General features: G+C 45.9%; 1 protein-coding gene and 3 long non-coding RNA genes across 4 annotated transcripts; 2 read left to right on the top strand and 2 right to left on the bottom strand.

The window, feature by feature from the left end:
* Window positions 1-45,286: 45,286 nt before the first annotated feature.
* Window positions 45,287-74,386, bottom strand: CYGB (cytoglobin). The gene is made up of 3 exons (XM_063960417.1): window positions 73,964-74,386; window positions 53,929-54,160; window positions 45,287-46,480 (listed from the first exon to the last, which is right to left on the bottom strand). The coding sequence occupies exons 1-3, from the start codon at window positions 74,104-74,106 to the stop codon at window positions 46,316-46,318; spliced, it is 540 nt and encodes a 179-aa protein (XP_063816487.1). The 5' UTR covers window positions 74,107-74,386; the 3' UTR covers window positions 45,287-46,315.
* On the top strand, window positions 74,227-279,625 carry LOC135055866 (uncharacterized). Its single transcript, XR_010243830.1, has 3 exons — window positions 74,227-74,310; window positions 279,450-279,515; window positions 279,607-279,625. It is a non-coding gene; the product is annotated as an uncharacterized LOC135055866 (long non-coding RNA).
* On the bottom strand, window positions 163,836-279,292 carry LOC135055868 (uncharacterized). The gene is made up of 3 exons (XR_010243831.1): window positions 279,168-279,292; window positions 253,768-253,924; window positions 163,836-163,949 (listed from the first exon to the last, which is right to left on the bottom strand). It is a non-coding gene; the product is annotated as an uncharacterized LOC135055868 (long non-coding RNA).
* A 2-nt stretch (window positions 279,626-279,627) lies between the features above and the next one.
* On the top strand, window positions 279,628-284,599 carry LOC135055864 (uncharacterized). Its single transcript, XR_010243828.1, has 3 exons — window positions 279,628-279,674; window positions 283,680-283,729; window positions 284,350-284,599. It is a non-coding gene; the product is annotated as an uncharacterized LOC135055864 (long non-coding RNA).
* The last annotated feature ends 3,759 nt before the right edge of the window (window positions 284,600-288,358 follow it).

Below are 288,358 nucleotides of genomic sequence, written 5' to 3'. Positions count from 1 at the left end.
GGCTATGTGGCAAATGCGGCGTGGGGGGGGGGGGAGGGGGAGTGGTCCATGAAACGCAGGCATGTCATACTCATTTTCAGGGTGGTCCAATGACATTGCCTGCGTTTCCTGTGAAAGGCGGCGTATCCAGGGGGCTACCACTAATAGTCGATTTCGGCAATGTAATCACAACTGAATTGCGATCGCATCGCTGGGCAGCGAGTAACATGCTGGGCGGCCTTGCCCTGTGCTGTGTGGCCCTCAGCAAGCGATTGTAAGCAAAAGCAGTTTTGTTTTGCTTTTTGGGCAAAACTGCTACTGAAGCTGAATGAGAGATGAGCGGGTTCGGTTCCTCGGAATCCGAACCCGCCCGAACTTCAGCTTTTTTTACACGGATCCGAGCGACTCGGATCTTCCCGCCTTGCTCGGTTAACCCGAGCGCGCCCGAACGTCATCATGACGCTGTCGGATTCTCGCGAGGCTCGGATTCTATCGCGAGACTCGAATTCTATATAAGGAGCCGCGCGTCGCCGCCATTTTACACGTGCATTGAGATTGATAGTGAGAGGACGTGGCTGGCGTCCTCTCCGTTTAGAGAAGAAATAGATAGGAGAGTGAGAGTGAGACAGTGACACTTCATTTACTGGAGCTTAGGAGGAGTACTCAGACAGAGAGTGCAGAATTTTGCTGATAGTATTAGTTAGTTATACTAGTGACAGAGTGAGACAGTGACACTTCATTTACTGGAGCTTAGGAGGAGTACTCAGACAGAGAGTGCAGAATTTTGCTGATAGTATTAGTTAGTTATACTAGTGACTGACCAGTGACCACCAGTGCAGTTTTATATTATTTAATATAATCCGTTCTCTGCCTGAAAAAACGATACACAGTGACTCAGTCACATACCATATCTGTGCTCAGCCCAGTGTGCTGCTGCATCATCTATGTATAATATCTGACTGTGCTCACACAGCTTAATTGTGGGGGAGACTGGGGAGCAGTTAGGTTATAGCAGGAGCCAGGAGTACATATTAAAAAATTAAACAGTGCACACTTTTTTTCTGCAGGAGTGCCACTGCCAGTGTGACTGACCAGTGACCTGACCACCATAGTATACTATATTGTATTGTGAATGTCTGCCTGTAAAAGTTAAACACACGTCGTGTGACTTGTGTGGTGTTTTTTTATTCTATAAAATAAAAAACTCGTTCTGCTGACAGACAGTGTCCAGCAGGTCCGTCATTATATAATATATACCTGTCCGGCTGCAGTAGTGATATATATATATTTTTTATATCATTATTTATCATCCAGTCGCAGCAGACACAGTACGGTAGTTCACGGCTGTAGCTACCTCTGTGTCGGCACTCGGCAGTCCATCCATAATTGTATACCACCTACCCGTGGTTTTTTTTTTCTTTCTTCTTTATACATACTACATCTCATTATCATCCAGTCTATATTAGCAGCAGACACAGTACAGTACGGTAGTCCACGGCTGTAGCTACCTCTGTGTCGGCACTCGGCAGTCCGTCCATAATTGTATACCACCTACCCGTGGTTTTTTTTTTCTTTCTTCTTTATACATACTACATCTCATTATCAACCAGTCTATATTAGCAGCAGACACAGTACGGTAGTCCACGGCTGTAGCTACCTCTGTGTCGGCACTCGGCAGTCCGTCCATAATTGTATACCACCTACCCGTGGTTTTTTTTTTCTTTCTTCTTTATACATACTACATCTCATTATCATCCAGTCTATATTAGCAGCAGACACAGTACAGTACGGTAGTCCACGGCTGTAGCTACCTCTGTGTCGGCACTCGGCAGTCCGTCCATAATTGTATACCACCAACCCGTGGTTTTTTTTTTCTTTCTTCTTTATACATACTACATCTCATTATCAACCAGTCTATATTAGCAGCAGACACAGTACGGTAGTCCACGGCTGTAGCTACCTCTGTGTCGGCACTCGGCAGTCCATCCATAATTGTATACCACCTACCCGTGGTTTTTTTTTCTTTCTTCTTTATACATACTACATCTCATTATCATCCAGTCTATATTAGCAGCAGACACAGTACAGTACGGTAGTCCACGGCTGTAGCTACCTCTGTGTCGGCACTCGGCAGTCCGTCCATAATTGTATACCACCTACCCGTGGTTTTTTTTTTCTTTCTTCTTTATACATACTACATCTCATTATCATCCAGTCTATATTAGCAGCAGACACAGTACAGTACGGTAGTCCACGGCTGTAGCTACCTCTGTGTCGGCACTCGGCAGTCCATCCATAATTGTATACCACCTACCCGTGGTTTTTTTTTCTTTCTTCTTTATACATACTACATCTCATTATCATCCAGTCTATATTAGCAGCAGACACAGTACAGTACAATAGTCCACGGCTGTAGCTACCTCTGTGTCGGCACTCGGCAGTCCGTCCATAATTGTATACCACCTACCCGTGTTTTTTTTTTCTTTCTTCTTTATACATACTACATCTCATTATCATCCAGTCTATATTAGCAGCAGACACAGTACAGTACGGTAGTCCACGGCTGTAGCTACCTCTGTGTCGGCACTCGGCAGTCCGTCCATAATTGTATACCACCTACCCGTGGTTTTTTTTTTCTTTCTTCTTTATACATACTACATCTCATTATCAACCAGTCTATATTAGCAGCAGACACAGTACGGTAGTCCACGGCTGTAGCTACCTCTGTGTCGGCACTCGGCAGTCCATCCATAATTGTATACCACCTACCCGTGGTTTTTTTTTCTTTCTTCTTTATACATACATACTACATCTCATTATCATCCAGTCTATATTAGCAGCAGACACAGTACAGTACAATAGTCCACGGCTGTAGCTACCTCTGTGTCGGCACTCGGCAGTCCATCCATAATTGTATACTAGTATCCATCCATCTCCATTGTTTACCTGAGGTGCCTTTTAGTTGTGCCTATTAAAATATGGAGAACAAAAATGTTGAGGTTCCAAAATTAGGGAAAGATCAAGATCCACTTCCACCTCGTGCTGAAGCTGCTGCCACTAGTCATGGCCGAGACGATGAAATGCCAGCAACGTCGTCTGCCAAGGCCGATGCCCAATGTCATAGTACAGAGCATGTCAAATCCAAAACACCAAATATCAGTAAAAAAAGGACTCCAAAACCTAAAATAAAATTGTCGGAGGAGAAGCGTAAACTTGCCAATATGCCATTTACTGGTAAAAAGAAGAAGTCAAAAGAGAGTCTCCCAGCGCTATTGTTATTAGGTATAAAATGGTTAATTAATGGTAATATTAACACAAAGAATAAAAATATTCATAAAATCAATGTTAGTTAAAAAATAGTATTTTTATTTACACAAGAAAAAAACACTTTTCCAAAGATTTTCTTATTCCCTAAACGTGATCCTAATACCGGTATACACGGGACAATCACATACAACATTAAACATATAAACGTATAGATATACCAGTGATACGCTAAATAGCGATTTATTCATTAGGTAGGAGTTTTGTTTTCCTCAGGTAAATGCAGGTATATACATGTGGTAATTATATAACAGTCCCTTATTGTTTAGGAATTTGTCCAAGGAGTCTTGGTTAATACCAGCTGTTTGTTATAATTTCTTTTCCAGAATTGGAATTAGCGCATGCGGACAAGAATCCTCAAATCCTTACTAGGAAATGTCCAAAGTTTATCCAAAGACACTTACTTCAGGGTCGCAGGATGGTTACTGGAACAGGTGTCTGCCGGCAGACATGTCAGATAGCTCCGCAATCTACTAGTTTCGCCTGACACCGCAGGCTTCCTCAGGATGGCCGAGCTGTTCCAAAACCCCGTTCTTATATCCCATCCAGTGTGTCCGTTGTCAAGGGAACTGATTCCCCTCTCTTTGCGCATGTGTCCATTACCCGGAGCTCCGTCTGCGTCCTCCGTCTATTTGTTTCTTGTTACTATAGAAACCGGACGTGCTGGCGTGTGACGCTCCGTCTGCTTTCGCTTCCGCTCTGCATCCTCCGTCTGTTTTGTTACTATGGAGACCGCCGTGCTGACGTGTGACGCTCTGTCTTCCTCCACTTCATAGTGCACATTCGTTTCCAAGGCAGCTGCGTCGCCGTCCTTCTCTTTTGTTTATTTGTCGTCATGGAGACCGGACATATTGATATATAGTATTGGTTTAATTCTCCCTGTGTCCACTGTTCATACAGCAGCTCTAATATCATAGAAGTAGACACTAGACTGAGTGTTTGGTCTTCTTTATAAATATCTATGTTTGTATGTTTTACATAATAAAATTTGGTTTTCTTTTGATTATTTGATATATATATAGATTGTAAAGAACATTTTGTGTTCGTCTTTTTTGGTTCTTTGTGTTCATGTTTCATTTAGGGAGCACTTTCACATATTAGACTCCAATTGTATGATATATTTTTATGCATTAATTCAACATAAATTTTAAACACAAAAACAAGACATACATATATAGACATATATAGACAGTGATTTAAAATCCCAAGGTATTTTAAAAATTTTTTTTGTAAAATAATAAGAATTTATATAAATAAGGAATAGTAATCTATGTATAATTAATATCCCCCTACACCTCATGAAAGTCGTCCCTTTGGTCCTAGTTTATTCTTGTAGGAAGGGTATTAAGTCCCATTCTATATTCAGACCCTTGGGTATTAAGGTTTCCAATTCAAAAATGGTTCTTGCTTCTTCTCTTAAGAGTGCATTATCCCAGTTCCCTCCTCTCCATGATTTTTCTATTAGTTTGATTCCAATGAACTCTAATCCTGTAGGGTCACTGTTATGCATTTTCGTGAAATGTTCAGGAATACTATGATTTTCCTTATTTGTCCTGATATTATTCAGATGCTCATTAATCCTAATATACAGGCTACGGTAAGTTTTTCCTATATATTGTAGCCCGCATGGGCATGTCACTAAATAAATCACACCTTTTGAATTACATGTGATTTTGTCTCTTATGCTGTATTCTTTGCCTGTACTCTTCGAAGTGTATTTCTCTACACATTTTGTCGTAATCTTTTTGGTTTTCTTGCATACGATACAATTGTTGCATCTATAGAAACCAGACTTTCTTTCTTTTAGCCAGGTTTCTTCTCTTTTGTTGTCGTTTCTGTAGTAGCTTCTGACCAAACTTGTTTTTAGATTAGGTGCTCTTTTATAGATAATTCTTGGTTTTGTTGGCAGAATTTCTTTAAGATCCTCATCCGCAGTGAGGATGTGCCAGTGTTTGTAAATACTTTCTTCTAAAAGCCTTCGCTGGCCAGAGTAACCAGTTAGGAACATCACTTCCTGTTTCTTCTTCATATTCTTTTCTTTATATTGAAGGAGATTTATTCTGTCTATTTCCTCCACCTCATCCTTACTTTTTTCAAGATCACCTCTAATGTAATGTTTTTCCTCGAATTGCTCCATCAGATTTAGTACTTGTATATCATAATCGACCTTTTTGGAACAATTTCTTTTTAATCTTTTCATCTGGCCTTTTGGGACATTAGATAGCCATTTAGGATGATGATTGCTTCTAAAATTGAGAAAACTGTTACAGTCTACATCTTTTCTATATGTTTTTGTTTCAATCTTGTTTCCTTCGATAAAGATGGTAAGATCTAGAAAGTTGATATTAGTATCACTTGTTTCATATGTGAATTCTAAATTGTATGAATTCTCATTGATGGTCTTGATAAATTGTTCTAGGCTTTCTTTTGTTCCCTTCCAAATAATGAGCACATCATCTATATATCTTGCCCATAGGGCAAGATGTGGAAGATATTCATTGTTGGTCCATATGTGGTCGTTTCCCATTGGGCAGGAAGAGATTCGCATATGAGGGTGCAAAATTTGTGCCCATGGCGGTCCCTTGAATTTGTTTGTAATAATTGCCCCCATACCAGAAGAAGTTATGTTCGAGTGGCAAGGAACGGCTGAGGCCCTGGCCTATGTTCATGGCTAGTGGTTCAGCTTCACATGAGGATGGAAGCACTCAGCCTCTCGCTAGAAAACTGAAAAGACTCAAGCTGGCAAAAGCACCGCAAAGAACTGTGCGTTCTTCGAAATCCCAAATCCACAAGGAGAGTCCAATTGTGTCGGTTGCGATGCCTGACCTTCCCAACACTGGACGTGAAGAGCATGCGCCTTCCACCATTTGCACGCCCCCTGCAAGTGCTGGAATGAGCACCCGCAGTCCAGTTCCTGATAGTCAGATTGAAGATGTCAGTGTTGAAGTACACCAGGATGAGGAGGATATGGGTGTTGCTGGCGCTGGGGAGGAAATTGACCAGGAGGATTCTGATGGTGAGGTGGTTTGTTTAAGTCAGGCACCCGGGGAGACACCTGTTGTCCGTGGGAGGAATATGGCCACTGACATGCCTGGTGAACAGCTCTTCGGTGTGGAAGTATTTCAACAGAAATGCGGACAACAGGTGTCAAGCCGTGTGTTGCCTTTGTCAAGCTGTAATAAGTAGGGGTAAGGACGTTAACCACCTCGGAACATCCTCCCTTATACGTCACCTGCAGCGCATTCATAATAAGTCAGTGACAAGTTCAAAAACTTTGGGCGACAGCGGAAGCAGTCCACTGACCAGTAAATCCCTTCCTCTTGTAACCAAGCTCACGCAAACCACCCCACCAACTCCCTCAGTGTCAATTTCCTCCTTCCCCAGGAATGCCAATAGTCCTGCAGGCCATGTCACTGGCAATTCTGATGAGTCCTCTCCTGCCTGGGATTCCTCCGATGCATCCTTGCGTGTAACGCCTACTGCTGCTGGCGCTGCTGTTGTTGCTGCTGGGAGTCGATGGTCATCCCAGAGGGGAAGTCGTAAGCCCACTTGTACTACTTCCAGTAAGCAATTGACTGTTCAACAGTCCTTTGCGAGGAAGATGAAATATCACAGCAGTCATCCTGCTGCAAAGCGGATAACTGAGGCCTTGACAACTATGTTGGTGTTAGACGTGCGTCCGGTATCCGCCGTTAGTTCACAGGGAACTAGACAATTTATTGAGGCAGTGTGCCCCCGTTACCAAATACCATCTAGGTTCCACTTCTCTAGGCAGGCGATACCGAGAATGTACACGGACGTCAGAAAAAGACTCACCAGTGTCCTAAAAAATGCAGTTGTACCCAATGTCCACTTAACCACGGACATGTGGACAAGTGGAGCAGGGCAGGGTCAGGACTATATGACTGTGACAGCCCACTGGGTAGATGTATGGACTCCCGCCGCAAGAACAGCAGCGGCGGCACCAGTAGCAGCATCTCGCAAACGCCAACTCTTTCCTAGGCAGGCTACGCTTTGTATCACCGCTTTCCAGAATACGCACACAGCTGAAAACCTCTTACGGCAACTGAGGAAGATCATCGCGGAATGGCTTACCCCAATTGGACTCTCCTGTGGATTTGTGGCATCGGACAACGCCAGCAATATTGTGTGTGCATTAAATATGGGCAAATTCCAGCACGTCCCATGTTTTGCACATACCTTGAATTTGGTGGTGCAGAATTTTTTAAAAAACGACAGGGGCGTGCAAGAGATGCTGTCGGTGGCCAGAAGAATTGCGGGACACTTTCGGCGTACAGGCACCACGTACAGAAGACTGGAGCACCACCAAAAACTACTGAACCTGCCCTGCCATCATCTGAAGCAAGAAGTGGTAACGAGGTGGAATTCAACCCTCTATATGCTTCAGAGGTTGGAGGAGCAGCAAAAGGCCATTCAAGCCTATACAATTGAGCACGATATAGGAGGTGGAATGCACCTGTCTCAAGCGCAGTGGAGAATGATTTCAACGTTGTGCAAGGTTCTGATGCCCTTTGAACTTGCCACACGTGAAGTCAGTTCAGACACTGCCAGCCTGAGTCAGGTCATTCCCCTCATCAGGCTTTTGCAGAAGAAGCTGGAGACATTGAAGGAGGAGCTAACACGGAGCGATTCCGCTAGGCATGTGGGACTTGTGGATGGAGCCCTTAATTCGCTTAACAAGGATTCACGGGTGGTCAATCTGTTGAAATCAGAGCACTACATTTTGGCCACCGTGCTCGATCCTAGATTTAAAGCCTACCTTGGATCTCTCTTTCCGGCAGACACAAGTCTGCTGGGGTTGAAAGACCTGCTGGTGAGAAAATTGTCAAGTCAAGCGGAACGCGACCTGTCAACATCTCCTCCTTCACATTCTCCCGCAACTGGGGGTGCGAGGAAAAGGCTCAGAATTCCGAGCCCACCCGCTGGCGGTGATGCAGGGCAGTCTGGAGCGACTGCTGATGCTGACATCTGGTCCGGACTGAAGGACCTGACAACGATTACGGACATGTCGTCTACTGTCACTGCATATGATTCTCTCAACATTGAAAGAATGGTGGAGGATTATATGAGTGACCGCATCCAAGTAGGCACGTCACACAGTCCGTACTTATACTGGCAGGAAAAAGAGGCAATTTGGAGGCCCTTGCACAAACTGGCTTTATTCTACCTAAGTTGCCCTCCCACAAGTGTGTACTCCGAAAGAGTGTTTAGTGCCGCCGCTCACCTTGTCAGCAATCGGCGTACGAGGTTACATCCAGAAAATGTGGAGAAGATGATGTTCATCAAAATGAATTATAATCAATTCCTCCGCGGAGACATTGACCAGCAGCAATTGCCTCCACAAAGTACACAGGGAGCTGAGATGGTGGATTCCAGTGGGGACGAATTGATAATCTGTGAGGAGGGGGATGTACACGGTGATATATCGGAGGATGATGATGAGGTGGACATCTTGCCTCTGTAGAGCCAGTTTGTGCAAGGAGAGATTGATTGCTTCTTTTTTGGGGGGGGTCCAAACCAACCCGTCATATCAGTCACAGTCGTGTGGCAGACCCTGTCACTGAAATGATGGGTTGGTTAAAGTGTGCATGTCCTGTTTATACAACATAAGGGTGGGTGGGAGGGCCCAAGGACAATTCCATCTTGCACCTCTTTTTTCTTTTATTTTTCTTTGCGTCATGTGCTGTTTGGGGAGGGTTTTTTGGAAGGGCCATCCTGCGTGACACTGCAGTGCCACTCCTAGATGGGCCCGGTGTTTGTGTCGGCCACTAGGGTCGCTTATCTTACTCACACAGTCAGCTACCTCATTGCGCCTCTTTTTTTCTTTGCGTCATGTGCTGTTTGGGGAGGGTTTTTTGGAAGGGCCATCCTGCGTGACACTGCAGTGCCACTCCTAGATGGGCCCGGTGTTTGTGTCGGCCACTAGGGTCGCTTATCTTACTCACACAGTCAGCTACCTCATTGCGCCTCTTTTTTTCTTTGCGTCATGTGCTGTTTGGGGAGGGTTTTTTGGAAGGGCCATCCTGCGTGACACTGCAGTGCCACTCCTAGATGGGCCCGGTGTTTGTGTCGGCCACTAGGGTCGCTTATCTTACTCACACAGTCAGCTACCTCATTGCGCCTCTTTTTTTCTTTGCGTCATGTGCTGTTTGGGGAGGGTTTTTTGGAAGGGCCATCCTGCGTGACACTGCAGTGCCACTCCTAGATGGGCCCGGTGTTTGTGTCGGCCACTAGGGTCGCTTATCTTACTCACACAGTCAGCTACCTCATTGCGCCTCTTTTTTTCTTTGCGTCATGTGCTGTTTGGGGAGGGTTTTTTGGAAGGGCCATCCTGCGTGACACTGCAGTGCCACTCCTAGATGGGCCCGGTGTTTGTGTCGGCCACTAGGGTCGCTTATCTTACTCACACAGTCAGCTACCTCATTGCGCCTCTTTTTTTCTTTGCGTCATGTGCTGTTTGGGGAGGGTTTTTTGGAAGGGCCATCCTGCGTGACACTGCAGTGCCACTCCTAGATGGGCCCGGTGTTTGTGTCGGCCACTAGGGTCGCTTATCTTACTCACACAGCGACCTCGGTGCAAATTTTAGGACTAAAAATAATATTGTGAGGTGTGAGGTATTCAGAATAGACTGAAAATGAGTGGAAACTATGGTTTTTGAGGTTAATAATACTTTGGGATCAAAATGACCCCTAAATTCTATGATTTAAGCTGTTTTTTAGGGTTTTTTGAAAAAAACACCCGAATCCAAAACACACCCGAATCCGACAAAAAAAATTCGGTGAGGTTTTGCCAAAACGCGGTCGAACCCAAAACACGGCCGCGGAACCGAACACAAAACCAAAACACAAAACCCGAAAAATTTCCGGCGCTCATCTCTAGACCATAGTACACAAAAAGGTTCAGTCATCAAACCAAAACCATGCTATGCTTTATCTGTGTGGATGCTTTGCACAATCCTGTTGTATTCATTTTCCTTTGATTCAAAAGCATGTGCTTTTGCAGCAGTAATAAAGATAAGCTAAGACATTTGGACCTCCTGCTTCATTATGTTTTCTATATCTTTTTGTTTGTTTCCCACTGCACTGCTTGTATAAAAAATACACAGAAAGAAATCGGCGCTTCCGGCTAATTAGGGCTAATAATACAAGCCAATGTAAATTTTATTTATTACACATACACATCCAGCAGCTGTTAAAGGGATTACTCAACCCTTACCAGAACACAATACAGGTTGAGTATCCCTTATCCAAAATGCTTGGGACCAGAGGTATTTTGGATATCGGATTTTTCCGTATTTTGGAATAATTGCATACCATAATGAGATATCATGGTGATGGGACCTAAGTCTAAGCACAGAATGCATTTATGTTACATATACTCCTTATACACACAGCTGGAAGGTAATTTTAGCCAATATTTTTTGTAACTTTGTGCATTGAACAAAGTGTATCTATATTCACACAATTCATTTATGTTTCATATACACCTTATACACACAGCCTGAAGGTCATTTAATACAATATTTTTAATAACTGTGTGTATTAAACAAAGTTTGTGTACATTGAGCCATCAAAAAACAAAGGTTTCACTATCTCACTCTCACGCAAAAAAGTCTGTATTTCGGAATATTCCGTATTTCGGAATATTTGGATATGGGATACTCAACCTGTACAAACAATCACAACAGCGCTAGTATGTATGTGTAAAAATGTATTACCACAATTTAAAAAAATATATATATACCAGTTAAAAACATACCGGTTAGTAACAAACATGCAAATTAGCTGCACATATGAACTCATGCAAATAAACATAAAATCTAATTACACTTTAGTGCAATGATCCATGCAATTAGAGATAAGCCATTAGTTCATTAGTCCCAAAATATTTAAAGACTCCATATGATTCAGATGGGCTTATTTTATTAGCATTTGATGCCCAATTGATGAAAATTAAATTAGTCCAACTTGGTGTCAGTTTTGTTAGTAGATTGGTTAGCTCAAGTTTAGCAGTTAAATATTTCTACAGCAAGTGAACACAGTGGACGTTTGTATCACCTGTATATTTAACCCCGCTTGCAACAGTGCATAGGAAGCACCTCCCGGCTCCTGGTGCCTTCAGCACATTAGAGGTGCCATATCCGGAGTATCCAAATGGGGCTTGGTGAGGCTATTGCAGAGTCCAAAGTACCGGACGTTAGAAAGACATCTTACGCGTTTCTCCGCCTCTTAGCAACTCGGCGTCTTCCTCAGAGACGATGTCATTATGCTTACGTGCCCCTGTTTAAATAGCGGACTCGTCCCGCTTGCACCTGCTCACTGTGTTGCCATTCAGACCTCGTCTTAGGTTGTATGACCCTCAGGAACGTAATTCAGCATCAGAGGTACTTTATTTATTACCAGTTATTTATATAGCACACACATATTCTGCAGCGCTTTACAAATCATATTTGATCATTCACATCAGTCTCTGCCCCACTGGAGCTTACAATCTATATTCCATAGCACAGAGGTTCCCAAACGCAGTCCTCAAGCCACCCCAACAGTCCAGGTTTTAGGTATATCCATGGCTCAGCACAGATGGTTAAATCAAATTGAGGTGCTGATTAAGTCATCTGTGGCCAAGCATGGATACATTTAAAACCAGAACTGTTGGGGTGCTTTGAAGACCGTGTTTGGGAACCTCTGCCCTAGCACATTTATACACACACATTCACGCTAGGGTTATTTTGTCAGAAGTCAATTAACCTACCAGTATATTTTTGGATTGTGGGAGGAAACCGGAGTACCCGGAAGAAACCCATGCAAGTACAGGGAGAATATACAAACTCCACACAGTTAGGGCCATGGTGGGAATGAAACCCATGACCTCAGTGCTGTGAAGCAGTAATGCTAACCATTACACCATCTGTACTGCCCTTTGCTACTTCAGCACATATTTTTAGATTTCCACTATAATGATTTATGTATGCAAAATGATGTATATGTGTATAGGCCTAATAAAAACAAAGCAAGATGTTGGAATGAGCAGAATCTGATATTCACCATTCCTCTTGAAACCCAACGTAAACCTTATTCAATAAGAGTAGTCTCCAGCCTCCTAACTTTTTGGCAAAGTGTTAAAGTACATGCACATGCATGGCTGATGTCCACACATGCGCATAGTGAATTTACCCAGAGGAGAGCCAGGACACATATGTGACCTTGCCGGTCCCCCAATGCCGGTTATGAATAACGCCATTCTGAGATAATGTAAGTGTGGGTCAGCCCACTATTTAGAGAATAGCTAATAGTAATGGTAAATAAAAGTTATGCTGAATAGCTACCTGGACATTGGGGATGCAGTCAGCATACCGACGGATTGGATCCTGGTGCTCGAAATACCGACGCTGGAATCCCATCTGCAGCAGGAACACCGGCGTCGAAATCCAGATAGGACTCGGGATCCCTGTGTGTAAACACTGATGCTTGGAATCCTGATCCTTCTTTCAGCGGGGCCTGGGGTAGGTTTAGCAATGAGAAGGGGGGTTAGTGTTCCGTCCGCAGCAGGAACTCCGGCGTCAAAATCCAGACAGGACTCGGGATCCCAGCATCTAAATACCGACATACGGAATCCCGATCCTTCTTTCAGCAGGACTTAAACGTAGGGGGGGGGGGGGGTTAGCCATTAGAAGGGGGGTTAGAGTTTAGGGATGGGAAGGTCAGGGTTAGTTACCACCAGGAAGGGTTAGGGTTATGCACCCACAATCAAGGGCATAGCTACCATAGGTGCAGGGAGTGCAGCTGCTATGGGACCCCAGAGCTGAGAGGGGCCCACCTTCCCTGTGAAAGTTACGTGTTATATACATTTTTCACCATTAGTAGATACATAAAGACCCCTACAAAATTTTGCCTTGGGGCCTACAAAAGATCTAGTTATGCCCATGGTCCTGATCACTGTAATGTGGTATAAAATGGACTAGAGGGAATTATAATGTTATATAATATGAACTGGGGCACTGTTAAGTTGCACATTATCAAATGGAGTCACTATAGTGTGACATAATATGAACTGCGGGCACTGTATGTCATAATGTGAACTGGGAGTACTTTATAACAGTAATGTGTGCTGGCAGCCCTACAATGGGGCATAATGTGAACTAGGGCACTACTATGATTACTATGATTCATAAAATAAACTAAGGCACTACTATGGGGCATAACATTAACTGAGGCACTACTATGATTCAGAGAATATACTAGAGCACTATTATGGTGCATACAATTAACAACTTTGCAGAAAGGTTATCTCTAGAATTATTGGGACAGGGCCCCTTCAAAATGCTGCTATGGGGCCCACAACGTTCTGGCTACGCCTCTGCCCACAAGGGAGGGTTAGGGTAGGGAAAAGGTGAGGGTTAGAGGGCTTAATGGGGGCTGTCTGGATTCTGATGGACGGGATGCCGCTGTTGGTATACTGACGGCCGGCATCCCGTCCATTGGCAAATCATACTGAACCCATATGGTCAAGGGGGACTTTTTTTACTTTTTATTAAAGAGACATTAGGCATTAAGGGCTCCTGAAATGTAATGAGATAAGTTTAGAATATCTGGATCAAAGAAACACATACAAGCTGCATAATAAATGCATTGGTGTGAAGTTTGAATAAAGCTGGTGATCCTGCCTGCAGATAAGCACATAGTGGTGAGTATCTTGCTATCTATAAGGTATGTGCCATGGGGTGTGGTATAGAAGAGCTACAGTCATTAGGTCGACCCCATATGGTCGGTATGCATTAGGTCAATAGGGTCAGAAAGTACACAGCATAAAAAGCCGACAAGTACAAATGGTCAACACAAGTTTTTTAAGGTTTTTTTGTGTCATTTTCTGTTTCATGATATGTGACCCCAAGTTTAAGAAATGTAGACCCTCACGGGCTCGCTGCACTACGCTCGGCACAGGTTACTGTTCCCAAGTTTAAAAATATGTGAAAACCACAAAAAAGCTTGTTTTGACCAATGTCATGTCAACCTTCTGTACCTGCCGACCTTTTTTTTATCTGTCGACCTTAAGTACTGTCTACCTTCAACCTGTCAACCTTTTGAACCTGTTGACCTTTTGACCATGTTGACCTAATGCCTGTCGACCACATAGTCTCGACCTATTGATTGTCTATCTAGAAATGTAAATCTATCAACCGGATACTGTGTCAGGTCTGCATATATACCAGAACAGAGAGAGAGAAAAGAAGCCATATTGCTAGGCAAAGCATCTGTGCCAATGTGCTACCAGGAGCAAAGGCCCAAAAATAGTGTGACGCCAAAATCTACCTTTGCATCTCCATTGTATTGTAGTGGAAGAGGATGGAGAGAACCAGAAGGAAATAAGTTAAAAACTGCAGGACAAATGGAATAAATGGTGTTTATACTGTAGACAGCACTCAGTACACTGTGAAATACTGTAGAAACTAAAAGATAAAAGGAAGATGGTTGAGGCAGATGGATGAAAGGGGAAGTATTCTAGAAAGGAAAAGAAGACGGAATTTATGAAAGGAAGCATCTGATGTTTGATGTGAAGCTGTTACATGCAGCACTTGAACAAATAGTCTATTGCTGCAGCTGTTCACTTATCCTGGCTCATAATTGCTACTGTACTTTACATTCCCAGAAAAAAGCATAATGTAATGTTCTGCAGATTCTATCTCCATATGCAATACGCTGCAGGGGACTTAGTATTTCCTCCTGCTTTGCAGGGTTTTTTTTGTCTCCCACTACGATGATCTGCAATTCTCTAGCTTGCGGTATAATTCTCTCCAGATAGCACATATCTGCGTGTATATAATCTTTCATCAGTATTCAGGACAGGCATTTCTGTACATTATAATACAATCTGAAGCCACTCTGGACCCTAGGACAGAATGTAATAAAGGCTTTCTATAGTGAAAAGCACATCAGTGTTTCAAAGTGATATATCATCTGTCACAATGGACCTGGGAAGATGGGACCAGACCTTAGTGATATATTGTGCTGATAATTCTGTTCCATAAAGGGGAAATACACTGAACAAAACCAGGCTTTATACAATAAACCATATGTGTTTGCACAACTCTACTGTATAAAAACACCCCTCACACCCCAGAGACATTGTTCTTGATAATACAGCATTTGGGATGCTTTATGTCTGATATTTCTTTCTAGCTCAGCAGAATACTATATGTGCCAGATGTATGTCTATTTATAAATGCATGTGTGAAAATCTGCTTATGTATAGAGTATACTTTCCCATTAGTTATACTGCTTGTGTCTTTTTGACAATTTGTAAATTTTATGTACATTTTGTGTTACTGACAGATGTAGTTCTTCAGAAGCCAATGCATTGTTGTGTGATGTTCTGCAGACAGCCTCATGTTATGGATTATTCTATGTGCCACAGATTCAATGTAATTGGCTGTGCAATGTTTTACATGCTAGGTAATTGATTGTGCGATGGTCTGCAGGTCTCTATGAGTCCTAAGCTTCCTCTCAGCTGTTCCATATCTGACTCCATGCTCTTCCATGCGTGAGAGAGGGAGGGAGTCTGAGTCCTGTTTTGTGACCTCTTCTCTCTGGTGCTGAGGATGTGACAGCTCGTACAGATGCCGCTTGTCACCTCTGGTTCTGCATGGATCCACCAGCTGTCACCCACTCCGCACATCACACTGACTGATGCCTTAACCCTTGCTTATCTGATCCTTCCCCTCTGGCAGTGAGTGGGTTAACCGAGCAAGGCGAGCCACCCTATAATCATTAATCCCCAAACTTCACACGGGAATGTACAAATACCATGAATTTTGAAAAATAAAAAATTCCATAAAAAAAGTGAATAACCATTATTTTGAAGTGCAGTCATTAATTTCCTCTTGTAATCAACAGGCATCCTGTGTGTCCAACACAGACCAGCTGTCCTTCCCCCCCCCCAGGACTCCAGTGCTAGGTCTGCCTCTGACCTTCTAGATACAAATTACCAGCACTCTAATGAGGAATAACATCTTGTCCGCATATTGCCATGGAATCAATGTTGTGTATTTGTTTAATACATGGTAGCCAGACCACTTACCAACCCAACCCCAACATAGAGCTATGAAATGAAGCAATTTTGTATCTGACAACCATAAACCGTCTCCCACACACATATCAGACATTGCTAATGTTGACCTTGTATGTGGGCCACCACACATTATCAGGACAGAACTCAAGACTGGACATAGCTATCAATATGTTTTCATTGAATTGGAGCAGAAATGGTATCTTCCTGCCAGAGACAAATTTTCTGGGAAAACAAAAATGATCTTACTGCTGTCTTAGATTTATTATTACTCTCTGGGATGTTATTGTAGTATATTTGTACTGCACCCAATATCCTAGATAGGATTATATGATATGTAATACATACACATGATAGAGAGGCACACAAGTAATTACTGCGGACAAATCAGTTTACACCATCCAGTTGCAGACTGCATCTATTCAACATGCACAGCTATATGTATGACCATACACTAATCCATACTTGCCTACCTGACCCTCTCCATGAGGGAGAAAATGCTCTGTTCCTGGACTTTCCTGGTAATGTATGATTGCCATCACCTGTGGTGAGCTAGTTAGTTGATAAGAAAGGTGTTTCACCACAGGTGATGGCAATCATACATTACCAGGAAAGTCCAGGAACAGAGCATTTTCTCCCTCATGGAGAGGGTCAGGTAGGCAAGTATGCACTAATCCGAACCAGGTTATTGTGGTTAAGGCATAGATATTAATAGTGTCCTTTCTTACTGCCTAGAGAGAGCTGGAGAGAGAGGGTTAGTAATGCTCAGACTCAGAGCTGCTTGTTGGATCTGTGGTAGTGGTAGCATGCAAAGAAAGGGTGAGCCAGTGTAACTATCAATATTCTTGATGTTGGTGGGACTGTCCCAATTTGGGCAATGAAAAGAGCGGGATTTACAGGAAAAAAGCAGAATTCACAGGGAAGTGGGTAGGAATGGTTTACAGTGAATTTGGGATGTGTTTTCCATGGACTGGGGTGTTTTTGTGTGCTAGGGAATTTAGACTGTAAATCCTAGACTGGGACAGGGACTAATGTGAATGATTTCATTATTTTCTATAAAACACTGTAAAATATGTCAGCGCTGTATAAATAACTGTTAATAAAAAAATGAACATGGGAGTCAGTCATACAATAGGTCTTAAGGGTACCTGTCAAAGAGTTTCTTAAAACAAATAACCCATAAACATTAAATCTACAGCCTTAAGAAAGCCTGATTGTACATACACCATTTTTAAATAAATTAGCTATAACTTTACAAAAAGAAATAAATATTCTCTCCGTGGATAAAAAATGATGAGATCTACTCTTAAAAGACAGGGAATTGGCAATCCCAAATTATACAATTGAAACGGAAAAAAAAAAACAAGGTACACTTCATACTTGCCTACCTGACCCTCTCCATGAGGGAGAAAATGCTCTGTTCCTGGACTTTCCTGGTAATGTATGATTGCCATCACCTGTGGTGAGCTAGGTAATTGATAAGAAAGGTGTTTCACCACAGGTGATGGCAATCATACATTACCAGGACAGTCCAGGAACAGAGCATTTTCTCCCTCATGGAGAGGGTCAGGTAGGCAAGTATGGTACACTTAAAAACAGAGTAGCACAAAACTCTGTTTTGCAGTAGGTTCTTGTGATTTGTAGTACTGTGTAGCCAAGCATACGCAAGTATGAGCAACTTCCGGTGATTCGGAGACTTGCGCATCTACACTACTGGCTCGATAAGCAGAACTGGGTGGCAATCAGGCAATTGCATATATAATAAGTGTTCTGAGGGAGCATTTTGGATGTGTAGGTGGGCTATGCATAGTTGAGAATATGTAGAAATCCGTCTGATTTTGGATGGAACTCCTGCAGGCTTTTACTGATTACACCTACTTCCACAAGCAGATATGGATGCTGTGACTGTCTAGATGCATGCATCTCTGCATTTAGGCAGAGGCGGATATAGGGAACTGGCCACCCCTAGGCACAACATTATTGGCCACACCCCTACACACACACACGCACACATTTCAAAACTGTGTGTGTGCCGAAAAACTGGCGTGGCCACATGCCGGAAGGGGCATGGTCACTGAAAATGGACACTCATTTCTCGTCGCTCTGGGAACATTCCTTTACATTCCATATGCACCTTACCTATATGATGGTTTCTCATAATGGGGAACCTCTGAAGAAATGTATCCTCCCTGGGAAGACAGTGTCTTCAATCTGTATTAAGTATTCATGTAGGATATCCTCTGGAAGATGCCTGTTTGTGTGGGAACAAGGTCATCATCATACAACAGCGGTTCAAGTAGACTCATGCCCCCTTTGTCACTTCCTGACCCCTGCGTTGTCTCCCAGTACACCATCATCTCCCACCTGCATCGTCTCTCAGCACAACATCATTTCCTCCCTGCGTTGTCTCCCAGCACACCATCATCTCCCGCCTGCGTTGTCTCTCAACACACCATCATCTCCCACCTGCGTCTCTCAGCACACCATCATCTCACGCCTGTGTTGTCTCTCCGCACACCATCATCTCCCACCTGTGTCTTCCAGCACACCATCATCTCCCGCCTGCGTTGTCTCTCAACACACCATCAACTCCCACCTGCGTCTCTCAGCACACGATCATCTTCCACCTGCATCTCTCAGCACACCATCATCTCCCACCTGCATAAACTCTTAGCACACCATCTCCCCCACAGCCCAGGACATGTCACTGTCACATATGGTCCTTGCTTACCAATCCTAGGTAGCGCCCATCCATTCAGTCCACAGCAGTAAAAATCTCAGCCAGTCCAACACCAGATGCCAACCCAACCAGTCCCAGGCAACTCAGATCCAAACCAGTCCCAAATCCATGCCATGAAAACCATTCCCAAACCAGCTGCCATCCATCCCATCCAGCACACTGACACACGCACACACACCTCTTTACCACATATAGCAGAACACACACACACACACAAAACTCACACACACAAAACTCTCTCACACACACAGAAAACTCACACACACCAAACTCACATGCTGTCCCGCTTCAGCGGCAGTCATCTTTAGATTGTTCAATGCATCATGGGATTTGTAGTTATTTTTACTGCTCAGAATTTGAGGAGCAAAAATGAAACTACAAATTCCATATCACCCCTCTTCTTTCTGTGGCTGGCCAGGTGGGTGGGGCTATGTGGCGGGGGCGACCGTTGGTGGATGGGGAGGAAATCAATGGCGGACAGGAGGGCAGTCAACAGCAGCCGTGGGTATTTGGCAGCGGTGGTGTTGGGGGGGGGGGGGGGGGGGGACCTGCTGTGCCGCCCCTAGTTACGTGCCTAGTGGGAAATCTGACACTGCATATGGGCATAGATCCACATTTTTTCCAGCCGCAATAGTGTGCAACTCTGTATATGTTAATAATGACGTTTTAATAAAACAACGATAAAGAATGAGACGGCATCAATGAAGTATAAAATAGTACAAGCTGCTTCATCTATATTATAGACTTACTGTAAGACAGCTGGCCAGCTTTTATGGTCCAACTGGAAGAATGAATGAAAAACACATTGTATACGTGTAATCACAGCTGCTAGAAATGCAGATCATGCATCAAATCCTTATTGTTACGTCCAAAACGTATGTCCATATCCCAATGCAGACAGTCAATCTGGCAATTCAATAGAAAAATGTAGCAATAAACAGAAAAGGAACGTCCAACAGTTGGTGCCTTCATTATTACTGTACATGCAAATAAACACATTGGATGGTATTAGTCTAATTTTGATACATTGTTTACGAACATAATCCAATTCCTGTTCGTCAGCCTCAATAAAAAGAACTCCAGCTGTCTAGCTGACATGCCGGTCCCCTCAGTGAGGCAGATGTGACTGCTGCCTCGCATGGTCTTTTTCTCTGCCGTGTACTTGGCTGCAGCGCTGCCCCACCCCCAGTGGTGCAGTTCACATTAGGCACATGAGGGAATGCACTTGTTGGGGGGCGACACTTGGATAAATTTACCTGAAACCGCACAATATTTCCACTCTACTGTACCATACGGCATCTTGAGTGGAGTGTAGATGGGTAGGAATACCCCTCTAAGCTGGCCTACTTAGTAAATATGCATACATTATTACAAATTAAATGAAATGTTCATGGCCTTTTTATTGATATATTAAATTGGCAATCATCAAATGAGGGCTTATAACCAATGAAAATAATAAAATTAGGCAGAGGGGGGCAGCTATTACTCAGAGGCATCATGAGGCGGGTGCGGTCCGCACCCAGGTATCACCCTTCAATGGGGTGACACCAAATATAGCTGTGCACTCGCACCTGCTGCATCCCATTTCCTTCCTGACATGTCCGCAGTGGCATACACACAACTTCCTCCCCGCTGTCACTGTCAGACAGTACGGACCCAGCCCCAGCGGAGTCTTCCAGGTGGGGGGTTGTGAGTTTGAGTCAGCTAGGGAGTGCGATGTAATGGTGCCGCTGCATGGCAGAGTCTTGCAGGCGGGGGGGGGGGTGAATTTGAGTCTGCGGGGGTGCGATCATAACTGCAGTGCTCTATTTGCCATCTGGCACCAAGCACTACAGTTACGATCGCACCCCCGCCAACTCAAAATCACACACCCCTGCCTGGAAGACTCCGCCGCATCGCGGCACAGTTACGATAGCACCCCCCAGCTGACTCAAAATCACAACCCCCCGCCTGGAAGACTCTGCCGTGTCCGTACATAAGGGCATCGTCATCATACATGCCGATCGGTCCCGTGACGTCATCATACCACCACTCAACCGCTTGCACTGCTGGGAGGGAGAAGTGGGAGGAGACTAAAGAGCTGCTCTGCTCAGAGCTGCCGTTACTACAGGGTGCACTGCCTTGAAGTTCAGTGCGCACCTCAATATCAACCTTCTGCTGTCACTCCCTGGCTGGCTGCAAGTCGTTTCAGTTGCCAGTTGAGTGTGGAAAGTTGTTTTTTTTCCTGAAGTAAACATGGATTGTATTGAAATTAGTACTATTTGTTTGTACAAACAAAAGGTTAAATTCAATATAATCCAGTATTATTTTATTTTAAAAAAAGTGTGTGTGTATGTATATAAATATATATATATATATATATATGTAAATATTTATATATATATATATATATATATATGTATATTCCATAGACAAAGAAACTTACGGTTTTCACGTCTGATTAAGGCTTCTTAACCATGATGTGGCATTTTAGAAACCTATTATAACTCTTCCACTCAAACTCCAAAAAGCAATGAAATTCCGATCATTAAAGCTGACGCCTTAATGGACGTGTTCCTTGCACAATACAGATATGGTATGCCATCACAGCCTGTGGGTAAGTGCAGATTCAGCACTCTTACAGAGTGAGATTGTTGTCACTCACACAATGGGGGTCGTTCCGAGTTGTTCGCTCGCAAGCTGCTTTTAGCAGCTTTTCAGACGCTAAGCCGCCGCCTACTGGGAGTGAATCTTAGCTTATCAAAATTGCGAACGAAAGATTCGCAATATTGCGAAAAGACTTCTCTGTGCAGTTTCTGAGTAGCTCGAGACTTACTCTGCCAGTGCGATCAGTTCAGTGCTTGTCGTTCCTGGTTTGACGTCACAAACACACCCAGCGTTCGCCCAGACACTCCTCCGTTTCTCCAGCCACTCCCGCGTTTTCCCCAGAAACGGTAGCATTTTTTCACACACTCCCATAAAACGGCCAGTTTCCGCCCAGAAACACCCACTTCCTGTCAATCACACTACGATCACCAGAACGAAGAAAAAACCTTGTAATGCCGTGAGTAAAATTCCTAACTGCATAGCAAATTTACTTGGCGCAGTCGCACTGCGTACATTGCACATGCGCATTAGCGACTAATCGCTCCGTTGCGAGAAAAAAATAACGAGCGAACAACTCGGAATGACCCCCAATGGTGGAGCTGCTAATTCACAGATTTGTGTGCTCATTGGAATACACACATGCAGTCCATGCAACTGAAGGTCTGAGCAGTTATGTGGTGCACCCATCCCACTCAGTGCCGACAACCATACCATTCGGTCACCACAACAATCCCACCTTGTTCCAACATCCTTCTCACTCCATAGATCCATCTCATTTAGTATACACATTTAGCTCCCTCAAACATTTTGGTTAATTGCTAAAACTATAATACCCCATCTACGGTCTATACATCTACACTTCCCCTATACGCCTTCATGCTGCTTTGTCTTCCCCAATCCCTAGTGCTGTGTTCTCCCATATGTGCTAGTCTGTATTCACTTATCTGCACTATCTGTCTTTTCCCACCTGTACCATGTTCGCACCACCGTTTCCTTCTCTCTGTGCTGCTCAGTGTTTCCCTCTTCAACGTCACTCCGCCTCCTCCCATACATGCCACACTGTCTTCTCTCCCATCTGCACCAGTTTTCTACCCATCCGTGCCAGTGTTTTCAACCCATCTGCATCGTTGCCCCCCATCTGCACCACTCTGCCTCCCTTACCATACATGCTGCTTAATCTCCCCCCTATCCAGACCACTCTTACCCCATTCATGTAGCTGACATCGCCGACATCACGAAAGTAAGTTTTGGGGGTCACTGATAGGGGGTGTTAGCTCTAGCCACCCCACCCAAGGATTAGGCCTAGCTGCCACCGACAAGGGTAGGTAAAAATACTTACCACCTCCGATGTTGGGATTGTCTTCCCCTCATCCATTCTTGCTTTGCCCCCCTCATCCATGCCACTGTTTATTTCCATCTGTATTGCTCTCACCCCTCTCCATCTGTGCTGCTCTGTCCCCCTATCCACACCGCTTTGTCTCCCCACCATCTGTGCCACTGTCTTTCCCCCATCTGGTCCATTCTCTTTCCCCATCTTTTGCACTCTGTCTTACCTCCCCCATCTGTGTTTCTTTGTCCCCCCATCAGTGCTGCTTAGTCTTCTCTCTATCCACACATTTCTGTCCCCCCCATCCACACTGCTTTGTCTCCTCCCTCCAAACACCACTCTTACTTCATCCGAGCAGCTTTGTCTTCTGCTCCGACCTTCAGTTGCATAGACAGCATGTGTGTATTCCAATGAGCACACAAATCTGTGAATTAGCAGCTCCACCATTGCATACCTTTCAACTGTCCCACTTTCAGCGGGACAGTCCCGATATTCAGACCCTGTCCCGCTGTCCCACCCATGGACAGCAGTGTCCCGCGGGCATGGGGGCAGTTGGGAGAGCCTTTAATCACCCGCTGCTCTGCTCTGCAAAGCAGTCGGTGATCACTGAATACATGCTGTGCCACGCCCATCATGAGCAGGCCATGCCCTCTTTTCGGGTCGGCTCACGGCTTAGCTACGCGAGAGTCCCGATTTAGCCAGGGAGAAAGTTGGGAGGTATACCATTGTGTGAGTGACAACAATCTCACTCTGTGAGAGTGCTGAATCTGCAGATACCCACAGGGTGTGATGGCATACCATATCTGTATTGCACAAGGAACATGTCCATTAAGGCGTCAGCCTTAATGATCAGAATTTCATTGCTTTTTGGAGTTTGAGTGGAAGAGTTACAACAGGTTTCTAAAATGCTACATCATATGTAAGAAGCCTTAATGGGACATGTGAAACCTTAAGGTTTTTTGTCTATGGAATTTCATAGCTTTTTTTCAATGTATTTTTTTAAATTCAGAAATGTAATATTTCACTGTAAGAATAAACATTTGGGGCCAAATGTAATAGAGTGCGATTTTTTGGGTGTCTAAAAAAATCGCATCAAATCACACGTTTGTAACGTGCAATTTTTTGCTATAAATCGCAAATGTAACAGGGTGTAATTTTTTAGGGAAAAACAGTCGCACGCAATGTTTTGCAATTTTTTAGTAAAAGAAACATGTGGTTTTTAGTAATAAAAACATGCGGTTTTTAAGACATGTTTTCATTACTTTGTGCACTTAGCCAGAAGCATGCACAGATCAGTGTGATCCATGCATGCTTCTGTATGGAACAGTAAAAATAGGATTTTAATTACCTACCGGTAAATCCTTTTCTCGTAGTCCGTAGGGGATACTGGAAATCCATTTAGTACCATGGGGTATAGACGGGTCCACTATGGGCACTTTAAGAAATTGATAGTGTGTGTCTACTCCCTCTATGCCGCTCCTACCAGACTCAGTCTAGGAAACTGTGCCCGAGGAGACGGACATACTTTGAGAGAATGATAGATAAGGAAAGTGGTGAGATTATGAACCAGCACACACAGAACAAGAGGAAAGCCATGCTAACCAAATTCGAAAACCAGAACAACAACAGCTGAACCAAATAACAGTAGTTAAACAAGTAACTGTGCAGGAAGAACGAAGCTCCGCACGAGCACCCAGTATCCCCTACGGACTACGAGAAAAGGATTTACCGGTAGGTAATTAAAATACTATTTTCTCTTACGTCCTAGGGGATACCGGGAATCCATTTAGTACCATGGGGAATTACCAAAGCTCCCAAACTGGGTGGGAGAGTGCTGAGGTTCCTGCAGAACTGAGTGACCAAACTGAAGGTCCTCAGAGGCCAAAGTATCGAACTTGTAAAACTTAGCAAACGTGTTCGAACCTGACCAAGTAGCTGCTCGGCAGAGCTGTAAAGCCGAGACACCCCGGGCAGCCGGCCAAGAAGAACCCACCAACCTAGTAGAGTGGGCCTGTACAGATTTTGGAACTGGCAAGCCTGCCGTGGAATAAGCATGCTGGATAGTGAGCCTAATCCAGCGTGCAATTGACTGCTTTGAAGCAGGGCACCCAATTTTATTGGGATCATAGAGAACGAACAGCGAGTCCAAATTCCTGTGATGAGCTGTTCTCTTTACATACACCTTCAAAGCCCTCACAACGCCCAAAGACTATGAAGTAGCAGAGGTGTCCGTAACAACCGGAACCATAATAGGCTGGTTGATGTGAAATGCGGACACCACCTTAGGAAACAATTGTTGATGAGTCCTGAGTTCAGCTCTGTCCTCATGGAAAATTAAGTAGGGACTCTTGTAAGACAATGCCCCCAACTGCGACACACGTCTTGCTGAAGCCAGGGCCAACAGTGTGACGGTCTTCCACGTTAGGTACTTTACGTCTACCTCCTGTAATGGTTCAAACCAGTCCGATTGGAGGAACTGCAGCACCAAACTGAGATCCCAAGGTGCCGTGGGAGGTACAAAGGGAGGTTGGCTGTACAGAACACTTTTCAAGAACATCTGGACCTCAGGGAGAGAAGCCAATTGTTTCTGAAAGTAAATAGAGAAGTCTGAAATCTGGACTTTAATGGAGCCTAGACGTAGGCCCACATCCACACCGTATACACAACGAAGGGAAGAATTATTCAGGAAACTGGATTCCCCACAAGGTACAAAAAGGAGAATACGCGACGAAGATGAGGAAAGAGGGGTAGCGGGAGGAGGATCACCAAAAAAGATGAAAGGACAACAGAGCAATTTAGAATCCAACAGAGTGGAATATTCAATCTCACAGAGAAACAGCTATCCAATGCGCAGAGTGAATTATTAGAGCGTGGTTTAAAATTTGCCCCGGATGCCCATGTAAATAAATTTGATTTGTTTATTGACCTAAATAAATTCATCAGAACTTTGACATTACAATGACATTTTAAAAAAAAATCCTACTAATCTGAATCCAGGAGTCCAAAAAGAAATTACAGTAGTATCCCTTCCATCTAAATACTACCCCATAGAATCAAGAGGAAGTTATATCGAAATATTTTATGAATCAGTTAAAGAAGATTTTAGAGCGTTAAATATTAAATCAGATAAATACAATTCTAATTTGAACCCTGCGGAAAAGCAAGCTATCAAACAATTAAAAACAGATAGCAGCATGGTAATCAGACAAGCAGACAAGGGAGGGGGGGTAGTGATCAAGAAAAGAGAGAGCTACTTGGAAGAAGCCTATAAGATCCTAAATGATGTTCATACATATGAGAGATTAAAAGAAGATCCATCTGGAATATATCAAGAAGGTTTATTTGCCCTATTAAAAGAAGCCAAAAATAGGAAGATACTGGCAGATAAAGAATTTGAGTATCTGTTCACAAAACATCCAAGAATCGCATTATTTTATCACATTCCTAAGATCCACAAGGACAAAGCAAACCTCCCCCCCCCCCCGGCAGACCCATCATTTCAGGGATAGATTCTCTGACAGCGAACCTGTCTCATTATGTGGATTTAAAGTTACAAGTGTATGTAAAAGAACTTAGATCATATCTTAAGGATTCCACAGGATTTTGAATGGGACCCGAATTATGTCTGGCTTACAATAGACGTTCAAGCGTTGCATTCTTCGATCCCTCACAACAAAGGTTTAGAAGCAATTGAAACAGTGCTTAACAAAGACAAGCAGATTTCGGAAAACATTAAGGTTTTCCTTTTAGAAAGTATTACATTTATCCTGACTCCCATTTTTTTAAATTCGAAAACGAATATTTCGTACAAAAACAGGGAAGAGCAATGGGCACGAAATTTGCCCCGGCTTATGCAAATATTCTAATGGGCAACTGGGAAGAGAAATTTATGTACGGGTCGGAGTTTGAAATCCCACATATTATCTTTTACCGACGGTACATCGACGATTTGATTGTAATCTGGAAAGGAAACAATGAGAGCAGTGAAAGATTCATTAACCACATTAATGAAAATGATTATAACCTGAAGTTTACCTATAAAAGCCATAAGAATGCTATAGAATATCTTGATTTTAAATTAGGTGTCAATAATGAAAAATCTCAACATCAACCTACTTTAAAGAGACAGATGCGAACAGTTTTATCCCCGCAGACAGTTGCCATCTAAAAAGCTGGAAAACAAATGTTCCCTATGCACAATTTTTAAGGATTCGCAAGAACTGCAGTAATTTGGAGAATTACTGGGATCAGTCAAGAAAATTATATGAAAGGTTTTTGGAGAGGGGATATGACCAAATTGAGCTAAAGGAAGCCCAACTACGAGCATACAATGCAAACAGATCTGAATTACTATCAAATAAATCGAAAAAGGAGGTAGATAGTAAAAGGGGTCGTCCGTTTATAATGCAATTTAATAAAGAAAACATCAGAATCAAGAAAACCCTAGAGAAACATTGGGGAATCCTCCTAAAAGACCCCATATTAGGTCCAGAGCTTCCGGAAAAACCTGCAGTCATTTATAGAAAAGCGAAAAACCTGAAAAATATTGTAGCTCCAAGTGAACTCCGGCTTGAAGGTGATTCTAATACACTTGAGAAGAAAGGGAATCATTTTTTGTCCAGAAAACCAGGATGCTTTACATGCAAGAAATGTATTTGCTGTAAGCATTTTGACATATGTCCAAAAATAAGGAAGAATGACAGTTGGGAGAATATAAAATATAAAGATATTCTGAACTGCATTTCTAAATATGTGGTTTATCGTATACCATGTGGTTGTAACTTACATTATGTTGGTAAAACCAAAAGAAGTTTAAAAGTTCGTATACAAGAGCACCTCCGAAATATAAAAAATAAAATCCAAACCCATAGCGTACCAAGACACTTTATGAAATTTCATAATTCGGATATTAGTAGTTTAAAATTTTGCATTCTTGAACAAATCATTGAAAACCCTAGAGGGGGCAATATAGATTTACAGTTATCAAAACGTGAATCCTTTTGGATCTACGAGCTTGACACACTTACCCCAAAAGGGTTAAATGAAGGTATAGATATTGTTTCATTCATATAAGGGTTAAATGAAGGTATAGATACCGTTTCATTCATATAAATCTCATTTATGGAATATATATTTTTTCACTCTTGAAATAGCTTTAAAAAGAATGATTTAGAAAAGTGGGTCTTCTATATGTTCATGCTGTTATTATTATGTAAAACAATGGTCATTTGTGCATATGTCCAAATTGGATAGATTAATCTGAAATAATAAGCCATGAATATACTAATACCATTGAAACAAACTATTTTATATATAATCATGTACATAGTCGGATAATGGGATAAACCATTACTAGTTCACTATTAAAACTATATATATATTATAAGTGACACAAGTTCGGGTATTTTTATAGTTAAAAAGCAAGGAAGCTGTCAATACAGATGGAACGCAATTGCGTTCCATTCGTTTTGTTTAGGAAACCAGTCCGGTCATGGGACCGGAAGTTACGCGCTGTGTGTACGATTCAGGTTCCCATGGGAACCAAAAACAGTACGGGAATCGGCTGGGTTGAACGCGCGAGTAGGAGGTTCCTACGAGCAGCGCGTCACGTGATCGCGCGACGCATCCACAATGACACGTGTGCGCGTGCATCACGTGCAAAGTGTTAATGCGCTCCACGGCCGGGGACGCATGCTCAGTAATAGGATATGAAAGAGAGGCTTGGCATACATATAGGAAGTAAAGGTCGCTCCTGCAATCAATTATACTATCAATTAAGCTGAATTAAGGTTTATATTTACACTAGATATTTATGTTAACAGACAATAAGAGGACTTTATAAAAGAAGAAAGTAGTTAATATTAAAATTTCAGGTATTTGTCAAGTTAGGACCAATAGTCACCTAGTAAAAAGAGTGATTATAAAAGCAATCAATTAGCTAGTCCATAGGAAGTGATGTAACAATCATTGGGAATAAAAGGTCCAAGGGAATGCTCTTGGTGATCATTCAGAGCAAAGACAGCACTGAGGACACTAGCATATGCACAGTGGCGTAAATTCGTCCCAGTTGCCCGGAGGCAAGATAAATATTGGTGCCCCCCTATTTCCTATATTAAAATAAATATATGTGTGTGTTTGTGTAGTGTTCTGAAAAAAAATGTATATACAGTATTTATACATTTAATTGTCTTTTATTTTAAATCACACATTTCTTAGCAGTAATACCCAGGATTAGAACCCATGACCTGTTACACTGACAGCAGACACTTTACTGATGGAGCTATTTGCTCCTGTAGATGAAGTATGAGAATTCTAACTATATTAAGTTACGTGTAATTGTCAGAGAAGTAACTTCATATAGATAGAATTCTCATATTTCCCATACAGGAGCAGACAGCTTCATCAGTAAGGTGTCTGCTTCCAGTGTAATAGGTTGTGGTTTCTAATCCTGGGTGTGACACTTGTAAAATGTGTATAATAAAGAGGGTGTGATCTGTAAGGTGCAGGGACCAGTGAGGAAGTCGGCCACTGAAAAGACAGCGACAGCTATCAATTAACTTCATTCAATGGTGTCACAGAATGGGAGGAGAGGTGCCCCCCTTCAGAGCAGGAGCCCGGCGGCAGATGACTCCGTTGCCTCCCAGAGTTCTGCCTCTGCATATGCACACAGCTAAAAGTAAGTAGTCATTTATGCACTGGATCCGTTTAAAATGGGCACTTATCACTATAAGTATTGTATTTAAGAGGGACATTTATTATCTCTATTAGGCTAAAAATATTTTATGTTTATTTTTAGAACAAGGAAAGTTTTTTAAGAACTTTCTGGAGTTTTCTGCACATTATTTATAAGGAAATTGGGAGTCCTTTATATGGATCTTTCTTATCAATCATAGTAACTAATATTTAGAGTTTGTAAGTATACAAAAACAAAAGGGTGTTTTTTATTTATTTATATATGAGTTAGGAATGAATTAGGACTAATTACTAATCCTGTGTCCACAGAGGTGTGCTTTTAAGGACATAGTTCCAATTTTACAAATCCAAGGTTAGGACATCGCTCTTACATGTCAAAGTAAGTTTCAATATGGATGGCACAATTGACCAATGTTAGTATAAGAATGTACAAAAACCCGTAAACCTTATTTTTGCACAATTAGAAAATTTATTTTTGCATAATTAGAAAATTGATTTTGTGTGTCTATAAGTTTATGGAACTATAGAAAAGTAAAATTGCAAACAGCAGCTGAGATGATTAAATGTATATGTCAGTTAAACAAATATCTGATATTAAGTCTATGACTAATACATTTCCAATTACCCATAGAATAATGTTTTTTCATCAACGCCCTTATTAGGTCACTTGGTAAATTTGATAATTTGCTGTATATGAAATGATTTAAGTATTTTTTACTGTGATTGTTATTTATTTATTTTTAAGACACCCCTGAGAAAGTCTGTATAGATGAAACGCGTTGAATGATTGTCTTTAACATAGTGGGTGGACAGGCTGCCTAGGAGCTCCTCCCCGGCTGGGGTGGGCAGCAAGTCCCACTAAGATCATTCCCACGACTGTTAAGACTAATGTAAGAGACATACAACAACACTTTTAAAGATATTAAAAGTTTTTTAATAAATATCTGAGAATTATGGATCAACGAGTGACGCCATTGCTTTGGGTGATTCTTTGGTGAGAGGGTTTCTTTCAGACAATACATCTCTCCATGACTGATCCAAAAATTGAAGGAAGATCATAGAGACACTATAAAGAGAATCTCATTTGAGCGCTCTCCATACTACCACTACCACATCAACACCTGCCTGCAGAAAAAGCAGGAGACGTCCTAGACGAAAATCCATTGCAGAAATATTTCTGCTCTCACACCAAGAGCCGTATTTCTTCCAAATACGGTGGTAATGCTTAGACGTTACCCCCTTCCTGGTTTAGATCATAGCTGGGATAACTTTGTTAGGTATCCATCTTCTGGCTAGAATCAGCCATTCAACTTCCATGCCGTCAAACATAGCGGTGGTAAGTCCTGGTACACGAAAGGGCCCTGTTGCAGAAGATCCTCGCGAAGAGGTAGAGGCCACGGATCTTCGAGGAGCATCTCCAAGGTCCTCTTGGCCAGTCCGGAGCAATGAGTATTGCTTAAACCTTTTCCCTTTTTATTCTTTTTAGAAATCTTGGGATCAGAGGAAGTGGAGGAAACATGTACACCATCTGATAGACCCATGGAGTCGTCAGAGTGTCTACTGCCACTGCCTGTGGGTCTCTGGACCTGAAACAATACCGCTTGAGCTTCTTGTTGAGATGAGAGGCCATCATGTCAATTTGTGGATATCCCCATCGACGTGTCAAGTACCTGAACGCTTCTGGGTGAAGGCCCCACTCCCCCGGGTGCAGGTTGTGTCTGCTGGGGAAGTCTGCTTCCCAGTTGTCTACTCCTGGAATGAAGACCGCTGACAGCACCACAGCCTTTTTTTCTGCCCAGAGGAGAATTATTGTCACCTCTGACATAGCTGCTCTGCTTTTCGTTCCGCCCTGTCGGTTCATGTACGTCACTGCCGTCACATTGTCCGACTGGACCTGAATGGCCCGATCTTGAAGAAGATATGAGGCCTGCAGAAGGGCATTGTATATGGCCCTGAGTTCCAGTATGTTGATTGGAAGGATGACTTCCTGACTTGACCATCTTCCTTGAAACTGCACCTCCTGGGTGACTGCTCCCCAACCTCTGAGGCTTGCCTCCGTTGTTAACAGGATCCATTCCTGAATTCCGAACCTCCGACCCTCGACGAGGTGAGAAATCTGTAGCCACCACAGAAGGGAGATCCTGTCTTGCCTGAAACCTTCTGTATTGAAGCGCCTCGTAAGAGGCCACCATCTTCCCCAGAAGGCGAATGCATAGATGTACAGATATCCAGGTTGGCTTCAGGACATCCCGAACCATTGACTGGACTACCAGTGCCTTTTCTAATGGAAGGAACACTTTCTGCGACTCCATGTCCAGTATCATTCCCAGGAATGGGAGCCTCCGTGTGTGCTCTAGGTGAGATTTCGGAAAGTTGGGAATCCACCCGTGATCTGTGAAGGTACGCATCCTTGATATCCAGAGACACTAGGAATTCCCCTTCCTCCAAACCTTAGATCATCGCTCTCAGAGACTCCATCTTGAACTTGGATGGGTCGAAGGACTTGAGGTTCAGAATCGGTCGTATCGAACCGTCCAGTTTCGGTACTACAAACAAGTTGGAATAGTACCCCTTGTTGTGCAGATGAGGTGGAACTGGAACAATGACTTGAGTCTGTACCAGTTTTAGGATGGCATGCTGTAAAGGTATTCTTGCCTCTTGTGAAGCTGGTAAGCCTGATTTGAAGAATCTTTGAGGTGGGAGCTCTTGGAACTCCAGTCTGTAGCCTAGGAAATAAGATCTATGACCCAGGGATCCCGGCACGAACTTGACTAGATGTGACTGAAGAATATTAGTCGGGCTCCCACATGACAGTCCTCCTGGCATCGTGGTCCACCATCATGCTGAAGGCTTTGAGGAAGCAGAGCCTGAGATCTGCTCCTGAGCACTTGCAGTTGCTGGTTTGCGTGGTTTACCTCTTGCCCTCTGGAGGCCGTAGAAGCACCTCTGGATTTACTCTTAAACTTGGCCGTCCAAAAGTACTGTAAATTTGAAGCTGAATAAGCTTTCCTTGCTGGGGGAGTTGCGGAAGGAAGATACGTAGACTTACACGCAGTAGCTTTGGAGATCCATTTGTCTAGTTCGTCTCCAAACAATGCCTCTCCTGTAAAGGGTAGGCCTTCCACTCCTTTCCTGGAGTCTGCGTCGGCGTAGCAACAAGCCCCTGCATGCTTACACTGCCATAGCGGTGGTGCGTGCATTAAGCAAACCTATCTCTTTTATGGCTTCCACCATACAGTTCGCAAAGTCCTGTATATGCTGCAGGAGTGAAACAACATCCCCCCTAGACAAGGAATCTAACACCTCAGTTAGGTTACCTGACCATTTAGCAATGGCTTTTGTGATCCACGCACATGCAATGGTGGGTCTCTGGGCCACCCCAGCAGCTGTATGATTTGAGTGTAGTCTCAATTTTACGATCAGCCGTGTCTTTTAGGTAGGCTGCACCAGGGACAGGCAATACAATTTTTGTGACAGCCTAGAGACTGATGCGTCCACTATCGGTGGATTTTCCCATTTTTTCCTATCCTCTAGAGGAAAAGGAAAAGATGAGAGCAATCTTTTAGGGATCTGAAATTTCTTATCAGGATTAACCCACGGTTCTTCAAACAGGGTATTCAATTCCTTTGACGCAGGAAAAGTGACTGAGGACTTCTTTTTTGCATTAAAATAAGATTCCTCACACTCCTCTGCCACCTTATCAGGAATTTGTAGAACATCTCTGATAGTCTCTATAAGAGCCTCTATTCCCTGTGACAGAGTAGCATCCCCCCCCCTCCAAATCCACCTCATCCTCCTCCATGTCTGACCCGTCAGCGTCAGACTGCAGTATATGGGTCAGAGATCGTTTCTGCAGACAAATGGGAGGGGATTGAGACACTGGTTTGGGGACTGAGTCTCTATTCATAAACTCATCCACAGTCTGTCTTAAGTATTGCGTCTCTTTCTCATTGCAGGATAATTTCATAGAAATATTGGAGATCATTCCCTTAATGGAATTTACCCACTCTGGTTCAGCCCCGCTATTCTGGGAAGGTGCACTGCCCTGAGTACCAAGTAGTGAGCCCCCAGGTCAGGGCCGTTTCTTGGGGCGGGCGAGCAATGCAATTGCATGGGGCGCCTGCCGCGGCACTGACTGTGGCTCCCTGCTTCCCCTTCCTCCCTCTCCCCAAGTTCCCAGCTCGGGGGGCGGAGTTTTGCGGAATGACGCGGTTGCGTCGTGACATCACGACGTAACCGTGTCATTCTCCGAAACTCCGCCCCCCTGAGTGGAGTACTGAGGAGGAGGGGGAGCCAAGCTACGAAGAGGGAGAGGCGGCCGGCGCGAGGAGCGACTGGGGAGGCGGGCCGAAGAGCGGAAATCGCTTCTGTAAGTATTCTCTTCTCTCTAAAATGGGGACTCTTGCCTGCCATAATGTGTAAAATGGGGACTCTTGCCTGCAGTGATGTGTAAAATGGGGACTCTTGCCTGCCGTAATGTGTAAAATGGGGACTCTTGCCTGCCGTAATGTATAAAATGGGGACTCTTGCCTGCCGTAATGTGTAAAATGGGGACTCTTGTCTGCCATAATGTGTAAAATGGGGTCTCTTGCCTGCCGTGATGTGTAAAATGGGGATACTTGCCTGCCGTAATGTGTAAAATGTGTACTCTTGCCTGCCGTGATGTGTAAAATGGGGATACTTGTCTGCCATGATGTGTAAAATGAGACCTCTTGCTTGCCGTGATGTGGAAAATGGGGACTCTTGCCTGCCGTAATGTGGAAAATGGGGACTCTGCCTGCCATAATGTGGGGATTTAATGTATCAAGCCTTGATCAAGGGTGTGTGGCATAATATAATGCAGGGAGCATTACTGTGTGGGGCTTAATATGGTAGAATTTTTTTTTGCTATGGTGGGCGTGATCTGTTGGTGCAGGATCAAAAACTGGGGTGTGAGGTAGTCTTTTCAGACGATGCCACGCCCATTTAAATGAGGCCACGCTCATTAAAATAAGGCCACACCCTCTTGTCAAGGGTTTTTTTATTCTAGGGGGGAGGGGCATTTTTAAATCTCGCACTGGGAGCCAAATTGGGTAGAAAGAGCCCTACCACAGGTGAAGAGAAACACTCCGCTGTACAAGAAACACACTCTTTGCCTGACATAATGGAAATGTGAAAGCACACACACACACAGGAAAAGGTTAAGCACAATTAACCCACAAAGAGCCCTTCAGGGAGACACACAGTTATTTGGAGCCAGCCCCCACCGCGCCCATATCGCTAATGCCAAGCTTAGCCGGGTCGCAGACTAAGTACCCTGATAGGGGACTTAGTATACTAATAAGAGCTCCCCCCCCCCCGCTCTGATCCCCTGGTACCACTGAGGTAATCTGGAGTCTCTCCGGAGGAGCTGCACATCCCTGTCAGTCAGTGTCTGGGTCCACTGCAGAGGGAAGATGACACTGGTGAGCTGCTGGATCTGCTCATGGTGAAGGCTCCGCCACTTCAATGGCGCGCGGTCTTCCCGCTTTTTTTATACTGACTGAGGTAATCTGGTGCTTAAAATGGAGAGAAAACCGTTTTAAGGCTGTTTTTGCCAGTGGGAGTACTGTGTACAGTGTACTGAGATGCAGCTGTGTACTGTGTCTGGAGACGCATTCCGCCCCGGTTAGAAGCTGCGCGTCTCCGTACCCTCATGCCGCCATAATGACCGGCGCCCCGCTAACCGGGACCCCGGCTTAGTACTCACCACTCTTCATTCTTTTGGCTCTGTTAGGGGTAGCGGCGTGCTGTGGAAATGTACGCTCGCCGTGGTGGAGCTTGCAAATAGTTCCCTCAGGAGCTCAGTGTCCTGTCAGCGGGGAACGGGACCATTAACCCTTCAAGAGGTTGGGCCGTTCTCTCCCCTACTCCCCCCCCCCCCCCCCCTAAGTCCCACGAAGCAGGCAGGCTGGTGCCATCCAGCCCTGCCTGAAAATAAACATATAAAATAAATGGAGAAAACTCTTCAGGAACTTCCATAAGTGTGACCAGCTCCTCCGGTCACATATTCTAAAGTCTAGTAGGAGGGGAATAGAGGGAGGAGCCAGCCCACACTATCAAATTCTTAAAGTGCCCATGGCTCCTAGTAAACCCCTCTATTCCCCATGGTACTAAATGGAAACCCAGTATCCTCTAGGACGTAAGATATATATATATATATATATATATATATATATATATTATCCTAGGTGGATAATGAGACTGAACACATTTGCTCCAGCGGGGCTCAATGATAAGATCAATTGGAATGTAGTTTAGTTAGAATCCCTTTAGGTAAGCCGTATCTTATTCATAAAGCAGCCTGTATTAGGCACTGTAGGATACTAATGTGTCCATATATTAGATTTTGGGTGCTTATATGGTAATACAGGTGTAGATGCCCGTGGGTTCATGCTACGAGTGGCGATGAGGTTATCCTATACATAGACACTCCTTGTTTAGTCAGCATTCCCTGTGGTTTTATTGTTCTATATTTATGTTATGATACGTTAATGTATGTTCATTGTATGTGTATTTTGTTTTGTTCTTTTAGGATTGGCCTGCCCCGGTCAGCTGAGACAGAAGGTTCCCACCCCGGACAGTTTCACAACCAACCCCCTCTACTTCCGGGCTGTGGAACCGGTGACATGCATGCTGTGTGTCACCATGGCAGCCGCAGCAGGAGAGGAAAGTGGGAAGGGGGACGTGATTGCCGGAAGAGGGGACCCGGTGTACGGCGGCGGGGATGCCGCGATCCTATACAGGTATTTAAAATGTTTGTAGGTGTTGGTGCATTTCTTATTGTATTTGGTACTGAGGACGGGGCGTGTGCTCCGAAACGTCTACTAATACAGTTGTTTATCTGATACAAGCTGCCAGTGCCGTTCTTCATGGATATTTGTTTGCTTACTTGTCCAGGCACGGAGCGAAGTTGTTCTTTTGTACTTGAGTGCCAGCTGATATGGAATATATATATATATATTCTTTACACATTGCGCCAGGTAGAGTATGTTATACACATTGTGCCAGGTAGAGCACATTATAAACATTGTGCAGGTAGAGCACGTTATACACATTGCGCCAGGTAGATCATGTTATACACATTGCGCCAGTTAGAGCAGGTTATACACATTGCATTAGATAGAGCACGTTATAAACATTGCGCCAGGTAGAGCACGTTATACACATTGCATCAGGTAGAGCACGTTATACATATTGCACCAGGTAGAGCACATTATATTCGTTGCACCAGGTAGAGCATGTTATAAACATTGCGCCAGGTAGAGCACGTTATACACATTGCATCAGGTACAGCACGTTATATACATTGCACCAGGTAGAGCACCTTATATACATTGCACCAGGTAGAGCACGTTATACACATTGCGCCATGGGGGTGACACCATGAGTTACCATACCGGGTGACACCAACCCTAGTGACACCTCTGCCGTTACTATTGTGCCTAGAGGAACCATGACCCCTAAATCTGCCCACTGCTCACCCGCGCTCCAGCCAGACAGTGTCTGACCATTAGGGGAAGCTCAGCTCATTGCTTCCTCACCTCTTATTTCTCCCTGTATCTGCAGCAGAGCATCACAAATACAGCAAGTTTTGACTATAAAAATGATTAGAATAATGCAAAGAAGATATTTATAGGTTGTATTATTGTAGTAGGTTGTAATAGGTTGTATTTTTATAGTCAAAACTCTTGTAGTATGACAGATGAGACTCTGCCTACCCTGACTGCACTGGAGGGTACTTTCTCTTCCAGTAGTTTCTGGGACTCCCAAAAATGGTAGTCTCCTGGATGTTTTTCGGGAAAGTAGGTAAGTATGAGTTAACTACAAAAAGTAGTGACACGTGTGCAGGTTATACCCCTTTCACACCGCCTAAGGTGGGTCACACCCGGAGCCTGACACGGGAGCTCCCAGGGTGCGACCCGCCTCAGGCGCGCCACTGCCGCCGGGTCGGTGATGTCAGTGGTGACGTGGCGGGCAGCGCTTGGAGATTACGTGATCTCTAAGAGCCGTTCGTACACACAGTGAATGGGAAACGGGTCGCATCAACCCGGCTCCCATTCACACCGCATAGCGAGCCGGGTTGAAAACGAGTTCAACCCTGTTCGCTATCAGGGTTGAAATACCGGGTCACTTGTCATGGTGTTTTACCCCTGGCACCTTTCAGACTGCACATGAACACGGGTTTTGTGCACTCATGTGCCAATAACCCGTGTTCATAGCTAGCGGTCTGAAAGGGGCATTACTCTATGAATTGGGCTGTTATCACTTCCTGTATTTTGCAGTTTCAGATTGCCATTAAAATATAAAGTATAAAATACACATACAAATCTTAATAATTGCTATCATTTTGGAGGTACTACCTAGCGTCATGTTTAACATCTCAGTAATATCTAGTATAAAGAAGCATAGCAATAATCATATTAATATATAAGTGATTTGTTGCACAGGACTGACCAGATGTAGAAAACTTTGGCCTGAGGTCAGCTTAACATATGTTGCAATATGTGGAACTATCATATCCTGTTTTTACATAGAATACAGCTTGGACTGTTAATGGCGTATTTGGTGACTGACGAGTTTATATGTTTTTTACTCTAACATTGTGGACACATACCTCTTACATCCCTGTTAAGCATATCGTGAGTTCAGTGGATCAATTCCTTTTTGTTTAAACGTGCAGTCAGGGGAGGCAGGGGAGGCACTGCCTCCCCTGTCATAATGATTAAAATAATAAAAAGAAGATATTTATAACACAGAGTCTGTGATAAATATCTTATTTTATTATTTTAATCATTTCCTGCTGTGAAAATGTTGGGCTGGGAGGCAGCGGGAGAGGTGCCTCCCGCAGCTAACATTAAAGTCCGGGCAGCGGGGGGCGGGCAAGGGGCAGGGTGAAGCAATGGGCTGTAAAAGCCCATTGAAATTGTATGGGGAAGCGGCACCTATACTGGTGCCTCAATGACAGGGGCATGCATTCAGCCCACATGAATGCACGCCCCTGTCAGTCCCCCAGATGTAATTGGGCCAGCTGATCCACTGGATCCACTGGCCAGCGAGCACATGCGGCGGCGGGCATCGTGCCGGTGGGACCCTGTGGGGAAAGGGTGGCTGGAGGCAGACCTGCAGAGTTCGGCAGCGGAGAGCGGCTTCCAATTTCAAAAATGGCGCCTCAGCGTCATTTTTGAAATTCAAGATGGCTGCCATGAGCCAATCACGGCTCGCAGTGTCATCGCCCCGCCCAATGAACTGGCTTATATAAGTCAGCGGCGAGGTAGCGGCGGTCAGGGGGCAGTCAAGAGCTCCTGAAGACCGTGGCCGGAAGCCCTGGGGAGGCGGCGGCCATGCAAAAGAGCTTAAAGGCCGCCGTCCCCCAGGTAAAGACGCCGGAAGTCCTGAAGTGGGGTCGGCCATGCAAAAGAACTTAAAGGCCACCTTCCCCAGGTGAAGGTGCAGCACAATAAAATATTAAAACATCAGATGCTGTGTTTTTATTTTAATATTTTCTTTACATGCGGGTGCCAGCGGGCCCTTAACGTGTGGTTCTCCCAGTGTCGGCATGCTTGGGCAGGCTTGCTGGGACCTGTAGGCTGCCTGTAAAGAATAATATTGTAGCATGAACCCCGCACCCACCGCCACCAGGGGTGGATGCTGATTGTTGCTCAGGAGGGGACCCCATTTAAATTTTTGGGGTCCCCACTTCCTGAGGAATTCCAACACTGGGCTGACTGGTTTTTGGGGGTGTTTAATGTCATGGCAGGGGGATCCCACACTGAGTGTCTCCCCTGCTATGGCATTATCCCCCCTGGCTGGTTCAGCCTAGTGCTGGTTTTTATAAAAGAAGGGGAACCCTATGCTTTTTTTTTGGGGGGGGGGGGGGGGGGGGGGACGGTGGCGCTAGTGCCTCACCAGTCACTGCCCTCACTGCACATCACTGTAAACAAATATAGGGGGTTATTCAGACTGCATGCACACCCTGGGAGCCCAGTGAGATTCTATCAGCATCTCACTGGCTGCGATCGCCTCTGCCCGATTGACAGGCAGAGGTGGTGGTGGGGCAGGAGGGGGTGTGCCAACAGCATCCAGACCGTTGGGGGGGCGGGCCGTGGCGGCTGCGTGACTATTACACCGAACGATGTAGTTTCACACTGGGTCTAGCAATGCTTTTCAGTCGTACTGGCAGCCGCAGAGTGATTGACAGGAAGAGGGCGTTTCTGGGTGTCAACTGACCGTTTTCAGGGAGTGTTCGAAAAAACAGGCATACCAGGAAAAATGCAGGCGTGGCTGGGCCGAACAGAGGGCGTGTTTGTGACGTCAAATCAGGAACTGAATGGTCCGAAGTGATCGCAAGCGCTGAGTAGGTTTGAAGCTACTCTTAAACTGCACAAAATTATTTTGAAGCTGCTCTGACATCCATTTGTTCGTACTTCTGCTAAGCTAAAATACACTCCCAGTGGGAGGCGGCATAGCGTTTGCACGGCTGCTAAAAGCTGCTAGCGAACGATCAACTCGGAATGACCCCCATAGTGCTGCAGGGTAAGGATCGAGCCACTGCAGCAATACCACGCCCTTTAGGCCAAGACCCTTTTTGGATGTGCACTGGAGTCCCCTCCGCCAATTTAAAGTGTTGGGAGGTATGTTATTATTATTTATGTGTCCTAATGTGTGCCGCTGCACCCCCACTTTTGTATGTATATATTTGCATTTTATATTGCCTCTTTGTGTTCCGCATGTTTGCTCCCCCCCCCCAAAAAATCTCTCTTTTGTATTTATGTGTCTTTATATCTACATTGTGGGTGTTTGTTTCTGTGTAATGGTTTATTCAGTTTCCTTTTCTTCCCTCATCTCATCTGTATCCATGGAGCAAATTTGAAGAAACCTTAAATTGACTATTATTACTGGCATATAAATGCACCAGCTTGCTTGGAAATGAATCTGCCTGTAAGCATTGGTCACACTTAAAATAAAAGCAGAAGGCAAAATGAATGGACTACGGAATAAAAGTATTAAATGATCAAAACACTTTACATATGTAACAAAGAACATAATCCTTTTGTGGTAGTTTGCAAAATACTAGAATAGGCTCATACAGGACTTCTATCCAATATAAGATTGGACTTGTGTTCTGTAACAGTGTCTCATTAGTACTGCCTAACATTACCGTAAGAGGCAGGGCAGACGTTATGGGAATATATGCAGAGGAAGTAAATAACATGATTCAGGAGTCCATGATTTGATTGACTCTCCTCTGTGTATAATCCGGAAAGTTGCTGATGCTTCAGAGTAACAGGGATAGTCTTACAATCTATTTTTATTCCATGCCACATATGCCTACTGACAAATTACCGCACGCTATATAACCACACCACTTGTAATAACATGATACTGTAGATGTCTGATAGTGATAATAAATAATAATGAGATGTCAGTTAAAAACACGCATTGATGTGCTCAGATAATAGTGTAATATGTTAGTGTTAATTGTGCTTTTCCTTCTCTTACTAAAGGTGGGTACACACTAGACGATGTGCTCTATGAGCGATGTGGCCTAGTGTTTCCCCCTCCCGGGCCGGGCGGTCAGCGGCAGTGCATACACACTGCGCGATATGACCATATCACTCAAGTGACATCACGCCGTGACCAGGCCGTGCATGCAGCTCTTGGATGACAGCCCAAATTGAGCTGCATGCACGGCCGACAGAGAGGGCCATTAACGACCCGTGGAGCTGCGCGGTGGCATACATACTTGTCGAGAGAATTAACGATACTCAGGAAGGGTGAAAATGAGCGACATTGTTTACTTTCTCGGCAAGTGTGTATGCATCTTAAACCATCTTTACTCCATACTCCCTACAATGGCACCTAACCTTTGGTTTCTGGCACCCTGATGCTTTTAGTCTCCTAATGCAACAATGTTTCTACATTGTCTTTTACTGTAAGTCATTGTTTTACTGTTTTGCTCATTTATGTACTTGTGCTAGACGCTGCGGAACCCTTGTGGCACCATATAAATAAACAATAATAATAAGACATGTATATATTGGGAGTAACTGTCTAGTGCAGAAAGTGATGGAGACTGCAGGTTTATAAAGCTGACAAATGTCCACCGTCTAGTGTGAAAACACTTCTGAAACTGCAATGCACTTACATTTATGCAAGAGCATATACAGTTCTGCCGGAACATATTGGTGCACAGAGCAATACTGGGATTTTTCTGGTAAAGCAGAAGATTGCACAAGCTAAGGTGAGTAGCTGAGCAGAGGAAGGTGCACGCATGAGTCTAGTTTCCTGCAGCAGTGCCAAAACATGATTTTCTTTTACAGGGAGTATTGAAATTAGCTGGTACTTTATCACTCTTTATCTGTTTCCACTTTATCACTTTGTAAGGCTTAATACATGTTGGTATCGGGATCCCGACGGCTGCGATGCAGGCTGTCAAAATACCGACAGCGGCATCCCAAAGTTTAAAATACAGACACTGGTGAATTTAGGTACCCTGATCCCTAACTCTAACCCACCTTTCCAGCAATCTAAACCTACCCCCTCCCCCACCCCCCACACACAAACACCCCAGCATATCCCTAACCCACCCTCCCCGGTGGTGCCTAACCCTAACCCAGAGGCGGGCTGGCCCGGGGGGGCAGGGCATGTGCCCCCTGGGCCACGCCACTGCCAAGGGTCACAGGCCGGCCGCCACCTTCCACTACACCAGCGGTGGCCAACCCGCTGCTCTATCTCCGCATGCGGCTCGTAAGCTCCCGCGGCGCCTCCCGCTGCCCTAGTCTGCAGTGCCCGGCGCCGGCCCGTTAGCCAATCAGAGCTCGCAGACCGGCAGCCAATGAGGAGTCTTAGCTGCCGGTCCGCGAACTCTGATTGGCTCACGGACCGGCGCCTAATTAGAGAGAATCAACACCGCCGAAGAGTGGAGACTGAGGGGCAGGTGAGGCGCATGCTGCGCTCTCCTCCCCTCACAAGCAGCAGACTGAGCTGAGCAGCAGCGCGGCGGTGAGCAGCACTTGGGGGGCGCAGTGTGGGGACATGTGTATCTTACACTGGGGGCATATGTGGCACTAGGGGGATGTGTATCTGGGACTGGGGGCATAGCTAGCACTGGGGGCATATCGGGCACTGGGGGGACATGCGTTTCTGGCATTGGGGGCATATCTGGCACTGCGGGAACGTGTATCTGACACTGGGGGCATATCTGGCAGGAGGAGACGTGTAGCTGACAGTGCGGGCATATTTGGCCCTGGGGGCATATCTGGCACTGGGGGGACATGTGTATCTGGCACTGGGGGGACATGTGTATCTTACACTGGGGGCACATCTGGAACTGGGGAGATGTGTATCTGGCAGTGGGGGCATATCTGGCACTATGGGGACATATATGTATCTATCACTGTGGAGGAATATATGTATCTGGCACTGTGGGGGCATATATGTATTTGGCACTGTGGAGGCATCCATTTTTTGGTGTATTTATATGTATGTGGCACTGTTCAAGGGCTTTATTTGTATGTGGCACTGTACAACATGACTAAAAATGGGGTTATGACACAAGGTCATACTCATTCGGTGCGCATGATATGGCTCTTACCCTTGACTACAGATCTTTTCTGGCTCTTTGCCACTGACTGGTTGGCCACCCCTGCACTACACAGCTCTGCTGAAGCCGCAGCCGCACTGACAAATTTTCAAATCTTTGGGATAATTTACACCAGGCCTAATTTTTTTTTATTAATAAACAAAAAAAACTCCATTTAAGATGGTGCCATTACTTATGGGCCACTGCTATGGACTTGCCCCACAGGCTAAAAGTTGCCAGCCAGCCCCTGCCCTAACCCTCCCCGATGGTTTGGCATCCCGGCAGTTGGGATGCTGGCACCAGGATAGTGATGGATGTCGGGATTCCGGCACCGACTTACTGAGGAGTGTCGGGATTCCGGTGTCGGTCCACGCTCCCGTCGGCCCTGGCTTGGAAAAAATAGGGTGAGCTGGGAGGTGTCACGCTGCTGAGCACAGTAACTTGCTTGGCGATGCATGCGCAGAAAATGAAGGCAGAGAGATGACCCGTCGGTACCTATATCTTAAAGGTACGCCGTACCACCCCATTTCGCCACATTTGCACCACTGGAAATGAGACAAAGAGGAGATACAATTAAGTGTGGATAGCCCCGCACATCTTTTACTGCAGCTTAAGCACAGATACCAATTCTATCAGATAAGTACCATGCCTGGAATAAAGCATAACCTTTGGAGGGTGCAAGCAAAATTAAGGATGCTAATCCTTATTGTAGGAGTTATGCTCATCATGGTACTCTTTAACTGAATTGCTGACAGCACTATAGCCTCAGTAAAATGATATGCGAGGCAACTAACACATAACTCCATCTCAAACACAGAGGTAGAGAGGGTGCAATTGTGTAGTTAGTGTTTCTTGCTGTACGGAAAGCATGTCCATTCCCATTCCACATCCGGTCTGTGCCTCCATGTTGAGTGTCAATGGAGAAGTGCATTTCCAGGAGCATGCCAAATGTATTAAAAAAAGGTGTACACATACAAAATTTACAAAGTAAGGAAAACAAGTCCCAATGTCCCTTCAGTTTGTTGATTTATTAAAGTAATAAAATGTTATTCTATTGAAACAGGTGGTTATACTGAGCACATTTACACCGTGCGCCTCAGAAGATTTTTGTGGTCTCTCACCCCGGAGCAGAGAGTGGATCTGCATCTAGAAGTGTGCCTGACGGGCCAAAGTAACTGTAATCCATAAATTACCTGCTGGAAGTACTGTATCTAGTGGTGTCCCTGATTTGCCACAATTCCATGACGTAGCTGGCAGCACGTGGATTCAGCCACTCATTTCAATTTGAATGGTTTTTGAAGAGTGAGAGGGCATGTATTCGATAGAGGAGGTATAGTAGTAAGTACACTTGAAGCAATGCAAATAAAAAAGCTAAAAATGTAAAATTGTGAATCTTGAAATAAACACAGCCCTGAAAATCCATCACCAGATATATAAAACATACTGGGGGTGATGTATCAAACTTTGGAGAGATAGATTGGTGAGATATAGAGCACCAACATTTCAGCTTCTGTCATTTTTCAATAAGTCTGTAAAATGACAGTTAGACGCTGATTGGTTGGTACTTTATCTCTCTCCACTTTATCTCTCTCCACGGTTTGATACATCTTCCCCCAAGGAAATGTAATTAAGGAGATAATCCAATTTCTCAGATTACATTTGAAAACACACAAAACGGTAAAAAGTGAATTGGGACCTATACATAGCAGCACAAAATGGGGGGGGGGGGCATATTCACACAAAAGAAGAAAGACGTGTGACACCTCTGCATTTACCATTTGCTCTGTATAAACATACATTCGGATTTATGTAAATGTTTAGGACAACCATAGAACTTTTCCTGGTAGTTAAGGTTTCTCATGCTAATATTGGCATTATCCAAATAATGCTGACATTACGACCATATGCATGCATTCTGTACGCATACCCATTCAGACAGAGACATATTCCATTACAGATCCAATAGTATGTTTTTATTTCTATATCACAGTAAAACAGAACATTATATGGACAGACACATTTTGACACAATATTACACAGGCCTGGTGTGTATATATCTCTATTCCACAATGTAATTCCAACACCACCTTCCAGAACATTCTGCCTCCTATATGTTGTGGCTTTCCAGCTGTTCTAGTCTCTGACGCAGGGGGTACAGTTTTCTAATTGATATACTGTAATGTTAACTTTAAACTGTTTATTTATAACGCAAAAGCTTATCCCATACAATCCTCAAATTCATTTGACATTTGGTCCCATAGAAGTTCTTTGATGACCATAAAACAAAATGGCAGCCATATAATATTGAACCCTTTATATAGAGGTCTCGTGGAGCCAATTCGTAAGATGAGAACCAGCCAAGCTTGAAATGATGGAAAATGAAGAGTGATCGCCATATACAAGTGCATGCCAAGCAAAACTGTGGGATTTAGGGTGGGGTTATATCTGAGTCATGAAGTAATGTTAACCCCTTCACTTATAGGGGTCCGTCTGTGTATAAGAATCTATCAACAACCATCTGTTTCTCATGCCTAATAGAACATGGAACATGTGGAAACTATGGGACAGAGAAGAACAGGGCAAGGACAATCTCAAAATAGCCTGGCTTACAATGCTAGATATTTCCACTGGTAAATATTACCGTAATGATGTACAGGGCAGCAGGACTGTGAAACATTAGATCCTCTGTATGATATGTCTCTACTCCCTATCACAGAGCTCCAACCCGTTGCTTTGCATTTCTTCGTTATATAAACTGTATTTTAAAGAGTTTGCAGCTAGGTCAAATGCACCTTATGTTACTGCTGTATTAAAAACCCCATCCCACCCTGGTTGTAGTGACCCTGTTGTTATTACCCCATGCCACCCAGTTACCCACCCCTATGCTTCCCACCACCCATAAATCCCCAGCTGCCCCAGAGATCTGAGACAGCCAGGAGCTGAAGTCCTTGGCTGGGCCCTCTCTGGTAAATGGATGGGCTCACACTGAATTACTGGGGTACTGTGACCAGCCCACCTCCTTGTACGTTTCCTGTATGTGGCTGTATATGTGGATCCGTAATTTGCTCCAAGCTAGCTGTACGTCAGGGGTGAACTCTTTGGCAAACTCTTCTGCGATGACCTCCAGAATCACCCCAGTCAGGATCTAGTACAAAGAATCAAAGCAATGAACATTAGCAAATAGCATTATGTTGCCATATAAAGTATAGGTTGAAACATGAGCAAGTACATGTAGGTGGCAATTCAATTCCTTGTGATGTACAGTCACTGTGTCTGGTACCTCGCCCAGAATTACAGTGGTCAAGCATTGCAGATTTTCCTCCACACCTCTATGTGAAAGCTACAATGTTGGTGGCTGCAAGGTTCTGGAAAAATAGTAAGAAGACAGGCACCCTGTGGCCATAGCATTAAATTGAATTGCAAGAATGATCAGGATGATATTTTTCAATCAAAATGTAGCCAACTTTGCTTTTAGTATATTCTTCTTTTTTAGTCATTCTCATACTGACTATAAAAGGGGTATTATTATCGAATAGTTACCAGCCTGTCAAAATGACGCAACAATTAAACAGTAACGTCAGCGTCAGTGGCTGTGCACGCCCAAAGACCTGAATTGCTCCGTTGGTCGCCAGCTGGTGGGTGCCGGCATGCAAAACACTTAAATCCCCCCCATAGAGTTGAGGAGTAATTTGTATAGGATTATGCTACCTCTGAATGTAGCTGGATGATGCAGTCCAAAACATGTCCAAAGGGATTGTGACATAAAATCAAAGTTCAAACTTAAGTGGCAAATGTACTAAGCCTTGGAGAGTGATAAACTGAAGAGAGATAAACTACCAACCAATCTGCTCCTGAGTGTCATTTTTCAAACACAGCCTATAACATGCCAGATAGGAACTGATTGGCCCGTACTTTTTCTCTCTCTGCTTTATTTATCTCCAAGGATTAGTACATATACCCTTAAGACGAAAATTAATTTAGCAAATGTAGCCCTGCATTGTGAGACAGCCACAGGGAACCATGAAGGTTACCAGTACAGTATTTACCAAACTGCAGGAGATGAGCAAAATTTGTTATGTACTGCTTATGGGGAAAACTGTAAATAGTTTTAACGTTTCATTTTTGGGTGCATAATCACTTGAACGTTACCAAAGGATTCATGTATGGACAACATGAATATATTTGCAATATGAAAACAATTTAAAGATTACTCTATTATCCCTTATTAATCCCTCTATTTATATGGTGCTAGAAGGGGTCTACAGAGCCTTATAAAGTGCAGAAACAGAAACAGAATGAACAAAAGAAGAAAAAAGTGACTTACAGTACAGAACATTGCAGGACAAGGACATGGTTTACATACATTGCTGCATCAGTGGTTATAGGGGGTCATTCAGATCTGATCGCTGGGCTGCTGATTTTGCTGTCCTGCGTTCAGATAGTCGCCGCCACTTTGTGCAGTCTGTGCGCAGCCCAGGACTTACTCCTCCAGTGCGATAGAATCAGGCTGATCGGGGAGCCAGCGCTAACGTCACACATCCGCCCTGAAAACACTTGGGCACGCCTGCGTTTTTCCGGACACACCCTGTAAATGCTCAGTTGCCACCCACAAACGGGTTCTTCCTGTCAACCACCTTGTGAACGCTCGTGCAAACTGATTTTTCGCACCATCCCGTCGCTGACCGGCGATGCCCGTTGTTGTTGTCCGATGCGTGTGCGTATTTCGATGCATACGCATGTGCAGTTAGGACCTGATCGCCCGCTGTGCAAAGATGCAGAGCAGCGATCAGATCTGAATGATCCCCATACTACTCAAATAAGCAGCAGAGCAGCAGAACCGGAGAATAATGTACTGTTGTAGGCAGTAGGAAATATTTGATGGTATAAGTAAGGGATGGAAATGCACATGAGGGAAGATGGCTCTGCTCATGAGAGCTTACATTCTAAAGGGGAGGGACAGACAGACAGGGGTGACACAGATAGGGGAGACAGTGAGCAAGATGCATTGAGCCAGGGTCTAGGGTGGGAGCTGGAAGGCTTTGATAAAGAATCGGATCTTGAGAGCCCATTTGAAGTTTTATGGTGAGTCTGATAGGGAGAATGTTCCAGAGGAAGGGAGCAGCACTGGCAAAATCATGGAGGTGGGAGTGGGAGGAAGTAATCAGTTGGAAGGAGAGGCGACATTCATTTTTGGAAGGAAGTGGGCAGGTGAGAGTGTGAAGAGAGATAAGGTCAGAGATAAGGTAGGAGAGGAGTGGATGAGGGCTTTATAAGTGAGTGTGAGAAGTTTGAATTGGGTTCTGAAAGGGGAGGGGAGCCAGTGTAGGACTTGTAAGAGAGGTGGGGCAGATGTAATGCGTTTGGAGAGGAGATGAGCCGGGCAAGAAGCACTGAGGACAGATTGGAGTGGAGATAAGTGGGAGACAGAGAGGCCAGATAAGAGGCAGTTACAGTACTCCAGTATAGATATGTCAAGTCAGTGGATCAGGGTCAGAGTTATCTCCAGGGTGATCCTGATCCTTAAGATATTTCTGAGATGGCAGGAATGCGAAAGGAACTAAATGTATGGTTTGAAGAGAGGGAGGAATCGAGGATAAATCCAAGACAGTGCACTTGGGTGCTAGAGGAGACTGTGCTGTCAGTAGATAATGAAATTGTGAGAGGTGAGGTTATTCAGGAGGGTCAGAAGATGATCACCTCAGACATGATCTATCTTAGATATAAGTTTAAGAAAGAGCTGAGAGAGACTGGAAGAAATGGCAGATAGACAGCTGGAGATACGAGTGAGGAGAGATGGGTAAAGGTCTGGGGAGGAGAGGTAGATGTCAGCACAGAGATGACATTGAAAGCCAAAAGAGTGAATGAGCTCACCTAAAAAAACAGACTTACTGGCAGAGGAAATGGAGGGAAGTGGAGTTATGAGAGGAGAAGGAGACAGAACAGTCAGAGAGTAAGGACAGCCAGGAGAGGGCAGTATCACACAGAGTGAATGATTTGCAGAAGGAGAGGATGGTCCACCATGTCAAAAGCAGCAGAGAGGTCGATGAGCATAGTGTAGTGGCTCTTGTATTTGACAGCAAAGAGATCATTGCTGACTTTAGTGAGGGCAGTTTCCATGGAGTGGAGGGGACAAAGCTTCACTGAAATGAGTCATTCAGGAAGCAGGAGGAAAGAAAGGAGGTAAGGTAGTTGTAGACAATTTGCTCAAAGAGTTGGAGGCAAATAGGAGGAGAGAAATGGGGCGGTAGTTAGAGAGAGTGTCAGGATCAAGGATCAAGTTAGAGAGAGTGTCAGGATCAAGGATGGTTTTAATTTTTAATAATGGGAGAGTCAAGTGCAGAAGGAGTAGTGCCTGATGAGATGGACATGGATAAGATGGGAAAAAGTAAGAGGGTAAAGGTAGTAGATGAGGTAGGAGGGGATAGGGTCAAGGGGGGAAGATGAAATGGGGAAAGACCAAATGAGGGCCAAGACTTTATCTGCAGATAATAGGGAGAAAAAAAATCAGAATTAATAAAATGGATGGGAATGGGAAGGCTGGGAAAGGATGTAGATGTGTGGAGCTGCCACAGTGAGTATTGACCGCTATACATTGTATAAGGGAAACGGCTTGGTCAGGGCAGTGCTGTAACAAGACTCAGGAGTGCCCTGTGACGGCCCCAACCCTTAAGTGCATGATGTCACACAGAGGAGACGGGGGCCGCAAGCACTGGGAAGTGCTTGCAGCAGGGACTCATCTTCATAGATAGATAGATAGATAGATAGATAGATAGATAGATAGATAGATAGATAGATTTAGTGCAACATAATTTTTCCAGCTGAAACAGTGACCTGTGATGCCAGTTGAGGAAAACGACAGTAATCCCCATATACTGTACAGTATCTGTCTAAATTGCACGGAGTCTCACTGTGGCTGCAGGAGTAAGAGTAAAGGTGAGTTAGTCTGCCAGTGACCCAGAGTATGCTTATTCATACTGGCAGACTGCCACTACAATGCTTAAGGTGCATACACACTTGCCGAGAAAGTAAACAACATTGCTCATTCTCACCCTTCCTCGGCAAGTGTGTATGCTGGCGTCGAGGAGCGATGTGCGTCCCTGCAGGTCGTTAACGACCCTCGCTGTTAGCCATGCATGCAGCTCAATCTGGACTGTTGTCTAAGAGCTGCCTGCATGGCCCGGCCACAGCGTGACGTCACTGAGCGGTATGGTCGTCATCATCGCTCAGTGTGTATGCACTGCTGCCAAACGCCCACCCGGGGGGGTGGGGGGGGGGGGGGGTGGACACTAGGCAACTCCACTCATAGAGCACGTCACCTAGTGTGTACCCACCTTTTGTCTTGTGAGTGAGACATAGTCAAAGTCTCATGTTGTAATACTAGGCACACACCTATACAGTTGTCATGTCATTCTTTCTATTCCCGACTTGTTCATGAGATATCTTAAGAGTGTGTACACTCCTTTGATCATGTTTTATCAGAAGAAAACTGGTTGTACCTGATGATCAGGTTTTATGTGCTGTGTAATTTGCATCAGTTCGATGGTACAATGGCCCTCATTCCGAGTTGTTCGTTTGCTAGCTGCTTTTAGCAGCATTGCACACGCTAAGCCGCCGCCCTCTGGGAGTGTATCTCAGCATAGCAGATATGCGAACGAAAGATTAGCAGATTTGCGAATAGAAAATTCTTAGCAGTTTCTGAGTAGCTCCAGACTTACTCAGCCATTGCGATCAGTTCAGTCAGTTTCGTTCCTGGTTTGACGTCACAAACACACCCAGCGTTCGCCCAGACACTGCCCCGTTTCTTCAGACACTCCCGCGTTTTTCCCAGAAACGCCAGTTTTTTCGCACACGCCCATAAAACGGCAAGTTTCCGCCCAGAAACACCCACTTCCTGTCAATCACACTCCGATCACCAGAACGATGAAAAATCCTCGTTATGCCGTGAGTAAAATACCTAACTTTTGTGTAAAATAACTAAGCGCATGCGCTCTGCGAACCTTGCGCATGCGCAGTAAGCGACTAATCGCAATATAGCGAAACTCGGCAACGAGCGAACAACTCGGAATGAGGGCCAATGGGGGTAATTCTGAGTTGATCACAGCAGGAATTTTTTTAGCAGTTGGGCAAAACCACGTGCACTGCAGGGGAGGCAGATATAACATGTGCAGAGAGAGATAGATTTGGGTGTGTTGAGTTCAATCTGCAATATAAATTGCAGTGTCAAAATAAAGCAGCCAGTATTTACCCTGCACAGAAACAAAATAACCCACCCAAATCTAACTCTCTCTGCAAATGTTATATCTGCCCCCCCCTGCAGTGCACATGGTTTTGCCCAAGTGCTAAAAAATTTCCTGCTGCGATCAACTTGGAATTACCCCCAATATCAGATAATAAGTGTGTATGTACTTTCAACCATCCTGTCCGATGCTCCTCCAGCAGCATGATTGCACAAGTGTGTATCTAGCTTAAGTTTTGCTACCACTAACTTGGAAGTTATCTCACCCTCACCACAAGACAGGCAAGAAGATTAATGATATTACATCAGGCATCATGTAAGGATGAGGGCAGTCATATGTACTACAGATGAGGTGTGGAGGGACGAAATGTGGTACAGAGATGACAGGGGAGGGATACATTTGTTACATCTCAGGGCATAGTATCCTCCATGGCATTGTCATTCCCCCTAGTTGACATGTTCAAACCCAACCTACAGAGCGCAGTTGCTTGTAGCAACATGCACCCTTCTGTGCTCATTGGGACTTTCTCAATGTTGGTAGGCATGAAAGAGGATCCTCTTTACCTATTGTAAGCTTTGTGCATTTCATTGCGATTTCTTCATATAACAAAATCTCCCAGTCTGGCCCTCACATCAAACGTCGCACACCTCTGATTTTGAGCATTAACTTTATGAGCTTTTTAAAGTACATTATTATTAATTTTTTTTTCATTTAATAATGGGATTTTGGTCACCACTGGTGCATCAGGTCAACACTGTTGGCTGTAACATAGGGCCTAATTCAGAGTTGATCACAGCAGCAAATTTGTTAGCAGTTGGGCAAAACCATGGCCCTCATTCCGAGTTGTTCGCTCGTTATTTTTCTTCGCATCGGTGCGATTTTCCGCGAACTGTGCATGCGCAATGTTCGCACTGCGGCTGCGTCAAGTAAATTTGCTAAGAAGTTTGGTATTTTACTCACAGCATTACAAGGTTTTTTCTTCGTTCTGGTGATCGGAGTGTGATTGACAGGAAGTGGGTGTTTCTGGGCGGAAACTGGCCGTTTTATGGGTGTGTGTGAAAAAACGCTGCCGTTTCTGGGAAAAACGCGGGAGTGGCTGGAGAAACGGGGGAGTGTCTGGGCGAACGCTGGGTGTGTTTGTGACGTCAAACCAGGAACGACAAGCACTGAACTGATCGAACTGGAAGAGTAAGTCTGGAGCTACTCAGAAACTGCAAAGAAAAGTCTTTTCGCAATATTGCGAATACTTCGTTCGCAATTCAGCTAAGCTAAGATTCACTCCCAGAGGGCGGCGGCTTAGCGTGTGCACTGCTGCGAAAAGCGGCTAGCGAGCGAACAACTCAGAATGAGGGCCCATGTGCACTGCAGGTGGGGCAGATATAACATGTGCAGAGAGAGTTAGATTTGGGTGGGGTGTGTTCAAACTGAAATCTAAATTGCAGTGTAAAAATAAAGCAGCCAGTATTTACCCTGCACAGAAACAATAACCCACCCAAATCTAACTCTCTCTGCACATGTTATATCTGCCCCCCCTGCAGTGCACATGGTTTTGCACAACTGTTAACAAATTTGCTGCTGCGATCAACTCTGAATTAGGCCCATTGTGCTATTTAGGTTAATGTAAGAGGAAGATTAAAAAGAAAACAATAATAAGGGCTGTAAAAATTGCACAACTACAAACCTTTACACTAGCATGCAGGGAAACGCCCAGCACAGGGCAAGTCTGCCTCGCATGCCTGGTCCTCCTCCCCCACTCCCCGCTAACATGTGAGCGCTCACATGATAAGGGAAGCCCCCTAGCTGCGAAGGGAGACAGCTACCCGCCATGTTTTAGCTTGCATCGGCTGCATGTTACGTCACGCAGCCAATGCGGCCCACCCTGCAAACGGTCCGGACGACGCCCCGCGAACGCCCCTGCCTGTCAGTCAGGCAGAGGCATTCGCATATGTGAGATGTTGTCACATCTCACTGTGTGTGCACGTGCAGTGTGGCCTCTGTGCATGAGCACAGGCCAGAAGGGCTTCAGCATGCGAACGCCCATGCTGAATTAGCCCCGAAAGCTGTAGTTTTTCCTAATTAAATTATTTGCAAACGGAGTTAAGTGTAGACAGCATTTTTGTGCATACACAGGGGTGGCTGGAATCGATTCAAAAAGAACTGTAGTTACTGTACTGTATGTCACAGGTTTCTAGTGTACTGACTGCTGAGGCTGCATTAGAATTCATATAAATTTAGCTTATTAAATTGCTATCTCCACTGTTTGCAGGTGGAGGGTTTTTAAAACATGCTTAGAATTTACAATGATCAGATATGAGCTGGGTCTTTATACAGTAGTAGCTGTACAGGAGCCACTCACCTTAAAGAATACAGGGTCCACCTTGTGTCTTACTGCATGGCTTTTGCCCACAATTGCAAGGACAGTGGTCACCTTTTCTGGATCCCCAAGGTTTTCAATTACACTGTTGATAGCCCCCATCACCCTCAGACCATGCTTGCGCAGCTGAGAACTGCGCTCCATCTCCAGGGGGTCTTCCAGGTCTTTAAACTGGGTGAAGTATTGCTTGGCAGAGGGGTAGTTGACAAAGAACCTTATTTGGAGAGCAGCAGACGGAACATATGGAAAGGGGAAAATAAATATAGAGATTCAGACTTTAATGCAACAGACAACAATAATACCCAGGCTAATCATTACTTATTAAATCTGTTTTTATTGAAAACATGTTTTTAGCTTACAGTTGATCAATAAACAACTTTATCTTTGTGACAAAATAATTATTTATAAATATAGTCTTTTCATTTTGGTGAACTGATTTGCATATATAAGGTGCACTACTCTCTGCCATTGGGAGTTTCCTCCTTGTTGCATATCTTCCAGATCTCAGTATGTATCTCCATGTTTCCTTCACCATCCCTTCAGGCCATAACAGGCATCTGCCACATGCCACCCTACACTGACTTACACAGCCCCAAGACATATGACTTACACAGCCCCGAGACATATGACTTACACAGCCCTGAGACATATGACTTACACAGCCCCAAGACATATGACTTACACAGCCCCGAGACATATGACTTACACAGCCCCGAGACATATGACTTACACAGCCCTGAGACATATGACTTACACAGCCCCAAGACATATGACTTACACAGCCCCGAGAGATATGACTTACACAGCCCCGAGAGATATGACTTACACAGCCCCAAGACATATGACTTACACAGCCCCGAGAGATATGACTTACACAGCCCCAAGACATATGACTTACACAGCCCCGAGACATATGACTTACACAGCCCCGAGACATATGACTTGCACAGCCCCAAGACATATGACTTACACAGCCCCGAGAGATATGACTTACACAGCCCCGAGAGATATGACTTACACAGCCCCGAGAGATATGACTTACACAGCCCCAAGACATAACTTACACAGCCCCGAGACATATGACTTACACAGCCCCAAGACATATGACTTACACAGCCCCAAGACATATGACTTACACAGCCCCGAGACATATGACTTACACAGCCCTGAGACATATGACTTACACAGCCCCAAGACATATGACTTACACAGCCCCGAGAGATATGACGTACACAGCCCCGAGAGATATGACTTACACAGCCCCAAGACATATGACTTACACAGCCCCGAGAGATATGACTTACACAGCCCCAAGACATATGACTTACACAGCCCCAAGACATATGACTTACACAGCCCCGAGACATATGACTTACACAGCCCCAAGACATATGACTTACACAGCCCCGAGAGATATGACTTACACAGCCCCGAGAGATATGACTTACACAGCCCCGAGAGATATGACTTACACAGCCCCGAGACATATGACTTACACAGCCCTGAGACATATGACTTACACAGCCCCGAGACATATGACTTACACAGCCCCGAGACATATGACTTACACAGCCCCAAGACATATGACTTACACAGCCCCGAGAGATATGACTTACACAGCCCCGAGACATATGACTTACACAGCCCCGAGACATATGACTTACACAGCCCTGAGACATATGACTTACACAGCCCCGAGACATATGACTTACACAGCCCCGAGACATATGACTTACACAGCCCCGAGACATATGACTTACACAGCCCAGAGACATATGACTTACACAGCCCCGAGACATATGACTTACACAGCCCCGAGACATATGACTTACGCAGCCCCGAGACATATGACTTACACAGCCCCGAGACATATGACTTACACAGCCCCGAGACATATGACTTACACAGCCCCAAGACACGGTCAGCACACCTATCTTATGAAATACTCTGTGCTGCTATCAGCCACGATTGGATAGATGTTGTTGTTTCCCTGCCTGATCTGAAATGTTGCACAGATCCTAATGTAATGATGGGATACAACATGTTACATGCCTTCTGGTGACACATGCTAAATCTGAGTCACACATGACAGTTTCATTAGTTTTAAGCAGACTGTGGGGTATGCGGTCAGCATTGCGTTAGACGGGATCCTGTCTGTCACAATACCGACACCGGGATCCCGCCAGAGACACCATACCACTGCCAGAATACCGGCGAGGTAGGTATTCCCCCTCTGTAGACGGGGAATAGAGGGAGAATAGAACCTATGGCGAGCCAAGCTTGCCACCGAGCCCGCAAGGGGCTTCATTGCACTCGCCTCCCCTGTCGGCATTCTCATGACTGGGATCCCGACGTCGGTATAATGACCGCCAAGATCCCAGTCGCCAGGATCACATACTGATCCTGACTGTCGCAATTGTGATTTTGTTTTCCAGAATTACAGGTAAGATAATATGCAAATGCTAGTTTCAGCGTACCCTTGTTGGACTGTGCATGCCCTGAGATGCCCACTTTCAATGCCTATGGACAGTAGTCCTGAACACTCCACCATCAGTGCACCATTGACAGCTGGCAGGTGCAGTGCCTCCATCTGAAATTCCTCTAAACATGGCTTTTGTGGCTGTGGATCTGCATTTGGGAACGGAGCTGTATTCACTAACATGCCTGTGACTCTCCCATAACACTCACATAGGACGGCCTATTTTGCGTTCACTTCAGGCCACCTCCCAGTCACTTCCCAGAACCACCCATGAGTTTACACTGGCAGTTCCATTGTCAGTGACTCCATATACTACAGTGTACACTCACAGGAAAGCAGGGGTTTTAAGGACATTTCCTGCATGTGCAGAAGCAAATAATCGCTCAACTGGGCACATATCAGGGTTGTGTCCTCCACTAATTCAGGCCCTGTAAGTCAAACAAGTCATTTCTAAAAATATATTACAATTTGATCTAAAAGATCAGAAAAACAGTTTCAGTGCTATAGAAATGTAGGACACTGTGAGGCTGATGTACACACCCATCTGTATATATTCTTGCATGTTTTCGCATGGTGCATACTCCGATACCAAGCAACCACAAGAACGGGCAATGCACTTCAGTTGAATCTCCCCATTAAAGGGCATAACTGAGCTATAATGTCGCACTGACTTACATTAGCTTTACAGCCTCTGCTTTGCATACTGGGAGATGCCATAAAGATAACTGTGCACTTGTGTTGGACTGAAGCTGTTTGCAAGTGCCAATAATGATTTACTGTACCACTATCATCACATGTTGAACCATATAGCAACTGGAATGCCTGAGTCAATCACACTTGCTCACATATTTATCATGAATGTCTAAAATTCCAGTGAGCAGGTGACTACTATTGACCTGTGTATGGTTTAGTCATGAGTGTTTTCAGAGCTATTTATCCCACATTGAGAGCTTGGAAAATTATCATTGTTCATATGCATGAAAATGTGCAGATAAATTGTCTCTCAAAAAAGAAAAGAAAAAACGGGTATTAGTGCAGGTCAAATAACATAAATATTGGACATAGCCATAAAGGAATGATTTACTGTTGGTTTTCATTTAAATTTTAATTGTTAGAGAATATAATGCAGATAGTCTCAACCACACATTTCAAAACCAATCTGTGGTTATTTATATAAATATTCAGTAAGAGATATGAGTAAAGATCATATTGCAGATAGAATGGTAATGCATTTCTTAGCACAGAGGCTGCTTTTCTTGTCACTTTATCTGGTGAGGTGAAATGAGGCAGGCATACATAGTTAATGACAGATCAGTGCATCTCATTGACCATAATGTCACATTCTGAAAGCTATGGATTGCTGACTGACTGGCTGTACCAAACAACATTTCTACATCAAAGCATATGCAGATATGGGAATAGTTTGGAATCATTCAGAAAAAAAGAACCATACAAAAATGATAATACAAAAGCAGTGTTAAGTGTTCTGGAAGGAATTATGGGCCCTACACACTTGGCGACATACATGGGCGATATGAACGACATCGCTCATAAGTGAACGATATATCGTTCATGTCGTTTAGTGTGTAGGCACCAACGATGAACGATTCGCGTCTCCGCGGTCATTCATCATTAGTTTTTCCTCGTTTAGCATAGCAAGCCAATTTGGACGATGGTCATTAATCGTTGAAAACGATCATCGGCCAAATCGGAAACATCGCCAAGTGTGTAGGGCCCATTACACACCTCAATGATTGTATTGCCGAAACCTCTCACATCTGTACTTCTAAACTCTATTTGAAATTGTTTGGTGGTTCCACTGGGCCACTGGGATAAATCTGTTATGTGCGTCTAAGTATGATGTTTAGTATCACATCCCCGGAGAAAGCAGAATGGCAACTTCCACTTTCATAGTTATTATTAAAACTGACTTATATAGCACCAGCATACTTTACAATTAGGAACAAAGGCCCTCATTCCGAGTTGTTCGCTCGTTATTTTTCTTCACATCGGTGCGATTAGTCGCAAACTGTGCATGCGCAATGTTCGCAGTGCGCCTGCGCCAAGTAAATTTGCTAAAAAGTTTGGTATTTTACTCACGGCTTAACGAAGAAATCTCTTCGTTCTGGTGATCGGAGTGTGATTGACACGAAGTGGGTGTTTCTGGGCGGAAACTAGCCGTTTTATGGGTGTGTGCGAAAATACGCAGCCGTTTCTGGGAAAAACGCGGGAGTGTCTGGAGAAACGGGGGAGTGTCTGGGCGAACGCTGGGTATGTTTGTGACGTCAAACCAGGAACGAAACTGACTGAACTGATCGCAATGTAGGAGTAAGTCTCGAGCTACTCAGAAACTGCTAAGAAATTTCTATTCGCAATTCTGCTAATCTTTCGTTCGCAATTCTGCTAAGCTAAGATACACTCCCAGAGGGTGGCGGCTTAGCGTGTGCAATGCTGCTAAAAGCAGCTAGCAAGCGAACAACTCAGAATGAGGGCCAAAACACAGTAATAAAACAAGATTGGGTATTAACAGACAAAGCTGTAAAGGGCCCCATACACTAGAGCGATAATGCCCGATTTCATCCGATTTCGGGCATTCGGCCCACTATACCGGATGAAATCGGGCATTTTGGAGGTGTTTCCGATCCGATGCACGTTCCCGTGAGCATCGGATCGGATTCTCCAGATTGAATGTGCTGCACATTCAATCAGGTCCGACCTGGGGGCATGGCTGGGATCGCCCAAGACACATCGTATGCAAAAGGACAGCATACGCTGTATCTTGGCCAATCCTGTTCCCCCGGGAGGCTGCCGGGGTGATCACCTGCGACATGTAGTCGCATAAGTGTATGGGGCCCTTAAGAGGGCTCTGCTTGCTCACATACTACAATCTGTAGTTGTATAGTTATTATCAGTGCTTAAAGTGGTCCTAGAGAGGTGGTGGAACTCACCCCCCTCCCCACGGCGCCCATGAAATAAAGGTATTGCGCGCGCCTACGGCGCGCGCAGCAAAAAGGGGGTGTGGTCTCAAAAAGAAAGGGGCGTGGCCACACAATAGTAATAATGCCCACAATAGTAGTACCCAAGTGGAAATTTTGAAGTGGGGGTATGGAAAAGTGAAGAGTGCAATTATGTGCGCACCGAAGGCGCGCGCACTCCTGACAAGGGGGCGTGCCCTTCAGTGTAGTTTACCACACCATATACCCCTTATACACATTATGCACCACAATAGTAGGACCCCTTTCACATTATAGCTCACAGTATGAGCCGAAATTCACATTTATACCACACAGTATGAACCACATTCATATTACACCACACAGTATGGGCCAAATTCACATTACACCACACAGTATGAGCCAAATTCACATTACACCACACGGTATGAGCCGAAATTCACATTACACCACACAGTATGAGCCGAAATTCACATTACACCACACAGTATGAGCCGAAATTCACATTATAGCACACGGTATGAGCCGAAATTCACATTATAGCACACAGAATGAGCCAAAATTCACATTATAGCACAGAGAATGAGCCGAAATTCACATTATAGAGTGACAGAGTGACAGGGAGAGTGACAGCAGGGACATGGAAAGTGACAGCAGGGATATGGAAAGTGACAGCAGGGGAATACAGTAGGGACTAGGGAGAGAGAAAGGCAGCAGGTTAGATTACCTGTTTAGCAGCGGCGGTGGTCTGCGGTGCTGTGGATGAGTAGGCTGTGGTAGGCGTGACGTGGAGGCTGTGGGCCTCGGAGATAGTGCGGAGGAGGAGGCTGTGGGTGCGCAGAGGTCCCGGGGCGGCAGAAGAGGCTGAGGGCGGCTGCAGTGGATCTGGAACCAGGCTGGCTTTATTATCCCTGCCGCCGCATCGAGCTCCTGTGACCACGGCGCTAATATTTCAAAACTGCTGCGGACCGGCAGCCAATCAGCGACAGATTTGAACTAGTAGTGCCGCGGTCACAGAAGCTCGATGCAGCGGCAGGGATAATAAAGCCGGCCTGATCCCAGATCCGCTGCAGCTGGGAGTCTGGAACCTGGGCTTCCAGTGCGGCGGCGATGGTAGGGGCGGAGCGACGGAGGGCGGACCGGGAACGCAGCTTCTTTGTCGGCCCATACAGTAATGCCCCCAGCAGTAGCATCCCTTATACAATGCCCACAGTAGTAGTGCCCCTTATGCAATGCCCCCAACAGTAGTGCCCCTTATGAAGTGCCCCCTTTACAATGCCCTCATTAGCTGTGCACCCCATCAGTAATGCCCTTAATGGTAATGCCCCTGTGTAGTATTGCCCCTAGTCGTTTAGCCCCTGTAGTTTAGCCCCAGTAGTCATGCCCATACTGGGAATGCCCCTGCAGTTATGACCCCAGCAATTTACTCCCCCCCCCCTCTAGTTTAGCCTCTGAGTGGTAATGCCCCCAGTAGTTTTGCCCTCATGTAGTTTGCCCCATGTAGTTTAGCCCCCAGTGGTAATGCCCCCTGCAGTTGTGCCCCCAGTTGTTTAGCCCCTGTAGTTTAGCCCGCATGTAGTTTGCCAAAGTTAGTAATGTCCCCAGTAGTTTGCCCCCTTGTAGTTATACCCCCAGTAGTTTGGCTCCTGTAATTATGCCCCCTTGTAGTTTAGCCCCCAGTAGTAATGCTGCCAGTAGTTTGCCCCTTTGTAGCTTGCCCCCTTGTAGTAATGCCCCCAGTAGTTTGCCCCTTGTAGTTTGCCCCAGCAGTAAAGCCCCCCAGTAGTTTGCCCCCAGTACTAGAGCCCCCCAGTAGTTTGCCCCTCTGTAGTTTGCCCCAGTAGTAAAGGCCCCCAGTAGTTTGCCCCCAGTACTAGAGCCCCCCAGTAGTTTGCCCCTCTGTAGTTTGCCCCCAGTACTAGAGCCCCCCAGTAGTTTGCCCCTTGTAGTTTGCCCCAGCAGTAAAGCCCCCCAGTAGTTTGCCCCCAGTACTAGAGCCCCCCAGTAGTTTGCCCCTCTGTAGTTTGCCCCAGTAGTAAAGGCCCCCAGTAGTTTGCCCCCAGTACTAGAGCCCCCCAGTAGTTTGCCCCAGTAGTAAAGGCCCCCAGTAGAAACGCCTGTGGTACACATATAGGAGAGAGGGAGGGAGAGGGAGAGAGGGAAGAACTATACTTACCTAGCCCCGCTCCCGCCGCAGTCCTCTCTCGCCGCCCGCTCCTCTGCACTATGAGAGAGACGTCATGACGTCTCTCCCATAGCGCGCACTGACAGAGCCGGAAGCCGGAGCTCAGTACTGAGCTCCTGCCTACGGCTGCCGCTGCGGAGAGGGAGACGGGCGCCCGCTGGTAACGCGATCTCAGCGGGCGCCCGGCATCTCCCTGCAGCGCCGCCCGGGACATCGGGTTAGGTGAGCCGGGGGAGGCGGAACTGCGTTCCGTCTCCTGGTGGAACTGACGGAACGCAGTTCCGGCCCGTTCCGGCTCACTTTAACCCCTGGTTATTATATACTGAAAAAAGATACATCCACAGCTCTTGATAACTCCTCTTACAGTTATTGTAGCAGTCTTCACAAAAATATATGCTGATCTTTTTAAGCAAACAAAAGGAAATACTACTTGTAGTAGGCAATATTTTCCATTTAACATAATAGCAAAGTGCTAAAATGTAGTAAAAAGAGAGATTCCATGTGATGTGTATAAAAGTCACAGTGAGAATTGTTAACAGTGAAATTACTGATCATAGGACAATGGGGGTAATTCAAAGTTGATCGCAGCAGCAAATTTGTTAGCAGTTGGGCAAAACCGTGGGGGTCATTCCGACTTCTTCGCAGCAGTGCGATCGGGTCGGAACTGCACATGCGCAGCGGCCGCATTGCGCAGGCGCGTCGTTGCCTGGCGACAGCTGTTGCCGGGCAGCGACGTCGCGAACGAAGAAAGCGGTCGCAGCGGCGACTGCAAGAGGATTGACAGGAGGAAGGCGTTCTGGGGCGTCAACTGACCGTTTTCTGGGAGTGCGTCGGCAAACGCAGGCGTGTCCAGGCATTTTGATAGGATAAACCAACCTAGGTTGGGAAGGGGCGCTATGAGTGTGATTCCAATTGAATTTGTGCAGCAGCTGCCTGTATAGGGTAGTTACTCCTATATAAGAAAAAACAAACTAAATACAACAACAATAAGGCTGCGCTTAGAGAGATGAATTGTCTAATAATAAAATGAATTTATTAAATATAAAATATAAAATATGTCTTTTGGACAGTAAAATTGAGAATACACTGTAAAAATAGCCTCTAATCTCCTGTTATACAACATACATGCTTGTTCCCAATGTTCCTTAGGACCTTTTAATTTTAGAACCAATTTAATCCTGGGGCTATAGCATAGTCCCTGGGCTGGAATAATCAGAGTCCCAACGCTGGAGGATTAGCAGTTCCAATGGTATGGCATAAATCAAATGGAAAGTCCTCACCAGTGGTGCGTTTGGTTTGCAGAAATCCAGTCCTTAATTGTGGATTTGGTTCAAGACGAGCTGGTTTTTGGGGTCCAAGGTGGTTCAAGCTTGTGGTGATGTATGGTGATAAGGTGACAAGGAGGCCATACCATTGGAACTGCTAATCCTCCAGCGTTGGGACTCTGATTATTCCAGCCCAGGGAAAAAAAGGTCCTAAGGAACATTGGGAACAAGCATGTATGTTGGATAACAGGAGATTAGAGGCTATTTTTACAGTGTATTCTCAATTTTACTGTCCAAAAGACATATTTTATATTTAATAAATTCATTTTATTATTAGACAATTCATCTCTCTAAGCGCAGCCTTATTGGTGTCCAGGCATTTGGAGGGCGGATGTCTGACGTCAATTCCGGAACCTGCATCGCTGAATCGATCGCACAGGGTAAGTAACTATTACCCTGGTCTAGTTCTGCACAAAACTTTTTTTGCATAGCAGGGCTGCACAAGCGTTCGCAGCCTTGCTATGCAAAAAAGCCTTCCCCCATAGGCGGCGTCGAGTTGATCGCACAGGCAGCAAAAAGTTGCTACGTGCGACCAACTCAGAATGACCCCCCATGTGCACTGCAGATGGGGCAGATATAACATTTGCAGAGAGAGTTAGATTTGGGTGGGTTATATTGTTTCTGTGCAGGGTAAATACTGGCTGCTTTATTTTTACACTGCAATTTAGATTTCAGTTTGAACACACCCCACCCAAATCTAACTCTTTCTGCACATGTTATATCTGCCCCACCTGCAGTGCACATGGGGGGTAATTCCAAGTTGATCGCAGCAGGATTTTTGATAGCAATTGGGCAAAACCATGTGCACTGCAGGGGAGGCAGATATAACATGTGCAGAGAGAGTTAGATTTGGGTGGGGTGTGTTCAATCTGCAATCTAATTTGCAGTGTAAAAATAAAGCAGACAGTATTTACCCTGCACAGAAATAAAATAACCCACCCAAATCTAACTCTTTCTGCACATGTAATATCTGCCTCCCCTGCAGTGCACATTGGCCCTCATTCCGAGTCGTTCGCTCTGTATTTTTCATCGCATCGCAGTGAAATTCCGCTTAGTGCGCATGCGCAATATTCGCACTGCGACTGCGCCAAGTATCTTTGCTATGAAGATAGTATTTTTACTCACGGCTTTTTCATCGCTCCGGCGATCGTAATGTGATTGACAGGAAATGGGTGTTACTGGGCGGAAACAGGCCGTTTTATGGGCGTGTGGCTGAAAACGCTACCGTTTCCGGAAAAAACGCAGGAGTGGCCGGAGAAACGGGGGAGTGGTTGGGCGAACGCTGGGTGTGTTTGTGACGTCAAACCAGGAACGACAAGCACTGAACTGATCGCACAGGCAGAGTAAGTCTGGAGCTACTCTAAAACTGCTAAGTAGTTTGAGATCGCAATATTGCGAATACATCGGTCGCAATTTTAAGATGCTAAGATACACTCCCAGTAGGCGGCGGCTTAGCGTGTGTAACTCTGCTAAATTCGCCTTGCGACCGATCAACTCGGAATGAGGGCCATGGTTTTGCCCAATTGATATCAAAAATCCTGCTGCGATCAACTTGGAATTACCCCCATGGTTTTGCCCAACTGCTAACAAATTTGCTGCTGCGATCAACTCTGAATTAGGCCCTATGTGTCACCCATGCCCTGTCTACATATATTCCTCAACCAAGGATATAATACTATACTTTAGCATGTAAGCTCTCACGAGTAGGGCCCTCTTCCTTCATGTGCTTATCCTTTTCTTACTATAATAATCTTCAACTGCACCAAATACTGCGGTTTTCTGACACCTGATACTTATTCCAGTGTCATCTGCTGATGTAACTATGTTTATTTACCCTGTACTTGTCCTATATTGTCTTCAACTGTAAATTGCTGTTTTCCTGTTTTGATTATTTGTTTATGTACTCTGTAATTGGGTGCTGCTGATCCCTTGTTGCGCCACATAAATAAAGGATAATAATAATAATGATAATGGCCCTCATTCCGAGTTGTTCGCTCGGAGATTTTCATCGCATCGCAGTGAGAATTCTCTTAGTGCGCATGCGCAATGTTCGCACTGCGACTGCGCCAAGTAACTTTACTATGAAGAAAGTAAGTTTACTCACGGCATTTTTTTCGCTCCGACGTTCGCATTGTGATTGACAGGAAATGGGTGTTACTGGGCGGATGCACGGCGTTTCAGGGGCGTGTGGCTGAAAACGCTACCGTTTCCGGGAAAAACGCAGGAGTGGCCGGAGAAACGGTGGGAGTGCCTGGGCGAACGCTGGGTGTGTTTATGACGTCAGCCAGGAACGAAAAGCACTGAACTGATCGCACAGGCAGAGTAAGTCTGAAGCTACTCAGAAACTGCTAACTCGTTTGTAATCGCAATATTGCGCGTACGTCGGTCGCAATTTTAAGAAGCTAAGATTCACTCCCAGTAGGCGGCGGCTTAGCGTGTGTAACTCTGCTACATTCGCCTTGCGAGCGAACAACTCGGAATGAGGGCCAATAGTGCTAGGACTTGCTATAGTGCCTGCCCAGTGATGCATATCCACAGTGGTGTCGAGAGAGGGGGGGGGAGGGTACAAATTACTTTGGCCCAGGTCTGATAGAGGGGCCTAGTGGGGGCCCAGGTATCCCCCCCCATCGCCTTACCTAGAATCAGCAGCTGCAGCTTTTCTTCTCAGACCAGCAAACGCTGCAGTGTGGCCAGGGAAGTGCTTAAAATACAATTTTTTCTGTATTTTTTTCAAAGGGCGCATGGTCACACCTCCTATGCTTAGGCCATGCCCCCTGAAAAGTACCTAGGCCCGGCCAGGATCTCTACTGCTCCGGCTGGAAGGCATGCCATGCTCCTGTGAGTGGGTGCTTCTCATGTGCTAGACACGCCCCCAAAGAGGTGTGATGATGTTCCCAGCATGCTGTGGTCACACCCCCTCCAGGGGGGGCCCAGGAAGTTGTTGTACCAGGGCCCAGGATTTCTCTTGGCAGCCCTGCATATCCATCCATTCCTGGGGCCCCTGCTCTGCTCTTTTGAGAATGTGAGGGAGCTGGATGTTGCTCAGCAGAGCCCTATGTGGGCATTCCGTTCCAATGTGTTATAACTTAACTCTGAATACGCTCTAGTACCATATTATTACACACATATAGCGTGGAGGCCTCTGGAGAGGTGTGTAGATGCCAATCAATGGCTGACCCCTCACCCCACAAAAAAATTATACTATAAGTTGTTAAAAATGTAGTTTGTTGTCTTTTAACAAGAACAGTGAAAATATACAGCTTGGAAGGAATTTATAAAGTTCAACCTTTCAAAGATCCCAAAGTCTGTTGTCAATGAGCCAGAAGACAAAACAACTTTAAAGATATGTTCACGTTGGTCTCAAAATGGGGAGAATTGATTTACCAGAATGTGAGAATCCACACTTAATAACAGCTTAAAGGGGAAAAATACTACAGTCTCTTGGAATTAAAGTGGCAGCAACACAGTCAAATATCAACAATGACCTATACAGATATAGGCTATAGCCAGTGTCAGATTTGATAAGACACTAGTGACCTATTGCACATTTAGTGGCGTTTCCTTTTATCCGCTAAGATTTCCCGATTTGGGGGTTATCCAATTAAGTCCCTCACAAAAACTCACAAAATCCACAAAAAGTCATGGACCTATGTATTTTCGCAGCCGCAATTGACGAAAAAGGGCATCTTATCACGGATTTAGTTACACCTGTCTGTTCTAGACAGTCCACCATCGGCGTACTATTGCGACCACTATTTACTACTGCACCTGCCTATGGCAGGTATAAATGTCTCCGTATGTACAGGGTCTCTGTGGAAGCGGCTATGCATCTGAGAATGCAGCCAGCTTGCTCTCAGATGGTCGCAACACTCCGGCATTGCTGATATTTTTTGCGTTCTTTCTAGGTCACCTCCTAAGAACGGCCATCGCTTCATTACTCCATTTCAGATACCAGCGATCCAGTACTCTATAGCACCTTTGTGCGTGCACTCAGGTTATGCATGTGCCATAGGGGTTCCCAGAAAATTTGTGCAGTAGCAAATAATTGCTCAAATGCACCACAATTGGCATTGCTTTCAGTTAATGTCCACCTCTGAATCAGGCCCTTAACTTTTTGTTTGCCACCACTTCTATGTTGAAGCAAAAGTGTTACCGAATGACATGTGGTTCTACAGCGCACCCAGGATGTTCGGCCAATGCTAACATGTTTCCACGCCTGTAAGGGAACGGTGAATAAGCTTCACCCTTAACCTACTTCTCATTCTATGGTTCCACTATCTCATCAACTGCATAGTTTTCATAATCAGTCATTGTAAGATTGTGACAGGGTGAAATTGGTCATGCTTTTTCTGACATATAGACACATATTAGATAGAATAAGGTTTCTTCATATTGACTCATTGCTAGTTTTAATTTTGGGAAGCAGTCAGGATCCCGGCTGTCGGGAACCCAGCAGTCAGAATACCGACGCTGGGATCCCCGACACTAATCTGAATGCCGACACCGGCATTCAGAAAGGGAGCTGCATCCTGGCGCCAGAATGCCGACAACCGGGATCCCGAACGAGGAGACACTGCGCCACTGCAGAGGTTAGCTGCGGGGGAGGGGGGGGGGGAGTTAGATTTAGGCTGCATCCTGGGGGGGTTAGGGTTAGGCACCCCCCTTGGAAGGTTAGGGTTAGGCTACGGGGCGGGAGGGTTAGGTTTAGGCAGCGGGGATGGGGGTTAGGTTTAGGCTCAAATGGGGGGTTAGGGTTAGGCACAAAGGGGGAGGTTAGGGTTAGGCTAACATAGTATTCGAGGTTGAAAAGAGGCAAAATGCCCATCGCGTTCAACCTGTATTTTGCATTAAGTTGAGTTGATTTTTACTGTACCTGCTGAAGAATGTTTTATGCCTACTTAACAACTACAAATCACATTACACCCGGATTAACAACGTCAATATTTGAAGTGTTGTAACCTTGGATATCCTTTTCAATCAGAAATTCATCCAATCCCCTTTTAAATGCATTTACAGTGTCCACCATTACCACCTTCCCTGGCAGGGAATTCCAAATCCTTATTGCCCTAACAGTAAAGAACCCTTTCCTCCGTTGCCTACGGAATTTTCTCTTCTCCAGCCTCAATAATTCCTCTGATAACTCTTTGTAGTGCCCCTTTACATATTTGAAGACATTTGAAGGCTGCGGGTAGGGATGGTTAGGGTTAGAGGTGTGGGGAGAGGGTAGAACACCCTTTACTCAACCCTGTCGATATTTTAAACTCCGGGACCCCAGCGTCGTTATTTCAAATGCCGGGATACCATACGCCGGGATCTCATACTGATCCCTTAATTCTAATTTGGAAGACCTGGGTCAGGCAGTGTTCTGTATTTGTGTATGATGCCTCCAGGGCTGCATCTACCATACTGGCAAACTGGGCACATGAGATAGGCAACACTTATCTGGTGGCAGCAAAAAAATAGCTTTATATTACTTTTATTTATTTTTTCATATCATTCAATAATATGCTACTTGGTTATTACCAAACATACATATGTACCAAATACACATAATACAGATGGGGTGTTTGGTAGAAGGGTTTGAGAACACAGAGATGTTCAAATGACTAAGGGTTTTATTTAATAAGCCTTGGATGGAGTACCAGGCAATAAGCTACTAACTGCCATGTCACAGGCTGTGTTTGAAAAATGACAGTTAAGAGCTGATTGGTTGGGACTTTCCATCCAAGGCTTAGTAAATGGACTGAACTCCACATAGAGACCTGGATGTCACCCTTTATGAGGGGATGCGGTAAAGATGCCGGCTGTTGGAATACCACTGCTGAAATCCTGACACCCATCAGAGTGTCAATGCCAGAATCCCGTCAGGGTCAAGAGGCCCACAACGGAATCCCGACAGACGGAATCCTGACCGCAAGTATAGTGACGGGATAGTGTTAGGGCCGGGGGTGGGGGAGGTTAGGTTCAGGCATCACATGGGGGGAAGGGGGGGGGGTTAGGTTGCGGGGAGGGGAGGCTGCAGGGAAGGGGGGGGGGGTAGGTCTATGCACCATGGGGGATGTTTAGGGTTAGGCACTAAGGGGGAAGGTTAGGTTCATGTGATGTCTTGTAGTAATTAAAGCAGGATATAACACACGCACACACACACACACAACCACACACACACACACACACACACACACACACACACACACACACACACTTTGCTTTAGATGCTGGACCTAGCCTTGGTGTATAACTTTACTATGCACAGGAATGCTCTAGTCTAATGACTTACTGTATGTACAACACCATAATCCAGTGTAACAATGCTCATCATAATAATGGGGCCGATTCAGACCTGATCGCTAGGCTGCATTTTCTCACAGCCTGCGATCAGATCAGAACTGCGCATGCGTATGCACTGCAATGCACCGGCGCGTCGGACGACTGCATCGGGCATCGGTGTATAGCGACGAGATGGTGCAAAAAAAGCGATTTACGGGCGATCGCATGGTGATTGACAGGAAGTGGCCTTTTGTGGGTGGCAACTGACCGTTTTGTAGGAGTGTCCAGGAAAACGCAGGAGGGACCCGGCGTTTTGAGGGAGGGTGTCTGACGTCAGCTCTGGCCCTGATCACCACAGCGGCTAAGTACGTCCTGGCCAGTGCAGAGACTGCACAAACTGATGTTTGTGCAGGTCTCCAACAAAAGCGAACGCACACTTGCACAAAGGTAATACCCTCCCCCTGTAGGCGGCGACTACCAGATCGCAGGGATGCAAAAAATGCACCCTAGCGATCAGGTCTGAATTACCCCCAATAACTTTAACTGTCAAATCAGGTAAGCAGACTGACCAGTCCAAATTATGTTGCCAATGGTGTGTTCCTTTAAGGTGGTTACCAGTGTGATGACATGTACAGTATATAACATATATGGATGAATATTTATGTTGGCATAAATGTGTATTGGACGCATTGATATATGTGCGTAACAGTGTATTGCTGTAGGTGTAAGCTTAGTGTTGTGTATTACTTTGTACTGAGTGCATGTCTGTACCATGCTGTAGACCTCTACTGTGTATCACTGTATAAATGTCCCAGTGTCTCCTGTCGGTGGTCTGGTAAACACCCTAGTGTGCTGTAAGTTGGGTATCACAAAGTGTAACATAAGGTGCAGAGCAGTATGCAAAGCATCAGGAGAAGAACAGAGTTAATCGTAAAAAAAAGGGTTAATGCTTTCCAAAGCCAGAGGGGTCTGGAATTCATTAATTGCATGAATACCCTCAAGTATATACGTTATATAAACACATTATATATTAATACGCGTGCACAGTTGCAGGGCCTGGCCCCTCACAGCCAGCATGTAATTCCAATTTAATGAGCAGATGCTAATTAACTATGTAATTATAACAGCCGCCCTCGGCTAATTCACAAATGGTCCAGGATGCCAGGAAAGCAGCAGGAGGCAGCTAAAGAAGAGGAGGGGATAAGAGGCTCGGGGAAAACAGAGTAGGAGGGGAGGACAGGTATAGTAAGAAGAGAAGAGAATGTGGAGGATGGAACAGGTGACCAAGATGACAACAGACAGCCTGCCGCCCCCATTCTGCAAGGGTTTCCCTAACAAAATGCCTCTCCTCTCTATTGTATGTATCAAATAAGTGTCTAACTGAGCCATTATGTGTTTGTGTATATATGTGACGCCCTAAGGCCCCTTCTTGTACGTGACACTAGAGATCTGCGTTCCAAGTGCATAAAAATGATGGAGTGAACCAGTCTTTTCTCTGTGACATGTTAACTAATAAACACAGACCTTCTGGTGTAAGTATGTGATGCAGGCAGAAAATCCTTTTACTTTTCATGTGACACAGGGCCGTTATGCTGAAAATACAAAAAGACAGGCAGGCAATTTTTACAGAGCTTTATGTATGGTAGTAATGGAATCAGATCTGACAACATGACCTATTTCCGCAATTCAATAATGTTGTGCTTCACTCTTTTTCTCACCTAATTTCCAATTACAATACCCTAGGCTGACAGGAGTAGCTGATACTAGAAAAGGTTACCTTTAGCACCCAATATTATCAATAGGAAAATAGCTGGAAAAACAACAGTAGAATTTCATCCCGTTGACAGTCATCTAAAATGAAGACTATTCATCCTGTGTACTGTATAATAAGAATATATACAAAATCCCTAAAAGGATGTCCTACATATTTGATGCTGATAATCATCATCATCATCATCATCATCATCATCATCATCATCAATATGGAGCAGTCATCTTCTGTGGAAGGGGAAATAATAGAATTTTCATCTCTGAATTATGATTTGAGAATCCCACATGAGCTCCTCTTATAATGACATTAAATTATGGAATACATAAATATATATAGTGACAAGACATATAACTAATCTGTAATAATAAATCAATGTAGAAACCATTTTCTTACATTGTTTGTATTTTACTAAGATAAGAGACAAGCCAATGCCACTGCACATTCTAGAGGGTGCTTATTTTGGATATTTAAAGTGATACCTGATGTAAAGTCTTAACCCATGGTTCCTGGCCCGCAGTGACATAATCATTTACATCAATCTACCATTTCATCCTTTGCAGATAAGGATAGGTTATGATAATATCCTTCAGTGGAAAGTTCCAATTGTAAAGTGCAACAGAATATGCTGCTCTACAGAAGAAACTGCCAAAACATTACCATATGGTTGGCTGAACTAAGACAGAGGACAAAGTATGCTAACTAAGCCATGCTGGCTGTATTTTGTGAGGAGTTTCAGAGAATGGGGGAGATGTACTAAGGCTTGGAGAGAGATAATGTAAAGTTAAATAAAGTACCAGGCAATTAGCTCCTAACTGCCATGTTACAGGCTGTGTTTAAAACGTGACAGTTAGGAGCTGATTGATTGGCACTTTTTTTCTCCCTCTCTTATCAGTCTACGAGGCTTAGTACAACTGCCCCTATATCTGAAAAGATGTTTTCTTTCCCTTGTAAAGAATATTGATGTAATCTAGATGGCAACACTTATTGTTATGGATAAGGAAGATTAGTGTGTGTGTGTGTGTGTGTGTGTGTGTGTGTGTGTGTGTGTGTGTGTGTGTGTGTGTGTTTGTTTTTAGGAGACCAAGACAGAGAATGACCTACTTGTGAAAGTAGAGAGAGTCCAGTCATTATCCCTCAGTTTGTGGCACTGTATTACAGTCAGAGTGTTATTGTGGGTGTATGTATGGCACTAATCAACCCTTTTTCAACAATTATGTAGTGTATAATTTAGGCATACAGAAAACAAATGTAGGAATTACCTTGTTTCCTTTATTTACTCAAGTCATTTGCGCTTTCTTTCTCTCTCTCTCCCTCCCTCTCTGTACATAGCACTATGCTACTTACTTGTGTAAAAAGACTCAATTGGGCTAGCAGCCCCCTACTGATGCCTATAAACGTTTGTGTGGCAATGACACAAAATATCTCATTGGGGTTTTTTTTTTCCTTGACACAGTTATATGATCACAATTAATTACTTAATAAAATGTATGACTAATGTGACTCTGCCTGCCAATTTCAGTGTAATCCATTTAGTGCTTGATTTATGTTATGTTTGCAGTATGTACATTTTCAAAGTTAATATGAATGATATGGCTGATGCCAGACAGCATATATGTTCCATGTACAGACAAGAAAACACCTCCAGGATACTCTTTCCTGAAAGTACTATTGGCAGACCTATGTTTGACAGAGATAAACTGATACATCATCAGTGGGTGACTGATGGTAAAAGGCTGGGCGACCTCTTACCTGTGCAAGTGTCACACGTGGGCCTTCTTACTTTTCTGTACCTATATTTTTATTTTTTTGTCTCTCAATTCTTTACTAGGAACCCTTATGTTAATGTATGAGTCAGCAGTGAATACAAAGTACCAGGCTATAGCACCATCATGTCCTTTTAAACATGTCATGATGGAACTTTAAGATTTATCAAATTTTATAACCAAAGCAAATGGAACATTTTTCTGTTGTACTATGATGTGTGACCAAGGAGGCACAGCTGCTGCATTGTCATAACTAGTACCGTGCATATGTTCCTCATTGACCCCTACATTTTTTAGCAGAATTATGAGTGCAAGGCAACTCCCAGAATCCTCCATTCCTGTGTTGTAGCATGACAATCTTAGCACAGAGAATACTATAAAAAATAGATCAGAAATACATATATATGTCATAGGGCTAACTCCTACTCCCACAGGATCTTATTAAATCAGAATCCCAGAACTGATCCTATGTCATTCACCTACTCCACTCACCAATTTAACCCTAATCAGCCTAATTCCATTCTCACTGATGTGGAAGCAGCAAGGGGAGAGCACAGAAGTAGGTCTGACAAGGAAGAGAGGGACACTATACAGTGTAGCATGAGAAAAGCATAATGGGACAGATGTATTAACCTGGAGAAGGCAAAAGGAAGTGATAAACCAGTGATAAGTGCAGGGCGATAAACGCACCAGCCATTCAGATCCAATATGTAAATTAACAGTTAGCTGGTACGTTTATCACATTGGATTTATCACTGGTTTATCACTTCCTTATGCCTTCTCCAGGCTTAATACATCTGCCCCATAGTTAGCTATTTGCAGGACTGGCAACCTGAGTGTTCTCCTGGGGTGGGGGTCACTAAAAAACATATGGAACCCAGCTGACAGTCCATGAATGTGACATTGACATACCAAAGAATGACCTGTAACTGGGGAAGCTCAATGTGTGTAATAATGTAAGGCTGGAGGAAACCCTCTCACTGAGCAGTACAGCGGGTGCACCTCCCCAGCACTACCTGCAGACTAAGCAAAGTGTGTGTGTGTGTGTGTGTGTGTGTGTGTGTGTGTACAGTCACACTAACATATCTGACATGTGTGTGTATGACAGGCAGAGGGTCACACTGACACGTGACGTGTGTCATTACAGGCAGCGGGTCACACTGACAGCTGGTGTTCTGCATGCCCTATGCTTGTGCAAAGGACTAGCACATCTCATGGTCCCAATCGCCTGTGCATATGTGCTATGACAGCCAGACATGCGCCATGGCATTACCTTATCAGCACAGAGACCCCAACATCCTCACAGTTTGCATACACGCGTGCCCAGGTCTCCTTGATGATAGTCCTTTCGCCCTCCGTTATCTCCTCCGGTCTCTCCCACCGCTCCGTCTCATTTTCCTCTTGGACTTTCTCCATGGACCCGTCAGGATGGAATCACACACAGCCCCAGGCAGGAATCAGAGCCCCTGCAGAGATCGGGATGTAGGAGGGTGTGCGGGTGATGAGGGCTGTCTATGCTGAGAGCTGTCTAATTGTCAGACCTCAGAGCTTTGCCCATTGCTGCTGCTGCTGAGTGTGTCTGTGTGTGTGATTCTCAGCCCAGAAATAAACTGATGAAAAGTAAGATATTTCAAGGCATTGTCAGAATGCTGAGGCAGGGAGCAAATCTCTCCCCCCGTCCCTCCTCTTCCCCCTCCTCTCCTCTCCTCTCTCCTCTGTCCCTGCCTCCTTCCCTCCCCTCTTCACCTTCTTCTCTTTCTTAACTCTTTCTTCCTGCCCTCTCTGTGCTTCCTCCTACCTGCCCCCTCCACCAGCACCGACTCATTTCCTTACCTTTGATCCCTGTCTTATTCCTTACAGTGTTCCGCCAACCCTCTCTCACTTCACCCTCCTGATCCTCTTTCATCTATTCGCTCACCTGCTATATTTCGCCTTACCTGCTTTATCTCCCCCTTACTGTACTAACATTTCAACTTTTGCTTCATCAAAGTCTATCGTTTTCTTTTGACACCTGCTTTACCTATTAGTGCACCTTTATATTTATTTTATCTCAATACATCTTCCAGCAGCCATTCCCACTGCTTTCTCCCTCTAGCTATCTGGCAATCTGCAGCTCTTGACCCAGTCTCAGTTTTTTCCCCTTTCTTCCTTTACCCTATTAAACAGTGTTTCCTTACTCCTAATCTGTTTATCTTTATCTTGCACCATTCACTGTATTTCTCTCCATCTGTCTCAAATTATTTTATCTCCTAGATTTGCTTCCCGTTTTCTATTATTTCATTTGGCTTTCCACCCTCCCTGCTTGGCTTCTATCTATTCTCCTTAGGCATGACCTTGCTCTGTGTTCTCAGGCCACACACAACTCTCCTTGTTCATTCAGTCAGTCCTATCTGTCTTGTAAAGAACTCTGCACTGGGAGTATCTTGTAACAGTAACACACTGGTCCAAATGGAACAACACATATATATAAAGTTACTAATGTCTGTGACCACACTGACTTTACTCAGTGATTAATTCCTTCCATGTTCTCACAGTGCTTGGAGACTATAACTGAACCTGCAAACTTATCTCCCACAAATCCTAATGCTCATAAATCTGAGATTTCCATTTTTCTTCTGGTCTCTTGAGTAAAACTGACTTTGTACTTGTTGAATATTTTTCTCAACATTCCTCTACTTTTTTTTTCTTCATTAGGAGCCATAATTACCCTTTCCCCCTCCCACTCACCCTTCCAATTTCCGTTGGAGTCCTCTGACTGATTGGCTAATGTTGATTGTTGTTATTCTAGTACTCCCTTTTATACTGTAAATCTTCATTATTTCCCCTTCTCAGGCCTCTACTTCTTGTTTATTGTCTGTTATGTTTCTCCTGTAGCTTTTACGGTCAATCACTCTCCTACACTGTTTGTCTACCTTTGCCCTACTTCCTAGCATTATGTTGTGTTTGATCATTTATCCTGTTATTTCATTTTTGTAACCTAACAAAAATTGGAGCTAACAACTCAAGTTAATGCAATTCAAAGAACTGTAATACAATATGCATAAAACTATATGCAACGGTTTACATAATTATTATATAGAATAATTGTCTGTTATGTATCTCTTAAAGTCAGGGCCATAACTAGGGGTGTTCATGTTGCACAGGGTGGACGGCCCCTGGGAGGCATCACCGTCACTGCCCCACAGCATCTGCATGTGGATTGGAAAGTCACCCTGAAGTCAGTAGTGCTACTGCAGAGCAGCCTGGAGCATCCAAGCACCCTGCACCCTGTGGAGCTGTCCGGACCATCCTTAGGACACTCCGGACAGAGCTCTACAACGAAGAACCTAAGGTGCCACCCCCTAATTGTGACATCATGTAACTACAGGTTTAGGGGACGGGCCAGCACAGGGCGCACTGCCGTCCTGTGACGGCACTGCTTAAAGCTGGCTGATAGATTTCCAGTTATTATGTAGTTTGTAAAGCCTTGAAACTTTGGCAGTCAACTAGCTCAGGACATGCTGCCATAGAGAAAGTCACTACTTGTGTGGCAAGATTGAGGTTAGTGCAGCTCATCAAACGACCAGTATTGGGATTACAGTGTTAATTTAATACGGCCTTGGGTTTTGCCTAGGCTGGAGTGGACATCAACACCTGCCATCTACTACAGAGTTGGATGCATCCAGTGGTACGTCCTTCCCTCCAATACATATGTTTGGTTTGCTACTAGTCATAGCAAGCTGGAAATAAGTGTATTTACGCTTCCACCCAGCGAGGTCTCCAGTTCAATCAACATGCTGTCACTGAACTTTATGTAAAATGAGAATGCCAGATTACAGCCCAGCTACACCTCTTCAATTCATACTTTCCTATGTTTGAAAAAGCAGTTCAGGGAGGTTGTGAAAGTAATACCTATCAGCGTGAACATGTTCTGCTACATCTGAGAGGCGTGTCATGAAAATGACTTACATCCAAACATAAATGAGCCCCAAAGTTAGTATACTGCAAACACATATACTGTAGGTGGCCATGAGAAACCTTATTTAAAATGTATGTAGCCATAGCGATCATTGGGGCAGATGTATTAACCTGGAGAAGGCATAATGAAGTGATAAACCAGTGATAAATCCAAGGTGATAAAGTTGCAGCTCTTCTCCTCATTCCAGCACACGCTGCAGTGTGACGGGCAGCAGTGTGGCGAGCAGCAGTGTGGCCATGGAGGTGCTTAACCACTTAACTGATGATTTTTCCCACAAAAAAAATGCTCAGAAATTGTTGTGGTTTTTTTTATGAGTGAATTAGGTGAAGAACATAAATGTATCCCTATCCAAAATGATTTTAGTAAAAAAAGAAGAAATAATTTTTTTACATTTTTGTTTCAAACATCGAAACATCGATTAAAAAAACACACAAAACATAGCGACCATCGGAACATCGGTAACATCGCGACTTTAGCTTTTAGAGCCCGGACAGCTGCCAGGTACACGGGGGGGATGGCTGGGGGGGACTTGAGGGCGATGATTTACACTTACCAGCAGCTGCTATTGTCTGCAGCCGCTGGGGGGTGGGGGATCCTGCCGTGCTGAATGATCAGCAATGATCGGCAGCACAGCAACACTGGGGGCTGGGTGCAAGGAGGCAGAGGGACCCTCTGACAGCAGTCCCTCTGACAACAGCAGTGGAGGGAAGTTTCCCTTCTTTGCCGCTGCTAACACTCTTTATCTGACTGGTCACATCCTTTGTGACCCGGTCAGATAAAGCATTTGCAGGGATGGTCGCATCTGATACGTCCATGCCAGGCAAGTGGTTAAAGTACTATTTTTTTCTGTATTTTTTTCTAAGGGTGCATGGCCATGCCGCCTGTGATTAGGCCATGCCCCCTGGAAAGTACCTGGGCCCAGCCAGGCTCTCTACTGCCCAGGGAACAGGACACAGTGGCCAGAATTGCTGCTGCATTAAACAGACCCCCTCAGGATGCTCCAGGCTGTTTTGTGCGCACCAGTGCTGGTGGCCTCGCCACTTCCACATGACATCATGCGCTCGGAGTGGGGGGGTCACAGTGTACTAGTAAGCCCTGTTATGGCCCTGGGTGTTATAGAATTCTATAAAGTCAAATAGAGTAATACACTGGCTTACTGGGCCTGTGTGGATATGTTGAGGCTTTATAAACATACGTACAGTGCTTGTTCTTCTATGTAGAGCATGTTAAGCTAAAAGGTAAACCTAAATCTACAAGTTGATACATGATCTATAGTACCTTCAGTTGAGTCACATTATTATGACCACCTTCTACAATTGACGTCGGCAGCGCGTAGCCCATGAAGTACGTCACGTGTCGTGTGCTGGCTTGGTGGATATATAAGGTGTGCAACACATATCAGTCATTGCTGACTGATATGGAGGTGGTTGCACACGGGCCTCCTGTCGACCCTGTTGACCTTTTCAACATGTCAATCAAATGCAGGAGTATATAGTATGGAAATTGGATTGATAGGGACCAGTTCCAGAGGCAATGTACTGTGAGCAAGTAATTCTGTGAAGAAAGAGCAGTAGATACATGGCTTAGCCTCCCAGTGGATGCAGTAGCTGTGTAATGAGAGGACTTAAAACTTGCTACTCTGAGTAGACCCTCATTTACCATAAACAGTAGATGAGCTAAGAACATGGCTATTGCAGCACTAATTCCGAGTGGCATATAATGTTTTATGTTGTTTTTACATACCTTTTTATTTTTTGCACACGGGCCTCCTAGGTTGCACACAGGCCTCCTATTTTGTTAAATACCACACTTCGTTATGGATCAATGGGTTGACAGTTACAAGGTTGGCAATGGTTAGGTCGGCGCAAATTGGTCGAGATGCACAATGTTGACATGTTAAAAAGGTCAACAGGTTGACATGGAAATGGTCAACACAGGAAAATTTTAGAAATGGTCGCACATGAAAAGTTCAACATGAGTTTTTAATGTTTTTTTGGTGTCAAAATGTTCCTTTCAGCACAAGTACCCCCAATGACTGCACCGATTCGCTTGCCTATTCCCAATTGTAGGCCACGTGGATAGTAAAGTATGAAAAAGTCCTGAAAATGAAAAAACAAATAAAAAAACCTCATGTCGACTTTTTGTTCATGTCGACCTTTTGTCCATGTCGACCATATGCATGTTGACCATTGGGGGTCGACTTATTAACTGTCGATGTTCTCACTGTCGACCTATCATCCAGATACCTCCACACTCTGGATAAGTGTTTAAATACTGAAATTATTTCACATATATGTTCCCTTTTCTGGAGCTATTTATAAGGATTAAGAATTTGACCTATAAAAAAGGTGTGGGCCGGGTACTGAATACCACCACAAAAAAAGCACTGCATACATATATCAATACATATATTCAAGCAGCATGATTCCAGTCAGGGCCGTTTCTATGCGACCCCTGCTGGCTGCTGGTGCACTATTTTAGGAGTCCGCAATGGACTGTGCTCTGCTCGCTGGGTGGAGTTCAGCGGGATGACATGGTTGCGTCATGACGTCATGCACAGGGAGACGCTGTGGAAGTGCGGTCGGGTGCCATTTTGTAGACTGCAGAGCATTGAGGGAGGAGGGGGGGATGTTCGTGCAGTGCAGCTAGCATTCTGAGCCGGAGGACGAGGACTGACTCAGAGTCTGACTGAGACTTAGACCCCAGCTGTGCAGACTGAGAGACCCTCCACTGGGCTGCTGCAGTCAGTGAATCATTTAGTTCACTCAGAGACTGGGAATTACAGTCTGTGTGGGGCGTAATATGGGGCAGGGGGCATTACTGTGTGGGGCGTAATATGTATGGTGTAGAGGGCAACAATGTGTTAGACAATATGATGTCAGCATCATTATTGTGTGAGGCATAGGGGTGTATTCAATAGCTGTCGGAAGCTGCCGTTTTGTCAGAAAGACAGTAGCTTCTGACAGATTTCGGTCTGAAGGGGTTCTGACCTATTCAAAATGTGCAGGTTTTTTTCGACGGGAATTCCGGACTTGTCGGAAAACACATGGATCGGCAGAATAGCCACCGATCCACGTGCTTCTGTTGGAAATGGGGCCAAATCCGCCAGGTTTTGGCCCCCTTTCCGACAAACTTAATCCGACTCGAAAACAAGTTGGATTGAGGTGAGGAGATGGAGAGCGGTGCGGCGGGCTACGGGGAGCAGGGATGAGAGGTACCTTGACGGCCGTCCCCCGGCCAGGCACCTCTCTCCCTGCAGCGCCTCCCCCCGCCACCGCAGATATGTCCCCCCGCCGGCCGCCAATCTCATCTCCCCCCTCCAGCCGCCACTCTCTGCTCCCCCCGCCAGCCGCTGCTCTCCCTGCCAGCCACCTCTCCCATCTCCCCCGCCGCCGCTGTCAGCGCACCCGGCAACCACTGACAGCAGCGACAGGACAGGACACCGGGAATGGCAAATCTAAGAGTCGTATTTGGCTCAAATCCGACAGTTGGATTTGGCCATTCATTGAATAGCAACCACCAGTGCCCGGCGCTAAATTCTAGAATATATATATATATATATATCAATACAAATAAAGCTGCGCATTACAGTCCACCTTAGACTTATATGTTAGTCCATAATTAGCAGTCTGTGTCCGGTTTTTTTAATATTTTAAGATGTATGCTGCCGCCTCCTCCGCTTTAGGACCAGAGCCACTGAATCCAATGTGCATGGAAATGAGAGAAGAATGGAGGGCGCAGGTGTGAGTAAAATACTACAATTCCATTTATTAAAAAACAAAGCTCACATACATCTTAGCTTCAGAAGATCAGCGTAATCAACCATATGGCAGCAAAGCCCCAGGATCACTCCGTCCCGTACTGATTCAAACAGCAAACCGCGAGAGCCGCCAGGCACAGCCCGTCAATCGCACCGGGACCAGACTTGGTGACGTTCACACGTCTATCGCTCCACAAGCCACGCCCAACGCGTTTCGTCGATGGACTTCGTCAGGAGCGATAGACGTGTGAACGTCACCAAGTATGGTCCCGGTGCGATTGACGGCTGTGCCTGGCGGCTCTCGCGGTTTGCTGTTTGAATCAGTACGGGACGGAGTGATCCTGAGGCTTTGCTGCCATATGGTTGATTACGCTGATCTTCTGAAGCTAAGATGTATGTAAGCTTTGTTTTTTAATAAATGGAATTGTAATATTTTACTCACACCTGCGCACTCCATTCTTCTCTCATATATATATATATATATATATATATATAGTGGCAGGAGAGGTGCTTTGCCACCTCTAAGCTACACACAGGGTCCTGGGGGTGGATGGGAAGTGTGGATGGACCGGGTTCCCATCCATTGGGCCCAGACCAGGTCTTATAGGCTTCTTAGCCCAAGAAGCTGCTTCATCAGCCAGCACCTGGGTGCTGGGTTTAAAGCAGAGTCTCTCCCATGAGTCAGGGCTCCTGAAGGCAGTTAGTGTCCAGGTGATAGGCCTGCTAGGGACAGTGGGATGCGGAATACTGGGGCACTAGTGTCAGGATGCCGGGACCTGAAGGGTTCCTTATTTAGTAAGATGGTGTGAGGCAGGGCCTAACCTCCCTGGTTGTTTATACTAGAGACAGTGAGCTTTTGTGTGTAACTTTGGATTTGAGCAACCTGAATAAAAGGTATCTGTTGTTTTTGCACAAGCCTGGAGTCGGTCATTGGTGGATTTTTGTAGCAGAGCACATTCTAGCGAGTCTCCTGTAACAAATGGCACCTGAAGAGGGACCCTTCTGCTAGTCGTGTCACACGTGGCAGAGGACCCAACAGCCGCAAGATAGTGGCACACATACCAGCGAACTCCAGACCAAGCTGAACTCGTGGGCATCAGTACCAGACCAAGGGTGTTGTAAGTAGTTGTTAAACCCAACCCCACGTGGTAAAAATAATGATATGTTTTGTTTAAACTGAATGTGTTTGATTTTGGTGCAAAGGTTTGCATTGGCAGCAAAGAGGTTAAACAGGGTGCATGGCCTGTTCTGTCTTATATGCTTTGCACCATTCATTGAAAGTAGCTGTGCTGATTTGCTCTAAGGGGTTGCAAGCAGCTGATAATTTATGACTGAATTTCTTTTCCAAGCTTATTTGTACCTGTGCCTGCAAAATCTGGTGATGGGAGTCTGGTGTCCCTGTTAATTAGCTCATTAAGACCAATCAAGCAAAGTTGAAACCTTTTATAAATGTGGTTCTATTTAAATAGAGACATTTTGTGGCATTATGTGTCCCAGCAATCCCTGAGTTCTAGTTTTAAGAGCCTGAAGGGAGAAGTTGTTTATTTGCACTACCAGTGTAAGGTATTTGGAATCACTATGTACATGCTACATTTCAGTGCTTTGTTAAAATCTTAATCTGTGCAAAAAGAGAAAAAAATTATTTTTATTTTCCCTTTCACTTACAGTTTTCAAAGGTAACACGGTGAATAAACATTTTCAGATATACAGCATATTCTAAAGTGTCTCATCAAATGGGTAACAAAAAGAGAATTCATGCTAAAAAAACAAAAGGGGTGACAGCTCTAATACCTCAGGTCAGGAACTTATGTGACCATATTAAAGCCCCACAGTTGGAGAGTGAAGTGGAGATCTTATTGGGGAGTAATCCAGATCTTGGGGAAGATTTTAGCATGAAACCTTTTTTTTGGCGTCGCACGAAAAGTGACCTTGAAAATAATGTCCAATTAAAGGACCAGGAGCTAGAAGAGCTTAAGGAAAAATGTTATTTTCTTCAAGAGCAGGTGAACACCTTAACGCAAAAGCTGGAGAAGAAGGAATCTCTTTTGTCTAATACCTCAGGTCAGGAACTTATGTGACCATATTAAAGCCCCACAGTTGGAGAGTGAAGTGGAGATCTTATTGGGGAGTAATCCAGATCTTGGGGAAGATTTTAGCATGAAACCTTTTTTTTGGCGTCGCACGAAAAGTGACCTTGAAAATAATGTCCAATTAAAGGACCAGGAGCTAGAAGAGCTTAAGGAAAAATGTTATTTTCTTCAAGAGCAGGTGAACACCTTAACGCAAAAGCTGGAGAAGAAGGAATCTCTTTTGTCTGACTCTCTGACCAAATTGGGAAAGAGTAGAAAAGAAATTGCCAAGCTCTCAGGCCAGGTGTCAGAGTTGCAGAAAACCTTGGCAAAGGCTAAACCCAGATCTGAAAACTTTGTAGTACATAGCCATGGACTATTAGAGAAAATCTCCTGTGACCAGACATGAGATGGAAGTCTGGTGCTGGCCAATAAGGCTCTGTCGCAAGACTGGGCCGAGCTTCAGGAGGAGGTTTCTCAGCTAAAACCATTGGCTATGCCTAGTTTCGGTTCAGAGACAGGCGTAGCTATACCAGTTGCTGAAGGCGTTATGCCAAGAGTTAGGTCAGAGACATTATCAGCCAAAGTGGATATGCCAACGGTGGTACAGGCTGCGGAAGAATGGTACCATACTGTATTGGAACCCGGCTATACTGGATTCCCTGTTCCTGTCAGAAGGAACAGGAAATTTGAGCCAGAGCTGCAAGTGCCTAAGGCCCGGAAGGCTCCCTGCTATGCCACGAGTAAGGTCATCTGCCTGGAAAGTGGAAATGAGGGCCCTTCCTCAGAGGTAGAGCATTTACAGGCACTAATGTTCATTCAGTTGGTATTGCCGTTCCAGAGCATGGTGGAAGCTGCAGCCATTATTGCGCAGCGCACAGAAAATCCATGGGAATTTTGCAAGTAGCAAGAGAGAGCCACATCAGATGGCAGTGTTTTGTTGTTAACCCCTAGGACGGCAATGAGAAGTTCCTCCGAAGCAGGACCACCTCATTCTCCGGAAAAAGAATGTCGTAGTAGCTTGGGTGAAGAGTGGAACAAAGCCCTGAGTTCAGTGGAACCTGTTCAAGATGGAGCATAGCAGCCACAGGGGCTCACAGAAGATGTGTTTATGGAGACACGAGATGAGGATGTGGGATTCCCGGCTGCTCCTCAGTTGACAGGCAGTGAGGAGGAAGCGGTAATGGAGCTGGGAGAGGTTCACTTGATGTCAAGTGATCATCCACCTCAAAAACAAGAATCCTCTAATCTGCTGGATCTGTGGCAGAATGATGAACCCCAGGAATCTACCTGGACAGATGGCAATTTGATGACTACTCAAGAGCCCCTCCTAGAACAGGAAGTCTTATCTGAGCTGGAGATAGCTTCTGTTCAGGTCTTGGAAACCCAGGTTCCATCCCCTGTTGACGAGATGTACGTTCAGAAATTAATCCCTGATGCACGTGAGACTTCCTCTGACGAATCACAGACAAAGACCGTACCTTTGGAGGTGTCTCGGCTACGTGAACTAGTCATGGTTAAGCTAGTTGCAATACAGGAGTACACTTCTGGAGTCATCCAGGAACCTGCTTCTGAAGGGGTTCGCCACGTGTATGAGGAGGATAAGGTGCAAGATTTCGATCTTGAGGTTGTTGCACCCCAGCATGATCCACCACGGGAGGCTCAAGATCTAATTGCTGAACTGGGACAGTTCATAAAGGACACACTAAGTAAGGAGCAAGAACCTGTCTCAGAGGAATCGGTGCAGAGTCCCATTTCTGAAGTTGCTCTACCCAGGGAGAGTTCTCTATATGAGACATGAGAGCTGGAAAACTTGAGGGAAGAGTTCCAAAAGCTGTCCCTAAGTAACAGCCAGCTAAAAGAAACAGTGAAGGAGATTCCTAAACTACGGAGTCGAATAAGAGACCTGGACAGGAGACTCAAAATGGGTTATGTGCCGGTCATAGAACAGCAGAAGACAGTGACTAGGGTCAAAGAGGGGAGATCGGGGGACGAAGCAGTCACGTTAATAAAGAAAATGTTGCCAAAGCTGGAAAGACTGAAGGAAGCACGTTCAACAAATGAAAGGACTTTCTGAGACTCGGGACCAATGCCTCACTCTGAGGGAAAGGGTGGGGGCAAAGCTGGACCATGACCTCAGAACAATTAAATTCAGGGCAGAGACTAGGTGTTACCAGTGCCAAGAGCTTGGCCATAAAAGGTGGAACTGTCCATATAGGCCAAGACCAGTGAGGGCTGGGGTGACTACTAGGCCCAGAGTGAACTTAAAAACCTTCCCTAGTCCAGAGTTGGTTAAGGTCAGGTGTCCCAAACACCCAGAAAAGAAGGAACCGACTTCCTCAATAGCCAGTAAATCCGAGCCCGATAAGGGAAACATCCCTAAGGGTGGAGAGGTGAAGAGAAGGGGAAGTTTAGTGGGCAACAGGAAGTTGTCCATTAAAACAACCATGTTGACCACTATGCCAAAGTGGAGGGAAAGGCAAGGTGGCACAGTGGAGTCGGTGCCACCAACCTTTAATGGAAATAGATTCCAAGGCCAGTTAAAAGGGCCTCGGACGTGTACTTGGGAGAGGAACTTGGTGCCCAGGTGTATGGGCCCAAGTTATGTCCTAAAGATTTGTCAGCCCAAAATAATTGGCGAAGGTGAAACCTTGCCAAAGTCACATGCCGCTTTTCTGAGCCACGAAAAGCTGAGGGAATGGGTATGTGGCAGGAGAGGTACTTTGCCACCTGTAAGCTACACACAGGGTACTGGGGGTGGATGGGAAGTGTGGATGGACTGGGTTCCCATCCATTGGGCCCAGACCAGGTCTTATAGGCTTCTTAGCCCAAGAAGCTGCTTCATCAGCCAGCACCTGGGTGCTGGGTTTAAAGCAGAGTCTCTCCCATGAGTCAGGGCTCCTGAAGGCAGTTAGTGTCCAGGTGATAGGCCTGCTAGGGACAGTGGGATCCGGAAGACTGGGGCACTAGTGTCAGGATGCCGGGACCTGAAGGGTTCCTTATTTAATAAGAGGGAGTGAGGCATGGCCTAACCTCCCTGGTTGTTTATACTAGAGACAGTGATCTTTGTTTTGTGTGTATCTTTGGATTTGAGCAACCTGAATAAAAGGTATTTGTTGTTTTTGCACAAGCCTGGATTCGATCGTTGGTGGATTTTTGTAGCAGAGGACATTCTAGCGAGTCTCCTGTTACAATATATATACATATATATATATATATAGCCGTAATAATAATATCTGTAATACCTCAGACACCAATTAGTCAAATATTTTTATATAGCAGCAGAGAAGTAATTGGCTTGTGGATATAGCCAAAATTCACCTGAAGCAATCAAGTGTGAAACAAAATAAAACAACTATTTTCTCCCTGCGCTATTTAATTAGAATGAAGCAATAGGACATGAATAAACTTGATGCACAAATCTATAATATTCATAATTAATTTTAATCTCTGATGACTAGTCTCATATAAAAAAATAAAATGTATTTAAAAATGCAAACACAATATACAAGAAATGCAAAGAGGTGGATCATATAATTAAAAACTATAAAACGTTCTCCACAGTGGACTTCACTGTCAGCTGAATTACAGAAACAATGTCCGAGTTCTTATATAAAGCGATCCCATATACTTTTGTAGATATTGTCCCGTAACTAAAACAAGCAATATTTTGTAATGGGGAAAAAATTGATCTTTACCAATATAGGTATTTACTTGTGCTCCCAGCAAGGTAGTTAATTCTGAGGGTATAGGAGCGGTGTCCTTCGACCTCCGAGGATTTGATCTGGCACCGGGGCTCGGCACACCGCAGGTGCCTCTAGCCAAGCAAGCTCCCGTCTTACAACCGCCGCATGTAGCGTCCCCAAAAGGGCAGCTTCCTGATGCGTTTCGCTCCTAACTGGAGCTTCCTCATAGAGCTCCTCTGGGAGTGTTTGGAAAAACGCAGGCGTGTCCAAGCATTTGCAGGGCGGGTGTCTGACATCAATTCCGGGACCAGACAGGCTGAAGTAATCGCAGCGGCTGAGTAAGTCCTGGGCTGCGCAGAGACTGCACAAACTGTTTTTGTACTGTTCAGCTGCACAAGCGTTCGCACACTTGCACAGCTAAAATACACTCCCCTGTGGGCGGCAACTATGCGTTCGCATGGCTGCTAAAAACAGCTAGCGAGCAATCAACTCGGAATGACCCCCTTTGTCCTTATTGCATCTCATGCACGAGCACTTAGCCATATGAATCTCCATGTACAGTATGTGATTTGTCCTGGGATATTTTGTAGTCATTTTTACTGAATGTGCTATGACTGAAAAGTCACATAGTGGTAAATTTTGTAAACGCCAGGTTTATTTTCTGGGGGAATTGTAGTGTTTAGCCTACGTTACTGCACCACACACACACACAAATTAACTAATGCCAAAACCATTGCAAAACTGCAGAGAAGCAACACTGTAGAATCAAAGTCACCAGAGATTGTTACATTTTTTATTAAAGTATAGAAACCTCTGATTTACAGTTTGACAGTCCCCAATAAATTACCTGCATCGGGCAAGCATGTTTGCACTGTAGATTTGTGCAGGCTTCTATATGATGAAAAAATTGGCAGTAGGGCTGGGTTCCCTGGGTGGGTTCGGGCCTGCAAAGTAAATGCTGTCTTATGCTCCTAGCCCTAATGGGTGCAGTATGTGTCACGCACATAGGCCCCTGGGTCCAGGGGGGCCCACACTGCACACCCTGCACCCATTTTTGTTCTTAAAAAATAACCTTTCCCTGGGGTACCACATCAACTGCAACAGTGCTGTACAAATCACCAGGAAAATGGCACTGAGGCCATCTTTCTGGCGACCTGCGCATGCACAATACACTCTGTGATACTGACTGCCGCTGCCTGCTAGAGAGGAGGGGGCCCGGATTGAGACTGCTTATGGGCTCCCCTCCTCTCTTAATACAGCCCTGGCCAATAGCACTATAGCTCATCCCATACCTGTGTAGAAGTGGGTGTGAGGCAGTGCCGTAACTAGGCATTTTAGCGCTGTGTGCAAATTAGGGCGTGGCTTCATGGGGAAGGGGCGTGGCCATAAAATAATAGCAATTCATACTACGGTGCATAGTAGTCTCCATTATTCAAATTACGCTGCACAGTAGGGCCACTACACCAGGTAGAGCCCCTTTTATACATTACAGCAGACAGCGTCCCCCTTTTTACACATTGCGGCAGCCAGTCCCCCTTTTTACACATTGCGGCAGCCAGTCCCCCTTTTTACACATTGCGGCAGCCAGGCCCCCTTTTTACACATTGCGGAAGCCAGTCCACCTTTTTACACATTGCGGCAGCCAGTCCCCCTTTTTACACATTGCGGCAGCCAGTCCCCCTTATTACACATTGCGGCAGCCAGTCCCCCTTTTTACACATTGCGGCAGCCAGGACCCCTTTTTACACATTGCGGCAGCCAGTCCCCCTTTTTACACATTGCGGCAGCCAGGACCCCTTTTTACACATTGCGGCAGCCAGTCCCCCTTTTTACACATTGCGGCAGCCAGGCCCCTTTTTACACATTGCAGCAGCCAGGCCCCCTTTTTACACATTGCGGCAGCCAGTTCCCCTTTTTACACATTGCGGCAGCCAGGCCCCTTTTTACACATTGCAGCAGCCAGGCCCCCTTTTTACACATTGCAGCAGCCAGGACCCCTTTTTACACATTATGGCAGACGGTGTCCCCCAGAGAGAGAGAGAGAGAGAGAGAAAGAGAGAGAGAGGGATATACTTACCTTCTCCCCGCTGACAGGCTCCTCGTGCTGGCATCTCCCTCTGTGCAGGCATCGGACAAGGAGGAGGAGGGAGGGGGACTGGAGCCGCAGCAGCGCTATGTCATTGGTAGTAAGCGCCGCTGCAGCATCCCCCTCTCCTTCCGTATAGGCTGCCTGGCGCTGCTGTGGATGCTGGGATGGAGGAACCGCATCCCAGCATCCACAGCAGCGCCGGGCAGCCTATACGGAAGGAGAGGGGGATGCTGCAGCGGCGCTTACTACCAATGAAATAGCGCTGCTGCGGCACCAGTCCCCCTCCCTCCACCTCCTTCTCAGCTGCCTCCGGCGCTTCTCTCTCCTCCAGCGCGGCTGCGGCGCACGGCGCAGACTTCAGAGACGGCATGTAATGAGTCAATTTGACTCATTACATGCCGCTGGCCGTGCGCCCTCAGGGCAACTGCGCTGTGTGCCAAGCCCACTTAGCACACACGTAGTTATGGCCCTGGTGTGAGGTAATAGTGGTAAAAATAAATTGAATACATTTTGTCCATTATGTACTACAGCAGAGGTGGCCACACTTTTTGAGTCAGTGATCTACTTTGAAAGCTGAAAAGCCTTTGTGATCTACCTACGGGGGATAATAGTGCATGCCCCCAAAAAAGGGGCATGGCATAACAAAAAAAGGGGCGTATCCTTGCTGCACAGGATGTAATGTCTCGCACAAAATCACGCATTGACCCCCACAGGTAAAAACCTCAAACACATATGCTCCCACAGTGCCAGATACACATATGCCCCCACAGTGCCAGATATGCCCCCACAGTGCCAGATACACATATGCCCCCACAGTGCCACATATGCCCCCACAGTGCCACATATGCCACCAAAGTGCCAGATACACATATGCCCCGACAGTGCCAGATATGCCCCCACAGTGCCAGATATGCCCCCACAGTGCCAGATATGCCCACAGTGCCAGATATGCCCCCATAGTGCTGCTCACCGTTTTGCTGCATTGGTGAGGAGAGCACAACGCGCTCCTACCCTGCCTGCAGCCCTGCCCCGGGCCCTCAGCGAAGGTGACGGCAGCGTGTATATCTCAAATCAGGCGCCGGTCCGCGAGCTCTAATTGGCTAACGAACTGGCGCCTGATTTGAGATATACACCCCGCCGTCACCGCCAGAGACCAGACTGAGGGGCAGTGCGGCAGGGAGGAGAGGCGCATGCTGTGCTCTCCTCACCTCTGTGGATGAATGGCGGATCGCGATCGACTGGTTGCATGTCCGCTATCGACTGTTTGGCCACCCCTGTACTACAGGTATAAACAAGGCTTGTTTCCAAAATGGCTGTCGTCGTAGACAGAGAGCTGCACAAGTGCAGTTATCATCCTATGCATGCACAGATCTGAAAACATCAGGAGATGCACGTTAACCATTGGTATATCTCTGAATATCACCCAATGCTTTATTCTATACTTACCTCCTTAGAATTCCAGGATCCTCTTCTGATTATTAAAGGGTTAATTAAATAAAACAACAAAAGTACTCTCCTATTCTTTGCATTGGCCTTTGTTATGGTTACTTTAGGCCAAAACCACGAGATATCTCTTCAGGAGGTCATTATAGTACATCCGGAAAGTATTTACAGCGCTTCACTTTTTCCACATTTTGTTATGTTACAGCCTTATTCCAAAATGGATAAATACATTTTTTCCCTCACAATTCTACACACAATACCCCATAATGACAACGTGAAAAAAGTTTATTTTTTATTTCTGCAGAAGGGTACACTGGTATTCCACAGGGAATAACATTGGGGTGTAGAGTTGGATCTTGATCCGAGGCACCAACAGGCTAAAGCTTTGACTGTTCCCAGGATGCACTGCACCGCCTCCTCTATAGCCCCGCTTCCAGGCACTGGAACTCAGTTTGTAAGTTGGTGCCTGCAGTGCAGGCAGCTAACAGGTGGGGCTGCGCTAGGCAGCCCTAATAAGAGCTTTTTAAGAAGAAAGAAGACCTCAAGGGACGCAGCACAAGCACTAGATGCTGTGTATGTCATGCTGACATTCTGTGCTGCGGCTTAATCATCTCCCCCAGCAGCGCTGCATACTCCAGCGCCCTGGTTGCCGGGAACTTGCAGCAGAGGCGCTTCGGTCATCAGGCACACATCACCGCTGCTGCTCTCCTGGATCGCGTGGCCGCACTTCATGGAGGAGGAAGAGGGTCCCCCAGGTGGGACCCGCCGAAATCGCGATCCGGTCGCGGTCCTAGGAGACGGACTGCGCAGCTGGCGTGGACACTGTGGCAGTGCAGGGACCCCACTATATACACCAGGGCAGGGAGCACAGGTCGGATTTACTAAAAGCCGTTTATTATAGGCTCCATAGTACCCGGTGGTGAAGTCCAGCAGAGGACCTGTAGCCCCTCCCCCCGGGGTGTTCCCGCTCTGGAGCTGCATCTCTCTCTCAGCAGGTGTTCCCGCTCTGGAGCTGCAACTCTCTCTCTCCATCACTCCCTGTCAGCGTTTGTGCACCATTTCACAGAGCTGCGCTGATCCTGGGACTGCTGGGCACTGTCTCCTCTGTAAAGCCGCCTGTCTCATCAGCGCTGTGCATTTACTGGACACTTAAGAATTCTACATGTCGTTTAGACAGTGTTAGTTAAGAACAAGTGCATTACTACAGGGATAGTTAGTACTAGTACCCCATACCTCCCAACTTTCCTCTTTATGAAAGAGGGACACACGCGCGGCTTCACCATGCGCGCTCCCGAAAAGGGGCGTGTCCAATGAAAAGTGGTGTGGCTTCACGGAAGATCCGTGATCGTGAGCCACGCCCCGTTTTCGTCAGTGAGGGGGCATACGCAGCGCTCCGTGAGCTGCTGGCATGTCCCCTCTCCTCCTGTCTCAACTGAATAGACGCTGTGCATCAGGGTTATCATATAATATAGTGTTTCACAGGATATACTACCTTGGTATTTTTCTCTGTGTTTTACAGTCACCACATACCTCTTAAATCCTCTGCTTTGCAGTCACAGTATACAGGAGTTTTTTTGTCAGGTCATTTTTCTGCTTATTTTGTACTATTTCACCCTCAAGTTACACTTACATATAATGTCTGCTAAACAGAGTGGTTAAGTATTCTACATGTCATTTAGACAGCGTTAGTTAAGAACAAGTGTACTGCTATATGAATATTTAGTACAAGTATTCTGTGAAATACATCCAGTGTTTACTGTGCATTGTTATATCTGTATACATACATTTCTATATGTAGTATTACTAGTCCAGTGCAGTTTTATTTTTTATATGTAATAATTTCTGCATTGTACCTGTGATTGTGTGTGCCTATAGCTGCTGTGTGGATTCTATTCTGTGTATCACACATATTGCTATCACTATATTCTGTGCCCTGGGAGTCAAAGGGGGTCATTCGTCCGTCGTTCAGTAGCGATCGCCTCTGCCTGATTGACAGGCAGAGGCGGTCGCAGGGCGGGAGGGGGCTGGACAGCGGCGTGGGGGTGGGCCGCTGCGGCCAGTGGCAGCGACGATCAACTCCCGGCCAGCCACAGGAGCTGCGCTGGCCGGGAGTTACCCCACAAATACAAAAGTAGGGGGGGCCGGACTGACATGCGGGGCGGACTAGCCCTGTGCTGGGCGTCCCCCCGCATGTCAGGGAAGATGATCGTAGCTGTGCTAAATTTAGCACAGCTACGATCAACTTGGAATGACCCTCTAAGTGCATCAGGGTCTCATATACCATATAGTGTTCCACAGGATATACTGTTTTGTATTTTTCACTGTGTGTTTCAGTCACCTCATACCACTTAAATCCTCTGTTTGTGCTCTGCAGTTGCGGTCACATATCGGGTATGGGTCGTTGGCTCAACTTAGGTCGACAGTCATTAGGTCAACCACTGAAGGTCGACATGAGCAGTTGGTCGACATGGGCATTAGATCGGCATGTACTAGTCGACAGGTAAAAAGGTCGACATGAGTTTTTGGATATTTTTGGTGTCGTTTTCTCTGTAAAGTGACGGGGAACCCCAATTAGTGCACCGTTTCCCCTCGCATGGCTCGCTTCGCTCGCCATGCTTCGGGCAAGGTGCCTCGCTCTGCTACAGCAGCGATCGGCATAGGTTACCTTTCCCAATTATAGTCCACGTGGATTGTAAAGTATGAAAAAGTCCAAAAAGTGAAAAAATTTTGAAAAACGCATGTTGATCATTTGACCTGTCGAACTAGTACATGTCAACCTGGTACATGTCGTCCTTCAGTGGTCGACCTAATGGCTGTCGACCTAAGCTGAGTCGACCTAACAACCGTATCCCCACATATCTTAGGGGGGTTTTGTCAGGTATCGTGTTTGTCTGGCTATATTGTACTGATACGCCCTAAGGCTACATTCCCAATGTTGTCTGCTACACAGGGCAGGAAATCCGCAGAAACTCCTGCATCATGCAGTGCTGACGCCGCGGATTTACCTGAGTAAATTATTTCTGCTGAGGGTTCAGGTACTGGGTGTTCTGCACCCCCTAGTCAGCCCGCAGCACCTGTGGCAGATCCACCTTGGGCTGCATTATCAAATATGCTGACTACGCTTGTAACAAAACTTACGCCTCCTGTGGGACCTCCTGTGCCATTACAGCCACATTTGTCCCTGTAGTTAATCCACCATGGGCGGATACTCTGTCAACCTAGTTAAAGCAATTAAATCGGTCCTTGGTTAAACAAAAACCTAACCCTCGCCCTACTGGGACCAAAGGGTCATCTAAGCGGGCCATTTCTTCCTCACAATCCACTAATATTTCTATACCGCTGCTTCTGATGAAGATTCTGCAACACAGGTTGATGTTCTTCCTGTTCTAGTGGAGGCTATCAAGCAGGAATCCTGGTCTTCTCCAGGAAAGAAATTCTCCATGTCTAAAAATATGCTAGCACGTTATCCTATCTCTGCGAAGTTGAGTAATAAGTGGTAAACCCCGCCACCAGTGGACTCACATGTAGCCCATCTTGTGGTGTCATCTACTCTGCCTGTCACCATCGTCACCTCTTTGAAGGAACCGATGGATAAGCGTGTGGAGGGTTGTCTAGTTACACTCTTACAGGTGCTGTACATAGACCCACTATGGCAGCGTCTTGGGCTGCAAAAGGCATTGAAACATGGGTTCAAGCAATTAAGGAAGAGCTACCTCTGAATTTTTCTGACACTGCCAGACAATATCTGTCCTATATTACCACATCCTCCCACTATATTCAGGAGGCGGCCTCTGATGAAGGCGTTATGACGGCCAAGGCATCTACTACGCCTATCCTGGCTTGCCGGATTCTGTGGTTACGGTCCTGGTCGGTGGACCTGGACTCTAAGAAGACCTTGGAGGTACTCCCTTTTAAGGGAGATATACTATTTGGAGATGATCTGAACAAGATTATGACCGACTTGGCATCGGCCAAGACTGCGTTTCTCCCAAGTACTAATCCTTCTGTTCCGAAGGCTAAGAGTACTACTTTTCGTTCCTTTCGACCTCCAGGTAAAGCAAAGGGTCAGACGTACCCGAGACAGGCTCGCACTTCCAAGTCCTCTAAGCCCAAACCTAAACGTCCTTGGGCCACCCGTCAGCCTGCTTCCAAACCGGACAAGCCTGCTGCATGACGGAGCGGGCCTCACACTGGGGTCCCCAGGGTGGGAGGCCCACTTCTGCAGTTCTCCAAGGAATGGTTAAAGACCACTTCGGACGTCTGGGTGCAGGAAGTGGTCTCTCACGGGTACGCGATCTCTTTCAAGAGACGTCCCGCTTGCCAGTTTTGCTCAGCGGTTATCCCTTCGGATCCGTTAGAAGCACAAACTCTACATTTGGTTGTCCAGTCCCTCCTGGATACAGGAGTGATAGTGCTGGTGCCTCTATCTCAGAGAGGCAGGGGATACTATTCAACGCTGTTCCAAAGCCGAATGGATCCTCCCGGCCTATACTCAACCTCAAATCTTTTAACAAATTTGTGAGGGTGTCCAAATTCCGTATGAAAACTCTGCGCTCTATTGTACTGGCTATGGAACCCAAGGACTATATGGTATCCCTGGATATACAGGATGCTTACCTACACATACCTATTGCCATGTTGCAATATCTACGGTTTGCTATTGGCAACCTTCATTATCAGTTCCAAGCCTTGCCTTTCGGACTGACAATGGCTCCACGGATCTTCACCAAGGTCATGGCGGTCATAGCGGCCCATCTCCGCCGCCAGGGTATCAGGATCCTGCAGTATCTGGACGACTTGTTGATCCTGGCGAACTCCCCAGAGGTTCTTCTCCGTCGTCTGGAACTGACGATCCAATTCCTGCAAGCCCATGGGTGGCTCATCAACTGGAAGAAATCCTCACTGGTCCCTGCTCAGAGCATGGTGCACCTAGGAGCATTACTGGACACACACAACCAACATTTGTTCTTGTCTCCAGGAAAGGTCCTGAAACTTCAGTACAGAATCATATGCTTCCTCTCTCGCTTAAGGTGTCGGCTTTCAACATGGTAGAGTATGCTCAATTTCATTCCTACTCTCTGCAGAGGTTAATCCTTTCCAAGTGGGACGGCCTGCCTCACCGTATCAGTTCTTAAATGACCTCCTTAACTCTGGAGGTTCGTCTGTCACTGAGTTGGTGGCTACAGGACCAAAAATTGAGCAGGGTCGTCCCTTCTGGATCTCCAACTGGGTCCTCCTAATGACAACGGATGTCAGTCTACGGGGTTGGGATGAGGTGTTGGAGCAACACTCTTTCCAGGGTCGGTGGACCAGGGAGGGACCTCTCCTCCCGATAAACATTCTGGAATTGAGGGCAGTGTTCAATGCTTTGACACTGGCCCTGCCTTTTGTACAGAACAGGCCTGTTCAAGTACAATCAGACAACGCCACCATGGTGGCGTACATAAATCATCAAGGCGGCACTCGAAGCCGCATGGCAGTGATGGAAGTGTCAAAAATTCTTCAATGGGCGGAACGCCATCTGCCAGCAATATCGGCAGTGTTCATTCCGGGGGTCCTCAAATGGGAAGTGGACTTCCTCAGTCATCAGGATGTACACACCGGGGAGGGGAGTCTTCATCCAGAGGTCTTCCAACTCCTTGTGGACAAGTGGGGTCTACCAGATGTAGACCTGATGGCGTCTCGACACAATCACAAGGTTCTGGTCTTCGGAGCAAGGACAAGGGATCCTCAAGCAGCGTTCGTGGATGCACTGGCAATTCCATGGAACTTTTGGCTGCCATACGTGTTCCCTCCAGTGTCACTTCTGCCCAGGGTACTACGGAAGTTCAAGCAAGAAGGAGGAATACTGCTTCTAGTCGCTCCAGCGTGGCCCAGACGGTATTGGTTCTCAGACCTGCAGGGTCTCTCGATCGAGCATCCTCTTCTACTTCCTCAACGCCCAGACCTCCTCGTTCAGGGCCCTTGTGTTTACCAGGACCTGGCAAGACTTGCTTTGACGGTGTGGCTCCTGAAGCTTCACTCCTGAGGGCCAAAGGATTTTCTGAGGCGGTTATTCAAACTACGTTGAAGGCCCGCAAACCGGCTTCTGCATGAATTTATTATAAAGTCTGGAATACTTACTTCACCTGATGTGCTGCTAAGAATTACGATGCATACAAGTTTAGTACTTCCAGACTTCTGGCTTTTTTGCAACAAGGCCTGGATTTAGGACTTCGCCTGGCATCCCTCAAGGTTCACATTTCTGCCTTGTCGGTGTGGTTTCAGTGTAAAATTGTATCTATTCCTGACGTTCATACATTCACTCAGGGCGTACTACGGATTCAGCCTCCCTATGTCCCTCCTGTGGCTCCATGGGATCTGTCTGTTGTTCTTAATGCCCTTCAAGAGTCTCCGTTTGAACCTCTTGAGTCTGTGGACCTTAAATGCCTTACGCTTAAGGTCATTTTTCTGTTGGCTATTGCCTCTGCTAGGAGGGTGTCAGACTTAGGCGCTTTGTCCTGTTGTCCACCCTTTCTGATTTTTCACCATGACCGGGCAGTTCTTAGAACTCGCCATGGTTTCTACCTAAGGTGGTGTCATCTTTCCAGCTTAACCAAGAGATTGTGGTTCCGGCCTTTATCTCTCCTGGTTTGTCCTCCAAAGAGCGGTCTTTGTATGTTGTACGGGCTCTGCGTATATATGTAAAAGGACTGCCTCTATCAGGAGATTAGATTCTCTTATTGTACTTTTTGGTTTACACAAACGTGGCTGGCCTGTGAATAAGCAGTCCTTGGCCAGATGGATTAGAATGGTGATTGCACAAGCTTATGCACAGGCTGAACTCCCAGCTCCTGCTGCTATCAAGGCCTATTTTACTCGGTCTGTTGGACCTTCTTGGGGGACCTGCTGTGGTGCGTCCGCTAAACAATTGTGCAAGGTGGCTATGTGGTCCTCAGTGAACACGTTCATCAGGTTTTATGCCTTTGATACTTCCGCCTCCCAGGATGCTTCCTTTGGACGCCGAGTACTTGTGCACGCTACAGTGCGTCCCCTCCCATGAGGAACTGCTTTAGGACATCCCTGATGTTATTCCCTGTGGAATACCAGTGTACCCGCAGCAGAAAAGGAGACTTATGGTAAGACTTTTCATTGTTAAATCTCTTTCTGCGAGGTACACTGGTTTCCACAGTGTACACAGACGCACTTAGCTTCTTTGGGTTTGTATGGCATTAGCTGCTAGTTCCTTCTCCTGTCGTCAGAATGTGGGTCTTTGTGACTAACATCTACCGTCTCTCTTACCTGCTACTGCATTGGACTGGTTAACGAAACTGAGCTCCAGTGCCTGGAGGCGGGGCTATAGAGGAGGCGGTGCAGTGCATCCTGGGAACAGTCAAAGCTTTAGCCTGTTGGTGCCTCGGATCAAGATCCAACTCTACACCCCGATGTTATTCCCTGCGGAAACCAGTGTACCTCGCAGATGGAGATTTAACAATGGTAATTCTTACCATAAATCTCCTTTTTTTCAAATTTATTAAAAATAAAAAACTAAGAAATCACATGTACAAAAGTATTCACAGCCTTTGCTCAATACTTTGTTGATGCACCTTTGGCAACAATTACAGCCTCAAGTTTTTGAATATGATGCCACAAGCTTGGTACACCTATCTTTGGGCAGTTTCGCCCATTCCTCTTTGCAGCACCTCTTAAGCTCCATCAGGTTGGATGGGAAGCATCGGTGCACAGCCATTTTCAGATCTCCCCAGAGATGTTCAATCGGGTTCAAGTCTGGGCTCTGGCTGGGCTACTCAAGGACATTCACAGAGTTGTCCTGAAGCCACTCATTTGATATCTTGGCTGTGTGCTTAGGGTTGTTGTCCTGCTGAAATATGAACCGTCGCCCCAGTCTGAGCTCAAGAGCGCTCTGGAGCAGGTATTCATACAGGATGTCTCTGTACATTGCTGCATTCATCTTTCCCTCTAGCCTGACTAGTCTCCCAGTTCCTGTCGCTGAAAAACATCCCCACAGCATGATGCTGCCACCACCATGCTTCACTGTAGGGATAGTATTGGCCTGGTGATGAGCAGTGCCTGGTTTCCTCCAAACATGACGCCTGGCATTCTCGCCAAAGACCTCAAACTTTGTTTCCTCAGACCAGAGAATTTGGTTTCTCATGATCTGAGAGTCCTTCAGGTGCATTTTGGCAAACTGCAGGCGGGCTGCCATGTGCTTTTTACTAAGGAGTGGCTTCCGTCTACAGACAATTCCTTTGATTTCATGCTTGGTTTGTACTCAGAGATGCATTATCAAGTGTGGGACCTTATATTGCTTACGCCTCCAAAATACTCTCTCTAACTTCCTCTCTTGGCCTCTCCCAATGGACTGACTCCTCTACTCATCAGGAGGGCCACTGCCTTGATCTAGTATTCACCAGACTATGCTTCATCTCTGAACTCACTAACACTCCTTTCCCCCTCTCAGATCACAACCTTATCACCTGCATGCTCTCCTCTGTTAATTCAAACCCTGTGTTGCTGAAGTCCTCCAATCTTCCTCAAACCCACAGAAATATTAACACAATTAATCTTCAAGAATTTACACTTCACTCCAACAACTGCTTTCACCTATTTCTGCATTCACCTCTCCTGAGATGTCTGTATCATACCTGAATGAGACTCTAGAACTAGCCCTTGATGAAGTGGCTCCAGCTACCCATCACACTCCACGTAGGCCTAGATGTCAACCATGGCACTCCAAATTAACAAGACAACTACAAAAACTCACAAGAAAACTTGAATGTCAGTGGCGTAAATCTCGTATTTCAAGTGACTTCCTCACATATAAGACTATCTACCAATCTTATAGAAATGCCCAGGACACTGCCAAACAAACATATTTCCAAACTCTTATCTCTGCTCAAGCCTCTAACCCCAAACGACTCTTTAATACATTTAAATCACTTCTGAATCCTCCCTCACCTACCCCACCAGCCACTATCAAGGCACAGGATCTTGCTTCCTACTTCAAGGAGAAGATTGAAAAGATCCGAGATGAAATAGTATGCTCTTCGGCAGCCAGTGACCTGCTCCGTTCCTTACCTGAACCCTCTGGCACTCTCTCTTCATTTGATACCACAAATGAAGATGAAGCATCATCACTCTTCTCATCCTGCTTCTCTACTACCTCTCCTTTTGATCCTTTACCCTCACAAATAAGTAAAGCTCTGTCTCTGGTGCTCATCCTTACCTTAACTAACATCTGTAATCTCTCTCTCTCTCTCTCTCTCTCTCTCTCTACTGGTATTTTTCTTTCACTCTTCAAGCATGCAGTGATTACTCCCATTTAAAAAAAACAAAATTCTGACCCTAATGCTCTCTCAAACTACTGCCCTATCTCTCAGCTCCCTTGTCTCTCTAAGCTACTTGAGAGACTTGCCTACACACGACTCACACACTTTCGTAACTCATACACTTTGTTGGACCCACTTCAGTCAGGCTTCCGTTCCCAACATTCCACAGAGACAGCACTGCCTAAAGTGGTTAATGATTTGGTCACTACGAAGTCTAAAGGCCATTACTCACTACTTATTCTTCTAGATCGATCTGCTGCATTTGACACTGTAGACCACTCTCTTCTCATACAGACACTACAATCCCTAGGTCTTAAAGACACAGCCCTTTCTTGGTTCCTATCCTGCCTATCTAATCGCTCCTTCAGTGTTCGCTTCTCTGAATCTACCTCCTCTTCGCTACCTCTTTCAGTTGGAGTACCGCAAGGCTCAGTCTTGGGTCCTCTGCTTTTCTCTATCTATACATCATCTCTTGGTAAACTAATCAGCTCTTTTGTATTTCAGTATCATCTGTATGCAGATGATACTCAAATCTACTTATCCTCCCCTGACTTGTCCCTACCTGTACTGGACCGTGTCACTGAATGCCTTTCTGCCATTTCATCCTGGATGACATCTCGCCATCTCAAAGTGAATATTTCAAAGACAGACTTAATTATATTTCCACCGGTCAATAGTAGGTACCAACCTGATATCTCTATCACTGTTGAAAACTCGACTATCTACCCTACCCCACAAGCTCGCTGCCTAGGTGTCATCCTTGACTCTGATCTGTCCTTTGTTCCCCACATTCAATCTGTCTCAAGATCATGTTACATGCATCTAAAAAAACATATCCAAAATACGACCATACCTTACAAAAGACACTGCTAAAACTCTAATCCACGCTCTCATTATCTCCCGCATTGATTATTGCAATAGTCTCCTAACTGGTCTTCCCAAAATGAGACTCTCACCACTACAATCCATTCTGAATGCAGCGACGATGCTTATCTTCCTCGCTAGACATTCATCGTCTGCAGATCCACTCTGTCAGTCCCTCCATTGGTTACCTGTACTCTACTGTATTCAATATAAAATACTTTTACTCACACACAAGGCCATTAACCAAACTACACCAGCGTACATCACTTCGCTTATCTCAAAATATCTCCCAACCCGACCTCTTCGCTCTTCACAAGACCTGCGTCTCTTATCCACACTCAATACTTGCTCCCACTCACGATTGCAGGACTTTCATCTGGCTGCACCCACTCTGTGGAATGCCGTACCATGTACAATAAGACTCTCCTCTAGTCTCCAAACATTCAAGCGTTCCCTGAAAACTCACCTCTTCAGACAAACATATCAAATTCCAGAACCGCCCACATAACTTTTATAAACCTTCCTATCAAATTGCATCCACTCTGCACAGTCCACACATATCCTCACATGTCTTCTCATTCTTCACTTTCTCTTCCTCTCGAACCCGGTTCATCATTGCTGTATGACCATATCATACAGCCCTCCAAGAACCTTTGCAATCTGGCGAACAACTATGCAATAGATAGCACCTTTCCTTGTGTATACATGCCTATTTCCCTATAGATTGTAAGCTTTCGAGCAGGGCCCTCCTAACGCTATGGCTGTTTGTTATCACCCAGTTTGTTATTGTTATTTCCAATTGTAAAGCGCAACGGAATTTGCTGCGCTATATAAGAAACTGTTAATAAATAAAATAATAATAAAATATTGCCTTTTCAAATCATGTCCAATCAACTGAATTTACCACAGGTGGATTCCAATTAGGAACATCTCAAGGATGATCAGAGGAAACAGGATGCATCTGAGCTCTATTTTGAGCTTCATGGCAAAGGCTGTGAATACTTATGTACATGTGATTTGTTAGTTTTTTTATTTTTAATACATTTGCAAAAATCTAAAAAACAAGCTTTTTTCACATTGTCATTATGGGGTATTGTGTGTAGAATTTTGAGGGGGAAAAATGTATTTATCCATTTTGGAATAAGGCTGTAACATAACAAAATGTGGAAAAAGTGAAGCGTTGTAAATACTTTCCGGATGTACTATAATGACCTCCTGAAGAGATATCTCGTGGTTTTGGCCTAAAGTAACCATAACAAAGGCCAATGCAAAGAATAGGAGAGTACTTTTGTTGTTTTATTTAATTAACCCTTTAATAATCAGAAGAGGATCCTGGAATTCTAAGGAGATAAGTATAGAATAAAGCATTGGGTGAGATTCAGAGATATACCAATGGTTAACGTGCATCTCCTGATGTTTTCAGATCTGTGCATGCATAGGATGATAACTGCACTTGTGCAGCTCTCTGTCTACGACGACAGCCATTTTTGAAACAAGCCTTGTTTATACCTGTAGTACAGGGGTGGCCAAACAGTCGATCGCGATCGACTGGTCGACCGCTGACATGCAACCAGTCGATCGCGATCCGCCATTCATCCACAGAGGTGAGGAGAGCACAGCACGCGCCTCTCCTCCCTGCCGCACTGCCCCTCAGTCTGGTCTCTGGCGGTGACGGCGGAGTGTATATCTCAAATCAGGCGCCAGTTCGTTAGCCAATCAGAGCTCGCAGACCGGCGCCTGATTTGAGATATACACGCTGCCGTCACCTTCGCTGAGGGCCCGGGGCAGGGCTGCAGGCAGGAGAGGAGCGCGTGGTGCTCTCCTCACCAATGCAGCAAAACGGTGAGCAGCACTATGGGGGCATATCTGGCACTGTGGGGGCATATCTGGCACTGTGGGGGCATATGTGGCACTGTGGGGGCATATGTGGCACTGTGGGGGCATATGTGTATCTGGCACTGTGGGGGCATATGTGGCACTGTGGGGGCATATGTGGCACTGGGGGGGCATATGTGTATCTGGCACTGTGGGGGCATATCTGGCACTGTGGGGGCATATGTGTATCTGGCACTGTGGGGGCATATGTGTTTGAGGTTTTTACCTGTGGGGGTCAATGCGTGATTTGTGCGAGACAGTCATTAAATCCTGTGCAGCAAGGATACGCCCCTTTTTTTGTTATGCCATGCCCCTTTTTTGGGGGCACGCACTATTATCCCACCTAGGTAGATCACAAAAGCTTTTCAGCTTTCAAAGTAGATCACCGACTCAAAAATAAGGCTGTAACATAACAAAATGTGGAAAAAGTGAAGCGCTGTGAATGCTTTCCGGATGCACTGTATATTATAGGTCATATGTTGATTGCCACCCAAGCAGCAATTACCCAGCTGACATGCCTAGCCTCTTCTCTACTGTTGCAGAAGTTCACAGACACTGTGAAATGGAAATGGTGGGATGTGCATATTCCACCTCAGCCTCTTCCCCCTTAATGAAGTGGTTCAGTTGGACTACTTGGGCAGATAAATGTGTCCATTTTCATGATCCCCCACCCTTCTAGACAACAAACATTTTAGTTCAGGTTGTTGCTTAGACTGTTTAGATATAATTGTGACCCTCTGTGATAAAGAATGGATGGTTTAGGTAGCCTACTACCTGTCTGTTTGATTTGGAGATGTTTATGGCAAAAATTATATAATTGTTTTGTTGTTATGTATATGGTACACTTCAGATGCTTATTTTAGGTTACAAGTACCTAAAAGTCTTGTGTATTCCCTACTCATATATGTTTTCCACCCTTTTTTTCTGTACCCCAAATTCACAAATGCAACTTTAATAAATACGAATGACTAAAAGAAAAAGCAAAAAACTTGGTGGCTTCGTAATAGGGGTTTACAAACCGATGGGGATCGATGGCAGATTATTTTTAGGTTAAACTGAGCTTTAGTAAATACTGTATTGTGAATTTAGAATGTGCAGTCAAACCCATGCAAAATCGATACTTAGTAATATTAACCTCTTAGTGTGTTAGAGACCTACATTATAGGCTGAGTGCCCAGTTATTTTTACAAGGCTAATTTATGCAAAGTAGTTATTCTGCAGAAAATACTGACGAAGAATGTTTGAATCTGTATAAGACAAAGGTATACTGAGACTAATAAAGTCCATCACTTATGAAATAATGTGTAAACAAAGCGTTCTGAAGGACTTTGAACGTGGAATGATTGTTGGCGCTCGCAATAACTGCACTGGTGAATTGTTAAAGGGCAGCAGTTATTAACGTGTACACAGGTGGTCATAAATGGCTGCTGGATGCTGAAGTGAAGCAGAACAGAGAGTGGGCAGACTTGTTCAGCCCCACAGACAGGCAATAGTGCACTTGTTCAGCCCCACAGACAGGCAATAGTGGGCAGACTTGTTCAGCCCCACAGACAGGCAATAGTTCTAGACCTTGTGGCGCCCAGGGTGAAAGTTTCCTGTGGTCCCCCCCCCCCCCCCCCCGGTAAAATACAGTTGGTGCGCGTGCCCCAAAACAGGGGCATGGCATCTTCATAGGGAAGGGGCGTGGCTTCTTCATAGGGAAGGGGCATGCCCAGTTATCCCCCTGCAGCTGTGCCCCCTGTAGCTGTGCCCCCAGTAGCTGTACCCCCAGTAGCTGTTCCCCCTGTAGCAGTGCCCCCTTTAGTAGTGCCCTCTGTAGTTGTGCCACTTGTAGCTGTGCCCCCAGTTGATTTGCACCCTGTAGCAGTGCCCCTATAGTAGTGCCCCCAGTAGTTGTACCTCCTGTAGATTTGACCCCAGTAGCTGTGCCCCCAGTTAGATTTCCCCAAGTAGCTGTCCCCCCTGTAGCAGTGCCCCCTGTAGTAGTGCCCCCTGTAGTTGTGCCCCCTGTAGCTGTGCCCCTTGCAGCAGTGTCCTCTGTAGCAGTGCCCCTTGCAGCTGTGCCCCCAGTTGATTTTCCCCCAGTTGCAGTGCCTCCTGTATTAGTGCCCCCAGTATGTACAGCCTGTAATTGTGCCCCCTGTAGATTTGCCCCCGGTAGCTGTGCCCCCTATAGTAGTGCCCCCAGTTGCAGTGCCCCCTGTAGCTGTGCCCCCAGTATGTGCCCCCTGTAGCTGTGCCCCCAGTATGTGCCCCCTGTATTAGCGCCGTTTTGAAACCCTAAAAAAAAAAAAAAACAATACTTACCAGTCTCGCTCCTGCTTCTGGACCGCTGCCGCTGCTGCTGTCTCCGGGCGCCGGCTCCTCTCTATGGGAGAGACATGATAACGTCTCTTCCATGGCAGCGCTACACTGACACTAGGGGTCAATTTTGACCTCTAGCATCAGTCAGCGACGCCGGCTGCAGCGGGCGCACATGACGCTCGCTGCAGCCGGGGAGCGGAGTGGGAGGGTGGATTAGAAGCGGCTCTTGCCACGGCGGCGGCGGCACCACCCTCGGGATAGCAGCGCCCCGGGCAAAAAGCCTGCTTGCCCGTGGCAAGAGCCGCTACTGATAGTGCATCAAATTACAGATAATCTGAATCAGGGGCAAATTTAGATGGCTTCTCAATGAACACATTGTATGGACTACTAAAGCAGAAGGCCTGTATCTACGCCATTGCTCTCACCTGCAAACAGGGTGAAACACCTCCAGTTTCTCAAGAATACAGGGATTGGACAGCAAATGATTGGAAATTGGTCATGTGGTCTGATTAATCCAAATTTTAGTTACACCATGCAGATGGTAGGGTGAGGATATGGGGACGTAGAACTCAATGAGTGGAATTGCAATGCGGCTTAGCGGGTATGGGTCGTTGGATAGACACAACTTAGGTCGACAGTAATTAGGAAGGTCGACATGCATTAGGTCGACATGGTCACTAGGTCGACATGTACTATGTCGACAGGTCAAAAGGTCGACATGAGGTTCTTGACTGTTGTTGGCGTTGTTTTCTTCGTAAAGTGACGGGGAACCCCAATTAGTGCACCGTGTCCCCTCGCATGCCTCGCTTCGCTAGCCATGCTTTGGGCAAGGTGCCTCGTTACCGTTCCAATCGTAGTCCACGTGGATCATTAAGTATGAAAAAAAAATATATATATTTTAAAAACTCATGTCGACCTTTTGACCTGTCGACCTAGTACATGTCGACCTAATGACCATGTTGACCTATTGACCATGTCGACCTAATGCATGTCGACCTTCAGTGGTCAACCTAATGACTGTCGACCTAAACTGTGTCTACCTAACGACCGTATCCCGTAGCTTATATCTGGTATCTTTTTGCTAAAAGTCAACAACAGCACCCCGCAGACAGATGTTAGCAAAATTACCCTTAATATGTACATTCACATTATTACTGTCAGGGGAATTTTGATACACCATTGACTTGAAGAAGCAGGTTTGAGGTTGAGTTGTGGGGCGTATGGCATGTAAAACTGACAGATTTCATGTGCTTCCTGTCAGACAGGGGAATTAAAGGCCTATCACTAATAACAATTTCCAGGGTTCAAAAGAAATGTACAGTATGTTATGCAGGGTACGTTTTTATGTAGGGTATGTTTTATACCAGGAATAAACTGTAAGCTATAAGGGGGCTGATGCAGGTTTGGAAGTGTGCATGGAAAAAATCTGTATATGTTTACTAGTGATGTGCACCGGCAATTTTTCGGGTTTTGTGTTTTGGTTTTGGGTTCGGTTCCGCGGCCGTGTTTTGGGTTCGAACGCGTTTTGGCAAAACCTCACCGAATTTTTTTGTCGGATTCGGGTGTGTTTTGGATTCGGGTGTTTTTTTCAAAAACCCTAAAAAACAGCTTAAATCATTGAATTTGGGGGTCATTTTGATCCCATAGTATTATTAACCTCAATAACCATAATTTCCACTCATTTTCAGTCTATTCTGAACACCTCACACCTCACAATATTATTTTTAGTCCTAAAATTTGCACCGAGGTCGCTGGATGGCTAAGCTAAGCGACCCAAGTGGCCGACACAAACACCTGGCCCATCTAGGAGTGGCACTGCAGTGTCAGGCAGGATGGCCCTTCCAAAAAATACTCCCCAAACAGCACATGACGCAAAGAAGAAAAAAAAGAGGCGCAATGAGGTAGCTGTGTGAGTAAGCTAAGCGACCCTAGTGGCCGACACAAACACCTGGCCCATCTAGAAGTGGCACTGCAGTGTCACGCAGGATGGCCCTTCCAAAAAATACTCCCCAAACAGCACATGACGCAAAGAAGAAAAAAAAGAGGCGCAATGAGGTAGCTGTGTGAGTAAGCTAAGCGACCCTAGTGGCCGACACAAACACCTGGCCCATCTAGGAGTGGCACTGCAGTGTCACGCAGGATGGCCCTTCCAAAAAATACTCCCCAAACAGCACATGACGCAAAGAAGAAAAAAAAGAGTCGCAATGAGGTAGCTGTGTGAGTAAGCTAAGCGACCCTAGTGGCCGACACAAACACCTGGCCCATCTAGGAGTGGCACTTCAGTGTCACGCAGGATGGCCCTTCCAAAAAATACTCCCCAAACAGCACATGACGCAAAGAAAAATGAAAGAAAAAAGAGGTGCAAGATGGTCTTGGGCCCTCCCACCCACCCTTATGTTGTATAAACAGGACATGCACACTTTAACGAACCCATCATTTCAGCGACAGGGTCTGCCACACGACTGTGACTGAAATGACTGGTTGGTTTGGGCCCCCACCAAAAAAGAAGCAATCAATCTCTCCTTGCACAAACTGGCTCTACAGAGGCAAGATGTCCACCTCATCATCATCGTCCGATTCATCACCCCTTTCACTGTGTACATCCCCCTCCTCACAGATTATTAATTCGTCCCCACTGGAATCCACCATCTCAGGTCCCTGTGTACTTTCTGGAGGCAATTGCTGCTGGTGAATGTCTCCATGGAGGAATTGATTATAATTCATTTTAATGAACATCATCTTCTCCACATTTTCTGGAAGTAACCTCGTACGCCGATTGCTGACAAGGTGAGCGGCGGCACTAAACACTCTTTCGGAGTACACACTGGAGGGAGGGCAACTTAGGTAGAATAAAGCCAGTTTGTGCAAGGGCCTCCAAATTGCCTCTTTTCCCTGCCAGTATACGTACGGACTGTCTGACGTGCCTACTTGGATGCGGTCACTCATATAATCCTCCACCATTCTTTCAATGGTGAGAGAATCATATGCAGTGACAGTAGACATGTCAGTAATCGTTGGCAGGTCCTTCAGTCCGGACCAGATGTCAGCATCAGCAGTCGCTCCAGACTGCCCTGCATCACCGCCAGCGGGTGGGCTCGGAATTCGTAGCCTTTTCCTCGCACCCCCAGTTGCGGGAGAATGTGAAGGAGGAGATGTTGACAGGTCGCGTTCCGCTTGACTTGACAATTTTCTCACAAGCAGTTCTTTGAACCCCTGCAGACTTGTGTCTGCCGGAAAGAGAGATCCAACGTAGGTTTTAAATCTAGGATCGAGCACGGTGGCCAAAATGTAGTACTCTGATTTCAACAGATTGACCACACGTGAATCCTGGTTAAGCGAATGAAGGGCTCCATCCACAAGTCCCACATGCCTAACGGAATCGCTCTGTTTTAGCTCCTCCTTCAATGCCTCCAGCTTCTTCTGCAAAAGCCTGATGAGGGGAATGACCTGACTCAGGCTGGCAGTGTCTGAACTGACTTCACGTGTGGCAAGTTCAAAGGGCAGCAGAACCTTGCACAACGTTGAAATCATTCTCCACTGCGCTTGAGACAGGTGCATTCCACCTCCTTTGCCTATATCGTGGCCAGATGTATAGGCTTGAATGGCCTTTTGCTGCTCCTCCATCCTCTGAAGCATATAGAGGGTTGAATTCCACCTTGTTACCACCTCTTGCTTCAGATGATGGCAGGGCAGGTTCAGGTTTTTTTGGTGGTGCTCCAGTCTTCTGTACGCGGTGCCTGTACGCCGAAAGTGGCCCGCAATTCGTCTGGCCACCGACAGCATCTCTTGCACGCCCCTGTCGTTTTTTAAATAATTCTGCACCACCAAATTCAAGGTATGTGCAAAACATGGGACATGCTGGAATTTGCCCAGATGTAATGCACGCACAATATTGCTGGCGTTGTCCAATGCCACAAATCCCCAGGAGAGTCCAATTGGGGTAAGCCATTCTGCGATGATCTTCCTCAGTTGCCGTAAGAGGTTTTCAGCTGTGTGCGTATTCTGGAAAGCGGTGATACAAAGCGTAGCCTGCCTAGGAACGAGTTGGCGTTTGCGAGATGCTGCTACTGGTGCCGCCGCTGCTGTTCTTGCAGCGGGAGGCAATACATCTACCCAGTGGGCTGTCACAGTCATGTAGTCCTGAGTCTGCCCTGCTCCACTTGTCCACATGTCCGTGGTTAAGTGGACATTGGGTACAACTGCATTTTTTTGGACACTGGTGAGTCTTTTTCTGACGTCCGTGTACATTCTCGGTATCGCCTGCCTAGAGAAGTGGAACCTAGATGGTATTTGGTAACGGGGGCACACTACCTCAAGAAATTGTCTAGTTCCCTGTGAACTAACGGCGGATACCGGACGCACGTCTAACACCAACATAGTTGTCAAGGCCTCAGTTATCCGCTTTGCAACAGGATGACTGCTGTGATATTTCATCTTCCTCGCAAAGGACTGTTGGACAGTCAATTGCTTACTGGAAGTAGTACAAGTGGTCTTCCGACTTCCCCTCTGGGATGACGATCGACTCCCAGCAGCAACAACAGCAGCGCCAGCAGCAGTAGGCGTTACACTCAAGGATGCATCGGAGGAATCCCAGGCAGGAGAGGACTCGTCAGACTTGCCAGTGACATGGCCTGCAGGACTATTGGCTTTCCTGGGTAAGGAGGAAATTGACACTGAGGGAGTTGGTGGTGTGGTTTGCGGGAGCTTGGTTTCAAGAGGAAGGTATTTACTGGTTAGTGGACTGCTTCCACTGTCGCCCAAAGTTTTTGAACTTGTCACTGACTTATTATGAATGCGCTGCAGGTGACGTATAAGGGAGGATGTTCCGAGGTGGTTAACGTCCTTACCCCTACTTATTACAGCTTGACAAAGGCAACACACGGCTTGACACCTGTTGTCCGCATTTCTGTTGAAATACTTCCACACTGAAGAGCTGATTTTTTTTGTATTTTCACCAGGCATGTCAATGGCCATATTCCTCCCACGGACAACAGGTGTCTCCCCGGGTGCCTGACTTAAACAAACCACCTCACCATCAGAATCCTCCTTGTCAATTTCCTCCCCAGCGCCAGCAACACCCATATCCTCATCCTGGTGTACTTCAACACTGACATCTTCAATTTCACTATCAGGAACTGGACTGCGGGTGCTCCTTTCAACACTTGCAGGGGGCATGCAAATGGTGGAAGGCGCAAGCTCTTCCCGTCCAGTGTTGGGAAGGTCAGGCATCGCAACCGACACAATTGGACTCTCCTTTGGGATTTGTGATTTCGAAGAACGCACAGTTCTTTGCTGTGCTTTTGCCGCAAGTCTTTTCTTTTTTCTAGCGAGAGGATGAGTACTTCCATCCTCATGTGAAGCTGAACCACTAGCCATGAACATAGGCCAGGGCCTCTGCCGTTCCTTGCCACTCCGTGTCGTAAATGGCATATTGGCAAGTTTACGCTTCTCCTCAGACGCTTTTGATTTTGATTTTTGGGTCATTTTTTTACTGATCTTTTGTGTTTTGGATTTTACATGCTCTGTACTATGACATTGGGCATCGGCCTTGGCACACGACGTTGATGGCATTTCATCGTCTCGGCCATGACTAGTGGCAGCAGCTTCAGCACGAGGTGGAAGTGGATCTTGATCTTTCCCTATTTTTTTAACCTCCACATTTTTGTTCTCCATATTTTGCGCACAACTAAAAGCAACCACAGGTATACAATGTAGATGGATGGATAGTATACTATTATTACTTATACTTATGGACGACGAGTGACGACACAGAGATAGGTACAGCCGTGGCCTACCGTACTGCTGCTTAGTGCTTATATATATAATATACTGTATAACGGACCTGGTGGACACTGTCAGCAGACTGCTAAACAAACTAGTATGAAGAAAGAAAAAAAAACACCACAGGTATACAATGTAGATGGATGGATAGTATAGTATTACTTATACTTATGGACGACGAGTGCACTGACGACACAGAGGTAGGTACAGCCGTGGCCTACCGTACTGCTGCTTAGTGCTTATATATATAATATACTGTATAACGGACCTGGTGGACACTGTCAGCAGACTGCTAAACAAACTAGTATGAAGAAAGAAAAAAAAAACACCACAGGTATACAATGTAGATGGATGGATAGTATAGTATTACTTATACTTATGGACGACGAGTGCACTGACGACACAGAGGTAGGTACAGCCGTGGCCTACCGTACTGCTGCTTAGTGCTTATATATATAATATACTGTATAACGGACCTGGTGGACACTGTCAGCAGACTGCTAAACAAACTAGTATGAAGAAAGAAAAAAAAAACACCACAGGTATACAATGTAGATGGATGGATAGTATAGTATTACTTATACTTATGGACGACGAGTGCACTGACGACACAGAGGTAGGGTACAGCCGTGGCCTACCGTACTGCTGCTTAGTGCTTATATATATAATATACTGTATAACGGACCTGGTGGACACTGTCAGCAGACTGCTAAACAAACTAGTATGAAGAAAGAAAAAAAAAACACCACAGGTATACAATGTAGATGGATGGATAGTATAGTATTACTTATACTTATGGACGACGAGTGCACTGACGACACAGAGGTAGGTACAGCCATGGCCTACCGTACTGCTGCTTAGTGCTTATATATATATTATACTGTATAACGGACCTGGTGGACACTGTCAGCAGACTGCTAAACAAACTAGTATGAAGAAAGAAAAAAAAAACACCACAGGTATACAATGTAGATGGATGGATAGTATAGTATTACTTATACTTATGGACGATGAGTGCACCGACGACACAGAGGTAGGTACAGCCGTGACCTACCGTACTGCTGCTTAGTGCTTATATATATAATATACTGTATAACGGACCTGGTGGACACTGTCAGCAGACTGCTAAACAAACTAGTATGAAGAAAGAAAAAAACAACAACACAGGTATACAATGTAGATGGATGGATAGTATTAGTATTACTTATACTTATGGATGACGAGTGCACTGACAACACAGAGGTAGGTACAGCCGTGGCCTACCGTACTGCTGCTTAGTGCTTATATATATAATATACTGTATAACGAACCTGGTGGACACTGTCAGCAGACTGCTAAACAAACTAGTATGAAGAAAGAAAAAAAAAACACCACAGGTATACAATGTAGATGGATGGATAGTATACTATTATTACTTATACTTATGGACGACGAGTGACGACACAGAGGTAGGTACAGCCGTGGCCTACCGTACTGCTGCTTAGTGCTTATATATATAATATACTGTATAACGGACCTGGTGGACACTGTCAGCAGACTGCTAAACAAACTAGCATGAAGAAAGAAAAAAAAAACACCACAGGTATACAATGTAGATGGATGGATAGTATAGTATTACTTATACTTATGGACGACGAGTGCACTGACGACACAGAGGTAGGTACAGCCGTGGCCTACCGTACTGCTGCTTAGTGCTTATATATATAATATACTGTATAACGGACCTGGTGGACACTGTCAGCAGACTGCTAAACAAACTAGTATGAAGAAAGAAAAAAAAACACCACAGGTATACAATGTAGATGGATGGATAGTATAGTATTACTTATACTTATGGACGACGAGTGCACTGACGACACAGAGGTAGGTACAGCCGTGGCCTACCGTACTGCTGCTTAGTGCTTATATATATAATATACTGTATAACGGACCTGGTGGACACTGTCAGCAGACTGCTAAACAAACTAGTATGAAGAAAGAAAAAAAAAAACACCACAGGTATACAATGTAGATGGATGGATAGTATTAGTATTACTTATACTTATGGACGACGAGTGCACTGACGACACAGAGGTAGGTACAGCCGTGGCCTACCGTACTGCTGCTTAGTGCTTATATATATAATATACTGTATAACGGACCTGGTGGACACTGTCAGCAGACTGCTAAACAAACTAGTATGAAGAAAGAAAAAAAAAACACCACAGGTATACAATGTAGATGGATGGATAGTATAGTATTACTTATACTTATGGACGACGAGTGCACTGACGACACAGAGGTAGGTACAGCCGTGGCCTACCGTACTGCTGCTTAGTGCTTATATATATAATATACTGTATAACGGACCTGGTGGACACTGTCAGCAGACTGCTAAACAAACTAGTATGAAGAAAGAAAAAAAAAACACCACAGGTATACAATGTAGATGGATGGATAGTATTAGTATTACTTTTACTTATGGACGACGAGTGCACTGACGACACAGAGGTAGGTACAGCTGTGGCCTACCATACTGCTGCTTAGTGCTTATATATATAATATACTGTATAACGGACCTGGTGGACACTGTCAGCAGACTGCTAAACAAACTAGTATGAAGAAAGAAAAAAAAAAAACACCACAGGTATACAATGTAGATGGATGGATAGTATAGTATAACTTATACTTATGGACGACGAGTGCACTGACGACACAGAGGTAGGTACAGCCGTGGCCTACCGTACTGCTGCTTAGTGCTTATATATATAATATACTGTATAACGGACCTGGTGGACACTGTCAGCAGACTGCTAAACAAAGTAGCATGAAGAAAGAAAAAAAAAACACCACAGTGTTTTTCAGGCAGACAAACGTATACTGGACTGATGGTCACTGTTAGCAAAACTGTGCACTGTACTCCTGCTATAACTGCTCCCCAGACCCCACAATTAGGCAGTGTGAGCAGTGCACTCAGCACAGATATATCATGCAGCAGTGCAGCACACTGAGTGAGCACAGATATGGTGGAGACTTTTTTTCAGGCAGAGAAACAAAGGATTAAACTAATCAAAACCCTGCACTGTACTCCCTAACAGCTGCTCCCCGTCCCCCCAATTATAACTAACTAAGTCACTTTGTGTTCTACTATAACGGAGAGGACGCCAGCCACGTCCTCTCCCTATCAATCTCAATGCACGTGTGAAAATGGCGGCGACGCGCGGCTCCCTTATATAGAATCCGAGTCTCGCGAGAATCCGACAGCGGGATGATGACGTTCGGGCGCGCTCAGGTTAACCGAGCAAGGCGGGAGGATCCGAGTCGCTCGGACCCGTGTAAAAAAAAAAGGTAAAGTTCGGGCGGGTTCGGATTCCGAGGAACCGAACCCGCTCATCACTAATGTTTACACTGTCAAGTTCTGTCCTAGCAGTGTTACTGCGCAAGTGCAATCTTAGGTCACGTGTACTCAGAAAGCCAGAGAAGGGAGAGGGATCTAAATTAGAGATTATATATATATAACTTCGTGACCGCCCTCAAGTGTTTTGGTTTTGGATCTGTATTTTTTTTTTTTAATTGATAAAAACCGTTAAAATCATATCATTTTGGGCATTTGTTGTACCTACAGTATTATTACCCTCAATAACATTCATTTCCAGCCAATTTTGACCATCTCACAGTTCATAATACTATTTTAACCAATATTGGCCAAAGGCTGCAGCTAACTGGCTAGTTAAACTAAGTGACAGGGCAGCGGCACAAACACACGCCACATTACATTGCACAGTAGTGTCCATTAGTCATATTGCACCACATAATAGTGCCCCTTATACAAGTTACGCCACACAGTAGTACCCCTTATACATGTTACACCACAGTAGAGACGCTTATACACTTTATGGCATGGTAGAGCCCCTTCTCCTCTTTCCTTCTCCTCCTCCTCAACATCATTCCTTATTTCCTTCTCCCTGGGAGCACCTATGCTGCTTACAATTTTTTTGTTATGCCCAGCAGCAACTACAGAGCAGCTCCTGTGCCAGACAGAAATCCCTCTGTAGAGACATCATGAGGGGACGGGGGCAGAGTGCTATAATATATTTTAGCAGTGGTGCATCCGATAAAGAAAGAGCCGGGTGCACCACTACTATTATACATTGCAGCGGCCAACGGGAGGTAGACAGTGTCAATAATATACAAAAGAATGACAAAGATTGGCCAATGGGGCATGTAGCTTCTTAATAGGCAGAAGAGTGCCGCCGATCCCGTGAATTGTAGCAACATACTGAGAGGCTTCTTATAAACAAAATATTCTGTCAGTATGAAATCAATTAGGAAAAGATCTGCAAAGTGGGTGATAATAAAACTGACGCTTATAATATATTCATAATCCTGAAGTGTAATCAAACCACATGCAAAAAAATAGGATTTTAATTACCTACCGGTAAATCCTTTTCTCGTAGTCCGTAGAGGATACTGGGGTTCCATTTAGTACCATGGGGTATAGACAGGTCCACTAGGAGCCATGGGCACTTTAAGAATTTGATAGTGTGGGCTGGCTCCTCCCTCTATGCCGCTCCTACCAGACTCAATCTAGGAAACTTTTCCAGAGGAGACGGGCATACTTTGAGAGAAGGATATAAAGGATAGTGGTGAGATTCCGAACCAGCACACACAAACCAGAGGAAAGCTAAGCTAACCCAACTTTAAACAGGAACAGCAACAGCTGAACCAACAATACTTAACCAAGTAACAGTGCAGTTAAAACGAAGCACCGGGTGGGCGCCCAGTATCCTCTATGGACTATGCGGGTCATTCCGACCTGATCGCTCGCTGCAGTTTAGCGATCGACTCTGAGGAAGAGGCGGTCGCTGGGCGGGAGTTGGCTGGACGGCGGCATTAAGCCGCCGTTTAGGGGGCGCGGTCCGGCCAACACAGGCGTAACCAGACCGTTGGGGGGGGGGCGATCCGCGGTGACTGCGTGACGTCACACGCTGCCGCTGCGGGCTGGGGAGCGACGAGTAGCTCCCGGCCAGCACACTAAAGCTGCGCTGGCCGGGAGCTACTCCTAAAGTGCAAAAGCATCACCTCTGTGCGATGCATTTGCACTTCTGCAGGGGGGGAACCTGTGCTGGGCATCCCCCCGCATGTCTATTATCCTGATCATAGCCCTGCAAAATTTTGCAGGGCTACGATCAACTCGGAATGACCCCCTATGAGAAAAGGATTTACCGGTAGGTAATTAAAATCCTATTTTCTCTTACGTCCTAGAGGATACTGGGGTTCCATTTAGCACCATGGTGATGTACCAAAGCTCCCAAACCGGGTGGGAGAGTGCTAAGGTTCCTGCAGAACTGACTGACCAAACTGAAGGTCCTCAGAGGCCAAAGTATCGAACTTGTAAAACTTAGCAAACGTGTTCGAACCTGATCAAGTAGCCGCTCGGCAGAGCTGTAAAGCTGATACACCCCGGGCAGCCGCCCAGGAAGAACCCACCGACCTAGTAGAGTGGGCCTGTACAGATTTTGGAACGGGCAAACCTGCCGTAGAATAAGCATGCTGGATAGTGAGACTGATCCAGCGTGCAATTGTCTGCTTTGAAGCAGAACACCCAATTTTATTTGGATCATAGAGAACAAACAGCGAGTCGGATATCCTGTGACGAGCTGTCCTCTTTACGTATACCTTCAAAACACTCACAACATCCAAAGACTTTGAAGTAGCAGAGGTGTCGGTGATAACCGGAACCACAATAGGTTGGTTGATGTGAAACGCAGACACCACTTTAGGAAGAAATTGCTGACGAGTTCTGAGTTCAGCTCTGTCCTCATGGAAAATTAAATAGGGGCTCTAGTGAGACAAAGTCCCCAGCTCCAACACACGTCTTGCTGAAGCCAAGGCCAACATTGTGACAGTCTTCCATGTAAGATATTTTACGTCCACCTTCTGTAACGGTTCAAACCATTCCGATTGAAGGAACTGCAGCACCAAATTGAGATCCCAAGGTGCCGTGGGAGGCACAAAGGGAGGTTGGATGTGCAGAACACCTTTCAAGAACGTCTGGACCTCAGGATGAGAAGCCAATTGTTTTTGAAAGAAAATGGACAAGGCCGAAATCTGGACTTTTATGGAGCCCAGACGTAGGCCCACATCCACACCTGCCTGCAGAAAAAGCAGGAAACGTCCTAGATGGAATTCCACCGCAGAAACATTTTTGCTCTCACACCAAGAGACGTATTTCTTCCAAATATGGTTGTAGTGTTTAGACCTTACCCCCTTCCTGGCTTGGATCATAGTCGGGATAACTTTGTTAGGGATCCCTCTTCTGGCTAGAATCAGTCGTTCAACTTCCATGCCGTCAAACGTAGCCGCGGTAAGTCCTGATAGACGAATGGGCCCTGTTGCAGAAGATCCTCACGAAGAGGTAGAGGAGCATCTCCAGAAGGTCCGCGCACCAGGCCCTTCTTGGCCAGTCTGGAGCAATGAGTATTGCTTGAACCTTTTCCCTTTTTATTCTTTTTAGAATTCTTGGGATCAGAGGAAGTGGAGGAAACACGTACACCATCTGATAGACCCATGGAGCCGTCAGAGTGTCTACTGCCACTGCCTGTGGGTCTCTCGATCTGGAACAATACTGTTTGAGCTTCTTGTTGAGACGAGAGGCCATCATGTCGATTTGTGGATATCCCCACTGACGTGACAAGCACCTGAACACTTCCAGGTGAAGACCTCACTCCCCCGGGTGCAGGTTATGTCTGCTGAGGAAGTCTGCTTCCCAGTTGTCTACTCCCAAAATGAAGACCGCTGACAACGCCACAGCGTTTTTTTTTCTGCCCAGAGGAGAATTCATGACACCTCTAACATTGCTGCTCTGCTTTTCGTTCAGCCCTGTCACTGCCATCACATTGTCCAACTGGACCTGAATGTCCCGATCTTGAAGAAGATATGAGGCCTGCAGAAGGGCGTTGTATATGGCCCTGAGTTCCAGAATGTTGATTGGAAGGATGATTTCCTGACTTGACCATCTTCCTTGAAACTGCACCCCCTGGGTGATTACTCCCCAACCTCTGAGGCTTGCACCCGTGGTTAACAAGATCCAGTCTTGAATTCCGAACCTCCGACCCTCGACGAGATGAGAAACCTGTAGCCACCACAGAAGGGAGATCCTGGCTTTTGGCGACAGACGGATCCTCTGGTGCTGTGATGTGAAGATGCGATACGGACCATTTGTCCAACAGATCGAGCTGGAAGGGTCTTGCATAAAACCTTCCATATTGAAGCGCCTCGTAAGAGGCCACCATTTTCCCCAGAAGGCGAATGCATAGATGCACCAATATCCGGGTTGGCTCCAGGACATCCCGAACCATCGACTGGATTACCAATGCCTTTTCCAAAGGAAGGAACACTTTCTGCGACTCCGTGTCCAGTATCATTCCCGGGAATGGGAGCCTAGGTAAGATTTCGGAAGGTTCAGAATCCACCCGTGATCCTGGAGTAGTTTGGATGAGAGACCAATGCTGTCCAGCAACCTCTCCCTGGACGGCGCCTTTATCAGAAGATCGTCCAGGTACGGCATTATATTCACTCCCTGTTTGCGGAGTATAAACATCATCTCTGCCATCACTTTACCCTCGGTGCTGTGGAGAGACCAAATGGCAGGGCCTGGAACTGGTAGTGACAGTCCTGCAGTGCAAACCGTAGATAAGCCTGATGAGGCGGCCAGATCGGAATGTGAAGGTACGCATCCTTAATATCCAGAGACACTAGGAATTCCCCTTCCTCCATCAGAGACTCCATCTTGAACTTGAACACTCTTAAGAATGGGTTCAAGGACTTGAGGTTCAGAATCGTCTGTACCGAACCGTCCGGTTTCGGTACTACAAACAAGCTGGAATAGTACCACTTGTTTTGCAGATGAGGTGGAACTGGAACAATGAATTGTGTCTGTACCAGTTTTTGGATGGCATACTGTAAAGTTATACTTGCCTCTTGTGAAGCTGGTAAGCCTGATTTGAAGAATCTTTGAGGTGGGAGCACTTGGAAATCCAGTCTGTAGCCCTGGGAAATAAGATCTATGACCCACAGATCCTGGCACGAACTTGACCAGATGTGACTGAAGAATTTTAGTCGGGCTCCCGTCTGACAGCCCTCCAGGCATCACAGTCCACCGTCATGCTGAAGGCTTTGAGGAAGTAGAGCCTGAGCTCTGTTCCTGAGCACCTGCAGTTGCTGGTTTGCGTGGTTTACCTCTTGCGCCTCTGGAGGCCGTAGCAGCACCTCTGGATTTGCCCTTAAACTTGGCCGCCGGAAAGGACTGTAAATTTGAAGCTGAATAAGCTTTCTTGCCTGGGGGAGCTGCAGAAGGAAGATATTTAGACTTACCTGCAGTAGCTTTGGAAATCCATTTGTCTAGTTCATCTCCAAACAATGCCTCTCCTGTGAATGGTAGGCCTTCCACGCCTTTCCTGGAGTCCGTATCAGCAGTCCACTAGCATAGCCACAAGCCCCTGCATGGCTATGTGGCTATGCTTCCACCTTAAAGTTCGCAGAGTCCTGTATATGCTGCAGGAGTAAAACAACATCCCCCTTGACAAAGAATCTAACTCCTCAATTAGGTTACCTGACCATTTAGCAATGGCTTTTGTGATCCATGCACATGCGATAGTGGGTCTCTGGGCCACCCCAGCAGCTGTGTACAATGATTTGAGTGTAGTCTCAATGTTACAATCAGCCGTGTCTTTTAGGGAGGCTGCACCAGGGATAGGCAATACAACTTTTCGTGACAGCCTAGAGACTGATGCGTCCACTATCGGTGGATTTTCCCAGTTTTTCCTATCCTTCAGAAAAGGAAAAGATGAGGGCAACATTTTAGGGATTTGAAATTTCTTATCAGGATTAACCCACAGTTCTTCAAACAGGATAGTTAATTCCTTTGATGCAGGAAAAGTGACCGAGGACTTCTTTTTTACTTTAAAATAAGATTCCTCACACTCCTCTGTCACCTTATCAGGAATTTGCAGAACATCTCTGATAGCCTCTATAAGAGCCTCTATTCTCTGTGACATAGTGGTACCTCCCCCCCCCCCCCCCCCCTCCAAATCCACCTCACCCTCCTCCATCTCTGACCTGTCAGCACAGCATTAGAGTCAGACTGCAGGATATGTGGTAGAGATCGTTGTTGCGGACAAATGGGAGGGGATTGAGACGCTGGTTTGGGGACTGAGTCTCTATTCATAAACTCATCCACAGTCTGTCTTAAGTATTGCATCTCTTACTCATTGCGGGATAATTTCGTAGAAATATTGGAGATTGTTATGTCCTGATGTACATATCTTTACTTCAATAAATCATGCAATATGAAGATTATGTATTTTATTTCTTATTGGTAAGTAGTACTTGCATGGTTACAGATAAACATCAACTCCACATGCTGCTCTCCTTCCCCTTACTCTCCTTCCCCTTACTCTCCTTCTACTTCCTACTTCCTTCTACTTCCTGATCACATGTTCATCTGTGCAGCCAGATTCTTAAAGGTACACTACCTCATCTAGCTAATGCACATAAACTATCTTCATGGATACTACAGAGATCATTCCCTCAATTAACCCACAAAGAGCCATTAAGGGAGACATAGAGTTATTTGGAGCCAGCCCCCACAACACCCTTATCGCTAATGCCAAGCTTACCCGGGTCGCAGACTGAGTACCCTAATACAGGTTGAGTCTCCCTTATCCAAAATGCTTGGGACCAGAGGTATTTTGGATATGGGATTTTTCCGTATTTTGGAATAATTGCCTACCATAATGAGATATCATGGTGATGGGACCTAAATCTAAGCACAGAATGCATTTATGTTTCATATACACCATGGCCCTCATTCCGAGTTGATCGGTCGCAAGGCGAATTTAGCAGAGTTACACACGCTAAGCCGCCGCCTACTGGGAGTGTATCTTAGCATCTTAAAATTGCGACCGATGTATTCGCAATATTGCGATCACAAACTACTTAGCAGTTTTAGAGTAGCTCCACACTTACTCTGCCTGTGCGATCAGTTCAGTGCTTGTCGTTCCTGGATTGACGTCACAAACACACCCAGCGTTCACCCAACCACTCCCCCGTTTCTCCGGCCACTCCTGCGTTTTTTCCGGAAACGGTAGCGTTTTTAGCCACACGCCCATAAAACGCCGTGTTTCCGCCCAGTAACACCCATTTCCTGTCAATCACATTACGATCGCCGGAGCGATGAAAAAGCCGTGAGTAAAAATACTATCTTCATAGCAAAGATACTTGGCGCAGTCGCAGTGCGAATATTGCGCATGCGCACTAAGCGGATTTTCACTGCGATGCGATGAAAAATACCGAGCGAACGACTCGGAATGAGGGCCCATATACACACAGCCTGAAGGTAATTTTAGCCAATATTTTTTATAACTTTGTGCATTAAACAAAGTGTGTGTACATTCACACAATTCATTTATGTTTCATATACACCTTCTACACACAGCCTGAAGGACATTTAATACAATATTTTTAATAACTTTGTGTATTAAACAAAGTTTGTGTACATTGAGCCATCAAAAAACAAAGATTTCACTATCTCACTCTCACTCAAAAAAGTCCGTATTTCGGAATATTCCGTATTTCGGAATATTTGGATATGGGATACTCAACCTGTAGTGGAATTAGTACACTATTAATCGCTTACCCCCTGCTATGACCCCCTGGTACTGCTGAGGTAATCTGGAGTCTCTCCAGAGGAGCTGAGCGTCCCTGTCAGTCAGCGTCTTTGTCCACTGCAGAGGGATTCGCTCATAGTGACGTCCCCGCCCCTTCAGTGGCTCGCGGTCTTCCCGCTCTTTTTATACTGGCTGAGGAAATCCGGTGCTTAGAATGGAGAGAAAACCATTTTAAGGCTGTTTTTGCCAGTCTGGGTACTGTGTACAGTATACTGAGACGCAGTTGTGTACTGTCTCTGGAGACGAATTCCGCCCCGGTTAGAAGCCGTGCATCTCCGTACCCTCATGCCGCCATGATGGCCGGCACCCCGCTACCCAGGACGCCGGCTTAGTACTCACCACTCTTCATTCTTCTGGCTCTTTCAGAGGTGGGCTTGCGAATAGGTCCTCAGGAGCTCAGTGTCCTGTAAGCGGGGAACGGGACCATTAACCTTTCAAGAGGGTGGGCCCACCGCCCCCTCCCCCCCCCCCCCCCCCCCTTCCTAAGTCCCATGAAACAGGCAGGCTGGTGCCAACCAGCCCTGCCTGAAAATAACAAACATAGAAAATAAATGCAGAAAACTCTTCAGGAGCTTCGATAAGCATGACTGGCTCCTCCGGGCACATTTTCTAAACTGAGTCTGGTAGGAGGGGCATAGAGGGAGGAGCCAGCCCACACTATCAAATTCTTAAAGTGCGCATGGCTCCTAGTGAACCAGTCTATACTCCATGGTACTAAATGGAACCCCAGTATTCTCTAGGACGTAAGAGAAACATTAATGATTATTGAATACCTCATGGATTCTCAAATCGTCCATATTTACTAGAAGATCCCTAATCCTTCATTCAGTATCATACTTGAAGAAAGAGCATACAGGAGTCCTATTTACATAGGGGGTAATTCCGAGTTGATCGCAGCAGGAACTTTGTTAGCAGTTGGGCAAAACCATGGGGGTCATTCCGAGTTGTTTGCTCGCAAGCTGCTTTTAGCAGCTTTGCACACGCTAAGCCGCCGCCTACTGGGAGTGAATCTTAGCTTATTGCGAATGAAAGATTCGCAATATTACGAAAAGACTTCTCTGTGCAGTTTCTGAGTAGCTCGAGACTTACTCTGCCAGTGCGATCAGTTCAGTGCTTGTCGTTCCTGGTTTGACGTCACAAACACACCCAGCGTTCGCCCAGACACTCCTCCGTTTCTCCAGCCACTCCCGCGTTTTTCCCAGAAACGGTAGCGTTTTTTCACACACTCCCATAAAACGGCCTGTTTCCGCCCAGAAACACCCACTTCCTGTCAATCACATTACGATCACCAGAACAAAGAAAAAACCTCGTAATGCCGTGAGTAAAATACCTACCTGCATAGCAAATTTACTTGGCGCAGTCGCACTGCGGACATTGCGCATGCGCATTAGCGACTAATCGCTCCGTTGCGAGAAAAAAATAACGAGCGAACAACTCGGAATGACCCCCCATGTGCACTGCAGGGGAGGCAGATATAACGTGCAGAGAGAGTTAGATTTGGGTGTGGTGTGTTCAATCTGCAATCTAAATTGCAGTGTAAAAATAAAGCAGCCAGTATTTACCCTGCACACAGAGCCGGCCATAGGCATAGGCAAACTAGGCATTTGCCTAGGGCATTTGATATGCCTATGGGCATCAGCAGCTTCTGCTGATTAAAATGATATGCGGCATGCCTATATTCTGTGTGTAGCATGTCATATGCAGATACAACCACAGTGTCACACAGTATATAGGCATGCTGCATATCATTTTAATCAACAGAAGCTGATTGTGCATCCTAGCGACATAGCAATGCAAATAAGATGCATTTTCATTAAAACAAATGTGCCCGACTTTAGCATTGAGGCAAGATTTATGAGGACACATCTGTATTCAAGCAGAGGCAGAGGTCACAGTGTTAGTGTGAGTGTTGTGTGCATGTGAGTAGGTTGGTTGTGCAGTAGTGTTCGGAATATGTGTAAGCAGCATTATGTGTGTCATGTAAAATGCATTAATAATGTGCAACATATGTGTAAGGGGCACTATGTGTGTCATTATGTGTATAAGGGCATTAATAATGTGCGGCATATGTGTAACAGGGTACTACTGTATGTGTGTCATTATGTGTATAGGGGCACTAATAATGTGCAAATAATGTGGGCACTAATAATGTGTAGGGGCACTATGTGTTATTATGTGTATAAGGGCATTAATAATGTGCGGCATATGTGTAAGGGACATTACGTGTAAAAGGATATTAATAAAGGTTGTCATAATGTGTAAGGCGCATTATGTTTATAAGGACATTAAAAATGTGTCTCATATGTGTAAGGGGCATTACTGTGTGGCATTATGTGTATAAGGTGCTCTACTATGTGGCGTTGCGTATAGAAAGGGCACTACTGTGTCATCGAATGTGAATAAAGAGCAATAGGGTGTGGTGTAATGTGAATAAGGAGCAATTCAGTGTGATGTAATGTGAATAAGGGGCTCTACTGTGAGGAGTAACATTTATAAGGTAAAGTGATACTACTGTGGGATGTAATATGAATTATGGACACTGTCGCATGATCAAATGTGAATAAAGTGCAGTACTGAGTGGCGTAATTGGAATTGGGGTTACTATTGTGTGGCCATGCCCCTTGCCAGCAAAAACACACCCCTTTTTGGGCTGTGCGCCAAATGTGCGAACTGTTCCTATTTAAAATATAGGGGGTACAAACCCCAAAATAAGGACTGCTATGGATGAGAGGTGATGGTGCTGGGAAAGAGGTGCAAGGTCAGAGGCGGAACCAGTGGTGGTGCTAGGGGGCACCAGCCAAAATCTTGCCTAGGGCATCATATTGGCTAGGGCCGGCTCTGCCTGCACAGAAACAAAATAACCCACTAAAATCTAACTCTCTCTGTACATGTTATATCTGCCTCCTCTGCAGTGCACATGGCTTTGCCCAATTGCTAACAAAATCCTGCTGCAATCAACTTGGAATTACCCTCATAGTCAGAATCTCCCATCTATCAAGTTAGCCCTGTTTGATATGCATTATCTTGTCAAATGTTCCTGAAGATGGTTAAAGTTCTGTATGTAGGAATGTTATCAAATGGGTTAATATGCATTATCCAATTAGGTTAAAAGTGTACTGATATGCCATTTGTCTTGAGATATTGATATAAGAACCGGTTTATAGGAGTGCTATGTGATAGCATGTACCAGGTATCTGGTTATCCCTTTTTGAAGTAAAATGACCTGTCACTCAGCCAGGGGTATAGTTGTGAGCCAGCATATGAGAGCACTACTGACACATACTGACCATCTGGTTGTCCCTAAATAGACAAGTGTAACACTATCAGACCGTCCGGGGATGTAAATCAATGGCAGATATGTAAATAATTATACAGTGTTGTATTTAAATAGGATTAACATCGTCATATTACAACGCTATTAACAGTGTGCATTCAGCACCAATAGTCAGATAAATCCTGTCCCATGTGCACGCAACATGTCACTCATTTAAGTATATATCCAGGTATACATATCATTCGTCCTGAAGATATCATTGGATAACTGCATAGAACTATTCACTATTTTTGACAAGCGCCAACTGTCAGCTTGTCCCTATTTAGTATGTATTACAGGTTGAGTATCCCATATCCAAATATTCCGAAATACGGAATATTCCGAAATACGGACTTTTTTGAGTGAGAGTGAGATAGTGAAACCTTTTGTTTTCTGATGGCTCATTGTACACAAACTTTGTTTAATACACAAAGTTATTAAAAATATTGTATTTAATGACCTTCAGGCTGTGTGTAAAAGGTGTATATCAAACATATATGATTTGTGTGAATGTACACACACTTTGTTTAATGCACAAAGTTGTTAAGAATATTGTCTAAAATTACCTTCAGGCTGTGTGTATAAGGTATATATGTAACATAAATGCATTCTGTGCTTAGAATTGGGTCCTATCACCATGATATCTCATTATGGTATGCAATTATTCCAAAATACGGAATAATCCGATATCCAAAATACGTCTGGTCCCAAGCATTTTGGATATGGGATACTCAACCTGTATCAAGTCAATTAACCCAGGGTAGTGGGTAAGTATCCTACATGAGGGAGCTATGCAGAGAATACCAACCAACCCATAGGCCAAGGTATTTTGGTATAATAATTATAATACTAACAGTTTTCTAATTAATAAGATACTGTTGGCATGTGGGAACGTTATTGACAGTGCTATCTTCAAGTTAGCCGTGTACAAAGAGTGCTATCTTTAACTCTTAAAAAATAATATATGCTGTTGAAAGAAGCATAAGGGAATAATATTAATGGTAGTAATACATATCTCTTATCAGGTGTTTCTGTTTAATATTCTAATTGTAGAGATATGGTCAAAGCGTGACGTGCCAGGTAATTATTACTATCCCGGCCAGTGAGCATCCCATATCTGGATATCATTAGTTAATGGACACTCATCCTGGAAACTATATGAATAGGTGCTATATTGTAGATCATGGGAGGTCATTCCGAGTTGATCCCACGTAGCAACTTTTTGCTGGCCATGCGATCAACTAGACGCCACCTATGGGGGAGGGCTTTTTTGCATAGCCAGGCTGCGAACGCTTGTGCAGCCCTGCTATGTAAAAACATTTTGTGCAGTTTCTGAGTAGCTTTCAAGTTACTCACCTGCTGCGATGTCTTCAGCCTGTACGGTCCCGGAATTGACGTCAGACACCCTCCCTGCAAACGCCTGCACACGCCTGCGTTGGACTCACCACTCCCTGAAAACGGTGAGTTGCCGCCTCGGAACGCCTTCCTGCTGTCAATCTTCTTTCGACCGCGGCAGCGATCGCTTTCTTCGTTCTTCTTGTCGTTGCCCAGCGACAGCCGCCGCTGGGCAACGACACGCCTGCGCATTGCAGCCACCACGCATGCGCAGAACCGACCCGTTCGCACTGCTTTGAAAAACAGCAGCGTGCGAACAGGTCAGAATGACCCCCCATGTTAGAGCAAGCATTTGTCTAATAAGTCTAGTTATAAATGTGCTACTTAATGAGGGTTAATTCAATTCAAGCTGTAATACTGGTGGTAAGCTGAATACCCACTGCCTTCTCATCAGCTCCTGGAATCCACTGTCATCTGTGCCAGGAGTCCCCTGTCATCTGCGCCGAGAGTAAACTGTCATCTGCGGCGGGAGCCCCTTGTCAAGTGCGCCATGAAGTCCATTGTCATCAGCGGCAGGGAGTCCCCTGTCAACTGTGTCGGGGGTCCCTGTCACCAGGACTGCCAAGAGAAATCCAGGGCCCTGGTACAACTTCTTCCTGGGCGCACCCCTTCCCCCCGCCCTCCCTGATGGGAGCATGGTCACACCTCTTTGGGGGCATGTCTAGCACATGAGAAGCACCCACTCACAGGAGCATGGCATGCCTTCCAGCCAGGGCAGTAGAGAGCCTGGCTGGGGATGCAGTCAGTTTACCTACAATCAAAATCCCGACGTTCAAAATCCCGACACCAATTGACCGATGGTCAAAATCCCGACAAGGTCAAAATCCCGACATGGACAAATTACCGACATTTAAAATACCGACAAGGTCAAAATACCGACATGTAAAATGCCGACAGGTCAAAATACCGACATGAGTTTTTCATGATTTTTTTCATTGATACCGACTTGTTCATACTTTACCATCCCAGTGGACCTGGAGGGGGAATATAATAGTGTGCCGAGCGCAGCGAGGCACCGAGCCTTTATATGGTGTCCATGTTGACTTATGTCGACATACACACAAAAAACAAAAACAAAAACTGCATGTCGGTATTTTGACCTGTCGGCATTTTACATGTCGGTATTTTGACCTTGTCGGTATTTTAAATGTCGGTATTTTGTCCATGTCGGGATTTTGACCTTGTCGGGATTTTGACCATCGGTCAATTGGTGTCGGGATTTTGAACGTCGGGATTTTGATTGGAGGTATTTCATACCGATCCCCCTGGCTGGGCCCAGGTACATTTCATGGGGCATAGCCTAATCATAGGAGGCATTGCCACGCACCCTTAGAAGAAAATACAGAAAAAATAGTATTTTAAGCACTTACCTGGCCACACTGCAGCCCAGCACACAGCAGAATGTGTTGGGCTGAGAAGAAAAGCCTCCACCAGACCGGGGCCCAGGTAATTTATACCCTCTCCCCCCTCTCTCGGCGTCACTGCCTGTCACCACAGGTAGGAGTCCCCTGTCACCAACGCCGGAAGTCTCCTGTCATCCGTGCCAGGAGTACACTGTTATCTGTGCTGATAGTCCCCTGCAATCCACGCTTCAGGTGACCTGACTCCAGCAGCCAATCCGCAAACAGCAGCCTCTATAAGAAGACTTCCTAGAGGTCTGGCTGGTTGCCAGTGCAACATCTCTCACAGTCTGCTCTGTGAGCTGACCCTCTGCCGCTGTGCTCCTCAACATTCATTCTTTGAGACTTCCTTTGCGAAAGCAAGCTCCTATCTTGTATCCAATAACAATTCAGATTCCTTCCTGGTTCTCAGCAATGCAGGTTCCAGCCTGGTTCTTAGCAATTCCAGTTCCAGCCCGGTTCTCAGCAATTCCAGTTCCAGCCCAGTTCTCAGCAATTCCGGTTCCAGCCCGAATCATAGCAATTCCGGGTCCAGCCCAGTCTCCAGCAATTCCAGTTCTCACCCAATTCCAAGTGATACCAGTCCCAGCTCGGTATCTGGTTCCATTAGCCCTAGTCCAAGACCTGGTACCATGTCCAGATGCAAAGACCATTTTTCATACGTCCTAGAGGATGCTGGGGACACTTCAAGAACCATGGGGTATAGACGGGATCCGCAGGAGACATGGGCACTCTAAGACTTTCAAATGGTGTGACCTGGCTCCTCTATGCCCCTCCTCCAGACTTCAGTTTTAGATCTGTGCCCAGTGAGACTGGATGCACTCTGAGGAGCTCTACTGAGTTTCTCTGAAAAGACTTATGTTAGATTTTTTATTTTCAGGGAGAACTGCTGGCAACAGTCTCCCTGCATCGTGGGACTTAGGGGAGAGAAGTCAGACCTACTTCTGTCAGTTTCAAGGCTCTGCTTCTTTGGCTACAGGACACCATTAGCTCCTGAGGGTCTGAACGCTAGGTACGCCTAGATGCTCGTTCCCAGAGCCCGCCGTCACCCCCCTTGCAGAGCCAGAAGTCAGAAGACAGATGAGTAGAAGAAGAAAAGAAGACTTCAGTGACGGCTTTGAGGTACCGCACGGCGGCCGCGCTGCGCGCCATGCCCCCACACACAGCGGCACTACAGGGTGGAGGGTGCGGGGCGCCCTGAGCAGCATATATACCTCATATATTCTAACTGGCAACAACGGACTGAGTGCCTGGGCACTGTCCGGACCCCCGCCAGTGTAAATATCAGTGACAAAAAGCGGGATGAAGTGCGCCATTGGGGCGGACCTTCCTCCTCACAACCCACAGCAGGGGGTGGGGGTGGGGGGTGCCCTGGGCTGTAAAAACACTTGGTTTGGCAAAAGGGGCATACAAACACACTGTCCTACCCCCGCCAGTGAAATAAATTATTTAATTATTTACTTCAGAGCGGGAGAAGCGCGCCATTGTGGGGACGGGGTTTCTTCCTCACTAAGCCAGCACACTACTCAGCGCCATATTTCTCCTCAGGAGAAATGCTGGTCTTCCCTTCACTACTGACTAGTATCAGGGTGCAAAAAAAAGGGGGGGGATGTATATGATGCTTATATATTGTGTCATGTTATGTTATTAAAGCGCTGCAGTTCTGTTTTATGTTATTTCACAGATTGTGTGTTGCATTGGGGTGTGAGCTGGCTGATCAATTTTGTGTCCCTCTGACAGAGGTCTGTCCCCTATTAGTCCCGGTATGTCTGAGGTGTGGATGATACACGTGGGTGACATATCTGAGGAAGGGAGTTCCTTCAAGGAGGAAACTGTTTGGGGACGCAGAGTCGTAAGGTGGTGGCGCTACCGGCACACCAAGAGCCTGCATGGTGAATGATATACGTAGTAGTATGCGTTCTATCAATGAGAGATTAGATAAGGCTGTATCTAATGCTGCATGCTGAATATGTAGAAGATATGTTGTCGGCATTCTGTTCTCCCTTCTGCAGGCGACCCTCCCTGGGTCCCGTAAAGTCCATTTACAAATGTTATGACTATTACTGCCGACACGGCCTCTGAGTCCTGTGTCGACGATAGGGGCTCCAGGAAAATAACTCAAATAAGACTCCCTCCACGAGCTTAATGTATTCTTTCCTGGCACTCACCCCCTAGGTTAGACAGTACACTGTCCAGGTTGACAAAGAAGGTAATTCTCCCTGCACCTGGCACGACTTCACTAAAAGAGCCGACAGACCGAAAGGTGAAATCTACGTTAAAATTTTATGTTGCAAATGCTACGCTGCTCAGGCCACTACTGCTTGCGCGTGGGTGAGTCGCGCTATGGGAAAGTGGTCAGAAAGCGTGTCATCAGATATTGACACGATTGATTAAGATAAGATACTCCTTAAGGTAGGGAATATCTAAGAAGCTGCCGCATACATGCTGGGGGCAACGTAAGATATTGGACTCTTGAGTTCACAAGGCGCTACCATGGCGGTATCGGCTAGGCGGGCACTGTGATTTCGCCAGTGGAACGCGGATGCAGATTCCGAGAGATATATGGAGGCTCTCCCATATAACGGGTACGCCTTTCTTGGTGATGGACTGGAGGCGTTAGTCTAGGCGGCTACCGCAAGTAAGTCGACATTTTTTTGCCCTCTGCACCTGCACTGGCAAAAAAGATCACCCTCATATACAGTCCTTTCGGCCCAGTAAGTACAGCGAGAGGTCTCCCCGTCTTGGCAGGTAGGGGAAGAGACGGAAAGATATCCACAACGGCTTCAGGTTCCCAAGAACAGAAGTCTACCCCTACTTCTGCTATGTCTACAGCATGACGCTGGGGTCTCTCGCGGGAGGTCGCTCGGGTGGAGGCACGTTTTTTAAAACTGTTCAGCCAAGGTTGGAGTCAATCTGGCCTGGATTCCTGGGTTTTACAAATAGTGCCCCAGGGGTTCAAACCGAAGTTCAAGCGTTCCCCCATGCCGACTTTTTTAAATAGATTTTGCCAGCTTTTCTTCCAGAAAGAAAAGTAGTGATAACAGTAATTCAAAAATTATGTCAGGACCAGGGCATAGTCCTGGTGCCTGTGTCACAACAAAGGGAGGGGTTTTATTCAAGCCTCTTGTAGTTACAAAAACCAGACGCCTCGGTCGGACCGATCCTAAACCCCCCCCCCCCAAAAAAAAAAAAAGTTGGAATCACTGGGAGCAGTGATTTCCAGTCTGGAGGAGGGAGATCACAGGGGGTCAGTAGACATAAAGGATACTTACCTGCAGGTTCCCATTTATCCTCCTCACCAGGCTTATCTGAGATTCGCGGGTCAGGATTGCCATTACCGATTCCAGAAGTGACCTTTTCGGTCTCTCCACAGCGCCGAGGGTTTTCACCAAAGTGACGGCGGAGATGAGGATCCTGCTGATTCAGTAGGAGTCAATATAATTCCTTATCTAGACGGTCACCTGATACAGCCGACATCCAGGGAGCGGTTGGTACAAAACATCACGCTCTACCTGTTCATACTCCATTAACATGGTTGCATACAGGAAAGATAATTTTTTTCTTTCGGGATGGTTCTGGACAGGGAGGTTCAGAGAGTTTCTTCCGATGGAAAAGGCTCTGGAAATACAGAGAATGGTAAAACTAGTTTTGCAACCATCAAGAGTGTCGATCCATCAGGGCAAATTTGGTGGCGGCCTACGAGGCTATACAGTTGGCAGGTTCCAGGCCAGGGTGTTCTGGGGGGACCTGTTGGGATTCCCACCTACACATGCACCAATTGATAGAATGCCAGGGTTTCACTCATGTGGTGGCTACACAGCTCGCACCTACTAGAGGGACGCAGGCTCTGGGTTCAGGACTGTGTCCTGGTGACCACGGATGCGAGTCTCCGAGGCTGGGAAGCTGTCACTCTAGGGAAAGGCTTCCAAGAAAAAGTATAAAGTCAGGAAGCCTACTTTCTCATGAATAAGATGGAATTGAGAGCCATCTACAACGGCCTTCAACGAGCGGTACATCTTCTTCAAGATCATCCCGTGTGATTCCAGTTGGACAGAACAAAAAGCAGAGCGAAAATGGCAGAGGTGACAAAGATCTTCCTCTGGGCAGAAAAACATATAAGGTCTCTGTCGGCTATTTTCATTCCGGGAGTGGACAACTGGGAAGCAGACTGCTTTAGCAGACACGATCTCCATCCGGGAGAGGGGACCCTCCACCAAGAAGTCTTCGCAGAGGTGACAAGTCTTTGGGGAGTTCCTCAAGTAGACATGATGACATCTCGTCTCGACGAGAAGCTCCAAACATATTGTTCCAGGTCAAGAGACGCGCGGACAATAGCAGTTGATGCACTGGTGTCCCAGTGGCTATTCCGGTCGGTGTATGTGTTCTCTCCACTTCCACTGATCCCAAAAGTTCTCGAGATCGTAAGAAGAACAATGATTCGGACAAATTTCTTTGGCCCACACTGACCAAGGAGAGTTGGTGCCCAGATCTTCAGGAGTTGCTCATGAAAAGATCCTGGGTTTCTTCTTCTTCGCGAGGAGCTACTACGGTAGGTACCGTGAGTATACCTAGGCTTACCGCGGCTATTTTTGACGGCATGGCGATTGAGCGCCAGATCCTAGCCCGAAAGGGTATTCCCTAGGATGTCATCCCCACTCTTGTTCAGGCCAGGAATGGAGTAACGTCTGAACATTACCACAGTTTTTTTGGGGGAGAAAATATGTGTCTTGGTGTGAATCCAAGAAGGCTCCAACAGAAGGAATTCGATTAGGGCGTTTCTCCATTTCCTACAGGCAGGAGTAAGGCAGCCTGAAATTGGATCCCATCAGGTTCCAGATTTCAGCATTGGCAATTTTCTTTCTGAAAAAATTGGCTTCTCTTCCGGAAGTTCAGGCTTTCGTGAAAGGCTTGTTGCGCATCCAACCTCCATTTTACCTCCAGTGGCACCATGGGTTTTTAATGTGGTGTGGCAGTTCCTAATCAAGTTGGTTTAGACCTTTGGTTGGCCTTGGCATCTGCAAGGGGGTATCTGAGTTAGGGACCTTGTCCCATGCGAGCCTTTATTTGATCTTCTATGAAGATAGAGCTGACTTGAGGACGTCAGCGTTTTCACCCACAGGTGGTTTCTTCTTTCTACAGTAACCGACCTATTGTGGTGACTGCGGCTACTGACGCCTGCGCTGAGTCACAGTCTCTGAATGTGGTTAGAGCTTTGAAGGTTATGTCGCCTGAAAGGCTCAGATTGGGAAAACAGAGGCTCTGTTATGTCCTGTGTGCTCCCGACAAGATTGGGTGTCCTGCTTCCAAGCAGACCATTGCGCGCTGGATCTATGGTGCAATTCAGCGTGCTCCTTCCTCGGCTGGATTGCCGTTACCAAAATTGGTGAATGCCCATTCTACTAGAAAGGTGGGCTCGTCCGGGGCGGTAGACCGGGGAGTCTCGGCATTGCAACTTTGCAGAGCAGCTAGTTAACAAACAATTTGGCTAAGTTTTACAGTTTTAATACCTTGGCTGAGGTTGACCTCACGTTTGGTCATTCGGTGCTGCAGAGTCATCCGCACTCTCCCGCCCGTTCTAGAGCTTTGGTATAAACCCCATGGTTCTTGAAGTGTCCCCAGCATCCTCTAGGACGTATGAGAAAATAGGATTTTAATACCTACCGGTAAATCCTTTTCTCTTAGTCCGTAGAGGTTGCTGGGCGCCCGTCCCAGTGCGGACTCTGTCTGCAGTTATTGGTTGTGGTTACACACAGGTTGTGTTATGGTTTTTTGTCAGCGTATTGCTGCAAATTCGTCATGCCGTTGGCTTGTGTTCTATTGAATGCCACGTTCTGCGGCATGCTTGCGTTGTGAGCTGGTAAGGTTGCTCACTGTGGTTTAACGATAAATCCTTTCCTCGAAATGTCCGTCTCCCTGGGCACAGTTCCTTAAACTGGAGTCTGGAGGAGGAGCATAGCGGGAGGAGCCAGGTCACAACATTTGAAAGTCTTAGAGTGCCCATGTCTCCTGCGGATCCCGTCTATACCCCATGGTTCTTGAAGTGTCCCCAGCATCCTCTACGGACTAAGAGAAATGGATTTACCGGTAGGTATTAAAATCCTATTTTTGCTGAACTCTCCTCTGTAGACCCTTGACACACAAGAGTACTAACCTTTGCATTTCAAGTGTTCTATCGGTCACAGACATCTTGTTGGACCAAGACTAGCTCCTAGTCAGGTCTTCTTGGTTGCTCCTCAACTAGCTCTTGTTCAATCCCAGAGTTATAGGTCTCCTCCAGGAGTACCATCAAATATTCTACTATCTCCATTCAGGTTTCAGTCCATGCATCATTGGAGTTTCTATAATGGGTGCAATGTGTGTGGTGCACATGGGCCCCTGGATCCAGGGGGCCCCACACCACACACACACTGCACCCATGTTTTAATACTTACCTTGTGGAGTCCGTGTCAGGTGCTGCAGTCACGGCAAAAATCGCAGCCAAAATGGCCGCAGCGCATGTGCGTTAGTCAAAGTAGTCTCCGGAACACGGCCCCCCCACTGTTAAAAACGCCCCTGCCATGCGTAGGAACTTTATCACGCCACCAAGCTTACTTCGTACAGCCTCGCATCTTACGCCAACCACAGATTCTCTCCTGGAAACACAACATCATACGGACGTGACAGTCGGCAGCCAAGGATAAGAGAACTAAAGAAGCAAGAACTTAAAAATTATGTGGTAACAAGGGCCGTCAAAAACTCGGATTATGCAGTGTGGCTAAATCCGGGACGGTGTGGCCACGCCCCCCTTGAAAAAAAAATTAAAGCACTATGGGGCATATTTATAAAAAAAGTATTACCAAAATAATGTTAAAAAGGGTGTTTTCACACCCTTTCACATTATTTTAGTTTCACCTAAATGTATTGAAGGGTTTTTGGAGCAGCTTCTGTGAACAACTTCTCCAAACCCTTTAATTGTCATTTTTTTTTTTTATCACCACATCGCATTTCCCATACTTAAAATGGAAAATGCAAAAAATGTCAGGGCTCCCTGCTGCTGAGGTATAAACCCATCTCTGGAGCCAAGTAAAGGTAACAGTAACTAGGAAGAACATCTCTTGCGACATTGCGTTTGAGTTGTCAAACAATTTTACGTATAAATACAATCGGGGAAAAGAGGGGGGTAGGCTCCCAGTGGGGTAGCCTTAGGCTACTAAACAAGGAAATATGGTGAATGTGGAAAAGGGAGAGACCAGGAAGGTAACATTGGCAGCAACGTCAGGAAACGCACACTAACAAAAGACTGTAAAAAAACTGAAATGTTTACATATGAAGTATAAGTAGAGGAGCTGAGAGTGTGTATATAAGGTCAGCTGTTAATTGGTGGAGAGTAGGGTGGCCAATCCTGGGATTGGGATCGACGAGATTCTGGGATTTAGGATAAAAAGCATCCCAGATTCAATCCCGGGATTGGAAGCTCCAATCCTGGAGATTTCAGGATAAGACGGGCTATTGATTTTTTAATGCCCGTCTCCCTACTCTCAGCTCCCCCTCTGCAGCATCACGCTGCGCAGCCAGCCGCCCGTCACCTGCCGCATGGACCTCAAACCGATGGAAGTGACCCACCCGCCCTCCTATGTGTGTGTGGGGCAGTGCGGTGCGGGACGGGGCAGGGCCTGGGGCTACACAGTAAACAAACCAATCACGGGAATCCTGAGATTGACCATTTTTCAATCCCGTAACCCAGGATTGAAAAAATGGCCCGGGATTAGCCACCCTAGTGGAGAGCAACCATTTTGTAGATACTAAGGACAACAGAACCCATGGAAGGTCTCAACTGTATTGTGCAGCAGGCTGCTAATATACGCCATGGTAGCCACATACCAAATTTTATTGATAACTGCACTCATGGAGGATGGATTGGGCTTCTTCTAAACTGTGGTTATTTGCATTTTTTTGTATTGCAGACATGTCGGAGAAGCTTGTCTACTGGTTTATTAAGTGATGGGACAGGTTTGGATAACAGTACGGTCAGGGGATCCTTCGACATCTGCATACCCAGGATTTGATTAACAAGGGCCATGACATTATCCCAGTTTTTCTTTTAAGTAACTGGACATTCCCAACAGATATCAATGTAAGTACCCCTCAAGACACAGCCTCGCGAGTACAGGTCAGGCATGTATGGATATATAGATTGTATCTTGACAGAGACTAAGTGCCACCTGGTATACACTTTATAAGCATTTTCTCTGGTAGCTGTATTAACAGGAGTATATGCTCTATTTTGAGTAGGGAGATTGATATTCTACCCCCCCCGAATTATATATGCATTTCCTTTCAAATTTGGTACAATGTCTCAATTTGGGCATATTACTCTGAGCTTGAATAAAGTTTTTCAACTGGATATATTGACATTGCAATGCGGGAGATTATTATTTCAGTCACACACGTCTACAAAGGACTTTGGAGCAAAATCACTAGCCATATTCGTAGGAACTGACCTATGCCAGATGAAATCCATGGACAAGCATAAGCATTGTTTCACCCCAAAGGAAAATGGGAATGGTGCCAAAGAGGAATTGGGCAGGAAGGAATCAGATGAGCGGATTCGGTTTTACTCGGTTCTCAAAACCGAATCTTATTGGCTATCCAAAACACGTGACATCAGTGAGCCAATAAGATTCGGTTTTGAGAACCGAGTAAAACCGAGTAAAACCGAATCCGCTCATCACTATAATGCAAATATCTGTGCTCAGTGTGCTGAAGTGAAAATGTCTACGTTCTCTGCCTGAAAAACGCTCCATATCTGTGCTGCATTGTAGTATATAGTAGGAGGACAGTGCAGAATTTTGCTGACCAGTGACCACCAGTATTATATCAGTACGGTACAGTAGTCCACTGCTCTACCTACCTCTGTGTCGTCAAGTATACTATCCATCCATACCTGTGGTGCATTTAAGTTTTGCGCAGTATATATATAGTAGGAGGACAGTGCATAATTTTGCTGACCACCAGTATATAATATATAGCAGTACGGTACAGTAGGCCACTGCTCTACCTACCTCTGTGTCGTCAAGTATACTATCCATCCATACCTGTGGTGCATTTAAGTTTTGCGCAGTATATATATAGTAGGAGGACAGTGCATAATTTTGCTGACCACCAGTATATAATATATAGCAGTACGGTACAGTAGGCCACTGCTCTACCTACCTCTGTGTCGTCAAGGATACTATCCATCCATACCTGTGGTGCATTTAAGTTTTGCGCAGTATATATATAGTAGGAGGACAGTGCATAATTTTGCTGACCACCAGTATATAATATATAGCAGTACGGTACAGTAGGCCACTGCTCTACCTACCTCTGTGTCGTCAAGTATACTATCCATCCATACCTGTGGTGCATTTAAGTTTTGCGCAGTATATATATAGTAGGAGGACAGTGCATAATTTTGCTGACCACCAGTATATAATATATAGAGGTACAGTACAGTAGGCCATTGCTATTGATATATTACTAGCATATAATTCCACACATTAAAAAATGGAGAACAAAAATGTGGAGGGTAAAATAGGGAAAGATCAAGATCCACTTCCACCTCGTGCTGAAGCTGCTGCCACTAGTCATGGCCGAGATGATGAAATGCCATCAACGTCGTCTGCCAAGGCCGATGCCCAATGTCATAGTAGAGAGCATGTAAAATCCAAAAAACAAAAGTTCAGTAAAATTACCCAAAAATCAAAATTAAAATCGTCTGAGGAGAAGCGTAAACTTGCCAATATGCCATTTACGACACGGAGTGGCAAGGAACGGCTGAGGACTAGTGATGAGCGGATTCGGTTTTACTCGGTTTTACTCGGTTCTCAGAACCGAGTAAAACCGAATCCGCTCATCACTACTGAGGACCTCTCCTATGGTCCTCATGACTAGTGGGTCAGCTTCACATGAGGATGGAAGCACTCATCCTCTAACTAGAAAAATGAAAAGACTTAAGCTGGCAAAAGCAAAGCAAAGAACTGTGCGTTCTTCTAAATCATAAATCCCCAAGGAGAGTCCAATTGTGTCGGTTGCGAGGCCTGACCTTCCCAACGCTGGACGGGAAGAGGTGGCGCCTTCCACCATTTGCACGCCCCCTGCAAGTGCTGGAAGGAGCACCCGCAGTCCAGTTCCTGATAGTCAAATTGAAGATGTCACTGTTGAAGTACACCAGGATGAGGATATGGGTGTTGCTGGCGCTGAGGAGGAAATTGACAAGGAGGATTCTGATGGTGAGGTGGTTTGTTTAAGTCAGGCACCCAGGGAGACACCTGTTGTCCGTGGGACGAATATGGCCATTGACATGCCTGGTCAAATTACAAAAAAAAATCACCTCTTCGGTATGGAATTATTTTAACAGAAATTCGGACAACAGGTGTCAAGCCGTGTGTCGCCTTTGTCAAGCTGTAATAAGTAGGGTTAAGGAAGTTAACCACCTCGGAACATCCTCACTTATACGTCACCTGGAGCGCATTCATCAGAAGTAATTGACAAGTTCAAAAACTTTGGGTGACAGCGGAAGCAGTCCACTGCCAACTAAATCCCTTCCTCTTGTAACCAAGCTCCTGCAAACCACACCACCAACTCCCTCAGTGTCAATTTCCTCCTTAGACAGGAAAGCCAATAGTCCTGCAGGCCATGTCACTGTCAAGTCTGACGAGTCCTCTCCTGCCTGGGATTCCTCCGAAGCATCCTTGAGTGTAACGCCTACTGCTGCTGGCGCTGCTGTTGTTGCTGCTGGGAGTCGATCGTCATCCCAGAGGGGAAGTCGGAAGACCACTTGTACTACTTCCAGTAAGCAATTGACTGTCCAACAGTCCTTTGCAAGGAAGATGAAATATCACAGCAGTCATCCTGCTGCAAAGCGGATAACTCAGGCCTTGGCAGCCTGGGCGGTGTTAAACGTGTTTCCGGTATCCACCGTTAATTCACAGGAAACTAGAGAATTGCTTGAGGTACTGTGTCCCCGTTACCAAATACCATCTAGGTTCCATTTCTCTAGGCAAGCGATACCGAGAATGTACACAGATCTCAGAAAAAGAGTCACCAGTGTCCTAAAAAATGCAGTTGTACCCAATGTCCACTTAACCACGGACATGTGGACAAGTGGAGCAGGGCAGACTAAGGACTATATGACTGTGACAGCCCACTGGTTAGATGTATTGCCTCCCGCAGCAAGAACAGCAGCGGCGGCACCAGTAGCAGTATCTCGCAAACGCCAGCTTTGTATCACCGCTTTCCATAAGAGGCACACAGCTGACAACCTCTTACGGAAACTGAGGAACATGATCGCAGAATGGCTTACCCCAATTGGACTCTCCTGGGGATTTGTGACATCGAACAACGCCACCAATATTGTGCGTGCATTACATGTGGGCAAATTCCAGCACGTCCCATGTTTTGCACATACATTGAATTTGGTGGTGCAGAATTTTTTTAAAAACGTCAGGGGCATGCAAGAGATGCTGTCGGTGGCCCGAAGAATTGCGGGCCACTTTCGGCATTCAGCCACCGCGTGCCGAAGACTGGAGCACCACCAAACACTCCTGAACCTGCCCTGCTATCATCTGAAGCAAGAGGTGGTAACGAGGTGGAATTCAACCCTCTATATGCTTCAGAGGATGGAGGAGCAGCAAAAGGCCATTCAAGCCTATACAGCTACCTACGATATAGGCAAAGGAGGGGGAATGCACCTGACTCAAGCGCAGTGGAGAATGATTTCAACGTTGTGCAAGGTTCTGCAACCATTTGAATTTGCCACACATGAAGTCAGTTCAGACACTGCCAGCCTGAGTCAGGTCATTCCCCTCATCAGGCTTTTGCAGAAGAAGCTGGAGAGATTGAAGGAGGAGCTAAAATGAAGCGATTCCGCTAGGCATGTGGGACTTGTGGATGGAGCCCTTAATTTGCTTAACCAGGATTCACGGGTAGTCAATCTGTTGAAATCAGAGCACTACATTTTGGCCACCGTGCTCGATCCTAGGTTTAAAACCTACGTTGTATCTCTCTTTCCGGCAGACACAAGTCTGCAGAGGTTCAAAGACCTGCTGGTGAGAAAATTGTCAAGTCAAGCGGAACGTGACCCGTCAACAGCTCCTCCTTCACATTCTCCCGCAACTGGGGCTGCGAGGAAAAGGCTAAGAATTCCGAGCCCACCCTCTGGCGGTGATGCAGGGCAGTCTGGAGTGAGTGCTGACATCTGGTCCGGACTGAAGGACCTGCCAACGATTACTGATATGTCGTCTACTGTCACTGCATATGATTCTGTCACCATTGAAAGAATGGTGGAGGATTATATGAGTGACCGCATCCAAGTAGGCACGTCAGACTGGCAGGAAAAAGAGGCAATTTGGAGGCCCTTGCAGAAACTGGCTTTATTTTACCTAAGTTGCCCCCCCTCCAGTGTGTACTCCGAAAGAATGTTTAGTGCAGCCGCTCACCTTGTCAGCAATCGGCGTACGAGGTAACTTCCAGAAAATGTGGAGAAGATGATGTTCATCAAAATGAATTATAATCAATTCCTCCGTGGAGACATTCACCAGCAATTGCCTCCAGAAAGTACACAGAGACCTGAGATGGTGGATTCCAGTGGGGACGAATTAATAATCTGTGAGGAGGGGAATGTACACAGTGAACGGGGTAAGGAATCGGAGGATGAGGAGGAGGTGGACATCTTGCCTCTGTAGAGCCAGTTTGTGCAAGGAGAGATTGATTGCTTCTTTTTTGGTGGGGGCCCAAACCAACCAGTCATTTCAGTCACAGTCGTGTGGCAGACCCTGTCGCTGAAATGATGGGTTTGTTAAAGTGTGCATGTCCTGTTTATACAACATAAGGGTGGGTGGGAGGGCCCAAGGACAATTCCATCTTGCACCTCTTTTTTCTTTAATTTATCTTTGCATCATGTGCTGTTTGGGGACTATTTTTTGAAGTGCCATCCTATCTGACACTGCAGTGCCACTCCTAGATGGGCCAGGTGTTTGTGTTGGCCACTTGGGTCGCTTAGCTTAACCATCCAGCGACCTTGGTGCACCTCTTTTTTTCTTTGTATCATGTTCTGTTTGGGGACTATTTTTTGAAGTGCCATCCTGTCTGACACTGCAGTGCCACTCCTAGATGGGCCAGTTGTTTGTGTCGGCCACTTGGGTCGCTTAGCTTAACCATCCAGCGACCTTGGTGCACCTCTTTTTTCTTTGCATCATGTGCTGTTTGGGGACAATTTTTTGAAGTGCCATCCTGTCTGACACTGCAGTGCCACTTCTAGATGGGCCAAGTGTTTGTGTCGGCCACTTGGGTCGCTTAGCTTAGTCATCCAGTGACCTCGGTGCAAATGTAAGTTCTAAAAATAATATTGTGAGGTGTGAGGTGTTCAGAATAGACTGGAAATTAGTGGAAATTATGGTTATTGAGGTTAATAATACTATGGGATCAAAATGACCCCCAAATTCTATGATTTAAGCTGTTTTTGAGGGGTTTTTGTAAAAAACACCCGAATCCAAAACATACCCGAATCCGACAAAAAAATTTCAGGGAGGTTTTGCCAAAACGCGTCTGAATCCAAAACACGGCCGCGGAACCGAATCCAAAACCAAAACACAAAACCCGAAAAATGTCCGGTGCACATCACTAGTTTACATCATGTAATGTCACAGGCTGGATTTGGCTTGCTGGCCTCTTCCTGATAAGGTATTACACTGACACAAAGCAGTGGTGACCATGCAACACCAGAGGGATGGTGGCCATCAAATATGGTGAGTTATGTCCCTTCCCTGCAACACATTTGTATTTTCTTGCCTCTAGTAACACATTTCTTCTCAACCATCCCTCACTTGTAATGCTCCTCACCAGGGGCTTAACTAATGCAGGTGTAGTGGGTGCAATTTCTATGAGGCCAGCCAGCTCACACAGCCAAATGCTGCTAGGATAGACTAAACTGTGATGTTCCTCCCAGTCCCAGCATTCCATGAGGTCACATCTGTACACTGGGGGATTCAAAGGTGGAGGCACATGGGTATGTTGGCGAGGGTGACTCAAGTGCTCTAGACACCACTATTTGCTCTCAAAACAGAGTGCAGAATTGAGATCTGACTGCATATCTGAACACTGTTTACCTGGTGGTCCCAGTACAGTATTCGGCGGGCCAGTACTTCTTTGCGTGCAACATGTTCCTTGTATGAGTAGAACAGACAAGACTTTGAGGCCTTAATTAATACATTTGACTTCAACTCAGTGACAATAACTTTTTTTTATAGTTTAGTTCTGCATAGGACAAAACAGCTCAGTTACCCCACCTGGACATCATTTCCTTCTTACCACAATACATCCCTACCTACTTCATACATGTACAGGGTGGGTGCGCACCAGGGGTTAAATAATATACAGGAAGTTAAATAAACACTTTGGGGTAGATATAAACAAGGGAGTATGTATGTGTGATATACTGTGCTTGGCTGTACTGGGACTATGGGGTGTATTCAATTCAAGTCGGATTTCCCAACAGGTTTTAGCCCCATTTCCGACAATGTCAATCCGACAAGCATTGAATACACCCCTATGTTTATGACATGTGCTTATTAAAATATTCTCAGGGCTGTATTATATATGAGGGGTGATGCGAAAGCCCTCACTTACTCACTCACTCACTCACTCACTCACTCACTCACTCACTCACTCAATCATTCACTCATTGACTCATCACTAAGAGGCCTATTTATTAACATTATCTTTACTAATGTAATCTGAAAAAGGGTGATTTCACACCCATTTCACATTTTAGTATCACTTAAATGTATTTATGCTTTAATTCACATTTTTTAATTACCCACTTCGCATTTCCCATACTTATAATGGCTGGCAAAATCACAGGGCAGCGATAAGCTGCATTCTGCCCAGCTTTCTCTGGCCCTTGGCAGAGAAAGCTGTGCAGGGACCCACCAGTGTGATCAGCTATGTATGTCCAATGGATACACAAGCTGACCACTTGTAAAAAGAAAAACAAAAAACAAAAACAAAAAAACATCCATACTTACCAGTCCAGGAGCTGGTGATCGTTGCTCCGGTGCGGCCTGCTGGGCGGCGGGTCCTCCATCTGCTATGCTGTGACACCCGGTGCAGTAAAGTGACACTGCAAAACGGCAGCTCATTATATAGCACCGGAGGTCACAGCAGTGCAAAGGATCTGACACCCAGCAGCCCTGCAGGAGCAGCGATGACCAGCACCCTGCACTGGTGAATATATTTACTGTGCGGAGGGGGCCGCGGTGCGAGTGGTGTAGACGCAACAGGGGGTGGTCGACCTGGTGGCAGCAGTAGCGGCGATGTCGGCAGTGGTGGTGCATGCGCAGCAGGACATCTGGGTATTTTTCCAGAAAAATACCCCGATGATGCTGCAGACAGGCATCGCAGGGACAGATCTTGCTCGCAAGCTCTGTCCCCGCATGCAATAATTGATGTATCCGTGTGATGTAATCAATTATCACAGTGCGAATATGGGCGATTTTATCACCCGTCATCTGCATCCTTGGATGCGGATAGTGATACATGGGCCCCTAATTCTCTTACTCCCTGATATGGTAGGAAGAAATTTAACATAGGTATTCTTCAGGTGGGAAAAAGAAAGACTACATAATTAGAATTTTAATTAACCTCCTCTAAGGGGATGAAAAGGGGGTTGACATAATGACATCATTACCAATGCGTAGCTTGCGTTGCGGAAACTATAACGCCCAAACGAATGAGTGGATCAAAATTTGGATTGCACCTCCAGCGTGTAGAATTTCATTAACTACAAAAATGGTCCTAGCACTTTTTACCGTATCTGCTATGGGTGCTCCTTGGGTAATGTCAAGAACCACGCATTAATATTTACTTACATTAACAAGTCTCATATTTACAACTCTATATATTTACCAAATTTTTAACACTCATATTTTCAACCGTGAAAATCAGAAACTCCTGTGCGAAACGGTTAGAACAGCTAGTACATTATACAAGGGATAGAGAGGAGTAATAATATTGGTGCACAGCTGTGATAGAGAGATGAGAGTTGCTACAGTATAAAGAGATGCAGAACTGTAATAAGACAGGATGCATCAAAGTTAATAATGTGGAAAAACCGTGTGCCAGTATGCTACAAACTCTGTTGGGCTTCTTTTCATGTGATTCCCTCAGAAAGGGATCCAAAGGAACCATCTCTATACCCATCCCCGTTCTTCAAAAGAGGGAGGGAGTAATTGTAATTTTCATACAAAAACTGATACAATACACCTGCCCAAACACAGCTCTTCTTATCTGTATCACAGATCTGCATTTCTTTAAGGGCATGATGTATCAATCTTCGCATGAAAAAACACAAGGAGAGTCCTCCTGAGTCCTGTCCCAGTGTAGTACAGAGGCTGCTGCTATTCTTACATGTTACAAGATAGATGATATATTTTATTTTACTATGTGTATTTTGAGGTTATTTAAGTTGTCTTTGTTCCACTGCAAGAGAAAACTTATAATATAGTTTTCTGCCATTTATGTGGAGCAGGACCAGGCATTATTAAACTAATATTAGTTTAAATCTAATATAAACCATTTATTTAAATGTAATAAACACAATCTAAAATAATACTCCCCCCCCCCCCCCCCACCCCACTTCCCCGACCTTCCAGAGCACGCTGCTATACTTGCACTGTGCAGTCCCATAGTAGGAACGGGCACGATGGCCCCTGTTTAGAGTTCCCTGGGTCTCCCCCCCATCCCCCACCCCAAGTCTTAGTCCGGCCCTGCATGCACGGCCATCAGCCAGTGAGGGAACGGGAATGTATCCTTCATTACGTGTTGCCTATCATGCAGAAGCTCTGGAACATTTTGCTTTACGGAGTTTGCTGTATAACGGCACATCGCAGCCGCATAGAACTCTATGGGTACTGGTGCACAGCGAATCCCCAGCTATCCCTGATATCTGCTGTGGGCCCGTTTTAATACATATGGTGAGACTGTAAAATGTAAATGTTAAGATTAGTAGGAACCTGATAAAGAAAAAAAGTTTTAGATGGCATAACCAAAGTACTGTGCAGAAGTGGAGAATTACATGTAGATATTTTTTCCTTTATTGTTTTGCAACCAAGTTATGTGCTTGAGGAACTGTTTAACCACTTAACTGACAAAATTTGTTTCCAAAAACCGCTCAGAAATTGTTGTGTTTTTACTAGAGATGAGCGGGTTCGGTTTCTCGGAATCCGAACCCCCCCGAACTTCAGCCTTTTTACACGGGTCCGAGGCAGACTCGGATCTTCCCGCCTTGCTCGGCTAACCCGAGCGCGCCCGAACGTCATCATCCCGCTGTCGGATTCTCGCGAGGCTCGTATTCTATCGCGAGACTCGGATTCTATATAAGGAGCCGCGCGTCGCCGCCATTTTCACACGTGCATTGAGATTGATAGGGAGAGGACGTGGCTGGCGTCCTCTCCGTTAGAATAGATAGAGACACTTGAGTTGATTACTTAGTAATTTTGGGGAGCATTAGGAGTACTCAGAGTGCAGAGTTTTGCTGATAGTTAGTTAATAGTGACTGACCACCACCAGTTTTATTTATTATTTAATATAATCCGTTCTCTGCCTGAAAAAAAACGATACACAGTCACATACCATATCTGTGCTCAGCCTCAGTGTGCTGCATGATAATATCATCTATGTATATCTGACTGTGCTGAGTGCTCACTGCTCACACAGCTGAATTGTGGGGGAGACTGGGGTGCAGTTATAGCAGGAGTACAGTGCACACTTTTGCTGCCAGTGTGACTGACCAGTGACCACCAGTATATTGTCTGCCTGAAAAAGTTAAACACTCCTGTGGTGTTTTTTTTATTTTATTCTATAAACGTATTCTGCTGACAGTGTCCAGCAGGTCCGTCATTCATTATATTATATAAATATTTACCTGCAGTAGTGTTATATTTTTTTTGTTCATCTCTATCATCTTTATCATCTCTATATTAGCAGACGCAGTACGGTAGTCCACGGCTGTGGCTACCTCTGTGTCGTCAGTGCTCATCCATAATTGTATACCTACCTGTGGTGGGTTTTTTTTTTCTATCTTCTTCATACTAGTAGTTTAGGAGTCTGCTGACAGTGTCCAGCAGGTCCGTCATTATATTATATATACCTGCAGTAGTGATATATATATATATTTTATATCATTATCATCTCTATACTAGCAGACGCAGTACGGTAGTCCACGGCTGTGGCTACCTCTGTGTCGTCAGTGCTCGTCCATAATTGTATACCTACCTGTGGTGGGGGTTTTTTTTCTATCTTCTTCATACTAGTAGTTTAGGAGTCTGCTGACAGTGTCCAGCAGGTCCGTCATTATATTATATATACCTGCAGTAGTGATATATATATATTTTTTATATCATTATCATCTCTATACTAGCAGACACAGTACGGTAGTCCACGGCTGTAGCTACCTCTGTGTCGTCAGTGCTCGTCCATAATTGTATACCTACCTGTGGTGGGTTTTTTTTTTCTATCTTCTTCATACTAGTAGTTTAGGAGTCTGCTGACAGTGTCCAGCAGGTCCGTCATTATATTATATATACCTGCAGTAGTGATATATATATATATATTTTTTATATCATTATCATCTCTATACTAGCAGACGCAGTACGGTAGTCCACGGCTGTAGCTACCTCTGTGTCGTCAGTGCTCGTCCATAATTGTATACCTACCTGTGGTGGGTTTTTTTTTTCTATCTTCTTCATACTAGTAGTTTAGGAGTCTGCTGACAGTGTCCAGCAGGTCCGTCATTATATTATATATACCTGCAGTAGTGATATATATATATATTTTATATCATTATCATCTCTATACTAGCAGACGCAGTACGGTAGTCCACGGCTGTAGCTACCTCTGTGTCGTCAGTGCTCGTCCATAATTGTATACCTACCTGTGGTGGGGGTTTTTATTCTATCTTCTTCATACTAGTAGTTTAGGAGTCTGCTGACAGTGTCCAGCAGGTCTGTCATTATATTATATATACATGCAGTAGTGATATATATATATATATTTTATATCATTATCATCTCTATACTAGCAGACGCAGTACGGTAGTCCACGGCTGTGGCTACCTCTGTGTCGTCAGTGCTCGTCCATTATTGTATACCTACCTGTGGTGGGGTTTTTTTTTCTATCTTCTTCATACTAGTAGTTTAGGAGTCTGCTGACAGTGTCCAGTAGGTCCGTCATTATATTATATATACCTGCAGTAGTGATATATATATATTTTTTATATCATTATCATCTCTATACTAGCAGACGCAGTACGGTAGTCCACGGCTGTAGCTACCTCTGTGTCGTCAGTCACTCGTCATCCATAAGTATACTAGTATCCATCCATCTCCATTGTTTACCTGAGGTGCCTTTTAGTTGTGCCTTTTAAAATATGGAGAACAAAAATGTTGAGGTTCCAAAAATAGGGAAAGATCAAGATCCACTTCCACCTCGTGCTGAAGCTGCTGCCACTAGTCATGGCCGAGACGATGAAATTCCATCAACGTCGTCTGCCAAGGCCAATGCCCAATGTCATAGTACAGAGCATGTAAAATCCAAAACACAAAATATCTGTAAATATCTGACTCAAAAATCTAAAATAAAATCGTCGGAGGAGAAGCGTAAACTTGCCAATATGCCATTTACCACACAGAGTGGCAAGGAACGGCTGAGGCCCTGGCCTATGTTCATGGCTAGTGGTTCAGGTTCACATGAGGATGGAAGCACTCAGCCTCTCGCTAGAAAAATGAAAATGACTTAAGCTGGCAAAAGCACAGCAAAGAACTGTGCGTTCTTCAAAATCACAAATCCACAAGGAGAGTCCAATTGTGTCGGTTGCGATGCCTGACCTTCCCAACACTGGACGTGAAGAGCATGCGCCTTCCACCATTTGCAGGCCCCATGCAAGTGCTGGAAGGAGCACCCGCAGTCCAGTTCCTGATAGTCAGATTGAAGATGTCAGTGTTGAAGTACACCAGGATGAGGAGGATATGGGTGTTGCTGGCGCTGGGGAGGAAATTGACAAGGAGGATTCTGATGGTGAGGTGGTTTGTTTAAGTCAGGCACCCGGGGAGACACCTGTTGTCCGTGGGAGGAATATGGCCATTGACATGCCTGGTGAAAATACCAAAAAAATCAGCTCTTCGGTGTGGAAGTATTTCAACAGAAATGCGGCCAACAGGTGTCAAGCCGTGTGTTGCCTTTGTCAAGCTGTAATAAGTAGGGGTAAGGACGTTAACCACCTCGGAACATCCTCCCTTATACGTCACCTGCAGCGCATTCATCATAAGTCAGTGACAAGTTCAAAAACTTTGGGCGACAGCGGAAGCAGTCCACTGACCAGTAAATCCCTTGCTCTTGTAACCAAGCTCACGCAAACCACCCCACCAACTCCCTCAGTGTCAATTTCCTCCTTCCCCAGGAATGCCAATAGTCCTGCAGGCCATGTCACTGGCAATTCTGACGAGTCCTCTCCTGCCTGGGATTCCTCCGATGCATCCTTGAGTGTAACGCCTACTGCTGCTGGCGCTGCTGTTGTTGCTGCTGGGAGTCTATGGTCATCCCAGAGGGGAAGTCGTAAGACCACTTTTACTACTTCCACCAAGCAATTGACTGTCCAACAGTCCTTTGCGAGGAAGATGAAATATCACAGCAGTCATCCTGCTGCAAAGCGGATAACTGAGGCCTTGGCATCCTGGGCGGTGAGAAACGTGGTTCCGGTATCCATCATTACTGCAGAGCCAACTATAGACTTGATTGAGGTACTGTGTCCCCAGTACCAAATACCATCTAGGTTCCATTTCTCTAGGCAGGCGATACCGAAAATGTACACAGACCTCAGAAAAAGACTCACCAGTGTCCTAAAAAATGCAGTTGTACCCAATGTCCACTTAACCACGGACATGTGGACAAGTGGAGCAGGGCAGACTCAGGACTATATGACTGTGACAGCCCACTGGGTAGATGTATTGACTCCCGCCGCAAGAACAGCAGCGGCGGCACCAGTAGCAGCATCTCGCAAACGCCAACTCTTTCCTAGGCAGGCTACGCTTTGTATCACCGCTTTCCAGAATACGCACACAGCTAAAAACCTCTTACGGCAACTGAGGAAGATCATCGCAGAATGGCTTACCCCAATTGGACTCTCCTGTGGATTTGTGGCATCGGACAACGCCAGCAATATTGTGTGTGCATTAAATATGGGCAAATTCCAGCACGTCCCATGCTTTGCACATACCTTGAATTTGGTGGTGCAGAATTATTTAAAAAACGAGAGGGGCGTGCAAGAGATGCTGTCGGTGGCCAGAAGAATTGCGGGACACTTTCGGCGTACAGGCAACACGTACAGAAGACTGGAGCAACACCAAAAACGCCTGAACCTGCCCTGCCATCATCTGAAGCAAGAAGTGGTAACGAGGTGGAATTCAACCCTCTATATGCTTCAGAGGTTGGAGGAGCAGCAAAAGGCCATTCAAGCCTATACAACTGACCACGATATAGGAGGTGGAATGCACCTGTCTCAAGCGCAGTGGAGAATGATTTCAACGTTGTGCAAGGTTCTGCAACCTTTTGAACTTGCCACACGTGAAGTCAGTTCAGACACTGCCAGCCTGAGTCAGGTCATTCCCCTCATCAGGCTTTTGCAGAAGAAGCTGGAGACATTGAAGGAGGAGCTAACACTGAGCGATTCCGCTAGGCATGTGGGACTTGTGGATGGAGCCCTTAATTCGCTTAACAAGGATTCACGGGTGGTCAATCTGTTGAAATCAGAGCACTACATTTTGGCCACCGTGCTCGATCCTAGATTTAAAACCTACGTTGTATCTCTCTTTCCGGCAGACACAAGTCTGCAGGGGTTCAAAGAACTGCTGGTGAGAAAATTGTCAAGTCAAGCGGAACGCGACCTGTCAACATCTCCTCCTTCACATTCTCCCGCAACTGGGGGTGCGAGGAAAAGGCTCAGAATTCCGAGCCCACCCGCTGGCGGTGATGCAGGGCAGTCTGGAGCGACTGCTGATGCTGACATCTGGTCCGGACTGAAGGACCTGACAACGATTACGGACATGTCGTCTACTGTCACTGCATATGATTCTCTCACCATTGAAAGAATGGTGGAGGATTATATGAGTGACCGCATCCAAGTAGGCATGTCAGACAGTCCGTACGTATACTGGCAGGAAAAAGAGGCAATTTGGAGGCCCTTGCACAAACTGGCTTTATTCTACCTAAGTTGCCCTCCCACAAGTGTGTACTCCGAAAGAGTGTTTAGTGCCGCCGCTCACCTTGTCAGCAATCGGCGTACGAGGTTACTTCCAGAAAATGTGGAGAAGATGATGTTCAATAAAATTAATTATAATCAATTCCTCCATGGAGACATTCACCAGCAGCAATTGCCTCCACAAAGTACACAGGGAGCTGTGATGGTGGATTCCAGTGGGGACGAATTGATAATCTGTGAGGAGGGGGATGTACACGGTGATGAATCGGAGGATGATGATGAGGTGGACATCTTGCCTCTGTAGAGCCAGTTTGTGCAAGGAGAGATTAATTGCTTCTTTTTTGGTGGGGGTCCAAACCAACCCGTCATTTCAGTCACAGTCGTGTGGCAGACCCTGTCACTGAAATGATGGGTTGGTTAAAGTGTGCATGTCCTGTTTATACAACATAAGGGTGGGTGGGAGGGCCCAAGGACAATTCCATCTTGCACCTCTTTTTTCTTTCATTTTTCTTTGCGTCATGTGCTGTTTGGGGAGTGTTTTTTGGAAGGGCCATCCTGCGTGACACTGCAGTGCCACTCCTAGATGGGCCAGGTGTTTGTGTCGGCCGCTAGGGTCGCTTATCTTAGTCACACAGCTACCTCATTGCGCCTCTTTTTTTCCTTCTTTGCGTCATGTGCTGTTTGGGGAGTATTTTTTGGAAGGGCCATCCTGCGTGACACTGCAGTGCCACTCCTAGATGGGCCAGGTGTTTGTGTCGGCCACTAGGGTCACTTATCTTAGTCACACAGCTACCTCATTGCGCCTCTTTTTTTTCTTCTTTGCGTCATGTGCTGTTTGGGGAGTATTTTTTGGAAGGGCCATCCGGCCTGACACTGCAGTGCCACTCCTAGATGGGCCAGGTGTTTGTGTCGGCCACTTGGGTCGCTGAGCTTAGTCATCCAGCGACCTCGGCGCAAATTTTAGGACTAAAAATAATATTGTGAGGTGTTCAGAATAGACTGAAAATGAGTGGAAATTATGGTTATTGAGGTTAATAATACTTTGGGATCAAAATGACCCCCAAATTCTATGATTTAAGCTGTTTTTTAGGGTTTTTTGAAAAAAACACCCGAATCCAAAACACACCCGAATCCGACAAAAAAAATTCGGTGAGGTTTTGCCAAAACGTGTTCGAACCCAAAACACGGCCACGGAACCGAACCCAAAACCAAAACACAAAACCCGAAAAATTTCCGGTGCACATCTCTAGTTTTTACTAATGAGTGAATTAGGTGAAGAACGTATATTTAATAGAGATGAGCGCCTGAAATTTTTCGGGTTTTGTGTTTTGGATTTGGGTTCGGTTCCGCGGCCGTGTTTTGGGTTCGAACGCGTTTTGGCAAAACCTCACCGAATTATTTTTGTCGGATTCGGGTGTGTTTTGGATTCGGGTGTTTTTTTCCAAAAACACTAAAAAACAGCTTAAATCATAGAATTTGGGGGTCATTTTGATCCCAAAGTATTATTAACCTCAAAAACCATAATTTACACTCATTTTCAGTCTATTCTGAATACCTCACACCTCACAATATTATTTTTAGTCCTAAAATTTGCACCGAGGTCGCTGTGTGAGTAAGATAAGCGACCCTAGTGGCCGACACAAACACCGGGCCCATCTAGGAGTGGCACTGCAGTGTCACGCAGGATGTCCCTTCCAAAAAACCCTCCCCAAACAGCACATGACGCAAAGAAAAAAAGAGGCGCAATGAGGTAGCTGTGTGAGTAAGATTAGCGACCCTAGTGGCCGACACAAACACCGGGCCCATCTAGGAGTGGCACTGCAGTGTCACGCAGGATGGCCCTTCCAAAAAACCCTCCCCAAACAGCACATGACGCAAAGAAAAAAAGAGGCGCAATGAGGTAGCTGTGTGAGTAAGATTAGCGACCCTAGTGGCCGACACAAACACCGGGCCCATCTAGGAGTGGCACTGCAGTGTCACGCAGGATGGCCCTTCCAAAAAACCCTCCCCAAACAGCACAAGACGCAAAGAAAAAAAGAGGCGCAATGAGGTAGCTGACTGTGTGAGTAAGATTAGCGACCCTAGTGGCCGACACAAACACCGGGCCCATCTAGGAGTGGCACTGCAGTGTCACGCAGGATGTCCCTTCCAAAAAACCCTCCCCAAACAGCACATGACGCAAAGAAAAAAAGAGGCGCAATGAGGTAGCTGTGTGAGTAAGATTAGCGACCCTAGTGGCCGACACAAACACCGGGCACATCTAGGAGTGGCACTGCAGTGTCACGCAGGATGTCCCTTCCAAAAAACCCTCCCCAAACAGCACATGACGCAAAGAAAAAAAGAGGCGCAATGAGGTAGCTGTGTGAGTAAGATTAGCGACCCTAGTGGCCGACACAAACACCGGGCCCATCTAGGAGTGGCACTGCAGTGTCACGCAGGATGTCCCTTCCAAAAAACCCTCCCCAATCAGCACATGATGCAAAGAAAAAGAAAAGAAAAAAGAGGTGCAAGATGGAATTATCCTTGGGCCCTCCGACCCACCCTTATGTTGTATAAACAAAACAGGACATGCACACTTTAACCAACCCATCATTTCAGTGACAGGGTCTGCCACACGACTGTGACTGATATGACGGGTTGGTTTGGACCCCCCCCAAAAAAGAAGCAATTAATCTCTCCTTGCACAAACTGGCTCTACAGAGGCAAGATGTCCACCTCATCTTCACCCTCCGATATATCACCGTGTACATCCCCCTCCTCACAGATTATCAATTCGTCCCCACTGGAATCCACCATCTCAGCTCCCTGTGTACTTTGTGGAGGCAATTGCTGCTGGTCAATGTCTCCGCGGAGGAATTGATTATAATTCATTTTAATGAACATCATCTTCTCCACATTTTCTGGATGTAACCTCGTACGCCGATTGCTGACAAGGTGAGCGGCGGCACTAAACACTCTTTCGGAGTACACACTTGTGGGAGGGCAACTTAGGTAGAATAAAGCCAGTTTGTGCAAGGGCCTCCAAATTGCCTCTTTTTCCTGCCAGTATAAGTACGGACTGTGTGACGTGCCTACTTGGATGCGGTCACTCATATAATCCTCCACCATTCTATCAATGTTGAGAGAATCATATGCAGTGACAGTAGACGACATGTCCGTAATCGTTGTCAGGTCCTTCAGTCCGGACCAGATGTCAGCATCAGCAGTCGCTCCAGACTGCCCTGCATCACCGCCAGCGGGTGGGCTCGGAATTCTGAGCCTTTTCCTCGCACCCCCAGTTGCGGGAGAATGTGAAGGAGGAGATGTTGACAGGTCGCGTTCCGCTTGACTTGACAATTTTGTCACCAGCAGGTCTTTCAACCCCAGCAGACCTGTGTCTGCCGGAAAGAGAGATCCAAGGTAGGCTTTAAATCTAGGATCGAGCACGGTGGCCAAAATGTAGTGCTCTGATTTCAACAGATTGACCACCCGTGAATCCTTGTTAAGCGAATTAAGGGCTGCATCCACAAGTCCCACATGCCTAGCGGAATCGCTCCCTTTTAGCTCCTTCTTCAATGCCTCCAGCTTCTTCTGCAAAAGCCTGATGAGGGGAATGACCTGACTCAGGCTGGCAGTGTCTGAACTGACTTCACGTGTGGCAAGTTCAAAGGGCATCAGAACCTTGCACAACGTTGAAATCATTCTCCACTGCACTTGAGACAGGTGCATTCCATCTCCTATATCGTGCTCAATTGTATAGGCTTGAATGGCCTTTTGCTGCTCCTCCAACCTCTGAAGCATATAGAGGGTTGAATTCCACCTCGTTACCACTTCTTGCTTCAGATGATGGCAGGGCAGGTTCAGTAGTTTTTGGTGGTGCTCCAGTCTTCTGTACGTGGTGCCTGTACGCCGAAAGTGTCCCGCAATTTTTCTGGCCACCGACAGCATCTCTTGCACGCCCCTGTCGTTTTTTAAAAAATTCTGCACCACCAAATTCAAGGTATGTGCAAAACATGGGACGTGCTGGAATTTGCCCATATTTAATGCACACACAATATTGCTGGCGTTGTCCGATGCCACAAATCCACAGGAGAGTCCAATTGGGGTAAGCCATTCCGCGATGATCTTCCTCAGTTGCCGTAAGAGGTTTTCAGCTGTGTGCGTATTCTGGAAAGCGGTGATACAAAGCGTAGCCTGCCTAGGAAAGAGTTGGCGTTTGCGAGATGCTGCTACTGGTGCCGCCGCTGCTGTTCTTGCGGCGGGAGTCCATACATCTACCCAGTGGGCTGTCACAGTCATATAGTCCTGACCCTGCCCTGCTCCACTTGTCCACATGTCCGTGGTTAAGTGGACATTGGGTACAACTGCATTTTTTAGGAGACTGGTGAGTCTTTTTCTGACGTCCGTGTACATTCTCGGTATCGCCTGCCTAGAGAAGTGGAACCTAGATGGTATTTGGTAACGGGGGCACACTGCCTCAATAAATTGTCTAGTTCCCTGTGAACTAACGGCGGATACCGGACGCACGTCTAACACCAACATAGTTGTCAAGGACTCAGTTATCCGCTTTGCAGTAGGATGACTGCTGTGATATTTCATCTTCCTCGCAAAGGACTGTTGAACAGTCAATTGCTTACTGGAAGTAGTACAAGTGGGCTTACGACTTCCCCTCTGGGATGACCATCGACTCCCAGCGGCAACAACAGCAGCGCCAGCAGCAGTAGGCGTTACACGCAAGGATGCATCGGAGGAATCCCAGGCAGGAGAGGACTCGTCAGACTTGCCAGTGACATGGCCTGCAGGACTATTGGCATTCCTGGGGAAGGAGGAAATTGACACTGAGGGAGTTGGTGGGGTGGTTTGCGTGAGCTTGGTTACAAGAGGAAGGGATTTACTGGTCAGTGGACTGCTTCCGCTGTCACCCAAAGTTTTTGAACTTGTCACTGACTTATTATGAATGCGCTGCAGGTGACGTATAAGGGAGGATGTTCCGAGGTGGTTAACGTCCTTACCCCTACTTATTACAGCTTGACAAAGGGAACACACGGCTTGACACCTGTTGTCCGCATTTCTGGTGAAATACCTCCACACCGAAGAGCTGATTTTTTTGGTATTTTCACCTGGCATGTCAACGGCCATATTCCTCCCACGGACAACAGGTGTCTCCCCGGGTGCCTGACTTAAACAAACCACCTCACCATCAGAATCCTCCTGGTCAATTTCCTCCCCAGCGCCAGCAACACCCATATCCTCCTCATCCTGGTGTACTTCAACACTGACATCTTCAATCTGACTATCAGGAACTGGACTGCGGGTGCTCCTTCCAGCACTTGCAGGGGGCGTGCAAATGGTGGAAGGCGCATGCTCTTCACGTCCAGTGTTGGGAAGGTCAGGCATCGCAACCGACACAATTGGACTCTCCTTGTGGATTTGGGATTTCAAAGAACGCACAGTTCTTTGCGGTGCTTTTGCCAGCTTGAGTCTTTTCAGTTTTCTAGCGAGAGGCTGAGTGCTTCCATCCTCATGTGAAGCTGAACCACTAGCCATGAACATAGGCCAGGGCCTCAGCCGTTCCTTGCCACTCCGTGTGGTAAATGGCATATTGGCAAGTTTACGCTTCTCCTCCGACAATTTTATTTTAGGTTTTGGAGTCCTTTTTTTACTGATATTTGGTGTTTTGGTTTTGACATGCTCTGTACTATGCCATTGGGCATCGGCCTTGGCAGTCGACGTTGCTGGCATTTCATCGTCTCGGCCATGACTAGTGGCAGCAGCTTCAGCACGAGGTGGAAGTGGATCTTGATCTTTCCCTAATTTTGGAACCTCAACATTTTTGTTCTCCATATTTTAATAGGCACAACTAAAAGGCACCTCAAGTAAACAATGGAGATGGATGGATTGGATACTAGTATACAATTATGGACGGGCTGCCGAGTGCCGACACAGAGGTAGCCACAGCCGTGAACTACCGCACTGTACTGTGTCTGCTGCTAATATATAGACTGGTTGATAAAGAGATAGTATACTCGTAACTAGTATGTATGTATAAAGAAAGAAAAAAAAACCACGGTTAGGTGGTATATACAATTATGGACGGGCTGCCGAGTGCCGACACAGAGGTAGCCACAGCCGTGAACTACCGCACTGTACTGTGTCTGCTGCTAATATATAGACTGGTTGATAAAGAGATAGTATACTCGTAACTAGTATGTATGTATAAAGAAAGAAAAAAAAACCACGGTTAGGTCACTGGTATATACAATTATGGACGGGCTGCCGAGTGCCGACACAGAGGTAGCCACAGCCGTGAACTACCGCACTGTACTGTGTCTGCTGCTAATATATAGACTGGTTGATAAAGAGATAGTATACTCGTAACTAGTATGTATGTATAAAGAAAGAAAAAAAAACCACGGTTAGGTGGTATATACAATTATGGACGGGCTGCCGAGTGCCGACACAGAGGTAGCCACAGCCGTGAACTACCGCACTGTACTGTGTCTGCTGCTAATATATAGACTGGTTGATAAAGAGATAGTATACTCGTAACTAGTATGTATGTATAAAGAAAGAAAAAAAAACCACGGTTAGGTCACTGGTATATACAATTATGGACGGGCTGCCGAGTGCCGACACAGAGGTAGCCACAGCCGTGAACTACCGCACTGTACTGTGTCTGCTGCTAATATATAGACTGGTTGATAAAGAGATAGTATACTCGTAACTAGTATGTATGTATAAAGAAAGAAAAAAAAACCACGGTTAGGTCACTGGTATATACAATTATGGACGGGCTGCCGAGTGCCGACACAGAGGTAGCCACAGCCGTGAACTACCGCACTGTACTGTGTCTGCTGCTAATATAGACTGGTTGATAAAGAGATAGTATACTACTAATATTATATACTGGTGGTCAGGTCACTGGTCACTAGTCACACTGGCAGTGGCACTCCTGCAGCAAAAGTGTGCACTGTTTAATTTTAATATAATATTATGACTCCTGGCTCCTGCTATAACCTATAACTGGCACTGCAGTAGTGCTCCCCAGTCTCCCCCACAATTATAAGCTGTGTGAGCTGAGCAGTCAGACAGATATATAATATATATAGATGATGCAGCACACTGGCCTGAGCCTGAGCAGTGCACACAGATATGGTATGTATGTGACTGAGTCACTGTGTGCTGTGTATCGCTTTTTTCAGGCAGAGAACGGATTATAAATAAAAGTGGTGGTCACTGGTCACTATCAGCAAAACTCTGCACTGTACACTACTGAGTACTCCTAATGCTCCCCAAAATTAGTAAATCAAGTGTCTAAACGGAGAGGACGCCAGCCACGTCCTCTCCCTATCAATCTCAATGCACGTGTGAAAATGGCGGCGACGCGCGGCTCCTTATATAGAATCCGAGTCTCGCGATAGAATCCGAGCCTCGCGAGAATCCGACAGCGTCATGATGACGTTCGGGCGCGCTCGGGTTAACCGAGCAAGGCGGGAAGATCCGAGTCGCTCGGACTCGTGAAAAAAAACATGAAGTTCTGGCGGGTTCGGATTCAGAGAAACCGAACCCGCTCATCTCTAATATTTAAATCTATACAAAGTGAGTTTATAAAAAAAAAAAAAAAGGTCATCACCATCAGAACATCGCGACCATCATGGCTTTCATTTTAAAAGCCGGGACAGCCACCAGGTACACATGAGGGGCCTTTGGGGGTGTTCATTTACACTTCCCCAGTGGCTGCTATTGTCTGCTGCTGCTGGGTGGGGAGTCCTACCGTGCTAACCGATCAGCAATGATCGGCAGCATGGCAAACGATGGGGGAGGGTGCAGGAAGGCATAGGGACATTCGGGTCCCTCTGAGAGCAGCAGCAGAGGGAAGTTTATCTTCCCTGCAACTGCAAACACTGTCTATCTGACTGGTCGCATCCTGTGCAACCAGGTCAGATAAAGCACTTGCCAGGCAAGTGGTTAATAAAGAGAACATACTTTGAAATAGAGATAGTCAGGGGACCAACTTATTATGCTTTCACTGCACAACTACCATGTAACATCACCTGTATCCATACAAAGAAAAACTTTGCTCATTCGCCAACACCCATAAGCTAGCCAGGGTAGAGGACTGCATCTGTGAGGAAATAAGCAGTTTACTTATGCACCTTATACCAGCTACACAGTGACAAATGGTATACTAGCCTCACCAGTAACACTTCCCACCCCATCTCCTCTGTAGTATCACATTCTTCTCACCAGTAACACTTCCCACCCCATCTCCTCTGTAGTATGTATCACATTCTTCTCACCTGTAACACTCCACACCCCATCTCTCTGTAGTATCACAATTATTCTCACCTGTAACACTCCACACCCCGTATCCCCTGTAGTATGACATTTCTTCTCGCCTGTATCACTCCTCACCCCATCTACTCTGTAGTATCACATTTATTCTCACCTGTATCACTCCTCACCCCATTTCTCTGTAGTATCACATTTCTTCTCGCCTGTATCACTCCACACCCCATCTCCTCTGTAGTATCACATTTCTTCTCGCCTGTATCACTCCTCACCCCATCTCCTCTGTAGTATCACATTTCTTCTCGCCTGTATCACTCCTCACCCCATCTCCTCTGTAGTATCACATTTCTTCTCACCTGTATCACTCCTCACCCCATCTCCTCTGTAGTATCACATTTATTCTCACCTGTAACACTCCACACCCCATCTCCTCTGTAGTATCACATTTCTTCTCACCTGTAACACTCCACACCCCATCTCCTCTGTAGTATCACATTTCTTCTCACCTGTATCACTCCTCACCCCATCTCCTCTGTAGTATCACATTTATTCTCACCTGTATCACTCCTCACCCCATCTCCTCTGTAGTATCACATTTATTCTCACCTGTATCACTCCTCACCCCATCTCCTCTGTAGTATCACATTTCTTCTCACCTGTAACACTCCACACCCCATCTCCTCTGTAGTATCACATTTCTTCTCACCTGTATCACTCCTCACCCCATCTCCTCTGTAGTATCACATATCTTCTCGCCTGTATCACTCCTCACCCCATCTCCTCTGTAGTATCACATTTATTCTCACCTGTAACACTCCACACCCCATCTCTCTGTAGTATCACATATCTTCTCGCCTGTATCACTCCTCACCCCATCTCCTCTGTAGTATCACATTTATTCTCACCTGTAACACTCCACACCCCATCTCTCTGTAGTATCACATTTATTCTCACCTGTAACACTCCACACCCCATCTCCTCTGTAGTATCATGTTTTTTCTCACCTGTAGCACTCCTCACCCCATCTCCTCTGTAGTATCACATTTCTTCTCACCTGTAACACTCCACACCCCATCTCCTCTGTAGTATCATGTTTTTTCTCACCTGTAGCATACTCTTCCTCATCACTTCTATTATAACATATTTCTTACAATCCCAGCCTCACCTGTAACACTCCTCACCCCATCTCCTCTGTAGAATCACATTTCTTCTCACCTGTAACACTTCCCACCCCATCTCCTCTGTAGAATCACATTTCTTCTCACCTGTAACACTTCCCACCCCATCTCCTCTGTAGAATCACATTTCTTCTCACCTGTAACACTTCCCACCCCATCTCCTCCGTAGTATCACATTTCTTCTCGCCTGTATCACTCCTCACCCCATCTGCTCTGTAGTATCACATTTATTCTCACCTGTAACACTCCACACCCCATTTCCTCTGTAGAATCACATTTCTTCTCACCTGTAACACTTCCCACCCCATCTCCCCTGTAGTATGACATTTCTTCTCGCCTGTATCACTCCTCACCCCATCTCCTCTGTAGTATCACATTTCTTCTCGCCTGTAACACTCCACACCCCATCTCCTCTGTAGAATCACATTTCTTCTCGCCTGTATCACTCCTCACCCCATCTCCTCTGTAGTATCACATTTATTCTCACCTGTAACACTCCACACCCCATCTCCTCTGTAGTATGACATTTCTTCTTGCTTGTATCACTCCTCACCCCATCTCCTCTGTAGTATCACATTTCTTCTCGCCTGTATCACTCCTCACCGCATCTCCTCTGTAGTATCACATTTATTCTCACCTGTAACACTCCACACCCCATCTCCTCTGTAGTATCACATTTCTTCTCGTCTGTATCACTCCTCACCCCATCTCCTCTGTAGTATCACATTTATTCTCACCTGTAACACTCCACACCCCATCTCCTCTGTAGTATCACATTTCTTCTCGCCTGTATCACTCCTCACCCCATCTCCTCTGTAGTATCACATTTATTCTCACCTGTATCACTCCTCACCCCATCTCCTCTGTAGTATCACTTTTCTTCTCGCTTGTATCACTCCTCACCCCATCTCCTCTGTAGTATCACATTTATTCTCACCTGTAACACTCCACACCCCATCTGCTCTGTAGTATGACATTTCTTCTCGCTTGTATCACTCCTCACACCATCTCCTCTGTAGTATCACATTTATTCTCACCTGTAACACTCCACACCCCATCTCCTCTGTAGTATCACATTTATTCTCACCTGTATCACTCCTCACCCCATCTCTCTGTAGTATCACATTTATTCTCACCTGTAACACTCCACACCCCATCTCCTCTGTAGTATCATGTTTTTTCTCACCTGTAGCATACTCTTCCTCATCACTTCTATAGTAACATATTTCTTATAATCCCAGCCTCACCTGTAACACTCCACACCCCATCTCCTCTGTAGTATCATGTTTCTTCTCACCTGTAACACTCCCCACCCCATCTCCTCTGTAGTATCATGTTTTTTCTCACCTGTAGCATACTCTTCCTCATCACTTCTATAGTAACATATTTCTTATAATCCCAGCCTCACCTGTAACACTCCACACCCCATCTCCTCTGTAGAATCACATTTCTTCTCACCTGTAACACTTCCCACCCCATCTCCTCTGTAGAATCACATTTCTTCTCACCTGTAACACTTCCCACCCCATCTCCTCTGTAGAATCACATTTCTTCTCACCTGTAACACTTCCCACCCCATCTCCTCTGTAGAATCACATTTCTTCTCACCTGTAACACTTCCCACCCCATCTCCTCTGTAGTATCACATTTATTCTCACCTGTAACACTTCCCACCCCATCTCATCTGTAGTATCACATTTCTTCTCGCCTGTATCACTCCTCACCCCATCTCCTCTGTAGTATCACATTTATTCTCACCTGTAACACTCCACACCCCATCTCCTCTGTAGTATCACATTTCTTCTCGCTTCTATCACTCCTCACCCCATCTCCTCTGTAGTATCACATTTATTCTCACCTGTATCACTCCTCACCCCATCTCCTCTGTAGTATCACATTTCTTCTCACCTGTAACACTCCACACCCCATCTCCTCTGTAGAATCACATTTCTTCTCACCTGTAACACTTCCCACCCCATCTCCTCTGTAGAATCACATTTCTTCTCACCTGTAACACTTCCCACCCCATCTCCTCTGTAGTATCACATTTCTTCTCGCCTGTAACACTTCCCACCCCATCTCCTCTGTAGTATCACATTTCTTCTCGCCTGTATCACTCCTCACCCCATCTCCTCTGTAGTATCACATTTATTCTCACCTGTAACACTCCACACCTCATCTCCTCTGTAGTATCATGTTTCTTCTCACCTGTAGCATACTCTTCCTCATCACTTCTATAGTAACATATTTCTTACAATCCCAGCCTCACCTGTAACACTCTACACCCCATCTCCTCTGTAGAATCACATTTCTTCTCACCTGTAACACTTCCCACCCCATCTACTCTGTAGTATCACATTTATTCTCACCTGTAACACTCCTCACCCCATCTCCTCTGTAGTATCATGTTTCTTCTCACCTGTAACACTTCCCACCTCATCTCCTCTGTAGTATCACATTTCTTCTCACCTGTATCACTCCTAACCCCATCTCCTCTGTAGTATCACATTTATTCTCACCTGTATCACTCCACACCCCATCTCCTCTGTAGTATCACATTTATTCTCACCTGTAACACTCCACACCCCATCTCCTCTGTAGTATCATGTTTCTTCTCACCTGTAACACTTCCCACCCCATCTCCACTGTAGTATCACATTTCTTCTCGCCTGTATCACTCCACACCCCATCTGCTCTGTAGTATCACATTTATTCTCACCTGTAACACTCCACATCCCATTTCCTCTGTAGTATCACATTTCTTCTCGCCTGTATCACTCCTCACCCCATCTCCTCTGTAGTATCACATTTATTCTCACCTGTAACACTCCTCACCCCATCTCCTCTGTAGTATCACATTTCGTCTCGCTTGTATCACTCCTCACCCCATCTCCTCTGTAGTATCACATTTATTCTCACCTGTATCACTCCTCACCCCATCTCCTCTGTAGTATCACATTTATTCTCACCTGTAACACTCCACACCCCATCTCCTCTGTAGTATCATGTTTCTTCTCACCTGTAGCATACTCTTCCTCATCACTTCTATAGTAACATATTTCTTACAATCCCAGCCTCACCTGTAACACTCTACACCCCATCTCCTCTGTAGAATCACATTTCTTCTCACCTGTAACACTTCCCACCCCATCTCCTCTGTAGTATCACATTTATTCTCACCTGTAACACTCCACACCCCATCTCCTCTGTAGTATCATGTTTCTTCTCACCTGTAACACTTCCCACCTCATCTCCTCTGTAGTATCACATTTCTTCTCACCTGTATCACTCCACACCCCATCTCCTCTGTAGTATCACATTTATTCTCACCTGTAACACTCCACACCCCATCTCCTCTGTAGTATCATGTTTCTTCTCACCCGTAACACTTCCCACCCCATCTCCACTGTAGTATCACATTTCTTCTCGCCTGTATCACTCCTCACCCCATCTGCTCTGTAGTATCACATTTATTCTCACCTGTAACACTCCTCACCCCATCTCCTCTGTAGTATCATGTTTCTTCTCACCTGTAACACTTCCCACCCCATCTCCTCTGTAGTATCACATTTCTTCTCACCTGTATCACTCCTCACCCCATCTCCTTTGTAGTATCACATTTATTCTCACCTGTAACACTCCACACCCCATCTCCTCTGTAGTATCATGTTTCTTCTCACCTGTAGCATACTCTTCCTCATCACTTCTATAGTAACATATTTCTTACAATCCCAGCCTCACCTGTAACACTCCTCACCCCATCTCCTCTGTAGAATCACATTTCTTCTCACCTGTAACACTTCCCACCCCATCTCCTCTGTAGTATCACATTTCTTCTCGCCTGTATCACTCCTCACCCCATCTCCTCTGTAGTATCACATTTATTCTCACCTGTAACACTCCACACCCCATCTCCTCTGTAGTATGACATTTCTTCTCGCTTGTATCACTCCTCACCCCATCTCCTCTGTAGTATCACATTTATTCTCACCTGTATCACTCCACACCCCATCTCCTCTGTAGTATCACATTTATTCTCACCTGTAACACTCCACACCCCATCTCCTCTGTAGTATCATGTTTCTTCTCACCTGTAACACTTCCCACCCCATCTCCTCTGTAGTATCACATTTCTTCTCGCCTGTATCACTCCTCACCCCATCTGCTCTGTAGTATCACATTTATTCTCACCTGTAACACTCCTCACCCCATCTCCTCTGTAGTATCATGTTTCTTCTCACCTGTAACACTTCCCACCCCATCTCCTCTGTAGTATCACATTTCTTCTCACCTGTATCACTCCTCACCCCATCTCCTCTGTAGTATCACATTTATTCTCACCTGTAACACTCCACACCCCATCTCCTCTGTAGTATCATGTTTCTTCTCACCTGTAGCATACTCTTCCTCATCACTTCTATAGTAACATATTTCTTACAATCCCAGCCTCACCTGTAACACTCCACACCCCATCTCCTCTGTAGAATCACATTTCTTCTCACCTGTAACACTTCCCACCCCATCTCCTCTGTAGTATCACATTTCTTCTCGCCTGTATCACTCCACACCCCATCTCCTCTGTAGTATCACATTTATTCTCACCTGTAACACTCCACACCCCATCTCCTCTGTAGTATCACATTTATTCTCACCTGTAACACTCCACACCCCATCTCCTCTGTAGTATCATGTTTCTTCTCACCTGTAGCATACTCTTCCTCATCACTTCTACAGTAACATATTTCTTACAATCCCAGCCTCACCTGTAACACTCCACACCCCATCTCTCTGTAGTATCACATTTATTCTTACCTGTAACACTCCCCACCCCATCTCCTCTGGAGTATCACATTTATTCTCACCTGTAACACTCCCCACCCCATCTCCTCTGTAGAATCACATTTCTTCTCACCTGTAACACTCCCCACCCCATCTCCTCTGTAGTATCACATTTATACCGCATTCACACCGCAAATGCCGGATCCTACCCGGTAAGACAAACGTGTACTTACCGGGTGGGATCCGACATTTGCGCTCCGCTGCTGGCTTTCCGACCCGGCAATATACCGGGTCAGTTGCCATAGCAGCGGAGGGAGCAGCAGCAGCAGGGGCGGGGGTGGAGGCGGCGCTGGGAGATGAGCTCATCTCCTGCGCCGCCTCTCCCTATGCTGTGAATGGGAACCGTGTCGCATCGACACGGCTCCCATTCACACCGCACCTGACCCGGTAATCAACCCGGGTAAAACCCTTCTTTTTTACCGGGTTGAATTACCGGGTCAGGCGACCCGCTAAATCGTCAAAGGACCTTTCACATCGCACACTGACCCGGTTCGACACGGCAATATGCCGTGTCGATACCGGGTTATTTGTGCGTTGTGAAAGGGGTATTATTTTCACCTGTAACACTCCCCACCCCATCTCCTCTGTAGTATCACATTTCTTCTCACCTGTAACCAACGGCAGCTCCTACCTGGGCAGGTGGAGGGGACTGCTCCTGGCCGTGCTGCTTCATCCCCTCCGTCTCACGCGCTGCCTTGGTCCCCGTCGCCAGCCGGGTCCCAGCACCTGTACAATATAACAAACGGCGGCTTGACTGCAAATGCACAACCCCCCGCGCAATTTGCATATGATCACTGCAGTTATAAGTTCTTTTGAGGATTACCACTGTACACTGTGTTATTAACTTTTCTACATCTTAAAGACTCATGTTTGCTTTATGACAAACAGCTTGTATCATATTGTTCACTAACTTTAACATTACAAGGTTATTAAAAGACAGTAGAAATATATAGAGGAAGTAGACTCTTTTTTGGGGGGCACATTTGATTAATATAATCAGAAATGTGTGTGCGCTGGTGAAGAGAATTAAGACATAACTTTTTATCAAATGAACACATCCAGTGTGAACATCATTTAAAATAATTGAATCCACATATTGTGATATAACTGAAAATAGGTATTATGTGAAGAAAAAAGAAGAAAAAAGGGGGGGGGAGGGTAGGTATACAGGTTGTGTGGAAGTCATGTGAAAAATAAGTCCAAGGCGTCACTGGTAATTAGCAAGGGGAAAAAAGGGGAGAGAGGGAAGTCATTATATATATATATATATATATATATATATACAAACTTTGCAATCAGACCCAAAATGTATATTCTCATTCAGTCCATTAGGTCAGTGGTTCTCAAACTCGGTCCTCAGGACCCCACACAGTGCTTGTTTTGCAGGTAACCCAGCAAGTGCACAGGTGTATTAATTACTCACTGACACATTTTAAAAGGTCCACAGGTGGAGCTAATTATTTCACTTGTGATTCTGTGAGGAGACCTGCAAAACATGCACTGTGTGGGGTCCTGAGGACCGAGTTTGAGAACCTGTGCATTAGGTGATAGTGTTCCCAGTTTGAAAGTCCAATAGCTCTCTCGTTTAAGGAGCAGGTTCGTGAGATCACCACCCCTAATTCCTAGGCGAATATTTTCCAGGCCAAAGGTATTAAAACATCTTAAATCGCCCTGGTGTTAATATATGCAGCATTATCAATACATCTTGAACTGTTAGCTTCTTGAATCCGGAATTTTTGTCTATGAGAGACTTTGAACAGTGATTTCACTCTAGCAAAGCAGTTTTAGTACCGGAATTATCCTCATGTGCCTATGGTATTAGAATATACCATCTCTTATGGTGTGTACACACGGTGAGATTTTTTCTTACGATTTTGACTATACAGTTAAAATCGTAAGAAAAGTTAGTGCAGATGCAAGGTGAAAGTCACCTTGCAATCCTGATGCGATGCTGATGCGCAGTCCCGCGTGGTCGGCATCGCAAGCCTAGATAGACTGTGCAGGCAAGTCAATTTTGACTATCTCATAGAAAAGATAGTCAAAATTGACACTTAGCCAAAATCGCACATTGGGGGTCATTCCAAGTTGTTCGCTCGTTGCCGATTTTCGCTATACTGCGATTAGTCGCTTACTGCGCATGCGCAAGGTTCGCAGAGCGCATGCGCTTAGTTATTTTACACAAAAGTTAGGTATTTTACTCACGGCATAACGAAGCTTTTTCATCGCTGTGCTGATCGTAGTGTGATTGACAGGAAGTGGGTGTTTCTTTGCAGAAACTGGCCGTTTTATGGGAGTGTGCGGAAAAACGCAAGCGTTCGAGTTGCAAAACGTAGGAGTGGCTGGAGAAACGGGGGAGTGGTTGGGCAAACGCTGGGTGTGTTTGTGACGTCAAACCAGGAACGAAAAGGACTGAGCTGGTCGCAATGGCTGAGTAAGTCTGAAGCTACTCAGAAATCGTTACGAGAAAATTAGCGAAGCTTTCGTTAGCAAATCTGCTAAGCTAAGATACACTCCCAGTAGGCGTAGGCCTAGCGTGTGCAATGCTGCTAAAAGCAGCTTATGAGCGAACAACTCGGAATGACCCCCATAGTCAGTATCACAAGCACAGTGTCACGATCCGGGTATCTGGACGCCATTACTTGCCTTTCAGATGCCTTCTGAGGCTGGCTCAGCGTTCCAGGGCCGGATCTCATCTGTGTTCCTGATGTCCACACTATGCATATCCCTCCTGTCACTCTGAGACGCTGTCACAGCGGCGCCATGTTTGAATCTAGCATGGCGTCTCCTGTCCTCCGCGGCCTCCGCCGCCGCTCCTGTGTTACAGTATGCAGGTTGTCAGAGTGGTGCCCCATGCCTGCCGCGGCCTCCGATGTCATCCATGTGTCTCAGGGTGCAGTTGTCAGTTTGGCGTCTCCTGTCCTCCGCGGCCGGCGCCGCCATTACTGTTATGATTCCACATGGTTTTCCAAACCAGCTTTCCCTCCAAGTACTAACATGGGCGCAGCCATGTTTGCCTTAGTCACATGTCCAGTCTCCACCAATCTGCTACACAGTGAACCTGCATGATTGGCCAGCCAATGCCTGCCCTGCAGCAGGTATAAGTATCCTGTGCCTGAACCAGGAAATGGTCAGTGCTTTGAATGTCAAACCTTGTTCCAGTGTCTCTTCCCTGTGGTTGTTTTTCCAGGTTCCAGCTCCTGTCTCCAGCAGCTACTACGAGACCCGCACCTGCCTTCCATCTTGCGGTGCAGCCTGACTCTGCAGCCCTCCGTGGCTATTCCAGCTTCCAGCTATTATCATCTGCTTCCAGCGGTCAGCTTTCAGCAGTATTTACTTTCTTCAAAGTACTGGTGTTACTCCAGCGGATCCCTACTTACCAGCAGTATCCACTACCACCGGTAACCTCTACACTACTCTCCTGTTTCCACGCTCCCTAGCATCTTACAGTATCCACTCCGTGTCTTCATCACCTGTCTGGTTCCATCCAGCATTCACTCCGTGTCTTCATCACCTGTCTGGTTCCATCCAGCATCCACTCCGTGTCTTCATCACCTGGCTGATTCCATTCAGCATCCACTCCGTGTCTCTACCATCTGGCTGGTTCCATCCAGTATCTACAACAGTCTGTTCAAGTTACCAACTACATCCACTGGCGTGTTCCTCGGCTATCTTCACTACTACAGCCAGGCCTGGTAAGGTTAATCCATCAAGGGACTTTAACATCTATTCCTTAACCTACCAGAGCTCTGTGATACCTTCTACGGTTACAAGTGATCCAGGAACTGTATTATATGCCACTTGCTTTTATTAACTGTGAATACTGTTGTTATACACGGAGTCTGTTAATAAAACCTTTTATTGACTTTTAACCTGGTTGTCATGGTCACACCTTCGGGTAATCTCTTACACTTACATGTCCAAGGGTCTGATTAAACCCTCCAGGTTTAATTTCATTCCAGCCCCTACAACTGAGGCTTCCTCCTGTCAGCCAAAACCCTCAGTTGTGACAGTAAGCACTGACCATATGAATCCAGTCGGAGACCAGGATCAAGCGGCCAGGCCGATGCAAGAACTGGCAGCCAGACTCGAACATCAGGAGGCTGCACAAGGCCAAATCATCCGCTGTCTCCAGGATCTCTCTACCCGACTGGATGGGATTCAAACGACCCTCCGTGGACCTGGCATGTCCGGTGCGTCCACAACAGTGACACCAGCTGTAACCCCACCCACCTTGCCCATTTCTACTCCACGTCTTCATCTTCCAACGCCAGCAAAATTTGACGGATCTCCAAAATTCTGCAGGGGATTTCTCAACCAGTGTGAAATCCATTTTGAGCTACAACCTGGCAATTTCCCCAGTGACCGTACTAAAATTGCCTATATCATTTCTCTTCTCAGTGGCTCAGCCCTTGACTGGGCATCACCTTTATGGGAGAAGTCTGATACCCTGTTGTCTTCCTATACTGATTTTATAGCTACATTCAGGTGCATCTTCGACGAGCCAGGCCGGGTAACCTCTGCTTCATCTGAGATTCTCCGTTTACGCTGTCAAAACAGAATTCCCTTGTCGTATAAACAACCCTTTATGAAGCTAAGAACACTGTACGCTGTTTACTTAAGAAGTACCGTAATGGTACGCTAGTTGCGTAACGATCGCTCAGCCGTAGGCGAGACGCTCAAGCGTCACGTTCGCTCACGGCCCAGCAATCACAGGACACGTTATTGGCTATGACTAGAGTAATGATTCGCTATGGCGTAGCGGACGCTCGAGACCACGAGGAGATCACCAGCGGCGCAGACGCTCACAATGCTATACCTTTATGTCTAAACCTTATACCAAAGAAATACACAGAATACCTTAATGTGAATACAGGGTGTAAGTGCAACCTTGTGTAACCTGACTAACTACAAAGCTGCTTGAGCGTCACCGACGCTCAAGTGAACACTTAACACTATAGAAAATACTCAGATACTGGTTTAGGTTCCAAAGCCTATTAACTGTATTATATCTAGTATACTTGTAAAAAGGGGATAACAGTACAAATGATACACTACAATATAACAGAGACTTCCTAACCACAGAACTAAACAATACTATCTAATACAATACAATACTAGTCTAGGGGAGATACGAGAGAGAGAGAGAAGGGAAAGAGAGAGAGAGAGAGACGGAGAGAGATGAGAGAAATTGGCTCACAGAAAGACAATGATAACGGAGAGAAACTTACGCACAAGGGTAAACGATCGCATGCGCCTGGACATCCAGCACCCGATTTTCAGCAATGAGAACCGTTGAAGAGTGAGCGCTGGATGTGGTCGGCCTGCCTATTTATGCCCCACACACAATGCAATCCTACAGTCCCTACAATCCCATTGTCCATTGGACGTCGGAATTCGGCCCTGCATCATAACAAAAGGTCATAGGTTGATTCATACAGGTGGGCTGTGACGATTTCAAACAGCTCAGGTGGGTGGGGAACTAGGTTTCCCGCCGCATACCTGAGTATGAGTAAATAGTAGAAATGGACATAAACTTCTTATGTCCATAACTATTCGCACGAGCGATTAATACGCTCCAAACCAACACCGGAATATTGCTAATTAAATACTCTTCCGATGGGTACCAAACACTGCTGTATGATTCCTGTTAGACCCTTCGTACGATACAAAGAGGGATTCCTTAGCTCAGGGACCTTCTATATTAACCAAACTTTCAGAAACTATCAAAGGGACCATGATCTATAAACTACATTAATTGTGAAAATATGTAACGAATGAGTCGCACGCTACGACTACATAAACTCTACCGTAAATACGCATACCGCGCCTGCGAGTGCACGCTATTGCGGGTATGCGCCTTCACGGGAGAGCGTACGCATGCGCAGCACGGACCAGTGTGCGGTGCAAATATGGCAACGTGCATAGAGACATTTTTCTGACTTTGACAGTCCACCCTTTGGCAGTCAATAATAACTGCCACAAAACATTTAAGGAGAAAAATGCAAGTCAGGGGTTAATTGATTTCCATGGTTGGGTAAGGGAGGAGAGAGGAGAAGGTGTGAAGAGGGTATGACCTAGTGAGATAGCAGAAGCATGTGTGTATGAATCCATGTTTGGAGGGTCATGTATCATCGTGCCGTACGTGTGGTAAATCAAGCTTCGAGGTATTGCGAAGTATACATTTGAATTCCTTCTTATCCTGTGGTACAGGTCTGTGGATGGGCTGTCAAACTTTACCGAGCTCTTTTCGGATTTTGAACAAAATGGGGAGCACATTTTAGTTGATGATACATGAATGGGGGAGGTATGTGGTTGCTGATATCTGTGCCTGTATTCCCTATCGTCTATGTGTGTCATTACCTGAGGGTTGTAGAGATGAAGATAAAGAACACTTATGGAAAATGCAATGATATTCTATGTCAGGGAAATGTACATCTGTCGTCGAAGTTGTGTTCGGTATCTGTTGAGAGTCGTCTTCTTTGCGCTGTATTGCTCCTTGGGCATGAGCAAATAGCTTTGTCTGAGCCATCAGATTTACAAAAAAAATGTTGGGCTAGCGTGAGTTTAAAAGTACTAGGGAAACTGGGGATCCATGGCAAAGTTCATCAAGTGTCCATATTTAAAGTTGTCAAATCTTCTTCTTTGGTCAATCCGTTGTCTGTATACATCTCGTCTCGTCAGCTTCCTCGTCCAAGGGGGTCTTTGTATCTTGGAGAAAAGCAGAAAAACAGGTGAAAGAAACGGACCGTATAATCGCATTTTCATCACATCCTGGTTTCTATCATTGGGTCATAAATCAAATCCAGGTTAATTACGGTTTCCTCACTCCTCAAGCTCATCACTTTTGTACTTTGTTTGCACCTCATTAAAGCCTGCCCGCATCTAAATATCAATCCAATCGATATAACGACACCCAAGATACATAGTAGAAACTTTCCAACATCCATTATGACTCCTTGAGCCCAGTCCCCCAAACCGGAGAACCAATTTCGCGGGTTCAACCATGACACCCAACCAGTCAGCTCATTACCTACAGCAGCAAGGGTGAGATTGTGTTTTCGACGAAATTCCCACTTCAATTGGAGAATATCATCCATCTTTTGGTCTATGACCTCTACCGGATCCTCTGTGCTATTTGTGATATACGTGCAACACTTTATGCCGTACTGTGTTGCTAATGTAACACAATATCCGCCTGTTACTGCTGTAAGATAATTAAGAACCATCCTATGCTGAACTAGTTCTGTTTTATAAGCTTGAAGTTCTCTTCCAGTGTATCTAAACGTGTCATCATACATTTCAGTGATATTATCTAACAAATTGGCGAGTGCGGAAATGTATCTATAATTCATCACTCCCCGAGCGGTACGAGTGAAATCTAACGCTACCAGAACCTGAATCCCGGTGGATTCATGGATAATATCGGAGGCCGGGTGCTCTAACCTTTCTGACAGTTGTCTTTTAACTCGGTGCTCGTAATGAGTGTGAGTATAAGGAGCTTGGGCACCACGGTGTATGTCCTTCATTTTGTCATGTGTAACAGTCATCACTTCAGGCAATACTTTTCCAATATAACACAATCCTTCAGAGTTTGGGGCAAGCCACTTGTACGCCTTTCTCCCGCATATGAAATATGCGTCATCGGGGAGAACATATGGGACGGAGAAGGACATGACCATGTTACAAACCTTCCAGGTGAAATCTCCTGACCCTAATTCTTCCATCTGTCTAATGCACGTTTCAGTTTGTACGATATGTGCACAGTATCCTGGTGATACCTCTCCAACTCTAGTAATCCTATTTCCTAAGGTGTATCGATACCGGAAAGATTTTCCTCTACTGGCTATGTGGCGTACCAGCTCTGTATCTGTAGGCATTCTATCTGCTCTGTGTGAGAAGGTCATGGTAAGGTTGCTCCATGACACTTCCCAATTTCCCGGTTTTCTGGGATTGGAGATATTGAAACATAAGAGGGACCTATCCACATGGTATTGGTGGAGCTTCAAACTAGGAGGGCTGGAGATGTTAAACCTCCGGTCCACCGGTCTCCCACCACTTAGCTCAAGTACCTCCCCTAACGTTAAAGGAAATGGTACTAGCCCTGATTTGCTATGACCCTGAGGTACTTGAGAGCATACCCAACAATCTGTTTGGTTTAACACGTTACCCACTAAGGAGTGATAGTCACTCAATGGATGCCGGTCTATATGGATATTAAAACTAGATTGGCATTTCTTTATGCATCCATCTTCAACCAGATTATCACAGAGCCTACAGATACAATTTTCTTCAGCTAACAATCCATCACAATTTCTTCTATCGGATCGTTTTCTGATACTCGCCTTTGCTTGTTGGTTTGGTTGATCTTGGAAAACTACGCCTCCATCATCATAATCGGAACCCATTCCAGAACCTTTCTCGACCTCTATGGTACTCTCGCCGGAACAGACTGCTCTGGTCAACATCATGGTTAACATCAAAATCCGGATCACAGTCTCTTGGGGCAAGTCCATCTTTGAGGAGGAAATAGAGAAGAATGAGAAGGGGGAAAAAGAAATTTCAAGGAAGAGGGGATGGGAAGTGGAGAAAAACAATAAAAGGGAGAAGGGAGTCGACAACTGCTTTCGGTCTTCAAGGCTCAGGTGCCGCCTCAGTCCTCCTGGAACAGACACTCCAGTGATACAACCTCTACCGTCTGTTCCTTATCACGGGACTTCTCTGGATCAGCAACCTTTTTGCAGTGGGATGAATGGACCCAAGTCTCTCTCTCAGCCACCTTCAATGCTGTGGTGCTAGTCAATAAGACCTGGTATGGTCCTTCCCATCTATCAATAAGACAACCTGAGCGTAGAAAATTTCGTATCATTACATAATCCCCAGGTTCAATGTCATGACAATTACTATCTGGTAAATCAGGAATCATCAACTTCAGATTATCATTTTGATTCCTCAACTGCTTACTCATGTTAATCAAGTACTTTACAGTTACTTCATTGTTACATTTCAAATCATCCTGAGGGTTAATCATGACATGCGGTTGTCGACCAAACAAGATTTCAAAAGGAGACAGATTAAGAGGGGACCTGGGAGTGGTTCTGATGCTATACAAAACAATGGGTAAAGCTTCTGGCCACGTCAATCCTGTCTCTGCCATTACTTTACTCAATTTATTTTTAATAGTGCTGTTCACTCTTTCGACCTTCGCGCTCGCCTGTGGACGGTACGGAGTGTGCAGCTTGCTATCAATTCCCATCAACTTACACATTCCTTGAAAGACATCACCTGTAAAATGGGTACCCCTATCACTTTCAATGAGTCTAGGGATACCATATCTACATACAAATTCCTGCACAATTTTCTTAGCTGTAAACATAGCGGTATTTGTAGCTGCTGGGAAAGCTTCGACCCAATTCGAGAAAACATCTATACAAACAAGTACATATTTCAAATTTCGACATGGGGGTAATTGAATGAAGTCGATTTGTATTACCTGGAAAGGGCCGCCGGCAGGTGGGATATGGGATGGTTCTGTAGGTGTCACAACTGAGGGCCTGAGCTGACGGGAGGCAGCCTCAGTTGTAGGGGCTGAGATGTACCGGAACCTGGGAGGTTGTATCAGACCCCTGGACATGTAAGTAACATGAATAATAACTGCCCGAAGGCGTGACCACGACAACTTAGATAAAAGTCAATGATGTTTATTATGACAACTCCGCATCACAGCAGCAATAAAAGAAAACGTAAAAGTCAGCAAAGAATAAATACAGTTCCTGAGTACTACAGCATGGCAGGAGCCACAGGGCACTGGTAGTGTGAGATAGTTCTTATGATCTTCTAGATGGAAAGTCCTTACCAGGCCCGGCTGTAGCAATGGAGATAACCCAGGATTGTACCAGCTGGTGTTCCAGGTAGAGCTGGGTTGCTGAAGGTAAAACAGCTGCTGTGGATACTGGCTGGAACCAGACTGTTGTTAGCACGGAGTGGATACTGGCTGGAACCAGTTAAATAATAAATGAACTTTGGGAGCGATGAAATGTGAACTGAAATGTAGAACTTGAGAGCGGAGAAATAATAATTCCGGTGGAGAGTGGTAAAGTGTAGAAAGGACACCGGCCCTTTAAGGGAAGCTGTACTCTGCCGGAAGCTGAGGCTGGAAGCAGGTAGTGTTGTAGCTGGAAACAGATGAATCCACAATGGATTGGAGAGTCAGGCTACACCGCAGGTGGAATGCTGGTGCGGGTCTCTATGGTGGAAGTCTTGAGACAGGAGCTGGAACCTGGAAGACAATCATAGAAGAGAGACAAACAGGAACTAGGTTTGACAACCAAAGCACTGACGTCTTCCTTGCTCAGGTACAGCTTACTTATACCTGCAGCAAGGAAGGGGTTGGCTAGGCAATTATGCAAATCAACAACACAGACAGCAGATTGGTGGAAATGATCAGATGACAGAATCCAAGATGGCTGCGCCCATGCAGACACTTGGAGGGAAGTTTGGTTTGTAATCCATGTGGTCTGGGAAACAGTAATGGCGGCGCCGGCCACCGGAGACAGGAGACGCCAGGCTGATAGATGCACATTTAACCACGCGGGCACAGCGGAGGCCGCGGCTGATGAAAAGACCACTCTGCATGTGGAAACTCAGGAACAGCGGAATCCGGTCCTGGAACGCTGAGCCCGCCTTAGGAGGCATCTGAAGGGTAAGTAATGGCGTCCAGATACCCGGATCGTGACAGCACCCCCCCCTTTAGGAGTGGCCCCAGGACACTTCTTAGGCTTTAAAGGAAACTTTGCGTGGAAATTTCGGACCAAGGCAGGAGCATGGACGTCAGAGGCATTGGTCCAAGAGCGTTCTTCAGGACCATAGCCCTTCCAGTCAATGAGATACTGAAGTTGACCGTAACGGTGACGTGAGTCCAGGATCTTGGCCACTTCATACTCAACGCCTCGTTGAGTTTGGACTTTCGGAGTTGGTGGAAGTGAGGAATGAAACCGATTCAAGATTAGCGGTTTCAACAGGGAAACATGGAATGTCCTGGGTATTTTTAAGAAGGGAGGTAACTGGAGTCTGTAAGCAACAGGATTGATGACTTGATCAATTTTAAAAGGACCGATGTAGCGAGGTGCAAACTTCATACTGGGAACTCTTAACCTCAAATTCTTCGTGGATAACCATACCCGATCACCCACCTTGAGAGCAGGAACTGCTCGACGCTTCTTATCCGCAAACTTCTTGTACCTGAACGATGCCTTGAGCAGAGCTGATCGTACGCTCTTCCAGATATTGGCAAACTGATGCAAGGTGATATCCACTGCGGGAACAGAAGTTGCTGGAAGCGGTTGGAACTCAGGGACTTTAGGGTGGAATCCAAAGTTGGTGAAGAATGGTGTTGAGGAAGATGAAGAATGATACTGGTTGTTATGACAGAACTCGGCCCAGGGAAGTAATTGAACCCAGTCATCTTGAGAGGAGGACACATAGATGCGGAGGAAGGCCTCCAAGTCCTGATTCACCCTCTCAGTTTGACCATTGGTCTGAGGATGGTAAGCCGTGGAAAACTTTAACTTGACTTGGAGGACTTGACATAAACTTCGCCAGAATTTGGCTGTGAATTGAACTCCTCGATCTGAGATAATTTCTTCTGGAAGACCGTGGAGTCGGAAGATCTCTTGTATGAATACTTGAGCCAACTTGGAAGCTGACGGAAGACCGGTGAGAGGAATGAAGTGTGCCATCTTGGTGAACCGGTCAACTACCACCCAGATGGTATTGAACTTGTTGCACATGGGCAAATCTGTAATAAAATCCATCGACAAATGGGTCCATGGTCGACGGGGAACAGATAGTGGAACCAGTTGCCCCGCAGGCGACTGGCGGGATACTTTATGTTGAGCACACTTTGGGCAAGATGCAATAAACTCCAAAACGTCCTTTTTCAGAGTTGGCCACCAATAGGACCTAGAGATAAACTCCAGGGTTTTTTGGATACCTGTATGTCCGGCAAAACGGGAAGCATGGGCCCAATGCATGAGCTTCTTCCTTAGTGTCGGCTTCACAAAACTTTTCCCTGATGGGGGCGTAGAGTCCATCCCTACCGTGGAGAATGCCAACGGATTTATAATAGGATGCTTGTCTGAAGACTCTGACTCATTTTCTTGCTCCCATGAGCGGGAAAGGGCATCGGCCTTGCGATTCTGAGAGCCCGGACAGAACTGGAGTTTAAAGTCGAACCTGGAAAAGAAAAGTGCCCATCTGGCCTGACGAGGGTTGAGACATTGTGCGCCTTTTAGATATAGAAGGTTCTTGTGGTCTGTAAGGATGGTGATTGAATGAGAAGCTCCCTCCAACAGATATCTCCACTCCTCTAGAGCGAGCTTGATGGCTAGCAACTCCTGGTCGCCAATGGCATAGTTGCGCTCCGCTGGGGAGAACTTCCGTGAGAAGAAACTGCAAGGATGTAAATGACCATCTTTAGCCCTCTGAGATAACACCGCTCCTACTCCAACGGAGGAGGCATCCACCTCTAAGATGAAAGGAGAGTCGATGTCAGGCTGTTTCAGGACAGGTGCAGAGATGAACCTCTGTTTTAAAAGATGAAAAGCTTGCATGGCTTCTTCAGACCACTTGGACGGGTTAGCACCCTTCTTGGTGAAAGCAGTAATAGGCGCCACAATGGTGGAAAAGTCTCGTATAAACTTTCGGTAATAATTGGCGAACCCTAAGAACCTCTGGACCCCTTTGAGGGTTAAGGGTACCGGCCAATTCTGGATTGCTTGTAGTTTCTCAGGATCCATCTCTAGTCCGGAACCGGACACAATGTACCCTAGAAACGGAATGGACTTGACTTCAAAGACACATTTCTCTAATTTGCAGTAGAGATGATTGACACGGAGACGGGACAGAACCTCCTTTACCCAGAAACGATGTTCCTCTAAATCGTTGGCAAAAATGAGGATATCATCTAGATAGACCACGACATGACGGTATAGAATGTCTCTGAAGATCTCATTGACGAAATGCTGGAAGACAGCTGGAGCATTGCTCAATCCGAAGGGCATGACGAGGTACTCATAATGTCCGTCACGGGTGTTAAATGCGGTCTTCCACTCGTCACCCTCACGGATCCGGATGAGATTGTATGCACCTCTCAGGTCCAGCTTTGTAAAGATGGTAGCTCCGCTAACTCTGTCAAAGAGCTCAGTAATCAGGGGTAAAGGATAGCGGTTCTTGATGGTAATGTCGTTCAAACCTCTGTAGTCGATGCACGGCCGCAGACCACCATCTTTCTTCTTTACAAAAAAGAAGCCTGCGCCGGCTGGAGAAGAAGAAGGTCGAATGAACCCCTTTGCTAGGTTCTCTTTAATGTATTCCTCCATAGAATGTGTCTCGGGGAGAGACAACGGATAAGTTCGGCCTCGAGGTGGAACCTTCCCTGGAACGAGATCAATCGGGCAGTCCCATTCTCTATGAGGAGGAAGGATATCAGCAGAAGCTTTACTGAACACATCCGTGAAATCTTGATATGGAGGAGGTGGAACATCAGTCGACCTGGGGGAGGAAGAACAGACAGGCAACACTTTAAACAAACATGTCTTAGTACAGGAGGAACCCCATGCCAGGATTTGCGTAGTCGTCCAATCAATTGTAGGATTGTGAAGACGGAGCCATGGAAGGCCCAGGACCACAGGATGTGTGGCTCTTGGAATCACTAAAAATGAAATAAGTTCGGAATGAAGAACTCCCACTCTCAGACGAACTGGTAGAGTCCTTAGAGAAATAACTGTATCAAAAATTTTACTGCCATCCACAGCAGTTAAGGAAAAGGACGAAGGAAGTCTCTCGGTGGGTAGGGACCACCGTTTAACATAGGCTTCAGTAATAAAGTTCCCAGCTGCTCCGGAATCCAGGAGGGCAATGACGTTCTGATAACGTTGAGCAACTTGAAGCGAGACTGGGAGGTTACAATCTTGAGGAGATGGAGAGGAGATCATTACTCCTAGCCGGCCCTCTCCTTGGCGAGCTAGGATTTGGAGTTTCCCGGACGTTTGGGACAGGCATTAATGGTGTGAGACGGAGCTGCACAATACAGACAGAGAAACTCGGAGAGACGTCTTCGGCGCTCAGCAGGAGTTAAACGGGAACGGCCAATTTGCATGGGTTCATCTGTAGTTGGTGACAGTTGGCGAGGAGGAGGAGTAGAAGATTTTGGAGCAGATGATCTTCCACGCTCAGTTGCTCTCTCTCTGAAACGTAAGTCAACTTTCGTACAAAGTGAGATTAGCTCATCTAACTTGGAGGGTAAGTCTCTGGTAGCTAACTCATCTTTAATACGCTCGGATAAACCATGCCAGAATGCAGCATACAGGGCCTCGTCGTTCCATGCCAGTTCGGATGCCAGGATCTGGAACTGTATAAGATATTGTCCTACAGTACGTGATTCCTGGCGTAAACGGAGAATCTCAGACGAAGCTGAAGTTGCCCTGCCTGGCTCGTCGAAGATGCGCCTGAATGTTGACACAAATGCAGTGTAAGAAGATAGCAGGGTGTCGGACCTCTCCCATAACGGTGATGCCCAATCAAGGGCTGAGCCACTGAGAAGAGAAATAATGTAGGCAATTTTTGTACGGTCACTGGGAAAATTGCCAGGTTGTAGCTCAAACTGAATCTCACACTGGTTGAGAAATCCCCTGCAGAATCTTGGAGATCCGTCAAATTTTGCTGGCGTTGGAAGATGAAGACGTGGAGCAGAAATGGGTAAGGTGGGTGGGGTTATAGCTGGAGTCACTGTGGTTGACGCACCAGACGCGCCTGATCCACGGAGAGTTGTCTGAATCCCATCCAGCCGAGTAGAGAGATCCTGGAGACAGCGGATGATGTGGCCCTGTGCAGCCTCCTGATGTTCTAGTCGGGCTGCCAGTTCTTGCATCGGCCTGGCCGCTTGATCCTGGTCTCCGGCTGGATTCATTAGGTCAGTGCTTACTGTCACAACTGAGGGCCTGAGCTGACGGGAGGCAGCCTCAGTTGTAGGGGCTGAGATGTACCGGAACCTGGGAGGTTGTATCAGACCCCTGGACATGTAAGTAACATGAATAATAACTGCCCGAAGGCGTGACCACGACAACTTAGATAAAAGTCAATGATGTTTATTATGACAACTCCGCATCACAGCAGCAATAAAAGAAAACGTAAAAGTCAGCAAAGAATAAATACAGTTCCTGAGTACTACAGCATGGCAGGAGCCACAGGGCACTGGTAGTGTGAGATAGTTCTTATGATCTTCTAGATGGAAAGTCCTTACCAGGCCCGGCTGTAGCAATGGAGATAACCCAGGATTGTACCAGCTGGTGTTCCAGGTAGAGCTGGGTTGCTGAAGGTAAAACAGCTGCTGTGGATACTGGCTGGAACCAGACTGTTGTTAGCACGGAGTGGATACTGGCTGGAACCAGTTAAATAATAAATGAACTTTGGGAGCGATGAAATGTGAACTGAAATGTAGAACTTGAGAGCGGAGAAATAATAATTCCGGTGGAGAGTGGTAAAGTGTAGAAAGGACACCGGCCCTTTAAGGGAAGCTGTACTCTGCTGGAAGCTGAGGCTGGAAGCAGGTAGTGTTGTAGCTGGAAACAGATGAATCCACAATGGATTGGAGAGTCAGGCTACACCGCAGGTGGAATGCTGGTGCGGGTCTCTATGGTGGAAGTCTTGAGACAGGAGCTGGAACCTGGAAGACAATCATAGAAGAGAGACAAACAGGAACTAGGTTTGACAACCAAAGCACTGACGTCTTCCTTGCTCAGGTACAGCTTACTTATACCTGCAGCAAGGAAGGGGTTGGCTAGGCAATTATGCAAATCAACAACACAGACAGCAGATTGGTGGAAATGATCAGATGACAGAATCCAAGATGGCTGCGCCCATGCAGACACTTGGAGGGAAGTTTGGTTTGTAATCCATGTGGTCTGGGAAACAGTAATGGCGGCGCCGGCCACCGGAGACAGGAGACGCCAGGCTGATAGATGCACATTTAACCACGCGGGCACAGCGGAGGCCGCGGCTGATGAAAAGACCACTCTGCATGTGGAAACTCAGGAACAGCGGAATCCGGTCCTGGAACGCTGAGCCCGCCTTAGGAGGCATCTGAAGGGTAAGTAATGGCGTCCAGATACCCGGATCGTGACAGTAGGTATTGCTTTTCCAATATTCTTTCTCAGACAGGTAAGGCATGACATTGCTCTTTTACTCGCATGAGAGGAGAATCCTGGGGCGCACCAGTATGCTCTTACCAATTTGCACATCCCCTCCTTGCCTAGATGAGTCAGCCCGTGAGCTGCTTCAGCCAGACATGGAAGGTATGCCCTGGGGGCCACTGGTTTACCATGTCCATCCGTCCAGAGCCCTGAGGACTCCTGGCCATATCCCTTTGCCTTCCAGACTGCTCTTTCCTGTGTGGAACACAAATTCTGCATCTCACACAACTTTTGTGTGTTGATGGTATTAAATACCATCAGTTGTGTGGTGTCTGTCTGTATGGGGGTAGCAGCTGCAAGCTTTGCGGCTTCGTCTGCTCGGCTGTTACCAAGGGATATTGGGTCTTGGCTATATGTATGTGCTTTACATTTGATAACAGCCACTCTGTCGGGTTCCTGTATCGCTGTTAGAAGCCTTTTTATGTGAGCTGCATGCGCTATTGGTGTACCAGCCGCCGTCATGAAATTTCTGAGCCGCCATAGGGCTCCGAAATCATGGACTACCCCGAAGGCGTATCTAGAATCGGTGTAGATATTGGCTGACTTACCCTTAGCCAATTCACATGCTCTGGTTAGGGCGACCAGTTCAGCAACCTGGGCTGAGTGAGGTGGGCCTAGCGGTTCCGCTTCTATGGTGTCTTGGTCATCTACGACTGCGTATCCAGTACACAAGTCTCCCGAGTCTGACTGTCTATGACAACTACCGTCCGTGTAGAACGTGAGTTCTGCATCTTCCAGTGGGTTGTCACTGATGTCAGGCCTTGCGGTAAAATTTTGGGTCAAATATTCCATACAATCATGTGTATCCCCCTTTGCATTAAATCCTCCTTCCCCATCACTCTCACCTTCCACCCTTTGTGTCTGACCAGGCACACCTGGGAGAAATGTTGCAGGATTTAATGCACTGCATCTCCTTATGGTGATGTTTACTGGGGCCATTAATGCCAATTCCCATCTTGTAAACCTTGCAGATGAGACGTGTCTGGTTTGGGCAGAATTCAATAAGGCAGATACCGCATGTGGTGTATGGATTGTGAGGTTGTGGCCTAGCACGACATCTTCGCTTTTTGTCACTAGCAATGCTATCGCCGCAACGCTACGCAAGCATGTGGGGAGGGATCGCGCTACCGTGTCTAGCTGGGCGCTGTAGTATGCAATTGGCCTGCTGGCGTCACCGTGTTTTTGGGTTAGTACACCTGCTGCGCACCCAGCACTTTCTGTTCCGTATAGTTCAAAGGGTTTCCCATAGTCTGGCATACCTAGTGCTGGTGCCTGCGTTAGGCACTGTTTGAGTCTCTCAAATGCTGTTTCGGATTCGTCTGTATGCGAAATCCGGTCAGGTTTGTTTGAAGAGACCATTTCCTGCAAAGGTAACGCCAATATGGAAAACCCTGGGATCCAGTTACGGCAATACCCACACATTCCTAAAAACGTCCTGATCTGTTGCTGGGTTTGTGGCAGTGTCATGTCTCTAATGGCTTGGATTCTATCAGCGGTCAGGTGTCTCAGTCCTTGTGTTAGACAGTGTCCCAAATATTTTACCTTAGTTTGGCATAATTGTAACTTGTCTTTGGAAACCTTGTGACCTGTGTCTGAAAGATGAAACAGGAGCTGTTTCGTATCCTTCAGAGATGCTTCCAGTGAATCTGAACACAGTAATAAATCGTCCACATACTGTATCAATACTGATCCACTGTCTGGTTGGAAAGACTGTAAACAATCATGCAAAGCCTGAGAAAATATACTTGGACTATCTATGAAACCTTGGGGTAACCGAGTCCACGTGTATTGGACTCCTCTGTATGTGAATGCAAACAAATATTGGCTGTCAGGGTGCAGAGGTACCGAAAAGAAAGCGGAGCAGAGGTCAATAACAGTGAAAAATTTGGCAGTGGGAGGAATTTGCATTAGGATGACAGCTGGATTAGGCACTACGGGGAACTGACTCTCAACTATTTTGTTAATCCCCCTTAGATCCTGCACTAGCCTGTAACCCCTCCCCCCACTCTTTTTAACAGGGAAGATGGGACTATTGGCTGTGCTGGACGTTCTTACCAGAATGCCCTGTTGCAGCAAGCGTTCTATTACTGGGAAAACTCCTAACTCCACCTCTGGCTTCAGAGGATACTGTGGGATTTTTGAAGCTATCCTACCATCTTTTACTTGTACAACTACTGGAGCTACGTTTGCCATTAATCCAGTGTCCTGTCCATCTTTTGTCCAAAGTGACTCTGGTATCTGAGAGGTCATCTCTTCTACTTGGGATGGGTTCCTATTTGTCATAATGGAATGTGACATTAATTTTGATGGGGAGTCTAACATGTCTCGTACCTCCTGAGCGTGATTCTCAGGAATGTCCAAGAATACACCTTCAGGAGTACAATAAATGACGCAACCCATTTTACATAGTAAGTCTCTCCCCAGGAGATTAGTTGGTGCCGATGCAGCCAGCAAAAAGGAATGCTTGGTATGCAAAGGCCCTATTGTAATCTCGGCTGGTTTGCTAACAGGGTAGTGCTGGACTACTCCTGTTACTCCCATGGCTGGAATTGTCCTACCAGTGGTTCTCATGCCCACTGTCGAATTTATCACTGACTTGGCCGCCCCTGTGTCTACAAGAAAGTTTAAAGTTTTACCAGCTACATTGATTGCAATCTCTGGTTCGCTTCCAAGACTGGCAATCAATTTAACTGGCTGCAGATTACAGGTGTGGCCACACCCCTATTGGGTATGCTGACCTCCCTGAATCCCATTGGCAGCAACTACTTGTGGGGGAGTTAGCTGGGAACTACCAGAGGCCTGCCAGTCTCTGTTCGGGGGATATCTTTTTGTTTCCCCTGTATGTGGCTCAAAACTCCGCCTCTGTGGACCCTGCTCCCAATGTCGTGTGTTGTGTTGTTGTCTAGGGGGTTGAAAAGATCTTTGTACATTCTTTGTTCTACATTCTCGTGCAAAGTGTCCCGGTCTGTTACAAGAAAAACATGTTATTACACTTGCCTTACCCACAGGATTCGGTGGTACATACGCAGGCTGCCTTGTGGTCAGCGCCTGTATACTTACGGACATCAACTTATCACTTTGCGACTCCCTGTGTCTAGTGATGTTTTTGTCGTGATCAACAGCAGCCTCTCTCAAGGTGGACACTGACAGACCTCGCCAACATGGTTGTGTGGTCTGTACCCTAGCTTTTAATGTTTCTTTCAAACCATCCATCAGTACAGATACTGCTACTTCTCGATGGTTTGGGTTGGTCTTAATGTCTTCTATACCAGTGTATTTTGCCATTTCTGATAGTGCCCGGTGGAAATATTCTGCTGCCGTTTCGGACTCCTTTTGCTTAATGGAAAATATTTTATTCCATTTAACAACGGCTGGGAAATACTCCTTTAGCTGTAAATTTATCCTTTTTACATTATCCTGGTCGTACACATCTGTAAGCGGTACATCTTTATCTAGTCCACAATCAGCCAAGAATTTAACTGAGTCGACATTGGAAGGTAAGCAAGCTCTTAGCACTATCTGCCAATCCTTATTATTGGGCTCTAAAGTGTTTCCTAGATCCCTGATGTATTTTTGGCTTGCCACTAAATCTTTTCTGGGGTCTGGGAATTCAGACACTATGGTCCTCAATTCCATTCTAGTGAACGGGCAATACATGGCAATGTTCCTGACGGGTGTGGCTCCTGATGCATCTGTTTTCCCATTGGGAACTACTATCACCTTTACAGGAGCAATTCTAACAGCCTCATTCTGCGTAGATTCTACAACTTGTTGTGGTACAATTGTTTCAGTGTAATGCATGGTGCCGTACTTACCCGTTGACACGACCTCACCTATCCCTCCGCTAGGGGCCTTAACTAATCTCGTGGGTGGTGCAGTTCCTACTGTGGTTTCTGATATGGTGGCCGCTAGAGAGAGCGCTGAAATTGTTGCCGAATCTTCTTCTTGATCACACTCCTGAGGAAGGTTCAAAACAGGGTACATCTTGCACGGGTTAATACTTGCATGAGTTATTTGGTTAACATCATTAACATTTACAGGGTTACTAAGAGTTTGTGTTTTACAACCCAGTGCGTTTCTCTCCGTAATCAGCTTCTCTCCTGCAATGTATGGTGGAGGTGGAGCTGTGGCTATCAGCTTCCTGACTGCCCCAGATCCCGCCGCCAGAGCCAAACCTCTCTGTATCTCACCTTCCTGGTGCCATAACTGTAAGTAATCATGATGCTGAATTCGTCTCTTTGTTGATTTTACGAGACATATCCTCCTCCTTAAATTTTGTAACACGTCTGGACTGAAGCTACCTATTCTTGGGAATTTGTCCCTGTCTTGTACAGTCATTCTCTCCCATTCATCACATAAAGATTCGGTGTGACTTCCATATTTTTCACACATTACATATCGTGCCGACCCAACTGGTCGGTTCACAGAATCAACCTGAACCAGGGTTGATCGCCCCCTACCTGAGCAACTGGCCCCCATAGTCTGCAGGTGTTGCTTAGTCCTCCTTGGATTTCTGTATCAAGGTTTTCAGCAAGCCTTTACAGACAACCAAATTACTCCACAGTAGGCCGGCGGTGGCGGTTTACCGAGTACCCCACTCACTCGCCCACCTCGACCAATACGACCTGATCACACCGATATGGTGCTGGCGTACTCGATACAGGGCCCCTATGGAACCTTCAGTTTACTGGAACATATGAGGGTTACCCGCAGGACACTTACTCTTTCCAGTAAAGGTGGGGTTGTTAGATAGTTCCTGAGTGACCAGCGAACTTCCCTTCCAAAAATAAAAAATTACACAAATCACGTCAGAATGTACAGATAGCGTTTGTGACCACTTTACTCTAATGGTATTAGGTCAGATTACTAACTACTGCACACAATTACGTGTGGTCCAATCGTTCAGTACATAAGCACTACTTGTTATGTACTGAGAGATCAATGGAATCGATGTTTCCGGCCGCGATTCCTTCAGCAAGAGCTTATGGCCTATATGGGTTCTGCACCAACACCCCAGGCGTTGTGCCACTGGACTTTTATAGCGGACCTCTTAGTACCTTACGACCTCCTGGTCTTGTTACCTTATGACCTCCTGGTCTTGTTACCTTATGGTCCGCTATACTCTAATGCTCAAATATTATTTAACCAGGGATGCCTCCCTAGCCACCGTATATGTCACTTACACGTGTGTCCCTTGACGAGTACCCGACTTTCCTTTTGGTTCCACCTTAAAGTTATATAAACTTTTGTATACAAAACCACACTCACTCAACACATGTACACTTTTGTTTCTATATTTCTATTTCTGCGCAGAAATTGTCTTCAGTCCAACAGTGTTACTAATTAGGAGCAGGATCTGTTAAGCTAAATTTCAGATTTTCCAAAAATAGATTTGCGTTATTTACCGCGTCGCGTTATTTACCGCTGTGCGTTACTTATCGCCTTTGCGCTAATTCAACTTTTCGTGACTTGAGCTACGTGGGCGTAACCAGACGCTACGTTGCGTAATGTACGCTGCGTGCGTCTGCCGTTTGGATTGCGTACGCAAGTCTTTTGTTAGGGACACGTGTACGCAAAACAAAGATCCACCGTAACACAATTTCTACCTTTATCAATGTAGATGATCTCTGATCATCTACCGCACACCACACTGACTGTCTTATCTCCCAGACAAGCCGTGTGTTGGTCTATACTTTAACTATTACCTCTACTATGAAATAACAGCAAATCTCTTTTTGCACTTTCTATCAACTATAAAACTTGGCAAACAGGAATAGTGATATACGAAATTTGAAAAAGAAATACAGATAAATGTATGCGTGCGTGTATACGCAAGACAGAAGAGAAATAAAACAGTTTTAAAAGACACAAGCGTTTTGTTCTTACTTCCGGTTCCCGGATTCCTTCAGCACTCTTTATCTAAGCGAAGCAGACGCTTATCCAATCAGCACTGCAAGGAATATGATCCCGCCCTTTGCTGATGGATAATGGCCCTCATTCCGAGTTGTTCGCTCGCAAGGCGATTATAGCAGAGTTACACACGCTAAGCCGCCGCCTACTGGGAGTGAATCTAAACATCTTAAATGTGCGACCGATGTATTCGCAATATTGCGATCAAAACCGAGTTAGCAGTTTCTGAGTAACTCCAGACTTACTCTGCCTGTGCGATCAATTCAGTGCTTTTCGGTCCCGGCTGACGTCATAAACACACCCAGCGTTCGCCCAAGCACTCCCACCGTTTCTCCAGACACGCCTGCGTTTTTTCCGGAAACGGTAGCGTTTCCTGCCACACGCCCCTAAAACGCCGTACATCCGCCCAGTAACACCCATTTCCTGTCAATCACAATGCGTTCTCCGGAGCGACGAAAAAGCCGTGAGTAAAATTACTTTCTTCTTAGTAAAGTTACTTGACGCATGCGCAGTGCGAACATTACGCATGCGCACTAAGAGAATTCTCACTGCGATGCGATGAAAAATACCGAGCGAACAACTCGGAATGAGGGCCAATGTCTGCTGATCTACCTAGTGCAGATATGAGAAGGATAGGACGAGTCCCCAATTGTCAAAACAGAATTCCCTTGTCGTATAAACAACCCTTTATGAAGCTAAGAACACTGTACGCTGTTTACTTAAGAAGTACCGTAATGGTACGCTAGTTGCGTAACGATCGCTCAGCCGTAGGCGAGACGCTCAAGCGTCACGTTCGCTCACGGCCCAGCAATCACAGGACACGTTATTGGCTATGACTAGAGTAATGATTCGCTATGGCGTAGCGGACGCTCGAGACCACGAGGAGATCACCAGCGGCGCAGACGCTCACAATGCTATACCTTTATGTCTAAACCTTATACCAAAGAAATACACAGAATACCTTAATGTGAATACAGGGTGTAAGTGCAACCTTGTGTAACCTGACTAACTACAAAGCTGCTTGAGCGTCACCGACGCTCAAGTGAACACTTAACACTATAGAAAATACTCAGATACTGGTTTAGGTTCCAAAGCCTATTAACTGTATTATATCTAGTATACTTGTAAAAAGGGGATAACAGTACAAATGATACACTACAATATAACAGAGACTTCCTAACCACAGAACTAAACAATACTATCTAATACAATACAATACTAGTCTAGGGGAGATACGAGAGAGAGAGAGAAGGGAAAGAGAGAGAGAGAGAGACGGAGAGAGATGAGAGAAATTGGCTCACAGAAAGACAATGATAACGGAGAGAAACTTACGCACAAGGGTAAACGATCGCATGCGCCTGGACATCCAGCACCCGATTTTCAGCAATGAGAACCGTTGAAGAGTGAGCGCTGGATGTGGTCGGCCTGCCTATTTATGCCCCACACACAATGCAATCCTACAGTCCCTACAATCCCATTGTCCATTGGACGTCGGAATTCGGCCCTGCATCATAACAAAAGGTCATAGGTTGATTCATACAGGTGGGCTGTGACGATTTCAAACAGCTCAGGTGGGTGGGGAACTAGGTTTCCCGCCGCATACCTGAGTATGAGTAAATAGTAGAAATGGACATAAACTTCTTATGTCCATAACTATTCGCACGAGCGATTAATACGCTCCAAACCAACACCGGAATATTGCTAATTAAATACTCTTCCGATGGGTACCAAACACTGCTGTATGATTCCTGTTAGACCCTTCGTACGATACAAAGAGGGATTCCTTAGCTCAGGGACCTTCTATATTAACCAAACTTTCAGAAACTATCAAAGGGACCATGATCTATAAACTACATTAATTGTGAAAATATGTAACGAATGAGTCGCACGCTACGACTACATAAACTCTACCGTAAATACGCATACCGCGCCTGCGAGTGCACGCTATTGCGGGTATGCGCCTTCACGGGAGAGCGTACGCATGCGCAGCACGGACCAGTGTGCGGTGCAAATATGGCAACGTGCATAGAGACATTTTTCTGACTTTGACAACGCCAGGGAACACGTGCTGTGGGACAGTATCTCATACAGTTCAAAATCCTGGCATCCGAACTGGCATGGAACGACGAGGCCCTGTATGCTGCATTCTGGCATGGCTTATCAGAACGCATCAAGGATGAATTAGCTACCAGAGACTTGCCTTCTAAGTTGGATGAGCTAATTTCACTATGCACAAAGGTTGATCTTCGTTTTAGAGAAAGAGCAACTGAGCGAGGAAGATCATCTTTTCCAAAGTCTTCTCCTCCTCCTCGTCAACCGTCTCCATCCAAAGATGAGCCCATGCAAACTGGCCGTTCCCGTCTATCTCCCGCTGAGCGCCGAAGACGTCTTTCTGAGTCTCTCTGTCTCTACTGTGCAGCTCCGTCTCACACTATCAATGCCTGTCCCAAACGTCTGGGAAACTCCAAATCCTAGCTCGCCAGGGAGAGGGCCGGCTAGGAGTAATGATCTCCTCTCCATCTCCTCATGATTGTAATCTCCCAGTCTCGCTTCAAATTGCTCAACGTTATAAGAACGTCATTGCCCTCCATGATTCCGGAGCAGCTGGGAATTTTATAACCGAAGCTTATGTTAAACGGTGGTCCCTACCCACCGAGAGACTTCCTATGTCTGTTTCCTTGACTGCCGTGGATGGCAGTAAGATTTTTGACGCAGTTATTTCTTTAAGGACTCTACCAGTTCGTCTGAGAGTAGGAGTTCTTCATTCAGAATTTATTTCTTTTTTAGTGATTCCAAGAGCCACACATACAGTGGTTTTGGGCCTTCCATGGCTCCGTCTTCACAATCCATCCATTGACTGGACGACTACGCAGATACTAGCATGGGGTCCCTCCTGTGCTGAGACCTGTTTGTCCAAAGTGATTCCTGTTTGTTCTTCCTCCCCCAGGTCGTCTGATGTTCCACCTCCTCCATATCAAGACTACACAGATGTGTTCAGTAAAGCCTCCGCTGATATCCTTCCTCCTCATAGAGAATGGGACTGCCCAATTGATCTCATCCCAGGGAAGGTTCCACCTCGAGGCCGAACTTATCCGTTGTCCCTTCCAGAGACGCATTCCATGGAGGAGTACATCAAAGAGAACCTGGCGAAGGCTTTCATTCGACCTTCCTCTTCTCCAGCTGGCGCAGGCTTCTTTTTCGTTAAAAAGAAGGATGGTGGCCTGCGGCCGTGCATCGACTACAGAGGTTTGAACGACATTACCGTTAAGAACCGTTATCCTTTACCCTTGATTACAGAGCTCTTCGATAGAGTTAGCGGAGCAACCATCTTTACAAAGTTGGATTTGAGGGGTGCCTACAATCTCATCCGGATCCGTGAGGGTGAGGAGTGGAAGACCGCCTTTAACACCCGGGATGGACACTATGAGTACCTCGTCATGCCCTTCGGATTGAGCAACGCTCCAGCCGTTTTCCAACATTTCATAAATTAAATCTTCAGAGACATCCTGTACCGCCATGTCGTAGTTTACCTAGATGATATCCTTATCTTTGCCAATAATCTAGAGGAACATCGCTTCTGGGTAAAGGAGGTTCTGTCCCGTCTCCGTGTCAATCATCTCTATTGCAAATTAGAGAAATGTGTTTTTGAAGTCAAATCCATTCCGTTTCTAGGTTACATTGTGTCCGGTTCCGGACTAGAGATGGATCCTGAGAAACTACAAGCAATCCAGAATTGGCCGATTCCCCTAACCCAGTGGTTCCCAAACTGTGTGCCGTGGCACCCTGGGGTGCCTCGGGGCACTTGAAGGGGTGCCTTTGGTTGGTGGTCCAGGGCCAAGTCAAATTATTTATGGTCAATATTTTAGGCAAAACCAGTGATGGTGGCTGCTAATCATAAAATATGTAGCAAAGCAGCGAAAGCGGTCTCTCACCACATAACTAACCCTAAAGATGGAATATTAACACAATAAGAAACTTTTGGCCTAGGGGTGCCGTGAAAAAAATTCTGATACTCTAGGGTGCCGTGATTCACAAAAGTTTGGGAACCACTGCCCTAACCCTCAAAGGGGTCCAGAGGTTCTTAGGGTTCGCCAATTACTACAGAAAGTTTATACAAGACTTTTCCACCATTGTGGCGCCTATCACTGCTTTTACCAAGAAGGGTGCTAACCCGTCCAAGTGGTCTGAAGAAGCTACGCAAGCTTTTTATCTATTAAAGCAACGCTTCATCTCTGCACCAGTTCTGAAACAGCCCGACATCGACTCTCCTTTCATCCTTGAGGTAGATGCCTCCTCCGTTGGAGTAGGAGCGGTGTTATCCCAGAGGGCTAAAGATGGTCATCTACATCCTTGCAGTTTCTTCTCCCGGAAGTTCTCCCCAGCTGAGCGCAACTATGCCATTGGCGACCAGGAGTTGCTAGCCATCAAGCTCGCTCTGGAAGAATGGAGATATCTGTTAGAGGGAGCTTCTCATTCAGTCACTATACTTACCGACCACAAAAATCTTTTATATTTGAAAGGCGCACAATGTCTTAACCCTCGTCAAGCCAGATGGGCACTTTTCTTTTCCAGGTTCGACTTTAAACTCCAGTTCTGTCCGGGTTCTCAGAATCGCAAGGCCGATGCTCTTTCCCGCTCATGGGAGCAAGAAAATGAGTCAGAGTCTTCGGACAAGCATCCTATTATTAATCCGTTGGCTTTCTCCATGGTAGGGATGGACTCTACGCCTCCACCAGGGAAAAGTTTTGTGAAGCCGGTGTTAAGGAAGAAGCTCATGCATTGGGCTCATGCTTCCCGTTTTGCCGGACATGCAGGCATCCAGAAGACCTTTGAGTTTATTTCTAGGTCCTATTGGTGGCCAACTCTGAAGAAGGACGTCATGGAATTTATTGCCTCCTGCCCAAAGTGTGCCCAACACAAAGTCTTCCGCCAGTCGCCTGCTGGGCAACTGGTTCCATTATCTGTTCCCCGTCGACCGTGGACCCATTTGACGATGGACTTTGTTACAGATCTGCCCATGTGCAACAAGTTTAATACCATCTGGGTGGTAGTTGACCGGTTCACCAAGATGGCACATTTCATACCTCTCACCGGTCTTCCGTCAGCTTCCAAGCTGGCTCAAGTGTTTTTTCAAGAGATCTTCCGACTCCACGGTCTTCCTGAAGAGATCATCTCCGATCGTGGTTTGCAATTTGTAGCCAAGTTTTGGCGAAGTTTATGTCAAGCCCTCCAAGTCAAGTTAAAGTTTTCCACAGCTTATCATCCTCAGACCAATGGTCAAACCGAGAGGGTGAATCAGGACCTGGAGGCCTTCCTCCGCATTTATGTGAAGAAAAGATATACAGCGCTGCTTGACACAATAGAGTCTATAAATAAATGTTTTAATATATATAATATGAGAGATTTTTGTGAATAAAAATACAATTGCTTTAGTACAATAAAAAAAACTATACGTCTCTTAAATGACTACAGGTGGACTTAAGAATCTATTTATGCTGACAATCAAATGATTTAGGCACACACCAATAAAAGCACAGTCATAATGATGGACCAGATAGTGACAAGTTCATCCAATTGGATGTATTTACCAAGTCTGTGTTCCGTTTAGAATGGATCCCGTTAGGTGTAAGTCCGTATGGCAACGGTGATATAGTTGGGGTCCTGGTTCACAGTTGACTTGGAACTCCGTGTTCCGTTAAATGGGTCCTCTTGATGTTGTAGGCAATGGCAATGCCAATAGGGATCCTGGTTCACGGAGATGAGAGTATGAGCAGAGGTCCTGACTGTAAATGATGGCGTGATGGAGGTGCTGGTCAGCGTGTGTCCACTCAAGTCCTTGCCTAACGCGTTTCGCTGCTCCAGGCAGCTTTGTCAAAGGTAATGTGGCATTGAGACTGATCACCCTTTTATAGGGGAAGTGATGTCATCATTGGAGACAGCTGATGTTTAATTGTTAATCTCAACATATTACTAAAAATATTGCAAAAATCAATCTGATGTTTGATATTATCATAAGACATCATTTCAATTGTGTGTTTATTAAAAACGAGGTTGGAAACGAGAAATAAATGGTTAGTTTATTTTATTAAATACAATAGTTCCGATCATGTGATTTCAGAACGGGAAATGGCCAATAGAAAACTGTTTGTGGGTCATGTGATGATGTCACATGATCTGTTAACTAGAGAGCAATCGTGTTAGATGTTCTTTTACCAGGTTGTATGTTAATTGCTGGAACGCATGGAGTTTCCGGTCACGTGATCGGACATTTGCCGGTCACGTGACATGCTCACGTTAGAATGATGCTGCACATAACTGCACATAAGATTAGATTTAAGGAATCGTGTCACGTGGTCAGACTCAACCTTGTTCCTCGATACTCCCGTGCCGCATTTGTGTCCTTTAAAGACGCTTAATGAAATACAACCAGCTCATTATCAATTACAATCAAATGCACTTTTTGGCTATCATCTATACCTACGGTTGCTTAGCAACCGATTCAGTTTATGTTTTAACAGGTTCAAAAGAACGGATGCTTATTGGTCAGCACTATGTAGCGGTTGCTTAGCAACCGATTCAGTGTAACAGGTTCCAAAGTACAGATATTTAATGTCCAGTCAGAAATGATGGAGCGGGTCACGTGATCGGCGCTAGTCCGATCACATGATACTGACTTCTTCAATATATAACTTTATTAAACTAAACTGTTCACAAGTCACGTGACCGGTTGAGTCTGACCACGTGACACGATTTCTTAAATCTAATCTTATGTGCAGCATCATTCTAACGTGAGCATGTCACGTGACCGGCAAATGTCCGATCACGTGACCGGAAACTCCATGCGTTCCAGCAATTAACATACAACCTGGTAAAAGAACATCTAACACGATTGCTCTCTAGTTAACAGATCATGTGACATCATCACATGACCCACAAACAGTTTTCTATTGGCCATTTCCCGTTCTGAAATCACATGATCGGAACTATTGTATTTAATAAAATAAACTAACCATTTATTTCTCGTTTCCAACCTCGTTTTTAATAAACACACAATTGAAATGATGTCTTATGATAATATCAAACATCAGATTGATTTTTGCAATATTTTTAGTAATATGTTGAGATTAACAATTAAACATCAGCTGTCTCCAATGATGACATCACTTCCCCTATAAAAGGGTGATCAGTCTCAATGCCACATTACCTTTGACAAAGCTGCCTGGAGCAGCGAAACGCGTTAGGCAAGGACTTGAGTGGACACACGCTGACCAGCACCTCCATCACGCCATCATTTACAGTCAGGACCTCTGCTCATACTCTCATCTCCGTGAACCAGGATCCCTATTGGCATTGCCATTGCCTACAACATCAAGAGGACCCATTTAACGGAACACGGAGTTCCAAGTCAACTGTGAACCAGGACCCCAACTATATCACCGTTGCCATACGGACTTACACCTAACGGGATCCATTCTAAACGGAACACAGACTTGGTAAATACATCCAATTGGATGAACTTGTCACTATCTGGTCCATCATTATGACTGTGCTTTTATTGGTGTGTGCCTAAATCATTTGATTGTCAGCATAAATAGATTCTTAAGTCCACCTGTAGTCATTTAAGAGACGTATAGTTTTTTTTATTGTACTAAAGCAATTGTATTTTTATTCACAAAAATCTCTCATATTATATATATTAAAACATTTATTTATAGACTCTATTGTGTCAAGCAGCGCTGTATATCTTTTCTTCTCTTCTTGTAAATTCAAGGGGCTGACTACCCCTTATATATACAGCTGCTAGGGTAAACATACTCATCACAGCGCCCACATATATACTTGATATATATACTTTTCCTACTCCGCATTTATGTGTCTTCCTCTCAAGATGACTGGGTTCAACTTCTTCCTTGGGCCGAGTTCAGACACAACAATCAATACCATTCCTCATCTTCTTCAACACCATTCTTCATCAACTATGGATTCAACCCTAAAGTTCCAGAATTCCAACCGCTTCCAGCAACTTCAGTTCCAGCAGTGGATGTCACTTTGCGTCAGTTTTCTAATAACTGGAAGAATGTGCGTGCGACCCTGCTCAAAGCCTCATTCAGGTACAAGAAGTTTGCTGATAGGAAGCGTAGAGCAGTTCCTGCTCTCAAGGTGGGTGATCGTGTGTGGTTGTCCACGAAGAATTTGAGGCTGAGAGTTCCCAGCATGAAATTTGCACCTCGTTACATCGGTCCTTTCAAAATCGAACAAGTCATCAATCCTGTTGCCTACAAACTCCAGTTACCTCCCTTCCTAAAGATACCCAGGACATTCCATGTGTCTCTGTTGAAACCGCTGATCCTGAATCGGTTTCATTCTGCACTTCCTTCTGCTCCAAACTCAACGGGGAGTTGAGTATGAAGTGGCCAAGATTCTGGACTCACGTTTCCGTTACGGTCAATTGCAGTATCTTATTGACTGGAAGGCCTATGGTCCTGAAGAACGCTCTTGGACCAATGCTTCAGATGTCCATGCTCCTGCCTTGGTCCGGAATTTCCACTCTAAGTTCCCTCAAAAGCCGAAGAAGTGTCCTGGGGCCACTCCTAAAGGGTGGGGTGCTGTCACGATCCGGGTATCTGGACGCCATTACTTGCCTTTCAGATGCCTTCTGAGGCTGGCTCAGCGTTCCAGGGCCGGATCTCATCTGTGTTCCTGATGTCCACACTATGCATATCCCTCCTGTCACTCTGAGACGCTGTCACAGCAGCGCCATGTTTGAATCTAGCATGGCGTCTCCTGTCCTCCGCGGCCTCCGCCGCCGCTCCTGTGTTACAGTATGCAGGTTGTCAGAGTGGTGCCCCATGCCTGCCGCGGCCTCCGATGTCATCCATGTGTCTCAGGGTGCAGTTGTCAGTTTGGCGTCTCCTGTCCTCCGCGGCCGGCGCCGCCATTACTGTTATGATTCCACATGGTTTTCCAAACCAGCTTTCCCTCCAAGTACTAACATGGGCGCAGCCATGTTTGCCTTAGTCACATGTCCAGTCTCCACCAATCTGCTACACAGTGAACCTGCATGATTGGCCAGCCAATGCCTGCCCTGCAGCAGGTATAAGTATCCTGTGCCTGAACCAGGAAATGGTCAGTGCTTTGAATGTCAAACCTTGTTCCAGTGTCTCTTCCCTGTGGTTGTTTTTCCAGGTTCCAGCTCCTGTCTCCAGCAGCTACTACGAGACCCGCACCTGCCTTCCATCTTGCGGTGCAGCCTGACTCTGCAGCCCTCCGTGGCTATTCCAGCTTCCAGCTATTATCATCTGCTTCCAGCGATCAGCTTTCAGCAGTATTTACTTTCTTCAAAGTACCGGTGTTACTCCAGCGGATCCCTACTTACCAGCAGTATCCACTACCACCAGTAACCTCTACACTACTCTCCTGTTTCCACGCTCCCTAGCATCTTACAGTATCCACTCCGTGTCTTCATCACCTGTCTGGTTCCATCCAGCATTCACTCCGTGTCTTCATCACCTGTCTAGTTCCATCCAGCATCCACTCCGTGTCTTCATCACCTGGCTGATTCCATTCAGCATCCACTCCGTGTCTCTACCATCAGGCTGGTTCCATCCAGTATCTACAACAGTCTGTTCAAGTTACCAACTACATCCACTGGCGTGTTCCTCGGCTATCTTCACTACTACAGCCAGGCCTGGTAAGGTTAATCCATCAAGGGACTTTAACATCTATTCCTTAACCTACCAGAGCTCTGTGATACCTTCTACGGTTACAAGTGATCCAGGAACTGTATTATATGCCACTTGCTTTTATCAACTGTGAATACTGTTGTTATACACGGAGTCTGTTAATAAAACCTTTTATTGACTTTTAACCTGGTTGTCATGGTCACACCTTCGGGTAATCTCTTACACTTACATGTCCAGGGGTCTGATTAAACCCTCCAGGTTTAATTTCATTCCAGCCCCTACAACTGAGGCTTCCTCCTGTCAGCCAAAACCCTCAGTTGTGACACACAGTCATTATGTACTTGCGATGCCGACCTAGCCCCTTTCGCATAGTGAGTATCAGGGTTAGCCAGAAACTCACCGTGTGTATGCACCTTAAGGTCCTATATTATGTAGTCACATCAATTAGCGGAAAAGAGTTTAATTGTTAGAAGGTCATCTTAATACCTGTGTTCAATTATGTAACAATATGTGGATTAAAGGATTTAAATGATGTTCAAACTGGATGTGTTCATTCTGATTGGGGCACCCATTTTAAGTCGTGTGATCTATTAAAAGTTATGTTTTAATTCTCTTCATCAGCACACACACATTTCTGATTATATTCTCATATTTTCAAGTGTGCCCCCCCCCCCCCCCCCCCCCAAAAAAAAAAGAGTCTTCTTTCTCTACATATTTCTGTTGTCCTTTACTGACTCAGGGAAGCACCACGATCCCCAAAAAATATTTGAATCCTTTTAAAGACAAGCAGCTGTGGTAGTTGGTCTTTATTACGTGTTGTGCCTAAACCTGCCCTGCATAAATCCACCTGGAATATTGCCTGGGGTAGATAGGGTGGGGATCCTGTGCGGACGCTCACTTTGTGTCTTTTTGTCAAGGTTATTAAAAGTTAAGTTTTATATCATTCATAAATTAACTTTTTTTTTGTGCGCCAAATATACAGCACTTTTTCCTTTGCTTGTTCAATATATGTTCACTATTTTACACCTGTTAATTACTTACAGTCACTTAAGGTTACACATATTGGCATGCACCAAACTATACTCTACATCTTTGGCAATTAATCTGTAATAACTAGAGCTTGAGGAAGATCATTATCAGAGCGTTTTAAGAGAGGAGGGGGCCCACATGCAGCCTCCATTGCGGGCCCCCTCCTTTCCGGCAGCTAGTAGACTCTGGCATAATGCATAATGCCAGAGTCTACTGTGCATGCTCAGGTCTCTGGGAACATGGCTTCCGCACCTTGTTCCCAGGGACATCTCCAGTGCGCATGTGCAAATCACTCGGTGGTGATTTGTGCCCACACTGCAGGGCCGCTACTCCGGAGAGGTAAGCATACTAAATAGGTGTGGTGTGGGCCCCCCCTCTGCCCCCGGACCTGGGGGCCCATGTGCACCGCACACACTTACTGAAATCATTATAAAGAAGCCTATGGTCCACATCAAGGAAATTGAATAGTTCTGGTCCTTTACATGAATGATGGTCCATGAATCCATGATCCATGGTACCTATCAACAGTAAATTATCCATGTCGATTATCAAGGTCAGATACCTATAGTTTGCATAGTTCTAGCTTGAGAGGTGCAGAGCATGGAATTGATCCCTGGGATCACTAGTTCTAGTCTCCAATGTTGAGAAGTGGGAAGCATTTGAAATCTATACAGTATGTATCGTCCACCCGCATGTCATTGTGGCATAAGAATTTCAGATATGGGGCAGGATGTACTAAAGCAGAAATGCTGTAAAAACAGTTTTCTGTTTATTTTACTGTATTTCCTAATGTACTAAAGCCCCCACGCTGGGGCTCCGATGTGGAGGTCAATGCCAGCTATAGCTGGTATTACCCTAGAGAAGCCTATGAGTTTTTTATCATATTGCGCTGTGTGAGGGATCCAACTGAATACCTCCCAACATGCCCCACTGGAGTCCAGGGACCATAGTGGGGCATGTTGGGAACCCCTGCAGCTTGCCCCAAGTAGACGCGCTGCTAATACAGTCACATCGCAAAGGACAGCTTTTATCGGGAAATCTGTCCTTTGCGATACTAATGGCATATGTTAGTGCATATGTGATTAGTGTCGATGCGATATGTGGTGGGATGTACACCGCAAGGTTAGTCCTTCCCGCCCATGATCTCCACCATCGCTTTAATATATTGGAATACACTGTGACTATGCTATCCTTACACTATTACTAATCTATCCTTAGACTACATTTTCTACCAACAAATAATAGTTACCAACCTGATATCTCTATCACTGTTGAGAACTCAACAATCAGTCCTACCCCACAAGCTCGCTGCCTAGGTGTCATTCTTGATTCTGAACTGTCATTTGTTCCCTACATTCAATCTGTCTCTAAATCTTGCTACATGCAGGGGTTAAAGTGAGCCGGAACGGGGCGTAACTGCGTTCCGTCAGTTCCACTTGGAGATGGAACCGGCACACCTCACCCGAAGTGTGACCGCAGGGAGATGACGGGCGCCCGCTGAGATTGTGTTACCAGCGGGCGCCCGGCTCTCTCTTCAGAGCGGAAGCCGGCGGCAGGAGCTCACTACTGAGCTTCGGCTTCCGGCTCTGTCAGTGTGCACTATGGGAGAGACGTCATGATGTCTCTCTCACAGTGCCGAGGAGTGGACGCCAGGAGGATCACAGCAGTCGGACGCGGGAGCGTGGCTTGGTAAGTATGGTGTTTGTTTTTGTTTTTAAACATATGTGTGACTGTATTAGCAGCGCGTCTACTTGGGGCAAGCTGCAGGGGGGGCAAACTACTGGGGGTAAGCTACAGGGGGTCTAACCACTGGGGACAATCTACTGGGGGCAAGCTACAGGGGGCTTACCATTGGGGTCAATCTACTGGGAGCAAGCTACAGGGGGGCAAACTATTGGGGTCAAGCTACAGGGGGCTAACCACGGGGGGCAATCTACCGGGGGCAGACTAATGGGGGCAAGCTACAGGGGGCTAACCACTGGGGGCAATCTACTGGGGGCAAACTACAAGGGGGCAATCTAATGGGGGCAAACTACAAGGGGGCAAGATAATGGGGCAAACTACAAGGGGGCAAGCTACTGGGGCAAACTACAAGGGGGCAAGCTACTGGGGGCAAACAACAAGGGGGCAAGCTACTGGGGGCAAACTACAAGGGGGCAAACTACAAGGGGCAAACTACAGGGGCGCATTACTACTGGGGGCATAACTACAGTGGTGCATTACTACTGGGGGCATAACTACAGGGTCACATTACTAATGAGGACATTACTACTGGGGGCATTACTACTTGGGGACAAACTACTGGGGTCATAACTACAGGGGCATAACTACAGGGTCTAAACTACTTGGGGCATTACTACAGGGGGGCTAAACTACAAGGGGTCTAAACTACAGGGGGGTAAACTACAATGGGGAAAACCACAGGTGGCATTACAACTGGAGACATAACTACAGGGGCTAAACTACTGGGGGCATTACTACTTGGGGCAAATGGGGCTAAACTACTGCAGCTAAACTACTGGGGGGCTAAACTACATGGGGCAAACTACTTGAGGACTAAACTACAAGGGCTAAACTACTGGGGGCATTACCACTGGGAGGCTAAACTAAAGTGGGGGTAAACTACTGGAGTCATAACTGCAGGGGCATTACTACTGGGGGCATAACTACTGGGGCTAAACTACATGGGGCTAAATGACTGGGGGCATTACTACAGGCAAAATTACTACTAGGGGCAATATTACACAGGGGCATTACTAATGGCAGCACTACTGAGGGCATTGTAAAGGGGGCACATCATAAGGGGCATCACTCCTAGAAACATAAGGGGCACTGCTACTGGGGGCATTGCATAAGGGGCACCATTATTATGGGCTCTATATAAGGGGCACTACCACTGTGGGCACTACCAGTACAGTGGACATTGCATAAGGACCACTACTACTGTGGGCATTGTATAAGGGGCGCTACTGCTGTGGGCATTGTGTATTACAGGGTGCTACTACTGTGGGCACTATGTGTATTAGGGGTGCTACTACTGTGGGCATTATTACTATTGTGTGACTATGCTCCTTTCTTTTTGAGACTACACTCCTTTTTGGGTGCGCGCGCCGTATTGTATGGGCGCCGGGGGGAGGGGGGGGGAGTTCCACCACCTCTCTAGGACCACTTTAAGCACTGGCTACATGCATCTAAATAACATATCCAAAATATAACCATACCTTAGACAAGACACTGCAAAAACTCTAATCCATGCTCTCATTATTTCCCGCATTGATTATTGCAATAGTCTTCTTACTTGTCTTACAAAAAAAGAGACTCTCACCATTACCATCCATTCTGAATGCAGATGCGAGGTTAATCTTCCTTGGTAGACGTTCATCATCTGCAAATCCACTCTGTCAGTCCCTCACCTGTATTCTACCGTATTCAATATAAAATACTATTACTAACACACAAGGCCATTAACCATACTACACCAATGTACACGTCTTCGCTTATCTCAAAATACCTCCCAACCTGACCTCTTCACAAGATTTTCGTCTCTCATCCACACTCATTATTCGCTCCCATTGATCATTGCAGGGCTTTCTTTGGGCACTGTGGAATGCCCTTCCATGCACAATAAGACTCTCCTCTTGTCTCCAAACCTTCAAGCATTCCCTGAAAACTCACCTCTTCAGGCAAGCTTATCACATTTCCAGAACTGCTCACATAACCTTGATAAGCTTATCCAATGACATCCCCACTGTACAGTCCACACAAATTCTCACATGTCGTCTCTTCCTTCACTTACCCTTCCTCCTGACTGTGGTTCATCATTGCTGTGTGACCATATAATACAGTGCACAAAGAACCCTTGCAATCGGGGGGACAATTATGCAACAGACAGCACCTTTCCTTGTGTATCAATGCCTACTTCCCTATAGATTGTAAACTTGTGAGCCGGGCCTTCCTACCTGTATGTCTGCCTGTATTACCCAGTTTTGTTTTATCATTGTTGTGTCCAATTTTAAAGTGCCACAGAATTTGCTGTACTACATAAGAAATTGTTACTAAATAAATAAATAAATAACTGCACTATCCCTACACTGTTACTATGCTATCCCTATACCAGTGGTTCCTAAACTTTTTTGAATCACGGAGCCCTAGAGTATAAAGGTGTGTACACACGGTGAGATAAATCTGTAAGATTTTGACTCACATCTCAAGGTGTTATGCCACTTGCGATACCGATTCGATCCCAATGCGCACTCCCGTGGGGTCGGTATCGCAAGGCTAGATAGACTGTGCAGGCAAGTCAATCTTTACTATCTAGTGTACTATCTAGTACAAAGTATAGTCAATATTGGCACTTAGTCAAAATCGTATATTGGGGGTCATTCAGACCTGATCGCACGCTAGGTTTCTTCGCTGCGCTGTGCTCAGGTCAGAACTGCACATGCGTATGCACCGCAATGCGCAGGCGCGTCATACAAGTACAAAGCGGATCGTTGCACAGCCGTTCGCAAGGAGATTGACAGGAAGAGGGAGTTTGTGGGTGTCAACTGACCGTTTTCTGGGAGTGGTTGGAAAAATGCAGGCGTGTCCAAGCGTTTGCAGGGCGGGTGTCTGACGTCAATACCGGCCCCGGACAGACTGACGTGATCGCAGTGGCTGAGTAAGTTCTGGGCTACTCAGAAACTGCACAAAACTTTTTTGTACCGGCCGGCTGCACATGCGATCGCACACTTGCAAAGTGAAAATACACTCCCCTATGGGCGGGTGACTGTCTGCTCGCAGCAGTGCAAATAACCCCTAGCAAGTGATCAGGTCTGAATGACCCCATAGTCAAAATCTGTGCTATCTGGTTTCTGGGGGAGTTCAAGGGAAATCACATAGTCAAAATCGAGCTTTGAAGGATCTCACCGTGTGTACACACGTTATGAATTATTTTCACTGCACCCCTAGGCATACTTACCGACATCTCAAATCTCCTCTCCGGGAGATGCCCGGAGAGGAGAAGCAGGTGGGCGGTGATGAGGGCGGGGCTGAGATATTTACATCATTAAGCCCTGCCTACTCACCAGGAAAAGCCCACAGTAGGTTAATATTTGCATATGGGGTGGAGCCAAATGACGCGATTAGCATATAATCGCATCATTAGGCTCCGCCCCCTCCACCAGTCCGCGATTTTGCTGTATCTTTCTCCACACTCTGCCCACTTCACTAGGAAGTGGGCAGAATGTGGGAGGTGTGCCCACTCTTCCGGGGCTGCGGGGGACTACTCGAAAAACCGTGTGTCTCCCGCAGAATCCGGGAGAGTAGATAAGTAAGTATGCCCCTAGGCCAAATGTTTCTTACTGAGAACTTTAGAAAGCAATATTAAATTGTGTTTATATTAGAGATGAGCGGGTTCGGTTTCTCTGAATCCGAACCCGCCAGAACTTCATGTTTTTTTTCACGGGTCCGAGCGACTCGGATCTTCCCGCCTTGCTCGGTTAACCCGAGCGCGCCCGAACGTCATCATGACGCTGTCGGATTCTCGCGAGGCTCGGATTCTATCGCGAGACTCGGATTCTATATAAGGAGCCGCGCGTCGCCGCCATTTTCACACGTGCATTGAGATTGATAGGGAGAGGACGTGGCTGGCGTCCTCTCCGTTTAGAATAGATTAGAGAGACACTTGATTTACTAATTTTGGGGAGCATTAGGAGTACTCAGTACAGTGCAGAGTTTTGCTGATAGTGACCAGTGACCACCAGTTTTATTTATAATCCGTTCTCTGCCTGAAAAAAGCGATACACAGCACACAGTGACTCAGTCACATACCATATCTGTGTGCACTGCTCAGGCTCAGGCCAGTGTGCTGCATCATCTATTATCTATATATAATATTATATATATCTGTCTGACTGCTCAGCTCACACAGCTTATAATTGTGGGGGAGACTGGGGAGCACTACTGCAGTGCCAGTTATAGGTTATAGCAGGAGCCAGGAGTACATAATATATTATATAGTGAGTGACCACCAGACACACAGTGCAGTTTATTTAATATATCCGTTCTCTGCCTGAAAAAAGCGATACACACAGTGACTCAGTCAGTCACATACCATATCTGTGTGCACTGCTCAGGCTCAGGCCAGTGTGCTGCATCATCTATATATATTATATATCTGTCTGACTGCTCAGCTCACACAGCTTATAATTGTGGGGGAGACTGGGGAGCACTACTGCAGTGCCAGTTATAGGTTATAGCAGGAGCCAGGAGTACATAATATTATATTAAAATTAAACAGTGCACACTTTTGCTGCAGGAGTGCCACTGCCAGTGTGACTAGTGACCAGTGACCTGACCACCAGTATATATAATATTAGTAGTATACTATCTCTTTATCAACCAGTCTATATTAGCAGCAGACACAGTACAGTGCGGTAGTTCACGGCTGTGGCTACCTCTGTGTCGGCACTCGGCAGCCCGTCCATAATTGTATATACCACCTAACCGTGGTTTTTTTTTCTTTCTTTATACATACATACTAGTTACGAGTATACTATCTCTTTATCAACCAGTCTATATATTAGCAGCAGACACAGTACAGTGCGGTAGTTCACGGCTGTGGCTACCTCTGTGTCGGCACTCGGCAGCCCGTCCATAATTGTATATACCACCTAACCGTGGTTTTTTTTTCTTTCTTTATACATACATACTAGTTACGAGTATACTATCTCTTTATCAACCAGTCTATATATTAGCAGCAGACACAGTACAGTGCGGTAGTTCACGGCTGTGGCTACCTCTGTGTCGGCACTCGGCAGCCCGTCCATAATTGTATATACCACCTAACCGTGGTTTTTTTTTCTTTCTTTATACATACATACTAGTTACGAGTATACTATCTCTTTATCAACCAGTCTATATATTAGCAGCAGACACAGTACAGTGCGGTAGTTCACGGCTGTGGCTACCTCTGTGTCGGCACTCGGCAGCCCGTCCATAATTGTATATACCACCTAACCGTGGTTTTTTTTTCTTTCTTTATACATACATACTAGTTACGAGTATACTATCTCTTTATCAACCAGTCTATATATTAGCAGCAGACACAGTACAGTGCGGTAGTTCACGGCTGTGGCTACCTCTGTGTCGGCACTCGGCAGCCCGTCCATAATTGTATATACCACCTAACCGTGGTTTTTTTTTCTTTCTTTATACATACATACTAGTTACGAGTATACTATCTCTTTATCAACCAGTCTATATATTAGCAGCAGACACAGTACAGTGCGGTAGTTCACGGCTGTGGCTACCTCTGTGTCGGCACTCGGCAGCCCGTCCATAATTGTATACTAGTATCCAATCCATCCATCTCCATTGTTTACCTGAGGTGCCTTTTAGTTGTGCCTATTAAAATATGGAGAACAAAAATGTTGAGGTTCCAAAATTAGGGAAAGATCAAGATCCACTTCCACCTCGTGCTGAAGCTGCTGCCACTAGTCATGGCCGAGACGATGAAATGCCAGCAACGTCGTCTGCCAAGGCCGATGCCCAATGTCATAGTACAGAGCATGTCAAATCCAAAACACCAAATATCAGTAAAAAAAGGACTCCAAAACCTAAAATAAAATTGTCGGAGGAGAAGCGTAAACTTGCCAATATGCCATTTACCACACGGAGTGGCAAGGAACGGCTGAGGCCCTGGCCTATGTTCATGGCTAGTGGTTCAGCTTCACATGAGGATGGAAGCACTCAGCCTCTCGCTAGAAAAATTAAAAGACTCAAGCTGGCAAAAGCAGCACAGCAAAGAACTGTGCATTCTTCGAAATCCCAAATCCACAAGGAGAGTCCAATTGTGTCGGTTGCGATGCCTGACCTTCCCAACACTGGACGTGAAGAGCATGCGCCTTCCACCATTTGCACGCCCCCTGCAAGTGCTGGAAGGAGCACCCGCAGTCCAGTTCCTGATAGTCAGATTGAAGATGTCAGTGTTGAAGTACACCAGGATGAGGAGGATATGGGTGTTGCTGGCGCTGGGGAGGAAATTGACCAGGAGGATTCTGATGGTGAGGTGGTTTGTTTAAGTCAGGCACCCGGGGAGACACCTGTTGTCCGTGGGAGGAATATGGCCGTTGACATGCCAGGTGAAAATACCAAAAAAATCAGCTCTTCGGTGTGGAGGTATTTCACCAGAAATGCGGACAACAGGTGTCAAGCCGTGTGTTCCCTTTGTCAAGCTGTAATAAGTAGGGGTAAGGACGTTAACCACCTCGGAACATCCTCCCTTATACGTCACCTGCAGCGCATTCATAATAAGTCAGTGACAAGTTCAAAAACTTTGGGTGACAGCAGAAGCAGTCCACTGACCAGTAAATCCCTTCCTCTTGTAACCAAGCTCACGCAAACCACCCCACCAACTCCCTCAGTGTCAATTTCCTCCTTCCCCAGGAATGCCAATAGTCCTGCAGGCCATGTCACTGGCAATTCTGACGAGTCCTCTCCTGCCTGGGATTCCTCCGATGCATCCTTGCGTGTAACGCCTACTGCTGCTGGCGCTGCTGTTGTTGCCGCTGGGAGTCGATGGTCATCCCAGAGGGGAAGTCGTAAGCCCACTTGTACTACTTCCAGTAAGCAATTGACTGTTCAACAGTCCTTTGCGAGGAAGATGAAATATCACAGCAGTCATCCTACTGCAAAGCGGATAACTGAGGCCTTGGCATCCTGGGTGGTGAGAAACGTGGTTCCGGTATCCATCATTACTGCAGAGCCAACTAGAGACTTGTTGGAGGTACTGTGTCCCCGGTACCAAATACCATCTAGGTTCCATTTCTCTAGGCAGGCGATACCGAAAATGTACACAGACCTCAGAAAAAGAGTCACCAGTGTCCTAAAAAATGCAGCTGTACCCAATGTCCACTTAACCACGGACATGTGGACAAGTGGAGCAGGGCAGGGTCAGGACTATATGACTGTGACAGCCCACTGGGTAGATGTATGGACTCCCGCCGCAAGAACAGCAGCGGCGGCACCAGTAGCAGCATCTCACAAACGCCAACTCTTTCCTAGGCAGGCTACGCTTTGTATCACCGCTTTCCAGAATACGCACACAGCTGAAAACCTCTTACGGCAACTGAGGAAGATCATCGCGGAATGGCTTACCCCAATTGGACTCTCCTGTGGATTTGTGGCATCGGACAACGCCAGCAATATTGTGTGTGCATTAAATATGGGCAAATTCCAGCACGTCCCATGTTTTGCACATACCTTGAATTTGGTGGTGCAGAATTTTTTAAAAAACGACAGGGGCGTGCAAGAGATGCTGTCGGTGGCCAGAAAAATTGCGGGACACTTTCGGCTTACAGGCACCACGTACAGAAGACTGGAGCACCACCAAAAACTTCTGAACCTGCCCTGCCATCATCTGAAGCAAGAAGTGGTAACGAGGTGGAATTCAACCCTCTATATGCTTCAGAGGTTGGAGGAGCAGCAAAAGGCCATTCAAGCCTATACAATTGAGCACGATATAGTAGGTGGAATGCACCTGTCTCAAGTGCAGTGGAGAATGATTTCAACGTTGTGCAAGGTTCTGATGCCCTTTGAACTTGCCACACGTGAAGTCAGTTCAGACACTGCCAGCCTGAGTCAGGTCATTCCCCTCATCAGGCTTTTGCAGAAGAAGCTGGAGGCATTGAAAAAGGAGTTAAAAGGGAGCGATTCCGCTAGGCATGTGGGACTTGTGGATGCAGCCCTTAATTCGCTTAACAAGGATTCACGGGTGGTCAATCTGTTGAAATCAGAGCACTACATTTTGGCCACCGTGCTCGATCCTAGATTTAAAGCCTACCTTGGATCTCTCTTTCCGGCAGACACAGGTCTGCTGGGGTTGAAAGACCTGCTGGTGACAAAATTGTCAAGTCAAGCGGAACGCGACCTGTCAACATCTCCTCCTTCACATTCTCCCGCAACTGGGGGTGCGAGGAAAAGGCTCAGAATTCCGAGCCCACCCGCTGGCGGTGATGCAGGGCAGTCTGGAGCGACTGCTGATGCTGACATCTGGTCCGGACTGAAGGACCTGACAACGATTACGGACATGTCGTCTACTGTCACTGCATATGATTCTCTCAACATTGATAGAATGGTGGAGGATTATATGAGTGACCGCATCCAAGTAGGCACGTCACACAGTCCGTACTTATACTGGCAGGAAAAAGAGGCAATTTGGAGGCCCTTGCACAAACTGGCTTTATTCTACCTAAGTTGCCCTCCCACAAGTGTGTACTCCGAAAGAGTGTTTAGTGCCGCCGCTCACCTTGTCAGCAATCGGCGTACGAGGTTACATCCAGAAAATGTGGAGAAGATGATGTTCATTAAAATGAATTATAATCAATTCCTCCGCGGAGACATTGACCAGCAGCAATTGCCTCCACAAAGTACACAGGGAGCTGAGATGGTGGATTCCAGTGGGGACGAATTGATAATCTGTGAGGAGGGGGATGTACACGGTGATATATCGGAGGGTGAAGATGAGGTGGACATCTTGCCTCTGTAGAGCCAGTTTGTGCAAGGAGAGATTAATTGCTTCTTTTTTGGGGGGGGTCCAAACCAACCCGTCATATCAGTCACAGTCGTGTGGCAGACCCTGTCACTGAAATGATGGGTTGGTTAAAGTGTGCATGTCCTGTTTTGTTTATACAACATAAGGGTGGGTGGGAGGGCCCAAGGACAATTCCATCTTGCACCTCTTTTTTCTTTTCTTATTCTTTGCATCATGTGCTGATTGGGGAGGGTTTTTTGGAAGGGACATCCTGCGTGACACTGCAGTGCCACTCCTAGATGGGCCCGGTGTTTGTGTCGGCCACTAGGGTCGCTAATCTTACTCACACAGTCAGCTACCTCATTGCGCCTCTTTTTTTCTTTGCGTCATGTGCTGTTTGGGGAGGGTTTTTTGGAAGGGACATCCTGCGTGACACTGCAGTGCCACTCCTAGATGGGCCCGGTGTTTGTGTCGGCCACTAGGGTCGCTAATCTTACTCACACAGCTACCTCATTGCGCCTCTTTTTTTCTTTGCGTCATGTGCTGTTTGGGGAGGGTTTTTTGGAAGGGACATCCTGCGTGACACTGCAGTGCCACTCCTAGATGGGCCCGGTGTTTGTGTCGGCCACTAGGGTCGCTAATCTTACTCACACAGCTACCTCATTGCGCCTCTTTTTTTCTTTGCGTCATGTGCTGTTTGGGGAGGGTTTTTTGGAAGGGCCATCCTGCGTGACACTGCAGTGCCACTCCTAGATGGGCCCGGTGTTTGTGTCGGCCACTAGGGTCGCTAATCTTACTCACACAGTCAGCTACCTCATTGCGCCTCTTTTTTTCTTTGCGTCATGTGCTGTTTGGGGAGGGTTTTTTGGAAGGGACATCCTGCGTGACACTGCAGTGCCACTCCTAGATGGGCCCGGTGTTTGTGTCGGCCACTAGGGTCGCTTATCTTACTCACACAGCGACCTCGGTGCAAATTTTAGGACTAAAAATAATATTGTGAGGTGTGAGGTATTCAGAATAGACTGAAAATGAGTGTAAATTATGGTTTTTGAGGTTAATAATACTTTGGGATCAAAATGACCCCCAAATTCTATGATTTAAGCTGTTTTTTAGTGTTTTTTGAAAAAAACACCCGAATCCAAAACACACCCGAATCCGACAAAAAAAATTCGGTGAGGTTTTGCCAAAACGCGTTCGAACCCAAAACACGGCCGCGGAACCGAACCCAAAACCAAAACACAAAACCCGAAAAATTTCAGGCGCTCATCTCTAGTTTATATGCCATCCTTAGCTTTCGTTATGTGGTGAGGGACAAGATTTGATTCTGTTTGTCCACATATTTTATGACTGACAGCCACCAGCACTAAATACATTTACCATAACTAATTTCAACAGGTCCTGGACCACTAACCCAGGGCACCCCTGCAAGTGTCCCAAGGCACCCCTGGGTGCCACGGCACACAGTTTGATTACCACTTGCCTATATTCATACTATACTATCCATAAACTATTGCTACACTATCCCTACACTGTCACAATGCTAGCCTTACACTATTACAATGCTAGCATGGGGGATAACACATTTGTCTATAGCCCAAATATAAAATTCTATGTGTTTGCAAATTTTGTACCACCTGCCCCTTCCCCCCTTCTCTGGTCTCTACTAGTCTATACAGAGATGTCTCTCCATCACGTTTGTGAAGCCGTTATTATTTTTCTTCTATTACCAGCCTTATATAGAAGGGCTTGTGTGTCTAATGTCTCTTGTGCAGATTCTCAGGTCCTGTCTGTAATGAACCGTTTGCATGTCATAGGGAAGTATTGGAGGTAGATCACATAGGCAAATCCATGACTAGTTTAGTTGCTGATACAACAGTAAACTGTCTGTTTTGTATAGATGAAACATGTTAGTGGCATAAGGGCCTAATTCAGGGGGTAATTCAGACTTGATCACTGCTGTGCGTTTTTCGCATAGCGGGTGATCAGGTCCATACTGCGCATGCGTATGCACCGCAATGCGCAGGCGTGTCGCACGGGTACAAAGCGTATCGCTGCTCAGCAATGTGTTTGTGCGACAGATCGGTTCACACGGGCGATCGCAAGGAGATTGACAGGAAGAAGGCATTTGTGGGTGTCAACTGACCGTTTTCAGGGAGTGTCTGGAAAAATGTAGGCGTGTCTATGTGTTTGCTGGGAGGGTTCCTGACGTCAATGCCGGTCCTGGACAGACTGATGTGATCGCAGCGGCTGAGTAAGTCCTGGGATGCGCAGAGACTGCACAAACTCTGTTTGTACAGCTCTGCTACACATGCGTTCACACACTTGCACAGCTAAAATACACTCTCCCTGCAGGCGGTGACTATCTGATCGCAGCAGGGCAAAAATCGCTTGCTAGCGATCAGGTTTGAATTAGGCCATCAGATAGGATTGCAGCAGCAAATTTGTTAGCTAACTGGCAAAACCATGTGCACTGCGGGGGGGGGGGGGGGGGGGGGGGGGGCAGATATAACATGTGAGAGAGTTAGATTTGGGTGGGGTGTGTCCAAATTGAAATCTAAATTGCAGTGTAAAAATAAAGCAGCCTGTATTTACCCTGCACAGAAACAGTATAACCCACCCAAATCCAACTCTTTGCACGTTATATCTGCCCCCTCTCCCCTGCAGTGCACATGGTTTTGCCCATTAGCTAACAAATTTGCTGCTACGATCAGATCTGAATTACCCCTTAAATCAGGAACAAAAAAATAGTGCAATGGATTGTTTGATTAAGGGGGTCCCCAAATCGATGTCTTGCTTATGGCCCCATGAGGTCTAAATCCAAATCTGTACTGCACTATAGACCTCATTCAGGTCCAGTTGGATGTGCATCCTGTTGCGCAAAGTACCAATTTTCGGTACTATTCGCATGCACAGGACCCATTCTGCGTGTACGCAAACAGGTCCTGCGACACAGGATGCAGGGATGGCATCAGGCCGTCATAGATTGACGATCTGATGCCATTTGGGGGCATAGAGGGGGCAACGACGGCCTTCCGTGTGTGAAAACGTAGGCGTGTTGTCGCTGTTTAGGGAAGAGGACAGAAATCTTTGTGGTTGCACAGACATTTCCCGGCCTCTGCGATGGGCGGCTTGCATGTCCCTATGGGTGCCACAAGCTGCCCAATGTGTTACTGAACCGATGCCTGCATCCTAGGACAGAGGTTCCCAAACGTGGTCCTCAAGGCACCCCAACAGTCCAGGTTTAAGGTATATCTCCATGGCTTATCACAGATGGTTAAATTAAATTGACTAATGTGCTAATTAAGCCACCTGTGGCCAAACATGAATACATTTAAAACCAGGACCGTTGGGGTGCCTTGAAGACCGCGTTTGGGAACCTCTGTCCTAGGACACAGGTGGGATCACTACTGTAGTTGGAGGTGTCTACTTGTAATAGACTCCTCTGCTGAATTACCATACAGAGCTATCACTGGCTACTCCGACCATGGGCAGTATTTACTAAAAATCTGAGTTTTGCCGATTTGTGTTTTTTTTTTCTAAGTCCCAATCCGGGAATTCACTAAACAGAAAACTCGGCAGTGTCTGGTCTATTCGTAATGGTTTGATTGGCAAAGCTCTGAAATACGAATAAATAGACCATCGGTCAAACGCGGCTGTTATTTCATACAATACGGGTATTCACTATTCATTCGTATTTGGGTGTTAGTCTCTGAGTGCTCAAGTGCGGGTCTATTTTTTTTGCGAATCGTTAAAAAAAGCAGCAAAAAAATAGACCTGCTTTTTCCAGTCGAGTTTGGATAACCATGCACGGATCAGTGAGATCTGTGCATGGTTATCTATGGGAAAGGGTCTGTTTAGTGTAAAAACAGAAAAAAAAATTGCGTGGGGTCCCCCCTCCTAAGCATAACCAGCCTCGGGCTATTTGAGCCGGTCCTGGTTGACAAAATATGGGGGGGAGAAATTACAGGGGTTCCCCCATATTTCATCAACCAGCACCGGGCTCTGCGCCTGGTCCTGGTTCCAAAAATACGGGGGACAAAAAGCATAGTATTTTTAAAACCAGCACCGGGCTCCACTAGCCAGGTACATAATGCCACAGCCGGGGGACACTTTTATAGTGGTCCCTGCGGCCCTGGCATTACATACCCAACTAGTCACCCCTGGCTGGGGTACCCTGGAGGAGTGGGAACCCCGTAAATCAAGGGGTCCCCCACCTCCAGCCACCAAGGGCCAGGGGTGAAGCCCGAGGCTGTCCCCCCCCCCCCCCCATCCAAGGGCGGCGGGTGGGGGGCTGATAGCCAAGTGTAAAAAATGTGAATATTGTTTTTAGTAGCAGTACTACAAGTCCCAGCAAGCCTCCCCCACAAGCTGGTACTTGGAGAACCACAAGTACCAGCATGCGGTGGAAAAACGGGCCCGCTGGTACCTGTAGTACTACTACTAAAAAAATACCCCAAAAAAACCAGGACACACACACCGTGAAAGTATAAGTTTATTACATACATGCACACCTCCAAACATACATACTTACCTATGTTCACACGAGGCTCGGTCCTCTTCTCCATGTAGAATCCTCGGGGTACCTGTGAAAAAAATTATACTCACATAATCCAGTGTTGCTTCTGTCCTTTGTATAATCCACGTACTTGGCAAAACAAAAAAACGAAAACCCGACCACGCACTGAAAGGGGTCCCATGTTTACACATGGGACCCCTTTCCCCGACTGCCAGGACCCCCCCTGACTCCTGTCAAAGAGGGTCCCTTCAGCCAATCAGGGAGCACCACGTCATGGCACTCTCCTGATTGGCTGTGTGCTCCTGTAGTGTCTGTGAGGCAGCACACGGCAGAGATACAATGTAGCGCCTATGCGCTCCATTGTATCCAATGGTGGGAACTTTGCGGTCAGCGGTTGACCGCAAGTAACCTCACCGCTGACCGCAAAGTTCCCACCATTGGATACAATGGAGCGCATAGGCGCTACATTGTATCTCTGCCGTGTGCTGCCTCACAGACACTACAGGAGCACACAGCCAATCAGGAGAGTACCACGACGTGGCGCTCCCTGATTGGCTGAAGGGACCCTCTTTGACAGGAGTCAGGGGGGGTCCTGGCAGTCGGGGAAAGGGGTCCCATGTGTAAACATGGGATCCCTTTCAGTGCATGGTCGGGTTTTCGTTTTTTTGTTTTGCCAAGTGCGTGGATTATACAAAGGACAGAAGCTACACTGGATTATGTGAGTATAATTTTTTCACAGGTACCCCGAGGATTCTACATGGAGAAGAGGACCGAGCCTCGTGTGAACATAGGTAAGTATGTATGTTTGGAGGTGTGCATGTATGTTATAAACTTATACTGTCACGGTGTGTGTGTCCTGTTTTTTGTTGGGTATTTTTTTAGTAGTAGTACTACAGGTACCAGCGGGCCCGGTTTTCCACCGCATGCTGGTACTTGTGGTTCTCCAAGTCCCAGCTTGCGGGGGATGTTTGCTGGGACTTGTAGTACTACTACTAAAAACAATATTCACATTTTTTACACTTGGCTATCAGCCCCCCATCCGCCGCCCTTGGATGGGGGGGACAGCCTCGGGCTTCACCCCTGGCCCTTGGGTGGCTGGAGGGGGGGACCCCTTGATTTAAGGGGTTCCCACTCCTCCAGGGTACCCCGGCCAGGGGTGACTAGTTGGGTATGTAATGCCATGGCCGCCGGGACCACTATAAAAGTGTCCCCCGGCTGTGGCATTATGTACCTGGCTAGTGGAGCCCGGTGCTGGTTTTAAAAATACAGGGGACCCCTACGCTTTTTGTCTCCCGTATTTTTGGAAACAGGACCAGGCGCAGAGCCCGGTGCTGGTTGATGAAATATGGCGGAACCCCTGTCATTTTTCCCCCCATATTTTGTCAACCAGGACCGGCTCAAAGAGCCCGAGGCTGGTTGTGCTTAGGAGCAATTTTGTTCAGATTTTTAAAGACTTTAAACACCTTTTTAAGGTACACAATGAAGCCCTCCACGGATCTCACAGATCCGGCCGGGATTCCTTGTGTTTTGACAGGCAGTGTTTTACTCATCACTCCCGTAAAACACTGCCTGACATTACGAATCACATCGACATCGGAAAATACGAATTGTGAAAAGTCGGCAGCTTAGTGAATGACCGTATCAGGATTCAAAAAGTTGCAGTAAAATGCACCCGATACCATTCGAGATCAAACACCCTTCAAAACGGCAAAAACACGAATCTTTATAAATATACCCCCATGTCTGAATGACACTCTATGTGTCCCAAATAATAAATGTTTGCCCTTGTAATGGTTCTGCTTTATGCGCAATGCAAAAATGACCTTGTAACTCACTGGCTGTGCACCACCAGCGTAAATGTTTATGTGTTTTATCACTCTAGTTCAAACACTACTTTATGTGCAGCTTACATTCTGGGGTTAAAAAATAAGACTCTGGGTTTAGTAATGAGTTGCCCAATAAGATAATATAGTGTAAATTGTGACTAATGGTGGCACTCATGTGAGATGTCTGTGCCTGTGGTTATATAATAATTTACTGTCAGATGGCCTTAATAATGATGAACAATGGGCTAACAATAGCCTTTTGGGTAATATGAGATCTTGTGACACTGGTGGCTACACAGTACTATGCTTGCTATCAGGGAAGGTAATTAGCATTCTGAGCACTGGCATATCTATAATGGGTGCAAGGTGTGCCGTGCACATGGGCCCACACATTGCACACGCTGCATACATTTAATTATACTTACCCCTCCGTCGGTGCAGCGCTGGCTACAGAGTGGCAGACATCACTGGGAAATGGCCGCTGCAGGAAATGGCTACCGCAGGTCCCAGCAACCTGCGTATGCGCGGTAGACTCTAGCACAATCGGAACTTCTCTTAAAGCGCCTCTGATTCTGAGGTTTCTAGTGGTTGTCTAAGAATGTTCAGACATTGACAGCTATATACTACATGGCAAATGCGACTGGTACTAAATTATAATTTTAACATTATGGCTGTGTAATACCAATAGAGTACATTATTGTTGATATATAATATGTTAGACATTCTACCTGATGGCATATAGTCTCTAAGAGCTTGATTCAGAGTCGCCTGCTAACCACACGTAATGCCAATATGCACACAGCTGGCTGTTGTTTTAAGTATTGCGCATGCGTCTCGATGTTTACCACACAAAGCGGCAGAAGGAATTTGGGTGCAAGGAGTGTGGATTCCAATGGGTGCTAATAGGCGGTAACAGGGGGGTGCTTGACAGACGCGGGCATATTGCAGACAGCAACTGCCTCTAAAACAGAGGATTTTGGTACTCATCGATAAAACCATTTCTCTGAATCCACTCGTGGACACTGGAGAACTAGACAGCTGGGGTGTGAAGGATTCTGACTAGAGATGAGCGGGTTCGGTTTCTCTGAATCCGAACCCGCACGAACTTCATGTTTTTTTTCACGGGTCCGAGCGACTCGGATCTTCCCGCCTTGCTCGGTTAACCCGAGCGCGCCCGAACGTCATCATGACGCTGTCGGATTCTCGCGAGGCTCGGATTCTATCGCGAGACTCGGATTCTATATAAGGAGCCGCGCGTCGCCGCCATTTTCACACGTGCATTGAGATTGATAGGGAGAGGACGTGGCTGGCGTCCTCTCCGTTTAGAATAGATTAGAGAGACACTTGATTTACTAATTTTGGGGAGCATTAGGAGTACTCAGTACAGTGCAGAGTTTTGCTGATAGTGACCACCAGTTTTATTTATAATCCGTTCTCTGCCTGAAAAAAGCGATACACAGCACACAGTGACTCAGTCACATACCATATCTGTGTGCACTGCTCAGGCTCAGGCCAGTGTGCTGCATCATCTATTATCTATATATAATATTATATATATCTGATTATCTGTCTGACTGCTCAGCTCACACAGCTTATAATTGTGGGGGAGACTGGGGAGCACTACTGCAGTGCCAGTTATAGGTTATAGCAGGAGCCAGGAGTACATAATATATTATATAGTGAGTGACCACCAGACACACAGTGCAGTTTATTTAATATATCCGTTCTCTGCCTGAAAAAAGCGATACACACAGTGACTCAGTCAGTCACATACCATATCTGTGTGCACTGCTCAGGCTCAGGCCAGTGTGCTGCATCATCTATATATTATATATCTGTCTGACTGCTCAGCTCACACAGCTTATAATTGTGGGGGAGACTGGGGAGCACTACTGCAGTGCCAGTTATAGGTTATAGCAGGAGCCAGGAGTACATAATATTATATTAAAACAGTGCACACTTTTGCTGCAGGAGTGCCACTGCCAGTGTGACTAGTGACCAGTGACCTGACCACCAGTATATATAATATTAGTAGTATACTATCTCTTTATCAACCAGTCTATATTAGCAGCAGACACAGTACAGTGCGGTAGTTCACGGCTGTGGCTACCTCTGTGTCGGCACTCGGCAGCCCGTCCATAATTGTATATACCACCTAACCGTGGTTTTTTTTTCTTTCTTTATACATACATACTAGTTACGAGTATACTATCTCTTTATCAACCAGTCTATATATTAGCAGCAGACACAGTACAGTGCGGTAGTTCACGGCTGTGGCTACCTCTGTGTCGGCACTCGGCAGCCCGTCCATAATTGTATATACCACCTAACCGTGGTTTTTTTTTCTTTCTTTATACATACATACTAGTTACGAGTATACTATCTCTTTATCAACCAGTCTATATATTAGCAGCAGACACAGTACAGTGCGGTAGTTCATGGCTGTGGCTACCTCTGTGTCGGCACTCGGCAGCCCGTCCATAATTGTATATACCACCTAACCGTGGTTTTTTTTTCTTTCTTTATACATACATACTAGTTACGAGTATACTATCTCTTTATCAACCAGTCTATATATTAGCAGCAGACACAGTACAGTGCGGTAGTTCACGGCTGTGGCTACCTCTGTGTCGGCACTCGGCAGCCCGTCCATAATTGTATATACCACCTAACCGTGGTTTTTTTTTCTTTCTTTATACATACATACTAGTTACGAGTATACTATCTCTTTATCAACCAGTCTATATATTAGCAGCAGACACAGTACAGTGCGGTAGTTCACGGCTGTGGCTACCTCTGTGTCGGCACTCGGCAGCCCGTCCATAATTGTATATACCACCTAACCGTGGTTTGTTTTTCTTTCTTTATACATACATACTAGTTACGAGTATACTATCTCTTTATCAACCAGTCTATATATTAGCAGCAGACACAGTACAGTGCGGTAGTTCACGGCTGTGGCTACCTCTGTGTCGGCACTCGGCAGCCCGTCCATAATTGTATATACCACCTAACCGTGGTTTTTTTTTCTTTCTTTATACATACATACTAGTTACGAGTATACTATCTCTTTATCAACCAGTCTATATTAGCAGCAGACACAGTACAGTGCGGTAGTTCACGGCTGTGGCTACCTCTGTGTCGGCACTCGGCAGCCCGTCCATAATTGTATATACCACCTAACCGTGGTTTTTTTTTCTTTCTTTATACATACATACTAGTTACGAGTATACTATCTCTTTATCAACCAGTCTATATATTAGCAGCAGACACAGTACAGTGCGGTAGTTCACGGCTGTGGCTACCTCTGTGTCGGCACTCGGCAGCCCGTCCATAATTGTATATACCACCTAACCGTGGTTTTTTTTTCTTTCTTTATACATACATACTAGTTACGAGTATACTATCTCTTTATCAACCAGTCTATATATTAGCAGCAGACACAGTACAGTGCGGTAGTTCACGGCTGTGGCTACCTCTGTGTCGGCACTCGGCAGCCCGTCCATAATTGTATATACCACCTAACCGTGGTTTTTTTTTCTTTCTTTATACATACATACTAGTTACGAGTATACTATCTCTTTATCAACCAGTCTATATATTAGCAGCAGACACAGTACAGTGCGGTAGTTCACGGCTGTGGCTACCTCTGTGTCGGCACTCGGCAGCCCGTCCATAATTGTATACTAGTATCCAATCCATCCATCTCCATTGTTTACCTGAGGTGCCTTTTAGTTGTGCCTATTAAAATATGGAGAACAAAAATGTTGAGGTTCCAAAATTAGGGAAAGATCAAGATCCACTTCCACCTCGTGCTGAAGCTGCTGCCACTAGTCATGGCCGAGACGATGAAATGCCAGCAACGTCGTCTGCCAAGGCCGATGCCCAATGGCATAGTACAGAGCATGTCAAAACCAAAACACCAAATATCAGTAAAAAAAGGACTCCAAAACCTAAAATAAAATTGTCGGAGGAGAAGCGTAAACTTGCCAATATGCCATTTACCACACGGAGTGGCAAGGAACGGCTGAGGCCCTGGCCTATGTTCATGGCTAGTGGTTCAGCTTCACATGAGGATGGAAGCACTCAGCCTCTCGCTAGAAAACTGAAAAGACTCAAGCTGGCAAAAGCACCGCAAAGAACTGTGCGTTCTTTGAAATCCCAAATCCACAAGGAGAGTCCAATTGTGTCGGTTGCGATGCCTGACCTTCCCAACACTGGACGTGAAGAGCATGCGCCTTCCACCATTTGCACGCCCCCTGCAAGTGCTGGAAGGAGCACCCGCAGTCCAGTTCCTGATAGTCAGATTGAAGATGTCAGTGTTGAAGTACACCAGGATGAGGAGGATATGGGTGTTGCTGGCGCTGGGGAGGAAATTGACCAGGAGGATTCTGATGGTGAGGTGGTTTGTTTAAGTCAGGCACCCGGGGAGACACCTGTTGTCCGTGGGAGGAATATGGCCGTTGACATGCCAGGTGAAAATACCAAAAAAATCAGCTCTTCGGTGTGGAGGTATTTCACCAGAAATGCGGACAACAGGTGTCAAGCCGTGTGTTCCCTTTGTCAAGCTGTAATAAGTAGGGGTAAGGACGTTAACCACCTCGGAACATCCTCCCTTATACGTCACCTGCAGCGCATTCATAATAAGTCAGTGACAAGTTCAAAAACTTTGGGTGACAGCGGAAGCAGTCCACTGACCAGTAAATCCCTTCCTCTTGTAACCAAGCTCACGCAAACCACCCCACCAACTCCCTCAGTGTCAATTTCCTCCTTCCCCAGGAATGCCAATAGTCCTGCAGGCCATGTCACTGGCAATTCTGACGAGTCCTCTCCTGCCTGGGATTCCTCCGATGCATCCTTGCGTGTAACGCCTACTGCTGCTGGCGCTGCTGTTGTTGCCGCTGGGAGTCGATGGTCATCCCAGAGGGGAAGTCGTAAGCCCACTTGTACTACTTCCAGTAAGCAATTGACTGTTCAACAGTCCTTTGCGAGGAAGATGAAATATCACAGCAGTCATCCTACTGCAAAGCGGATAACTGAGTCCTTGACAACTATGTTGGTGTTAGACGTGCGTCCGGTATCCGCCGTTAGTTCACAGGGAACTAGACAATTTATTGAGGCAGTGTGCCCCCGTTACCAAATACCATCTAGGTTCCACTTCTCTAGGCAGGCGATACCGAGAATGTACACGGACGTCAGAAAAAGACTCACCAGTGTCCTAAAAAATGCAGTTGTACCCAATGTCCACTTAACCACGGACATGTGGACAAGTGGAGCAGGGCAGGGTCAGGACTATATGACTGTGACAGCCCACTGGGTAGATGTATGGACTCCCGCCGCAAGAACAGCAGCGGCGGCACCAGTAGCAGCATCTCGCAAACGCCAACTCTTTCCTAGGCAGGCTACGCTTTGTATCACCGCTTTCCAGAATACGCACACAGCTGAAAACCTCTTACGGCAACTGAGGAAGATCATCGCGGAATGGCTTACCCCAATTGGACTCTCCTGTGGATTTGTGGCATCGGACAACGCCAGCAATATTGTGTGTGCATTAAATATGGGCAAATTCCAGCACGTCCCATGTTTTGCACATACCTTGAATTTGGTGGTGCAGAATTTTTTAAAAAACGACAGGGGCGTGCAAGAGATGCTGTCGGTGGCCAGAAAAATTGCGGGACACTTTCGGCGTACAGGCACCACGTACAGAAGACTGGAGCACCACCAAAAACTACTGAACCTGCCCTGCCATCATCTGAAGCAAGAAGTGGTAACGAGGTGGAATTCAACCCTCTATATGCTTCAGAGGTTGGAGGAGCAGCAAAAGGCCATTCAAGCCTATACAATTGAGCACGATATAGTAGGTGGAATGCACCTGTCTCAAGTGCAGTGGAGAATGATTTCAACGTTGTGCAAGGTTCTGATGCCCTTTGAACTTGCCACACGTGAAGTCAGTTCAGACACTGCCAGCCTGAGTCAGGTCATTCCCCTCATCAGGCTTTTGCAGAAGAAGCTGGAGGCATTGAAGAAGGAGCTAAAAGGGAGCGATTCCGCTAGGCATGTGGGACTTGTGGATGCAGCCCTTAATTCGCTTAACAAGGATTCACGGGTGGTCAATCTGTTGAAATCAGAGCACTACATTTTGGCCACCGTGCTCGATCCTAGATTTAAAGCCTACCTTGGATCTCTCTTTCCGGCAGACACAGGTCTGCTGGGGTTGAAAGACCTGCTGGTGACAAAATTGTCAAGTCAAGCGGAACGCGACCTGTCAACATCTCCTCCTTCACATTCTCCCGCAACTGGGGGTGCGAGGAAAAGGCTCAGAATTCCGAGCCCACCCGCTGGCGGTGATGCAGGGCAGTCTGGAGCGACTGCTGATGCTGACATCTGGTCCGGACTGAAGGACCTGACAACGATTACGGACATGTCGTCTACTGTCACTGCATATGATTCTCTCAACATTGATAGAATGGTGGAGGATTATATGAGTGACCGCATCCAAGTAGGCACGTCACACAGTCCGTACTTATACTGGCAGGAAAAAGAGGCAATTTGGAGGCCCTTGCACAAACTGGCTTTATTCTACCTAAGTTGCCCTCCCACAAGTGTGTACTCCGAAAGAGTGTTTAGTGCCGCCGCTCACCTTGTCAGCAATCGGCGTACGAGGTTACATCCAGAAAATGTGGAGAAGATGATGTTCATTAAAATGAATTATAATCAATTCCTCCGCGGAGACATTGACCAGCAGCAATTGCCTCCACAAAGTACAAAGGGAGCTGAGATGGTGGATTCCAGTGGGGACGAATTGATAATCTGTGAGGAGGGGGATGTACACGGTGATATATCGGAGGGTGAAGATGAGGTGGACATCTTGCCTCTGTAGAGCCAGTTTGTGCAAGGAGAGATTAATTGCTTCTTTTTTGGGGGGGGTCCAAACCAACCCGTCATATCAGTCACAGTCGTGTGGCAGACCCTGTCACTGAAATGATGGGTTGGTTAAAGTGTGCATGTCCTGTTTTGTTTATACAACATAAGGGTGGGTGGGAGGGCCCAAGGACAATTCCATCTTGCACCTCTTTTTTCTTTTCTTTTTCTTTGCATCATGTGCTGATTGGGGAGGGTTTTCTGGAAGGGACATCCTGCGTGACACTGCAGTGCCACTCCTAGATGGGCCCGGTGTTTGTGTCGGCCACTAGGGTCGCTAATCTTACTCACACAGTCAGCTACCTCATTGCGCCTCTTTTTTTCTTTGCGTCATGTGCTGTTTGGGGAGGGTTTTTTGGAAGGGACATCCTGCGTGACACTGCAGTGCCACTCCTAGATGGGCCCGGTGTTTGTGTCGGCCACTAGGGTCGCTAATCTTACTCACACAGCTACCTCATTGCGCCTCTTTTTTTCTTTGCGTCATGTGCTGTTTGGGGAGGGTTTTTTGGAAGGGACATCCTGCGTGACACTGCAGTGCCACTCCTAGATGGGCCCGGTGTTTGTGTCGGCCACTAGGGTCGCTAATCTTACTCACACAGTCAGCTACCTCATTGCGCCTCTTTTTTTCTTTGCGTCATGTGCTGTTTGGGGAGGGTTTTTTGGAAGGGACATCCTGCGTGACACTGCAGTGCCACTCCTAGATGGGCCCGGTGTTTGTGTCGGCCACTAGGGTCGCTAATCTTACTCACACAGCTACCTCATTGCGCCTCTTTTTTTCTTTGCGTCATGTGCTGTTTGGGGAGGGTTTTTTGGAAGGGACATCCTGCGTGACACTGCAGTGCCACTCCTAGATGGGCCCGGTGTTTGTGTCGGCCACTAGGGTCGCTAATCTTACTCACACAGTCAGCTACCTCATTGCGCCTCTTTTTTTCTTTGCGTCATGTGCTGTTTGGGGAGGGTTTTTTGGAAGGGACATCCTGCGTGACACTGCAGTGCCACTCCTAGATGGGCCCGGTGTTTGTGTCGGCCACTAGGGTCGCTAATCTTACTCACACAGCTACCTCATTGCGCCTCTTTTTTTCTTTGCGTCATGTGCTGTTTGGGGAGGGTTTTTTGGAAGGGACATCCTGCGTGACACTGCAGTGCCACTCCTAGATGGGCCCGGTGTTTGTGTCGGCCACTAGGGTCGCTAATCTTACTCACACAGCTACCTCATTGCGCCTCTTTTTTTCTTTGCGTCATGTGCTGTTTGGGGAGGGTTTTTTGGAAGGGACATCCTGCGTGACACTGCAGTGCCACTCCTAGATGGGCCCGGTGTTTGTGTCGGCCACTAGGGTCGCTAATCTTACTCACACAGCTACCTCATTGCGCCTCTTTTTTTCTTTGCGTCATGTGCTGTTTGGGGAGGGTTTTTTGGAAGGGACATCCTGCGTGACACTGCAGTGCCACTCCTAGATGGGCCCGGTGTTTGTGTCGGCCACTAGGGTCGCTTATCTTACTCACACAGCGACCTCGGTGCAAATTTTAGGACTAAAAATAATATTGTGAGGTGTGAGGTATTCAGAATAGACTGAAAATGAGTGTAAATTATGGTTTTTGAGGTTAATAATACTTTGGGATCAAAATGACCCCCAAATTCTATGATTTAAGCTGTTTTTTAGTGTTTTTTGAAAAAAACACCCGAATCCAAAACACACCCGAATCCGACAAAAAAAATTCGGTGAGGTTTTGCCAAAACGCGTTCGAACCCAAAACACGGCCGCGGAACCGAACCCAAAACCAAAACACAAAACCCGAAAAATTTCAGGCGCTCATCTCTAATTCTGACCAGAGGTAGCACAATGTGTTAATAAAAAAAAAAAATTATGCACAGCTGGCTCCTCCCCCTTTCATGCCCCTCCCCATCCCTCCAGTTTGAAAAATTGATGGAGAGAAGAGGGAACATGAAAGATTAAGGCCATACGGGAAGGAACCAACCATACCACAACAACAACCAAGAACTACTAACACCTGAATCAACATGTTGAACTAATTTTACCAGAACACGCAGGCTGACAGCACCGAGATGGGCGTCCCGTGTCCCCGAGTGGTTTCGGAGAAATGGATTCATTGGTGAGTACCAAAATCCTTTTTTTCTCTATCATCCGCTAGGGGACACTGGAGAACTTAAACAGCTGGGGACGTCCCAAAGATACTCCCATGGCCGGAGTGCTGTCCAAATCCTGAAGAACCAATCAACCAAAATGTTAATCTCTAGATGCAAAAGTATCAAATTTGTAAAAATGAGTGGATGTGTGTGCTGATGACCACATTGCAGCTCTGCAAAGCTGGGCAGTGGAAGCTCCTCTAGCCGCAGCCCACGAAGCTCCCACTGATCTAGTGGTATGAGCACCCACCCGAAAGGAAACTCTCCTACCACTTGAAATATATGCCTGTTTGATGGTTAGCCTTATCCATCTAGCCAAAGATTGTTTTGAAGCTGGCCATCCCCTCCTGGGGCCATCATACAGTACAAACAAAGTGTCTGACTTTCCAAGGACAAGGCTGTGACCACATCCAAGGACTAGTCTCCCTCTGACAAACCGCGGAAGGAGGGGACCACAATCAGCTAGTTTATGTGAAAAACAGAAACCACCTTAGGTAAAAACTCTGCCTTCGTACGGAGCTCCACCCTGACTTCGTGAAAAACTAGGAATGGACTTTTACCTGACAGAGCTCCTAATTCTGAAACCCTTCATGCCTAAGCTAAAGCGAGAAGCAGGACTGTTTTCCAGCTCATATATTTTAGATCTGCCTTTTCCAAAGGCTCAAAATTAGACCCCATGGGTCTGTGGGGGAACGAAAAGGGGATTGTATTCTAAACACACCCTGTAAAAATGTCTGGACCGCCTGCAAGTACACCAGACGTTGCAGGAAAAGGATCGAAAGGGCCGAGACCTGCACTTTCAAGGACCCTAACTGCAAACCTCCATCCAGACCAGATTGGAGAAACCTCTACAATCTAGAAAGGCAGAATTCTCTGGGGTTCCAACCTTTAGGCTGGCACCTGTCCATGTATTTCTTCCAGATTCTACAGTAGTGTGCTGCAGTGACCGGCTTTCTTGCATGGTAGGAATAGCTGATTTCGGATACCCTTGTCTCTTAGTATCCTGGTCTCAAAAACCATGCCGTCAAGCGTAAGCGGTTCAGATCTGGGTGAAGAAATGGGCCCTGTGATAAAGAGATACTCTGCGGCAGTCTCCAAGGATCTTCTGCCAGAAGTCCCTTCAGGTCTGAGTACCAACTTATATGAGGCCAGTCTGGTGGTATCAAAATTGCCCATGCTCTTTCCTGTTTCACCTTTTTCAACACTCTTGGTAACAAGGGGAACGGCGGGAAGATGTACACCAGTTCGTACATCCAGTGAATTGCCAGCATGTCCACCGTCTCTGTTGCTGGATCTCGCATCCTGGCCACATATCTCAGCAGCTGGTAGTTGTTTCGAGAGGCCATTAGATCTATCTGCGGTAATCCCCATCGCCTTACCACTGCGTCGAAGACCTGTGGGTGTAGACACCACTCCCCTGGATGCATATTCTGACGGCTGAGGTAATCTGCCTACCAATTGTCCACACCTGGAATGAAGACCGCTGATAGGATTATGTTGTGCTTTTCTGTCCAAGACAGAATCCATGTAGCCTCCTTTAAGGCCATGCAGCTTTTTGTTCCTCCCTGACAGTTTATGTATGCTGCTGCCTTCACATTGTCTGACTGCACTCTCACGTGTTGAGCTTGTACTAGGACTTCAACCAGAAGAAGTGCATTGTAAATGGCTCTTAGCTCCAGTACATTTATTGGTAGGCAGCTCTCGTACGGTGACCATCTTCCCTGAAATTGACGGTTGTCCAGTACTGCCCCCATCCTCTGAGACTGGTATCCGTCATCAAAATCTTCCAATCCCAGATTCCAAACCTTTTTCCTGTTGCTAGGTTCTTGTGGACTGACAACAAAATCAACAAGGTCCTGGCCTGAGGCGACAAGCAAATCCTTTGGTGAAGGAGTAGATGCATGCCTGCACCTAGAGCAATTAGATTCGGCTACAAGGGTCTGGAATGCAATCTGCCATATTGGATCGCTTCGAAAGACGCCATCTTTCCTCGTGCTGTAGAACTTGTCTTACCTTTTCCTTGATGTCTCAAATCTTGTCCTCTGGAAGGAACACTCTCATTTATATTGTATCTAAGATGAGACCCAGTAACTGAATTTTCTATGCCGGTTGTAATTTGGATTTTTTTGAAGTTCACAATCCAACCGTATCAAATCAAAAACTGATGAGCGATCTGAGCATCCCAGATCAACTGGTCTTGAGAGGAGGCCTTGATAAGAAGGTCGTCCAGATACAGTATTATTGTTACCCCTAACGATTTCAATTTCGCTACCATGACTACCATGATCTTCGTGAAGATTCTCGGAGCCGATCATAGGCCGAACAGTAGAGCTCTGAATTGGTAATGATTCTTGCCCACTGCAAACCTTAAATAAGCTTGGTGTGGAGACCAAATTGGAACATGGAGGTATGCATCCTTTATGTCCATAGACACCATGAATTCCTGCTGCTCTAGGCCCGCAATGAGTGACTGTATCGATTCCATCTTGAATCTGTAAACCGTCAGGAATTGATTTAGCAACTTTAAATTTAGGATTGGTCTGACAGAACCATCCGGTTGTGGTACTACAAAAAGATTTGAATAAAATCCTGTTCCTCTTTGAGAAACCGGAACCGGCATAATTACTTCCGTCAGAAGTAACTTTTGAATAGCTGTGTCTAATGCCTTCGCTCTTTGAGGGCACCGAGGTATGCCTGTCGTAAAGAACTGACGGTGAGGTCGGTTCAGAAAATCTATTTTGTATTCCTGGAAAATAATATTGTTGATCTGTACTTCACTATATATGCACCCTTTTCCTTGTTTTTTGGGGGGTACTCCTTTCTTTGGAGTTGTGAAGATTTACCCACCAGAGGAAATAATAAAAGGGGACGAACTGTCTAGTTACCTAATTACATTGTCTCGACTCACCAATACTACAAACTTCCATTCATCTGACTGTGAGAACTGTCCATATATTCCAGGGAGCCCACCACAGCAAGTATATATACAGTATATAATATATATTACTAAATGATGAATAAGTTACCAAATACTTTTTTTCAAATAACTGTATACTGTACTGTGCTGTACTATACTGTCTGCCGATGTAAACGCATGTATGACTCCTTGTAAGGAGTCGTAATTTAAGTAACATAGTCAAGCATCTAAGTTAGGGGGTTAGGCATACCTTCCAACATTGTGGCCTGGCAAGGAGGGACTGCTGTGAGCGCCAAAGGTGCACGTTGCCGGAAAGGGTGTGTGGCCTCAGTATAAGGGACGAGGCTTCATGGGAATGCCGCTATCTCTAGCCATGCCTCTCATTTTTGTTAATGTGGGGCCATGCACAGAGCTCTGTGAGCTGCTGTCATTCATCCATTCCCTTTGTCTCACACGAATAGATGTGCACAGCGTCTATATACCGCTGCTCTGCAAAGCAGAACAGCAAGTGACACAGGAACCTTCCCAACCCTCCCTCCACTGCATGACACCGTGGCCTTCAGGTGGTACATGGGACAGTGTGCGCAAAACAGGACTGTCCCGTGAAAATCGGGACAGTTGGGAAGTAAAGGTTAGGGTATTAGGGATAGAGTATTAGGGTTGGTGTAGTGGTTTGCGTTAGGGCAGTGGTTCTCAAACCGTGTGTCTAGGCACACTGGGGTACCTAGGGTTGGTGGTCCAGGACCATTTCAAATTATTTACAGTTAATATAATAGGCAAAACCAGTGCTAGTGGTTTCCAATCATAAAATATGTGGACAAACAGAAGTGAAGAATCCTGTCCCTCACCACATCACTGAGCCTAAGGATGACATATAAATACAATTTACTCAATTTATTTATTTATTTTAATTTCTCAATCAAGACATTTTTGGCCTAGCGGTGAGGTGAAAAAAATTATCATACTCTAAGGCGCCCTGAGTCTAAAAATTTGGGAACCACTGTGTTAGGGCATTATAGTTAGTGTAGCGGTTTGGGTTAGGGACAGGGTTCGTGTTTGGGTTAGGGTATTAGGGATAGAGTATTAGAGTTGGTGTAGCAGTTTGGGTTAGGGTACTAGGTTGAGTTTAAGGATTAGGGTATTAAGGATAGGATATTAGGGTAGGAATAGTGGTATTACATTATTGTCTAAGGTGGTCATTCGCTCGCTAGCTGTTTTTAGCAGCCGTGCAAACGCTATCCTGCCTCCCACTGGGAGTGTATTTTAGCTTAGCAGAAGTGCGAACGAAAGGATCGCAGAGCAGTGGAAAAGTTTTTTTGTGCAGTTTTAGAGTAGCTCAGTACCTACTCAGCGCTTGCGATGACTTCAGACTGTTCAGTTCCTGTTTTGACATCACAAACACGCCCTGTGTTCGCCCAGCCATGCCTGCATTTTTTCTCGCACGCCTGCGTTTTTTTGAACACTCCATGAAAATGGTCAGTTGACATCCAGAAACGTCCACTTCATGTCAATCACTCTGTGGCCAGTAGTGCGACTGAAAAGCTTCGCTAGACTATGTGTGAAACTACATCATTCGTTGTAATAGTACGTCGCATGTGCGCATTGCGCCGCATACGCAAACGCAGAAGTGCCGTTTTATTGCCTCATCAAATGCAGCTAGCGATCAACTCGCAATGACCACCCAAGTACTATGTATACATGCGTTACTGCAACTACATTACTACTTGCATTTATTAGACTGTGCTATTTGTTTAACTATTATTTGTGACAGCTTTTTCTATTATACATGTACTGCATGGAATGGTATCAGGATCCCGGCGCTTGTTATGCCTGCAGTTAGAATACCGACATCGGCATCCCGACGCTCAAGAACTCGACATCTACTAGGTAAGTATGGTAATCCCTGAGCCCTAATCTCCCTAACCCTTCTTTCCCGCACCCTAACCCTAACCCTCCCCGGTGATGCCTAACCCGAACCCCCCTCCCCACAGCCTAAACCTAACACCCCCACCCCACCCCTGGCTTACACCTCTGCAGTCCCAGCAGACATTCACAGGGCCTGCTCAAGGCACGTTCCATAGAAGCGGCCGCGCAGGGCGCCCGACTCCTAAGGGCTGCCATCAGACAGCCCATCAGTTAAGTAAAAAATGGCACTGGTTCGTCAGCCAATCAGCTCGCGGACTGGCGGCTGCTCCTGATTGGCTTACGGACCATGAGCTATGATTGGCTCATGAACCAGCGCCTTACTTGACTTACCCGCCGGAGACTGTCCAGACCCCCACAGCGCGCCAGGACGAGCAGAGGCAGTGGCGGCCGGGACCAGCGGAGGCAGCGATGGCCAGGACAAGCAAAGGCAGTGGCAGTGAGTATCTGGTGCTGGGGGAAAATGTGTACATGGCGCTGGGGGCATATGTGTATCTGGCCCTGGGGGCATACATGTATCTGGCACTGGGGGTATACGTGTATCTGGCACTGGGGGGCATACATGTATCTGGCACTGGGAGCATACGTGTAACTGGCACTGGGGGCATACATGTATCTGGCACTGCGAGATACGTGTAACTGGCCCTGGGGGCCATACATGTATCTGGCACTGGGAGCATACGTGTATCTGGCACTGGGAGCATACGTGTATCTGGCACTGTGAGAATACATGTAACTGGCAATGGGGGCATACATGTATCTGGCACTGGGGGCATATATTTATCTGACACTGGGGGTATATGTGTATCTGGCACTGGGGATATATGTGTATCTGGCACTGGGGTTATATGTGTATCTTGCACTGGGGTATATTGGTATCTGGCACTAGGGGCATATGTGTATTTGGCACTGGGGGCATATGTGTATCTGGCACTTGGGGTATATGTGTATCTGGCACTGAGGACATATGTGTATCTTTCACTGGGGTATATGTGCATCTGGCACTGAGAGCATACATGTAACTGGCACTGGGGGGCATATATTTATCTGGCACTGGGGATATATGTGTATCTGGCACTGGGGGTATATGTGTATCTGGCACTGGGGGCATATGTTTATCTGGCACTGGGGGTACATGTGTATCTTGCACTGGGGGTATATGTGTATCTGGCACTGGGAGCATATGTGTATCTGGCACTGGGGACATTTGTGTATCTGGCACTGGGTGTAGATGTGTATCTGGCATTGTGGGTATATGTGTATCTGGCACTGGGGGTATATGTATATCTGGCACTGGGGGTATATGTGTATATTGCATTGGGGTATATGTATAGCTGGCTCTGGGGGCATATGTGTATCTGGCACTGGGGGTATATGTGTATCTGGCACTGGGAGCATATGTGTATCTGGCATCTGGCACTGGGGGTATATGTGTATCTGGCACTGGGGGCATAAATGTATCTGGCACTGGGGGAATATGTGTTTCTGACACTGGAAGCATATGTGTAACTGGCGCTGGGGACATATAATGTGAATCTGATGCAGGGTCATATCTTCCTATTGGCCAGGAAGGCACTTGGGAGGGACGGGATAGGGGGGGGGGGGGAGTGCCGGCAGGCAGTGCCACCCGCGCCAAAGGGTAGAATGACATAGTAGTTCTCACTGAGAACACCCTTTGGCAGTGCTCATCCACTGCCAGATCCACACTCCTGCACTCTGCACGCTCCAGCAGCAGGCGATGCGAGACGCACTCTTACACTCTCTGTGACTGCAGTCACAATGATGATTAGTGAATATAGACGGGGAGCGGGGCACTTCCGGCTATGGGAAGGGGGTGAGGCACCTCCTCTTCCTCAACCACTCCCATTCTCATAGGTCTCGTGCTATCTGTCACCATTCGCCAGCCACTACAATCAACACCAGTCCACAGTGTACTACAGCAAGAGCATACATTTTCTGCGGTACTGTAGCTGCACTGCATGGTATCAGGGACGTGCAGTGAGCTAAATGGCTCAGGAGGCACTGGCTAACCCCAGAGCCAGATTTCCATGAAATATATAAGCCAAAGGGTACATCTGGGCATCATACACAGGTGCAGTAGTATAAACTCCTGAAAATTTGGTGAGTTTTGATCAGAGATGTGCAGAAAAGATAAGCAAGTGAGGCACTGCTTCATCTGCCATAGACTTTTTACTCCAGAGTTTGAGCTATAAAAATGATTAGAATAATGCAAAGAAGATATTTTAAACAAATTATTAGTATTTTTCATATACTTTATTCAATCAAAACTCTGGTTTAAACGTAAGTATGACAGGAAAGGCTCTGCCCCCCCTGCCTCACCCAACCGCACGTCACTGCATGGTATATCCTGGCAGTCTGCATCACAGGATACAAAGAGCTCTGTATGGAGAGGTATCTAGACCACTGACTGCCTGTCCAGCTGTGTTGAGACTACAAGTCCCAGCACACCTCATCAACTGGATGTGCTGGGACATGTAGTACCATCATAGCTAGAGAGGCCCTGAAAAGGTGTTTTTAGTCTGCTTTTGTAAGGTTTTTATTTTTAACTGTATGTATGTGTGCATATATAGTTACCCTCGGTGTCCTTGCCTGCACCCTCCCTGTAATTCCCCCTCAGTGTCCCTGACCTCAGCCTCCCTGTAATGCCCCCCTCAGTGTCCCTGCCCACACACTCCTGTAATTCCCTCTAAGCATCCCTGCCCGCACCCTACCTGTAATTCCCGGTGTCCCTGACCTCAGCCTCCCTGTAATTCTCTCTCAGTGTCCCAGACCTCAGCCTATCTGTAACCCACACTCTGTGTCCCTGGGTGGGGGACATGGGGGGTGCCAGTTCCTTACTTTACCTGGGGCGCTCAGACCCCTAGCTACACCCCTGATCCAACGCTGGGGGCATATAATGTGTATCTGGCACTGTGGGGGCATATAATGTGTATCTGGCACTGTGGGGGCATATCATGTGTATCTGGCATTGCACTACTGGGGCCATATGTGTATCTGGCACTGCTTTGGGTATATGTGTATCTGGCACTGCTGGGGGCATATTATGTGTATCTGGAATTGCACTGTGGGGGCATATTATGTGTATCTGGCATTGCACTACTGGGGGCATATGTGTAATTGACACCACTGGGGGTATATGTGTATCTGGCACTGCTGGGGGCATATGTGCATCTGGCACTGCACTGCTGGGGGCATATGTGTATCTGCCACTGCACTACTGGGGACATATGTGTATCTGGCACTATTGGGGGCATATGTGCATCTGACACTGCACTACTGAGGGCATATGTGTATCTGGCACTGCTGGGGGTAAATGTGTATCTGACACTACTGGGGCATATGTGTATCTGGCACTACTGGGGGCATATGTGTATCTGGCACTGCACTACTGGGGCATATGGGTATCTGGCACTATTGGGGCACATGTGTATCTGGCACTGCACTACTGGGGTCATTATGTGTATCTGGCACTGCTTGGGGCATATTATGTGTATCTGGCATTGCACTATGGGGGCATATTATGTGTATCTGGCATTGCACTACTGGGGGACATTTGTCGAAGTCGAAAAAAATTGCAGTACGCACAGCACGTGCAAACTACACACAGATGGCCTCCGTGCGCGTACTTGTTCTGCCATGCGTGTGCATATTTGCAATTTGCATATGGTCGCTCCCGCGGTCCTGCGTATTAGCGCGTGGTATGAGTAATTACGGAAGTGTTTGTAATCGCATGGAAAAGCCATAAAAACACATTACATATTTAATCCAAATAGTGCACAATGTACACATAGTCTCCCTGCACCACACCAGCGAGTTACACATGTTTAAATGGTACAAGAACAAAGGGATTCGCCTTTACAGCATAGGAGGGGACAGAACTAGGTTATAAGGTGGTGTTTGGTATCCAGCTGTAAGGTATTTTAAGAGCAATATTCCGGTGTTAGTTTGCAGAAGATCGCACGCTCCTGAGAATAGTTATGCACAGGAGCAGAATATAAATATTAACTGTATTTACTGTACACTTGATATGCGGCGGGAACCCAGAGGAGAACATCTGCAACTGCACCTGAAACAGACATCGCCCACCTATTCAAACCGACCTATGACCTCTCCTGTACTGTAAATGACCATCCCTGTGTCTAATGGACAAAGGGATTACAGTTTCCATTGTGTTAGGTTTTGGACAAATGTATAAATAGTCAGCTGCAGGCCAGGTCACTCTCTCAATCTCTGAAGGTCATCACCCTTGATGACTGAGGACCGGACCGGGAAGCGCAGGCGAAACCTAAACGTATGTACCATTGACTGTAGCCATTTTCTTATTGTATTGTATTGTTGTTATTGTAACCCCCTGCTAGTAAAGAACCGTTGGTGGGTCAGATCCCAACATAGTCTTTTAAATACAAATTGGTGTCGTGTCTCTCTTTCCCTGCTAGTGTTATATAAGTGTAATCTAGTCACATGTGTAGCTGCAAAGTGCTCACGGCGTGTCTTTGTGTGTGTACACACCACGTGTACTTTGTACGACCATCGTGGCGTTTGTACGCAAAGTGCGTACACGGTACAGGGCTTTGTACGCAAACTGGGTAAAAAGTACGTAGGCTAAGGATTGATTACAGCGGCCGCAGCGGCTCCATTTAAAGTGTATTGAATGTCTTTTTAAAGTGTTGCTTTTAGTCCTGTAAGTAAATCAACATTTAGAATTAGGGGCTCGATCCGGTTTTCACATGCTCACGGGCTAGCAGGTCATAGCAGACTTTAATCTATCAGCAAAGGGCGGAAAGATATCTACGTTAAACCATTTCCTGGTTGGTGGATGGTCTAAAAAAAACCTATTTGTGTGCTGTTAGATTGCGTTTGCTCTGCCTAGTTTGCAGAGGTGCTGATAGAACCCGGAGGTAAACAGGAAAAAAAACTATTTAAAAGTCTTTGTAATTTTGGAGCCAAGAGCGTACACAAAGCATACCAATAGTTTGCAGACTCTCCCATACATTGTTGCCATAGGGTAGTAATCATTCTTAAACCTGTGTGAAATCGGATACATTTGTTTGCTATATAGATAAATTTGAAATAAATGTATTTAAGGGAGTAATTATAAGAAAACACAAAACGCAGTTCTGGCCTAGTCGTAAAGGGTTATACGGAACAAGTGTGGGGTGTATTAAGTGAGTAATTATACTTTGTATTGCTCACATTTATAGAGATTGTGTGATTTGTTTTATTGCGGACGCACGTTTGTACACGTGGTCCGGACAAAGTACAGGAGAGCGCTCATAGTGTAAAAGGCACGCTATTCGCGTGTTTACGCAAGGTTGCGTAGGAATACGGACGCTAAGTACAAAGCACACGATATTTGTTCATTTAAGGTGGGATAGTAGACATTTAATACAATAGCACGTAACTATCCGGTTTCAAAAAGCAGGTTACTCTAAAATTTAGTTTAAAAGCTGTGAGCACCTCTGGAAAAAAAGCTACTGACCTAAAGGGAGTAAAAGATTTTCTGTACAGAAAAGAAAAATAAGGTGTATTTGAATGAGTGAAAGTGGAGTGAGGGGATTTGAACCCCGGAAATTCGGGTCCCGCGGGTACACCAAGTGAGTGGAGACTTGGTGGCGTGAGGCCGCTGACTCACGTTAATAAAGGTAAAGGTAATACGCAAATCGTGAGGAGATTTGTAGAGGAGTGTAATATAGGATTGTGCATTGTGCAGAAGTATAGAAATTGTGAATTGAAGTTTAAAGGTTTTGTATTACGCTCCGGCTGAGGTTTCGCAGCTTGTGATTCGATTCCAGTGGTCGTAGGGCGGATAGGTAACACATACCTATACGCTGTGCGATTGGACCGCATGTTTGTGGGTGCGATACATAGCGCAACTTGATACCCCTTTACGGGCTTTTGCGTAAAATCGCGGTATCATTATCGCTGTGTAGAGCATACGCAAGCGTGATTTAGAATAAGTCAAAAAGGGAAGTTTTCGCTGGTCCCTCTCAGGAAAATCTTCAGCGGTGGATATTCGCTGGAAGAGGTAAGTTACTCCTAAAAATTTCCAGTGAATAGAAGCCAGTTAGGCAATAGTGAAAATATGTACACCTGGCGCTGTCACCTACAGAGTGAGAGCAGCTGATCTTAGGGAACTTGATCCCAATTTTCCCCAAAAAATTAAAGAAACTAACCAGACAATAAGACAGCGCTTCTCACTTTGTATCAAAATATTTTTACTTTATATATATATATAATTAACACAGTAAGGCACCGGCCAGTACCAATACTAAAACATACAGATAATATTTAAAAAAGTGTTTTACCACATACAAATACTATATATTGCACACTGGTATCATAAATATAACCCTGGATGCACTATATAGATATCACAATCCCAATAAGACTCTATTTAAAAAGAAATATGGGAGTATATAATATATATAGATGAGCTCTATCTAATAACACATATCAAGCTTATATAGACAGATATTCATTAACTAATAAGCCCACATGTGAAACTGCATAATGTTAGTCCAGCAAGCAGCATAGAATTAATGAGCCAGTCCACATGCAGGTGAATCACGATGTTAATCTGGCAGGTTATTTTTAAACAGATATTACTGATTAGAGTTCATCCATGTTAGTAAGTTAGAAAGTTGTTAATACAGCTGATAAATCTGAGCTCACGTATGACTACGGAAGATAGGGCCCCATTCCCAAAAGTTGGTAGCTTTGAATCAGAGGTGTTACAGAACATAAGGATTAAAGTATGTCTGATTAAATCTAGAAAACAAAGGGTCAGACATACAAATTGTTTAAACCTGTGGCAGCAAGAGGGGGAGATGCAAAAGGAACTGGCTTGCACAGCAAGTTCCAAATCTAGCGGGAAAGCAATTGCGAGCGCACCACAACCACCACCATATATTGATGGGGAGAAATTGGCTACAAGCAATGGTGCATCGGTAAAGGATAGGAAAATGATTGCTAAATGTGTTAACCCTAACTGGACTGTGAGCAGGGAGATGAGCCCAGCACGATATCGGCACTCTCTCTAGCAGCCACCATACAGGACACCCAGGTGGACATGGCCCAACCACCAAGAGTTGTAGCAAGGCCTCCTAGCGGAGGGATAAGTGAGGTGGTGTCCACAGGTAAGTACTGCACCATAAACTATGCTGAGACAATAGCTCCCCACATTATAGAGTCAAGCCAGAATTATGTAGTTGAATTAAATCCTGACAGGGTGATTGCAGTTCCCAACGGGAAAACTGACACTCTGGGGGTGACTCCCATCAGGAACATTGCCATGCATTGTCCTGGTCCCGAGCAGAGTTAAGGTCAATTATGTCAGAATTTCCCAATCCCAGAAAAGATCTAGTCGGATGCCAGAGGTTCAATAAAGAGTTAGGTAACGCCCACGAGCCCACAAATAAAGATTGGCGAACAGTGCTACGGGTGTGTTTACCCTCAAATATTGACATCCCGAAATTCATAACGGATTGTAAGTTAGACGCAGAGGTACCTCTCACTGATGAATACAATCAGGAGAATGTACGGCAAATCAACCTGCAATTAGGAGTGTATTTCCCTACTGTTGTTAAATGGAATAAAATCTTCTCCATAAGACAAAAAGAAGGTGAAATAGCATCTGAATATTTCCATCGAGCACTGCAGGAAATAGCTAGATACACCGGGATCGTGGGTATTAAGGATAATGCACATCACAGGGAGGTAGCTGTTTCTGTATTAATGGACGGGTTAAAGGAGGCACTGAGGACAAGGGTGCAAACCTCTCTACCTAAATGGAGAGGTATCTCGGTGGCTTCGTTGAGAGAGTCCGCTGTCGAGCACGATCGGAACATCAGTAAGCACAGGGAGTCGCAAGGGGATAAGCTGATGACGGTGAGTATACAGGCTCTTACAGCAAAGCCACATCAGCCAAAACCCCAGACCCCTGATGGTAAGTCACGGTCAATAGTATGCTTCTATTGTAATAAGGAAGGACATTTTGCAAGGGACTGTAGGAATAAAGGGACACATAACGTATACAGACCCCCTAGACCTGAATATGAGCCATACTACAATTCACATAATTGGGATCAGGGACCATATAAAAGAGATTATGAGCCACATAGAGGGGAAACAAGGAGGTACCCACCAAGGAGGGTCTGGCAGGTCTCCGAAAAATCACAGCTACCCCTCTCACATATTGTAGCTGCCAATGCGCTGCGGGAGGGTCCCACTACACAATAGGGGTTGGGCCACACCTGTAGTCTGCAGCCAGTGAAGTTGATTGCTAGCCTTGGTAGTGAACCTGAGGTCATGGTTGATGTAGCTGGTGTACCATTACCTTTCCTTGTAGATACAGGGGCGGCCAGATCAGTGTTGAATTCCACATCAGGTGTAAAAACCACGGGTAAAACGATTTCGGCAATGGGAGAAACAGGAACGGTGCAACAATACCCTTTGAGTAGACCTGCAGAGATTACGACATTCTTTTCTGTTGGCTGCATCGGCTCCGACTAATCTACTCTGCAGAGACTTATTGTGTAAAATGCGGTGTGTCATATACTGTAATCCTGAGGGTGTCTTCTTGGATATACCTGAGAACCATGCTCAAGAAGTGCAAAATATACTAGACACCCCTCAAAGGCTAATGTCGCATTCTACTGTTATAGATACGTGTCCATCAAAGGTAGAGGAAATGATCTCGCAAATACCGGGTTCCCTTTGGACCAAAGATCGACAGGACACTGGAGTGATGGCGAATGTAGCTCCAGTAGCAGTACAAGTAAAAGATGGTAGGATAGCTCCAAAAATCCCTCAGTATCCTCTGAAGCCAGAGGTAGAATTAGGAGTGTACCCCGTCATAGAGCGGCTGCTACAGCAGGACATCCTAGTCAGGATATCCAACACCGCCAATAGTCCCATCTTCCCTGTGAAAAAGAGTGGGGGGGGAGGGGTTACAGGCTAGTGCAGGATCTAAGGGGGATAAACAAAATAGTTGAGAGCCAAATCCAGCTTTCATCCTCATGCAAATTCCCTCTACAGCAAAATTCTTCACTGTCATTGACCTCTGTTCTGCTTTCTTTTCTGTCCCTCTTCACCCTGACAGCCAATACCTCTTTGCCTTTACGAACAGGGGAGTACAGTACACCTGGACTCGTCTTCCCCAAGGTTTCATTGACAGCCCGAGTATTTTCTCCCAGGCCTTACATTACTGTTTACAACACTTTTAACCTGAGAGTGGATCAGTGCTAATACAGTATGTCGATGACTTATTGTTGTGTTCTGACTCACTCGAATTGTCCTTGAAAGATACGAAACAGCTTCTGTTTCATCTTTCCCATACAGGACACAAGGTTTCAAAGGATAAGTTGCAGTTGTGCCGGACCAGGGTCAAATATTTGGGACATTGCTTGACACAAGGACTTAGACACCTCACCGCTGATAGAATACAGGCGATTCGCGACATGACTCTGCCACAAACTCAGCAACAGATACGCACTTTCCTTGGAATGTGTGGGTACTGTCGAAACTGGATTCCAGGATTCTCTATACTGGCTTTACCTTTGCAAGAAATGGTCTCTTCGAACAAACCGGAACGGATCTCTCACACAGATGAGTCCGAACTGGCGTTTGAGAGACTCAAACAGTGTCTATCGCAAGCACCTGCATTAGGTATGCCAGATTATGAGAAGCCCTTCGAATTGTATGGTACTGAAAGTGCTGGGTGCGCGGCAGGAGTCTTAACACAGAGACATGGTGATGTCAGCAGACCGGTAGCTTACTACAGTGCACAGTTGGACACTGTAGCACGGTCTCTCCCCACTTGCTTGCGAAGTGTTGCAGCGATAGCTTTGCTAGTAAGTAAAAGCGAGGACGTAGTGTTAGGACACGACTTGACCATCCATACACCTCATGCAGAATCAGCCTTACTATACTCCGCCCAAACTAGACATGTCTCATCTGCTCGGTTTACAAAGTGGGGATTATCACTGATGGCCCCTGTAAACATCACCATTAAGAGATGCAGCTCACTAAATCCTGCAACTTACTTGCCAAGTGTGCCTGGACAGGCACAAAGGGGGGAGGATGAGAATGATGGTGAAGGAGGATTTAGTGCAGATACTGATACGCATGATTGTATGGAATACCTGAACCAAACTTTCACTGCGAGACCTGACATCAGTGACAACCGACTGGAAGGAGTAGACTTTACCTTCTACACTGACGGTAGTTGCCACAGACAGACGGAATCGGGAGACTTGTGTACTGGATATGCAGTTGTAGATGACGAAGGTATCATAGAAGCTGAACCCCTTGGCCCACCGCACTCAGCACAAGTTGCTGAGCTGGTCGCCCTAACCAGAGCATGTGAATTGGCCAAGGGTAAGTCAGCTAATATATACACAGACTCTAGGTATGCCTTTGGAGTAGTGCATGATTTTGGGGCCCTGTGGCGCCTCAGAAATTTCATGACGGCAGCTGGCACACCTGTAGCACATGCGTCCCACATCAAAAGGCTTTTGACAGCAATACAGGAACCAGACAGAGTGGCTGTTATCAAGTGCAAAGCACACACTTACAACCAAGACCCAATTTCACTTGGTAACAGCCGGGCAGATGAAGCTGCTAAATCAGCAGCAAGCACCCTCATACAGACGAACATCACATCACTGATGACATTTAACATGGTCAACACACAACAGCAAATTGAAATGCAAAATTTGTGTTCCCTACAGGAAAAGGCGGTCTGGAAATCGAAGGGGTATGGTCAGGAGTCCTCAGGACTTTGGACAGGTGGACACGGTAAACCAGTGGCCCCCAGAGCATATCTTCCAAGTCTAGCTGAGGCGGCACACGGTCTGACTCATCTGGGCAAAGAGGGTATGTGCAAGCTGGTAAGAGCCTACTGGTGTGCACCAGGATTCTTTTCTCATGCAGGTAAGAGAGCAATGACATGTTTTACTTGCTTGAGGAAGAATATTGGTAATACAATACCAACAGAGCCATCCCATATCCCTCCGACAGACGGACCTTTTCAGGTAATACAAATCGACTTCATACAGTTACCACCCTGTAGGAATTTGAAATATGTGTTAGTATGTATCGATGTGTTTTCCAACTGGGTAGAAGCGTTCCCTGCTGCCACAAATACTGCTACCTTCACTGCAAAGAAAATTGTGCAGGAATTTGTGTGTAGATATGGTATCCCTAGAATGATTGAAAGTTATAGGGGTACCCATTTTACAGGTGAAGTCTTTCAGGTCATGTGCAAACTGATGGGAATTAATAGCAAGCTGCATACTCCATACCGGCCACAGGCGAGTGCAAAGGTAGAGAGAATGAACAGCACTATTAAGAACAAGCTGAGCAAAGTGATGGCTGAAACTGGATTGCTGTGGCCAGAAGCTTTGCCACTAGTGTTGTACAGCATCAGAACCACTCCCAGGTCTCCACTTAACTTATCACCCTTTGAAATTCTTTTTGGTCGATAACCTCATGTAATGATAGACCCCCAGGATGATTTGAAATGCAATAATGAAATAACTGTGAAATATTTGGTTAGGAACTTAGGATGAGCCGGCAGCTGAGAAATCAACAAAGAAATCTAAAGCTGGTGACTCCTGACCTACCAAACAGTAATTGTCATGACATTGAGCCTGGGGATTATGTGATGATTCGAAATTTCTTACGCTCAGGTTGCCTCATAGACAGGTGGGAAGGACCATACCAAGTCTTGTTAACCAGCATGACAGCACTAAAGGTCGCCAAAAGAGAGACTTGGGTCCACTCGTCCCACTGCAAGAAGGTCGCTGACCCGGAGAGAACTCGTGACAAAGAGCAAAGTGAAGAGAACCTCGTATTACTAGAGTGTTTGTTCTGGGAAAGTTGAGAGGCAGGACTGTTGAAAGACACCTGAGCACGGAGAGCAACAATACCAAGGCGGTTTTCGCAGCATTTTCTATTTTCACCCCCCCCTGCATTTTCCTTTCTGTTCTCCTCCTTATTTTCCTTCTTTCCCCTAACGAAATGGATCTAACACAAGAGAATGCGTTTCGGGTGCTACTATTAATTCTGTTTTTGATCAGGACAATTTGTTTTGGTGAGGGACCCAGAGAGGTCGAGCGGAGATCTGGAATGGGTTTTGATGGCGAGTACGAATTTGTAGGATCTCAGGAGCAGCACATCACTCGAGTAAAGGCTGGTATCAGTAAGCGCTCTTGTAGTCATGGAGCTCGGAGGCACTGTGAAGGGTTATTGTCTAATGAATATTGTATTTGTAGGAATTGTGAGAATCTAGTTGAAGATGGGTGCATCCAGAGATGTCAGTCCAACATTAATATCGACATGGACCGACATCCGTTGAGTGATTACCACTCACTAGTGGGTAAGGTCTTAAACCAGACAGAATGTTGGGTGTGCTCACAGGTACCTCAAGGACAGAGTAAGTCAGGATTAGTACCATACCCTTTAGCAATAGATGAGGTACTCGAATTACGGGGTGGGAGACCGGTGGACAAGAAATTCAATATCTCTAGGCCCCCTAGCTTGAAGCTCCACCAGTACAACGTAGATAGGTCCCTGTTGTGTTTCAATATTTCCAATTACCGAAAACCCGGAAATTGGGAAGTGACTTGGAATAACCAGACAATGACTTTTTCACACAGAGCTGATAGGATTCCTATTGACTCTGAACTTGTACGCCAGATAGCCAACAGTGGGAGGTATTTTCGGTATAGGTATACACGTGGAAGCAAGACCATGTGGGTTGTAAAAGTATCGTCAGGGTATTGTGCCCATATCATCCAGCCCGATACTTGTACTGAGCAAATGAGAGAACTAGGGATTGATTTCTTTACCTGGAAAGTTTGCAACATGGTGATGTTACATTTTGTCCCCTATGTTCTCCCAGATGATGCCTATTTCATATGTGGGAGGAAAGCGTACAAGTGGCTTGCTCCGAGCTCTGAGGGATTGTGTTACATTGGAAGGGTACTACCAGAGGTCATGACCATAAAACACGATAAAATGAAAGACGTTCACCGCAGTGCTCAGACTCCTTATACTCATACCCACTATGAACACATCATCAAGCGACACCTCATAGATAGGGCAGAGCACGCAGCCTCTGATTTGATCCATGAATCCACCGGTATTCAGTTCCTTCTCGCATTAGATATCACCCATACTGCCAGAGGAACTATAAATTATAGGTACATCCATGCGCTAGCAAACTTGATAGACAATATCACCGAGATGTATGATGACACCTTCAGGTATACGGGAAGGGAGTTACAAGCCTACAAGAAGGAACTGATCCAGCACAGAATGATCCTTAATTATGTTACAGCCGTGACAGGTGGGTACTGTGTTACTCTGGCAACTCATTATGGTGTGAAGTGCTGTACATATATTATGAACAGCACTGACGACCCCACAGAGATCATCGATCAGAAGATGGACGAGATCTTACAGTTGAAGTGGGAGTTCAGGAGGAAGCACAATCTTACCTTAGCGACTGTGGGTAATGAACTGACCGGCTGGGTCTCATGGTTAAACCCGCGCAAATGGTTCTCAGGGTTAGGAGAGTGGGCACAGAATGTCATTATGAGTGTGGGAAAGTTTCTCCTTTGTATCCTGGGAGTCATCATAATTATTGGTCTGATATTCAGGTGTGTTCAAATTCTAACGCGGCTCAAGCGCAGCACAAATTTGATGAGTCTAAGGAGTGAGCGCGCTGTTACAGCAGCCGATTTAATTTATGACCCCTCAATAGAAACTGTGATATGATAAGGATTGTAAAAATGAATTTCATGGCCTGTTTCTTTCACCCGTTTTTCTCTGTCTCCCCCTCTGCCCAGATACATTCAACCGGAAAAGACGTCAACCCTACCCAAAATGTTTATGTAAATGTATTTTTATATATGTGTCTTACCTTCATCTCTGCAACCTCCAGTTAATGGCACACATAGTCGACAGGTGATATCCACATATACTAGCACTTACATATGTTCCCCCTCCATATATCAACAACTAAATGTGCTCCCCATTTGTTGGAATAAGAAGCCGAAAAGAGCTTGGTAGTGTTTGTTTGCCCATTTACAGACCCTTAAGGCGGGATGAGAAGGATTTAATGTATACTTCGCAATACCTCGAAGCTTGTTTAGAACATATACGGCACGATGATACATGCCCCTCAGACATTGATTCATACATACATGCTTTTACTATCCCACTAGGTCATACATTTCCTTCCTACAACTCTCCCCCGATTATCTTCGGTATATATTGTATAGGTAATATTTTTCTGTTTATTGATTAGTTAGTGGCAGTTATTGATGACTGCCAAAGGGTGGACTGTCGAAGTCGAAAAATATTGCAGTACACACATCACGTACAAACTACACACAGATGGCCTCCATGCGCGTACTTGTTCTGCCGTGCGTGCGCATATTCGCAATTTGCATATGGTCGCTCCCGCAGTCCTGCGTATTAGCGCGTGGTATGAGTAATTACGGTAGTGTTTGTAATTGCATGGAAAAGCCATAAAAACACATTACATATTTAATCCAAATAGTGCACAATGTACACATAGTCTCCCTACACCACACCAGCGAGTTACACATGTTTACATGGTACAAGAACAAAGGGATTCACCTTTACAGGATAGGAGGGGACAGAACTAGGTTATAAGGTGGTGTTTGGTATCCAGCTGTAGGGTATTTTAAGAGCAATATTCCGGTGTTAGTTTGCAGAAGATTGCACGCTCCTGAGAATAGTTATGCACAGGCGCAGAATATAAATATTAACTGTATTTACTGTACACTTGATATGCGGCGGGAACCCAGAGGAGAACATCTGCAACAGCACCTGAAACAGACATCGCCCACCTATTCAAACCGGCCTATGACCTCTCCTGTACTGTAAATGACCATCCCTGTGTCCAATGGACAAAGGGATTACAGTTTCCATTGTGTTAGGTTTTGGACAAATGTATAAATAGTCAGCTGCAGGCCAGGTCACTCTCTCAATCTCTGAAGGTCATCACCCTTGATGACTGAGGACCGGACCGGGAAGCGCAGGCGAAACCTAAACGTATGTACCATTGACTGTAGCCATCTTCTTATTGTATTGTATTGTATTGTTGTTATTGTAACCCCCTGCTAGAAAAGAACCGTTGGTGGGTCAGATCCCAACATAGTCTTTGAAATACAAATTGGTGTTGTGTCTCTCTTTCCCTGCTAGTGTTATATAAGTGTAATCTAGTCACACGTGTAGCTGCAAAGTGCTCACGGCGTGTCTTTGTGTGTGTACGCACCGCATGTACTTTGTACGACCATCGTGGCGTTTGTATGCAAAGTGCGTACACGGTAGGGGGCTTTGTACGCAAACTGGGTAAAAAGTACGTAGGCTAAGGACTGATTACAGCGGCCGCAGCGGCTCCATTTAAAGTGTATTGAATGTCTTTTTAAGTGTTGCTTTTAGTCCTGTAAGTAAATCATCATTTACACATTATATGTAACCTACTGTGGGTGTTATGTGTAAGGTTGCTTATTGTGTGTGTAGAGGAGGGGGGTGAAAATATATTTATAGTTATATTTATAGCAAAGCCACGCCCACTATCCCAGGAATGCAGACGCACCTTCAACGCGCACATTAGGGGGTAGGGGGTGCTTCGAAATTTCTCGCTCAGGGTGCTAGTAGGCCTGGAGCCGGCCATGGACGTTCATTCGTGATCCTGGCCTTTAGGATCCCATCACAGGCATTTCGGTCCATTTTGGGATTTCAGAGTTGGTTTTCCAAGCAGTGTGTGGATTCTGGCATCAGTATTCCGACTGCCGGTATCCCGAATGCCAGGATCCTGACCAGATACCGTACTGCATTGATGATTGATTTTTCACAATATATGGAGAAACTCTGTAATACAATGTATGTCCATACTATCACTCTGATGATTTATTTTTTATTATTTTAAATTGTGGCTCATTGTTTTTCCACCACATACAGGCTCCTGAATGCATCGTATTCCAAAAATGCAGTTTTTGGATTTTTTCCCACATTTTCTCTTTAGTACATCATGTCCTGAATGTTTATGCAATATGTTCAGCATTATGTGATACTAAAAAAACAGTCTAATGTAACAGATAGGGTATTAGGGTTGATATAGCAGTTTGGGTTAGGGTATTACAGTTAGTTTAAGAGTTTGGGATTTAGGGATAGGGCATAGGGATAGGGTTTAGTGTAGTGGTTTGGGTTTTAGGGATAGGGCATTATGGTTAGTGTAGTGGTTTGAGTTCTAGGGATAGGGCATTATGGTTAGTGTAGTGGTTTGGGTTTTAGGGATAGGGCATTGTGGTTAGTGTAGTGGTTTGGGTTTTAGGGATAGGGCATTATGGTTAGTGTAGTGGTTTGGGTTAGGGTATTAAGGTTGGGGTCAGGGTATTAGGGATTGGGTATTAGTGTTAGTTTAGTGGTTTGGGAAAGTGTCATGAGTCAGGAACGAAAATATAGTGCTATGGATTATTTGAGGGAGGGGAGCCCCAAATCGGTATCTTGCCTAGGCAATCATGAGGTCTAAGGGGGTTATTCAGAGATGGACGCAGATGTTGTTTCCGCAGCAAGATCTGCCTTCGTTTACTCACATGCTGGGGAGCCGCCCCAAAAACGCCCACTAAATGCTGCAGTGCCGCCACCCCGACGCCCACGGCTGTCAAGCACTATGTGATCGCATCCTTCCGAGATGCAATCGCATGGTGACAGGTCTCACACGCACACTATGGCCAGTGTGCGGACCTGATGGACGCGGCCGCTGCATGAGAACGCAGCGGCTGTGTCCATCTCTGAATAAGGCCCTAAATCCAGCTGTGTACAATAATGATATATAGTATTCTTGGTTGTCATGGCTCACCTCGTCACATACAGGAAATAAGTAGATCCCACATACAGATTCACTATACGGAGTCTCTCTAGAATAAAAAATACCTGCCTACAGCTATCTTTGTAATGAAATTTCCTCTAGAATGAACATGATCAATACTTGTGCTGTTATTCATGAAATAAGTTGTATGTATTTCAGGCAAACGTGGCAGAAGAAGCAAGTGGAATGTTGTTTATTTCACATTTAAAGTGACAGTACACTGAAAGTGGGGTACTTAGAAGAGCACTCTTACCTGAGCAGAGCAGGTGCCAAGGGGCGTGCAGGTCCTCAAAGGGGAAACCAGCACTGCTGGGCCCCTCCTGCATCTCAGCATCTGGGCACTGTTGCGGCTATACTCCCTGCACCCACTGTAGTTTTGCCACTGTATAGGCTCACATAATTGATTGCAAGTAAGGTGAAGAAGAATTCCTTCAAGGCCTAAATTTACATATACTCATTTATCCCTTAAGCACCCCCTCCTAAATTTTATTCTATAAATTGGGATCTGGTGGCAGGATTCAAAGAATAATTTGTAAAATTATTGACACGATCGATCACCTAAAATCCAAATGCATGGGCTAAAAAGAGACTAAACGGATAGAAAAGAGGATTTATAAACTTTCACAACATAGGGAGTCATTCCGAGTTGATCGCACGTAGCAACTTTTTGCTGCTCGTGCGATCAACTAGACGCCGCCTATGGGGGAGTGTATTTTAGCATAGCAAGGCTGCGATCACTTGTGCAGTCCTGCAATGCTAAAAAAGTTTTGTGTAAAACAAGACTATCCCTGCAGTTACTTACCCTGTGCGATGGATCCAGCGATGAAGGTCCCGGAATTGATGTCAGACATCCGCCCTCCAAACGCCTGGACACGCCTGTGTTCGGATCTCCACGCTCAGAAAACAGTGAGTTGACGCCCCGGAACACCTTCCTCCTGTCAATCTTCTTGAGGTCGCCGCAGCGACTGTTTTCATCGTACGCAGCGGCGCTGCCATCGCCGGGCAATGTCGCGACCTGCGCAATACGCCCGCTGCGCATGCACAGTTCCGACCTGTTCGCACCGCTGCGATGAACAGCAGCGTGCGAACGGGTCGGAATGACCCCCATAATGCATTGTCCTCTAAATTTAACACATCACAGCTTATTAATACATTTATTGTGATGACTGTTGCTGACTAAACCCTGTTCTACACACTTGTAATGGGGCATTAAGGAAGCTACATAGATCTTTCTCCTTAGTGCATTTATTATAGAAGAAACAGTGTTGTGGTGCATGCTTATTTATCCTGATGGTCACTAGGGAAACAATAATGCGACGTAAAGCACTAGTTTGTAGTAGGGAAAGAGGTGACAAACTATGGTAATGAGCAGTGTTCATAAAGATCACACCCAACTGGTACCCAAGAACCAGAGTATATCATGTTCCCTAGTGTTACTTTTTGAATTTAAATGTCTCCAAATGTGCACAGGATGGTTCAGTCTATGATACCTACATCTAGTTTCCCAGATTCAGTCACCAGGAAGCAGGGGAAGAATTTGATGTTGTCTGTGCCTTTGGCCAATATCCCATATTTGCCATTTAGAATCCCTGTTGTAGTAGACTGAGGCACTGGGACAGGAATATGCTCCATGTGGGCTTGCTAGAGCCCAGATTAATTTGCTGTGGCGAGAGCAGGGTGCCAGGCTATTTAAAGATAAAGGATAAGTCCCCTTGGTATCCTCACATACATAGAAAGAATTTGACAGCAGGTAAGAATCATTTGGCCCATCTAGTCTGCCCTTTTAGAGTTAGGTTAAGTGTTAGGGTATTAGGGTTAGGATTGAGGATTGGGGTATTAGTGTTAATGTTAGGGTATTAGGATTAAGGATGATGGTATTAGTTTTAGGGGTTAAGATTAAGGGTGAGCAGGGGAGTCAGAACATTTATAGGTTGGGGGGGCAAGATAGATCCTCATTTTGGTGCCCCTGGGGGCGGAGCCAACAGGGAGGAAGAGGCGATACTATGGGGATGAAAAGGAGGCAGCACCACGGTGGGGAGGAGGCCGCACCATGTAGATGGAGGCCGGGAGCCCCACTGACGGAGGTGCTGCGATGGGGAAAGGAGGAGCATGGGACTGCAGCATTGCGCTGGCAAGCACCATTGTGTAGGTGAGGCTGGCCCCCAGGACCTCGGGGGAGCAGGCAGGGTCTGCAACAGAAATATTGGGGCCCCCTTCCCCACCTCGACCCCATACATCCCCATCCACTGCCACTACAATTCCCCTTAGGGAAGCAGGAGAGACAGGGGAGTGAGAGAGAAACAAAGAGGGTGTCGGCGAGAGAGAGAGAGAGAGAGAGGAGCAAGAGAGAGTGTCAGGGAGAGAGGTGCAAGAGGAGAGAGAGTGTTAGGGAGAGCGAGCAACATACGCACACGTAAGGGGGATCTGAGTACCTAAAAACCCCCATGCCACCAATCATGGCATGTAGGGGGACTCCTCTCAGGCTGATCTCCCATGGTGGAGCTGAGAGGTGAGAGACTGGCGCATGGTAGTGGCGCAGTCTTCCGTATCTTCGCTCCCTGCCACAGCACTGACTTCAGAGCAGCAAGGTGAGGTGTCCATGGCAGGGGCGGGTGGCCGCCGGTATTTAATAATGAATTAAGCTCTCCTTGACCAGCATGAGTGCAGGGACCGTGGCGGGGGAGGGGGCGATAGTGAGGAATGATCATGGTGCCAGCCTGTTTACTGTCTATGTCGTGGTTGTGGTGCCTGTGTGCTATCAGTTCCTGGAGGGGAGGGTGGTGGTGTTGGTGCCTGTGCTGCCGGTCTATGGAGGCCATATTATTATTATTTTTTACATATATTCTATATATATACTGTAATATACAATATATATATATATATATATATATATATATATAATATGAGGCATTAGTATGAGCCGAAATTCACATTATAGCACACAGTATGAGCCAAAATTCACATTATAGCACATGGTATGGGCCGAAATTCACATTATAGCACACAGTATGAGCCGAAATTCACATTACACCACGCGGTATGAACCGAGATTCACGTTATAGCACACAGAATGAGCCAAAATTTACATTATAGCACACGGTATGAGCCGAAATTCACATTATGCCCCACAGAATGAGACACAATTCAGGGAGATTGGCAGCAGGGACGTAGGTACAGGGAGAGGGGGGTGTAGTATTGTATGCCGGTGGCCGGGCTCCTGGCGGCCATCATACCGGCGCCGGAATCCCGACCGCCGGCATACCGACAGCTGGGCGAGTGCAAATGAGCCCCTTGCGGGCACGGTGGCGCGCTACGCTATCTATTCTCCCTCCAGGGGGGTCGTGGACCCCCAAGAGGGAGAAAAGGTTTTGGGATTCCAGCGCCGGTATACTGTGCGCTGGGATTCCAACAGCCGGGAACCTACATACCATCCGGGAGAGGGACAGGGAGAGTGACAGAGGGTCAGGGAGAGTGACAGAGGGAGCGGGACATAGGGACAAGGAGAGTGACAGAGGGACAGGGAGAGATGGTTTGGGAGAGTGACCACAGGGACAAAGGGAGAGAGGAACGCAGCAGAGTAAAATTACCTATTGAGCAGCGGCGATGCGGAGGAGGCTGTGGTCTGCAGTGCGGTGGATGAGGAGGATGTAGTCGGCGCGTGGCGGTGGAGGCTGTGGGCGTTGGAGACTCTTACCTGACAGACACAACCAAGTCCCCAGCCACAGGTCTGTAATCAAAGGAGGACACTTCTCGGCATTAGGCCACGCCCCCTTATCACCCGTGAATCGCGGCACTTCTCTGGGGCCGTGAACCAGCCCTGGTAAGGGGAGGGGGGAGTGGGCGGCGGCCAGCCCCATTGAACTGGGTCGAGGAAGGTCACTCTGCACACAGGCGCATCCTGCCGCTGCTGCTCAGTCCGTGCACGGAGGTTGTGATGTGCGGTCTTTCAGCTGACCGCACATTGCTCCTCCTGTATATCGGCAGCGGTGCCTCTCATATTTTTTTGGGGGGGCGAGCTGCCCCCTTGCCCCCCCAGTTCCGACGCCTCTGAGGGTGAGGGTAAGGGTATTAGTTTTAGGAATTAAGGGTGAGGGTTAGGGTATTTGTGTTAGGGTATTAGGGTTAGCGATAAGCGTTCCAGATTGCAAAGACAACATTGCGGCTCAGGTGGTCCCACCGGATTCTGATCTGACTTCAAGTCTGAACGTCATCCTCTCGGCATTGGATTCTCGTGGGACTTGGATTCTATATAAGGTGCCACGGCCGGGACTCGGTGCCATTTTACATTAAAGCATGCTGCTGTTTGCTGTGCTATACTCTGCTGTATTAGATGTGCTGTGTCCACAACTGGCTGTGCCTGTGCTCTATAGTGACTGTGTATAGCACAGTGTACGCTGCTGTTTGCTGTGCTATACTCTGATGTATTAGCTGTGCTGTCCACATGTGACTGTGCCTGTTTTCTATCGTGACTGTGTATAGGGGGCTACTGCACTGTGCCGTTTGCTGTGCTAAACTTTGCTGTATTAGCTGTGCTGTGTCCACAAGTGGCTGCTGTGCTATGTCCTCTATAGTGATTGTGTATAGGAGCGTACTGCCATTTGCTTTGCTATAGTCTGCTGTATTAGCTGTGCTGTGTCCACAAGTGGCTGTGCCTGTGCTCTATAGTGACTGTGTATAGGGGGCACACTGTACGCTGCTCAGCGCCGGCCCTAGGCATAGGCAAACTAGGCAAATGCCTAGGGGCACCAGCAGCTTCTGCTGATTATAATGATATGCGGCATGCCTATATTCTGTGTGTAGCATTTTGTATGCAGATACAGCCACAGTCACACAAAGAATATAGGCATGCTGCATATCACTTTAATCAGCAGAAGCTGCTTGTGCATCCTAGCCACATAGCAATGCAAATAAGATGCATTATTTTTATTTATTTTTTTCCAATAATATTTATTGAGTTTTCAGAAATAAGTAACATTCAGATGCAATAACAGCATACAGACTTGCATAGTCAAATGTGTTAGCAGCAATGGCAATATAGGCAATAGGGAACCAAGGAGAATAACAAATATGCCATATTGTGTCCAAGTATATGGACGGGGTGTCACAAGTCTATAAACCGCATACAGGTTGAGTATCCCTTATCCAAAATGCTTGGGACCAGAGGTATTTTGGATATGGGATTTTTCCGTATTTTGGAATAATTGCATACCATAATGAGATATCATGGCGATGGGACCTAAATCTAAGCACAGAATGCATTTATGTTACATATACACCTTATACACACAGCCTGAAGGTAATTTTAGCCAATATTTTTTATAACTTTGTGCATTAAACAAAGTGTGTGTACATTCACACAATTCATTTATGTTTCATATACACCTTATACACACAGCCTAAAGGTCATTTAATACAATATTTTTAATAAATTTGTGTATTAAACAAAGTTTGTGTACATTGAGCCATCAAAAAACAAAAGGTTTCACTATCTCACTCTTACTCAAAAAAGTCCGTATTTCGGAATATTCCGTATTTCGGAATATTTGGATATGGGATACTCAACCTATATAAGTAACAATTTTTAACAATGTTTAACAGAGTTGGAAAAAGAGAAGAAATGGGAGATAGAGGGGAGTAGGGGAGTAGGGGAGGACGGGGGAAGGGTGACCTATGCCTAACTATACAAGCACCTGATATATATTGAACTGAAAGTTTTCAGAACCAACAGTCGATAGGGAATATTATCAAACATGGAGAACACGCATTGATAAACCCAAATGGAGATGGTGGAAGTTTTGTACAATGGAATCTTGTAAAGTGGGGTGTAAGTTTGAGGTTTAGACAGTTATTGGTGGGTTACGCTGCAAGTATCATTTTCCTATGTAAGAACCAGTCCATGGTATCAAGTCGAGCAAAAATCTGGGTCTGAGATATCTGTGGGAGAGTGCTTATATAAGGGTTCCATTTTTTGTAGAATTTTGCTACACCACTTTCTGAATCAGCCATGGTAGAAAAGCGGTCTATGGAGGTCATTCCGAGTTGTTCGCTCGCAAGGCGATTTTAGCAGAGTTGCTCACGCTAAGCCGCCGCCTACTGGGAGTGAATCTTAGCATCTTAAAATTGCGAACGATGTATTCGCAATATTGCGATTACACACCTCGTAGCAGTTTCTGAGTAGCTTCAGACTTACTCGGCATCTGCGATCAGTTCAGTGCTTGTCGTTCCTGGTTTGACGTCACAAACACTCCCAGCGTTCGCCCAGACACTCCTCCGTTTCTCTGGCCACTCCTGCGTTTTTTCCGGAAACGGTAGCGTTTTTTCCCACACGCCCATAAAACGGCCTGTTTCCGCCCAGTAACACCCATTTCCTGTCAATCACATTACGATCGCTAGACCGATAAAAAAGCCGTGAGTAAAATTACTAAGTGCATAGCAAATTTACTTGGCGCAGTCGCAGTGCGGACATTGCGCATGCGCATTAAGCGGAAAATTGCTGCGATGCGAAGATTTTTACCGAGCGAACAACTCGGAATGAGGGCCTATATACATAGTCTTAAGAAGTGAGGCATGAACTGCTGATAGAGTTGGGGCCTGCTTAGATATCCATTTCTTGAGAATGGTTTTCTTAGCTATAGTAACTATCAACGTCAGGAGTGGGTGGAGGTGTGATTGAGTGATGCCCAAATTCCAAACCGAAAGGTCTGCTAATAGTAACGCTTGTGGGTGCAGTGACACTTTAACTCCAAGGCTATTAGTGATGTATTGTACTAATTTGTTCCAGAACCGTTTGATGGTTCCACACTCCCAAAAGTTATGGAAGAACGTTGCAGAAGAGTGGAAGCACTTCAGGCAGCGTCCAGACTCCTCAACCACAAAATGTTTCCTCTGTGCCTGTGATATATAGGCCCTATACATGGTCTTCACATGTACCTCCTGTAATGATGACGCTTTCAACGTCCGCAATGTTTTGTCATAGTGGTGGAATATGGAATCTGAGTTTGTAAGACTCGGAATGAATTTGTTCCATGATTGAACAACCCGATTATGAAGTCTATCACAGGAGACACCAAGCAAGTCATTGTACAAATACCTAGTTTTATATGGACGGGAGCAAGATAGATTCATTAACGAAAAAAGAGGGTCATTTAAATTGGAATCTGCCGTCATCGGTCGCAATGAGTCTATGTAATGTCTGATTTGGAAATATGCATAGAGGTGGGAAGTGTGTAGGCCAAATTTTTCTTTCAATGTGGTGAATGGTAGCAGGATACCACCTGGGTCAAAGACATCTGCAATTTTCCTAATGCCTTTCAACTGCAAGCGTCGAAAAACTGCATCATCAATGCCTGGAGTGAAAAGTGGGTTACCCCATAGAGGAATGTATTGGGAGTATAATGGGTTCCTGGATAATTTCCTGTTGAATGCCCACCAGGACTGATAAATATCACTAAACAGTGGGTGGGAACGTATATAGTCAGGAATCATGGAGCTGGGCGTATGTAGAAGAGCGCTAGGAGAGAAAGGGGTAAACAGAGCACAATCTAGTTCATACCAGGTAAACCTGCTGCGTTCATAGAGCCAGTCTAGAACGTATCTGAATAGGACTGACTGGGAGAAATGTAATATATCAGGGAATCCTATACCCCCCTTATCTCTAGGCAACTTTATAGATCTACTAGAGATCCGTGGTTTACCACCTTTCCAAAGGAATTTACTGAATGTAGTTTCAATCTTTTGAATGTCTGACTTTGACAGTCGTAAAGGGAGCATTTGTATCATGTAGGATAATTGGGGGAAAAGCACCGACTTAATCAATGCATTTCTGCCCAATACAAACAGAGGCAAAGTCATCCAAGTGTCGAGTTTTTTTAGTAATAGATTTAATAATTGGGGTAAAGTTTAGATTATAAACATCTCGAAGATTCATCGGTATCTGAACTCCTAAATATTTTATAGCTGTAGTAACAACTCTAATATGGCTATACGGACCTTGTGTGTCCAAATAAACGGGTGGGCCGTTCACTGGTAACAGTTCAGACTTGTGTACATTTATAGAGTATCCAGAAAATGAGCCAAAGGCATTAATTAGGTCAAAGGCAGCTGGCAATGTTACATCAGGCCGTGACATAAGTAGCAGCATATCATCTGCAAATAGTGAGAGACGGAGGTCAAGCTCACCTATACGAATGCCATGATACAAGGGGGATTCCCTAATTGATATGGCCAATGGTTCCAGAGCCACTGCAAACAGAAGTGGGGAGAGGGGACATCCCTGACGGGTGCCCCTTTGGATAATGATAGGTTGCGACAGGAAACCATTGCAGAGGATTCTCGAATCAGGATTGCTATACAATATTCTTATGTAATCCACAAAATGGGGGGGAAAGCCAAATCTAGACATTGTGTCAAATAGATGATCCCAGAGCACCATATCAAATGCTTTCTCTGCATCCAAGGATAGTATAGCAGTAGGAATGGTAGACTTGGCACTCTGGGATGTAAGGATTGCTGACAAGACCTTCCGAACGTTCACCTCTGAGGATCGGCCCATAATGAAACCCGTCTGGTCACAATGGATAATAGAAGGCAAGACCAACTTAAGCCTCTCTGCAAGGATTTTCATCAACATCTTGTAATCTAAATTGAGCAAGGATATAGGTCGGTAAGAGCCTGGGTCAGACAGGTCTCTACCAGGTTTAGGTAAAATGGTGATTGTGGCAGAGTTGAAATATAAGGGCAATTCTCCAGTGGAGAGAATATCATTAAAGACTCTAGTCAGTACAGGTGTCAATTTGGGGGCTAATAATTTATAAAATTCTGAGGAAAGGCCATCCGGTCCCGGTGCTTTCCCATTCTTCAGATGGGCTATGGTCCTAGAGACCTCCGTTTCAGTAATAGACGCCGTCAATGTGGCACCAAGAGTATTTGCCAATTGAGGGATAGGCAAGTCCTTCCAAAAATTTTGGGATTGGGAAGGGGATAGAGAGGTGGTTGGCTTGGAATACAGAGAGGTATAATAGGTGTGCATAACCTGAGCAATCTGGGCATTAGTAGTAGTAAGTGAACCTTCCGGAGTCCGGAGAGGGTGTATTAGCATCGGAGGGCGTTGGCCCTGCAGTAAATGTGAGAGCAATTTACCCGATTTATTACCAAATCGATGGAATCTAGCATCCTTCTTAAAGGAGTATCTAGATTCCATTTTAAGGAGTAGACTATCAAAGGCCTGTTTGGCTGTGTTGTATAGAATTTTATGAGCAGGGGTCGGAGCAGATTTATAGGTTTGGAAAGATTCCGTTAGTGTGGATTGTGCTTGCAAATATTCAGAGTTTAAAGCTTTATACGTTTGGGATGTATGGGAGATGATCTCCCCTCTAAGAACTGCTTTCGAGGCTTGCCAGAACATTTGAGGCGAGCTCGAAAGGGTCTCCAAGTTGGTGTCGCTATAAGAATCCCAAACGGATTCTATTTTGTTCCTAAAGGTGAGGGAATGGGACAGAGATGAAGGGAATCTCCAGGACCGAAATGTGCTCCGCTCAGTGCGCAATTTCAACTCCACCCATACCACTGCATGGTCAGAGAGTACAATGGGTTCGATCATAACTCTAAGCACCCGGGGTAATAAGAATCAGAGGCGAACACATAATCTATTCTGGATAAGGTTCCGTGTGCTGCAGAAAGACCTGTATAATCTTTTTCTATGGGGTTCAAGGATCTCCAGACTTCTAACAGTTGTAAAGATTGTGCAAACCAGCATATACCATGTTTTGGGAGGGATACGCCTCTAGGGCATGGCAGTTGTTTATCCAGGTGAAGGGAGGTGACCATGTTAAAATCACCACCTAACAGAAGTGAGGTATCATGAAGTGGTGTAAGAATGCGTGTTAATTTGCGTAAAAAGAGTGGTATTTTAGTATTGGGGGCGAATATATTACATAATATATATGGACATCGATCTAGCATCACTTTGCAAATTATGAATCTACCTTCAGGGTCATCAATCACAGATGTGAGTGTAATTGGGACAGTAGTTCTGACCAATATCGCCACCCCTCTGGTCTTGGAAGTAAAAGGGGAGGATGCGAGGACCTTCCACTTCAAGGCGTTAAGCTTTAGCATTTCAGCGGCCACTAAGTGTGTTTCCTGCAAATAGACAAAATCAAGTTTCATTCTATTCAAATATAATAGTAATTTTTTCCTTTTCTATGGTGAGTTAATCCCACCAATGTTCCAGGAACCTAATTTAACAGTCGACATTGGATATAGGAGGCAAGATAAATATGCATTCGGTACATCCTAAACACATAGTTCGGTGGCATCGATCTATTAGGAGGGGGGTAAACTGGGAAAGGTAAAGAGGGGAAAAAGAGAGGAGAAAGAGATGAAAGGGGGAGTAATGTGGTACAGTTTGAATTATCTGCACCATACAGACAGCATTGGAGGCAAGATAAAAGTAACCCTCCGGCTAGCGGCAGGGTACTTGGGAGATATAAGACAAACAACATAGAACAAAAACAAAAACAAAACAAAGAGACATCAACAAGACTTCCGGGATGCATTTGCTCACAGTCAGCGTCCATATTGAGGACAGAGCGGGACCTCGCTGATCCCGCCAACAACTAGTAACAGGGGGGGGGGGGGGGGGGTGTGGATGTCCCTGCAATGGAATGGTAGCGCCAGCTTGAGGTGTGCAGCTGAATAAGGCACAATGAGAGGAGTCGGAGGACAAACTGTATCAATCTTCATCATTGTCATCAGACAAAGCAGCAGCATCATCTTCTTTCAGAAAGGCCTCGGCATCCGCCACAGAGAGAAAGTCAGTAAAGGACGTGCCAGAGTACATGCGTAACCGTGCCGGATACAGTAGAGAAAACTTTCTATTACGTTATATGAGATGGGAACAGAGAGGAGAAAAGGCTTTCCTCGCTCTAGAGAGTTCCGCGGAATAATCCTGAAATATCAGAATCTTGTGAGAGTTCCAGGCAATATTGCGTATTTTGCGAGAGGCTCTCCAGATCACCTCCTTGTGTAGAAAGTTGAGACATTTAAAAAGCACTACCCGGGGTCTGGCTCCGTCGTGTGTATTCTGAGCCCCTATCCTGTGTGCACGTTTGATTACCATATCATGACACGCAGCAGCGATGCCGAGTATTTCTGGCAGGGTAACACGTAGAAAAGTGTACAGCTCGGTGCCTTTAAGGGTTTCAGGGAGACCAATTACACGGAGATTCGATCTACGCGATTGATTTTCAAGGTCATCGAGTTTATTGCAAATCTGATGATGTGATTTAGTAACATGCTGCACTTCCTGCTTAAGCACAGATACATCATGAAACAGTTCTCCAGCACATTGTTCAGTTTGAAGAACTCTATGTGATAAATGTGCTATCTGCTTGCTGATATCTGCTGTCTGTGCCTGCCGGAGGGGGCCTATTGCAATGCGGATCGCCCCTACCATGTCACTATATGTGACTGGCGCTGCTGGGGTGAAAAGAATCTGATCTCATGGGGGCATATCTGGAGAGACACTGACCTGCTGTGTATGACACATTGGAGCCTCTGGCAAGGCCTGTGGGTCTGCATCTGGTGAGGGAGGGGAAGCAGACAGCGGAGCTCCGGCGTCCGGCGCCATCTTGGGCTCAGCGCAGCGCTTCTCCTTCTCTTTCTTTTTGTTGGGCATGGGGGGCGTGAAATACCGCTCCATACAGCGGTCCCGGCGCTCGGCTCTGATGGGGGTGGCTTTTGCAGGGTAATTGGAGGCTATAAGCCTTGTAAAAGATGCTGTTATTAGCGGGCAGCACGGAGCTCTCCCCTCACGCTGCCATTCTCATAGCAGCCGGAACCGGAAGTCATAAGATGCATTATTATAATAAAAAAGGCACCCGACATTAGCAGAGCTGCCAGCTTACTCATGCCAGGCATCTCCTGCTGCATGATTAATGAGGACACATCTGCAGAGGTCACAGTGTTAGCGGGCGTGTGAGTGCTGTGTCTGAGTGGCTTGGTTGTACAATAATGTGCAGCATATATGTAAGAGGCATTATGCGTGTCATGTGTATAAATGCATTAATAATGTGCGGCAAATGTGTAAGAGACCTTATGTGTGTCATTATGTGTATAAGGGCATTAATAAGGTGTGGCATATGTGTAAGGGACATTATGTGTGTCATGTGTATAAATGCATGAATAATGTGCGGCATATGTGTAAGGGACATTATGTGTATAAGGGCATTAATAAAGGTTGACATTATGTGTAAGGAGCATTATGTGTATAAGGACATTAATAATGGGTGTCATGTGTAAGGGGCATTACTGTGTGGTATTATGTGTATAAATGCCTTACTAATGTGTGGCATTATGTGTATAAGGTGCTCTACTGGGTGGTGTTACATAGAGAAAGGGCACTACTGTGTGGTCTAATGAGACTAAAGAGCAATATGATGTGGTGTAGTGTGAATAAGGAACAATTCAGTGTGGTGTAATGTGAATAATGGGCACTACTGTGCGGTGTAACATTTATATGGTTAAATGGTACTACTGTGTGATGTAACGTGAATTAGGAACACTATCGCATGATAAAGGGTAAATAAAATTGCAGTACTGTGTGGCATAATTTAAATTGGGGGTACTATTGTGTGGCCATGCCCCTTGCCAGCAAAAACACACACCTTTTTGGGCTGTGCGCCGAATGTGCGCACTGTTCCTATTTAAAATATAGGTGGTAGGAACACCAAAATAAGGACTGCTATGGGTGAGGGGTGATGGTGCTGGGAAAGGGGTGCAGGGTCAGAGGCGGAACCAGCGGTGGTGCTAGGGAGGCACCAGCCAAAATCTTGCCTAGGGCATCATATTGGTTAGGGCCGGCTCTGACGCTGCTGTATGCTGTGCTATACTTTGCTGTATTGGCTGAGTTGTGGCCAGACTCACAAGTAGCTGTGCCTGTGCTCTGCAGTGACTGTATATAAGTGCACAGTGCACATTGCTCATACTGCACTATACTCTGCTGTATTAGCTGTGCTGTGTCCACAAGTGGCTGTCCTTTATAGAGGCTGAATATAGGGGCACACTGCTGTGCTGTAAATTGTGCTGTTCAGGTTTGCTTTACCTTAGTGTGCTTTGTTCACGTGCAGCTATAAGCCCTGTGATCCACACAGTTTGAACCGAGCTAAAGGTTAAAAACAGAAAAATAAAAACAAAATATATTTCTATTATTTGGACTGTTTAGTGCGCTTTGTTCATGTGCACCTCTAAGCCCTGTGATCCATGCAGTTTAAACAGAGCCCCATTGCACTGTGGCAGTGTTTCATAGATGTACCATAAACTGCCGTGTGTTTGTGCTGCTGCTCTGTCACTTAGTAAACAGCCAGCCCGCTGCAGCCTTTGGCCAATATTGGTGAAAACAATATTGTGAGGTGGTCAAAATTGCTTGGAAATGACTGGAAATGAATGTTATTGCGGTTAATAATATTCTAGGAACAAAAAAAGTCCCACATTATGTGATTATGATTTTAGCTCTTTTTGAAAATTTTTGAAAATTAAAACAAATCAAAATCCAGTCACGGCGGTATGTCAAATCCAAATCCGGATGACGAATTAGAGCCAAATCCAAATCCAGCAAAAATTGTCCAGCGCACATCTCTAGTTAGGATTAAGGGTTAGGGTATTAGGGTGAGGGCTAGGGTATATGGGCAGATACTCACGGCCAGGCCACCGAGGTCGAACTGGGGAGAGAATCCAGGTTGGAGTGCAGAAGTCATAGGGGAAAGCATTATCTTATCGATACAGGTTGAGTCTCCCATATTCAAAATGCTTGGGACCCGTGGTGTCACTACGAGGGTGCGGGCTGCACCCAGGTGTCACCCGCCGAGGGGGGCACCAAAATGCTGGCTCGTCCTCAGTGACAGGAGTTGGGTGCTGCACTGTAACATTACCTGCAGCAATTGGCTCCTGTTACAGTGTAGGAGCTTAGCACTGCAGACGGTCTCTGGGGGCAGTCCAGCATCTCTGGGACCTCTGGAGTGATAAAAACAAGGGTCGGCTGCAAGGCCACCCCCCTTTCCTCTGAGAGCACACCTTTCTCATGAGACCACTCACCCTTTTTGGTGGGGAAGTCCCCCAGATCGGTTGTCAAAATGCATAGTGACACCCCTGCCTGGGATCAGAAGTATTTTGGATATCGGATTTTTATGTATTTTGGAATATTTGCATACCATAATGAGATATCGTGGGGAAGACTAAACACAGATTGCATATATGTTTCATATATGAGTACGTCTTATACACACAGCCTAAAGCAGAGGTTCCCAAACGCGGTCCTCAAGGCACCCCAATAGTCCAGGTATTAAATGTATCCATGCTTGACCACAGGTGACTTAATTAGCACCTCAGTCAATTTGTTTTAACCCTCTGTGCTGAGCCACAGATATACCTAAAATCTGATCTGTTGGGTTGCCTTGAGGACCGCGTTTGGGAACCTCTGGCCTAAAGGTAATTTCATACAATATTGGTAATAATTTTGTGCATGAATCATATACTTGCCAAACCTCCAACGCACCCATTTTATTGACCACTCTACCGCCGCTGCCCCACAAACTTTCTGAAATAGTCTGGATTCCACCCTGCCCCGACTAAGGTCCGTGCTGCGCAGGTGCGAGCGTGGATGTGGTGGGACATAGCTTGATGTCAGTACTCAAATAGGCCGTCCACGCACTGCAGGGTTGTGGGTAGCGTCGGCCGCCTAGCAGACCAGAGCCTGTGAGTCATCACAATGCAGCGTAGGCAGAGACTACACAAGCTACTGTGCTTCTCTCCCGCATCAGCGGCTCCTTCACCCCACTGCCCAAAAACATGTAAGTAGTGTGTTGGGAGCTGCAGGCTGTGAGATAACCAGGAGGGGGAATGATGGGGCAGACGGGGATGGGGAGAAGGGCAGGAGCGCATTATTGCATTTGCAGTTTGAACTGCACAGTTCTTCTCTGGGTGGAGGAGGGGGTCCCATGGTCCTTTTTTCTGATTATTATCCTGCTCACCATCTCTTGCCAGTTTACACTATTACACTCCTATAATGAGATAAGCCCCCAATGTCAGGGGTCACCTCACCCTGCAGGAGGCAATGCTTAAAGCTCCGATTATTATACTGCTGGTGCTAATGTTACACTATTACACCACAATACTACTGAGCTACAAGCATCCTCCTGCACCTCCATACACCTCTGGCACTGGCGTATTTATAATGGGTGCATTATGTACGGTGCATGCAGGCCATCGGCAGGGGCTGGCTGGGCAGGGGGGCAGGGTGCCATCTGCCCCCCGGACCAGTACAATTTAAGTGTTCCAGGGCCACCTGACTGCAGATTCCCTGTGATAAGCTGGGCCACTTGCTTGAGTCTGCCCCCCAGGCTGAAATTTGCCAGCCAGCCCCTGCCATCGGGATCCACGGGGGCACATACCGCACACCTTGCACCCATTTTTTTCAATACTTACCCTTTGGAGTCCAGCATCTGTGGCAGCAGCCCTGCAGAAAATGGTGCGTGGCCATTTTCCTGGCATTTCACGCATGTGCACTACGGAAATCACTAAGAAAATTGATGTTGTGCCATTTTCCCGAAGTGCATGCGCACTAGACTCTGCTAGACAGTGCTAGGGTCCCCTAGTGCCCAGAGTCTACAGCACTGCTGGCCATAGATGAGGGGGCCCAGACGTAGTCTGTACATGAGCCTTCTCCTCTCTAGATGCGCCCCTGCCCTCTACCCTGCCCATGCCAGGGGTCATCTCAGAAGGCTATGCTGGCAGTTCCGTAATTCCCATTACTGTGCTATTTATCATGTGTCAAGCAAATCACACAGTCAACACATATTTGGGAATGATTCAGAATCCATGTATCGGATATGTTGTACTTAATGCATCATTTACATGTCTTAATACCAGCAGCATATTTTGTTTAGTATCACAGTGATACTAATGAATATGCTGTTGGTAGTTAGCATTACTTACCTCTCTAGCGAGGTCCAGCGACACCCCCTTCCTCAACGGAGTCCTTTGCTCTGGTGCTGTCAGCCTACTGCTGCAAGTGACGTGCGGCTGTGTCATGGGAATGCACAATGGGCAGTCTGCGCATTTGCATTACTGTTTTACCTGACGGAGGGAACCTGGCAGTGGCCTGACTTCGCTGAAGTCGTAAAGGCTGCTGCTGGGTCTGGGGACTGTATCGCTACCGCCATCAATAGATGGCATAAGCGGTACAGTGACAAACAGCGGTAAGCTAAGCTTACCTCAGTTTGTTAAATACTGAAAGGGAGACATAAGGTTACGTCTCTCATTGTTTAATGGGGCTCTTAGGGGGATATCCAATTAACCCCAGTAATTTACCAGGGCTAATTATCCCGCTGGGGGCTATCTAATTAGCAGGGATTTTGTTTCACCTGCCTCCGGCAGGCGAAGTGGAATCCCCGGAAACAGCCCCGTTTCCGTCCGAAAATGGGGCTGCTTTACACGAAAACACACAGGTTTCACTGAACCTGTGTGTTTTCGGGAGAAAGGTTTTTTTTTTACAGGCGATCAATCTGGATAGCCTGTAAAAAAAAAAGAGAGAAAAAGGTGAAACATCGGAAAAAAGTTAGAAAAAGGGCCATTTTTCAGACCCGATGTTTTAACGGGGATAATTGGATATCCCCCTTAGCATGTGTAACGCTGATGCATATAATTTTATGATTTTTACATAAACAGGATCTAGTCCTATTCTGTGCCAATAGTTTGTTCAGCAGTTGTCCAATAATAGCGTGTGTCTCCTGACAAAGAGCTAGAGCCATTAGTCAAGCGGAATGTATTCTGTGTATTGTGCATGTATTCATTATACAGTATCTGTCGGCAACCTGGTGGTCTGGACAGGTGTTTCAGTGTTACTTATGTATAAAATGTTGCATATATTTGTATGTGTTTGTTATTTTATTGTTATGACGGCCAATTGTGTTATCTGCTTTGAGTAAAATTACATTGTTTATTGTTATTCTGATACCACATACAGTGAGGTTGTCCATGCAGCATTCAGTAGAAGTGCAACAACAACATGAGTTATTAAATGTGTCTTGGTCCCAAAAGACATCACATCTGTTTGAGGTTTATATTTAATTAATTTGGAATTTAATTAAATCTGTGTTAATTGTATTCAAATGGTAAAAGATGCATAAAAAATAATGCTTGGGACGTGGGGTCTATATTGAATTCTACTGTGTGACCAAATAAAGTATTTGTAGTGTGCAGTGCTATTCGTGTACATTGCAGCATGTGGGGCCGTATCTCTACATATTACAGCTTTCATAGTACTACAGTTTTACCTGCTACTGCAGGACACACCCCTGAGTGGCAATAGATACACCTATAGGTGGAGCTAGACATGCCATTTGTGCGGAGCATGACCCCCCCCCCCCTCAAAGAGGCGACGCTCTTTGCACCGCGTTTCTACTACCAACTATAATCTACTTGAAATGAGTTATCAAAATGTTGGCGAGTATGATGAAACAAACTCTGTGTACACTGGACAATCATAAAGCAAAGTTGTCAGTATCTCAGTTGTGATCAAAACATTTTGGATAACGGAATTATGGATATGGGAGACTCTACCAGTTCATGTTATATTGATTGAATTACTGGATATGTGTTTTGTATTGTAAGCACTGTTGCCCTGTGGGTTCACTGGGTACTACTGCCTTCTAAAGGGCTACTATCAATTAAGTTGGTTGGGCGTCCAGTGTTACCATCTTCAGAGAGACCATTAGCACTTTGTACAGAATTATCAATTTATCAATTATCGCAAGCAGGAATAGAGCTTGCAAGAAAGCTCTGTCCCTGCAAATGCCCACAGCAGCCTTATTGGGGTATGTTACATTAGAAAGACCACGAGTACCACATGCTGCAGATGCACTGCCACCGCTATCGCTGGGCCCCCTCCCACACATCATGACACCCCACTGCTGCTCATACTCACCTACAGCCAGGCTCAGGATTGGTGATCGGTGCTCCAGGAGGGCTGTCGGTAATCGGATCCTTTTCCTGCTGTGACCCCCGATGCTGTAAAGTATGCTGCTGCTTCCCAGCATCACTTTACTGCACCAGGGGTCACGCGGCTGCACAGGAGGACCAGATAACCATCCCTCACTGAAGCACTGATCACCGGTTCCTGGGTGTAGGTGAGGATATATATATATATATATATATATATATATAAAATGCTCACGTACTGCTGAGCGACACTGGAGGAAATCACGCTCTAAGGCAGACTTCCTCCATTTCAAACTTATGCTCTCATCCTTCAGTGCTGCCCTTTCTCTTGCTAAACAGTCATACTTCAAGAACCTCATCTCCTACCAGTCTTCCAACCCCCGGCGCCTCTTTGCCACTCTCAACTCACTCCTCTGCCACCTCCACCTCGTCTCCCTTCCTCACTCTCTGCTCTTGACTTTGCCATTTACTTCACATCCAAAATTGACTCCATACGTCAGGACATCACATCACACCAGACCATCAGTAACCAGCTTTCTCCCATCCCTTACCAACCCTCCCCATCCCTCGCACCTACTCTGACATCTTTCTCCCATGCATCTGGAGAGGAAGTCATGGCCCTCATTCGTTCCTGTCCCCTCACCACCTCCCCACTTGACCCTATCCCCTCCCGCCTCCTCCGCTACCTCTCTCCTTTTGCTTGTTCCCATCTTTCCCACCTTCTCAATCTGTCCCTCTCATCAGGCACTGTCCCCTCTGCCTTCAAGCATGCACTCATCTCTCCTATTCTTAAAAAACCTACACTTGATCCAAACACTCTGTCCAACTACCGACCCATCTCTCTCCTCCCTTTTGCCTCCAAACTCCTTGAGCGTATTGTCTACAACCGCCTTACTTCCTTTCTTTCCTCACACTCACTGCTTGACCCATTCCAGTCTGGCTTCCGTCCTCTCCACTCCACTGAAACTGCCCTTACAAAAGTATGCAATGACCTCCATGCTGCTAAATCTAAGGGACACTACTCTATACTTATTCTACTTGATCTCTCTGCTGCTTTTGACACTGTGGACCATCCTCTCCTACTGCAAATTCTTCACTCCATTGGTCTGCGTGACACTGCCCTCTCTTGGCTGTCCTCCTACCTTTCTGACCGTTCTTTCTCTGTCTCCTCTCATGACTCCACCTCCCCCTCACTTCCACTAACTGTAGGGGTACCCCAAGGTTCTGTCCTTGGTCCTCTTCTCTTCTCTCTCTATACGTCCTCACTAGGTAAGCTCATTAGTTCTTTTGGTTTCCAATATAATCTCTATGCTGATGACACCCAAATCTATCTTTCCTCTCCAGGCCTCTCCCCTGCTCTCCTCACTCGTATCTCCAACTGTCTCTCTGCTACCTCTTCCTGGATGTCCCAGCGCTTTCTTAAACTTAACATGTCTAAAACAGAGCTGATCATCTTTCCTCCCTCCCGCATAACCTCACCTCCTACAATCTCATTATCTATTGATGGCATTGCTATCTCCTCTAGCCTCCAAGTGCGCTGTCTTGGAGTAATCCTTGACTCCTCCCTCTCCTTCAAACAACACATACAGCACCTCTCACAAACCTGCCATTTTCATCTAAAAAATATTTCCAGGATCAGACCCTTTCTGACCCAGGATGCTACTAAGACTCTTATCCACTCACTGGTCTACTCCAGACTGGACTACTGTAATCTGCTCCTGACTGGCATTCCTGACAAATACCTCTCTCCACTCCAATCTATCCTCAATGCTGCTGCCCGGCTCATCTTCCTCACCAAACGCACTACGTCCACCTCTCCTCTCTTACTAGACCTTCACTGGCTCCCCTTCCCTTTCAGAATCCATTTTAAGCTTCTCACACTCGCTTACAAAGCCCTCACCCACTCCTCTCCCATCTACATCTCTGACCTTATCTCCCTTTACACTCCCACCCGTCCTCTTCGCTCTGCGAATGCACGCCGACTCTCCTGCCTACGGATTACTTCCTCCCACTCCTACCTCCAAGATTTTTCACGTGCTGCACCACTTCTTTGGAATTCCCTACCTCTCCCCCTCAGACTCTCCACCTCTCTACAAAACTTCAAACGATCTCTCAAGACCCACTTCTTCACCAAACCCAGCCAAATCTCATCCTAACCCTCTGTTCTACGCTCTCTATGTACCCCATCTGTGTCACCCCTGTCTGTCTACCCCTCCCCTTTAGAATGTACGCTCTCACGAGCAGGGCCCTCTTCCCTCATGTGCTTATCCTTTCTTACTTTAATAATCTTCAACTGCACCACATCCAGCAGTCTTCTGCCACCTGATACTTATTCCAGTGTCATCTGCTGATGTAACTATGTTTATTTACCCTGTACTTGTCCGATACTGTCATCAACTGTAAGTTGCTGTTTTCCTGTTTGATTATTTGTTTATGTATTCTGTAATTGGGCGCTGCGGAACCCTTGTGGCGCCATATAAATAAAGGATAATAATAATAATAAATAATTATATATATATATATATTTATACTTTTTTTCCCCACAGTGATCAGCTTGTGTGTCCATCAGACACACAAAGCTGATCACACTGGCTAGGTCCCGCACAGATTTTCCTGTCAGCGGGCAGAGAAAGCTATGCAATACGCAGCATATCGCAGTGAGTCCTGTGATTACGCCATCTGAAGATAACGTTATATCACAGGGCTCACTGTGGTATTTTTTTTTACTTTTCTGTTAATAGTATATTTGGCTAGATTGCATTTCCCATTATAAATAGGGGAAATGTGATTTGGTTACTATAACAAATAAGAATTAAAGGGTTTGGAGCAGTATTTTACAAAAACTGCTCCAAAAGCCCTATAATACAGTCAGATGGTACTACAATAATGTGAAAAGAGTATAAAAACACCCGGTTTCACATTGTTTTAGTAAAAAAAAAGGGTTAATAAATCTGCCCCTAAGAGTACTGTTGTGTTCTCCCGATTCATAGAAGACCTGATGTTTTGTATTAAGTGTTGCGTAATCTGTGGAATCGGCAATGTTTAAAATATGTAAACTATGTGTATGAAATATTAAGAGGTACTTGACTTGCAGAACAAGGGATTAAACAGCTAGAGAGCAATTATACAAGTAAGAAGCTTCACTTGGGATCCATAACGTTTCTTATACAATGAGCCCATAATTTGAAGAGGTGTCCCATTCCCAACTAAATAAATATTCATAGTAGTAGAGACTGTGTGGGTAGAAGATAAAAGAATAAGTGAGCATGAAGATTAGTTATAGTGGGTGTACTTTGCAGAAGAAACAATAGTACAGTTGAATATAACTTCAGATGGGGAAATAGACTGTATAAGTAACACTAATAATGTAGGTCTATACTAAGCCTTGGATGGAGATAAAGTAGCAGCCAATCAGCTCCTAACTGCCATGTCACAGGCTGTGTTTGTAAAATGACAGTTAGGAGCTGGTTGGTTGGGAGTTTATCTCCGTCCACTTTATCACCATCCAAGGCTTAGTAAATAGATCCCTGTGTTCTACACACCAGCGGTAGGCTACTTCTGGTTCTCCATTCATATGTAACCACTTAACTCCCAGCATGCCCTGACATATTTCTCTATTAAAAAGTCAAGTACTGTAGGTCCCCCTGAACCTTCCTCCACATATTAATTCACATGTAACACTGAATGATTAAACAATGTTCTAATATGATTGTAATACAAACATTTACTGATCAGTGTGAATGAGCAGGCTAGAGTAGAGATAGCCATTGACAATCAATGATTTGACGGTCTATGACCGATGGTAACTACTTTTACCATCGTTGGGTTAGAACCAGATGTTTTCCGACCACCAATGCTACAGAATTTTTTTTTTCCAAGGTGTTGGGACATGGAGCATAGCGACACCCCCCGATACTAGCAAAGCCATGACCCAGGGCCCACTAAACACTAAAGTAGGGATGCCCATCGGTGGGTGAAACCACTGCTGGTTTCCTTGCAAATGGTTTCACACCATCAAGGTTAACCATCAATGGTTCTATCGATGGATAACCCACCAATGGCTATCCCTAGGCTAGAGGTTCCTATCCACTTGTATATATAAATCACTAATGGCCCGTACACTAGGCAATAACACACATGATATCACTCATTTTCAGCCTTCTGAGTGATATCGTGTGTAATATCTCCCAGTGTGTATGGTGTGGATGTCCCGCACATTGCTTTCGTCCCCCTCCGTCCGCTGTGCATGCAGCTTACAAATGTTATACCCCTTTTAGAATGCCAGCTTTTAACATAGGTTATTTCACATGAGCGCGCAATACCCGTGTTGCTGTGCGGTCTAAAGGGCACAGTTGGAATAACCCGGGTCAAGCAACCTGGTATTCCAACTTGTATAGCGAGCAGGGTTGAACATGTGTTCAACCCGGCTCGCTGTGCTGTATGAATGGGAAGCCAGGTTGATGCGACCCGTTTCCTGTTCACTATGTGTGGACGGGCGGCAGTTGGAGATCATGCGGGCAGTACGGATGGTGTAATGGTTAGCATTACTGCCTCACAGCACTGAGATCATGGGTTCAATTCCCACCATGGCCCTAACTGTGCGGTGTTTGTATATTCTCCCCGTACTTGCGTGGGTTTCCTCCGGGTACTCAGGTTTCCTCCCACAATCCCAAAATATACTGGTGGGTTAATTGGCACACAACAAAAAAATTAACCCTAGCGTGAATGTTTCTGTGTACATGTGATAGGGAATATAGATTATAAGCTCCACTGGGGCAGGGACTGATATGAATGAACAAATATTCTCTGTAAAGTGCTGCGGAATATGTGTGCGCTATATAAATAACTAGTAATAATAATAATAATAATAAGTGGCGTGTCACCGCTGATGTCACCAACCCCAAATGCCGGATTGGGGACAGCACCTGCGAGGGGCCTGAGGCTCCCGTGAGCGACCTGCCTCAGGCAGTCTGAAAGGAATATTAGACAGCTTTATTTTGACACCACAATTTAGATTCCAGTTCGAACACACCCCACCCAAATCAAAATCTCTCTGCACGTTACATATGCCCCACCTGCAGTGGAACATGGTTTTGCCCAGTTGCTTGCTTTTTTGCTTTACTTACAAACATGAAGTAGGCCCTGTGTCCTGAAAAGCATCATAAACCAGGGATGTGACATTGTGAACATGAGTACCCCACCCCCCCTTTGGCATGCGAGGACGAGGAGTCTACAGCAGGTGGCACAAGCCCTAGTAACGCCACTGAATTACACAAGTTAAAGGGATTTACCACTTTACAAATTTATATTACTATTTAATAACATTTTCCATAAACAGTAATTTAAGGTGTTTAATATGATCCACTTAAATCAAGGCACATGCAGGGCCGGTTCAAGGGCGCATAGCGCCCCGGGCAGGAAAGGGGGCGTGGTCTAATACAGGGGGCGTGGTCAGTTACGCCCCCTGTACATTCTAGCACCGCTTGAATGCTGAGCGATGCGCGGTGACGTCATCGCGCACCGCACAGCAAAAGGTCCTCTCCACGAAGGGAAACTAGACGCTATGCGTCTAGTTCCCTTCGTGGAGAGGACCTTTGCTGTGCGGTGCGCGATGACGTCATCGCGCACCGCTCAGCAAAGTTACTCTCCACGAAGGGAAACTAGACGCATAGCGTCTAGTTCCCTTCACAGGGGACGGCAGCGGGCAGCGGGCATTTGAGGCGGACGGGGGACACAGCGGGCAGCAGTGGCGGATCTTGCCACGGTGCGGCGCCCTCCGGATGGCGCCAGCGCCCTCCGGAAGGCGGCGCCCCGGGCAAAAGTCCTGCTTGCCCGTGGCAAGATCCGCTACTGGGCACATGGGTCTGTTACAATTATCCTACTTTCTTTCTTACTGCAGTAGGTAATCTGGGCTGAGTTCATTGACTCTTTCACTTGATAGATCAGCCAATCCCATGCAAGTAGTTTACGTGACTAGATCTGTCTAATGTGGTCACACAATTAGCACAATTTGATTAATCTATATGGAACTAGTGATGTGCACCGGAAATTTTTCGGGTTTTGTATTTTGGTTTTGGGTTCGGTTCCGCGGCCGTGTTTTGGGTTCGGACGCGTTTTGGCAAAACCTCACCGGAAATTTTTTGTCGGATTCGGGTGTGTTTTGGATTCGGGTGTTTTTTTCAAAAAACACTAAAAAAGAGCTTAAATCATAGAATTTGGGGGTCATTTTGATCCCATAGTATTATTAACCTCAATAACCATAATTTCCACTCATTTTCAGTCTATTCTGAACACCTCACACCTCACAATATTATTTTTAGTCCTAAAATTTGCACCGAGGTCGCTGGATGGCTAAGCTAAGCGACACAAGTGGCCGACACAAACACCTGGCCCATCTAGGAGTGGCACTGCAGTGTCAGGCAGGATGGCACTTGAAAAAAATAGTCCCCAAACAGCACATGATCCAAAGAAAAAAAGAGGCGCAATGAGGTAGCTGTGTGACTAAGCTAAGCGACCCAAGTGACCGACACAAACACCTGGCCCATCTAGGAGTGGCACTGCAGTGTCAGACAGGATGGCACTTGAAAAAAATAGTCCCCAAACAGCACATGATGCAAAGAAAAATGAAAGAAAAAAGAGGTACAAGATGGAATTGTCCTTGGGCCCTCCCACCCACCCTTATGTTGTATAAACAGGACATGCACACTTTAACGAACCCATCATTTCAGCGACAGGGTCTGCCACACGACTGTGACTGAAATGACTGGTTGGTTTGGGCCCCCACCAAAAAAGAAGCAATCAATCTCTCCTTGCACAAACTGGCTCTACAGAGGCAAGATGTCCACCTCATCATCGTCCGATTCATCACCCCTTTCACTGTGTACATCCCCCTCCTCACAGATTATTAATTCGTCCCCACTGGAATCCACCATCTCAGGTCCCTGTGTACTTTCTGGAGGCAATTGCTGCTGGTGAATGTCTCCACGGAGGAATTGATTATAATTCATTTTAATGAACATCATCTTCTCCACATTTTCTGGAAGTAACCTCGTACGCCAATTGCTGACAAGGTGAGCGGCTGCACTAAACACTCTTTCGGAGTACACATTGGAGGGAGGGCAACTTAGGTAGAATAAAGCCAGTTTCTGCAAGGGCCTCCAAATTGCCTCTTTTTCCTGCCAGTATACGTACGGACTGTCTGACGTGCCTACTTGGATGCGGTCACTCATATAATCCTCCACCATTCTTTCAATGGTGAGAGAATCATATGCAGTGACAGTAGACGACATGTCAGTAATCGTTGGCAGGTCCTTCAGTCCGGACCAGATGTCAGCACTCGCTCCAGACTGCCCTGCATCACCGCCAGCAGGTGGGCTCGGAATTCTTAGCCTTTTCCTCGCACCCCCAGTTGCGGGAGAATGTGAAGGAGGAGCTGTTGACGGGTCACGTTCCGCTTGACTTGACAATTTTCTCACCAGCAGGTCTTTGAACCCCTGCAGACTTGTGTCTGCCGGAAAGAGAGATACAACGTAGGTTTTAAATCTAGGATCGAGCACGGTGGCCAAAATGTAGTGCTCTGATTTCAACAGATTGACCAACCGTGAATCCTGGTTAAGCGAATGAAGGGCTCCATCCACAAGTCCCACATGCCTAGCGGAATCGCTCTGTTTTAGCTCCTCCTTCAATGTCTCCAGCTTCTTCTGCAAAAGCCTGATGAGGGGAATGACCTGACTCAGGCTGGCAGTGTCTGAACTGACTTCACGTGTGGCAAGTTCAAAGGGTTGCAGAACCTTGCACAACGTTGAAATCATTCTCCACTGCGCTTGAGACAGGTGCATTCCACCTCCTTTGCCTATATCGTGGCCAGATGTATAGGCTTGAATGGCCTTTTGCTGCTCCTCCATCCTCTGAAGCATATAGAGGGTTGAATTCCACCTCGTTATTACCACCTCTTGCTTCAGATGATGGCAGGGCAGGTTCAGGTATTTTTGGTGGTGCTCCAGTCTTCTGTACGCGGTGCCTGAACGCCGAAAGTGGCCCGCAATTCTTCGGGCCACCGACAGCATCTCTTGCACGCCCCTGTCGTTTTTTAAATAATTCTGCACCACCAAATTCAAGGTATGTGCAAAACATGGGACGTGCTGGAATTTGCCCAGATGTAATGCACGCACAATATTGCTGGCGTTGTCCGATGTCACAAATCCCCAGGAGAGTCTAATTGGGGTAAGCCATTCTGCGATGATCTTCCTCAGTTGCCGTAAGAGGTTTTCAGCTGTGTGCGTATTCTGGAAAGCGGTGATACAAAGCATAGCCTGCCTAGGAACGAGTTGGCGTTTGTGAGATGCTGCTACTGGTGCCGCCGCTGCTGTTCTTGCTGCGGGAGGCAATACATCTACCCAGTGGGCTGTCACAGTCATATAGTCCTGAGTCTGCCCTGCTCCACTTGTCCACATGTCCGTGGTTAAGTGGACATTGGGTACAACTGCATTTTTTAGGACACTGGTGAGTCTTTTTCTGAGGTCTGTGTACATTTTCGGTATCGCCTGCCTAGAGAAATGGAACCTAGATGGTATTTGGTACCGGGGACACAGTACCTCAATCAAGTCTCTAGTTGGCTCTGAATTAACGATGGATACCGGAACCACGTTTCTCACCGCCCAGGCTGCCAAGGCCTCAGTTATCCGCTTTGCAGCAGGATGACTGCTGTGATATTTCATCTTCCTCGCAAAGGACTGTTGGACAGTCAATTGCTTACTGGAAGTAGTACAAGTGGTCTTCCGACTTCTCCTCTGGGATGACGATCGACTCCCAGCAGCAACAACAGCAGCGCCAGCAGCAGTAGGCGTTACACTCAAGGATGCATCGGAGGAATCCCAGGCAGGAGAGGACTCGTCAGAATTGCCAGTGACATGGCCTGCAGGACTATTGGCTTTCCTGGGTAAGGAGGAAATTGACACTGAGGGAGTTGGTGGTGTGGTTTGCAGGAGCTTGGTTACAAGAGGAAGGGATTTAGTGGTCAGTGGACTGCTTCCGCTGTCACCCAAAGTTTTTGAACTTGTCACTGACTTATGATGATTGCGCTGCAGGTGACGTATAAGGGAGGATGTTCCGAGGTGGTTAACGTCCTTACCCCTACTTATTACAGCTTGACAAAGGCAACACACGGCTTGACACCTGTTGTCCGCATTTGTGTTGAAATAATTCCACACCGAAGAGCTGATTTTTTTTGTATTTTGACCAGGCATGTCAAGGGCCATATTCCTCCCACGGACAACAGGTGTCTCCCCGGGTGCCTGACTTAAACAAACCACCTCACCATCAGAATCCTCCTTGTCAATTTCCTCCCCAGTGCCAGCAACACCCATATCCTCATCCTGGTGTACTTCAACAGTGACATCGTCAATTTGACTATCAGGAACTGGACTGCGGGTGCTCCTTCCAGCACTTGCAGGGGGCGTGCAAATGGTGGAAGGTGCAAGCTCTTCCCGTCCAGTGTCGGGAAGGTCAGGCATCTCAACCGACACAATTGGACTCTCCTTGGGGATTTGTGATTTTGAAGAACGCACAGTTCTTTGCTGTGCTTTTGCCAGCTTAAGTCTTTTTTTTCTAGCAAGAGGATGAGTGCTTCCATCCTCATCTGAAGCTGAACCACTAGCCATGAACATAGGCCAGGGCCTCAGCCGTTCCTTGCCACTCCGTGTCGTAAATGGCATATTGGCAAGTTTACGCTTCTCCTCAGACGCTTTTAATTTTGATTTTTGAGGCATTTTACTGAACTTTTGTGTTTTGGATTTTACATGCTCTGTACTATGACATTGGGCATCGGCCTTGGCAGACGACGTTGATGGCATTTCATCGTCTCGGCCATGACTAGTGGCAGCAGCTTCAGCACGAGGTGGAAGTGGATCTTGATCTTTCCCTATTTTTTTAACCTCCACATTTTTGTTCTCCATATTTTAATGCGCACAACTAAAAGCCACCACAGGTATACAATGTAGATGGATGGATAGTATACTTTATGGATGACGAGTGACGACACAGAGGTAGGTACAGCAGTGGCCTACCGTACTGCTATATACAGTATAATGGACCTGGTGGACACTGTCAGCAGACTGCTAAACTACTAGTATAAAAAAAAAAGCCACCACAGGTATACAATGTAGATGGATGGATAGTATACTTTATGGATGACGAGTGACGACACAGAGGTAGGTACAGCAGTGGCCTACCGTACTGCTATATACAGTATAATGGACCTGGTGGACACTGTCAGCAGACTGCTAAACTACTAGTATAAAAAAAAAAGCCACCACAGGTATACAATGTAGATGGATGGATAGTATACTTTATTGATGACGAGTGACGACACAGAGGTAGGTACAGCAGTGGCCTACCGTACTGCTATATACAGTATAATGGACCTGGTGGACACTGTCAGCAGACTGCTAAACTACTAGTATAAAAAAAAGCCACCACAGGTATACAATGTAGATGGATGGATAGTATACTTTATGGATGACGAGTGACGACACAGAGGTAGGTACAGCAGTGGCCTACCGTACTGCTATATACAGTATAATGGACCTGGTGGACACTGTCAGCAGACTGTTAAACTACTAGTATAAAAAAAAAGCCACCACAGGTATACAATGTAGATGGATGGATAGTATACTTTATGGATGACGAGTGACGACACAGAGGTAGGTACAGCAGTGGCCTACCGTACTGCTATATACAGTATAATGGACCTGGTGGACACTGTCAGCAGACTGCTAAACTACTAGTATAAAAAAAAAGCCACCACAGGTATACAATGTAGATGGATGGATAGTATACTATTACTTTATGGATGACGAGTGATGACACAGAGGTAGGTACAGCAGTGGCCTACCGTACTGCTATATACAGTATAATGGACCTGGTGGACACTGTCAGCAGACTGCTAAACTACTAGTATAAAAAAAAAAGCCACCACAGGTATACAATGTAGATGGATGGATAGTATACTTTATGGATGACGAGTGACGACACAGAGGTAGGTACAGCAGTGGCCTACCGTACTGCTATATACAGTATAATGGACCTGGTGGACACTGTCAGCAGACTGCTAAACTACTAGTATAAAAAATAAAGCCACCACAGGTATACAATGTAGATGGATAGATAGTATACTTTATGGATGACGAGTGACGACACAGAGGTAGGTACAGCAGTGGCCTACCGTACTGCTATATACAGTATAATGGACCTGGTGGACACTGTCAGCAGACTGCTAAGCTACTAGTATAAAAGAAAAAGCCACAGGAGTGTTTTTCAGGCAGACAAACGTATACTGGTGGTCACTGTCAGCAAAACTCTGCACTGTACTCCTGCTATAGCTGCTCCCCAGTCCCCACAATTAAGCAGTGTGAGCACTCAGCACAGATATATCATGCAGCACACTGAGCACAGATATGGTATGGAGCATTTTTTTCAGGCAGAGAAGAGAACGGATAAAAAACTGGTGGTCGCTATCAGCAAAACTCTGCACTGTACTCCTCCTAACAGCTGCTCCCCAATCTTCCCCACAATAGTAAAATAAACAAGCAAAGCAATCAGATCAACTGTAGTGTCTCGTATAAAACGGAGAGGACGCCAGCCACGTCCTCTCCCTATCAATCTCAATGCACGTGTGAAAATGGCGGCGACGCGCGGCTGCTTATAGAATCCGAATCTCGCGAGAATCCGACAGCGGGATGATGACGTTCGGGCGCGCTCGGGTTAGCCGAGCAAGGCGGGAGGATCCGAGCCTGCTCGGACCCGTGTAAAAAAAGGTAAAGCTCGGGTGGGTTCGGTTTCTCGGAAACCGAACCCGCTCATCACTATATGGAACAGGCGTGAAACCGAATTTATGAACAAAAAGCAAGAAGATAAATCAGCTTGCATACAAGAGTACATAGCAGGTTTGCAGATCTGAATAATCCATGTCATGTGTGTATGGTTTCGTGACAACTCAAAATAAAAGAATATCTCAAATACCCTTCCTTTGCTAGTTGCCACCATGCTACCAGCCCTTCTCATTATCACTTATTTTTGAACAGTGAAGAACTTATCCATTTCACATCTTCATCTGTCCTCTTTATCATTTACATACTTTAAGTTTATATATATATATTTTAGTTTATTTTGCCTTTTACTAATATAACTCTGACTCCTCTCACAATTTCCTCCATGTGGTCATTTCATTTCAGTAGTCATATTTACCATATTTATGTAGTACCAGTTTCTCTCTCTCTCTCTCTCTCTCTCTCTCTCTCTCTCTCTCTCTCTCTCTCTCACTCTCTCTCTCTCTATAGTACTGGTGTTCTAATGCAACGTTCAAGTCTTCATAGCTGGACGAGAATAAATCTTCTGTGCGACAGGCGAATGAATGTCAAAGCACACTTGTTACGTGCCATCCATACGGTCACAGAAACAGCACAAACAAAACAAAGGGGATGCAGATATTAGTACAAATGTCAGACAGATCTTCAGAAATGTATACACACTACACAAGGTGCATGATATCGGCTCATCCTTTTTGAGAAATATTGTGCAGCTGGTCAGATCCAGCCTGTGAGGAAATGAGAGGTCTGTGAAAATTAATATAATTGCCTCATTTCCCATGTCAACAAAACAGTCGCGTTTCTATAATGGGTGCAGTGTGTGCGGTCTCCTGAGTCCAGGGGGGGCCCACACCGCACCCATTTCTCCTATTCTCACCTTTCCCGGAATCCATCACTGACCGTGTGTGGGCCCTCTCCTCTACCGTAGCAGTCGCGCCGCTGCTAGCGCAATTACCACTAGAGACTCTGGCACAGTGCCAGAGTCTACAGCATGCGCAGGACTCCGAAAAAAATGGTGCGGTGGACATTTTTCAGAGTCCTGCGCATGTGTTGTAGACTCTGGCACTGTGCCAGAGTCTACAGCGCTCAGAGCGCTAGCAGCAGCGGTGACGGCTACGGGAGAGGAGGGGGCCCACAACCGGAGTCTGCACACGGGTCCCCTCCTATCTAGAGGCGCCCCTGCTGTTTAATATTTACTTTTTATCCCCCATGCCCCATTATATAACTATCTATATTCAGTTTGTGTAGTTGTTCATCCTCCATAGCATGTTGCTGCTGACCCAATATTGTGTTTAAATCAACCTTAATATTAATATATGCAATTGTGTTGTTATCTGTTACACTCTAGGTAATGCATTCATGTAACGTTAGACCTAGTTTCCTTTTGTTTACTTACTGTACACCACAGTGGACACTCAAAGGTGGAGTCATATAAGGTACCATTGCCCCTTTTTGTTTACTGTCTATTGTCCAACAGTAAGCTGACCAGACAGGGTGGCTCACTGGCTGATGTAATCATCTTGATTAGAATGTGTATTGTATTCCAATGCCTTAAAGGAGGGTACACACAGAAAGATCCGTATTTAAATTCTAAGCAATCTGACTAGATTGCTTAGAATTTAAGCACGAATCTCTCCGTGTGTATGCCCCACAGTGATAGCGATGTGTGGCCCCACGCGTCGCTATCGACGGTGCTAGATTGGCCTTGCAGGCTCAATCTAGCACATCGCTCATTTCACCGCTGGGTGAACCACCTTGTTGAGTACCATGCTGGGGAGGGACTGACTCTGGTCGAGAGTGGATAAAAACTGCATCTTTGAGAGGGGTGAAATAGGACCCTTGTGGTGGAGCGGAGAACAGCCCGGTTTTGCATCTACTCTCGTGCCGAGGGTTGGTCCCGTACCCTGGCATTGAGCGGGAACGAAGCTTGGTCTGTCTGGAGGTCAGGAGCAGCCTGAAGCCTGAGGTGCTATGTGCCCCTGGTGCAAGCAGAGCCAGGGGTGCCTGAAAATGCACTGGTTTGCGCCCCACCATGCACGAGTATGGCACTATTGCACTTGCACTTCCCCACTTCTGTCTGCCACACTTCTTACTTTGCCTCAACCTTTTGGCTAGGGCAGGAATATTTACTTTTCCCCCAGCCTTCTGGCAGGGGCTTATTTATTTATTTTTTACATGTGTTTGCACTTTTTGCACTTAACCAGACCTTTTTATGTTTTTTGTGTTTGTCACTTTTTCGTGGGGTTTAGGTGAGATCCTTATGGGCCACCGACTCCTCTTGTTGCCAAGGACCTCTCCTTTTGGGGAGGGCTAAAGGTTTTTTTCGTTCCTCAGGGGGAAGTTTCGGCCAACCCTGGGGAGAAAGGGACGACCCTGAGCAGTGAGACGGAGGGAAGTCTGAAGACCCTTGCCCCCTAGGGGGCCTTTTAGCTACGGGTGTCGGGGATTCAAGGGGTCCCTCTACGCTTCAGCAAGGGGGGACCCGATGATCCTTTTTCCCCTCAGTAGGCCTTTTGGCTCTGAATGGGTGATGAGTAACGGGGCCCTTCTCCTTTTGGAGAGGGTCCAAAGTCCTACCTACGCCCCCAGCACGGGTTTGCACTGGGTGATGAAGCCATGCAGGGGCGTATCTACCCATTGGCCAGGATGGCACTCGCCGGGGGTGCCAGCCGAGCAGGGGGCGCCACCTGATGGTGCCACCCTCGGCCAATGGGTGGATTCCCTTAAGCTGTATTGTCTGGCAATATCTGCTGTGCCGAGCTGCGTGTGCATTGCCTGGGATGGAGGGTGGAGGATCGCTCAGCAGGCAGGAGCTGGCGCCGGTGTCCGGCACCACAATGCACTACAGGGAAGAAACTGAAAATAAACTACAACTCCCAGCAACCCTAGCTGTCGGGAGCTCCCAGCGGCAAGGACTGCTGGGAGCTGTAGTTTTTTTCCGTTTCTTCACGTAATTTGGTCAGCTCCTGCCTGCAGAGCGATCCTCCGCCCTCCATCCCAGGCAGCTCGGCACAGAAGGTATTGCCAGACACTACGGCTATCTGCTGGGATGTTGTGGGATGGTGTCTAGGGCTATGTGCTGTATGGTGAGCCTATGTATGTGCAGGGAGTGGGGGAGACTACTACTATGTGCTGAGGGTGGACTACAGCTATGTGCTGGGAGGGGGATGGGGACTATGGCTATGTGCTTGGGGAGGTGAGAGGCTATGTGCAGGGAGGGGGACTATGTCTATCTATGTTGGCAGGGAACTATTGTTATGTGATGAGAGGGAGGTGGGGACTACTGTATGACTGTGTTGGGAGAGGTTTAGTCTATGCCTATGTGCTGGGGGGACTACGGCTATCGCTTGGGGAGGTGGGGGCTATGGCTATTTACTGGGAGGGGACTATGGCTATGTGCTGGGAGGGGGATGGGGACTATGATTATATGACTGTGGGGCTTATCTACACTGTGGGGGCATATGTGTATCTGGCACTGTGGGGGCATATCTAGCACTGTGGGGGCACATCTGGCACTGTGGGGGCATATCTGGCACCATGGGGGCATGTGTATCTGGCACTGTAGGGGCATACCTGACAACGTAGGGGAATATGTGTATCTGGCACTGTGGGGGGCATATCTGGTACCGTGGGGGCATATCTGGCACTGTGGGGGCATGTGTGTATCTGGCACTGTGGGAGTATGTGTGTATCTGGCACTGTGAGGGCATATGTTTATCTAGCACTATTGGGGCATATGTGTATCTGGCACTGCAGTATTGGGGTCATATGTGTATCACACCCCCAATTTCATTGGCCACGCCCCATGTGGCCACCCATTTTTTGGGTGTGCGCGCTAGTGATGAGCGGATTCGGTTTTACTCGGTTTTACTCGGTTCTCAAAACCGAATCTTATTGGCTATCCAAAACACGTGACATCAGTGAGCCAATAAGATTTGGTTTTGAGAACCGAGTAAAACCGAGTAAAACCGAATCCGCTCATCACTAGCGCGCACACAGTACCACTAACATTTTTTTTTCTACTTGCACCACTGGGTAGTGTGCTGCACTGCACTTCTTTGCACTACTATTTGATTATACTACCTGACCTTGGGTGGCAGTGCATCCTCAGCCAGGCCAAGCACGGCTGATGTCTCCTCAGTGTTATAAGAATTACTGTGTGGGCATAATGTGTAAAGGGAACTGCTATTGTGTGGGCATGATGTGTATAAGGGTTACTACTGTGTAGCGTAATTTGAATTGGGGGAACTATTGTATGGTCATGCCCCTTTCCCACAAGATCATGTCCCTTTTTTGCACATGCACCTTCCCTATTTCAAATATGGGGGGCGCCAATCCCTTACTTTGCAAGGGGCGCCCGGACCCCTAGATACACCCCTGAAGCCACGTAACCTCGGGCTTCATGTAAAAAAAAAAAAATAAGTAATGTTCTGTCAGGAGTTTGTGGTGGGAAATGTCATGTGGAATTGGATTACAGAAGTGTGCTGAACTGTTTATAAACCATTCTGTTCCATAAACCATTGTGGGGTTTTCATCTACCACTATGCCTGAGTGATTTGGAAACCTGTATCTTCACACAACCCTACTGCTTTCTTCACACAACCCTACTGCTTTCTTCACACAACCCTACTGCTTTCTTCACACAACCCTACTGCTTTCTTCACACAACCCTACTGCTTTCTTCACACAACCCTACTGCTTTCTTCACACAACCCTACTGCTTTCTTCACACAACCCTACTGCTTTCTTCACACAACCCTACTGCTTTTGGTGTGATAAAAATAGTAGCCTAAAATCATCTGATTGGCCCAATTATTGCATACTGTACCTTGCTTAAGTTCAGGGCTATACATTTCTGTATGGGTCACAGCAAAATAATTAATGTGCACATCATAGGTACAAAATGACCTGTCAAAGCCATAATGGAGATTCTTACAAGTAGGAACCAGCTGATCATTCCATGGCAATTACCTGACAATCCTCTCTCAGACTTGGCTTATTAGGATATAACTGACACATAATGCACATTAATATGGCTTCTGTGACAGAGACGAGATGCCTGGCCTCGCTCACACCATCATGGATGTCAGTGTAATTTATCCAGTCTTAATCTCTGCTGATCCATAATCCTCTCTAAAAACCTTAGACAGAGACACTCAGGGGCAGAGGGTGAGAGGACATTCTGCCTGCCTGAGGGACTGAGCGAGCATTGTGAATGCTGGAGTACCTCTCCTTAAATCTATCATCTATTCTGCATCTTCCGCTCCTCCTTCAGGTGGCTATGCAATAACTTTCTCATCTACCCTGTGCCATGCTGGTGATGCTCCTGGCAGAATGTGTACCACGGTTATGGTGCTCAGTACTCTCGCCGTGCTGCTGCGACGACACTTCTCCAACAAGGTGCAGCCGTAGGTATTCCAGGAGACTGGCAACCAACATTTACAACTGACAGCAAGCTGGCATTTGACACTCAAACATCTGAAAGCAACATAACAACAACCCACACACCTTTTATTGGCACCTACCTGATAAATACATCACTCCACTGCTTTAGAAGTACTGCTTCATTAGTCTTTTCTATTTTACAATTCAGTCCATTCTACTTCAGAGTAAGTCATGAAGGGTATGCAGAGTCTCATGGTCTTCTGGCACGATCATACACATTCTAAATGTTTCATTACTGATCTCTTGGCAGGAGTGGGTGAACGATGCAATGGGATTCTGAGGACACTTTCCCCCTTGCCCTCTTATACACTTGATTTTCATGTGCTTTATATGATTGTGATTACTTTTCTATCATCTATTAGACTTCCTGAAAGAATTGACGATAACCCTATTCGTGGGATGCATGTGGCATCAGCAACATCAGGCGGGTGAGTTAAACCACAGCGTGGGCACAAAGTAAAACATGGAGATGAGAAAAAGTGTCTACAATAATACTGTGTCTTCTGTGTTATTATACAGGGCTGCAGGGAGCTGATTTGGAAACAATTCCATGGTCACTCCTGAGGAAGCTGTGAAGGTAGAATAAAGTGGGTACATACGGGTTCACCTAGATTTAATAGGGATATATTTAGACTGTGTAGTATGTAATCAGTTTTGAAAGCTGCAGTGACCTGCTTACTGCTTACATACGTAATGTGTACTGTTAGAAAGGCTTTTTATAATCTCTTCATATCTGAACTAACTTATATAATTCAGTGCTTGAACACATTGATCCTATAAACGCAGATTGCAGAAATCGCCTCCTCTTAACTGCATATAATGTTTCTGTGGCAGCAGGTGGCACTCTGGAACAAATCCCACCTGGCACTGGCGTATTCCTACATTTCTGCATGTGGCAAGCAAGAGTCTCAAGTGCTGCACCCTGCTAAGAGCTGTGATCCTTATGTCTTGTTTGAAGCCCTATTGAATGTCCCTGAGTCACCACAGAATCCTGAGTGATTTAATCTGAGGAATTTAAAGCAACAAAGGAATCAAGTGGACACTTTATTCAGAGCAATCTAAAATGTGTATGTTTCCACAGCAGGGCAGGAGGTAAAAGGTTTACAGCAATGCTTGAAGTTGGCTGGTATACAACGGTATGGCATACCGGCACTTCTTCAAGCACTGACCCCCGCCGCCGCAGCGCTACTATGTAAAATCTGACATGGACCGGCAGCCAATCAGGAGCGGCTGCGTGACCGCTCCTGATTGGCTGCCGGTCCGCGGCAGATTTGCAATAGTAGCTCCACTGTCATAGGACCCAGTACCGCACCAAAGGCCGCCAACCGCAGCCTCCTCCTCCGTTGCACCGCTGCCGTCCTCAGCCTCCTCTACTGCCCTCAAACCTTCTCTGCACCTCCACACCATCTCCGAGGCCCACATCCTCCTCATGCACCGCAGCTGCTAAATAGGTAATCTTACCCTGCTGCCTTTCTCTCTCCCTAGTCCCTACTGTATGCCCTTGCTCTTCCCCTCCCTGCTGTCACTTTCCCTGTCCCTATGTCCCTGCTGTCACTTTCCCTGTCCCTATTGTCACTTTCCCTGTCCCTCTGTCACTCTTCCGGTCCCTATGTCCCTGCTGTCACTTTCCCTCTCCCTCTGTCACTCTACCTGTCCCTATGTCCCTGCTGTCACTCTCCCTGAATTTTGTCTCATTCCATGTGGCATAATGTGAATTTCAGCTCATTCTGTGTGCTATAATGTGAATTTCAGCTCATACCGTGTGCTATCATGTGAATTTCGGCTCATATCGTGTGCTATAATGTGAATTTTGGCTCATACTGTGTGCTATAATGTGAATTTTGGCTCATACCATGTGCTATAATGTGAATTTTGGCTCATACTGTGTGGTATAATGTGAAAGGGGCACCAGTACTAGATAGTATAAGGGGTCCTACAATTGTGGTGCATAATGTGTATAAGGGGTATATGGTGTGGTAAACTACACTGAAGGACATGCCCCCTTTTGAGTGGCCATGCCCCCTTTTCCAGAGCACGAACACGCATAATTACAACCTTCGCTTTTCCATACCCCCACTCAAAATTCCACTTTGACCACTGGTTTACAGGGATACATGACGCACTGTGCATTCACCGGAGCAGGAGGCCAATTTCAGGATTATATGGTCATATTGCTGACATTCAGAATGTTGACACTAATGTACAATGGTTTTGTATGTGACAGCTGTCGACGGTCACATCATGTTGACATTTCTGTATTGACATTGTAAATGCTGACATTCTGATTGTCGATCTTGTATAGCACATCCATTTCAGGAGAACACAAGGCCTGAGTCAGACCATGCATGGCTGCAATTTCTTATGGATTCCCAAGTGCGAAAATATGCAAATGGAAGTTCAAGCATTACCCTTGTGCACAAGAGTGCAATGCACACTTTGCAAAGTTTGCATATGTGAGCAATGCTTAAGATATGGTCACTGTGGCTGCCTTGCTGCGAGATCGGAGCCGCGTGCTTAAACACGCCCAAGACACTCCCAGATCACGCTCATGACACCTCCTCTGTTTGCAAAGACATTAGGTCATTCCCAGTCTTAACCCTGATACACCCATGGATCACAGAAGCTGTTTGGTAATAGTAGTGATGTGTGCAAATGTGTACTCCTTGCAGTTTTTTTACGCACATACGCAATAAGGATTTCTCCTGGGCTGCACATGTGCAGCTTGCTAATTATCACTCCTAATGTGCATTTTCTCACCTCTGAATCAGGCCCATAATTTCCACCTCAGATCTTGTATCCAGCAATATAGCAGACGTATGACAATGTGGGACACGGCTCAGTGAGAAACAATTGGTCACACTGAAGCATCTTTAGATATAATAGTGAAAATTGCATGTATGAAATGAAAGCTACTGGGAGATGCTGCTGGGAATTATAGTGATTTGTCATGGTCTTACTGTATCACACTGTGAATATATGTTATTTCTGCTGCAAAACAGGCTTGAAAATGTAACCTTTAATTAAAAAAGGCTGTGTGCTGGAGCCATTTTATTGTCCACATCAGGTGTATTACAGAGTAGGGAAAGGGACCAGGACCCCCTCCTCCCCCCTGCATTAGAGAGACATGTAGGGGGGAGGTGTGGAGACTCTGCAGTCCAGTCACGCTGAGGCTGAGCTCCAGAGCGCATTGCCTGTGGTGGCAGAGCATGCTGGGAGATGGGGCGCAGCGGGGAGCTGTGTGCTGCTGCTGCTACAGCAGATTACAAATACACAGCATCAATCTTCACTGCAGAGAGGAAGGGGGGCTGTACATGTCCAGAGATATACATCACACCCCAGGCTTTTACAACACACGTGCTGCAAATATCAACATGACTATATATTTATATAACTACACACAGTAGATATATATTCAGACCACACACATACTGTACTGGCATTCAAACACAGAACACATTAGCAACATCCTTTACAGATGCAAGATGTGCTTCATAGCTATATGTTTGTATGGTGATACAAATAGTAATATAGTAAAAAATGATAACCTTTCTGAAAGCTGTCACAAGGCCCAAAGTTGACTTTTCTCATATGATGCACGTAGAGGTGAAAGTTTTCTGTGATAGATGAGTGTAGCATCACTTTACACCATAGGTTATCAAACTCAGTCCTCAGGACCCCAAACAGTGCATGTTTTCCAGGTCTACTCACAGAGGCCAGGATGACAGACGCATCACATTCACATACAGCCGCTCATCACAAGTATAACAACGTTTATTAATGCCGTATACTTAAAGAAAATCACAAAGGACAGCGCTCCCGAGAAGAGCTGTCCTTTGCTATAGAAGGACTGCCGGGTTTAGGACCATGGAGTCCCTCTGCACATGCATCATGTGACGCATGCGCCCCAGGGGGTGCTGGGAGGGATCCGATTGGATCCCTCTTTGGGGGGAAATGTGAATAGAAGACCCTAGGTTTCTATTGGGCAATGTCATCTAAAGATGGCATTGGCCGCCACATCCAAGATTGCATATGTGGTAAGCGTCCAAACCTCTGAAAATGGCATTTTCTGTGGTTTGACCGGAAAATAATTAGTAAAATAATCAGCTCAACCTGTGGATCTTTTAATACGTGTCAGTGTGCAATGAGTACACATGTGCACCTGCCAGGTGACCTGGAAACCGTGAACTGTTGAGTCTGATGACCAAGTTTGAGAACCACTGCCTTACACCAGGGATGGGGAACCTTCGGCCCTCCAGCTGTTGTTGAACTACACATCCCAGCATGCCCTGCAACAGCTTTAGCATAGCCAAATAGCAAAACTGTAGCAAGGCATGCTGGTATGTGTAGTTCAACAACAGCTGGGGGGCCGAATTTTCCCCATCCCTGCCTTATCACTATAAAACCGTTTGTATAAAGCTATCTGTCTTATAGGCTCAGCTGGCATCACATGGTTAATTGGATCAAAACTATTTTAACATTTTGCTTGTATGTAAATGATGGGAAAAATAATTTAATCCAAATAATGGGTATGTTATTCATACATGAATATGTAGTTTGTATTGTTCTATAATAACTCTGTCTTGTATCTGCAGGTCTGATGTTTAGGTGTCTGCCTTCCATATTCACTATGAATAGTGAACTGGTAAGTTGAACTGCAGTGTAGAATCATGTACCATACATCTAAAGGTTATGCCAAGGTCATTGTTTCTCTGCATGTCCGTTGAAATATTGAAAAATGGTTGTATCAGATTCATGCTACCAGATAGAAATCAAAAGCAATTAGTGGCAGTGATTGAGAATCTACAGGAATATTCCTTGCAGTGTGCACTACTCTCACACAAACCTCTGCAGCACAGACAGAGATCCCAGTAATACTGGTACTCCAGGTGAAGGGAGTGCAGCTAGTCTGCTCATGAGTAAATCCTGTAATATATAAAGAACTGTATTACTATATATTACTGTAAAGAACACGTTTTCTCCGCCCTTTTGAAAACTTTTTAACAGCTATATGTAATTATTTAATCCGGTGACCATATATACCCAAGCCCTGAAATGCTTCTGTATTAGTGACTGATATGTGAGCAGTGTCTCACGACATACATTTCATTAAAATCATTAACAGTAGATTACATATCAAGCGGGATCTTTTATTGGGGGGATGTAATCAATTTATTATTGATTGCCAACTTTCTCAGCTCTATACATTACTGTCCTGAATGTAATAAATACACCTCAATTTTAATCTCCTATTCCTTTTCAAAGTGTGATTACCTGGACTGTGACCTTTACACTCAGCGGGGGCCTTCTCTGTGCTCCCGGACCACCTCCAATTCTACAGCAGGAGGAGAGCTGTAACATCATTCATTTCATACACAGGGATCATGGCCAGATCTACAGAACCCTCCTGACTCCAGGCACATGAGAAAAAACAAGGACACAGGTCCCTCATCCAGGTGACACGTAACAGATGGCTTTGTCTACAGAGAGATTAAAGGCTTTTCCATGTACTAAAGTTACTTGTGTGGATTTGTTCATTGGTGGGGAGGGCTGTACTCACCATATCAATGGCATGTGTGCTGCATAATAATCGCAGGTAGCACCGACCTGTATTTCTGTATTGGAAACGACAGGGATATTACAGCTTTGCTGGAGCAACAGCTGAACTGTCTTTCCTATAGTATACTAAAAAGGCAACTACATTGTAAATGTAAACAAATGCTTCAGCCTCTGCCACGGTGCACCTGGTCTAGTACGCTCTATCCTACACACCCTGGAAGATGCTCCTATTGGACACATCTGTTCACTCAGCAAATTATTTAATTTCATCATATTGAGTGAATCTTAAACTCAATGATTTATTCAATGTATTTGTCAGTTAAGTGCTTTGAGTCCAGTAAGAGTAAAGTGCTACATAAGTATTATAATTATCCCATTTGACAAGGAATTTGTGTCTGCATGTGGTTTGTGCTTGTGTATATTTTTTTATTATTTTTTATTTATTAACAGTCTCTTATCTAGCACAGTAAATTCGGTTGCGCTTTACAACTGGACACAATTAGAAGACAAATCTGGGTAAAAACAATCAGTCATAGATTTAGGAGGGCCCTGCTCGCAAGCTTACAATCTATGGGGAAACAGGCATTGATACACGAGGATAGGTGCTATCTCTTGCATACAGTAATTGTCCACCAGATTGCAGAGGTTATTGGGCTGCATGATATCACATCACAGCAGTGATGAACCAGGGTCAGGAGGAAGGGAGCGTGAAGAATTAAATATGTGGGGGATGTGTGTGGACTGTACAGTGGGGATATAATTGCATAGGAAAGCTATGAAAGTTATGTGGGCGGTTCTGGAATTTGATAAGCGTGTCTGAATAGATGAGTTTTCAGGGAACGCTTGAAGGTTTGGAGACTAGAGGAGAGTCTTAATGTACATGGTAGGGCATTCCACAGAGTGGGTGCAGCCTGAAGAAAGTCCTGTAATCGTGCATGGGAGCAAGTAATGAGTGTGGATGAGAGACGTAGATCTTGTGAAGAGCGAAGAGGTCAGGTTGGGAGGTATTTTGAGATAAGCGAAGAGATGTATGTAGGTGTAGTATGGTTAATAGCCTTGTGTGTAAGTAACAGTATTTTATATTGAATACGGTAGAATACAGGGGTGTGGATCATTAGGTCGACAATGTTTAGGTCAACCACTATAGGTTGACAGTCACTAGGTCGACAGGGTTGGAAGGTCGACAGGGTTTCTAGGTCGACATGTGCTAGGTCGACATGTCAAAAGGTCGACATGAGTTGGGGGGTTTTGGTGTCGTTATCTTCGTAGAGTGACCGGGAGCCCCAATTAGTGCACCGTGTCCCCTCGCATGGCTCGCTTCGCTCACCATGCTTCGGGCAAGGTGCCTCGCTTCGCTCAGCACAAATTACAGTTCCAATTGCAGTCCGTTAAGTATGAAAAAGTTCAAAAAAAGAAAAAATATGTGAAAAACTCATGTCAACCTTTTGACCTGTCAACCTAGCACATGTCGACCTTCCAACCCTGTCGACCTAGTGACTGTCGACCTATAGTGTTCGACCTAAACATTGTCGACCCAGACAGTGTCGATTTTCAGACCGGATCCCAGAATACAGGTAGCCAATGGAGGGACTGACATAGTAGGTCTGCAGACGATGAACGTCTAGCGAGGAATATTAGCCTCGCAGCTGCATGCAAAATGGATTGTAGTGGTGAGAGTCTCTTCTTAGTAAGACCAGTAAGAAGACTATTACAATAATTAATGCGGGAGATAATGAGAGCGTGGATTAGAGTTTTTGCTGTGTCTTGTGTAAGGTATGATCGTATTTTGGATATGTTTCTTAGATGCATGTAACATGATTTTGAGACGGATTGAATGTGGGGCGCAAAGGACAGATCAGAGTCAAGGATGACACCTAGGCAGCGAGCTTGTGGGGTAGGGTTGATTGTAGAGTTCTCAACAGTGATAGAAATATCAGGTTGGTAACTGCTATTGGCCGGTGGAAACATAATTAACTCTGTTTTAGAAATATTAAGTTTGAGGTGGCGAGATGACATCCAAGATGAAACAGCAGAAAGGCATTCAGTGACCCGGCCCAATACAGAGAGAGACAAATCAGGGGAGGATAGGTAGATTTAAAAGCTTATATATAGCTTAAAGTATATCATTTAAAAGTTTATACCATACATTTTACTAAGTCATATGCCCAGTTAATCATTTACAATATATTGCTGTTTGCTTTCCAGGATAGTCAAGATATTTCCAGTTTATGAGTTGGAGATGTCAGCCAACATGTATCAATTGAGCCTGAAAATACAGTATTATATAATAGTAATATAGGTGTCTGCATCTGTAGCCCTGGCACCTCCCTGTTCACTAGGTAACCTTGGCAGGAAGCAGACTGATAACATTCCTTGCAACCATGTTGCATATCTTAGCAGAGCTGTTAGCGTCTCAGATAAACAGATGTATGTAAATGTTCTTTTCATAAACTGGGTACACCATCCAGCTGTTGCACGATCACACGTACCATGTACAACCCAGCAATGTTGCGATGTGATGTAATGATACATTGCATCTGCCGTATACACTGCACATCCAATGGGGTGTTTACACACTATATAAGGTGTACGCTATACAGTTCAGATCGGAACAATATATCGTACTGCGGGCAGATGTATTAAGCCTAGAGAAGTGATAAAGCAGAGATAAAGAAGCGATAAGTGGAAGGTGATAATGCACCAGCCAATCAACTGTAATTTTTCAAACCTGTAATGATTGGCTGCTGCGTTATCACCATCCACTTATCACTTCTTTATCACTTCTCCAGGCTTAACACATCTTCCCCTATATATCTTATCGCATGTACCCAGCTTCAGCATCAATGGTTGTACCACACAAGCGTTCTTCCCGTTTAAAGCGTAGAGTTTAAACCACTCAATATTGATTTTATTTATTTCTATGTGTAAAATGAAAATACTTTCACAAACGCGCTTTAATCACGCAAGTGGTTTTTAAAAACACTGAAAGCATGGTTTTGTAGAAGTGTTCACAATGCACAGTAATAATGTTCTCCAACTGAAACACATTATATTTGTGCACACATTATAAGCTGTGATATTTAAAACAGCTTCTGATTCTTTCCAAAAGCATTAAAGAAAATCTGGCTTCAGCTGCTCCAAAGCTGGAAAAACTCCATTTGACACCACCCTAAGACGTGATACAGACAGTGAATGTAATATGTTTGCCAATCTTATCAATTGCAAAATCTAAATAAAACAAATAGTACTGTTTAAACAAGATCTGCATTCTCTCTAGGTCAGGAATTCCTAATATTTCAAACTTAACCTGTCCTTATCAGACAAATGTGTATATTTACCAATGCTTGAACTATTTTTTAGCACACAACCGTACTAGAGAATGTAATGATATACATTCCTAAGATTATCTCCAAGTGTTCCACAATAAATCGTACATTCAGTTACTTAAAATTAACACACACAAACTGTATGCATGCAAAACTAACATTAGGCTCTGCCAGATATAATGCAGCTGTTTAAACACTTTCTGCAAAATGTATATCTCGTGATTAATGCATTCCAGAAACATGCTAATTACACGATATCTGTATCCAACTTGCTGGTACAGTGTAGAACGGATCAACAAAGTAGTAACTATTTACCTGCTAACCACGTCTAAGCGAAAGCAATATTAAGCTGTGTTTCATATTTATTTGACATGCTCTGATAAGCATTG

Source organism: Pseudophryne corroboree, chromosome 3 (genome assembly GCF_028390025.1).
Source record: "Pseudophryne corroboree isolate aPseCor3 chromosome 3, aPseCor3.hap2, whole genome shotgun sequence".
Classification (NCBI taxonomy): Eukaryota; Metazoa; Chordata; class Amphibia; order Anura; family Myobatrachidae; genus Pseudophryne; species Pseudophryne corroboree.
The sequence above is the reverse complement of the archived record's forward strand: the minus strand, read 5'-3'. Positions and strand labels throughout refer to the sequence as shown.

Coding starts and splice junctions, on each gene's coding strand:
- CYGB (XM_063960417.1), bottom strand. CDS start 74,106: ATGGAGAAAGTCCAAGAGGAAAATGAGACGGAGCGGTGGGAGAGACCG. Junction 54,161..73,963: donor GGGGTCTCTGTGCTGATAAG/GTAATGCCATGG, acceptor TCTCCAAATAAG/GTTCTTTGTCAACTACCCCT. Junction 46,481..53,928: donor TGGACCCTGTATTCTTTAAG/GTGAGTGGCTCC, acceptor TCTTTGTACTAG/ATCCTGACTGGGGTGATTCT.